General features: G+C 45.0%; 2 protein-coding genes across 14 annotated transcripts; one reads left to right on the forward strand and one right to left on the reverse strand.

The window, feature by feature from the left end:
- The first annotated feature begins 47808 nt into the window (after positions 1-47808).
- On the forward strand, positions 47809-203868 carry PCM1 (pericentriolar material 1). 12 transcript variants are annotated; one of them, XM_068278646.1, is made up of 40 exons: positions 47809-48017; positions 72897-73032; positions 78843-79085; positions 81824-82096; positions 92486-92656; positions 92784-92897; positions 97583-97756; positions 108575-108752; positions 116500-116609; positions 118543-118759; positions 120453-120624; positions 121974-122156; positions 125552-125709; positions 127920-128182; positions 132292-132449; positions 132526-132655; positions 133546-133689; positions 136150-136334; positions 145754-145945; positions 150411-150633; positions 152244-152389; positions 156350-156534; positions 160275-160449; positions 162322-162671; positions 163672-163824; positions 167409-167581; positions 168779-168910; positions 177362-177482; positions 178412-178543; positions 178730-178860; positions 181859-181993; positions 183839-184033; positions 189081-189143; positions 192037-192163; positions 193695-193855; positions 193960-194026; positions 195301-195497; positions 198423-198515; positions 198601-198724; positions 203594-203868. In XM_068278646.1, the coding sequence occupies exons 2-40, from the start codon at positions 72937-72939 to the stop codon at positions 203617-203619; spliced, it is 6270 nt and encodes a 2089-aa protein (XP_068134747.1). In that variant the 5' UTR covers positions 47809-48017; positions 72897-72936; the 3' UTR covers positions 203620-203868. The 12 variants fall into 12 exon arrangements, with proteins under 12 accessions (XP_068134747.1, XP_068134749.1, XP_068134750.1 ...); XM_068278648.1 differs by having other exon boundaries at positions 198426-198515; XM_068278649.1 differs by having other exon boundaries at positions 195304-195497.
- Positions 203869-224558: 20690 nt separating this feature from the next.
- LOC137546348 (general transcription factor IIE subunit 1-like) lies at positions 224559-247925 on the reverse strand. 2 transcript variants are annotated; one of them, XM_068268687.1, is made up of 5 exons: positions 247844-247925; positions 243065-243532; positions 227626-227827; positions 226069-226292; positions 224559-225036 (listed from the first exon to the last, which is right to left on the reverse strand). In XM_068268687.1, the coding sequence occupies exons 1-5, from the start codon at positions 247869-247871 to the stop codon at positions 224654-224656; spliced, it is 1305 nt and encodes a 434-aa protein (XP_068124788.1). In that variant the 5' UTR covers positions 247872-247925; the 3' UTR covers positions 224559-224653. The 2 variants fall into 2 exon arrangements, with proteins under 2 accessions (XP_068124788.1, XP_068124796.1); XM_068268695.1 differs by lacking the exon at positions 247844-247925 and adding an exon at positions 247053-247112.
- Positions 247926-258407: the final 10482 nt, after the last annotated feature.

Genomic DNA, 258407 nt, shown 5'->3' on the forward strand with positions numbered 1-258407 from the left:
GGTCATCAGTGGGGAAAAGCAGTTTGTTGTGCTGTGTGAGGAGTCAGTGAGTGAGGAAGGGGGAGGCAGGAGAGCAGCAGTGTTTTATTTGACTCACACAGCAGAAGGGAGAAGGTGGCACTGCTGTCCTGGTTGAGGAGGAATGGAGTTTGTTTGTTTGCCACAGACTCGCAGCCAGCCAGTGTGTTATTGTGTTGAGCTACAGCATGTCATGTCTCAAGTCATTGCATATTCTCCCTTGCTGACTGAGAACATTAACTACTTAACGTCCATCTCACGCCAATGGGCGTGATCGGAGCAGCAGCCCCAGGACCGCCTAACGCAGATCTGCGTGCAGTCCTGGGGGCGTGTTTTGATGGGGATCGCGCGCATCCCTGGTTGAATGACGGAGCTCTGCTCCATCATCAGTCTCCCAGCGGCGATCTCCGCTAGGGACTGTTAGATGGCAAACCGCCATCTATTTACAGCGTACAATGCTCCGATCCAAGGCAGCACTGAACTGGGGACAGCTGTGTCACACGGCTGTCCCCTCTAGAGGCACAGAGAGTGATCGGCTCTCATAAGTTGATGTCTATAAGAGACGATCACTGTAATTGGCAATGGCTGGCAAGGGAGGGAGGGTGGGGAAATAAAAAATAAACAAAAATTGTGTTTTTTATTGTAAAAAAAGATATATTTAATAAAAGTCAAACAAACATCTTGGGAGCGATCACAGCCCACCAACAGAAAGCTCTGTTGGTGGGCAGAAAAAGGGGGGAGGGGGGAATCACTTGAGCGCTAAGTTGTACTGCCCTGCAGCGAGCCCTTAAAGCTGCAGTGGCCTATTTTGTAAAAAATAGCCTGGTCACTAGGGGGGTTTAACACCTCGGTCCTTAAAGAGAACCTGTACTGAGTAAAAATATTTAAAATAAACACACGAGGTAACTTCAAATGAACATTACATAGTTACCTTGCCATCAGTTCCTCTCAGAAGCTCACCATTTTCTTCTGACAATGATCCCTTCCAGTTCTGACAATATTTTGTCAGATCTGAAATATATCAGTTGCTGTCAGTAAAATATCAGTTGCTCTTAGTTATAGCTGAGAGGAAAACAGATGTACCAGGTAATGTCCATTTTTCCCTAGTGGGCGATGTTACAGATTAACTGTGTGCTGACCAGAAAGCTGCTATGGGTAATGGCCATTTTCAAAATGGAGGACGGAAAATTCCCTTGATCACAGTGAACAAACAGGACGCGGGACAGGAGAAAGACACTGAGGAGTGGACTACATGGAAGGTAAGTATGACTTGTGTATGCTTATTTTGACTTTTAATTTTCAGTTCAGGTTTTCTTTAAAGAGGAACTCCAATGAAAATAAGGAAATAAAAAAGTGCTTCATTTTTACAATAATTATGTATAAATGATTTAGTCAGTGTTTGCCCATTGTAAAATCTTTCCTCTCCCTGATTTACATTCTGACATTTATCACATGGTGACATTTTTACTGCTGGAAGGTGATGTAGCTGCTGTTTGCTTTTTTGGCAGTTGGAAACAGCTGTAAACAGCTATTTCCTACAATGTAACAAGGGTTACAGACAGGAAACTGCCAGGTCCTCAGAGTTTCTTGTGGGTGGAGTTTCACCACAATATCAGTCATACAGCACCCCCTGATGATCCGTTTGTGAAAAGGAATAGCTTTCTCATGTAAAAGGGGGTATCAGCTACTGATTGGGATGAAGGTAAATTCTTGGTCACAGTTTCTCTTTAAGTGGTTAAATGAAGCAGAAATATTACATGGCATATTAGCATTACGTAACAAAACTCACACCACAGCTACTGTATAATGTGCCATGCAAATTGCCGGGTACTGTGTGATCGTTCCAAATCGGAAAGGGGGGGAGCATACTCACAAGTTTGCCTCAGTCAGCAAAAAGTCTAGAACCGGCCCTGAATCTAGTCCATATTTCATATTCATTGTGTGCTGAAATGATTTCTGCAGGTTTAACAAACAGTTCACACACATGGTTTGGGTTAAAAAGGAACCGTAACAACATATAGCAGAATGCAGTAAATTATTCAGGATACTAACTTCTACTTTAAATATAGAATAGAATAGAAAATCTTTATTGTCATTGTAACAACCGAAATTGTACAACGAAATTCTTAAGTGCAATTTTCCAGCAAAAGCAAATACAGCATAAAATTCCATTCTTACATACATTGCATTGCACACACCCCTTATCAACATGGCCACTTAGCAGCATTTAACATAGAAATGGCTGAAGGATAAAAACTGTTCTTTAGTCTATTTGTCTTAGTTTTTATAAGTCTAAAACGTTTTCCAGAAGGCAGATGTTCAAATAACACATGTCCTGGATGTGAGGCGTCGCTTAAAATTTTCTTAATATTCCTGAAACAATAAGACGTATATAATTCTTCTAATGGAAGGAGAGGACAGCCAACTATCCTCTGGGCAACCTTAATTACCCTATGAAGCTGCTTTTTCTGTGCTACTGTGCAGCTTGAAAACCACGCACAGAGACAGTAGACTAGGACACTCTCCACTGTACTGCGGTAAAAAGACACCAACAATTTCTCAGGAATATTATTCTTCCTAAGCACCCTTAAAAAATATAGCCTCTTCTGTGCCTTTTTCACTACTTCAGCAATATGTGACCCCCAAGTCAGGTCCTCTTTAATAGTAACTCCTAAAAACCGAAAGTCTGTGACCCTTTCTACAATATTTCCATTTATAATAAGTGGCTGAATGTCATCTGCCTTCTTCCTAAAATCCACTATAAGCTCCTTAGTTTTAGCTACATTTAGGAGCAGATTATTGTCTCTACACCACATTTCCAGCCTTTCTACCTCATCCCTATAGGCAGACTCATCCCCCCTTGATATGAGCCCCACCACTGTAGTGTCAATAGCAAACTTAACGATGGTGTTACTATAGTGGGCAGGAACACAATCATGAGTGTAGAGGGTATAGAGCAGGGGGCTCAGCACACAGCCCTGAGGAGAGCCAGTGCTGAGAGTGATAGATGAGGAAAAATTTGTACCCACTCTAACTCTCTGAGGACGATCGCTCAAAAAGTTCTTAATCCAGAGGCAAGTTGAATATGGAAGCCCTATGTCTGACAATTTGGTCACCAGTCTATGGGGTATAATAGTATTAAAAGCAGAACTAAAATCAATAAAAAGCAATCGTGCATAACTCCCTCGCTGCTCTAGATGGGACATAACAACATGGAGGATAGTAGCCACCGCATCCTCTGTGGACCTATTTGATCTATAGGCAAACTGATGTTGATCAAACATGGGAGGAATAAAAGACAATATATAGTTCCTGATGAGCTTCTCAAAACACTTCATAATCACAGGTGTCAATGCGACTGGCCTGTAATCATTAAGGCTAGTGATGGTCTGTTTTTTGGCCAGAGGAACTATAACAGAGGATTTTAAACAAGTTGGTACAATTGATTGAGACAGGGACTGATTAAAAATCCTAGTGAAGACCCCAGCTAGTTGGTCTGCACATTCTTTTAAAACACGTCCTGAGACACCATCTGGTCCAGCTGCCTTTCGTGGGTTGATGGCTCGCAACGTACGTCTCACATCATGCTCCCCCAATACATAAGGGGCACTGTTATTGATATCTGAATGGGGTCTAGCTGTCTTATATGAATCCACTTCAAACCGTGCAAAGTAATAATTCAGTTCCTCAGCTAACATATCCTGGTCTTAGCATCAGATATATTTCCTATAGCTATATACAGGGGCAGACTGACAACTCATGGGGCCCCCAGGCAATAGGAAGTTATGGGGCCCCCATACCAGTGTTTCCCACCTTTCACGTTATTTTTTCACACACTAAAGCTGGCCACTAACGGTCCAATTTCTAGCGAAAAATTGTTTGAGCGATCAGAAATTCTGATCGGATTGGTTGTAAATAATCTCCATTGGTGGACACAATCGATTATGAACGAGTGAAAAAAATGTCGCCCAAATGAATTTTCGTCGAACGAAAATTTGGATTTTCTTGGTGGTTGTGACAGATAGGAAGCAATGATTGGTTAGTTGATGGTGTAGTGAACGATTTTTCGTCCGATCAGAATTTCTCATCGCTCGAACGATTTTTCGCTAGAAATTGGACCGTAAGGCCCAGTTCACATTAGCGGTTGTTTGCCAAACGGACCGGATGACCTGACCGGATCCGGACCGGATCCGGATCGGAACCGTATGGTTCTGATCCGGATCCGATCCGGTCAGGTTGCATCAGGTGTCCATCAGGATGCGATCCGGATCCGTTTGGCAAAAGTTCGTTAAAAACAAAAAAAAAGTTGGGGTCTGGGAGGTCAGCAGAAGGGGGACCTGTGGAATCAGGCCCTCTGCTGTTTAGCACTCACCTCCACCTCCGACATGCTGCCAACATCTCCGGATCCGGATCCAGCTGTGCTGCTCCACTCCAAAATGCTTGCCCATGTGTCCCCATCCAATATCGCCGCAACAATCCCCATAGGAAGTGGGGTAGAACATCCGGATTTCTCAGCCAGTGTGTTGTGCGCTCTCCGGTTCCCATTGGTTTGTATTGGCCGGATGGTGCAGTCCGGCTCCGCCCCGGATACGGCTGCCGGAGGAGCCGGATGAAAAAATAGCGCATGTTGGAACGAGGCCGGAGTCCGGATCCGGCCCGGATCCGGTCCGGCTCCGGTTTGGCAGAACGGACGCATGTGAACGGACGCATAGGCTTTCATTGCTATGCCGTGCGTCCGTTCCGTCCGTTCTGCAAGCGGTGCGGCTCCGGCACGGCGATTCCGGAGGGCCACCGCAAGTGTGAACCGGGCCTTAGTGGCCAGTTTAAGATATAATAATTTACTGACAACAGAAAGATGGGTGTGGTCATGCAACAGAATGTGGGCGTGGTCATGGGTAGGGCAAAATATAGATGACCTTAGCAGTGGTGTAAAAGGTCTGCCAGGGAAGTTTGAACTCTGCCATAGTGTTTCCTCCCAAAATACTTGTAATCTGACAGCATTTCACCAAAAATCCATGCAATATGTCAGCTGTTCCTCCAAAATACAGATAATATGGCAGTCGTTCCCTGAAAATAGACGTAATCTGGCAGCAGCGGTTCCCCCAATACACATAATTTGGCAGTGGCTCCCCAAAATATGCATAATCTGGCAGAGCATCACCGAAAATACATGTAATCTGGCAGCAGTGGTTCCCCCAAAATACACATAATCTGGAAGCAGCGATTCCCCCATTATACACAATCTGGCAGCGGTTTCCCAAAAATACACATAATCTGGCAGCTGTTTCCCAAAATACACTTAATCTGGCAGCAGCAGTTTCCCCAAAATAGGTGCCCCCAGTATAGGTAACCAGGTGTATAGGTGTTCCCAGTATAGCCAGGTCTATGGGTGTCCCCAGTATATGTAGCTTTGATCTGTGCGCCACTAGTCTGGTCTTGAGTAGACCAGACTAGCGGCACACAGATCAGCGCTCCCTCCAGTGGCTGTACAGCGGTAAGTCTCCGCCCGCTGTCAGCTGCTGTGCGACACTTCAATATTCCGGAGGGAAGAGCCAGGAAGGGGGGCCTCAAGGTGAGGGAAGGGGGGGGGAGACTTCCTCCCTTCTCCATCGCTCTGCCCACAGCTCCCTTTCACTGGTTGCCTCCCCTCCTGGGGACACCTACAAACCTGGCTGCATATACTGGGAACACCTATACACCTGGCTACATATACTGGGGACACCTATCCACCTGGTTACATATACTGGGGACACCTATAGACCTGGCTACATATACGGGGGACACCTATAGACCTGGCTACATATATTGGGGACCCCGGTGTTCCCACAGCTCCCTTTCACTGGCCGCCTCCCCTCCTGCTCTGGGTTTTCTGGCGGGCCCCCCCCCCCGACCACGGTCAGTGTCCGAGTGCCCGAATGGTCAGTCCGCCCCTGGCTATATATTACTGTATATTGATATGTATCCTCTACCCTCCTACTGAAGGTTTGCCTAGGCTGTTTATTATGTGGAATCCCCCCCCCCTCCCCCCCTCGAGCATTCTTGGAAACCAGAGATCTGCTCAACTGGCTTTACAATTCAGCAAGGGCCCGTTTCCACTAGCCACGGTGCGATGCGATTATCGCGTTGCACCGCAAGCAAACTGCAACCAAGTCAATGGAGTTGTTTCCATTGATGTAAATTTACCGGTGCGATGAGGAAATTATGGATAGAGTGCTGTAGATTTCCATAGCATGCATCCGATTGCCCATTCCTGCTAATGTGAAGCTGCATCCAGATATCCGGACGGCGACCAGAAGTGCCTGCAGCTGGATGTGATGCGATCATCGTATCTAACCGCTAGTGGAAGTGGGCCCTTAACGAACACTCTGCAGAGATCATCTGTCAGTACTAAAGTGCTGCCTATGATAAATGTGGGAAAATCAGGGAGAGGACTACTGTAAAAAAAAAAATATTCATTGTTATTTTGACTACAGTTTTCCTACCATGTGGGTTGCATCTTGAGTATATTGCGTCTGCAATGCAATGCTAGAAAGGTGTGTTGGCAAAAAAAAATGCAAGTGGTATAATAAGATTTTATTTTGTTGGAAAAGTTGCTTTTATATAGTCACACCCAACATTTCATTTTCCTCGTTGTACGAGAAACACGTCATTATAGCCAGGTTTTGTCCACATGTATAAACGCACAAATAAAAACCAACAATTCTGTTACCAATGCCATCTGCAATATCCATGTATGATGATGGCCATTGGCAATGCGCACGGCTCTTCCTGTGCTATTTTGATGGCATCCAGTACACCACAGTGCTAATGAGCAGATGTTAACGATACCATGACAATATAATCACAATATAATCTCATTGCTTTACTTTGCCACTGCACCCTAAAGCTGGCCACTAACGATACAATATTTTTCATCCAATCTTACCATTTCTATGTAATATAAGGTAACTGCCTAAATTATCTATTCAGTACATTCACAGAATTTACCCTACTACTACATAGATTTGGTAAAATGGGTTGAAAAAGATTGTATCGTTAGTGGCCAGCTTTAAGAGAGAACGAAAGGAGGTGACATGCTAGTGTTATAAAGTGAGGCTAAAATCAATAATGACATTATGTAATATGAATTATAAATATGTTGCCAATTATATTGATTACTTATAGCAATGCCATCTGTATAAGTGATTTTTTGCAAAGATTTACCCTTAAGAGCATCAGCCAAGGGCGGCGCCTGATCGCGGAGCAGAACAGATGCATGGCAGGTTAGCTCCGGCGGCTAGAGCCTCTTTCAGCATGCCCAGATCTCGCTCCTTGCGGCTCTATACTGGGTCCCTTTACTGCATCGACGGAGAAGCAGTTCAGCACGCTTCAAAGTGATCACAGGTGGAGATAGACCCAGGCATCCTCAAGCTCTTCTCCTGTAAGACGAAGATAGTCTCCAGCAATGATGGTGCCCGAGCCTCCGGCGAAACAAACTCCCAGGCTGGTAAGCAGACGACTGATGCAGCAGGGGGCCACCAAAGCACACTTACAGAAACTATGAGAACTTGGAGAAGCTTATTAAAGCATCCAAGTCCAGTGTTATCCATCTGGACCAAACAGGTTTTGTAGCTGGTTGCCAAAAGACCAAACGACTGAATATGCCTCCAGGAGATTTGGGCACAGGATAAAGCTGATATACGGCTTACCCTGCTCTTGCACAAGTCCCGGTGGCGTTAATTACTATTCCCCCTCCAGGTCAACATAGATGGTAGGGAATTATGTAATTTGGCTTCCAGCTATTGCTGGCGGCTGAATGTTAGAAGAATAGTTGATCTGATAGCCAGGATAAAGCAATGTCGAACGCCTATCTTTGGATGTGGAGTAGGCATTCAACAGGGTTGACTGGAGGAGGCTGGTTCTTCAAAAATTTGAGATCGGGGGGAGTTCTTGAATGGGATCAAAAGCTTATATACATCCCTAATACGGCATCAGTTTGTAGTATCGGAATAACTTCCCCTACCTTTATAATAAAGAATGGGACCAGGCAGGGGTGCCCCCTCTCCCCCTTACTGTTTGCTATGTGCATAAAGCCTTTAGCTATTAGGGTTCGACAGTCTCCAGACCTCTTATGTATCTTGGTTGGGGGTTTGGATTTTTAAAATGGCCTTATTTGCAGATGATACGATTTTTTTTTTCATCAAGCAATCCTCTGGTTTAACTGCCTAACCTCTTTCGGGAAATCTGCAGATGTTCCACATCTCTCTTCTAGGGCGCATATATGTAGTCAAGAAGATGACATTGCTGCCTAAGATTCCAAATCTTTTTCGTGCTCTGCCAATTAGAGTTGTCTGAAGGCATCGCTATGAATATGCCCCCGGGAGATTTGGGTGCAGGATAAAGCCGATATACGGCCTACCCTGCTCTTGCACAAGTCCCCACAGGGTTAATTACTATTCCCCCTCCAGGTCAACGTGGATAGTAGGGAATTATGTAGTCAGCTTCCAGCTATTGCTGACAGCCAAATTACAGTGTTTTAAAAGTTTTTGAAAAGCTGCACTCCGTCTTATTACTGCGCCCAAGTTACTCACTGACTGTTGCTATAGCTGTAATTCCTATTCCGGCCTATGGTGGCACCAGCTGCGCCCAAATCTCCTGCGCTGTTTTAACAGCGATCAGTTTTGGAGCGATGTTGAGCAGCTCCAGAACAGATACTGTCTTTTATTTGGAGTGGGAAGAAACCAAGGATTAACCACTTAAAGTGCAACTATTAGCCTGGAATGCTTGGAAAAAAAAAACACATATGCAAGTACATAATTAATTGCTCTACTCACATAGCAGATGTATTATACTATCCACGTCTTGCTTTCAAATAATTTAATATAGTAAATGAAGAGAATTCTGTTTGTGGCAGGGGCCATCTTGGGTACCACAGACTGAACCTTTCCCGCTCCGCATCTCCTCTCCTCCCTGCACTATTACTGAGCACAGCGGGGAGGAATAAAGGTAGTGCACACAGACTCACCTACTAATGGTTCCAAGCGCTGGAGTTCCCGTTTATAATCTCTGCACCTAGTCTAGTAATGCCTCTTAGGACGAGGAGGAATGGGAAAATATATTTACATCCCTGGTCAGCTCCTCTACCAACACAGCTACTAAGGAGTGTAGTTATAGATTGTTTTATGATTGATTTAGGACTCCTGAGCAGTTGCTCAAATGGGGCCAGCTGGCCAGCTCCACTGTTGGTGGTCATGTCCTCTAGTTTCTGACTTCTGGACCCTTAGCTTCTCACTGGCCTCTGAGGTGCTGGGCACACAGGTCCCCCGGACCCATGGTCTGCCCTATTCCGCAAAACCTCTTTCTCAATTGATCAAACATCAGAATAAGCTCCTGGGTCAGATCTGTAATGCTTCTAATGTGCTCATTGCCAAAATGTGAAGAAATTTCACTCCCTCGAGATCTGAATTGGGTCACCGTGTACACTTAATTTATACTATAGAAAAGATTACTTCTGTTATCAGAGAAACCACACCTTCTTTTGATAACATTTGGGATCCATGGTTTGATTGGGCAGCTATACATCTCCCCTAATGTCTTATTACAGCTGTGAAATCCATATTGGGTAGCATGATTGTTTATGCCTGTTTTTCTCCTGCACTTTCTGCTTTGTCTTCTTATTGTCATCTATGTTCTCTCTCTCTTTTTTCTTGCAATGCTGTGATTTGCTATATTATTTTTTTAACATTTGTAAATGGCAGTCAAAATAAGATAAAAAGAAAGTTGAAAAAAAGAGCATCAGCCATATTCATCATGAGGTTGATATTGTGTCAGAGATGTAGTTTGGGCCGAACTTGTGTATGTGTGATGTCAGGGCCACAGATCCCTGTGAACCTTGTTCCATAATGCGATATAAGGTATTTTTCCAACTGCCAAGTAAGTAAGCAGCACACAGTATTATTATTATTATTTTTTTTTTATTTTATTTGTACAGTGCCAACATCTTCCGTAGCGCTGTACAAAGTACAAAACAAATATTCAGGAACAAATATCCATGTGAAATTCAAGACACTGTACAGTCATGTAGTTCAATATTAGAAATACAAATACATACATAGTTAATGTGTAGTTTGAGATAACTCTAAAGTTGGTACATGTGCATATGGTAAACTACAGCAGTATGAGTGTGAAAGAGGCCTAAGGCCTTCATACATAAATCTGTATATTTCCGGTCCATTCCAGTTCTGTCCTGTCACTTTGGCATCAGTTTTCTATTAGTGTTACCTGGATTGGAACAGTTTTTACAGGATTGGTACTGTACACTTTTTATTTATGAACACACTGATACGAAACTGACAGGACAGGACTGGACCGGAAATGTACACCTTTAGGCTACGTTCACAGTGCTCAGTTATGTTGCGTCATGACGGTCACGGAGGTTTTTTAACGGAGAATATCGCACAGCAATGAAAGTCAAAGTCCATGCAACATTCACAGTGCATGCGGTGTGATACACGTCAATGGGGTACGTGAAAATCACGCAGATCCTGTTCTGCATCTATACAAATTATGCATTGACGCGTTCAATGTTAGTCTATGGTAACGCTTGCATGTTTGAATTTCTGCTCTGCGTTGCACTACGTTATAGCCATTTCATATGCGCACATCTGTTTTTAAAAAGGCGAGGCTTTATACTCTCAAATGTGCGACACAAACGTTGCACACTTATGATGCAATTTTCATTCTTATGCCTCTATTACATCCAGGGGCGTAACTAGAAATCACTGGGCCCCCCTGAGAATATTTGGATGGGGCCCCCCCATAGGTGCCAAATAATCGTAATGGGGCAGCGTTTCACTGTAAATTAATTGTAAAGTGGGCAGCATTTTACCAGACAATCGTAATGTAGGCCAGAAAATCATAATGTGGGCAGAGTTCACCAGAAAATCGTAATGTGGGCAGCAGTGACCAGAAAATCGCAATGTGGGCAGCAGACACCTGAAAATCGCAATGTGGGCAGCAGTGACCAGAAAATCGCAATGTGGGCAGCAGACACCTGAAAATCGCAATGTGGGCAGCAGTGACCAGAAAATCGCAATGTGGGCAGCAGACACCTGAAAATCGTAATGTGGGCAGCAGACACCAGAAAATCGCAATGTGGGCAGCAGACACCAGAAAATCGCAATGTGGGCAGCAGTGACCAGAAAATCGCAATGTGGGCAGCAGTGACTAGAGTTGGGCCGAACGGTTCGCCTGTGAACGGTTCCACGCGAACTTCGGTGGTTCGCGTTCGCGTCCCGCAGGCGAACCTTTGCGGAAGTTCGGTTCGCCCCATAATGCACATGGATGGTCAACTTTGACCCTCTACATCACAGTCAGCAGGCCCAGTGTAGCCAATTAGGCTACACTAGCCCCTGGAGCCCCACCCCCCCTTATATAAGGCAGGCAGCGGCGGCCATTACGGTCACTCGTGTGCTGCCTGCGTTAGTGAGAGTAGGGCGAGCTGCTGCAGACTGTCTCTCAGGGAAAGATTAGTTAGGCCTAACTTGTTCCTGTCTGGCTGCATACCTGTTCTGTGAGCCCACCACTGCATACCTGTGCTGTGAACCCACCACTACATACCTGTGCTGTGAACCCACCACTGCATACCTGTTCTGTGAACCCACCACTGCATACCTGTGCTGTGAACCCACCACTGCATACCTGTGCTGTGAACCCACCACTGCATACCTGTTCAGTGAACCCACCACTGCATACCTGTGCTGTGAACCCACCACTGCATACCTGTTCAGTGAACCTGCCACTGCATACCTGTTCTGTTCAGTGGACCCGCCACTGTATACCTGTTCATTGAACCCACCACTGCATACCTGTGCTGTGAACCCACCACTGCATACCTGTTCAGTGAACCCACCACTGCATACCTGTGCTGTGAACCCACCACTGCATACCTGTTCAGTGAACCTGCCACTGCATACCTGTTCTGTTCAGTGGACCCGCCACTGTATACCTGTTCAGTGAACCCGCCACTGCATACCTGTTGTGTTCAGTGAACCTGCCATTGCATACCTGTTCTGTGAACCCGCCACTGTATACCTGTTCTGTTTAGTGAACCCGCCACTGCATACCTGTTCTGTTCAGTGGACCCGCCACTGTATACCTGTTCAGTGAACCCACCACTGCATACCTGTTGTGTTCAGTGAACCTGCCACTGCATACCTGTTCTGTGAACCCGCCACTATATACCTGTTCTGTTTAGTGAACCCGCCACTGTATACCTGTTCTGTTTACATTCCCCATTCCCCTTCGTGATCATTACCTTGCCGTGGTGAAGGGGCTTGCGTATCACAATGAAGCAATGACCGGCGCCTAGATGAGTGTCTCGGGGGGCACACCCACGATAATAAGGTCGTTGCCTCATTGTGGTCAGACCAAATTTGATCAGCTGGACAGTCACTGTTCTGTCATTCAGCTACATCATTCAGTTACATCAGCCAGGCGACCATATGGGCTGTAAAGCCACCAAAACCTGCACTCTCGCCATGGTGCGCACCAGTCCAGCACGGCCGTCACTACACAAACAGCTGTTTGCGGTGCGTTACACGGTGAGTTTGGTGTGTCAGTGTGAAGCAGTACCTTAATTACACTACCTGATTGATGTATACACATGCAAGATGTTTGAAAGCACTTTAGGCCTGTCATTTAGCATTCAATGTGATTTCTGCCCTTAAAACGCTGCTTTGCGTCAAATCCAGATTTTTCCCCGGGACTTTTGGCATGTATCCCACTCCGCCATGCCCCCCTCCAGGTGTTAGACCCCTTGAAACATCTTTTCCATCACTTTTGTGGCCAGCATAATTATTTTTTTTTTTCAAAGTTCGCATCCCCATTGAAGTCTATTGCGGTTCGCGAACTTTAACGCGAACCGAACCTTCCGCGGAAGTTCGCGAACCAGGTTCGCGAACCTAAAATCGGAGGTTCGGCCCAACTCTAGCAGTGACCAGAAAATCGCAATGTGGGCAGCAGACACCTGAAAATCGTAATGTGGGCAGCAGACACCTGAAAATCGTAATGTGGGCAGCAGACACCAGAAAATTGCAATGTGGGCAGCAGACACCAGAAAATCGCAATGTGGGCAGCAGTGACCAGAAAATCGTAATGTGGGCAGCAGACACCTGAAAATCGTAATGTGGGCAGCAGACACCATAAAATCGTAATGTGTGCAGCAGACACCTGAAAATCACAATGTAGGCAGCAGACACCAGAAAATCGCAATGTGGGCAGCAGTGACCAGAAAATCGCAATGTGGGCAGCAGTGACCAGAAAATCGTAATGTGGGCAGCAGTGATCAGAAAATCGTAATGTGGGCAGCAGACACCAGAAAATCATAATGTGTGCAGCAGACACCTGAAAATCACAATGTAGGCAGCAGACACTAGAAAAAAAAATGCACCTGTTTAAAAAAAACCAATTCACTTACCTGACAGAAGTCTTCTCCTCTCCCGGCATCTGGCTCGCAGCTCCCCGAGTCCTCCTGCAGCACATCTCCCGCGCTGACAGGCAGAGTGCAGGGCTACGGCAAGATGGCTGCCGAAGCCCTGTACTAGAGACACAAATAGTCTCCAGTGTAGGGCTTCTTCGGCGGCCATCTTGCCGTAGCCCTGCTCTGCCTGCCGGAGGAATATGCAGGCTGCTGGAGCGGGGCTGCGGGGAACGAACTGGCGCAGCGTCTATTAGACGCTGCGGCCAGTTGAGCACCTTGCTGGGGGGTCCAGAGCAGCGCTCCCCCCACGCACAGTGAGCGGGCCCCAGAGCAGCCCCGGGCCCTCCTGCGGCTGAGGGGGTCGCATCCTCGGTAGGTACGCCGGTGATTACATCGCATGCCACCGGCATGCCAACACCGACACATTACTTGCTTCTTTGCGTTGCATTTTAGCTGTGTTGTGTAGCAACACAACACGGGTTGGCACTGTGAACGTAGCCTAAATGTGTAAACCAAGCCATAGAAAACTCATACAAAACTGATGCCAACTGTCAAAAATTTCACAGGATAGAATTGGACACCTTATATGTGTGTACCAAGCCTAACCTCCAACCTACGCTGAAGCCCTAACCTTTACTTAGCTATGTCTGACACTAAGGCCCTGTTCACAGTGGTCAGTTGCATTGCAGAATAATTCTGTATGTCATCTCACTGCCAGCACAATTCTTTGGGCCTGTTCACAGTACTGCGTTGTAACACATCACATTATTCTAACTCACTGTATGCAGGCTTTGTATAAAAGTCTATGTCCAGTCTCCATTGCAGTTCACAGTCATTATAATGCATTATAATGTGTGCATTGTGCAACTGACCACTGTGAACCCAGCCTCAGGCTAGTTTCACAGTGGGAGCTGCGTTGCATTCCCTGTAACAGTAGTAATGCAACTGAACAGGAAAGTGGCGCCACACGTTATCTGCGCGTTGTGTTGCACACACTGAAGCCATCAGCAAATGAAAATGTTATATTACCAAAAAATAATTTTTCGAAGAAAAAAAAAGCCTCATAAAAAAACGAACATACTTCACCCATTCCAGCATTTATGTACAGCTTTGTAGCAGACTGTAAAGCAAAAAATAATATGTTAAGTGATATTTTATAGAGATGCAATTGTCCACTGAGTTGTCAAAGTCCATTTTATTGCTGTGCTTGAGTCTCATCATTGTTGATCTGTGTTTCATCCTCCCTCTGTATAGTGACTGGTCATAAAATGTACAAAAAACGTGTATACACACAAATACACATGTATTCCTCATACACAACTGCAACCCATTCTAACATACACTCTACAAATAGAAGCAAGCACGTTCACCTAAAATAAATGACAATTAATATTTCACATCTGGACATCTTTCCAAGTAGTCACATACTTTACTTTTACCTAAAGTGGACCTGAAGTCTTTCACAGGAAAGGAGGAAAACATAGAGAAATGCACCCTGTATGTTTTTAGAGAGTTCTGCCTTTAGGCCTCTTTCACAGTGGGACGTTGCGTTTGATGCGACGTTAAGGTCGCATAACGTGCCCCTAATGCAACGCATTGAAAGACTATGGGCCTGATTCACAAAGCGGTTCCAACAGTTAGCACGCTGGTGAAAAGCCCTTTATCATGCCTAAACTCAGTTTAGGCATGATAAGTTTAGGTGTGATAAGTTTAGGCATGTTAAGTTTAGGTGTGATAAGTTTAAGCACCAACTGGGTTAGCACAGCAGTGCACAGCTGATCAAAAGTTCTGCGCTAGCAAAGTCTGGTGCACTTCGCATAGAGTTTAATGGCGCTGCTTTGCGTGCGGGACTTTGCGTGCGATCTAAACTTATCTAAACTTAACATGCCTAAACTTATCACGCCTAAACTTATCATGCCTAAACTTATCACGCCTAAACTGGCTTTTCACCAGAGTGGTGCAATGGTTATCACGCCTAAAGTCTCTAACAGGGTTAGCACCGCTTTGTGAATCAAGCCCTATAAATTGGACGTTATAGTACATTCTTTAGCCCTGCGTTTGGTGCACCGTTTTCGTCGCACAGTGATGGAACAAAAACGGCGCATGCGTAACATTTGAAAAAAAAAAAAACCTACTGAGCATGTGCAACGCACATAACGCAGCAAATGTATTGCTAAACGCACAGCATGCAGCACTTTCTAAATATTGCCACACGTTACACACAATGCAACATGTGCACTGTGAATGTCGCACAGACTTTGTATTGCTGTGCGTTAGTCTGCGTTATACATTTTTCTAATGTGCGACTTTAATGTCGCACTGTGAAAGAGGCCTTAGTCTAGTCTAATTCCCCCTCATCTGTGACTAATCACCACCGTAATTTGATCTCTCAGCTGTGCCAGCTCAGGAACCTCCTTTGCCTCGGAAGAGCAGCTAATTGATAAACACAAGATGTTAACAACGTCTGCTTCCATGACAGCGGGAAGTAGACACATTGTAGATTTGATGACCCATCTCACAAGGGTCAGCAAACAAGTGTGGACATTTTGATTTTTGCACCCAAAACAAGTGTAGCCACAAAGACACCTGATCTGAAGGATGGTCCCTTGTATCGGAGGAAAGGAAGGTTAGTAGTCGCTCCTCCCAGAGCTCTAGGCTTCCTTATATTGCTGGAGCTGCTTCCCTCTAGTTAGGCCCCTGGTTTTGGATGTACAGCCTGGCTTTCAAAGGCGTATAGAGATGATTTTCCAATTCAGGAGTGATCAGGGCCGGGCCGAGGTATAGGCTGGAGAGGCTCCAGCCTCAGGGCACAGTGTAGGAGGGGGCGCACAATTCATTCAGCTGTCATTCCTAATTGTGTTTTAAGCAGAAAGAAATAAGAAAAGGGGATACATAGCAGTGACTGCAAGCCAGATAACTAGATATTAAAGAGAACCCGAGGTGGGTTTGAAGAATATTATCTGCATACAGAGGCTGGATCTGCCTATACAGCCCAGCCTCTGTTGCTATCCCAAACCCCCCTAAGGTCCCCCTGCACTCTGCAATCCCTCATAAATCACAGCCGCTCTGCTGACAAACAGCTTGTCAGAGCTGGCTGTGTTTATCTCTATAGTGTCAGTCTGCTGCTCTCCCCGCCTCCTGCAGAACTCCAGTCCCCGCCTGCATCCCTTCCCTCCCTGCTGATTGGAGGGAAGGGACGGGGGCAGGGACCAAAGCTATGCAGGAGGCGGGGGAGCAGCTGAGACTGACACTACAGACGTAAACACAGCTTCACAGCACAGCTGTGATTTATGAGGGATTGCAGAGTGCAGGGGGACCTTAGTGGGGTTTGGGATAGCAACAGAGGCTGGGCTGTATAGGCAGATCCAGCCTCTGTATGCAGATAACATTCTTTAAACACACCTCGGGTTCTCTTTAAGGTGTTGGGGAGGTTGTGGGCCCTGTGGCCCTCTTAGCCTAATGGCAATCAGTGTGTGACAGCTGGGGTGGGAGGGATGGAGGGGCGCACTTTGGTGTCTCAGCCTAGGGTGCTGGAGGACCTTGTCCCTGCTCTGGGAGTGATGCATCATGGGAAGCCACAGTTGCTCACGTCAGTGGCATAGCTAAGGAGCTATGGGCCCCGGTTCGAGTTTTAAATTGGGCTCCCCCAAGCAGTCTATACATAACAATTGATACGGCGGACTAAAACCTGCCTAGGACAACCACAGTGTCAGAGGTGCAAGAAAGGAATGGGGAACAGCTGATAAATATTACAACTATTTAAAGCAGACAAGTAGAAAGGCAGTTGGCACTACAGCACAGGATAACACAGGATAGCTGATGTCATGAAAGGTAGGCAAGATAAACACACCTCTCTCACTAAGGTGCAACTTGCGTGCTCTGATCCAAAGAGTATAGCAATTATAGAGTTAAGAGGAGGAGGGATCGGCACTGCAAAAGACATTTATTATCAAAAGTGAGGCAGAGTACATATATAGAAATGTGCAGTACAGCTGTACAATATAAGTGGACATACCAGTGCTGAGAGGTGTGATGTGGGTGCTGGGCACTATTCGCCTGAGTACGTCCACTTATATTGTACAGCTGTACTGCACATTTGTATATGGACTCTGCCTCACTTTTGATAATAAATGTCTTTTGCAGTGCCGATCCCTCCTCTTCCTTTAACCCAACTATTTAAAGCATCTATAGAAGTGATTATTACCAGCACAGGACCAACAGAGAGCTAATACTGTGTTTGAGAGAGGGCCCCTTGTGGCCCCCTCTGGCCCAAGGGCCCTGGTGCGGTGTTGCCACCTCTGCACCCCCTATTGCTACACCACTGGCTCACCTAAAGCTGAATTATCGCAAATATCTTCTGTTTTCAGAAGGCAAAATTACATTTTAGCATTGCTTTTTAAAGTGCACCCGAGGCGGTTTTTAATATAAAAAAGGGACACATAGGCGTTCTCCTCCGCGTCGCTGTCAGGCCCCCCCCCCTCTCATGTGCTGCGCTACCCTTTTATACTTTCCTTATGGTTCTGGGTCAGCAAGAGCTGTCTATAGCAATTTTATGCATTGGTTTATAGTGACATCTAGTGGCAGTTTGTTAAAGGACAACTGAAGCAACAGGTATATGGAGGCTGCCATATTTATTTCCTTTTAAAGGACAACTAAAGTGAGAAGTATATGGAGGCTGCCATATGTATTTCCTTTTAAACAATACTAGTTGCCTGGCAGCCCTTCTGATCTATTTAGCTGCAAAATTGTCTGAAACAACTTAGAAACAAGCATGGAGCTAATCTGTCAGATCTGACAATAATGTCAGAAACACCTGATTTGCTGCATGCCTCAGCCTTTCCTGACCCCAGACACTGCCAAACTCCTTGTCCATGCCCTTATCATCTCTCGCCTGGGCTACTGCAACACTCTCCTGTCAGGCCTTCCTCAAAACCGCATCACCCCCCTACAATCCATCATGAATGCAGCAGCCAGACTAATCTACTCCTCCCACCGCTCTGTCTCCATGACTCCTCTCTGCAAATCCCTTCACTGGCTTCCAATTCGCTTCAGAATCAGCTTCAAGATCCTATGTTTGGCATACAAAGCTATACACAAGTCCTGCCCGACCTACATCTCTGACCTGGTCAGCAGATACACACCTGGCCACCCACTTCACTCCTCCAACAACCTCCTCCTAACCACCCCACGCACCTCACACTCCAATGCTTGTCTACAGGACTTCACTAGAGCTGCCCCCATCCTGTGGAACTCTCTCCCACTGCCCATCAGGCTTGCCCCCTCCTTCAACGCCTTAAAAAAAACCTTCAAAACTCACTTCTTCAAGGAGGCCTACCTCACCACGACATTGCCCTAACTTTCTCTGCCGAGAACTTCTTGATACACCCCCCTCCTTTTGTGTCACCACCACCTCCTTCTAGATTGTAAGCTTTTTTTCAGGGTCCCCTCCCCTTACGTATCAAACTTGATTGTACACCCTACTACCCGGAATATGTGAACCTGTATAATTAGCACTACCACTCCAGTGTATGATCTGGCATTATACTACCTGTATTGTATTGTGTATCTTAATGCTTTTTATTACCTGCATTGTTGTATCTATTGTCTATTACCTGTATTGTGCTCTTTGTCACCCGTTATCATTGTCTGTAATCGTATGTATTGTACAGCACTGCGTAATATGTTGGCGCTATATAAATCCAATAAATAATAATAATAATGCTTGTTCAGGGTCTATGGCTAAAAGTATTAGAGGCAGAGGATCAGCAGGGCAGCCAGGCAACTAGTATTGCAAAAAGGAAATAAATATGGCAGCCTCCATATTCCTCTCATTTTAGTTCTTCTTTAAGCAATACCAGTTGCCTGGCAGCCGTGCTCATTTTCTGCCCCCAATACTTTTAGCCCTAGACCCTGAACAAGCATGCAGCAGATCAGGTGTTTCTGACATTATTGTCAGATCTGACAAGATTAGCTGCATGCTTGTTTCTGGTGTTATTTAGACCCTTCTGCATCTAAATAGATCAGCAGGGCTGCCAGGCAAAAATATGGCAGCCTCTACATTCCACTCAGGTCAATTGTCCTTTAAAAACATATTTCACAGTTGCTTAGAAAAAGCAACCCAAAGTTGACCAGATACATTTTTTTTTTATAAGTAAGGGCAAGGTAATGTCTGTTTGTAATTGATACATGTGTCCAATGCATCACATGCTGTCTTTCTCCACTTTTGACCATTCCCTCCAGATCTCCTTTAACAAATCTGGTTCCCAGCCCCAGTACTTCCTCAGTAGGAGTCCAGGGCTTTGTGCTTGGCCTATTTCTATTCTCCCTCTACACAGGACCGGATTTGTACTCTTTACCGCCCAAGGCCAATGTAACCAGCTGCCCCCCTTCAGTATAGGTAGCAAGATGATGCCTCCCCTCTCTCCTTTTACTATAGGTATCCTGATGACCCCTCCCCCCTTCCCTCCAGTATAGGTAGCCAGATGACCCCTCCCCTCTCTCCTTTTACTATAGGTATCCTGATGACCCCTCCCCCCTTCCCTCCAGTATAGGTAGCCAGATGACCCCTCCCCTCTCTCCTTTTACTATAGGTATCCTGATGACCCCTTCCCTCCAGTATAGGTAGCCAGATGACCCCTCCCCTCTCTCCCTTTACTATAGGTATCCTAATGACCCCTTCCCAACCCCCTCCAGTATAGGTAGCCAGATGACTCCCTTAATTCCTCCCTTTCCCACTCCCCCCTTTCAGTACAGCTTGCCGCCACACTGCAGTAGCCACTAGCCATTAGTGTCACTCACTTCTCTGCTCGTCTCCAGTGCAGAAGCTTCCTCTTCCCCTCCTTCTCCAATGCTGCCCAAGTCTGTAGCCGCCCGCCATAACACCAATGTGCACAGAGAGCAAGGTGAGCGCTGCACAGGTGGCTGGCAGCAGGGAGATTAGGCGCTCGCCTGATCTCCCTGCATTGCAGCATTTGCAAACTTGCAAATGCTGCACCAGTTTAGTCTGCTGCTTTGGTGCCCTTGCTCCTGTGGTGCCCTAGGCCATAGCCTAGGAGGCCTAGGCCTAAATCCGGCCCTGCCTCTACACCTCCTCCCTTGGCAAACACATCACATACAGAGAGTTGTCACTAGATGGAGTCACATATTGGAGATACTGTCAGAGGCGCCTCTAGGGGCCAGCTGATAAGCTAATTGCCTGGAGCGCAGCTTTATCTAGGGGTGGGCTTCCAGGGGGGGAAAAAAAGTTTATTCCCGCTTCGCGATTCCCGCTCATGGCAAACAGGTAGCGGTTTTGCAAAAACCGCTACACATAGTAGCAAGTGGCAGTGTTCTCACTTCCACGTTTGCGGTTAGCGATAACCGCAAACGCGCTGCATGCAGCGGTTTGGCGGCAATTTGCGATTAGTGATCGCGATTAGCATGCAAAGCACGCTAATCGCGATCGCTCCAAAACTGCCGCAGTGTCCAGTGATTTTTCCGCGTTAATCGCGGGAAAATTACTCCCGCAAAACGCAGGCATTTTGCGATTATAGGTGTGAATGGGCCTAAGGATGCAGAGAGAAAAAGTTCCAGAAAAAGGCTGTGGGGGCATTTTTCGGGGCGCAAAGCGCCGGAAATAGGGGCGTATGCAAAATGGGTGTGGCCATGACGTTGTGTGGGCGGAGCTAACATAATGATGTCACAGCGAGGCACAAGAAAGCAGTGTTTCCGCCATGATGTGGTGAAACGAGGATTCGCATCATGGGTGTGCAGAAACTGTGTGATGCTATTTATTAGTTTACCGTAACCCCAAAGCAGCAAATATAGCCAACTATGACCGTTAAATAATAAATGCAGCAACAGTTTCCCCAGACATCAGAAAATAAACACAATGTGGGCAACATTTTAGCAGTAAATAAACGCAATGTGTGCAACATTTCACCAGAAAATAAACGCAATGTGGGCAACATTTCAGCAGGAAATAAATGTAATGCGGGACTTTGCGCGCGATCTAAACTTATCTAAACTTATCATGCCTAAACTTATCATGCCTAAACTGGCTTTTCACCAGCGTGGTGCAATGGTTATCACGCCTAAAGTCTCTAACTGGGTCAAAACCGCTTTGTGAATTGAGCCCCATGTGTGCAACATTTCACCAGAAAATAAACGCAATGTGGGCAACATTTTAGCAGTAAATAAACGCAATGTGGGCAACATTTCCCCAGAAAATAAACGCAGTGGGCCACATTTCACCAGAAAATAAACGCAATGTGGGCAACATTTCACCAGAAAATAAACGCAATGTGTGCAACATTTTAGCAGTAAATAAACGCAATGTGGACAACATTTCACCAGAAAATAAACGCAGTGGGCCACATTTCACCAGAAAATAAATGCAATGTGGGCAACATTTCACCAGAAAATAAACGCAATGTGTGCAACATTTTAGCAGTAAATAAACGCAATGTGGGCAACATTTCACCAGAAAATAAACGCAATGCGGGCAACATTTTAGCAGTAAATAAACGCAATGTGGGCAACATTTCACCAGAAAATAGTTGGGGAGGGTGACACTAGGTGAGGAGGGTGACAAGGACTGGGTGGGGGAGGGTGACAATAGGTGGGGAGGGTGACAAGGACTGGGTGGGGGAGGGTGACAATAGGTAAGGCAGAGACACTGACAGGGCGCTCTCACCCTTTTCTTCTCCTTGTGGTGGCCGTTGGGTGTGTAGCAGGCAGGGGGCGTGCCTGATGCGGACAGGCGGCCGCTCCGATTGGCCGGAGGATGTGTAGCAGGCTGGGGGCGTGCCTGATGTGGCCTCACTGCACACTGAGGGGCCGGGCTTATGCGCCGGATATCGGCGCGGATTGGAGGGCGGGCAAAGGAGCAATCTAGGGGCGAGGCTGAGCTGCTGGGTGGCCGCGCCTACCGGAATCGCTCCGACGGTGGCCAGAGTCCTGCAGCTGGGACGTCCCGCAGGGAAAAGCGGGACGTTTCCCGAGACACAAAGCTGCCCGGGACAGGGGACCCCAAAAGCGGGACGTGTCCCACCTAATGCGGGACGTCTGGTCACCGTACCAGACCCCCTTTGTATATGGCCGGGTCCCCAATGTATAAAGGCAGTGTATATAGTAAGATCCCACCTGTATATAGGCAGTGAATATGGACAGATCCCCCCTGTATACAGGCAGCGTATATAGTCAGATCCCCCCCTGTACATAGGCAGCGTATATAGTAAGATCCCCCAGGTATATAGGCAGTGTATATAGTAAGATCCCCCAGGTATATAGGCAGTGTATATAGTAAGATCCCCCAGGTATATAGGCAGTGTATATAGGCAGATCCCCAGGTATATAGGCAGTGTATATAGTAATAATCCCCAGGTATATAGGCAGTTTATATAGTAAGATCCCCCAGGTATATAGGCAGTGTATATAGGCAGATCCCCAGGTATATAGGCAGTGTATGTACATAGTTACATAGTTACTTTGGTTGAAAAAAGACATACGTCCATCGAGTTCAACCAGTACAAAGTACAACTCCACCCTGCTCCCTCACATATCCCTGTTGATCCAGAGGAAGGCGAAAAAACCCTTACAAGGTAAAAATTCCTTCCCGACTCCAGATGGCAATCAGATAAAATCCCTGGATCAACATCATTGGCATTACCTAGTAATTGTAGCCATGGATGTCATTCAACGCAAGGAAAGCATCTAAGCCCCCTTTAAATGCAGGTATAGAGTTTGCCATAACGACTTCCTGTGGCAATGCATTCCACATCTTAATCACTCTTACTGTAAAGAACCCTTTCCTAAATAAATGGCTAAAACGTTTTTCCTCCATGCGCAGATCATGTCCTCTAGTCCTTTGAGAAGGCCTAGGGACAAAAAGCTCATCCGCCAAGCTATTATATTGCCCTCTGATGTATTTATACATGTTAATTAGATCTCCTCTAAGGCGTCTTTTCTCTAGACTAAATAAACCCAGTTTATCTAACCTTTCTTGGTAAGTGAGACCTTCCATCCCACGTATCAATTTTGTTGCTCGTCTCTGCACCTGCTCTAAAACTGCAATATCTTTTTTGTAATGTGGTGCCCAGAACTGAATTCCATATTCCAGATGTGGCCTTACTAGAGAGTTAAACAGGGGCAATATTATGCTAGCATCTCGAGTTTTTATTTCCCTTTTAATGCATCCCAAAATTTTGTTAGCTTTAGCTGCAGCGGCTTGGCATTGAGTACGATTATTTAACTTGTTGTCGATGAGTACTCCTAAGTCCTTCTCCAAGTTTGATGTCCCCAACTGTATCCCATTTATTTTGTATGGTGTTAGACCATTGGTACGACCAAAATGCATGACTTTACATTTGTCAACATTGAATTTCATCTGCCATGTATGTGCCCATATAGCCATCCTATCCAGATCCTGTTGCAATATAACACTATCTTCCTTAGAGTTGATGATTCTGCACAATTTTGTATCATCTGCAAAAATAGCAACATTGCTCACTACTGTATCCACTAGGTAATTAATAAATAAATTGAAGAGCACTGGACCCAGTACAGACCCCTGTGGGACCCCACTGCTAACAGTCTCCCATTTTGAGTATGATCCATTGACCACAACTCTTTGTTTTCTGTCCATTAGCCAGTTCCCTATCCAAGCACACAGACTCTTCCCCAGTCCTTGCATCCTCATCTTTTGCACCAGACTTTTGTGGGGAACAGTGTCGAATGCCTTAGCAAAGTCTAAGTATATCACATCTACAGCATTCCCAATATCCATATTAGCATTCACTACCTCATAAAAGCTGAGCATGTTAGTCAAACAGGACCTGTCTTTAGTAAACCCATGTTGATGCTGAGAAATAAGATTATTTTCTACTATGAAGTCATGTATAGTATCTCTTAGTAACCCCTCAAATAGTTTGCATACAACTGATGTTAAGCTTACAGGTCTATAATTTCCTGGATCAGATTTTTTGCCCTTCTTAAATAATGGGAAAACGTGGGCTGTACGCCAATCCACTGGGACTCTGCCAGTCGCAAGAGAGTCACAAAAGATAAGATAAAGGGGTTTATCTATAACTGAACTTAATTCCCTTAGGACCCGAGGATGCATGCCATCCGGGCCAGGTGCCTTGTCTATTTTTAATTTATTTAGTCTTGCCTTTACTTCTTCCTGCGTTAAGTATTTAATATTACAGTTAGAAGATTGAGACTCATCCGCCTCTGTAATTTGCAACAGTGCTGTTTCCTTTGTAAAGACAGAAGCAAAGAAAGCATTTAATAACTCTGCCTTATCTTGGTCATCCACCATTAAGTTTCCACCTTCATCCTTTAGGAGTCCTATACAGTCAACCTTTCTTTTTTTAGAGTTGATGTACTTGTAAAACTTTTTTGGGTTAGATTTGATATCCCTAGCGATTTGATTTTCAGCTTCGATCTTTGCTAGCCTAATTTCTTTTTTACAATTTTTATTGCACTCCTTGTAATTGCTGAGTGCAGCCTCGGACCCCTCCTGTTTTAGGACCTTATAGGCATTCTTTTTCCTCTTCATTTTATCTATAACCTTTCTATTCATCCATAGAGGCCTTTTTTTATTCCTAGACATTTTGTTTCCATATGGGATATACATACTACAATATTGATTGAGAATACGTTTAAAAGCTTGCCATTTCCCTTCAGTGTCCTCCCCTTGTAGTACATTATCCCAGTTCACCAAACTTAGTGCCTGCCTAATTTGATTGAACTTTGCTTTTCTAAAATTCATAGTTTTAGTGGTCCCGCTGCCCCGTGGCCTATCAGTCACCAGATCAAACGTTATCATGTTGTGATCACTATTTCCCAAATGTTCTTGAACCTGCACATTTGATACATTATCTGGTCTATTCGAAATGATCAGATCCAGTAACGCATTCCCCCTAGTTGGTTCCGTTACCATTTGAGTCAAGTAATTGTCCTGTAGTGCTGCCAGAAATCTGCTGCTTTTACCAGAATGGGTAGCCTCAATACCCCAGTCAATGTCTGGAAAGTTGAAGTCGCCCATAACTATGACCTCATTTTTACTTGCCGCTTTTTCAATTTGCTGTAGTAATTGCAGTTCTGCAGCTTCATTAATATGAGGTGGTCTGTAGCATACCCCAATAAGCAATTGGCAACTTTTATTTCCACCATGAATATTTACCCAAACGGACTCCACATCTTCGCAATCTTCCTCCATCTCATCGTTGAGGACAGCTGTAAAAGAATTCTTAACAAAGAGACAAACCCCTCCACCTTTTTTCCCTGTTCTATCCCTCCTGAACACATTGTATCCTTTTAAATTGGCTATCCAGTCATGACTTTCATCCATCCATGTCTCGGTTATTCCCACAATGTCATAGCCTTTGTCATTCAGAATGAACTCTAGTTCATCTATTTTATTTGCAAGGCTCCGAGCATTGGTTATCATGCACTTTATATTTTTACCACCACATTTACCAATTTTGTTTACCTGAAATGGGCTACTTGAAGTTTTACCAACCTCCTTAATCTTTACACTGTCCCCACCCCCCTCTCCACCCCCCATAATGTTAGGCTCCCACTGTCTTTTTACCTTATCTTGTCTATATGTTGAGACTTTATCCTCCCGCCTCCCCCCAGATCCTAGTTTAAAATCTCCTCCAACCGTTTAGCCATCTTCTCCCCCAATGCAGCTGCACCCTCCCCATTAAGGTGCAGCCCGTCCCTGCTGTAGAACCTGTAGCCGACTGCAAAGTCTGCCCAGTTCTCCAGGAACCCAAACCCTTCCTTCCTACACCAATTTCTCAGCCACTTATTTAACTCCCTAAGCTCCCTCTGTCTCTCAGATGTAGCACGTGGCACTGGCAGTATTTCAGAGAACACCACCTTGGAGGTCCTTGCTTTAAGTTTATCTCCAAGTACCTGAAAATCATTTTTGAGGACCTTCCATCTCCCACTAACTTTGTCATTGGTGCCAATGTGTACCATGACAGCCGGGTCTTCCCCAGCCCCACCCAATAATCTGTCAATTCTTTCCGCTATATGCCGAACCCGAGCACCCGGGAGGCAACAGACTGTACGGCATTCACGGTTTCTTCGACAGATTACCCTGTCTGTGCGCCTAATAATTGAATCCCCTACCACCAGTACCTGTCTAGCCTTAGCTGCACTCCTATTCCCTTTCTCGTTACAGCAGTCTGCCCCTTGGTTGCTAAGGAGCACATCCTGCTGCAGCATTGCTACTCCAGAGTCGTCCTCACCAATATTACGCAAACAAGCATACTTATTAGTGAGGGACAACTCGGGACTAGCCTCCCTGCCACTTTTTCCCCTACCCCTTCTAACTGTGACCCAACTAGCGGCTACCTCTGCTTCTTGCTCCGGCTTTACTCCACCCACCTCATCTTCAAGGGTTCCATCAAGTGTCTGGATCGTGAGATCCAAGCTCATCTCCATGTTGTGTATGCGTCTCAGTGTTGCGAGATGCTTATTTAGCTCTGCGACTTCCGCCTCTAACCGAGCAACACGCACACATCCAGGGCAACAGTAAACACCCTCAATCCGCTGATCAAGGCATGCATACATGCTGCAGGATGTACACTGTACTGCATTGTCCAACATGATGACTATTGTGTGGGGAAAATTTATTTAAAGTAAACTATGGTGGTAAAAGATGAAACGGGAGAGTGAGTGACGTTCGGGAGTAAGTGTAGCTGGGGTGGAAGAGGGGGAGGGGTGGAGGAGGGGGAGTGAGTAAGTTGGGGTGGAGGAGGGGGAGTGAGTAAAGTTGGGGTGGGGGGGAGGAGGGGAGGGGGAGTGAGTGAAGCTGGGGTGGAGTCCTCAAAACTTAAAGACTACACCACAACGTGTTAGCACATTCTAACCAATGCAAAAAAACCGCAATATTGGTTGAAGGTTTTTTTTTTTTTTTTTTTTTTTTTTTAGTCCTTACCTGTTTCCTCTCCCTTCTCTCTTTGTGCCTGTGTTCTAACGCCTGTTTTTTAACGCCTATGCCACTTGTGTCGAAGCCACTTAGTGAGCAAGCCACAGACTGAGCAAGCTCAGTACTGAGACCTGAAGCTGTCCAAATACCTCGTGTTACAGCTAATCCCTCCCCCTAGCTGATTGACAGCCTGCTGCAAACAGAGAAAAAAAAATTGTACTTTTAAAACAAGCACTTGCTGTTAGATATCTGATGAATCGCTATGCACAAGCCCCAGATATCAAAGCAGCAACACACACACTTTACAAACAACAGCAATATAATATAATCAGAGCTCACAATCTCCCAGCGGAAACAGTAAATTCGGGCGCCTGAGGCTAGTGGACAAATCGGGCGCCGCCATTCACTCCTATAATAAATATCGTTTAATGGGCGCCCGATAGGAAAAAAGGGCGCCGGAGAAAAATAACGTTTTAAAAGCGGCGCCCGGAGACTTAATGTTTTATTACTGTTTCTCATGATTACACATTATTTAATGATTTATACATTTTAAATTTTATTTTTAAACGAAAAACAGTACAATATTTTTTTTTAACATTATTTTTAAACGAAAAAACAGTACATTTTTTTTTTAACATTATTTTTAAACGAAAAAACTAACAGGGGGGTCTTAGGTTTAGGCACCAACAGGGGGGTCTTAGGTTTAGGCACCAACAGGGGGGTCTTAGGTTTAGGCACCAACAGGGGGTCTTAGGTTTAGGCACCAAAAGGGGGGTCTTAGGTTTAGGCACCAACAGGGGGGTCTTAGGTTTAGGCACCAACAGGGGGGTCTTAGGTTTAGGCACTAACAGGGGGGTCTTAGGTTTAGGCACCAACAGGGGGGTCTTAGGTTTAGGCACTAACAGGGGGGTCTAGGGGTTAGGGGTAGGTACAGGGAGGGTTACTTAGTAATTTTTTTTTTAAACGTTATTATACGTTTCACTATTTAAACGAAAGATTAACGTTTTTACAATTGCCGATTTAATGCACATTATTTAATGATTTATAACTTTATAAAACATTAATTTTAAACGAAATACAGTACAATACATTTTTAAACGTTATCCATGCTTATCGTTAAAAACCCGGCGCCCTTTTTTCCCAGCGCCCCTTTTTAACGTACGCCTCCCAGCAGTGAAGTGAAAGCAGCCCACCACCAAGATTAGAGCTGTAGCTTACACTTCCTGTTAATTAATCACCTGTGTTACAGCTAATCCCTCCCCCTAGCTGATTGACAGCCTGCTGCAAACAGAGAAAAAAAAATTGTACTTTTAAAACAAGCACTTGCTGTTAGATATCTGATGAATCGCTATGCACAAGCCCCAGATATCAAAGCAGCAACACACACACTTTACAAACAACAGCAATATAATATAATCAGAGCTCACAATCTCCCAGCAGTGAAGTGAAAGCAGCCCACCACCAAGATGTAGTAATAATCCCCAGGTATATAGGCAGTGTATATAGTAAGATTCCCCAGGTATATAGGCAGTGTATGTAGGAAGATCCCCCAGGTATATAGGCAGTGTATATAGGCAGATCGCCCCCTGTATATAGGCAGTACCCCAGGTATATAGGCAGTGTATATAGGCAGATCCCCCAGGTATATAGGCAGTGTATATAGGCAGATTGCCCCCTGTATATAGGCAGTGTATATAGGCAGTACCCCAGGTATATAGGTAGATCTCCCAGGTATATAGGCAGATCCCCCAGGTATATAGGCAGTGTATATAGGCAGATCCCCCAGGTATATAGGCAGTGTATATAGGCAGATTGCCCCCTGTATATAGGCAGTGTATATAGGCAGTACCCCAGGTATATAGGCAGATCCCCCAGGTATATAGGCAGTGTATATAGGCAGATTGCCCCCTGTATATGGGCAGTGTATATAGGCAGTACCCCAGGTATATAGGCAGATCCCCCAGGTATATAGGCAGTGTATATAGGCAGTACCGCCATTACCCCTCCCCCACGCCTCATGTGCCGCTTTACCTTCTCAGGAGCTCCTCAGACTTCTCCCGGCCCCCTCTTCTGCGAATGTGCACATTATTATTATTATTATTATTATTTATTGTATTTATAAAGCGCCAACATATTACGCAGTACTGGACATTAATTTAGGATACAGACAATATTTAGGGGTGAAAAACAGCAATATGACAATACAGGAATACAAGAAAACCAGATCACACAGCACAGTATGAGTACAAGGTAATGCTTAGTCAGTCACTGGAGGGGAGCATGGAGATTAGGCAAGTTAGGTCCACCCAAATGCATAGCATGGGTGCACAGTAATGGAGGTGTATGATCAGGTAGGACACAAAAGGAGGAGGACCCTGGCCAAAAGCTTACAATCTAGAGGGAGAGGTAAGGACACGAGAGGTAGGGGACCAGAGTTCAGCTGTGGGTTTAGATAGAGTGACCATATTTTTGTGGGTCCAACCTGGGATGGGGGGGGGGGGGGCGTGGGGGGGGGGGGCGGCGCGCGCAGCGCGCCGCGGCGAAAAGTGGGAAGGAGTGAGGAGCACGCAGCGGCGAAGATTGGGGGAGGGGGGCTGCCGCGCCGAAAAAATGGGCGTGGCCATGACATTGTATGGGCGGAGCTAACGTAATGATGTAACAGCGAGGCATAAGAAAGCAGTGTTTACGCCATGATGTGGACAAACGAGACTTTGTATCATGGGTGTGCAGAAACTGTGTGATGCTAATAGTATACCGTAACCACAAAGCAGCAAACATAGCCATCTATGACCATTAAATAATAAATGCAGTAACAGTTACCCCGGACACCAGAAAATAAACGCAATAGGCAACATGTCAGTATAAAATAAATGCAATGCGGGCAAACATGTCAGTACAAAATAAACGCAATGCGGGCAACATGTCAGTACAAAATAAACGCACTGCGGGCAAACATTTCACCAGAAAAGAAACGCACTGCGGCCAAACATTTCACCAGAAAAGAAACGCACTGCGGGCAAACATTTCGCCAGAAAAGAAACGCAATGCGGGCAAACATTTCGCCAGAAAAGAAACGCACTGCAGGCAAACATTTCGCCAGAAAAGAAACAATGCGGGCAAACAATAACATTTCACTAGAAAAGAAACAATGCGGGCAAACATTTCACCAGAAAAGAAACAATGCGGGCAAACATTTCACCAGAAAAGAAACAATGCGGGCAAACATTTCACCTGGAAAAGAAACAATGCGGGCAAACATTTCACCAGAAAAGAAACAATGCGGGCAAACATTTCACCTGGAAAAGAAACAATGCGGGCAAACATTTCACCAGAAAAGAAACAATGCGGGCAAACATTTCACCTGGAAAAGAAACAATGCGGGCAAACATTTCACCAGAAAAGAAACAATGCGGGCAAACATTTCACCTGGAAAAGAAACAATGCGGGCAAACATTTCACCAGAAAAGAAACAATGCGGGCAAACATTTCACCAGAAAAGAAACAATGCGGGCAAACATTTCACCTGAAAAAGAAACAATGCGGGCAAACATTTCACCAGAAAAGAAACAATGCGGGCAAACATTTCACCTGGAAAAGAAACAATGCGGGCAAACATTTCACCAGAAAAGAAACAATGCGGGCAAACATTTCACCTGGAAAAGAAACAATGCGGGCAAACATTTCACCAGAAAAGAAACAATGCGGGCAAACATTTCACCTGGAAAAGAAACAATGCGGGCAAACATTTCACCTGGAAAAGAAACAATGCGGGCAAACAGTTCACCAGAAAAGAAACAATGCGGGCAAACATTTCACCTGGAAAAGAAACAATGCGGGCAAACATTTCACCTGGAAAAGAAACAATGCGGGCAAACATTTCACCTGGAAAAGAAACAATGCGGGCAAACATTTCACCTGGAAAAGAAACAATGCGGGCAAACATTTCACCTGGAAAAGAAACAATGCGGGCAAACATTTCACCTGGAAAAGAAAGCATTTACTCACCTGGCAGAAGTGTCCGGCCTCTGGCGCGCTGCTCCGTCCCGGGACCGTCTTCCTCCTCCTGCTCTTCTCTCCCGCGCTGACAGGGCTACGGCAAGATGGCGCCCGAAGCCCTGTACTAGTGACACAAATAGGTCTCCAGTACAGGGCTCCGGCAGCCATCTTGCCGTAGCCCTGCTCGCCTGCTGGTGTCGGAAACAGACACCGGAAGAGGAGGCTGGAGCGGGGCTGCGGGCAATGAACTGGCACGGCGTCTATAGACGCCGCTGCCAGTTCATTGAGGAGAGAGTGGCCAGAGTCCCGAGGCCGGGACGTCCCGCTGCTGAAAGCGGGACGTTTCCCGGGACCTCATTAAGCCTGGGACAGCGGACCCCGAATCCGGGACGTGTCCCGGGCAATCCGGGACGTCTGGTCACTCTAGTTTAGAGCAATTGTGAGGGGTGGTAGGCCAGAGTGAAAAGGTGAGTTTTGAGGGCCTTCTTGAAGGGGTTGAAGGAGGCTGCCCTAATGGGTGGAGGTAGGGAGTTCCATAGTGTTGGAGCGGCTCTTGAGAAGTCTTGGAGGTGTGCATGGGACTGGGTGATGCGGGGGACAGTCAGGCGAAGTTCATTGGAGGAGCGGAGTGAGCGGCTTGGTGTGTATCTCTGAGTAAGATCAGAAATGTAGGTTGGACTGGTTTTGTGGACGGATTTATAGGTCAGACACAATATCTGGAATCTGATTCTGGACTGGATAGGAAGCCAGTGGAGGGATTCACGGAGGGGAACCGCCCTGGTGGAGTGATAGGAGCAGTGGATAATTCTGGCTGCTGCATTCATGATGGACTGCAGTGGGGCTATTCGGGTCATAGGGAGACCAGACAGAAGGGCATTGCAGTAGTCGAGGCGGGAAATTATGAGGGCATGAATGAGGAGTTTGGTGGTGGCAGAGGTCAGGAAAGGGTGAATCTTACAGATGTTACGAAGGTGGAAGTTGCAGGACTTTGTGAGGTTTTGGATGTGGGGAGTGAAGGAGAGTGCGGAGTCCAGGGTGACACCCAGACAGCGGGCTTGAGAGGTAGGGCGAATGGTAGTGTGGTTAACAGTGACCTGCACATCTGGGAGGTCCAGGGATGACCGGGGTGGGAAGATCATAAATTCCGTTTTGTCTAGATTTAGTTTCAGGAACCTAGCGGACATCCACATGACCGGATTCCCCTGTGCTGATGTATTGCCCGGCAAGATTCAATGACACCGCAGACCAGCGGTAACCCCGTTGCCTAGTAACGCCGGCCACATAGAGGAAGTGACATATATCTACTTCCTGTATGCGGGTGGCGTTATTAAGCAATGCTCGTTGCTTTTTCATTGCTGCAGATCTGAGGTTTGAATCCGGTCAGGCAATCCAGCACAAGGGGATTGTCATCCGGACTTTAGAGAGGAGGGGGCTGGGAGCAGACTGGGGAGCCTGAGCAGGTAAAGCAGCAGCTCTACAGCCGCTACTGAATCTGCAGGGGGCCCTGCACGCTGAGATGCGGAGCGCTCCTTCCCCAGTGCTGGGGGGGGGGGGGTCTGACTCAAGCGTGCAGCTAATCCATTCTGACTTCAGTCATAGCACCTGATCTGCATGCTTAAAGAGGCACTTAAGTCAGGAAAAAAAATTGAGTTTTACTCACCTGGGGCTTACCTCAGCCCCCTGCAGCTGATCGGTGCCCACGACGAGTCGCTCTTATGCTCCGGGTCCCGCCGGCGGCCACTTCCGGTTTCGCCGTCAGGACCCGTCAGGCTGGGGAACGCGGCTCATGCTACGCGTTCCCAGCCAAAATAGCACCCCCTATGCGGCCATATGTCCGCATAGGCACCTCTATGCGGACATATGGCCGCATAGGGGTGCTATTTTGACTGGGAATGCATAGCATGAGCCGCGTTCCCCAGCCTGACGGGTCCTGACGGCGAAACCGGAAGTGGCCGCCGGCGGGACCCGGAGCATCAGAGCGACTCGTCGTGGGCACCGATCAGCTGCAGGGGGCTGAGGTAAGCCCCAGGTGAGTAAAACTCAATTTTTTTTCCTCACTTAAGGTTCACTTTAAGGTGCGTACACACATGTGACTATAGTCGTTTGAAACGATCGTTCCCCGATCGTTTCAAACGACGATCGTTTAAAAAAAAGCAGCCAACGACCATTAAGTCTAACGACGGACGAGCTAGATCGTTAACAACGAACGATCTAGCTTGGCGGATTTTTTCCAACAACGATCGTTTGCAAAAGTAGTACATCGTTGGAAACGGTCGTTCGTACTAGGCTTGACATGCGCATTTCATTATTTCTCCATGGAACTTTTCATTTTTATGCGCAGGCGCAATAGTTGCTTTTACGTGATGTAACGTTCGTTCTAACAATCAGATCGTTACACACCTTTTAAAACTAACTTTACTTAGGTCGTTCTTTCATCAATTAAAAGTTCGTTCGTCGTTGACAACGAACGATCGTTGTCGCATGGGTGTACGTAGCATTATTCAGGGGCTGTGGCTGAAAGTATTAGAGACACAGGATCAGTAGGAGAGTCAGGGCCCGTTTCCACTTGTGCGGTGCGAATTTGTCGCGGAAAACGTGAAAACGAACAGGGCTGCTAAATCCGGATCCGGGAGACATCCGGATAGTTCTATCCGGATATCTCCCAGTTACCTGTGCTGGGTGGGCGGGGGGGGGGGGGGTCAATCTTACCTTTCTGACGTCTTCTTCGGTCCAGTCCTCGGCGCCTCCCATGATGCGGTCCAAGCGGCGGTCACGTGATTACAAACACGTGACGCGCGTGGAGTGCATCGTGGGAGGCGCTGAGGGATGGACCGAAGAAGACGTCAGACAGGTAAGATTGACCCCCGCCCACCCCGCACAGGTTTACTGGGAGATATCAGGATAGCAACTATCCGGGTATCTCCCGGATACGGATTTGAGCAGCCCTAAAAACGAATTCGCATGCAAATGCAAATTTTAACGCAAATTTTAACGCAAATTCGCGTACGTTTTCGCATATGTTAGTAAGTATGCAAATTTAACCATGCCAGTGCCTGTGTGCTTTTACATTGATTTTACGTGAAAAGTACGCAAATTCCCATGGGAAATTCACATAGCGAAAACGCATGCAAATTTCCTATTAAATATTGTATGCGAATTTTGATGGCTCTGCCATGCAGATTTTTCTTGCACACAAAACCACACAGGATTTCTGACAAGTGGAAACAGGCCAGGGGCGGACTGACAACTCATGGGGCCCCCGGGCAATAGGAGATTATGGGGTCCCGTACCAGTGTTGGGCCACATTCCATGTTATTTTTTACAGACTAAGATATAATAATTTACTGCCGACATATCTTACACTGCCAAAAAACCCTGCGGCACGCGTAGCGCGGTGCGTCGAAAAATGGGTGTGGTCACGCAACACAATGTGGGCGTGGTCATGGGTGGGGCAAGATATACATGACCTTAGCAGTAGTGTAAAAGGTCTGCCGGGGAAGTTTGAACTCTGCCATAGTGTTTTCCCCCAAAATACATGTAATCTGACAGCATTTCACCAAAAATCCATGCAATATGGCAGAGGTTCCTCCAAAATACAGATAATATGGCAGTCGTTCCCTGATAATAGACGTAATCTGGCAGCAGCCGTTCCCCCAAATACACATAATTTGGCAGCGGTTGCCTGAAATATGCGTAATCTGGCAGCGGATCACCCAAAATACATGTAATCTGGCAGCAGTGGTTACCCCAAAATACACATAATCTGGAAGCAGCGGTTCCCCCAACATACACAATCTGGCAGCGGTTCCCCAAAAATACACTTAATCTGGCAGCTGTTCCCCAAAAATAGTTAATCTAACAGCAGTTCCCCCAAAATAGGTGCCCCCAGTATAGGTAACCAGGTCAAAAGGTATCCCAGTGGAAGTAACCAGGCCTATACGTGTTGCCTGTCCAGGTATCCAGGTTTATAGGTGTCCCCAAAATAGGTAGCCAGGTCTATGGGTGTCCCAAGAATAGGTAGCCAGGTCTATGAGTGTCAGGTAGCCAGGTCTATGGGTGTCAGGTAGCCAGGTCTATGGGTGTCCCCAGTATAGATAGCTAGGTCTATTGGTCTCCCCAGTATATGTAGCCAGGTGTATAGGTGTTCCCAGTATTTGTAGCCAGGTCTATAGGTGTTACCAGTATTTGTAGCCAGGTGGTCTATTGGTCTCCCCAGTATATGTAGCCAGGTGTATAGGTGTTCCCAGTATTTGTAGCCAGGTCTATAGGTGTCCCTGGTATATGTAGTCAGGTGTATAGGTTGCCCCAGTATAGCCAAGTCTATAGGTGCCCCCAGTATAGCCAGGTCTGTAGGTGTCCCCAGTATATGTAGCCAGGTTTATAGGTGTTCCCAGTATTTGTAGCCAGGTCTATAGGTGTCCCTAGTATATTTAGCCAAGTGTATAGGTGTTCCCAGTATTTGTAGCCAGGTGTATAGGTGTCCCCAGTATATGTAGCCAGGTGTATAGGTGTTCCCAGTATATGTAGCCAGGTGTATAGGTGTCCCCAGTATATGTAGCCAGGTGTATAGGTGCCCCCAATATTTGTAGCCAGGTGTATAGGTGTCCCCAGTATATGTAGTCAGGTGTATAGGTGCTCCCAGTATAGCCAGGTATATAGGTGCTCCCAGTATAGCCAGGTGTATAGGTGCCCCCAGTATAGCCAGTTGTATAGGTGCCCCCAGTATAGCCAGGTCTATCGGTGCCCCCAGTATCGCCAGGTCTATAGGTGCCCCCAGTATAGCCAGGTCTGTAGGTGTCCTCAGGAGGGGAAGCAGCCAGTAAAAGGGAGCGATGGGCAAGTGGCGGAGAAGGGAAGACATCTCCTCCCTGTCTATTAGTCTCAGCGCAGCGGCTGACAGGGGACAGGGACTTACCATTGTTCTTCCAGCCGGTGGAGGGAGCTGTGATCTGTGCGCCGCAAGTCTGGTCTTGAGTAGACCAGACTAGCGGCACACAGATCAAAGCTCCCTCCGGTGGCTGTAACAGCGGTAAGTCCCTGCCCGCTGTCAGCCGCTGCGCCTAGACTAATAAACATTATTAATCTGGAGGGGAGAGCCAGGAAGGGGGGCCCCAAGGTGAGGGAATGGATGGGGGGATGCCCGTCCTTCTCCGCCGCTTGCCCATCGCTCCCTTTCACTGGCTGCTTCCCCTCCTGCTCAGGGTGCTCTGGCGGCCCCCCCCCCCCCCTGACCACGGGCCCTCGGTCCGTGCCCGACTGTCCGAATGGTCAGTCCGCCCCTGAAACAGGCCCATCCACTTGTATTGGTTATGCGAAAACGCTTGCAGATTCGCGATAGTGGAAATGGGCCCTCAGGCAACTGGTATTATTTTAAAAGGAAAAATCCACATCCTTAGGTTCCTGAAGGGGTAAAAACCCTGGAACCTCAAGTAGTAAAGAGATTGATGAAAGGGAAATACTTTATCAGGTTGTTGTGCCAGACCTGAGTAAACCTCATCTTGTGCTGATGGTTCAGGCTGTGTCCCTTAAAAGGATACATCTAGGAATTTAAGAGCAGAGCGCTCCGTGCGACGGATGCACAGTCACAAGAAGCAGTCGAAGAAGATCCCTACCTGGCCGCGGTCCACAATCTTACAGAGGGGAGACAGGAGACCTCCTCACGCTCCCAGGCAGTGTGTGCAAGGACAGGCCGCGCACGAACAGAAGAGTGTGACTGGCCACATTATCGAAGGTGGCAATGAGACAACAGAGGGGCCGGGAAGGACGGCTAGGGAGCATACGGCCCACATGGGGAGAAAGCCCCCAGGTAAGTATAAATACTGTACTATGTACCATCTCAGATACACTTTAAAGCAAACCTTACCCGAATAATCATCATCATCGTCTCTTTCTCCTTTCCTGCATCCTGTTTTTCCTCTGCGATCTAAGAAATTATCCCCCCTCCATTTTAAAAATGGTGATGACCCCATTAACCAGTAGTATCGCTTAAGCCATAGAAAGACATGGACATTACCTTGCACATTACAGTTGTCCTTTCAGTTATAACTGACTGCAACTGATATAGTAAAAAGCGGCCCAAAGGCTTTCAACTTCCTGAGAGACAAGTTGGACAAGATCTTGTCAGAACTGGAAGTATACATTGTTAGAAGAAAATGTTGAGCTTCTGAGAAGAACTGACGGCGAGGTAAGCTTCGGCCATAGGAAGTGAGTGTCGTTTCCTGCTTTGCCCGGCTGCCAGATAGGAGTTACCGCGTACTAACGCAGTAATCCCCGAAGAACGCTGTTGGCAGTGCAGCCGCCAGGCTTCCGCCAACATTCAGAGTGAAACCAGCCTGAATTTGCCAGAGACTAATACTGCACTTTGGAAGCCCGATCGATTTACGTTCAGACTGGCATCAATCTGGCATGCTCGAAAAGGATAGGTTAGATGTGTGGCAGTAGCGGCTTCTTGACTCCCTGTGTGTAATGCGTACCCACAAAACGCACAAAATGAAAGTCAATGGGAACGCAATGGTATGCGTTTTTCATGCGTTTTTTCCCCAAAATATTTTTCTTGCTGTATTTTGGTTTCATGCTGTCTTTCAAGTGATTTGCATGAACGGAAATCTAAAAATGCATGGAAAACGCATACATGCAAACGCATACATGCAAACGCATTAAAACACATGGAAAACGCATTGAAAACGCACCACAAACGCACAAACACCGCACACAACATTAACTTACAACATGACATAAAACGCAGCGTTTCCCGCTATGTCCTATGTGAACCAATGTGCTGTCAGTGCAGATTAACCACTTGAGGACCACAGTCTTTTCGCCCCTTAAGGACCAGAGCCTTTTTTTCCATTCAGACCACTGCAGGTTTCACGGTTTATTGCTCGCTCATACAACCTACCACCTAAATGAATTTTACCTCCTTTTCTTGTCACTAATAAAGCTTTCTTTTGGTGCTATTTGATTGCTGCTGCGAGTTTTACTTTTTAATATATTCATCAAAAAAGGCATGAATTTTGTCAAAAAAAAATGATTTTTTTTTACTTTCTGTGATGACATTTTTCAAATAAAGTAAAATTTCTGTATACATGCAGCATGAAAAATGTGGACAAACATGTTTTTGATTAAAAAAAAATCCCATTCAGTGTATATTTATTGGATTGGGTAAAAGTTATAGCGTTTACAAACTATGGTGCAAAAAGTGAATTTTCCCATTTGGAAGCATCTCTGACTTTTCTGCGCACCTGTCAGGTTTCATGAGGGGCTAAAATTCCAGGATAGTACAAATCCCCCCCAAATGACCCCATTTTGGAAAGAAGACATCCCAAAGTATTCAGTGAGAGGCATTGTGAGTTCATAGAAGATTTTATTTTTTGTCACAAGTTAGCGGAAAATGACACTTTGTGACAAAAAAACAACAACAAAAAGTTTCCATTTCTTCTAACTTGCGACAAAAAAAAAATGAAATCTGCCACGGACTCGCTATGCTCCCCTCTGAATACCTTGAAGTGTCTACTTTCCAAAATGGGGTCATTTGTGGGGTGTGTTCACTGTCCTGGCATTTTGGGGGGTGCCTAATTGTAAGCACCCCTGTAAAGCCTAAAGATGCTCATTGGACTTTGGGCCCCTTAGCGCAGTTAGGCTGCAAAAAAGTGCCACACATGTGGTATTGCCGTACTCAGGAGAAGTAGTATAATGTGTTTTGGGGTGTATTTTTACACATACCCATGCTGGGTGGGAGAAATATCTCCGCAAATGACAATTTTTTGATTTTTTTTTACACGCAATTGTCCATTTACAGAGATATTTCTCCCACTCAGCATGGGTACGTGTAAAAATACACCCCAAAACACATTATACTACTTCTCCTGAGTACGGTGATACCACATGTGTGGCACTTTTTTGCACCCTAACTGCGCTAAGGGGCCCAAAGTCCAATGAGTACCTTTAGGATTTCACGGGTCATTTTGCGACATTTGATTTCAAGACTACTCCTCACGGTTTAGGGCCCCTAAAATGCCAAGGCAGTATAGGAACCCCACAAATGACCCCATTTTAGAAAGAAGACACCCCAAGGTATTCCGTTAGGAGTATGGTGAGTTCATAGAAGATTTTTTTTTTTGTTACAAGTTAGCGGAAATTGATTTTAACTGTTTTTTTTTCACAAAGTGTCATTTTCCGCTAACTTGTGACAAAAAATTAAATATTCTATGAACTCACCATACTCCTAACGGAATACCTTTGGGTGTCTTCTTTCTAAAATGGGGTAATTTGTGGGGCCCACCTGCACTCCCCTCCAGGTATCACGTGTTGGCCTTGGGGCCCCGGCCAGTGAGAGAGGTCCGGGGCCCCTGGCCATCGTGTGAACCAATCGTGTGTTTTTAAACGTTTTCTTTCAGCTCTAGGACATGGCGGACAGGTGAGCGGTTAGGGAGGGACCCCTGTGGGAGGGATGCCTGCACGGGGCGGTCCTGCTAGCGACGCAATCTTGAGATGGCGTCCAACTGAAGCCTCCCACCTGAATGCTAATGGCTGCTAGATGTGGTATGGCAGGTAAAGGGTGTATGACAGTGCATCCTGATTGGCTGACGAGCACCTGCTGACCAATTTCAAATGTAGCTGGATGCATGTACTGCTGTGTTCTATTGCTTGTGTGTGTTGAATTTAGCATTCAGTATGGAGGCAGTGTTGGTGGGTTTTCTGGATGTGAGAGGTCCAGAGCCTGGGTGTGAGAGGTCCAGGCCCACCTGCACTCCCCTCCAGGTATCACGTGTTGGCCTTGGGGCCCCGGCCAGTGAGAGAGGTCCGGGGCCCCTGGCCATTGTGTGAACCAATTGTGTGTTTTTAAACGTTTTCTTTCAGCTCTAGGACATGGCGGACAGGTGAGCGGTTAGGGAGGGACCCCTGTGGGAGGGATGCCTGCACGGGGCGGTCCTGCTAGCGACGCAATCTTGCGATGGCGTCCAACTGAAGCCTCCCACCTAAATGCTAATGGCTGCTAGATGTGGTATGGCAGGTAAAGGGTGTATGACAGTGCATCCTGATTGGCTGACGAGCACCTGCTGACCAATTTTAAATGTAGCTGGATGCATGTACTGCTGTGTTCTATTGCTTGTGTGTGTTGAATTTAGCATTCAGTATGGAGGCAGTGTTGTTGGGTTTTCTGGATGTGAGAGGTCCAGAGCCTGGGTGTGAGAGGTCCAGGCCCACCTGCACTCCCCTCCAGGTATCACGTGTTGGCCTTGGGGCCCCGGCCAATGAGAGAGGTCCGGGGCCCCTGGCCATTGTGTGAACCAATCGTGTGTTTTTAAGGGTTCCTATACTGCCCTGGCATTTTAGGGGCCCTAAACCGCGAGGAGTAGTCTTGAAACCAAATGTCGCAAAATGACCTGTGAAATCCTAAAGGTACTCATTGGACTTTGGGCCCCTTAGCGCACTTAGGGTGCAAAAAAGTGCCACACATGTGGTACCGCCGTACTCAGGAGAAGTAGTATAATGTGTTTTGTGGTGTATTTTTACACATACAGATGCTGGGTGGGAGAAATATCTCTGTAAATGACAATTATTTGATTTTTTTTACACACAATTGTCCATGTACAGAGAGATTTCTCCCACCCAGCATGGGTATGTATAAAAATACACCCCAAAACACATTATACTACTTCTTTTGAGTACGGCGATACCACATGTGTGACACTTTTTTTGCAGGGGAGGACTGGGACCTTTTGGCCTGGGGGGACAACACAAACTAGAGGCCCATTTCACGGCATCCCCAGCCCAAAGCCATATCTTTCTTGTGTGCAAATCTTCAAATTGTGATGACTAACATCCCCAGCCACACACACACACACACAATGTACCTGATGCCTAACCCCATTTCTCCGCACAATCTACCTTCTACCTGTCTGTGTCTGATGCCTAACCTTAAAGGAGTTATCAGGCTTTTTTTTTATGAAAATAAGTGCTACTTACAAAGGGCTCGTCCAGCCCCAAGCTCCCAGCATGTCCCTTGCCGCAGCTCTGCAGTCAGCTGTTCGCTGCCGCTGCCTCCCAGCCCCCGGCGATGACGTCAGGCCGACTGTGCCTGTGCGAGCGGCGCTGTCAATCACCGCCCCATGGACCAGAGCGTACTGTGAAGACGAAGAACTACTGCGCCTGCGCAGTACACTCCGGTCCACGTGGCGGTGATTGACAGTGCTGCTCGCACAGGCGAAGTACAGGCCGACATCCAGGTCGGACTGGTGCCATCGCCGGGAACTGGGAGGCAGCGGCAGCGAATGGCTGACTGCAGAGCTGCGGCGAGGGACATGCTGGGAGCGTGGGGCTAGAGGAAGCCCCGGGTAAGTAGCACTTATTTCATTAAAATGCCTGATAACTCCTTTAAACAACCCCCTCCCACACGCACACAAACCTACCTACCTGGTGATGCCTAACCCCACTCCTGCCCACCCACCATACAAACTACTTGTCTGACACCTACCCCCCCCCCCCTCCAACTACCTGTTTGACAGTGCCTAACTGCCTGCCTCCCCCCTCCCCTGCTGCCAATCACACCACAAGAAGAAAAAACGTTCCCCCTCAGGCCAGGGTCAGAATGGGGATGATTATCACACAAAAAAAACCTCAGAGGGCACTGACCTGGGCAGAGAATTGAATTTGACAGCAGTAGCAGGCAGGCAGCAAAGTGTGAGTAACTCAGTGACAAGAAGGGAGAAGAAGTACAGAAACAAAATTTATAAAAACCACCTTCTCCTCTGGCAACCTGGACCCGACCTCCTCTATCCTCCTGTCTCCTCAGTCCTACACCACCTCCTCCTCCACAGCAGCAAGCAGCTATAGGTGGCAACTCCGACTCCCAGCCCCCAGAGTGTCCGACTCCTCCAGCCAGGACAGCCAGCCAGCCACTCGTAGCCGCAGCTCCAGGCCCCTAGGCCCCTCCTGCACAGAAAGCTGAAGAGTGAGACAGCTCACTCCGATGACACCGCAGGCACAGCAGCACGTTGCGGGCGGCAATAACTCCAGGCCGGGGGCGGAGTCAAGCAGGGTCAACACACCGGGCCGGAGAGGACCTAAGCTATTTGTGTCCTTGTGCCGCTCACATCTACCGCAGGCGCAGCCACGCACAAGGGCACACCACGGCCGGCCGCCTCAGCCCCTTCTCTGATTGGATACTTCAACCTGCCGGGAAATATCGCGCGAGGTTGCGATCCCCACTGCGAACCTGTCACCTGTGGTATGTCTGCGGCTGGCCCTAATTACTTAAGATTCGGGCGGCCCGGGGGGCAATTGCCCCCCGTCCCCCTGGGCCAGTCCTCCCCTGCTAAGGGGCCTAACGTCCTATTCACAGGTCATTTGGAGGCATTTGGATTCTAGACTACTCATCACAGTTTAGGGCCCCTAAAATGCCAGGGCAGTATAGGAACCCCACAAGTGACCCCATTTTAGAAAGAAGACACCCAAAGGTATTCCGTTAGGAGTATGGTGAGTTCATAGAAGATTTTATTTTTTGTCACAAGTTAGCGGAAAATGACACTTTGTGAAAAAAAACAATTAAAATCAATTTCCGCTAACTTGTGACAAAAAAAAAAAAAAAATCTTCTATGAACTCACCATACTCCTAACGGAATACCTTGGGGTGTCTTCTTTCTAAAATGGGGTCATTTGTGGGGTTCCTATACTGCCCTGGCATTTTAGGGGCCCTAAACCGTGAATAGTCGTCTTGAAACCAAATGTCGCAAAATGACCTGTGAAATCCTAAAGGTACTCATTGGACTTTGGGCCCCTTAGCGCACTTAGGGTGTAAAAAAGTGCCACACATGTGGTACCGCCGTACTCAGGAGAAGTAGTATAATGTGTTTTGTGGTGTATTTTTACACATACAGATGCTGGGTGGGAGAAATATTTCTGTAAATTATTTGATTTTTTTTACACACAATTGTCCATGTACAGAGAGATTTCTGCCACCCAGCATGGGTATTTGTAAAAATACACCCCAAAACACATTATACTACTTCTCCTAAACACGGCGATACCACATGTGTGACACTTTTTTGCAGCCTAGATGCGCTAAGGGGCCCAACGTCCTATTCACAGGTCATTTTCTAGACTACTCCTCACGGTTTAGGGCCCTTAAAATGCTAGGGCAGTATAGGAACCCCACAAGTGACCCCATTTTAGAAAGAAGACACCCCAAGGTATTCTGTTAGGTGTATGGTGAGTTCATAAAAGATTTTTTTTTTTGTCACAAGTTAGTGAAAAATGACACTTGGTGAAAAAAACAATAAACATCAATTTCCGCTAACTTTTGACAAAAAATAAAATCTTCTATGAACTCGTCATACACCTAACAGAATACCTTGGGGTGTCTTTTTTCTAAAATGGGGTCACTTGTGGGGTTCCTATACTGCCCTGGCATTTTACGGGCCCTAAACCGTGAGTAGTCTGGAAACCAAATTTCTCAAAATGACTGTTCAGGGGTATAAGCATCTGCAAATTTTGATGACAGGTGGTCTATGAGGGGGCAAATTTTGTGGAACCGGTCATAAGCAGGGTGGCCTCTTAGATGACAGGTTGTATTGGGCCTGATCTGATGGATAGGAGTGCTAGGGGGGGTGACAGGAGGTGATTGATGGGTGTCTCAGGGGGTGGTTAGAGGGGAAAATAGATGCAATCAATACACTGGGGAGATGATCGGAAGGGGGTCTGAGGGGGATCTGAGGGTTTGGCCGAGTGATCAGGAGCCCACACAGGGCAAATTAGGGCCTGATCTGATGAGTAGGTGTGCTAAGGGGTGACAGGTGGTGACAGGAGGTGATTGATGGGTGTCTCAAGGTGTGATTAGAGGGGGGAAATAGATGCAAGCAATGCACTGGCGAGGTGATCAGGGCTGGGGACTGAGGGTTTGGGCGGGTGATTGGGTGCCCTAGGGGCAGATTAGGGTCTAATCTGATGGGTAACAGTGACAGGTGGTGATAGGGGGTGATTGATGGGTGATTGATGGGTAATTAGTGGGTGTTTAGGGTAGAGAACAGATGTAAACACTGCACTTGGGAGGTGATCTGACGTGATCTGTGGGCGATCTATTGGTGTGGGTGGGTGATCAGATTGCCCGCAAGGGGCAGGTTAGGGGCAGATTGATGGGTGGCAGTGACAGGGGGTGATTGATGGGTGGCAGTGACAGGGGGTGATTGATGGGTGATTGACAGGTGATCAGTGGGTTATTACAGGCAAGAACAGTTGTAAATATTGCACTGGCGAATTGATAAGGGGGGGGGGGGGGGTCTGAGGGCAATCTGAGCATGTAGGCGGGTGATTGGGTGCCCGCAAGGGGCAGATTAGGGTCTGATCTGATGGGTAACAGTGATAGGTGGTGATAGGGGGTGATTGATGGGTGATTGATGGGTAATTAGTGGGTGTTTAGGGTAGAGAACAGATGTAAACACTGCACTTGGGAGGTGATCTGACATCGGATCTGCGGGCGATCTATTGGTGTGGGTGGGTGATCAGATTGCCCGCAAGGGGCAGATTGATGGGTGGCAGTGACAGGGGGTGGTTGATGGGTGGCAGTGACAGGGGGTAATTGATGGGTGATTGACAGGTGATCAGTGGGTTATTACAGGGAAGAACAGTTGTAAATATTGCACTGGCGAATTGATAAGGGGGGGTTTGAGGGAAATCTGAGCGTGTAGGGGGTGATTGGGTGCCCGCAAGGGGCAGATTAGGGTCTGATCTGATGGGTAACAGTGACAGGTGGTGATAGGGGGTGATTGATGGGTAATTAGTGGGTGTTTAGGGTAGAGAACAGATGTAAACACTGCACTTGGGAGGTGATCTGACGTCGGATCTGCGGGCGATCTATTGGTGTGGGTGGGTGATCAGATTGCCCGCAAGGGGCAGGTTAGGGGCTGATTGATGGGTGGCAGTGACAGGGGGTGATTGATGGGTGATTGACAGCTGATTTACAGGTGATCAGTGGGTTATTACAGGGGGATAGAGGTATACAGTACACAGGGGAGGGGGGGGGGGGGGGGTCTGGGGAGAATCTGAGGGGGGGGGTGATCAGGAGGGAGCAGGGGGCAGTTTAGGGTTAAAAAAAATAGCGTTGACAGATAGTGACAGGAAGTGATTGATGGGTGATTAGGGGGGTGATTGGGTGTAAACATGGGTCTGGGAGGTGGGCAGGGGGGGGGGTCTGAGGGGTGCTGTGGGCGATCAGGGGGCAGGGGGGAGAAATCAGTGTGCTTGGGTGCAGACTAGGGTGGCTGCAGCCTGCCCTGGTGGTCCCTCGGACACTGGGACCACCAGGGCAGGAGGCAGCCTGTAAAATAGGCTTTGTATACATTACAAAGCCTACTATACACTTTCCGTGCGGCGATCGGGGTGCTAGTAACCCGCCGGCGCTTCCGAACGGCCGGCGGGTTACAGGGGGGGGGGGGCGGAGCCAGTCGCCGGCGGCCGATCGCGTCACGAATGACGCGATCGCCGCATAACCACGCCCGCCGCCGCCACCGCCGATGGGCGTATTGCAGTCGTTTGGGCCCAGCCCTTGCCGCCGCCCATCGGCTTAAGGCGGTCGGCAAGTGGTTAAGGATTAGTGCATTAGGGCCTGTACAAGCAGACTGCGTTGCGCTGTGTTCTTATAACATCATGCATTTTTTTTCAATTGCAAAGCCTTTTTAAAAATAATGAAAATTGTGATTAATTGTACACAGTAGTATGATGCGATTTTAGAAACTTGCAATCGCAGTGACTGCATTAGAAAATCGCATACAAAAAAGGCAAGGAGATTGCATTTTTTCGAGGTCAAATCCCAGGAGACCTTGCAACTTCCTGTCAAAGGACTTTAAAAAGACTCAGAGACGAACAATACTAAAACTCTGATATTTACCCGGGGCTTTCTCCCGCCCCATAAACACGTCTAAGTCCCACGGCGTCCTTCCGCAGTCTGTCGTTCAGCTGCGGTGAGCCCCGGTAACAGGCTCAGTTACATCAGCCGCTCTGCTGGACGCGTAATACAAAAGTACCTTCTCCATCATTATTTCATTCATATATAGATTATATAAACCATGGGCTTGATTCACAAAAGAGGGCTAACTGTTAGTACGGCTGTTTTCACGCGAATTTTCGCGTTTGCGCGCGATCACGAATTTTTGTGCGCAATTTAAAGTTTTCACGCGCAAACGTGAATTTTCGCGTGAAATTGCTATTGTTTTCGCGTACAAATTTGAGTTTGCGTGCGAAAACGATAATGATTTCGCTGCGCGTAAAAACGTTTAATTGCGTGCGAACATTTGCGATCGCACGCGCACACGTGAAAATTCTCGCGAAAATGGCCGTGTTAACAGTTAGCACTCTTTTGTGAATCAAGCCCCCGGTATTTGTCCAGATCCTGACAAGCAACGCAACATGTGAAAACAAACATGATGTATTGATATAGATCCACAGGAGGGTAGCATCAGGAGGAGGCGGGGTTATGCAAATTAGTCACAGGTGCATTGCTCTGGACAGTTTTGCCTGTTAAGGGCCATCGTTTCTAATTTTCATTAGATTTAGGCTACATATTCAGGATCAAGACTTCTTTAATGAATTTGTGTAGCCTGGGGGTTGCAAAACTACGTGTGGGTTGTAAAACTAAATATCTCGCCATAAGGTGAAAACTGCAGAAATATGGGGGTATAAATAGCAATTAACTCGTCATGAAAAGTAGATATGTGGGTGTGAGGGGAGAGGTGAGTCACTGGCAACAGAGGACGTCTTCCTATCCAATGGGTCCCATAAAAAAAAAAAAAAAAAAAAAAAGGGACTACATCCGCATAGATTTTTTTTTATACTGACGCAGTGCGGCTTTATGTGACGGAAGTGACGTTTTTGCTGCATCCCTCACGCGACTGCATACGTTTGTCACCACGCGTTTCCTGCGGAGGAAAATTTCGTGTACCTGCATCCCTCACGCGACTGCATACGTTTGTCACCACGCGGTTCCTTCATCGAAATTTCGTGTACCGCATGCGAAAACCGAATTTCGTGTTCGAACTTCTGCGGTTAATTGTAAAGCCCCTGTACATGCTCTCATCACCAAATTTGGCATGTATATTAAGCAGATGAGTAGGAACATGGTAAAAAAAAATTGTGAGAGCATCTTTACAAGTTTGCCTCAGGCAGCAAAAAGTCTAGAACCAGCCCTGGATGAGAATTCTGTATCAGCAACCATGAACTAGTCAGCAGCACTAACCTCTTCTTTTTTATTCCTAAATTTATTTATTTTTTATATTTATTTATGGTCTTTTAGTCTATGGATATTTTCAAGCACAGTGGAATTTCAGTCTAAGTAACCTCCTCCCAGCTTTTCTTTGTGATCTGCAGTACACCCAGCTGCCGCTTGGTGGTGCACTCGGCAGACAGTCTCGGTCAAGGGATGACCACGTGACAGCCGCCGAGGCTTCCCGCTCGCTCCGTCTCCTGTAGCATTTCCTCGGTTGCTAAGACAACCGGCGTGTTTCCGTAACGCGTCGCCTTGCGAGCCTAGACCAATATGGCGTCCTGAGAATAGAGGCAACGAACGACTAACCGACTGCAGAAGAGGCCGCAGAGCTGCGGGAGCCGCACCGAACAGCACACAGGGTGAGCGGCCTGTCAGCGGAGCCCCGCAGTGCTTGTGTTGTGTGAGGAGATCCTCGGGGAGGCGTGTCCGTGTGTTGCCGAGTGTCCGGTGTACACGGGCTCAGAAGAGTGTGTGCGTGCTGCTCCTCCCCCTCCCCGGTCTGGACCATGTCAGCTCCCTCCTGTGTGACCTGTAGTGGTCTCCCTGGCAGGCAGCCTATTATGTGGTAAACACAATCTGGTTGCTATGGGCTACTGCAATCTGCCCATCAGTTCCATAGTTAGCCTCTAGGGAGGTTTGCTGGAAATAACAATATTTTTTGTTTTGTTTTCCGCTTGATTTGCCTTGCACAAATAAAGACTATACTAAGGTGACTCTAAACTTATAGATGGCCACCAGATTTGACTGTCCTATAGATCTCTGTCAGCTCAAATCTGATCAGAGAGGGATTGAATCCTTCTAATTCCACACACTAGACCTACGCCAGTCAGTTCGGTGCAGGGAGAGCCAAATGATGGCCTTTGGGCAGGGTCCTCCTCCTTTTGTGTCCTACCTGATCATGCACCTCCATTACTGTGAGCCCATGCTATGCACTTGAGTGAACCTAGCTTGCCTACGGTGCAGTCCTTTTCAGCACTGCTAGATTTGGGCGCAGCCAGCGCCGCCATAGACTGTAATGGGAATCAGTCTATAGCAGCGCTCAGTGAGTAAAGTCGGCTCCGTCAGAAGACGGAGCCGAAGTTGCTTAACCTCCTTGGCGGTAACCCCGAACGTAGTTCGGGGTAAGCCGCGCAGGAGGTTTTCTCCGGCCCTGCTGGGCCGATTTGTTTAATTTTTTTTTTTGCTGAACGCAGCTAGCACTTTGCTAGCTGCGTCAGCACACCGATCGCTCGATTGGCGCTATCCGTCACGCCGCGCGCCCCCCCAGACCCCGTGCGCTGCCTGGCCAATCAGTGCCAGGCAGCGCTGAGGGGTGGTTCGGGACTCCCAATGACGTCCCGACGTTGGTGACGTCATCCCGCCCTGTCGCCATGGCGACGGGGGAAGCCCTCCAGGAAATCCCGTTTTTTGAACGGATTTTCCTGATCGAAGCAGGCGGGGGGATGCCGCAGAGCAGTGGCTATCATGTAGCGAGCCCTGGGCTTGCTACATGATATAATAAAAAAACTGCTGCGCTCCCTCCTGGCGGATTTTTTCATACCGCCAGGAGGGTTAAAAAACACAATAATTCAGCCTCCAGCAATCGCTGGAAGCCGAATTATTTCATTCCCCTATTATCCATGGCGGCCTGGAGGAGGAATAGTAATTAAAACAGCCCAGACTTGTGCAGAAGCAGGATCAGCCATATACCGCTGTATCCTGCGCCCAGGTCTACCGGCGCCGATTTCAAATATACTCCTTGCCTAATCTCCACGCTCCATCCAGTGACTGACTAAGCATTACCTTATGCTCATACTGTGCTGTGTGATCTGTTTTTCTTGTATTCCTGTATTGTCATATTCCTGTATGTCACCCCTAAATATTGTCTGTAACCTAAATTAATGTTCAGCGCTGCGTAATAGGTTGGGGCTTAATAAATAAATAATGTCTCTCCCTGCTGCCGCTAAACTTGGGTGGGGGTGGGGGTGAAATACTATTACCCCTCCAAGTTGTCGCAACTCGGAGGGAGATGTAATTTGGGGTCTGGCAGACGCCGAAGCCCTGAATTACCGATACTCGGGTTGCGCAGCATAGCATTGCTGCTATGATGGCCCCAGCTTCGGAGCTCAGCGCTGCATGCCGAAATAACCTGATTTGCTAGACATATATTTTAATAGATTTCAAACCACAGCATTTCTTTATTAGGTGCAGTGCAATGTTATTGGGTGTCAATGCTTCACCTTCACTACTTTCATTGTCCATAAAACAGGCTATTCAGCAAATAGCTGAGCAGCATAATTGTACAGTAGTCTTTCCTAAAGGTAGGGTACTCACTTTCATGTGCGAGAAAGCATGCGATTTTCTGCAAATGCATTTGTGCAGGATTGAATGTGTGCACGTTTTTATATGTGTGTTTTAATTGTGATTTTTATGTTTTGTTTTTTGAAGTGTGCCTTTTTTTCTATCCATATTCATCAGACAGTATCGGAAAAAAAACACATCATAAGGCAAAATGTATAAGAAACACAACCATTCACAATACCATGTGCAGTAAAGAAATTTGTAACGAAAAATTACCCTTATAAGCGGTAATTACCTTTTTTTTCCCACATTCATCAAAACGTTTCCGAGTGTGAGTAAAGTTCAGTAAAATAGTGGCGTAACATGGTGGGAGTAGTTTACAAAAAGTCATTAAAATGTTTGTAAAAAAAAATGTAGGATAAGTGGGTAAAATATAGTTTTCTGCAAGTCCTGCAAACAGTTAAAAAGCCTCTAGACTTCATGTAATTGGATGCGAAGTGAAAAATAGCGCCGTGTGATAAATGAAATCAGTAATTAACGATGAAATAATGCACTCTTTTTCATTATGTATTTGATTCATTTTTCGGAATTAAAGTCTAAAATAATTTTTTTTTTTTTTTTACTGACATGTTACCGCAAATTTAACACTTTTTGAGGCCTTGTTCACATAAATTGCCAGCGCTTTCACAGGCGATTTATGGGGTGATTTTGAAAGCGGTTTTACAAGCTCTTTCAGAGCGATTTCGGCTTAGAAAAGTGGAGTGATTGATTTTTCACTTCCTGACGTCAGTTAGGAAGTGAACTCTTTAACTCGGAAATGAATAAATACCATGATTTGTTCTGCACGTTTCGATTTTATTCAAAAGTCATCAAGTATACCAGCACACCAAATTCCATGAAGAAAAAAAATGCTCTTTTATTAACTTCACAGGACCTTTCCCCGCCCCTCTACACTACGAAGGGAGCTGGGGAAGAGGGCGGAGATAGCAACCCTGAATAACAGCAAACTGGCTGCAGAGACACAGCCGCTGCTGCTGTAATGATTCGAGAAAATCATTCTGCTACAGACCAGACCAGGGCAAACGGCAGCCGGGCGGGAGGGCAGGGTCAGGTGGGCGCTCCGCCCAGCTGAAAGGCTCTGGGGAGAACACTGCACAACAGTAATCCTCTAACAACCCACCCCAAACAGTGATCAATCAATAATGTCATCTCCTTAGTCATAAACATAAACATGTATGTACAATCACCAATATAAAGTAATCTAAACAGATCAGTGCAAAATGCTACATACGGTGCGCACAGCACTACTGTACCTGCATCTCGATTCCCAATGCAGCCCATTCTCAGCAGCCCTATTCAAATAGAGAGCTTAATTGACTCAAACATTCAAATGTAAAAACCGTCTTACCGGCCTTTACATGCCGTGAATGACAGCTCACCCAGCTGTCTGCCTGAATCAGGCATGCACTCTCGTCGGCTGGCCGCTCCCCTCCCATTCCAATTGGTTCCTGGGATCAGGCCAATCACTGCGTCGCATCACGTCGTCACCCGGCAACGCACACCGCGCTACTTGCCGGGATTGATCGTCATGGCGCGGTGCGGCGTCACTATTGCTAAGCAACGCCCTGCTCGCCTCATGCGTACATTGCGTCGCGTTACGCGTCCGCATAATACACGTTTAGGGGATTAGCCGCGGCTGCGCAGATTGCGAAGTAATGCGCTGATGCAACAATAATGTCGCATGTGCCCACTACTGCATTACGACGTCTAGTGGTCAAAAATTATACTCCACCCGAATGTTTTCATCAACACACTCACCCTCCAGGGCTCAGTCTTTTGGCTTGACTCTGAGATGGCTCATCTTAGGAATCTAGGTGCCTATAGAAAGAAAAACGTATCAATACATGTTAATTTAAGACTTTCAATCGGCAAGACATGTAATTACGTGAGAAATAATTAATAAAATTAACTCATTTAAAAATCCTTAACATCCTGTGAGGAATTGTCTTATTCAAATCACATTTTCTGAGTGGTTTTGCTCAATGGGTGGAATAAGTAATTCGCAACGCGCTTGAAAAGGCGATTTGAATTGCGATTTCCCGAGCCCTTTTAAGAATAAATACATTGTATTTATTCTTTTCCGGGTCTAAGAGTTCACTTCCTGACTGACGTCAGGAAGTGAATAAACGAATCGCTTAGCAAAAGTGTTTTTCTAAGTGCTTGGAAAAGCGCCTTTGAAAAGTGCTTTATAAATCGCTCAGCGCTTGTGCTGGCGATTTATAGTGTGAACAAAGCCTTACTGCACTTTTTCCTCAAAAGGTATTTTTCAGGCGGAAAATATTGACTGTGAACATGGTCATACTTCAGTCGGTAATTTTTCGACATTTGGTTACTGAATGCGGAAAAAACTCATTTTGAATGGAGGTTGTTACATAGGAGTTCTCATTTACATACATAGTGTGATTACTAAGAGGTGTGCATTTTGACAGTTTTTGAAACGCATAAAAATCGCAAATTGTTTTACAAAATCGCAGCATACAATGGGAATACATTAGGTTTTAGTAATTTGCAGTTTTGCCTTGTGTAAAGACATGCAAATTTGCTAGGTGTGAACTCTGCCAAACTGTCACTTGAAATAAAGACTCAGGCCTGGTGCACACCAAAACCCGCTAGCAGATCCGCAAGCGGCTGCAGAAACGCTGAAAAAGCCGCTCGGTGTGCACCAGCCCTGACACTTAAAGAGACACTTAAGCCAGGAAAAAAAAGAGTTTTACTCACCCGGCGCTTCTACCAGCCCCCTGCAGCAGTCCTGTGCCCTCGCAGCAACTCACTAATCCTCTGGTCCCCCGCTGCCAGCTAGTTTCGTTTTTGCCGACAGGCCTGTCAGGACTGGCCACGCGTAGCTTTTTCCGCATTCCCGACTGTAATTAGCGTTATTGCGGGCCGCGACGCGTACACAAATATGCGTTGCCGCATTACGAACTCATAGATATGCGGCAACGCGTATTTTTGGCTGGAGAAGCCCCAGGTGAGTAAAACTTTTTTTTTTCTGACTTAAAGAGAACCCGAGGTGGGATTTAATGATGTTAGTGGGGCACAGAGGCTGGTTGTGCACACTATCACCAGCCTCTGTTTCCCTATGGTGTGCCCCCAGGACCCCCCTGCGCTCTGTTATTCCCAGCGCCGTGCTAGCGAGGCTGTTTTCACGTGACTGTCTGTCAGCGTCGCTCCTCCGCCTTCTCTATCGGCGCTACCCACCCGCGTCCCTTTCCTCCAATCAGCAGGAGGGAAGGGACGTGGGCGGGTAGCGCCGATAAAGAGGAGGCGGGGGAGCGGCGCTGACAGACAGTCACATGTAAACAGCCTGTTGGCGACACGCTGTGTGTCGCTAGCACGGCGCTGGGGATAGCAGAGCGCAGGCTGAAGGCACACCATGGGGCAACAGAGGCTGGTGATAGTGTGCACAACCAGCCTCTGTGCCCCACTAACATCATTAAATCCCACCTCGAGTTCTCTTTAAGGTTCACTTTAAAGGGAACCTAAACTGAGAGGGATATAGTTGTTTCCTTTTAAACTATATCAGTTGCCTGGCAGTCCTGCTAAACACTTTGGCTGCAGTAGTGGCTGAATCACACACCTGAAACAAGCATGCAGCTAATCCAGTCTGACTTCAGTCAGAGCACCTGATCTGCATGCTTGTTCAGGGGCTGTGGCTAAAAGTATTAGAGACACAGGATTAGCAGGAAACCTGAGATGTGAATAATGGTTATATTTATACTCACCTGGGGCTTCCTCCAGCCCCATGAAGTGCATGGGCTCCCTTGCCATCCTCTTCTGCCGCTCCGTTCTTTCTATCCCTGATTCTCCGGTAATCTGGCCGGCCGCATTCTTCTACGCATGCGCGGCTCGGACATGTGTAGACCCCCTGTCCTGCGCCTGTTCTGCAGCCGGGAGCGTTCTTTGCCTGAATGCTCACCGTCATGGGGCTGGAGGAAACCCCAGGAAGGTATAAATTAACCTATTATTCACATCTCAGGTACACTTGAATTAAGGTGTGTATGTGCTTGAAGTAGAACAAAAGGTCAACAGTTAGGTGGCAAGAGATCACTCCCACACATGTTTCATGAAATCTGATGTCATCATACAACTGTGATTTAGGCCTCTTTTCCACGAACTGTTGACAGGAAGTGAAATGCCTCTCAAACTCTCACAACTGCTGCTTGGTAACTGCTTGTTGCTGCCTGGTAACTGCTCACTGCTGCCTGGCAACTGCTTGCTGAGCACACCGCTCAACAGTTCGTGGAAAAGAGGCCTTAGGGGTATGTTTTAAAGCACCTAGTTAGAACCAGATCTGTTCTAGCTTAGGCAGGGTTCACACTTGTTAAAAATGCAGAAACTCACAGTACACTGTCTACTGTGCTCCCAGCTTTTCAGTTGAGGTGTAATTAAAGGACAACTGTAATGAGAGGGATATGGAGGCTGGCATATTTATTTCCCTTTAAACTATACCAATTGCCTGGCAGCCCTGCTGGTCTTTTTGGCTGCAGTAGTGTCTGAATAGCACCAGAAACAAGCATGCAGCTAATCTTGTCAGATCTGATATTGTCAAAAACACCTGATCTGCTGCATGCTTGTTCAGGGGCTATGGCTTAGTATTAGAGGCAGGGGATCAGCAGGATAGCCAGGCAACTGGTATTGTTTAAAAGGAAATAAATATGGCAGCGTCCATATCCCTCTCCTTACATACAGTTGTCCTTTAACTAGCATACCTGTGATTTGTAGATGAGGTTTTCCTGTTACTCACTTGCAGTTGACATTTTTGCCATGATTTGCGTTTTGATTCCCATTCAGCAGAACAAGAATCATAACACAATCGCCCCCAAAGCGCTGCATGCAGTGAGAATGATCCCATAGGGATACATTAGCAGCAGCACTTTGCTGATCGTCGGCAATCAGCAAAGTGCTGGAAAGCGCTCAAGTATGAACCAGCCCTTTCTGATAATGGGGCATGAATAGATATATAGATGGTATGCAGACGTGAAGCTTTTACACAGAAATGGACAGCAATGGGGGTTTTGCAGGGAGAGGCACAGGGAAAGCTGTCATAGCAGCATTGTGTAGGGACAGCAGAACTGGTGTACGCTGTATACAGGCTGCTATGGAAGAAAAGTGTCTTAAAGGGAACCTAAACTGAGAAGGATATGGATTTTTCCTTTTTAAAATAATACCAGTTGCCTGACTCTCCTGCTGATCCTGTGTCTCTAATACTATCAGCTACAGCCCCTCAACAAGCATATAGATCAGGTGCTCTGACTGAAGTCAGACTGGATTAGTTGCATGCTTGTTTCAGGTGTCTGATTTAGCCACTACTGTCACAAAGAGATCAGCAGGACTGACAAGCCACTGGTAAAGGAAATATCCATATCCCTCTAAGTTAAGTTTCCCCTTAAGGCCTTGCACCCACTAGCAGCGCTTTTCTAAGCCCTTGAGATTCTAAAAGCTCTTGCTAATGCAATGCTATGGGGGATTTTTATAAGATCACATCCCTCAAGTGCGATCACACCCATAGCATTACATTAGCAGGAGATTTTCCAATCACAAGCGCTTAGAAAAGCGCTGCTAGTGGCTTCCAGGCCTAATGCTGGGAATACACGGCTCGATTCTGCGCCCAATCGTTTGCCTGCTCAATTCTCTGCCGCTCGTTTTTCTTAATTTTTTTCAATTCACTTCAATGAGAAATCAAGCGGCAAAACGATTGAACGGTGATCAGACATGTCGGAAATTATCTATCTAACCATCTAATCAGCTCAGAATTGAGCCGTGTGTTTCCAGCATAAGACAACCAGGGGTTCTCATGTCTCCAGGGCAGTGAAATCTGAATTTGCATTATTGATTAATGAGCAGTTTGAGGCTGGCTTAATGCATTTATCAGTATACTTGCCCTGTGAGGTGCAGCTCATCAGGCAGCAAGCAATGGTTTTTAGGTATGTAGTGAGCACCACTTGTGAGACATCTGGCTGTAAGCGCGATCACTCTACCTGAGGTCTGGGTGAGGTGTGGACGTTGCAGTTTGTGTCATCAGCAACATGATATAATTCTAAGCTCTAAAAAAGGCCAATGAGAAGCAAATCATTTTGAGCTGATTCAGATTTTATGCATCTTTATTATAGGAAGCTTTAGTGTAGAAACACACTAGGCAGAATTGCATATGCATTTTCCACTATGTGCTATGGGGAAAACTCATGCCATTCTGCCTAGTGTGTTCCTTCCCTGAAAATGGACCAGTCAAATGCAATTGCTGCTTCATTTCTGTTTGCATAACATCAACTTTGATTTGCATGTTACTGACTATCCCTATGCCTTAAAACCAGAGCAAGGTTATCCTTGTAGCTCTGCATCAGTTTAAAGGATGACTGTACTGAGAGGGATAGGGAGGCTGCCTGAGCTATTTCCTTTTAAACAATACCAGTTGCCTTGCTGTCCTGCTGATCCTCTGCCTCGAATACTTTTTGCCATAGACCCTGAACAAGCATGCAGCTTATCGGGCATTTCTGACATTGGGCTCTATTCTCAATGAGTTACCGCATGAGTTAAATTAGGTAGTGATAAACACCGACCAAAATATCTCCATTTTGAAATTCAAATTATTATTTTTTTTACCTCATGCGGTAAAAGTGAGGTAAAAGTGTGGTAATTACCTCAAAATTTATCTCCAATTTGAGATTCTCAATTGAAAAGTTGGTGTTAATTAAGGATTTTTTTATCACCTACAAATGGTAGGTGATAATTATCACTTCTCTGCTTTTTGGCCTTCAGGATGGAGCCTTTTGAGCTTTGTTTGCTCGAGTGTATATCAATTTAACATAGAAGGCAGAAAAGTCGAGTGTGTCTAATCTCAAGGCGCACTTTCAGACCTTGTACAGTCTTTTATATGATTTTAATAGATGTCGAGGAGGAAATTCTTCTCTGCTCTAAAAGATAAGCAACATCATAAATACTTTTAAAGAAAAATATTTTTGTTACAGCTGATACAAATCCAGCAAAAAATCTCCAGTGTATGTACTTCCTGCTTTCATGGAAGCAGACATAGGGTTAACATCCTGTGTTTACACATTAGCTGCTCTGCTGAGGCAGCCAGCTGGCACAGCTGAGAGCTAGAATTACAGTTGTGATTATTCACAGATGAGGGGGAATTAGACATACACATGTACATACAGGGTGCATTTCTATATGTTTTCCTTCTGTCCTGTGCAAGAGTTTAGGTCCACTTTAAATGTGACAGGCTTTCCTGGGTCGTCTCTGTGTAATGGATGGCAAGTATATGGGCTGCCCTACAGTGGTCAAAAAAGCTTTATTTCCGTACATATTACTGACAGTTTTATCACCTGTTTTACCGCAGTTTTATCAAACATTTATCACACTTGGTACATTTTTAGTGAATACTCACTATTTTCACTATTTTTAGTGAATTATCATTGGAGGTAATTTTTCACCCAAAAAAGAGTTACTGCACATGGTTTTGTGAATAGAGCCCATTATCTGTATGCTTGTTTCTGGTGCGATTCAGACACGACTGCAGCCAAATAGATCAGCAGGACTGCCAGGCAACTAGTATTGTTTAAAAGGAAACAAATATGGCAGCCTCCGTATTTCTCTTGTTATAGTTGTCCTTTAATGAGAAATATACTTTGTTCTTTGCAATACTTGTTTGAATTTGAAATACTTTGTTTCACTGGTAAAATGATCTTTGTCTTGTCAATCTTATGTTGCATACACATGCTTAATCATTGTTTCCTGTAGTTATTGGGACTCGATAGACAGGGCTACAGTTCTATGCTTGTGTGTATACAGACACAACGCTTAGTTACAGCAGGGTGAAGCAAGCACCCTTAGGGCTTAAATCCACTAGAAGCCTATTCTAAGCGCTAGTGATTTCAAATCACAAAGCGCTCAGAAAAGTGCTCCTAGTGGGTTACAGGCCTTACACTGTGTGATTTGCTTTTTGTTGCTGTCTGTGAATGCACTGCAGGTACAACTGTATGGACATGTTCCATTTCTCTGAGCTGTTATGGACCACATTAACAAACGCTCTTTCTGCGGTGCGTTTCTTCATAACTTGTATGGTCACAAGCATATTACTGTAGCAATCTTTGTGCTATGAGATAAGTGTTTGTTATAATGTGCAAGAGTGTAAACTTGGCCTTCATGTTAACTTGAACTAGTGGCTAAACTGGCAGAGGCTTATTAAATTTGGAGGGATAATTGAATAGCTCCATGCCAAATTCTGAATTATCTCCAGGTAATTTCTGTTTCCTGTGTAGCAAACAGTGATTTGAAGCCGGCCAACTGGTATTGTGTAAAAGGCAATAAATATGCAGCCACCATATGATCCTCACTTCAGTTGTAGCTTAAGATCACACAAGTCACTGAGTGCTCAGTTTGGTGGTGGCTTTTCTGTCAAAGAACTGGTAGATAACCACTGGGGAAATGGGCCCCATACTGACCTCTGAGGCCAGAACATTTGGACTGTCCTTTCTCAATGATATGCAAATCATTCTGGGTTGGGTGCAGCTAGTGTTTTTACAAACTTCTTTATTGAACAAAAGCAAGAAGAATACAGCCAGGTATAATCTGGAAGGGCTGAACTTTAACCATAGTGGTATGTACTTTGCAGTGTACCACTGCATATAACACACTCTTCTATTTACTGAGCCATTTGTCCTTGTTAACAGGAAACCCAGTAATGGACCATAAATTGTCTAGACTTCTGGTTCTTCCTTTTCCATTTGTGCCTCATGCTGGCATTTATTGCGTGGCTTGTGATGTCACACACGCTCTATACACCGGTGGTGTGTGAGGCGCAAGTGGAAGAGGAAGAACCGGAAGAGGGATGTGCGGCAGGCGACATAGGAAAGGTAATGTATAAATGGACACACATAGGGCACATTTATACACTAGGAGGAACAGCACCGGGGGGGGTTTGTTGTGTTCATCGCGCTTCCCGATATCGCTCGCTGTACACCTGAGTGACCATAAGGCCCAACATCTTGCAGCATGCCCAGTCGATACATGTGATCACTTTCGGCCTGAGATTGGTCGCATCACCGATCGGTCATGCTCTTGGCGGGACAGAGTTTCATTAATTATCAAATTGGATTGTCGATCAGCTGCCAAGACGAAAGCTGTATGGCCACCTTAACCTCCCTGGCGGTTACATTTTTTTTGCCAAATAGGCAAAAATCCTTTTTGTTAAAAAATTTATTTTTTTTGTTTCATGTAAAGCTACCAGAGTGGTAGCTACATGAAACACCACTAGAGGGTGCATGTGTCCCTCTAGTGCGATCGTCGCCGGCATCAATAGCAAACAGGGGAACGCGTATATAACGCGCTCCCCTGTTTGGCTTCTCCTGTCGCCATGGCGACGATCGGAATGACGTCATGGACGCCTCCGATCCAGCCCATAGCGTTGCCCGGCACTCATTGGTCCGGGCAGCGCAGGACTCTGGCGGGGGCCCTCTTCTGCCACTGCGTGCGAGCAATTGCCGCAGAGCGGCGGCAATCAAGCTGTGCGCGCAGCTAGCAAAGTGCTAGCTGCGCGCACAGCACTTTAAATGGCGAAAATCGCCCCACCAGGGGCTGAGATATCTTCCTGCGCGGCAGCTCGGGCTTACCGCCAGGAAGGTTAAAGGGGAACTGAAGTAAGAGGTATACGGAGGCTGCCATATTTATTTCCTTTTAATCAATACCAGTTGCCTGGCAGCCCTGCTGGTCTATTTCTCTGCAGTAGTATCTGAATAACACCAGAAACAAGCATGCAGCTAGTCTTGTCAGATCTGACATTAATATCAGAACCACCTGATCTGCTGCATGTTTGTTCAGAGGCTATGGTTAATAGTATTAGAGGCAGAGGATCAGCAGGGCTGCCAGGCAACTGGTATTGCAAGGAAATAAACATGGCAGCCTCCATATAACTCTCTCTTCAGTTCCCCTTTAATGCCCTGGTCCATTCTCAAGCTGCATAAATGTGGATACATATTTTCATAATTCTGTTATGTTATACTCTGCATTATTTGGATCTCATTGACCTTCTAACTGTGTACTGGCACAATGGTAACTGCTGCTGCAAGTGTAGTGATAGCTTCTTCTACCACAACAGTAACTGCTGATGGCACAATGGTAACGACTGCCTGCTGCTGGCGCATTGGTAACTGCTGCCGCTGCGGGCATAGTGGAAACTGCCGCTGCGGGCACAGTGGAAATTGCCGCTGCGGGCACAGTGGAAATTGCCGCTGCGGGCACAGTGGAAATTGCCGCTGCGGTGGAAACTGCTGCTGCGGTCACAGTGGTAATTGTTGCTGCGGCGGGCACAGTGGTGACTGCGGTGGGCACAGTGGTAGCTGCTGCTTCTGTGAACACAGTGGTAACTGCTGTTCCTGCAGGCCCAGTGGTAACTGCTGTTCCTGAAGGCCCAGTGGTAGCTGCTTCTGCTGCGACCCCAGTGGTAGCTGCTTCTGCTGCGACCCCAGTGGTAGCTGCTTCTGCTGCGACCCCAGTGGTAGCTGCTTCTGCTGCGACCCCAGTGGTAGCTGCTTCTGCTGCGACCCCAGTGGTAGCTGCTTCTGCTGCGACCCCAGTGGTAGCTGCTTCTGCTGCGACCCCAGTGGTAGCTGCTTCTGCTGCGACCCCAGTGGTAGCTGCTTCTGCTGCGGGCACAGTGGGAACTGCAGCTTCTGCGAGCACAGTGGTTGCTGCTGCTGTCTGAGTGGTTGCTGCTGCTGGCTCAGGGGGTAACTGTTGCTGCAGGCTCAGGGGGTATAAATATTGTCTGTAAGATTACCTCTCTGTTTATAAGGTTGACAGCTTATTAGCCTATCTTTATGCACTGGGCGCCCCTACCTCTGTTTTAAGTGTCTTGTCATACCTCTTTTAGAGGTGATAGTTTTTTAGTTGACCTAAAGAACTTCCGGAATGCGACCACCCAGTTCCTGTCACAGACCTGGAAAACCAAGCGGGTATGGTTAATTCCTGCTTGTTCTGATGGTGGTTGCAAGGATTTGCAACCCACCTTTTGTGAGTATATACATCCTTAGCAATTTGCTTTTCTGAATCTTGCATGATTCTGCACCATTGGGCTCCTGGCCTTCTTTTGTCTTTTAGATGAACCTGCGGTTGTTACAATCACAGGAACAATCGACCTAAGCTATCTCCATATAAAGGGCATAGACTGAGAGTGGAAGGGAGGCAGAGCGGGGACAAATAACCGGGACTGCTGGGACACATATGGGTTGGGAACCCTGCAGTAGTGCATTGCTTTAGGATAAGATCCTGAAGGCTGCATTGTAATTAAAAACAATGGTGCACAAGCTAGCCTGGGGCCCCGGGAACTCTCACTGCCCGGGGCCCCAGAACCAGCATGTAACACCACATGTGAGCGCAGTCAAGCTCTGGAGCTGCCACCCCCAAGAGCCTGTCCCCAACTGCTCTGAAACTTACCAAACACACAAAGGGAAATACTCACTCCCAAACAGTCCTCTGCTGCTTTAGGGCCTGTACACACTGAAAAACGCAGGCAAAAACGCAAGCGCATGCGTTTTTAAAGTGCCTGTAGTTTTAAAAACGCATGCGCTTTTGCCTGCGTTTTTTGTGCGTTTGCGTTTTTCTTGTAATTGCTGATTGGCTAAAGAATCCTTTGTTTTTTTTCTAGTTTACATTTCAACAGGAATCAGGAGATTGCAGAGTCTTCTGGGATACTGACTTCTGAAAAACGCAGGCAAAAACGCAAGCGCATGCGTTTTTAATGCGTTTTTCATGCGCTGCGCTTAAAAAAGTGCTGCAGGCACTGCGTTTGCGTTTTTTTAAAAACGCATCGCACCAGTGTGTACAAGTCATCACGATTTTCATTCTTTTTCAAAAGACCTTGCGTTTTTAAAAACGCATGCGTTTTTAAAAACGCAACGCAAGCGCAGCAGTGTGTACAGGCCCTTATAAAGCCTGCAGGCTGCTTATAATCCAATAAGAAGTGCACACACGTTACACCTAGTCTGCAGTGATTAATCAAGCAGAAGCTGAGCAGGTCAGCCAATCGTTGGAGAGGGCTTCAGTTGCATATAGACAATGGCTATATGACCAGCAGGGGGCACCAGCGTGCAGGATATTCCCTCTCATCTGCCCCCCTGTTTGGAAGGCTGCATTGTCTCAATCCTAATAATAAAGTCAAGTTTCTTTTTCCCCACTAATGAGAAATTCATCCATTTAGAGCCTCCCTGAAGTGACAAGGACACACAGATGAAAAACAAAAAAACAAAAAAAAAAAGAATTTTAATTTTTTCGTTTCCCGTTACAGAACCTCTTTATGGCAATTATATTCTAATCTGATAAATCATTGAAAAAATTGTATCTCTCTATGCAGACGCTGACAGAATATCCGCTGTCAGACTATCCAAAACTGGTCACATTTGTGTCTGCTTCTCTAATGTCCCTAGCAGGTTTAAATAAGAATTCACAATTTTTCCATTGCGTAAGCTATTAGTGCATAACTAAAGGAGTCCTCACACACACATATCCAGTCCTCTTCACAGGTGTCTTTGAGGCTCCTTCCACACTACATATGTTGCCTTGTTGCACAATGAACGATATAATCACAAAGCAGTGCAATTTTATTTCATTGGGACTGTCTCACTGGTACTTGATGATTTCCAATGGAATAACGCGCAGCATGCAGTGCATTACCTGGCAACACATCATGTAAGCATGAGGGCCCGTTTCCACTACTGCGGAAATCGGGCTCAATCCGCAGAGTTTTCCTGCAAGCAAATTGCAATTGGAAACTCAGCCATAGGGGATAATGCTGCCGCTGTCCGACATTTTTTTGTATGGGTGGCAGCGAATCCCACAGCTGTGCATGCGTACTCGCTGAACAAGGAAGTGCCGCCACGTGTCTCGCAGGGCGCACAGCGGCTAGCGGAGAAGGGCCCTGAATCTATGGCGCTATGCTGCACTGTACTGGCTGTATCAGTGGTAGGCTATAATGCAACCAGGGCTGTGGAGTGGGTACCGAAATCATTGGACTTATTACGGTAGTTTATGAAACCACCAACTCCAGGTAACCAAAATTGCTCTGACTCCTCAACTCTGAGGGCTGGAACCCACAAGAGCGTTTTTTTGAGCATTTTGGCAGCGCTGCGATACGCTAGCGTTTTGCCAAAACGCTCAGCTGATGTTAATGGATGGGGCAACTTCCACAGGAGCGTTTGCGTTTCCCAGAAACGCAAATGCAGGACCTGCAGCATTTTGGGAGCATTAGCGCTTCAATGTAAAGTATTGAAACGCTCAGCAAAACCTAAACTGAGCGGTTTTGCTAGCGTTTTGCGGTTCAGCACACTGTAACAAAATTAAAAATAATTCACAGGACCAATCAGGATAAAAACGCAAAACGCTACACAACCGCTGAGCAAGAAAATACAATGTTGCAAAACGCGACCGAAAACGTGCATGAATCCGCTTGCAAACCGCTCAGACAAAACGCTAGCGGTTGCGTTTTGCGTTTGTGGATTTCGTTGGGTTCCAGGCCTGACTCCTTAGTCTAATATTTTCCAGGGCTGTGGAGTTGGTACAAAAATTACCAGACAGAAAAAAACGATTTGCCTAATTGCTCAGACCACAAATTTTTCGCAACCAGGGAGTCAACCAGCCACCACCCGGATCCCAACAACAGGTGTCAAAATCCAATGTGAAAAGAACAAACGACTGGGTCTCAACCTGGATTTATGCAATTATAGCTTAATTTATTAGTAGCACAGCCACTAGCTAGCACGACATTTCGGCACGCAGGCATTTATCAAATGCATTTGATAAACGCCTGCGTGCCGAAACGTCATGCTATAGAGTGGCTCTGCTACTAATAAATTAAGCTATAATTGCATAAATCCAGGTCGAGACCCAGTCGTTTGTTCTTTTCACAAAAATGACTCTAGTCAAGGTACCCAAAATTGTTTCGACTCCGACTCCACAGCCCTGGATGCAACTTAACATGACTGTTACATTGCAATTCTTTTCTTTTTTCAGAATATGCAATGTATATAATGTGGTGATTGCAGGACTGTGGAGTCCAAAAATCCTCCGACTTTTCAGTTTACAGTATGATTCCACCAACTCCTCTAATTTGCATATAACAATCTTGTTTATTGAAAGTACTAATAAAAAGGCCCGCCCGTTAAAAAAAAAAAGGTTGCTTGACTACAGTCCCGAAACACTACCTGCAACGTGCGCACAACTTGTCCCATGCGCACAGCCACTCGCGCTCGTCCCCCACCGATGTCCAAAGTCTATGCACACAGAGATGTTGCTTGCTTGGCAGTTGAAAAAAGCTGTTATTTCCCACAATGCAATGAGGTTCACAGACAGAAAACTGTCAGGACCAGGCTCATGGGCACAGGAGGATGCAGGGACAAGGGGTTTTATTATACAGGCTATAACATAAAATACATTTCATCACTGCCAAAGCTTAGGCATTTTAAAGCTATAGAAAGATGGCATCTGCTTAGGGGAACAAAAAGCTCCTGGCCAGGAAGCTGACACTTAACCCTGTCAGCCATCCCAGCCTGTCTTCGCCAATGTAAATGCTCCAGTATGTTGTCTATATAATAAGTCATTGGGCCCCATATCGGCTGGGATCCAGCGTGTAGCCCTGCCATCTTGCAGAAAAAGGCCCTCTACCTTTTCTATATCTGATATAGAAAAGGCCAGGGCCTTAAAGAAAACCTGAACTGAAGATTAAAAGTCAAAATAAGCATCCACAAGTCATACTTGCCTTCCATGTAGTCTACTCCTCAGTGTCTTTCTCCTATCCCATTTCCTGTTTGTTCACTGTGATCAAGGGAATTTTCCATCCTCCATTTTGAAAATGGTCATTACCCATAACCGCTTTCTGGTCAGCACACAGTTAAACTGTAACATCGCCCACTTGAGCCGTAGGGAAACATGAGCATTACCTGTTGCATCAGTTTTCCTCTCAGCTATAACTGACAGCAACTGATATTTTATTGACAGCAACTGATATATTTTCAGATCTGACAAAATATCGTCAGAACTGGAAGGGATTATTGTCAGAAGAAAATGTTGAGCTTCTGAGAGGAACTGATGGCAAGGGAACGTCAATGTGTAATGTTAGTTTTCCGCCACACATAGTATTTTGCATTTTGGCCAAAAAGTTCCATTTTGGTCTCATCTGACCAGAGCACCTTCTTCCACATGTTTGCTGTGTCCCCCACATGACTTGTGGCAAACTGCAAACGGGATTTCTTATGCTTTTCTGTGAACAATGGCTTTCTTCTTGCCACTCTTCCATATGAGCCAACTTTGTGCAGTGCACGACTAATAGTTGTCCTATGGACAGATTCCCCCACCTGTGCTGTAGATCTCTGCAGCTCGTCCAGAGTTACCATGGGCCTCTTGACTGCATTTCTGATCAGCGCTCTCCTTGTTCGGCCTGTGAGTTTAGGTGGACGGCCTTGTCTTGTTAGGTTTACAGTTGTGCCATACTCCTTCCATTTCTGAATGATCGCTTGAACAGTGCTCCGTGGGATGTTCAAGGCTTGGGAAATCTTTTTGTAGCTTAAAGAGGAACTCCAGTGAAAATAATGTAGTAAAAAAAGTTCTTCATTTTTTACCATAATTATGTATAAATGATTTAGTCAGTGTTTGCTCATTGTAAAATCTTTCCTCTCCCCGATTTACATTGACATTTATTACATGGTGACATTTTCACTGTGGGCAGGTTATGAAGCTGCTCCTAGCTGTTTTGGCTGTTAGAGACAGTTTGTAAACAGCTAATTCCTGTCTGTGAACATTGTTACATTGTGGCAGTTTGCCCAGAGCTTCTTGTGGGAGGGGTTTCAGCACAAAATCAGTCATACAGCGCCCCCTGATGGTCTGTTTGTGAAAATCATTATATTTCTCATGTAAAGGGGGGTATCAGCTACTGATTGGGATAAAGTTCAATTCTAGGTTGGACTTTCTCTTTAAGCCTGCTTTAAATTTCTCAATAACATTATTCCTGACCTGTCTGGTGTTATTTGGACTTCATGGTGTTGTTGCTCCCAATATTCTCTTAGACAACCTCTGAGGCTGTCACAGAGCAGCTGTATTTGTACTGACATTAGATTACACACAGGTGCACTCTGTTTAGTCATTAGCACTCATTAGGCAATGTCTATGGGCAACTGACTGCACTCAGACCAAAGGGGGCTGAATAATTACGCACACCCACTTTGGGGTTATTTTATTTGTAAAAATGTTTGGAATCCTGCATGATTTTCGTTCCACTTCTTATGTGTACACCAATTTGTATTGGTCTTTCATGTGGAATTCCAATAAAATTGATTCATGTTTGTGAAAACTTCAAGGGGGCCGAATACTTTGCAAGCCACTGTATTTTCTCGTTTAATTACGGTTTACATTTATTAGCAATCGGTGCATTTTTTTTTCCTGACTCCAGATGCCCAAAAATTAGTCAGACTCTGATTCCTCAGCCCTGGATAGTAGCACATGGGCTGCTCCACACTTTGATCGTTTTTCTAAGCTCCAGCTATTAGAAAAGCTCTTGCTAATGTCAGCTATGTGTGTGATTTCTCTTGGATGATGTGAGTTCAAAAATCACTTAGCATTAGATTAGCAAGAGCTTTGAAAAGCTCTTGTAGTGTGAACTAGCCCTCAGGCCTAGGACCCATTTGCAACTGCAAAATGCACGATTTTGCAACTTAAAAGCAGAGTGATTTCAGGGAAAGTGATTCTGGGCCTTGCTGTCCCTTATGAAATTGCTTTGAAAATGCTGCAGGCAGGGTTAATGTGATTTTTGGCAAATAGCAATCGCTCCTGTGGGATCATCGCCCATAGAGCACGCTGTAAATGGCTGCAGGTCTGGTGCTTTGAATCTGTCAGGAGAAAAGCATATGTTTTCTGTCTTGACTAATCTGGGGGCTGAGGAGAGGAGCAGAGCTTCCCACAGCCATCAGCCTGGGCTTGCAGCTCCCTGAAGTCTTTCAGGTTCCTCAGTCCCCCTTGTTTGGCTGCTGTCATTCCCATGACCCGGGTAGGTAGCCCACCACGGCACATGTTCTGTCCCTGACGCCCACCTCTTTGATCGTGGTTCTGTAGTTGGGAGAGTTCTGCGCATGCACTGCACATGTCTATGGGCTCTATTCATAAAACATTTGCGGTAAAAAAAAATCTTGGAGGGAAAACACTGCTGTTGAGGGAGGGCTAACGGCTGCAGCCCTGCCTCTCAGTGCCGTCTATCAGCGGCGCATCGCCGCCTCTCCCCCGCCCCTCTCAGCGAAGGAAGACTGAGAGGGGCGGGGGAGAGGTGGAGATACGCGCTGACAGACGCGCGTGAGGCAGAGCTGCAGCTATTAGCCCTGCCTCAATGCGGAAGAGATCCCCCGCTGCACGGAGGGGATTTGGGAGGTAAGGGACCCCCGTTTAGCCGCGGGATAGCGGCGTTTTAGCAGGGGCAAACATGCCCCTGCTGAATATAAGCACTGAAGCGAGATTTATTCTCGCTTCAGTGTCTCTTTAAACTGCCTCTCCTTGCCTTGAATGTTCTCTGAATCTGTAATAGTCTTTCTAAACAACCGATTTAATTGCTGCAGCTTAGAACTTCAAGAAATGTTACACATGCAGGCTTTCTGAAGTACAATTTATCTGAAAACAGGTACCCAAGAGGTTAAAAAATACAGCCTGGGTATTCAGGAAAACCATTTTTGTTCTGTTCTCACTGCTGCTGCCTGGGAGATCTGTCCCCATTACCTTGGCTGTTATCCGCATGCTTACCTCATTTTCTAAACATGCGGTATTCTCCGTCCCAATTCCGCTTGCTCTAATCTTTATAAATTGACATGTAGTGACATGTGTTGCGATAATCACCGCATAAGGCGGTAATTTCCCGCACTGCTCAGGAATGTAAGCTTTTCTTGCGGAAACAGCCTTTATGAATTGACACTTTGCTAAATGGTCAGTAAAGTCAGCTGTTTTGAGCATTGCCGCATGCGGGAATGCTTTATGAATAAAGGCCTATGTACGAAATGCTTAAGTGCAGAACGCTCCAAGGAAGGAGAGCACTATTGAGGAGGCGCCTGGCTGAGACAGTGCAGGTGCTGTTTTGGGGTGACAGCAGCACAATGGTGGAGACTCGATGGACACTGAGGAATCTAGTAGCGTAGCTAAGGAGCTGTGGGCCCCGATGCAAGTTTTACAATGGGGCCCCCCAGGCACTCTACACATGACAATTGATACGGCGCACCAAAACCTGACAATGGCAACTACAGTGTCAGAGGTGCAAGAAGGGGATGGGGAACAGCTTGTTAATGATTACCACTACTCAATGTATATATAGAAGTGATTATTATGAGCACAGGACCAATAGAGAGCTAATACTGTAGTTAAGGGAGGGCCCTTCGGGGCCCCTCTGGCCCAAGGGCCCCGATGCGGTCGCTACCGCTGCACCCCCTATTGCTACGCCCCTGGGAATCTGAAATATAGAGGGCTGAAAGAAGCCCCAGGTAATGCAGGGTTCTGGTAGAGCAATTTTACCCCTAAAATTCGAATTTTATGTTCATCTTTTGCCATCACCTCTGAATTGTTAATATCTTGTATCCTGCCTGTTTGCGTTGTTGCTAACTTTATTAGCCAGACAGACAGGTACAGTACTTTTTTTCTTTTAAGACATTCAAATAAAGAAACAATTGCTAAACTTGTTGAGGATTGTCAGACTGGTGACAGTCAACAATAACGTCCCACAGCTTTGTTGCACTCTTCACGCTAATCGGAATGGGCCGCGTTTTAAAACGTGTTGGGGGCCTTCCCAGCAGTGCCAGCAGCGATTCCAGGAAGCGGCCGTGGAGCTGCTGCCTTTGTGATACAAATGTTGGCACCTGTAGCAGCCAGCACGGACTATAGTCGGCGGATGCTGCGTGTTTGCGCTCTTTGCCGCCTCCTTGTGGCGGGAGAGGGTTGATTCCCGCGGACTTGGAAGAGTGGCGGGATGGTTTTGTTGTGCTGTCTGATGGAAGTCCTGCCCCTATTCGGTGAGCACCGCCTTCCTTATAACTAACTACCCATAACGTGCATTCCCCAGCAGCCTGCGAGCCATGTGATTGCGGGGGATCCTAGCGCTGAACACAACGACCTCTCCCAGGTAGCGTGCAGAGTTCTGAAATGCTTATAGGAGCTGATGATCCCTTGTGATAGAAAAGTAACAGCTGCACTGCAGCAAGGCTTGTCTTTGAAATCCTCGTCTGCGCCTTCTCTATCCATTGTATTCTTATTCTGAGTTCTAAATATTAGCTTCATCTAGACAACTAGGAGAGTTAATTGCATGTTTTTCTTTCCGTAACTATGTAAAATGACTTGCAGTAACGAGTATTGTTGCTGTGGATACTGTAAACAGCTTAGATATCCATAGTGAGGGGGTGGGAGGAGCACAAAGTAGTGTACTTTGCAGCTAATGCTGTATGTTGCATCGTGTTTATAATCTGTACGTTTTTGTTGTTTCTCAGTCCTATAAGCATACCTTACTTACTTTTTTTTCCCCTTTGTATGATTGTACTGTCATTTAAAACGTTAAGCTTTCTGATAAGTTCAACACGTTTTATGGCTTACTATAGCAGTTGTGTTTTAACATTCTAGGCAGCTGATTTATGCTTGCAGTGTTTATCTTCTACACCTTTTGTAAGTAATACATTAGATTTGTTATGTCTGAGGTATGATATGGTTTTTAAAGCTTTACAACAAACGATTGATGTAGAGGATTCACTGTTTAATTAGAGAACGTGTTGAACAGAAGAAAAGTCACAGCATGTAGGCTGTTGAAATCCAAGGCAAGGTTTGAACGAGATCACTGTGCATTGTTGGTGTATTTTTTTTAATTTTGTTTCTGCAGCATTTAGCAGCTATGGTTACACAGATTTCACCAGCTGAATCCATTGTTCATGATTTGTTTTGGCTGGCAGTCTGCTGCAAGGCTGTTGACAGTTTATGCATGTTTGACTTGGCTGAGCAGCATTGCTGTCTTTTCAAGCTGTAGTTGAGGGGACAGGTACCCAGGGGCTACACAGTTGGTTGAGCATGCCTCACTGAATGAGACACAGATAATGTACCTTTTGAAACACACACACACACACACACACACACACAGCAAACTTATTTATTTTTTTAACAATTCAGATACACTACTAACTAGGCAAAGTTTCAAGAGAAGGCAGTCGGCCTGCTACTGTATGCTTTTGAGATGTGGGAGGAACCTGGAACACAGAGGAAACCCACACAGACACTTAAAGGACCACGGTCGCAAAAAATTGTAAATTTTATAAAACATGAACACGCATAAATAAAAAGTACATTTTACCAGAGTAAAATGTGCTATAAATTACCTTTTCTCCTATGTTGCTGCCACTTACAGACAGTAGTATAAATCTGACAGATCTGACACATTCTGGACTATCCCATCTCCTCATGGGAGATTCTCTAGGTTTTTTTTTAGTTTCATAAGCACTTAGTGAATGATAGCTGCGCAGTCCAACTTCCAGAATAAGGTGCAAACAGGTAGTGGGGTCGGCCTGCATCTTTGTAGAGATCCTTTCTAGAGAGTTCTTTTATAAAGAATACATGAAATACTGAGAATCCCCAATGAAGAGGTGGGCTAGTCAAAAACCTGTCAGTTCTGTCAGATTTTTACTACCTACTGTAAGTGACAGCAACATAGGAGAGAAGTAATTTATGGCTCATTTTACTCTGGAAGAAACATACTTCTTACCGGTATTTGTATGTGTTTACATGTATTTGAAATTTTACAATTTTTCATGATAGCAGTCCTTTAAAGAGAATCTGTATTGTTAAAATCGCACAAAAGTAAACATACCAGTGCGTTAGAGGACATCTCCTATTACCCTCTGTCACAATTTCGCCGCTCCTCGCCGCATTAAAAGTGGTTAAAAACAGTTTTAAAAAGCTTGTTTATAAACAAACAAAATGGCCACCAAAACAGGAAGTAAATTGATGTACAGTATGTCCACACATAGAAAATACATCCATACACAAGCAGGCTGTATACAGCCATCCTTTTGAATCTCAAGAGATCATTTGTGTGTTTCTTTCCCCCTGCAGCTATCTTCCACTGAAGTGTCAGGCTATTTCTTCCTGCAGAGTGCAGACAGCTGTGCCTGTATGTAATTCCTCAGTATGTGAAAGCCCAGCCAGCTCAGAGGAGGATTTATCCAGCTTGTAAAAGATAATAGAACAGAGAGAAGCTGCACTAATCTAAATATCACACAGGCAGTGTACAGAGAGGGGCCTGAAAGGGGGAGTTCATAGCAGAACCATAACACTGAAGAACTTGGCAGCCTTCCAGACACAGGCTGACAAGTCTGACAAGAGAGAGATAAGTTGATTTATTACAGAGATGGTGATAGTAGAACGTGCTGCAGTAAGCCAGAACACATTAGAATAGCTTTTGGAACTTGTAGGATGATAAAAAACAGGATGCAATTTTTGTTACGGAGTCTCTTTAAAGCACATACAAACTCCCATTAGGTTGAGACCTACTAAAATGTAAAATAAAGTACAAAATGTTACAGGATAGAGCCATGTGCTTCCTGGTCTAGTGAATGTCTCTATATGCGGAGTAGGAATAGGTGGGATATAATCAGATCTGCACCATACAATTATACAACACCTCCTAGTGACACAACTTCAGAGAGTCACTTCTTGCTACTTAAAGGTATTTTTTTTTCCTGCCTTGCGGATTGGCAGTTGGGAGAGGGTATCATTATCCAAAATTGATAACCAGGTGGGTACCCGCCTGCACAATGTATGAAAACATGACTTGGAAAATGTGAGTGTTTTTTAAAGGGACCCTGAGCAGTAGAAAAAGGGAAATCTGGACTTATTTGGAGCTTCCTCCAGCCCCCGGCAACACACTAGGACCACCCAGCATCCTCCTCTTATCTTCCATGGACTTGCTGGCGGCTCCGGATATCCAGTGACTTTAGCTGTAGTGGGACATGCGTGCACCCGGTGCATCATCATGCCGGTCGCCGTAAGCACCCTGTGCAGTTCTCAAAAGACTGAACCAGGCAGAACGCTTTAGGCGACAGGCGTGATGACGTACTGAGTGCGTGCATGCGCCACTTCAGCCAAAGTCGCCGAATTACAGGAGCCGCCAGTGGGACCATAGAAAGTAAGAAGAGGATGCCGGAAGACCTCGCGGGCTGCCGGGGCTGGAGGAAGCCCCAGTATGATTTTTTCAAAGGGTCATGCGCTAATGGTAATCTTCAATGATGTGCTGGAACTGTCCCCTGGAGTACATTGGGAAACTTCAGTGTTCAGTCTAAAAGCAAAAGGGCTCTGCACCATCACAATATAAAAATAGCTCTTTATTTAAACTTCATCAAAAGTATAAAAGGACATTTAAGATGCCTGGTCTCAACACATAGCAACGCATGGCGTTTCGGACTGACCATTTAAGCTCGTCAGTGCAGTGGTCTGACGAGCTTGAAGGGACGGTCAGTCCGAAACTCTGTGTGTCGCTATGTCCTTTTATGCTTTTAGTGAAGATTAAATAAAGAGCTATTTTTATACTGTGATGGTGCAGAGCCCTTTTGCTATTAGCAAAAACCATTCTCGGGAGTATCTAATCCAGATTCCCAAAAGACGGAGCCCAAATTAGTATAAAAACAGCTATAGCTGGCGGCTGAATTTTGTTTCTCTCCCCCCCCCCCCCCCCCCCAGAGTCCACCGCGGTCTAGAGGGGGTATAGTAAATAACTCTGCAGGCTGCACCATATTTCATCTTTGCCTGGCGCTGTTTTTGCATGTACATGCGGAAACAACCTTGCGCACATTGTAGCTCTCCACCCGCATTATTCAACAGGCAATATTTACTGATTTTGAGTTTGTTCTTTGCAGGTTATTTATTACCCTTCTGTTCAGAGTACTTGCTTATAACATGGCTACAGGGGGTGGTACACCGGAGGAAGATCTGATGGATCAGGATCTGCCAAGCTGGAGTCACGAATCATTAGAAGACAGGCTGAATAATATGGTAATACTTTCTCATTTCTAATGTTTTGAATTTGACATATTGTAGCTGTTCAAAACATGAAATTACAGGGATATACAGAATGCTGTGGGTTTATGTGATTTAAAAATAATTTTATTCTACCACTTTTTTTGATTTGAAACTCCTGAATTCTGTTTGGCAGATTAATCTGCAGATAAGTGATTCTGGTGGTTTTCTTGTTGCAGGTTTGTGACCAGAACTTGTTGTTGCAAGATCACCATGACAACTGGCATTTTCTTTTTCGTCAGAAATAGAATTGTCAGCTTTGCTATACCCGTTAGTGCTCTTTCACACTAAGGGCATTTTCGGCCTTTTTTCAAGCGCAGGCGATTTTTAAAATCACCCTCAAAGCGCTTGTTCAATGATTCCCTATGAGAGAGTTCGCATCTGAGCGGTTCGCTTAGGAAGTGAAAAAACGCAATCGCTCTGCAAAAGCACTTATATAAGCACTTAACAAAAACCGCAGCGCCCACCGGGGCGCCGGGAGGAGAAAAAAAATCGCCCACAAAATCGTAAATTGCTGGCATCAGCGATTTCGATTTTAGATATGAACAGAGCAGAGAGAGAAAAATCAGATACTTGCCTGGGTATAGGGAAGCCTCTCTATCCTCCAGAGACTGCCCACGTCCTCTTCGAGACCAACGCTGGATACCGGGACCCTGTGGAAGTTTGCTGCCACGCTCCTGTACGTGAATGAGAACAGCTGCATTGTGCAGGATGCCATACACCTGCGCAGTAGCATGGAGCCGCTTTGTTTATCTGCAAAGCCCAAGCAGCTCCATGCTACTGTGCAGGCGTGAGGCTTCCTGGGCCTGTACTTGTTCACAGATGGGAGTGCGACTGCACTTGTTTTGCGGTGAAGCCCTTGACAAAGAGGTTTGGGGAGTGCTTGATCAGTGGAGGCGAGGGAGATGGGGGAAGCCACTGGATCATCCAAAGGCTTCCCTCTACTGAGGTAAATATCAATTTAGTGCAGTTTTTTTGTCGTCAGGTTTAATTCTAATATGCCTTTAAAGCGGAATGAAACCCAGAATTTCTACTTTGCTCTAATAGATTATTTACAGACTATTATGTACAACCAGCATATTTTTTTCTTTTTTTACTAGAACAGCATTCAAATGGTTAAAGAGAACCAGAGGTGGGTTTGAAGAATGTTATCTGCATACAAAGGCTGGATCTGCCTATACAGCCCAGCCTCTGTAGCTATCCCAAACCCCCCTAAGGTCCCCCTGCACTCTCTCATAAATCACAGCCACGCTGCTGACAAACAGCTTGTCAGAGCTGGCTGTGTTTATCTCTATAGTGTCAGTCTGCTGCTCCCCCCCGCCTCCTGCAGAACTCCGGTCTCCGCCTGCATCCCTTCCCTCCCTGCTGATTGGAGGGAAGGGAAGGGGGCAGGGACCGGAGCTATGCAGGAGGCGGGGGAGCAGCCGAGACTGACACTACAGATGTAAACACAGCCTCACAGCACGGCTGTGATTTATGGGGGATTGCAGAGTGCAGGGGGACCTTAGTGGGGTTTGGGATAGCAACAGAGGCTGGGCTGTATAGGCAGATCCAGCCTCTGTATGCAGATAACATTCTTTAACCTCCCTGCCGTTATAAAAAAATGCTGCGCACGGCAGGGAGGGTGTTTTTTCGCATTATTTTTTTTTTTTTAGCATGTAGCTAGCCTAGCGCTAGCTACATGCTTCCCCCCTCCCTGCGGCGTCCCCCCGAATGCGCCGATCGCCGCCGGCGCATATACCCATCCGGAAATCCCGTTCTGAACGGGATTTCCAGGAGGGCTTCCCCCGTCGCCATGGCGACGGGCGCGATGACGTCATCGACGTCGTGACGTCAGAGGGAGTCCCGAACCACCCCTCGACGCTGCCTGGCACTGATTGGCCAGGCAGCGCACGGGTCTCGGGGGGGGGGGGACACCCTCTGTCGCGGCGGGTTGCGGCGAATCGGCGGGGAGCGGCGGCGATCGTAAGTTACACGCAGCTAGCAAAGTGCTAGCTGCGTGTAACAAAAAAAAAATTATGCAAATCGGCCCAGCAGGGCCTGAGGAATCCTCCGCGGCAGGTTACCCCGAGCTGAGCTCGGGATAACCGGCAGGGAGGTTAAACACACCTCGGGTTCTCTTTAACACAGGCCTTAATCACTTCGCATCCAGACCTTGTTTTCGACCTTCTTGACCAGAGCAGTTTTGACGCTTTAGCGGTGTCCCTGTTTAATCACCAATAACTTCATCTGTACTCGTGCCACTTAAATGATCTATATATCGTTTTTTTCAAGACAAACTAAGCTTTCATTGGGGGGTATTTGGTCCCAAATAAAATGATCCTCTCTATGCATTTTAATGGGAAAAAGGGGAAAAAAAATCAAAAAATGCATTATTTCTCAATTTTGACCAATTTATGTTTAAAAATAAAAAGTGCGATTGACATAAAAACTGTGCAACCAGGTAATGTCGCCCCAGTATAGATATCCAGATGTGTCCCCAATATCAGCCCCCCCAGTATAGCATGATGTGTCCCTTGTGTTTTCCACCCCAGAATAGATTGACAGATGCACCCCAAGTATGGTGCCCTTCTTTATAGCCAGATGTATCCCTGGGATCAGGATTACCCCATTATAGACAGATGTACCCCCAAGATTAGTGCTGCCCCCCCATTCTAGCCAAATGTGCCCCCAGTATTAAGTTATGGGCCCCCCCAGGTGCCCAGATGTGCAAAATTTGTAACCCCCCCCCCCCACCCCTTGGTTACTCAGATGTTCCCCGTGTATATGCACACACCCCTTTGCAAATCCCCCTTCCCCCCAATAATCCATAGCCAGGTGCACCCCCCCCCCCCCCATTTGGCAGCCCCCTCTATGCAGAAATAGTTTAAAAAAAAATGCACAAGCAGGCAGTCTCACTCACCTTACCTTGGTCCTGCGACTGTCCTGAAGCCTGATCCTCCGATCACTGCTCTGCAGTCAGCTGCATATTGCCAGTAACCCGGGTCCCGGCTTGATGACGTCATCAAGCAGGGACCCGGGTTTCCGGCAATATGCGGCTGACTTCAGAGCGGTGATCGGAGGATCAGACTTCAGGACAGTCGCAGGACCAAGGTAAGGTGAGTGAGACTGCCTGCTTGTGCATTTTTTTTAACTATTTGTGCGCCGAGGGGGACAGATGAAGGATCGCTGCATTTCACTACTGCAGCGATCATTCATGGGAGGAGGGTGGACTAATTTGCCAAAAGGGAACATGTTCCCTTCCACCGGTTAGTAATGCAGCTGACAGTGCCAGAGGGTGCGCTCTAAAGAGCACCCGACTGTGCACAGCAGGGCTGCAACCAGGTCAGTATATCTACGTGGCTGTGGCTTGGAGGGTGCCACAGCTGACGTAGATATACTGTAGTGGAGGACAAAGTGGTTAAGGCTCGTACACACGTCAGATTTTTTTAAACGACCCGTCGTTTGGATGTCCGGTCGTCAAATCGGGCGTGTTTACAGTCCGTCGTTCAGCTGATAAGACTGGTCTTGAATAAATCGCCTGTCGAATCGTTCAAGTCCAGTCTTATCAGCTGAACGACGGACTGTACCCATGCCCGATTTGACGTCCGAACGACAGGTCGTTTAAAAAAATCCGACGTGTGTACGAGCCTTTAGAAGCTTCCCTGCTAGCAGAGCTGGACACATCTGAAGTTGTAGATCATGTTATCTTGTGTTTAATTGCATCACGTGAGGAATGTAAACAAAGCCTTCTCTGACACTGCCGGGTCTCCTAAAGACAGGGAGACAATCAGAAAGCATTTATGCTTAAGTTAGACGGTGAATAAAGCAGTTATGAATAAAATGCAAAGTAAGCTCTGAGTGTAAAAAGTGTACTTTGGGAACGTATCATTTCTAAATGAATAATACTTATGCACAAAAGCAAATATGCTAACCGTATGGCATATAAAAAGTAGGAAAACATGTTTTTATTGAATATTATGTCAGGGTTTTATACCGCTTTAAAGGATATCATGGTGAGAGCTTCCTAGACCTCAGCCAGATGCATCACAGATCGAGCAGAACCATATATAGTACATCATAGTGCAGACAGCCTCTTATCGCTGCACAGGAATAAAAAGGGGCTTCAGATCACTCTTGAGTTCTGTGCCAGTTTTCAGCCTTGTATTGTCGCAATTCTTAAAGGGTACCTGAAGTGAGAGGAATATGGAGGCCGCCATATTTATTTCCTTTTAAGCAACATCAGTTACCTAGCCATCCTGGTGAACCTCTGCCTTTAATACTTTTTACCAGTAGGGAAAAGAATTATGTTCAATGTTGCCTCTGAAGAAGCAGGTACTCCTGCGAAACGGCTGTTAGGCCGACTGTATATACCGTTGGTTTGGAATTCCAGGTGGATGTAATAAAGTTGTGATTTGAGCATTACTGCTGGCTGGTGCCTGGATACATAATTCTTCTCCCTACTGGTTATATCATTCTCCTCTTGTCTGGAGGCACGGAGTGTCCACCTGCTACCCCCTGGATCTGCCTGTCTGTGCATCTTGTGCCAACCTATTGCTGTGCTCTTTTGCTTTGGCTTTAATACTTTTACCCTAGCCCCTGAACAAGCATGCAGCAGATCAGCTGTTTCTAACATTCTGGCACGATTAGCTGCATGCTTATTTCGGTTGTGATTCAGACACTACGGCAGCCAAATAGATCAGCAGCCAAAGTACAAAAGAGAGGCGGTACACCACTGGCTGCAACTAATGCTTGCGAACAGAAGCACTACATGTTACGGACTTGCAGATCCTTCATCAGGTGCATAACGAAATGAAGGAGCTGCGAGTCCATAACATGTAGTGCTTCTGCTCTGCAAATACAAGCATCTCTTGCAGCCAGTGGTGTGCCACCTGTCTTTTGTACTTTTGTTGCATCCAGGGCTGTTTGAGCAATACAGTCGAGGCTTGGCACCGGCATATTCCCAGGTATAGCATACCTGGAGAGCTGTTTTCTGTGGAACCCTACACTCTTACAATTAGACCAGAAAGGCTGCCAGGCAACTGGTACTGTTTAAAAGGAAATAAATATGGCAGCCTTCATTAACGTCTCGCTTCAGGTGCCCTTTAAGTTGATTGTCAGAAACCCAGAATCTAGCGCCCACACGTGGCAGAGTCAGAAAAGATCTCCCACTAATAGGTTGCTATAGAAGATTATGCTGGTTTGCAGTGAAACCGCATATGTGAGTTAGTGCAAATACAGTGGTGCTTGAAAGCTTGTTAATTCCTCAAAATTTTTGACATTTTCACCACCCAAAAGACAAGAATATATTTACTACATCTGGAGGAAAGAAGATTTTACTCCTTTTAGATAGGGATTCTTCACAGTAGGATTGGTTAAGATGTGAAATCTCTTGCCATACAGAGAAATGGTAAATTCTGTATTTACACAAAATGCATGGATGCTGTTGCTATTTTGAAGCGGTCTAACAGCTATTAATACTAGGTGGAGGAAGGGGGTATGCCTTGATTCCAGCCAGAGAGATGATTTTCACTATTGTGGCCTTCTTTCCTCTGGGGTAAGCTACACTGAGGCTCCAGAAATAGAACTTGATGCCCCCTACCCCCTTCAACCTAGATCAGTATTTGACCATTGATCATATTGATTCTGCTATTGGTTATATGGTTTCTTCCAAATCTTGGAATTGTATGGCTTTGTTGAAAGAAATAATGAAACGGGAGCAAAAGTGGAGCAGTTGCTCAGTGTGATCAGTCAGAATCCTGTTTCGTTTGCTGAAATTCATGCTTTCTCTTTTTGTTTATGATCAGGGCTGGACTGGACAGAAAAAAGCAAACCGCTCCTCTGAGAAAAACAAGAAGAAAATAGGCATGGAGTGTGAGACAAGACTGACAAATGACATTTCTCCCTTGTCATCTCCTGGGGTTGGCCGCAGGAGAACCAAAACACCACATACCTATCCACATACCAGATACATGTCCCAAATGTCTGTCCCTGAACAGGCAGAACTGGAAAAACTCAAGCAGAAAATAAATTTTGGAGATTTGGACCAGGTTTGTGTATGTTTATTTTTTTTTGTTTTCTTTTTTTATAATTTATTTCCTCCCCTTGAAAACTATTGCCTATGAGCATTGCAGTGAGTCGTGCACTGCACTCCATGTTGCATTCCATCTTTTTAATACTTCCTCCTTCACAGCTGGAGAGATGAGACGAAATATGGAGTGCAGCGCTCCAAGGCACAACAAGGGTGAGTTAATCTCAAACCAGAGTCTGAAATCTCAAATGTGAGTTCTTTTCTAAATGCTATGGAATGCTTTCCGAGTTTGTATGGTTGTCCCTGTTAGTTACAAACAGCAGATTCTGCTTGGCAGTGTATTTTGTCTCATCTCTCCAGCTGTGAAGGAGGAAGTATAAAAAAGATGGAATGCAGCATGGAGCGCAGCACATAGAGTTCATATGTTCATCCCTATACAGGATCTCACAAAAGTGAGTACACCTCTCACATTTTTTGTAAATATTTTATTATATATTTCCATGGGACAAAGCTGAAGATTTGACACTTTGATACAATGTACAATAGTTATTGTATAGCTTGCATAACAGTGTGAATTTGATGTCCGATCAAAACAACTCCATACACAGGCATGAATGTCTTAAAGAGAAACTCAGACCAAGAATTGAACTTTATCCTAATCAGTAGCTGATACCCACTTTTACATGAAAAATATAATGATTTTCACAAACAGACCATCAGGGGGCACTGTATGACTGATTTTGTGCTGAAACCCCTCCCACAAGAGGCTCTGGTACCGTATGGTACTCTGGGCAAACTGCCACAATGTAACAATGACACACACAGGAAATGGCTGTTTATAGCTGTCTGTTAAAGCCAGAACAGCTACATAATCTGCCCACAGTAACAATGTCACCATGTAATACATGGCAGAATGTGAATCTGGGAGAGGAAAGATTTTACAATGAGCAAACTCTGACTAAATCATGTATACATAATTATTGTAAAAATTAAGCACCTTTTTATATTAAATTATTTTCACTGGAGTTCCTCTTTAAAGGATACCCGAACTGAAATGTGACATGATGAGCTAGACATGTGTATGTACAGTGCCTAGCACACAAATTACTATGCTGTGTTCCTTTTTTTTCTTTCTCTGCCTGAAAGAGTTAAATATCAGGTATGTAAATGGCTGACTCAGTCCTGACGCAGACAGGAAGTGACTACAGTGTGACCCTCACTGAAACGAAATTCCAACTATAAAACACTTTCCTAGCAGAAAATGGCTTCTGAGAGCAAGAAAGAGGTAAAAAAGGGGAATTTCTTATCAGTGAGGGTCACACTGTAGTCACTTCCTGTCTGAGTCAGGACTGAGTCAGCCACTTACATACCTGATATTTAACTCTTTCAGGCAGAGAAAGAAAAAAAGGAACACAGCATAGTTATTTGTGTGCTAGGCACTGTACATACACATGTCTAGCTCATCATGTCACATTTCAGTTCGGGTATCCTTTAAGCGCTGGCTACAAAAGTGAGTAAAGAATGTAAAAATTCTGCCAATTAGACTTTTTCCCTCCCTTGGGGGCATGTTACTCGTTAGTGTTACAAGGTCTAAGGTGTGAATGGGGAGAAGGTGTGTTACATTGTTACATTTCTTAGACTAGTAACTGAAGGTTCAATATGGCACCTCATGGCAGAGAACTCTGAGGATTGATACTCTACATAAATATACCTTAGGCGTTAAAAAGATTGCCAGCACCATGAAACTTAACAGCAGCCTGATGGCCAAGACCATACACTGGCTTAACAGGACAGGTTCCACTCGGAACAGACCTTGCCATTGGTCAACCAAAGAAGTAAAGTGCATGTACTCATTCGTATCCAGAGGCTGTCTTTTACAAATGGAGGTATAACGAGTGCTGACAGCTGCAGAGGATGGGTTGGGGAGGGGGGGGGGGGGGTGGTATCGGGTGTTAGCAAGTAATTGCTCAGGCCATATGCCACACACTGCATCAAATTGGTCTGCATGGTGGTTGTTCCAGAAGGAAGCCTTGTCTAAATCTAATGCACAAGCCTGCAGACAGTTTGCTGAAATCAAGTGTGCCAAGGGCATGATTTACTGTAACCATGTCCTGTGGTCTGATGAAACCAAAATCAATTTGGTTCAGATGGTGTGAAGCGTGTGTGGTGGCAACCAGGTGAGTAGAAAGACAAATGTGTCTTGCTTGCAGCCAAACATGGTAGTGGTATTGTCATGGTTTGAGGGCTTTGTGAGTGCTGCCGGCACTGGAGAGCTACAGTTGATTGAGGGAATAATGAATGCCAACGTGTATTGTTACATACTGAAGCAGAGCCTGATCACTCTCCCTTCAGAAACTGGGCCGCAGGGCAGTATTCCAACATAACCATTTCAAATACAGCTCCAAAACGACTACTGCCTTGCTGAAGAAACTGAGGGTAAAGGTGCTGGAGTTATTTTGATGAGACAGCTAATCTATACTTGTACAAGCTTTATACTACCTACTGTACATTGTATCAAAGTGTCATATCATCAGTGTTGTCTCAGGAAAAGATATAAAATGGTTAGCAAAATGTGAGAGGTGTACACTTTTTTTTGTAATAAACTGTAGTTTTCTTTGAAGCTTGATCACGTTTTAGAATGTCTACTGGCTCGAAAAACTAACAAGCATCTAGTAAATTTAGCAGATGCAAATGACTTGATGCAAACTGCTGAATTAGCTAACCCTGATCTCCGATTTACTTAAATTTATCTCGTAGAGGAGCATTGGGAGTGACTCTCAAGGTAGAGCAACAGCAGCAAATAATAAACGTCAGCCTGCTGAGAATCGGAAGCCTTTCAACTTTTTACCACTTCAGCTGAACACTAATAAGGACAAGACGGCTACACCAAGTCCTCCCAAGAGAGAAACCAGCGTGTCGTCATTGCCCAAGGACTTCCTGCCTTCTCCTTTCTCAAAGGATATGGTGCTCAATTTTCAGGCTTCCTTGTCAGAAGATGGGAGAGAAGATCAGGCTGTTGACAGCAGTCAGGTACTGACTTCTTTTCTTCTAATTGCTGGTGTGGCAGGCACAGTACTGGTCTATCCCTTCTTGCTGCTACTTTTCCTTCTTCCAAAGTGTACTTCCCCTAACAGACAAAAGAATTAGAATATCTGAGGAGGCAGCTTTTATGTAGCAAAACAGAGACCTTCTTCAGCAGTGCAGGCTTTCCTTGCCTGGATGTAGATATAGCGCTAGTTCTAAGCATGCTGATCGGTTTTGTCTGGACTTTCAGATGCGCTCTTGGTAATGGGGTGCAGAATGCAGGGGTGGATGAGGATACGTCAATCAGCAGTAATCGGCAGTAGTAGAAATAAAATATTTACCATTTTCCCCATTTTTCCAGATATACACCATATCATTAGCATGCATACATCTACTCCATTCTCCACATTGACCATATCCTATTTTCTACCTTGCAGCTAGTACTATTCAGCATAGCTGATGACCTTTTAAAAATATGTTAAAGTGGTATGAAACTCAGCATTTCCACTTTGTTCTGAAGTATTTACAGCATAAAATCTACTGCCGCAAAAATTGTAGCAGAACAGGATTTGAACAGTTAAACACAGATCTTTGTTCTAAAGTGGAAAGCTCCTGAAAGCTTCTGGCTGCATCCAAGAGGGGATAGCATGTTTTGTTTACTTTCCTCTGTTGCTACAATTACTTAAAGTTCGCATCCTGCTGAAACAGAACTGCAGAGAGAGGTGAGAAATGATCACAAAATTTTAACAACGTATATAAGTACAGTAGCTATGAATAAAACGAATGGCAGCTTTCAGAGCAGATAAACGGTACTTTCGGAATTTGTAGTTTGGGAATTGAACAAAGTACAAATGCTAGAGTCGATTTTGGTTTTCCGGCAATTAGAGGTTTGTTTGTTTTTCTTGTATGATCCTGAGTCATGTGTAATTAAATCTTTCTGGGTAGGAACACACTAGACAGAAACACTAGTTTTGCGCTAAAATGCTAGCGTTAGCATGCATAATGCAAGTCAGTGAGCGGCATGAAAAAAAAACTATTGGTTTGCTTTCGGCAATGTGCTTATTTTAAACGTGTAACTTGCTGCATATTTTTTTAAAATGCACATAACGTACATCAGGGTATAGCGTTTATTGCATTTTGTAATACGTTTTTCCCAGAACGTCATTGGACAGCACCCCTGGTGAGACTTGTCTCCCTCCCAATCGTGGACAGGAACTGCAAAAGAAAAGATTTGCATAACAAATTGGCAGCCATACATAAGCCACTATCTTACCACCAGTAACTCAGTTCAGTTTCCTGTCCCGGACGGGAATGCAGAGGAGAGGTCTCCAGGATGCTATCCATGACAGATGGTCGGGGGCAACGTCTTTCAGGGCTCCAGGCATGCTGTACAGTGGACAGTCGGAGCCCTGCAGCGTGGAGGAGGCTTCTCCGTATGAGGCAGCAGAGATATAGCGCAGGCGCGCTTTCAGACCAAGATACTTCCGGGTCAACCCGGAAGTTGTCACGCACGGCGTCCGGCGTGACTCTGATCGGGCGGCAGGGGCCGCGGAGGTGATTGCGAATCAGCATCAGCTGATTCGCTGAGGTAATTAGCGAATAGCGCGGCAGGGGCTGCGGAAATACGAGGTAATTATGCATATCTATTAAGCGGCAGGTGCCGCGACGGGGGACTATGCAAATTAATCATGCTAATGGGCTAGTCAGCTGAGCCCTATTGTTCATGTGATTCTGGATTTAATCCTTTTCCCTGTCTCACTCTGGTGGTTTATGTGAGCATGGAGGACGCTTCTGGGTCAGCTCCTGCGCAGTCTGCCAGGCCAGCCCAAGATACCTCTCTGGCAAGTACAATGGAAATATAGATATGCAGTGTGTATATATATATATATGTGTGTACTAGAGAGGGTGCTAATGGTTGGCTTATTATTATGTTTTTTAGCCTGAAAAACATGAAAAGCCTGAAAAACATGATAAAACTGACAAGGGTCAGCATGCATCAAGTGGATCTAGCAAATCTGCGAAGAAATGTGCCATTTGCTCCACTCGCTTGTCATCCTCATCCTCTAAAAAGTTGTGCCAGGATTGCACAAATAAACTGGTTAAAGATGAATCCCCTGTCATATTTAAAGATCTGATGGGTTGGATGCGGGCGGAAATGTCTTCAGCAATCAAAGAAATTAAGGATTCTGCTATTTCTTCTCAAGCTGTAGCCCCCAACCCTGCTGATGTTCCTGGCCCTAGCAGTGACGCTGCTGTTATACCTATCAATACTGGGTCTTCTCCTACTCCGGCGGCACGTATTCCTGTGCAGGCTAGGAGAAGTAGGGAGAGTGATATAGAGGGCTCGGAACTCTCTGAGGGGGAAATATCTGCATTAGAAGAGATATCTGAGGGTGAAGAAATAGAAAAAGCTGAGAAATCACAGAAATTTGCTTTTTCCCCAGATTTAATGAAAGATCTCCTAACCTCCATGCATGAAACAATGGGTATTAGATCAGAGCAAAAACCCCTGACACCCCTGGATCAGATGTATGAAAGTTTGGCGGACCCCCAATCTAGATTCATTCCGGTCCATTCTACTCTTAAATCTATGATTAAGAAAGAATGGGAAAATCCTGAGAAAAGGGCCTTTTGGCCCAAATCTTTATCTAAGCGCTACCCTTTTGCCCCGGATGATCAGGCTTGTTGGGGTCCTCCGCCAAAGCTGGATCCTTCCTTTTCCAGGGTGTCAAGAAAATCAGACCTGTTGTTTGAAGATTTTGGTAACCTAAAAGATCCAATAGATAAAAAAATGGATAATGTTTTGCGTAGGGCTTGGGAGTCGGCTTCATTAACTTTCAAACCGGCTGTGGCATCAACAGCAGTTAGTCGTTCTCTGAAAACTTGGCTATCAGACCTGCAATTTAAGATTGCTAATGGAGTTTCTAGGGAAGAAATTCTGAATGACTTCCCAAAAATTACGAATGCCTCAAATTACATAGTTGATGCGGCAGATGATACAGTAAAGTTGGCAGCCCGAACCACGGCGCTAGTCAACTCGGCTAGAAGGGGAGTATGGGTTAAGACCTGGAATGGGGATACTTCCTCAAAATCTAAGCTTTGTGGTATCCCCTGTGAAGGTAATCTGCTGTTCGGTTCAAAGCTGGACGATACACTAGATCGTACGGCGGATAATAAGAAGAATTTCCCAAGGAAGCGCCCTTTTCAAAATAAGCGGCCATTTCGGGCCCCCGCCAAAAATGAAGCGGATAACAAATCTTCCAGGGGTAGAAGATGGGCCCCTTATAGACAACAAAGACCCCCCAATACCTCTACTAATACCAAAAAGACAAACAAGCAATGACGCCATCATTCCAGTGGGGGGGAGAGTCACCAACTATTTCGAAAAATGGCAACAACTCTTCAGCAATCAGTGGTTACTGAATATAATATTAGAAGGTTACAAAATAGAGTTCGAGCAGCCTCCCCCTCAAAATTTTGTCCTAACCCCTTGTCCAAAAGACCCATCTTTAAGAATAGCCCTTCAATCAGAAATAAGGTCACTTCTTCAGAAAAGGGTAATTCGCCGGGTTCCAGCATGCCAAAAAGAACAGGGATTCTACTCTCCAGTCTTCCTGGTGAGGAAACCTCAGGGAACCTATCGATTTATTCTAAATCTAAAGAAACTAAATCTGAGGGTCAAATACAGAAAGTTCAGGATGGACAATATCCGATCTGTAGTTCATCTCTTACAGAAAGACGACTTCTTGGCATCTCTAGACCTGAAGGATGCATATCTTCATCTGCCAATCCATTTGTCCTGCCAACAATACCTAAGGTTCGCCGTGTGGATGGAAGGAGAGGTGAGACATTTTCAGTTTAATGCCTTACCTTTCGGATTATCTTCAGCTCCATGGCTATTCACCAAGGTTATGTCTGAGGTACTAGCCCTTCTCAGGTTAAAACAGATTAATATTGTCGGTTACCTTGATGTTTTTTTTTATTATGGGGGTCTTCTGAGAAATCCGTTTTTGATCAGATAACTACAACTTTGAGCTTCTTCCAGGATTTGGGTTGGTTGATTAATTGGGAAAAGTCTGCCCTAGTTCCTTTCCAATCCTTAGAGTTTTTGGGTTTCATTATTTCTACTAGAAATGAAAAATTGTTGTTACCTAATAGGAAGATCAGTGCTATTATTGACAATGTTCTCACGTTTCAGAAATTGAGAAGCATATCGCTAAGAAAGGCCATGGCACTTCTAGGTCTTCTAACTTCTTCCTTTCCGGCAATCCAGTGGGGGCAGTTCCATGCAAGATTCTTACAGATGTGGATACTAAAATCTTGGAACAGGTCTATGACGTCACTGGACAAGAAAATCGTCATTCCACAGAGTATAAAGGCTTCTCTGCTTTGGTGGAAACAGCTGGATCATCTATCTCCAGGTCGTCTGTGGAGTTTTCCTCATCAGAATACAATTACAACCGACGCCAGTTTATGGGGTTGGGGAGCCCACTTCAATTCTCAACCGGCCCAGGGAGCCTGGAGTATGACGATCAGTTCACAGTCATCAAACAACAGAGAACTGCAAGCAGTGTGGCAAGCTTTACTACATTTCGGGCCCCAAATCAAGAAGTCTCATGTGAGGATAAGGACAGACAATCAGAGTGTGGTGGCTTTCCTAAACAGACAAGGGGGTACGAGGAGTCAATCCTTATGGGAAAAGACGAAGAGGATCCTATTTTGGTCAGAAAGGAATCTCTCATCCTTAACAGCGACACACTTAAAAGGAACCTCAAACCAACTGGCAGACTACCTCAGCAGGAAGAGGTTGGATGCGAACGAATGGTCATTAGATCAGGAAATATTCCAGCAGGTGACGTTACAATGGGGCTGCCCAAAAATAGACTTGTTTGCAAGGAAAGTGAATACGAAATGCCAACAATTTTGTGCCCTGTTTCCAGAAGATCTACCATGGAAAGTAGATGCCTTCTCGATCAATTGGGGGGAAGTAATGATGTATGCATTTCCTCCAGTTCCGTTGCTAGCACGAGTGATAAAGAAGATTATACAGGACAAGGCTCGAGTAATCTTAATAGCTCCACTGTGGCCAAAAAAACCATGGTTCACGTCACTGAGGGCACTAGCAGTAACAGATCCGATAATATTTCCTCCTCTGCCACACTTGCTATCTCAGGGTCCAGTATGGCATCCGAACTTACACATGCTTCACCTTTCAGCTTGGAACCTGAATGGGGCATCCTGAAGTCCAAAGGGTTTTCAGATGAACTATCAGAAACTTTGATACAGAGTAGAAAAAAAGTGACTCGAGAAATATACCAGAAAGCCTGGAGAATATTTAACGATTGGTGTAGGGAAAGATCCTTTAACAATTCATCTCTCAAATCCGTATTGGAATTTCTTCAGTGTGGTTATAAGAAAGGTCTTAGTATCAGCACCCTGAAAGTACAGGTATCTGCTCTTAGTGTGTTTTTAGAAAAACGACTGGCAGAAGAAAATCTAATTGTACGTTTTTTTCAGGCTTTAAAGAGACTTAAGCCAGCGATTAAAACAAAAGTACCTGCTTGGGATTTAAACATTGTTTTACAGGGTTTGTGTGAGGCTCCGTTTGAGCCATTAGCGCAAATTTCGGAAAAATTTCTTACCTTAAAGACCATTTTCCTGCTGGCAATTACTTCAGCCAGGAGAATTGGTGAATTGCAATCACTATCCATTAGAGAGCCTTATTGCACCATTTCAGAGGATAGAATAACATTACGTCCTGATGCAGCCTTTCTACCCAAGGTAGTTTCCTCTTTTCACAGAAATCAGGAGATCTTCCTACCCTCCTTTTGCGAGAATCCTAGTAATGAAAAGGAAAGGAGACTCCATTCCCTTGACGTAAGGAGATGTCTTATACACTACATGGAAAGAACAAGTTCCTGGAGGAAAACTGACGCAATGTTCACCCTTTTTGCTGGAAAACAAAGAGGCAACAAAGCTTCCAAAGCAACGCTGGCACGATGGATAAAACAGGCTATCACATCAGCATATCAGGTTCAAGGAAAGCATTTAATCTCTCCAATCAGAGCTCATTCTACAAGAGCAATATCAACCTCCTGGGCAGAGAGGGCAGGGGCATCTATAGAACAGATATGCAGAGCTGCTACCTGGTCAAGTCAGAACACTTTTGTGAAACATTATCGCCTAAACATCTCGGCTGCAGCAGACTTATCATTTGGAAGGAAGGTGCTGCAGGCAGTGGTCCCTCCCTAGATCCTATATCTTGTACATCGTCTCACCAGGGGTGCTGTCCAATGACGTTCTGGGAAAGACAACTTTACTTACGGTAACGTCTTTTCCAGTAGTCAGAAGGACAGCACCCCTGCAACCCGCCCTTCTTTTGGGTGGAATAATAATTATGTAAGTGAGCATCTATGCGGTCCGTGTCATCTATTATATTAACTGAGTTACTGGTGGTAAGATAGTGGCTTATGTATGGCTGCCAATTTGTTATGCAAATCTTTTCTTTTGCAGTTCCTGTCCACGATTGGGAGGGAGACAAGTCTCACCAGGGGTGCTGTCCTTCTGACTACTGGAAAAGACGTTACCGTAAGTAAAGTTGTCTTTTTTTTTTTTTTTTTTGTACAAAAATGTATTTACACTTCCAAGTGATGAGCCAGAGAGGAGATCTTTATACTGGCCACATTCCGAAGAATTTCCATGAAACGCATGCAAAACGCAGAAAACCGCACTTGGGATTCATATGTGTGTGATCGTCGTCTATTTACACAGTACAGCGCTGCGATCAGCAGCGCTGCACTGGGGACAGCCGCTACCTTATCCGCCCTGCCCCCTGGATCAGGTTTTTTTTAGTTTATTTGTTTTTTTTTTTTTTACTTACCCCTTGTTTTTTTTTTACTTACCACTTGTCCCCACCTCGGGTTTTCATTAAGTGCGTTATGATTTAGATTTGTTGCCTCAAGTTAGATTCGTTGTAAATGCTTTCTCTGTTTTCCATATTATATTCTAGTATAAATAAAGTACCCTGTGTATGAATTGTGAGAAGTACATAATATTTTTTCTGTTATCTAAGCAATAGTTGAGGATTACTGAGCCTGATCAGGTGAGGACATCACCCCTTTTGCCTTAATTGTGTGGTTCCCCGTCTTGCACACTGCTGTAAATAAGAGATGTGTGATTCTTAGTCAGTCAACTCAGTGAGTGATCGCCCTTCATTGTCCACTTCCACAATTTAGAGGGGCAAAACAATAATCAAGAGCCTGAATCTCATTTCTTTTTATTTATATATATTTGTTTAGAGTTGGAGGTTGTTTTTGTTCACTTTCACAATTTTGATATACACAATCAATCATGTCTGTAGGAATGAATGGTACATATGATTTTTTGCGCATTTCCCCCGAATGTGGCATCAAATGAGCCCTCCCACTAGGAAGTGATTATTATTTTGAAAGTCAAAGGCATTTTATCAAAGCAAACCTGTAAAAACATTACACTGATTGCCATATTCTTATTGCATCATGTCTGACTTTGTTTTTTTGTTTTTTGTTTGTTTTTTGTTACCTCTGAAATTGCTGTTTTTTTTTTTTTTAAAATGTGTGCAGATTAAAGGTGGCCATACACTTATAGATTTGCAGCAGATTCGACCATCCCATAGATTTCTGTCAGATGCCTGTCAAGTACAATCTGACAGGAATCTATATGAAGTGTGCCACACTTGGAACAGATTTCCAATAGATTTCAGAATGAAATCTATTGGAAATAGATCTTAATGCATTATTGGACCATTAGATCCAATGCAACTCTATGAGCCATCAATCTGCTAGCAGCAGATCGATGTAGATTTTCCATCCAGTCAGATCAAAATAGATCGGCTGATTCGATAGAATCTATTTCTGATCGATTTGATAGATAGCAAGCTGATGAGGTTTGATAGTAAGGCTTTATTTACAGTAATGGGTTCTTTAGTTGAGTGGTATATATGTTACGGCCAGAACCCGAAGTGTGGCCACTTCTAGTTCTGGCCGGCCACTTCGGGTTCTGGCCGGCCAATTTGCGAAGTGGCCGCAGCGCAGCGGCCCATGTTAGAAATGCAAAGCTACACTTATTTTACGGCCGTCTCGCTGCGGCCAAATGTATTAAAAGTTGCTTAAATTTAATTAAATATAGCCGGCGGCGATGTGATAGATGAAGCCGCCGGCTTTCGCACTGCCTCCCCCCCCCCCCCCCCCCGATTCTCTCCCCCCCCCCCCCCGCCTCTCTCCTTGTCCCCGCCTTCCATACAATACGGAGCCGCCGGGAGAGTCGTTCGTCGCGGCAGGGGAAGCAGAGCGGGGAGGCTGCAGACATTGCTTCTGCCAGCGACGAACGACTCTCGGGGACACGCGTGTCCCCGCCCGGCTGCTCCGTATGTCGTATAGGAGGCAGGGAGAGGAGAGAGGCGGGGGAGAGGAGGAGGAGGCAGTGCGAAAGCCGGCGGCTTCATCTATCACATCGCCGCCGGCTATATTTAATTAAATTAAGCAACTTTTAATACATTTGGCCGCAGCGAGACGGCTGTAAAATAAATGTAAACTTTCCATTTCTAACATTGGCCGCTGCGCTGCGGCCACTTTGCACATTGGCCGGCCAGAACCCGAAGTGGCTGGCCAGAACTAGAAGTGGCCACACTTCGGGTTCTGGCCGTAACATATATAGCATATAAGGTCTGTTTGCCGTTTTTCAGATGTTTGCAAGGCAATTTGTAGAGCTATGAGGTGGCATTTAGGCCTGAAACACACCAAAGGAGTTTTTCTGAGCGTTTTGAGTTTTTAAATCTGCTGCTAATGTTATCCTATGTGTCTGTGCACACTGAAGCAATGAGGTTTTGTAAAAAACCCCATAGCATTACATTGGGAAGAGCTTTTAGAAGTTTCAAAACCTCTTCCCAATGTAATGCTATGGGGTTTTTTACAAAACCTCATCGCTCCAGTGTGCACAGACACATAGGATAACATTAGCAGCAGATTTAAAAACTCAAAACGCTCAGAAAAACTCCTCTGGTGTGTTTCAGGCCTAAGTCTGTATTTCTTTAGGAAAGTCTACACAGTTGTTTGTTTTTTGTTTTTTTGTTTTTTGTTGTTGTGTTGTTGTTTTTACTCCCATGCAGTTAGGGAGCAAATTGTCCCAGTTGACTACCCAGTGAACTGATCTTGTGTAAGTAACTAGAAAAATGTAATCCCAAGTATCTGGGAAAATGCAGAGTGGTTTTGTTTTGAAGAGTAGAAGAACAGGGAAGAAATGTTTGTTATGGAAACTACGCATACATCATTATGTGTGAAGAAATTACAACTATCACTTTAAAGTCCTGTTGGCCTGGCTGTCAGGCTGAACTTTCTTCAGTACTTTCAGAGTGGCATAGTGGCAGACCTACAACACATTGGCATGGGGACAGAATAAAATCATGACATCTGAACCGCAGATTGGGCCAGCAGTTTAAAATGCTTTATAGCATGATTTTGTGTCCATTTCTGAAAAGATAATGGTAGCTTTTGCATTTATAACTTAAAATGAGACAGGTCTCTGGCCAGCCTACTTGGCTATTGGGTTAATGCTTCACCTGTGGAGTTGCACATTTCAACTGTGGATGCAGTAGAATTATGTTTTTATCTTTGGGTTGCTTTATGTGTAGTACTATAGGATAAACAACCCTTCACTGTAGATTCTAAGCCGGAATGGTATTCACCGGATGCCTTGGCTGAGTGTAATCCAGCTTGTGTACGGAGGGCATACTTATGAATTTGCCGCCGGGAGACTTGGGCGCAGGATATAGCTGCTATACGGCTTAGCCTGCTCCTGCACAAGTCCTGGCGGCGTTAATTACTATTCCCATCCAGGTCCACGTGTATGGTGGGGAATGATGTAATTCAGCTTCCAGCTATTGCTGGCAGCCGAATTACAGTGTTTTAAAAGTAACTTAAGCTCCGTCTTCTGAAGGCGCCGAAGTTACTCACTGTGCGCCGCTATAGCCATAATTCCTTTTACGGTCTATGGTGGCGCTGGCTGTGCCCAAATCTCCTGCGCTATTATTACAGCGCTCGGTACAGAGGACTAATATCTGCATAATGAGAATTTCCTTCACGCATAAGAACTGAAGAAGTTCCCCAGTGACCGCGATGAATGAATCATCATTTCGAGTACTTAAAGGCACCCAGCTATTTTCAGTGTTAAATATGGCATGACAATAACAGAAATTCTTTGTGATGCTTTATGAAGGGTAATCCTCCTCTTCTTCTATCTGTCCTGCTATAGTGCTGCTTAAAACTTCAGTTTTTTCTTTTAATCTTTGTGACTATCACAACGTAACACCCATTCATAACATGCTCATGATGTAGTTCCAATCCCTGCCTTTTTCTGCAGGTTGTCAGTAGACTTGTGCAGATTCGCAACTATATCACCAAGGCCAGTTCCATGAGAGATGACCTTGTTGAGAAAAATGAAAGGTCTGCAAATGTGGAACGTTTGTCAAACCTAATTGGCCATCTAAAAGCCCAAGAAAAGTGTTACCTTAAATTTCTTCAGAAAATGCTTGTAAGTTTGCCATTTTGTTTTTACTGCCTGCTTGTTACGTGTTTGATGCTTTTGTGAAAAGTGTGCTTTGTGTCTTGGCTGTTCCTTGATATCTTTAAAACTATTTAATACCAATACCATATTTCAGGCTAGTGAAAATGAGGAGGATGTCCGTACTGTAGATTCAGCAATGGGATCTGGTTCTGTAGCTGAGAGCACATCACTAAACATTGATGTGCAGTCTGAGGCTTCAGATACCACGGTAAGCAACCTTTCTAATATTAAGCTACTTTTTAAATATAGAGCATATTTATTTATATTTCATTTAATTTTGTTGATTTAAAGTTGAGCTTTAAAACGACAAATAGTGTTTGCTTAACCTCCCTGCCGGTTATCCCGAGCTCAGCTCGGGGTAACCTGCCGCGGAGGATTCCTCAGGCCCTGCTGGGCCGATTTGCATAATTTTTTTTTTGTTACACGCAGCTAGCACTTTGCTAGCTGCGTGTAACTTACGATCGCCGCCGCTCCCCGCCGATTCGCCGCAACCCGCCGCGACAGAGGGTGTCCCCCCCCCCCCCCCCCCCCCCCCCCCCCGAGACCCGTGCGCTGCCTGGCCAATCAGTGCCAGGCAGCGTCGAGGGGTGGTTCGGGACTCCCTCTGACGTCACGACGTCGATGACGTCATCGCGCCCGTCGCCATGGCGACGGGGGAAGCCCTCCTGGAAATCCCGTTCAGAACGGGATTTCCGGATGGGTATATGCGCCGGCGGCGATCGGCGCATTCGGGGGGACGCCGCAGGGAGGGGGGAAGCATGTAGCTAGCGCTAGGCTAGCTACATGCTAAAAAAAAAAAAATAATGCGAAAAAACACCCTCCCTGCCGTGCGCAGCATTTTTTTATAACGGCAGGGAGGTTAAAGAGTAACTGTCACAAAAATCTTAAAATTTTAAACACATACCAATAAAAAGTACATTTCTCCCAGAGTAAAATGAGCCATAAATTACTTTTCCCCTATGTTGCTGTCACTTACAGTAGGTATTAGAAATCTGACATTACCAACAGGTTTTGGGCTAGTCCATCTCTTCATGGGGCATTCTCAGCATGGTCTTTATTCTTTATAAAGGCATTCTCTAAAAATGATTAATACAAAGATGCTGGCCAACCTCCCTGCTCTCTGCACACTATTTTGGCAGTTGGACGGAGCAACTGCAATTCACTAAGTGCTTTTAAAAATAAAGAAAACCCTGAGAACCCCCCTATGAGAAGATGGGCTAGTCCAAAATCTGTCGGTAATGTCAGATTAATACTACCTACTGTAAGTGAAAGCAACATAGGAGGAAAGTAATTTATGGCTCATTTTACTCAGGAAGAAATGTACTTCTTATTTGTATGTGTTTTAAATTTTAGGATTTTCGTGACAGTTCCTCTTTAAGAAAGAACCCCCTATCCCCCGTCACAAGTTTATGGGCTTTTCTTGGTAAATAAAAAACAAAACTATAGGAAATGTTCCAGACAAACTTTCCCTCATTGATCCAGAGGCTTGTTTGCTGTCTTCCAAAAAAGAGGGTACCATCTGCTCCAGTGCACATCTTTGGAGTCTTTCAAACTCTTTAGCAGAACTTGGACCGGGGACCCACAGGCTTCTGAAATCACGGAAGTGAAGGATCTTTGCTGCAACTCCCAGGGCGATTGCGATTGGGCTCTGCGGCCATTGATACAAACTCATTAAAAATGCTGAAAGTTAATGTGTGGTGTTTTATCCTCACTTTCAATTGTAGTGACACCCAGGCCTTTGCACTAAAGTTTGTGTTCCTTGTCTTGCAAATCCATTCTTTATGTATAGTGGTGTGAAAAAATACTTTACCTCTTCCCGATTTCTTCTTTTTTGCTTATTGGAAATGTCAAGAAGATGCAAATAATTCCAAGTTGATGCAGTTCTATGCAAAACATATATGCAAATTTATGTAGCTTGAAAATGGACCAATGCAATCCCATGAAGGGTAGGAACACACTAGGCAGAATTGCATATGCGTTTTCCACTATGTGCTATGGAAAACGCATATGCGAGTCTGCCTAGTGTGTTCCTACCCGGAGGTGAAATCAAAAGGTCCATTTTCTAGCAGCATAAATTTGCATACCACTGCATCAACTCAGAATTATTTGCATCTTATTGACCATCCTTATCCCGATCAAACGTCAACAAGTGGGAGTCAATTTTTTTTTTTTTTTTTTTTTTTTTTTTAGAGATTTTCTATCAACATATTTTAACAAACATTATTGGTATGGTATATGAGTATCAATTAACTTTATTCATTCTATAAAATAAATAAGCAATTAAAACTATGTATTTTGTTTTGTATTTTACATTTGTTTTGTAGACCATAAACCTTTTAAATATTATAAATAAAATAGAATTGAGGAAATAGGTGACTACTTTATCACACTATTGTACCCCTCTGGAGCATCCACAAGGACAGTGCTTAGGTGCCCAGTAATGATTCAATCTTGATTGTACAATCTTGCCAAATCTATTTACTAGAACGGTAAACTTAAGCTCAATATACATCTAGTGATGTTGAGGGGCAATCGACCATCCAATCTAATTGGATGCAAATCGGTGCTGCAAAATGTCCACCAATTGATGATTTGATAGATTTCGGTCTAAATTGATTAAATGCATTTATTGGACATGCTGAAAATCTTCAGTTGAAAGTGCTCAATCGGGTGCACATCGGTAAAAGCACCTGGTTTCGCAACATCATAACCGACCCTAGCAACTGCCCCCGGAAGTGTAAAATCGATCTGCCCATACTTCTCTTGATGTATGCGCACCTTTAGTGAATACATTTTGAGCAGCTACTTTACATAGTGCCTCATATTGTGTAGATGGTGTAAGATTGTACCAGCATTATTGTATCAGTAATGGACACATTTAAGGTGCCCATAAATATAGCAGTGATGGGCAGATTCGACCAAGAGACAAATCTCTCTCTGAATTTGATTAGAGAGAGATCTGTCAGCTGCCCATACACCCCAGACTGATACCCGATCGATTTCACCATGAAATCTTTCTGGAATTGTCCGAGTCTGCCGCCTTGCCCCCGTGTATTTATACATTACCTGTCCTATGTCGCCCACTTATGCCCATCCATCTTCCAGTTTTGCCTCTTCCATTTGCATATCACACGCCCCTGACGTTTAGACTGTAGGGCGTCGTGCCACACGTTATACATCGACGGCTTGTGAGGCGCAAATGGAAAAGGATGAACTGGAAGGCAGATGTGCACCCTGTGGTGGACAACATAGGACAGGTAATGTATACATGTATACTCTAGGGGAACAGCACTGGGGGTTTCGTCGTGTTCAACGCTCATCCTGATAGCACTCGCTGTTATGGCCGTGCCTCTGATTGACCACGATAGCCCAACATTTTGTAGGATGTCTGATCGATACATGCAACCAATTTTTGCATGAAATTGGTCGCATCGTCGCTTAGTCTTGCTCTTGGTGGCACAGTTTTTCATCCGATTTCATAATCATTATCAAATTGGATGGCCGATGTATGGCCACCTTTACTAGTTGTGCTACAGATTTTGACTTCTGTTGAATCTACTATATGGCTGAGCAAGCATTGTTTGCCTGTTTCATTGCAGTATTGGTCAGAACACAGACTCCCCCAGGCAGTATAAGCTAATTATTTGCACAAAAAATACTAAAATAAAAAATGCTGATGGTCCCCTACTTACAAACAACTAGTTACAAAGTTTCAGAGATACAAAGTTGTCTCCAAGTACAAACTATACAATGTTATTACATTTTTTTGTTCTTAAATGTTACAGTATTGTATAAACTTATAAACCATTGAAAAACTAATTGAAAACAACCAAAACTCATAGTTTATTTTGTATGTCCAAATCCAGAGCTATCCAAAAGTAACTCAGGACTCAACTTACAAACAAACTCAACTAAAGGTTGTGAGGAGGTATGAGGAGTCCCAAGACCAGCAACCACAGTATAAAAACAAATGAGGAAATTCTCATGCTTTTTGTCTTCAATTGTATGCGTCACACTCCAGAAAAAACGATTGTTTGGGTACACAAAACAAACATTTGACAGCAACCTCTAATAGCTAGGGAGCTGTAAACAATATCACTGCGAGGGAGAAGGTGCCCCAAAAATAACCATGGATGTAAAATGGCTTACCTCTAAGAAGTAGGGGCAACGCCAGTATAGGAAAGAAATTTTAACAATCAGACACAATAACGATAACTTTGTTTCGCGGAGCACAGTCCGCTTCCTCAGATCAAATAAAGCAGTGTCTGGGTAGCCAAGGTGCAGAGCTTAGAGCGCCTAAAAGGTTGTATTAAGGTGGCCACTAACGATACAATCTTTTTCATCCATGTTTACCAAATCTATGTAGTATAATGGTAAACTGAGTGAATCTTGAATGGATCATTTAGGCAGTTACCTTATATTACATAGAAATGGTAAGATTGGATGAAAAAGATTGTGTCGTTAGTGGCCAGCTTTACACTACTTCGGTGCATTAGCATTATAGACCCGGTATGACCAAAGGAAAAAATAATAAACGTAGTTCCAGGATTATTGCAGAAGTGGCATGTCAACACACTGCAGCTTGTGAGTTAACCCTCTACGGTACCCAGAGCACTTTTGTCCGGGGCACCCCAGGCAGTGTCTCATTGACTTAAATGGCCACTACGACAGGCAGCAGCGGGGGGAGCGTGCCACAAAGTGACTCACAGTGGTAAGTGTAAAAGGGTCCTTACAATCTCCTGGAACTGAACCTGTTTGTAAGTAAGGGACTCGTCTGTAGTTGCTTTTTGATTTGCAGGTTTTTAGGTAACACAACTGATGGCATATTTTATAAGTTACCGTATAGTTATAGTATATATGTGGCAAAACTAACAAACTAACTGTTTAATAAAGGAGATATCTCTTAGCCGACCCCGAATTGAGGACATTCTAGGCAGCTCACAAATGAAAGTTTCAGAATTTGGCATCTCTACCTCTTCACAAAGTAAAGGTGGAAGCCCAGCTGTCAGTAGCAGTGACTTCTGGCTATGTAGTGCTGACCTTCTGCAGAGTGGATTACAGTTACAGGTATATGTTTGATAGACTGCTTAACATTTAAAATACATGTAAACATATACAAATAAGAAGTACATTTCTTCCAGAGTTAAATGAGACATAAATTACTTTTCTCCCATGTTGCTGTCACTTACAGTGAGTAGCAGAAATCTGACATTACTGACAGGTTTTGGACTAGCCCATCTTATCATATGGGGTTCTTAGGGTTTCCTTTATTTTTAAAAACACTTAGTGAATTGCAGTTGCTCCATCCAACTGCCATAAAAGGGTATGGTGAGCAGGGAGGCTGTCCAGCATCATTGTATAAATCTTTTTCATTGAATGTCTTTATAAAGGCCATTCTGAGATTCCCCTATGGAGAGATGGACTAGGCCAAAATCTGTTGGTAATGTCAGATTTCTACTACCTACTGTAACATAGGAGAAAAATTATGTATGGCTCATTTTACTCTAGAAGAAATTTTTAGATTTTCGTGACAGTTCCTCTTTAAGATAAGACAAGCCTGTTACTATTTTAAGCTTGCATCCTCTTATGATTTTAAGTTTAACAAAGTAGTAATCCTATGTAACAGAAAGCAAACCTATAGGAAGAGTGTGCATTGCAGAGACCTCCAGAATGTGTAGAAATATCCATCAGTTGCAACATTGTATTCTGCTTTACAGAGCTCTTCACCACCCTCCTTCAGTGGCTCTTACTAAGGGCCGATTTCCACTGTGCACACCAGTCAGCAGTTGTGATGAGAGGCGCATCCGAATCCCTTTAGCTGTGCCATGCAAATCGGACGCCAGCCTACTGATTTCAGCAGTCTGCATTTCCCCTTCCGAATTTGCATGTGGGCAAATTAAAGAAATCACCCCTAGTGGTAATGAGCCCTAATACTTTGTCACATGATGTGTAGGTGGACGTCCTTTGCTGGAAGGTTCTATTGTTTTGACTCACCAGTGTTTCCTCTGGTTCTCAGTTATGTGTAGCAGCACAAGTCCTTGAAACAGTCTATTTGGCGGATAAAAGCACACGATGCAAGTAAACTGCCTCTTCTGTGCAAGCTATTAGAGCAGGAGGTAGCAATGCAGAGCAGAGACAGAACGTGACCATTGAGTGCCGGAGGCGCTCCGCCACCCAAATCGGGTTATTTTTGCCAAAACTATGCGCCGCTATAGTGTGCAGGGCACGTAAGGGTAATACGGGGTTCCAGCTATCGCCGGACCCCGAATTGCATCTCCCTCCGAGTTGCAATGACTTGGAGGGGGAAAAGCATTTGATGCCGCCGGGATTTGAGTGGCAGCAGGGAGAGCCGTCATTCGGCTCACCCTGCGCCTAGCTCACCCTCACCTTCCTATCCGGCGCCTCTGGTGTCCAAATTTCCCTTCATAGCTGCAGTTGAAATGGGGGCCCATGGGGCTTCCAAACTTCTGCATCGTCTATTTTACATTTGTAGCAGTGAAGGCAGCACAGATATTGGTGGGTTTGCAGGGGGAAGGGAGGCATTTAGGGTTAGGCATGGGTGCAGGATTGGTTAGGGCTAGGCAGTGGTGTGGGGTTAGTTAGGCATCGGTAGAGGGAAGGCTCCTGTTGAAAATAAAATAAAAATTAGGTCAGGTTTAGCATTAGTATAATTACGGTACATTTTACCAATCTTTTACGATCAGAATTACCACTGCCCAATAAAAGAATATCAGTAATATTACAGATATTCTGCTAGTGGCTATTTCCAGTGCCCAAATTTCCCTGGTGTTGATGTGCAGTCTTTTAGGTGATTTATTACTACTATTTTATACAGAATCCACTAACTATTTTTCTCGGATAAAACATATACAGCTGTGTTCAAAATTGTTCAACCCCCCCCAGTGAAATTGAGTGTTTTGGCCAGTATGACGTTGATTTTGATCATTTCAGTCATCTTGTTTACATTTAAATCAAAGAGGCACTTGTAAGTCAGTCAGACAAATGTAACATAACATTTATAATGAAATAACCACAAATGTCTTTTCTATGCTCACATCATTATCCGTTTTATTCAATCCCCAAGTGACATTTATTCTTAGTACTTAGTACAACTTTCTTTTCCAGTTATAACCGCTTTTAAACGTGAAGCATAGCTTGACACAAGTGTCTTGCAGCAATCTACAGGTATCTTAGCCCATTCTTCATGGGCAAAAGCCTCCAGTTCAGTCACATTCTTAGGCTTGTGCACTGCAACTGCTTTCTTTAACCTTCATGGCAGTAAGCTGAGCTCGGGCTATGCTGCCGGAAGGCACCGCTCAGGCCCCGTTGGGACGATTTGCATAATTAATTTTTTTTTTTTGCTGCACGCAGCTATCACTTTGCTAGCTGCGTGTGCAATCCAATCGCCGCCGATCTGCCGCTATCCGTCGCGCTGTGCTGCCCCCTGGTGGATTTTAATAAACTGCCAGGAGGGTTAAAGAGACACTTAAAGTGAACCTCCAGACTAAAAATCGACTAAGCAGCACTGAAAAGGCCTGGTGTTTCTTTAACAGTTTCACAGCATCAGAACTTTGTTTCTCTTATACAAGCCTCATTTTAGCTGCACAGAAGAAAACTGCCCAGGCAGTTTTCTCCTTATGCTGTGCAAAGCATGATGGGATTTCTGATGTTGTTCTCGTTCAGCTGTTTTGGTGCAATTTTTTTCTTTTTACATTATGAATTTGACATTTGAAGCCTAGCGTGTGCAGCTGGGAGGGGTTATCATGACACAGGACAATTGGAGCTGTGTCTCATGCTCCCTGTCACCTCCTTTCAATCAAAAAGATGGCTGCCCCCATGACAAAGATGGCAGCCCCCATGAATCACAAACATTTGCCTGTTCTTTTAAAACAGGGTGGGTAAAAGATTATATTACCTATGTATTCTAATTAACATAACTAATGTAACTTAATAACAGTATGTTTGTTTAGGCTGAAGTTTCCCTTTAAGCCAGAAAAAAAGTTTTACTCACATGGAGCTTCTACCAGCCCCTGCAGCAGTCCTGTGCCCTCGCAGCCACTCACTATTCCTCTGGTCCCCCGCTGCCAGCTAGTTTTGTTTTTGCCGACAGGCCCGTCAGGACTGGCCACGCGTAGCTTTTTCCGCGTTCCCGACTGCAATTAGCGCTATTGCAGGCCGCAACGCGTACAAAATATGCCGCATATCTATGCTTTCGTAATGCGGCAACGCGTATTTTTGTATGCGTTGCTTCCCGCAATAGTGCTAATTGCAGTTGGGAATGTGGAAAAACCTACGCGTGGCCAGTCCTGATGGGCCTGTCGGCAAAAACGAAACTAGCTAGCAGCGGGGGACCAGAGGATTAGTGAGTGGCTGTGAGGGCACAGGACTGCTGCAGGGGGGTGGTAGAAGCCCCAGGTGAGTAAATCTCATTTTTTTTTTCCTGACTTAAGGTTCACTTTAAGTCCCACCAGAGGTTCTCAATCGGATTTAAGTATGGTGACTGCGATGGCCACTCCAAATGTTCCAGCCTTTAATCTGCCACCATGATCTAGTGGACTTGGAGGTATGCTTGGGATTATTGTCCTGTTGAAAGGTCCAACGTCTTCCAAGCCTCAGGTTTGTGATGGACTGCATCACATTTTCATCCAATATCTCCTGGTACTGAAGAGAATTCATGGTACCTTGCACATGCTGAAGCTTCCCTGTACCTGCAGAAGCAAAACCGTCCCAAAGCATGATTGACCCCAATCCCCCCCCCCCCCCCTCCCGGCTATGCTTCACAGTAGGCAAGGTGTTGTTTTCTTCATAGGCCTTGTTCTTCCTCCTCCAAACATAGCGTTGATCCATGGGCCCAAACAGTTGTAATTTTGTTTCATCAGTCCACAGAACACTACCACAAAGGTTTTGGGGTAGTGTACATGATATATGCTATATAGCGTGCTGTAAAGACTGGATGCTTATTTTTTTGGTCAAAAAAGTTGTCTATTCTCTTCTGTTTGATTCTCCAAGTGAAGCATATTCTCATCTCTCCATTTTTGGGATTGTTTTCCACCTGCTCTTTTCTTGCATTTAGTGGTTGTGCCTTTTTTGTATCTGGTAGGAAACCTTACTATGCCAATAATGAGGTGCATTTATTTGCTTTAGAGTGGTTTCTGGAAGTTAAAAGGGTACTCTAGTTTAAAGCTGCATGCACATGGAGGAATAATGTTGCCCCAAAATGATCTGTTATGATCACTTCTGTTTATCCACGATCTGTTCTGAGCAACCCATTTTTTTATTGGGGAATGATGAGCAGGTAGTGCCCCTCTGTAGTTTGCGCAAAGCCTCCTGTAGTGGTCATCTGAGTAGTATCTAACTTGGTGGAATTGTGAAGGGGAAGATGTCGACAGACATATGTATTCATGCATAAATTGTTATCTGAAATGATCACAAAATATCATTTTTGCAGTGTTCATATTGCTTAATACTGAATCTCTACGTGAGATTCTTGTACATAACTGCCTGTGTTTTTGCAGCCTCTTTTGACTAGCTACGGCTCTCGTCTATAGCTGAAAACCTTTATTACAGCCCTCAATGAGTTATTTGTTTATATAGCACCATCACTTTATGTGGCACTGTATAAATCAAACCTTTTGCAGTGACTAATTTTAGCTATACTGTACACTGATTAATATGTGGTAAACCATTATCTCCCTGATAATAGCCCACAGAATAGCGACGCGTACCGTTGCTATGGAGCTAGGTGGAGGGACGATGCGTGGCCAATAACACATTGGGAGAGGTAACGGGTAAAACCATGCCCTTGGCCCGTGCTTTACCAAGATCATCACACAACAGATATATTGGTGACGCATCAGGGATGATAGGTGACCACCGTACACACTAGATATTCTGCAGAGGTTTCCCTGACATCCTGCCTCGGCCAAGAACCATGTAGTGTACACACCTTTACTAACTAGTAAATGTGGCCAACAGTTTAGAGCTCCATATGAAATGTTTCACTAACCATTCCTGTAGAAAACGGTCCTAGATTAGGGCTTCATGATTGGGTTAGGTTCATTATTGGAGCATATAATTAAAGTTTGGGTATAAAGAATATATTTTACGGTCTGTAAACCGATTATCAGATGTTTATTCACTGTCTTAAGGGGCCCATAAACCTACCGATTTTCCCGCCGATATACAGCCGTTTCGATCACAGTGATCAAAACGGCTGTGAAATCACCACGCACACCGCTGACAGAACGATCGATTTCCGTGCAAATTCGATCGTTCCCGTCGACCCATCCGTGCGGAAGATTTTTCTCGGTCGCCGGCGGGTCGGGAGTGTGTCGTTAGCAGCGTTCGAATGACCGACGCAATACAGCGGTAATACATCACCTGCTCCAGCTGGCGTGATTCCCCTGATCGTCTTCTCCGCTTCGGGCTCCAGACCGTTTCTTCTCCGCTTTGGGCTCCAGAGCTACACAGAACTTCCTGTCCCGGCAGGAAGTTTAAACAGTAGAGCGCCCTCTACTGTTTAAACTTCCCCTGGACAGGAAGTTCAGTAGCCGGAAGGGGAGCCGGAGCGGAGAAGTAGACAGCGGGGACTCGTGCAAGCCGGAACAGGTAATGTATGCAGGGCGTGGGGGGCTGGGTGGCAGCAGCAGCTCCACAGATTGTGATCGGTTTCAGGCTGAAATCGATTCACAATCTGTTTGCAGTAAAGGTGGCCATACGATCCCACTCTGATCAGATTCGATCAGAGAGGGATCTATCTGTTGGTCGAATCTGATGGAGAATCGACCAGTGTATGGCCACCTTTACTTATTAGCAGCAACATTCTACTTAGTCCAGCAGTCGGCTGTAAGGCAACACAGCAAGCAAGGTTAGCCACAGCCATGCAATTCAGATTTATATAGTTTGTGAGGTGGAGACAGTTGGCACTACATTGTGCACGTACAGTACAGACAGTTTGGACACACCTTCTCATTCAAAGCGTTTTCTTTATTTTCATGACTGAACATTGTAGATTTACACTGAAGGCATCCAAACTATGAATTAACACACATGGAAGTATAGTACATAACCAAAAAGTGTGAAACACCTGAAAATATGCCATGTTCTAGGTTCCTCAAAGTAGCCACCTTTTGCTTTGATTACTGCTTTGCACTCTCTTGGCATTCTCTTGATGAGCTTCAAGAGATAGTCACCTGAAATGGTTTGCACTTCACAGGTGTGCCCTGTCAGGTTTAATAAGTGGGATTTTTTTTGCCTTATAAATGGGGTTGGGACCATCAGTTGTGTTATGGAGAAGTCAGGTAGATACACAGTTGATAATCCTACTGAAAAGAAAAAAGCAGCTTAGTAAAGAAAAACATGTGGCCATCATTACTTTAAGTAATAAAGGTCAGTCAGTCCGAAAAATTGGGAAAGCTTTGAAAGTGTCCCCAAGTGCAGTCTCACAAACCATCAAACGCTACAAAGAAACTGGCTCACATGCGGACCGCCCCAGGAAAGTAAGACCAAGAGTCACCTCTGCTGCGGAGAATAAGTTCATCTGAGTCACCAGCCTCAGTAATCGCAGGTTAACAGCAGCTCAGATTAGAGACCAGGTCAATGCCACACAGAGTTCTAGCAGCAGACACATCTCTAGAACAACTGTTAAGAGGACACTGTGAATCAGGCCTTCATGGTAGAATATCTGCTAGGAAACCACTGCTAAGGACAGGCAACAAGCAGAAGAGACTTGTTTGGGCTAAAGAACACAAGGAATGGACATTAGACCAGTGGAAATCTGTGCTTTGGTCTGATGAGTCCAAATTTGAGATTTTTGGTTCCAACCACCGTGTCTTTGTGCGATGCAGAAAAGGTGAACGGATGGTCTCTACATGCCTGGTTCCCACCGTGAAGCATGGAGGAGGAGGTGTGATGGTGTGGGGGTGCTTTGCTGGTGACACTGTTGGGGATTTATTCAAAATTGAAGGCATACTGAACCAGCCTGGCTACCACAGCATCTTGTAGCGGCATGCTATTCCATCCTGTTTGCGTTTAGTTGGACCATCATTTATTTTTCAACATGAAAATGACCCCAAACACACCTCCAGGCTGTGTAAGGGCTATTTGACTAGGAAGGAGAGTGATGGGGTGCTGCGCCAAATGACCTGGCCTCCACAGTCACCAGACCTGAACCCAATTGGGATGGTTTGGGGTGAGCTGGACCGCAGAGTGAAGGCAAAAGGGCCAACAAGTGCTAAGCATCTCTGGGAACTCCAAGACTGTTGGAAGACCATTTCAGGTGACTACCTCTTGAAGCTCATCAAGAGAATGCCAAGAGCAGTAATCAAAGCAATAGGTGGCTACTTTGAAGAACCTAGAATATGACCTATTTTCAGTTGTTTCACACTTTTTGGTTATGTACTATACTTCCACATGTGTTAATTCATAGTTTGGATGCCTTCAGTGTGAATCTACTATATTCATAGTCATGAAAATAAAGAAAACTCTTTGAATGAGAAGGTGTCCAAACTTTTGGTCTGTACTCTAGCTGGGTGAGAAATCTGGTTTAGCGGGCAGCTGCTTTAGACCAGGCTTGCTCTGACCAGGAGAAATAGAAAGTAATTATGGCCAATGAGATGCAAGTAATTTCGTGTTGATGCAGCATTATGCAAATTTTGTATGCAAATGTATACATCTTGAAAATTTAACCAATCGAATTTTAACTCAACAGGATTTTTTATGTTCATGGTCAAGCTGCATAAATTTGCATACAGATTGTGCATAATGCTGCATCAATTCCAAAGTATTTGCATCTTATCGACCATCCCTAATAGATTGCATCAATATATAAAGAGAGAAGTGGTAGTTTGCATAGCAGGTGAAACTTTGATGTGCTGGTACAATCACGACATGATATACAAGTGAAAACACTTTATTGCACATACCAGAGCGGGTGAAGGTGGTTGGGTGCTGGGCACGAAAGCCTGAAGGCCATTTCACACGAAGGTGCGTCAGAGGCTTGGGCCTAGTTTCCATCTGCACAGTGTGTCGATCTGCCACAGTGTGTGGCCGTCATGACACACAGCACTGCATTGCAACACGATTCTCCATGATGAATTTGTGATTCTATTCATTTATAATTAACCATTTCAGCCTGCTGGGATTTTTCACCTTATGCATCAGAGCAATTTTCACCTCCCATTCATTCGCTAATAACTTTATCACTACTTATCACAATCTATTGATCTATATCTTGTTTTTTCCGCCACTAATTAGGCTTTCTTTGGGTGGGACATTTTGCTAAGAATTATTTTTTTTTATAAATGCATTTTAACAGGATTAATAAGAAAAAAATGGAAAAAAATTCATTATTTTTCAGTTTTCGGCCATTATAGCTTTAAAATAATCCACGCTACCATAATTAAAACCTATGTATTTTATTTGCCCGTTTGTCTCGGTTATGACACCTTTGTCCCTATCACAATGTATGGCGCCAATGTTTTATTTGGAAATAAAGGTGCATTTTTCCGTTTTGCGTCCATCACTATTTACAAGCTTATAATTTAAAAAAATGTTCGTAGTATACCCCCTTCAAATGCATAGTTAAAAAGTTCAGACCCTAAGGTAACTATTTCCTTTTTTTTTTTCATTAAAAATTTTATTTGGGTAATATTTTGGTGTGGGTAATAAACAGTTAATTTTTAATGTTATTATATGTGTAAATTGTAATGTAAAAAAATATGTAGATGTAGTTTTACTATTTGGCCACCTTGAGTTTTTTTCTTTTTTTCCTCTTTGTGCTTCTCGCTAAGCGGAAGCACAAGGGGGAAGCGGAAAATTTTACGTTCAGAAAGACTGAAGCATCTTGTAAGAGCACTTCGGTTTTTCTGCTGGGGACACGGATCGGTGATCGGGAACCATGTTCCCATTCACTGATCCCAGGGCTACCGGAGGACAGCACGGGGGCGTGATTGCCGAAGTGCGGCGCCGCAGCAGAGCAGTCGCCCGGCCGTGAGCTTCAAGTCCGGGCAGCAGAAATGGTTAATGGAATCGCAGTGCCAACAAGCGGGAATGCATGACACCATGCGTTTCAATTCCAATTTACTTATCTGTATGTTTTTGGAATGTGGTAGGAAACCAGGGCACCTGGAGGAAACCCACACAGACACGGAGAGGGCATATACACTTTGTGCAGATACCGACCTGGGGACACAGCCCTACAAGATGTGTTGTCCACTTTGACACCCCTTGAACACTGTGACTCAATCAATCACTTGCTGCATCAGTCCACTATCAAACTTTGTATGACAGCTGTAGCTAATTCATAAGCTAACTTAGCACTTGGCTGCTTTACCCACTTCTTTATCTGGCAGTGTAGCTCCCAATAAAAACAATTAAATGCTAATTCCTACATAATTTAAGTTAAGTTTGTCTTCTAGGATGTAAGAAGTTCTGAATCGGGACGATACTGTTTATTGGCTAACTTAGAGGTTAATAAAAAGTAAGCTTTTGGGTAATAAGCCTTCTTCGGACTTAATTACATATATTAACAAGATGTTAAAACACACAGCTTATATACACTGGACATTTGGAGGAGATGCATTGTTCTGCAAACATACATAAATGTCATTAGATGCTTTTACAACTTCAGAAGGGTCTCACAGGGATGCTAGCTAATTTATGACAAATGGATAAAACCATTTGTTAGCTAAAACCTCTCATACCACAAACTCCAGGTGATGAGGAGACATCCTAAATTCAAAGTTCAAATGTGATTAGGCAGAGTACATAAACAAACACAGAACATTTATATCGCGCTTTTCTCCTGGCGGACTCAAAGCGCCAGAGCTGCAGCCGCAAGGACGCGCTCTATAGGCAGTAGCAGTGTTAGGGAGACTTGCCAAAGGTCTCCTACTGAATAGGTGCTGGCTTACTGAACAGGCAGAGCTGAGGTTTCGAACCCAGGTCTCCTGTGTCAGAGGCTGAATAGGCCATTACACTATCCAGCCATAAACCACGTATCTGCCACTATTCAGATAGATATATTTGTGTGGACTCTCTTCTGTAGCCTTTAAGGCTAGGTTCCTACTTGCACGGACCTCTAACGACCAGAGGAAGCGGACAGTGTAGTTTCTGGTCTGATGGTCCAGCTGGTGCCAGGGGCAGATGCGTTTCAACCGTAGACTATGTGGGAAATGCATCCGCTAGGCTGGAAAAGCATGGACGGCGCAAAGGGGTGGTCCGCTTACCGCAACAGATCTAGTGGATCATCATACTTGATCAATTTTGGCTTATAGTCGATTGATTGCGAATCATTTGCAGCATCAATTTTTAGCAGATTCAATTAAATGACTGGTATCGATGGAAAAAGTCTACCAGTGTATGGGCATCTTAAATGGTGTAGCAAATGTTTAAATTGTGTAGATGATGTCCCTCTTCTTCTTCTTTTTTTTTTTTTTTTTTTCTGTTGATAGAATGGATCCTGTATGCAGCAATCTGTGAAATGATGTAGCATTGAAACGTGAAGTGGTAGATTTGAAATGAGATTTTTGACCAGACAGTGACTCTGGATTGGTTCAGATTTTATTAAGAAATAAAAATGTAAAACCTAACTTTACACATCATGCTGTAGATTGTGGCTGTGTGCTGTGGTGAACTTCATCTGATGAGGTCAGCTCAGCAGCCCCATTGCAATGAATAGACTTTGTCACCTCAGAATAATGTTATTCAATATTGCTGACCTAAGCCATGCTGACTTCCTTGATGTATGAGTTCAGTAATAGAGCTTTTTTTTTTTCCTTTTGTATCAGCTTCGTATCACTACACTGCTTGTTTGTATGATGTTTCTCTATTGTAGAGTTAGTTTTACCCATTTGGATTTCCTCAAATTATTTATTCCATCTTCAGGAGTTGGATCCCCAGCAAGAGGCCAAAGAAGAACTTAAAAACATGAAGAAACAGCATGCGCTACTGACCAGGATTCTGCAGCAGCAAGAGCAGCTCCGAGCTCTGAAGGGGAGGCAGGCTGCACTTCTTGCCTTACAGCACAAAGCAGAACAAGCCATTGCTGTCATGGACGATTCTGGTAAGTCAACTGTTATTTTTAACAGTAACTATATATGTACAAGGTGCAATTTCTTTATTGCCCACTTACTCTGCAGTGTGCAAGGATGTGCATGTGCCATGTATAGAATAGTTGCCCCTGTTTCCTGGGCTGGTGCTCTAATTTGAAAAATGCACTTGCAGGGTAAATGGTCAAGCCACGCCACACCCCTTAGATGGAGGAGCTGCCTTTGCTGAGAATCTAGTATGTGTACAGTAGCCCCTTGCCCTGACTGCTATGTCATCTCACCTAAGCCCTGGCCAACTCCTCCCATCTAGCTCTGCTTTGCGCCTCATGTCTCCCCTCAGTAGTAACATCATTGGGCCCCGAGGGATTAAGTCCTGATCCCCGTGGGGAACAGTAATTGACAGTGTGTACACAGCTTTACAATATATGCACTCTGATGCCTGTAATATAGCAATGTGGGCGTTAGTGTTAACCTCCCTCCCCCCCAATCGCCGCCGACTATATTTACCCGTCCACGATCCCGCGAGACCTGCAGCTTCCCAATTGGCATCACTCGTCACTATGGCGAAGATCGGACATGACTTCATGCGCATTTCCCCTGGGGGGTACGTATACCGGCGGCGTTCGAAGGGGACCGGAGGAACTTGGGCAACATAGTTAGCTAGCCTAGTGCTAGCTTAACAATATGTAACATAGTTTATTAAAAAAAAATCCTCCTGGGGCGATGTGATTCCCTGCGGCGGCTCGCCAGGGAGGTTAAGGCTTTGTAAATAGTATTGTAATATTGGATTGGTTTATCCAAAACAGTGTTAAAGGTAAAACCAAGTATGAAAACATTAGATAAAAGTATCCTTGAAGTGAAATTTAATTATTGCAATCCATTTTCCATCAACATTCGGCTTAAAATAAAATAACTTTTTTTTTTTAACGTAACTAATAAAGAATCTGTACTCTGTTGTTGTAATTTGTAGAACTGAAGGGATTACTTTATTTCTCAACAAAGTTGAAATTTTACTACTTTTCCTGTTCCTGGAAAGTCTGTTTCATTGCCTTATTTTAAATGGTACCTGTGGGGGAAAAAGTTACCCCAAATGGGTACTCTCCTCGGGAGAGGATGGTCGCTGGGTCCTCCAGAGGCTTCCAATAGCCTCTGACCTACTCCATGGGCACATTCCGCTGTGCCCTTAAAGGACTGTTGACAAGGGCTTGTTGGACAGCTCGCACATGTGCAATAGCACGGACCCGCTTGGGCTTTGGCGGAAATAGCCGAGCACGATCGGGACTATGCCACTGTGCACGGGCGAGCCATCTGCCCCTGTACAGTAGCATGGACACGATCGGGCTCTGCTATTTCCGCCAAAGCCCGAACGGTCCTTGCTACTGTGCAGACTCAGTACAGCTGGGCACCTGTGATCCTCAGGGCGGCCGCATCTCTGGATTGGCCTGATGGAGGACAACGGCGATGCCTCTGTAGGATCCAGAGGCTTCCCTCTCCCAAGATAAGTGTCCAAAATGTTAGATTGCAAACCTCTCCTGTTTCTCTTGTATGTGTTTTTATTACTAAATGTGGCATCCCTGCACTACAATCCGGAACTAGACAGTCATTTTTGCATTTTCTTGCTTTTAACCACTTCAGGACCACAGGCTTTACCCCCCCCCCCCCCCCCCCAAAAAAAAGACATGGCCATATTTGGTAAAATAGGCCACTGCAGCTTTAAAGTGAACCTTAAGTGTCCCAAAAAAAATGAGTTTTACTCACCTGGGGCTTACCTCAGCCCCCTGCAGCTGATCGGTGCCCACGACGAGTCGCTCTGATGCTCCGGGTCCCGCTGGCGGCCACTTCCGGTTTCGCCGTCAGGACCCGTCAGGCTGGGGAACGCGGCTGATACTACGCGTTCCCAGCCAAAATAGCACCCCTATGCGGCCATATGTCCGCATACGGGTGCCTATGCGGACATATGGCCGCATAGGGGTGCTATTTTGGCTGGGAACGCGTAGTATCAGCCGCGTTCCCCAGCCTGACGGGTCCTGACGGCGAAACCGGAAGTGGCCGCCAGCGGGACCCGGAGCATCAGAGCGACTCGTCGTGGGCACCGATCAGCTGCAGGGGGCTGAGGTAAGCCCCAGGTGAGTAAAACTCATTTTTTTTTGGACACTTAAGGTTCACTTTAAGGCCAAGCTGTAGGGCCGTACAACACAACACATAAGTGATTCCTCTTCTCCCCACCAACATTGGGGAGTGGGGAGACTTATTTATTTATTTATTTTTCTTTACAAATATTTTCTTTATTAATAAATAAAAATGTCCTTCACACCCACCCACCCTCCCTCCCCCGGCCAGCCTATCACAGCGATCGGCTGCGATAGGCTTCAGCCTATCACTGCCGATTGATAATGTGACCCACAGGGGACAGCCATGTCACATGGCTGTCCCCAGTACAGTGCTGCTGCAGATCGCAGCGCTGTACACGCTCCGCTCCGCCTACCAAGCAGGAGATGCACGCACTCTCCTGCAAACTGAAGACCCAGGACTTTACACCAATCGGCTTTAGGCGGTCCTGGGGCTGCTGCCGCGGCCACGCCCATTGGCGTGACGCGGCCGGCAGGGAGTTAAAGGACAACTGAAGTGAGAAGAATTTGAAGTCTGTCATATTTATTTCCTTGCCTGGCAGCCCTGCTGATCAATTTGCCTGCAGTAGTGCAGCTAATCCTGTCAGATCTGACAGTGATGTCAGAAACACCTGATCTGCTGCATGCTTGTTCAGGGTCTATTCTTTATTATTATTTATAAAGCGCTGACATATTCCTTGGCACTGTACAGAGTAGGAAAACAAACAAGGAGTACATAATATTACACAATGACCTACATCAAATAAGGACACTAGTACAAAATACAAAACTGGTGATTACAAATGACAGATGTAACATGATGAATACAATGTAGAACAGTGCAAAAAAGGATACCTGAAGTGGCCTGATCAGGTTAAAAAAAAAACAAAAAAAACCCTTACAACTTTTTCTGAATAATTTCTGCTATGACAGCAATCTTTCAGTATTGCGCACGAGAGGGCTGTCCCGGCTCACGCTCAAGGAACTCCGCCAGGACCAGCCGCACGGAACTCCGCCTGGATCTGCACAGCTGAGCAGCCGACACCTCCGGAGCAGCACGGCCTCCTGCCGCGCTGCTCCCTCTGCAATCACCACCGGGCGACCTGCCTCTACCACCGGCTGCCCGTGGCCTCTGGCCTCTGCACCAGGCCGCAGTAGTAAGGGGGACGCGGAACTCCGCCAGGACCAGCCAGCACAGCTGAGCAGCCGACACCTACGGGGCAGCACGGCCTCCTGCCGCGCTGCTCCCTCTGCAGTACCGCCGGGCGACCTGCTCCCCTATCACCTGCTGTGGCCTCTGCACGCGGCCGCAGAGGTAAGGTGGACGCCGACCCCTCCGCTGCTAGCAGAGCTTCTGCTCCATCACAGCAAACGGGGCCTGGTCAGGCTGCACCGCTACAGCACACACGTCCCCTGGCCTCCTCTCCAGGCAGGGAGCCCCCGCTCCAGCCACCCCACCACTGCTGCCAGGACGCTCCAGCCACCCCACCACTGCTGCCAGGATGCTACAGCCACCCCACCACTGCTGCCAGGACGCTACAGCCACCCCACCACTGCTGCCAGGACACTGCAGCCAACCACCAGGTGAGAGCTCTGCTCGCTGGGCCCATATTCCATACTCCATGCGATGATTCTGAGACTAATGGATGGGACTGTAGTGATTGCACTGCCACTGGGTTAGGCTGTATTGCACTCCACACATGAGGATGGTCTATATTGCACTGCGCACCTGAGGGACTGTATTGCACTGCTCATGAAATGGTCCGTATCGCACTGCCCATGTGATGTCCTGTATTGCACTGCACTGGTGATGGACTGTATTGCACTGCACTGGTGGTGGACTGTATTGCACTGCACTGGTGGTGGACTGTATTGCACTGCACGGATGATGGACTGTATTGCACTGCACGGATGATGGACTGTATTGCACTGCACTGGTGATGGACTGTATTGCACTGCACTGGTGATGGACTGTATTGCACTGCACTGGTGATGGACTGTATTGCACTGCACTGGTGATGGACTGTATTGCACTGCACTGATGATGGACTGTATTGCACTGCACTGATGATGGACTGTATTGCACTGCACTGATGGACTGTATTGCACTGCACTGGTAATTTACTGTATTGCACTGCATTTGTGTGAGACCGTATTGCACTGCCATGTGATGGACTGTATTGCACTGCCATGTGATGGACTGTATTGCACTGCTCATGCGATGGTCTGTATGGCATCACACAAGGGACGGCTGTTCTTGTGCGGCTCACAGGAGGGACTGTAGGGCACGACTACTGGCTGAACAATTATCGATTGGAACCACAGCGACCGCGAGTCGACTCTACACCCATGCCTCCCATGCCCCCTATACTCACACGCATCACCTACACTAGACCACAGCTCCTAAAATGGGAGCCTAGCGCAGCCCTGCACCCAGAGGACAGATTCCTGTTCGACTCTGTCTGGAGCCATGTCCAAAAAATCACTGCCCCTGGGTCAGGGCCCCGCTGGGGCCAGCGACGGAGAGGCTGTCGTGCCGGAGCCCATGCGAGACTGAAAAGGAAAGGACTGCGATCAGCCATCCCCGCTGTCCTCCTGGCAAATGTCTGCTCTCTCCCAAACAAGTTGGACGAACTGCGGCTCCTCAGCAACAAGAGGGAACTTCGCAGCAACACCCCAGTCCTCTGCTTCACAGAATCATGGCTGCACGACAACATCCCCGACAGTGCTCTCCATCTCCATGGCTTCAGCATCATCCGGGCAGACCGCGACAGCGCGCTCTCAGGGAAAAGAAAAGGGGGTGGCATCTGCTTCTACATCAGCTCTGCCTGGTGCCCCAACACCTCTGTTCTTGCCAAGAGTTGCTCCCCTGATCTGGAACTCCTTCTGGTTAACTGCAGACCCGTATACTCACCCAGGGAATTTTCCTCCTACGTCCTTGTTGGGGTGTACATTCCTCCTGACGCTGATGTCAAAACGGCCCTGAGTGTGCTCAGCGACACCATCACACAGTGGGAGTCGTCCCTTCCGGACTCGTTATTCATTATCTTAGGGGACTTCAACAAGGCCAATTTACGCCATGAACTTCCGCGCTACCACCAGCATGTCACCTGCCCCACCAGGAACGCCAACACTCTGGACCACTGCTATACGGTCCTGAAGGATGCCTACAAGGCAACCCCGCGAGCTGCACTGGGCTCATCGGACCACTGCATCATTCACCTGATACCCACCTACAGGAGACGCCTGGAAACCGCAAAACCAGTCCTAAGATCCAGCAAAGTCTGGTCAGAGGAGGCTAAACAACAACTTCAAGCCTGCTTCGACTGCACAAACTGGAAGGCTCTGGAAACACCGAACTTAGACGAGTGGGCAGACGTTGTATCCTCGTACATCAGCTTTTGCGAGGAGCAGTGTGTACCAACAAAAATCCGCAAACACTACCCGAATGACAAACCTTGGTTCTCCAATAAACTTCGGCATCTGCGCAGAAGCAAAGAACTGGCGTTCAAGTCTGGCAACCAGGAGGAGTATAGGAGGGCAAAAAACACCCTAAACAAGGAACTGAGGGCCGCCAAAAGGAACTACGCTGAAAAACTGGAACAGAACCTCTCCTCAAGAGACACACGAACTGTCTGGAAGGGGCTCAAGGCTGCCACGAACTACAAGCCCCCTCCGCAGCATGCAACTCCCAGCACCGAGCTCGCTGAGAACCTCAGCGAGTTCTATTGCAGATTTGAGAACCCAGCAAGGTCCCCAGAGCCTCCGGCCACCGACTTAGAACCCCCACATGCAAGCCCACCCCCCCTAGCGGTGTATGAGGATGATGTCAGGAAACACCTGTCGAGGATTAACGCAAGGAAAGCCTCAGGCCCAGATGGAGTGTCACCAGCCTGTCTGAAAACCTGCGCACAGCAGCTTGCTCCCATTCTCTCATCCATCTTCACCAAGTCCATTCAGGAAGGCAGGGTCCCTGCTTGCTTCAAGAGGTCTACAATCATCCCGGTCCCCAAAAAACAGGGTGTTTCAGACCTCAACAATTTCAGGCCGGTGGCTCTCACCTCAGTCATCATGAAAGCCTTTGAAAGCTTGGTTTTGCCTTTCCTCAAGCAATCGACCGAGTCCCTGCTGGACCCGTTCCAGTTTGCATATAGAGCAAACAGGTCTACTGATGACGCCATAAATATCTGCCTGGAGCTTGTAAATGAACACCTGGACAGACCTGACTCATACGCCAGGATCCTTCTACTCGACTTTAGCTCGGCGTTTAATACCATCAGCCCCCGTATACTTCAGGAAAATCTCGCTGCCCTTGGAGTCCACCCCACCCTCCGCCTCTGGATCACGGACTTCCTAAGGAATAGATCCCAGGCCGTCAAGCTGGACACTATCATCTCCCAACCAAGGACCACCAATACAGGAGCCCCCCAAGGGTGCGTACTGTCGCCGTTCCTATTCTCCCTATACACTAACAATTGCAGGTCCACTGCGGACTCCGTCAAAGTCCTCAAGTTCGCCGACGACACCACCATCGTTGGCCTCATCTCGGGTAATGATGAGCAGGAGTATCGCCAGCAGATTGACAGAATTTGCCACTGGTGTAGGGAGAACGGGCTGGTCCTCAACACTACAAAAACGGTCGAGATGATTGTTGATTTTAGGAAACGCGCCACCACCCCACCCCCGATCAGCATTGACGGCACGGTAGTTGAGAACGTCCCCTGTGCACGCCTCCTTGGCACGACAATCTCTAAGGACCTGACATGGAAAGCCAACACTACCTCAACCCAGAAAAAAGCCCAGCAGAGGCTATTTTTCCTACGCCAACTTAAGAAGTTCGGTATGGCCCGCGAGCTTCTGACGAGCTTCTACACTGCCACAATTGAATCTGTCCTCTGCTCCTCCATCCTGGTCTGGTATGCTGGATCCGCCGCCAGCGACAGACACAAACTGCAGAGGGTCATCAGATCAGCAGAGAGAATCATCGGGAAACCACTCCCCTCTCTTGACCAGATTTTCAACTCTAGACTGCGTTCCAGAGCTCAAAAAATCGCTAATGACCCGTCCCACCCAGGTTTCCGCTTCTTTAGTAGGCTCCCCCTAGGCCGGAGATTCCGATCCATCTACACCAGGACCACAAGGCACAGGAACAGTTTCTTCCCTTCAGCCGTAAATTATCTGAACTCTTAGAACTCTTAGATCCCTCCTCATCCTACCGCGACAAGCGGTGTCTGGTAGCACCGAGCCTGACCGCACGGGTGCACACTTCATATATACGTGTTCAAATGTGGCCAAATGCTGTAACTGTACCCTTTATATTGTCTGTCTGCTTACATATATGTATCGTTATGTCCTGCTTGTTCTCACACTAGCCCTGTACTTGCCAAACCCAATTCCGGGCACGGCCCAGCCGTGCTTGGCAAAATAAATGATTCTGATTCTGATTCTGGAGTATTGAATGTGTGCATGAGCGGCGGTGGCATGTGCACGCACAATCGCAGCTGTTTCAGGGGCGAGTCTCAAATCCAGAAATCTTTAGAGTAGCCAATTTGGGCGGTAGACTCGCATCATAGAACATTAAGTATATGTCAAAATGCGTATCACATTGTTCTATATGTTTACTAACTTTTTTGCTTCTTTATTGTCTTCTAAGTTGTTACAGAGACTACCGGAAGTGTGTCAGGACTGAGCCTCACGTCAGAGTTAAATGAAGAACTGAATGATTTGATCCAACGTTTTCATAATCAGCTGCATGATGTTCAGGTTGGTTGGATGTGTTGTATTAATACCACTGCCCAACCTTTTTTATTATTATTATTATTATTATTATTAATAATAATACTTTTGTATCACTGAGCCTTTCTGCAGCTCTTTCTTATAAAAAATACCTACAACACGCATTCTTACATTTATTATTTTAAACAGAACCTGAAGTGAGAGGCTTATAGAGGCAGCCATATTTATTTCCTTTTAAACAATATCAGTTGCCTGGCAGTCCTGCTGATGTTTCTGGCATCAGTAGTGTCTGAATCACACACCTGAAACAAGTAGTCAGACTTCAGTCAGAGCACCTAATTTGCATGCTTTTTCAGGGTCTGTGGCTAGGATCAGCAGGACAACCTAGCAATTTGCTTTGTTTAAAGTGGACCTGAACTGCACAGGACAGAAGGAAAACATAGAGATATTTATATATTTAGCCGGTTTAATTTCCCCTCATTTGTGTCTAATCACAATTTGTAATTTTATCTCCCCTGAGTCACATGATTGCCACGGCAGATAAGCCCATTTGAAAGCACAGGCAGCCAACAATATGTCTGCTTCCATGAATCAGGAAGTAGAGAGTGCAGATTTCTTTCAGGATTTGTATCAACTGTAACAGAAATGTTTTTCTGTGTAAAGGTTATGTTGTTGTGTATCTTTAAGAGCAGAGAGGACGTTCTGAGTTCAGGTCCACTTTAACCTCTTGAGGACCACAGTGTTAAAAGACCAGGCATTTTTTGTGAAATTGGCCACTGCAGCTTTAAAGGGAACCTAAATTGAGAAGGTTGTGGGTTTTTAATTTTAAAATACCATTTACCTGACTCTCCTGCTGATTTTGTGTCTCTAATACTTATAGCCACAGCCCCTGGAGAAGCATGCAGATTAGGTGCTGTGAATGAAGTCAGACTGGATTAGCTGCATGCTTGTTTCAGGTGTGTGATTCAGCCACTATTGTAGCCAAAGAGATTAGCAGGACAGCCAGGCAACTGGTATTGGTTAAAAGCAAACATCCATATCCCTCTCAGTTAAGGTTCCCTAAGGCCAAGTTGCAGGGCTGCACAACACCAGCACATAAGTGATTTCCAACCATCCCAGAAGTGTTTTTTTTTTTTTTTAATATTTATCACTCTCTTGTGCCCTATGGGGACAGCCGTTACACACGGCTTTCCCCAGCGCAGCGATGTACTTAGTCAAAAGACGGCGGTTTTGCCGTCTAACAGTTTCTCACCGCTCGGAGACTGAAGGCGGGGCGGAGCTCCGCCCCTCAAGCAGGAGATGCGCGCGCAGCCTGCACATGATTTCCTGCAGTAGCCGGCCCCAGGACTTGACGCCAATTGGCGTTAGGTGGTCCTGGGGCTGCGCCGCTGTCACGCCCGTTTGCGTGACGTGTTGTTAGGTAGTTAAAAGGAAAATAGTTAGCCAGTCACCATATTCCTTTCACTTCAGGTTTTCTTTAAATGACAACTGAAGCGAGAGGGATATAGAGGCTGCCATTTTTATTTTTTTTAAACCATACCAGTGTCCTGGCTGGTCTACTGATCCGTTGCCTCTAATACCTTTAGACCTAGACACTGAACAAGCATGCAGCAGATCAGGTATTTCAGACATTATTGTCGGATCTAACAGGATTAGCTGCATGCTTGTTTCTGGTGTGATTCAGACACTACTTCAGACAAATAGATCAGCAGGGCTGCCATGCAACTGCTATTGTTTAAAAGGAAATAAATTTGGTAGCCTTCATATCCCTCTCACTTCAGTTATCCTTTGAGATTAGCTTACCATGCGCTACACTTGTGTGGCCTATCATTAAAAGTACAAAACTACAGAACTTTGTTATTCTACTTGATGTGTTTTGGTAGGTATTACATTGTTATAGTTGTCTTACCTCTGATGTTGATCATAACTCGTGTTGTGTTTTTGTTCTGTTTTTATGTAGAGTCCACCAGTACCAGACAACAGAAGGCAAGCGGAGAGCCTGTCCCTTACAAGAGAGGTTAGCCGAAGCTTAAACTCGTCCATCTCTGAGCCCATTTCTGAGGACCGAGGTCCGCTCTTTAGCAAACTGGGAGTACTGTTGGAGAAGAAACAAAAGATGGACTCTGTTTTGGGAGAACTCCACACACTACAGGATCATCATTTAAATAACACTGCATGTGAGTACAAATCCAACAGTTATGTTTTCCTTTTGTGGACATTTCTGACTGTGCTTTCCAGCATATGCTTTATATGCCAGGAAGATGTTGACAAGGTGGAATGTTCAAGAGTCAATCCTGGTGGTTCTTAGAACTTTAGGATTTTCTATAATGGTAAGAGAGACCAGGAGCCCAATTGTGCAGTATCATAAGAATGTAGTTAAAAAGCTTTTACACTCACAAAGGTGGATAGTAAAAACTTACAACTACTGTCAGAGCCTGCAGGGAGAACACCAACCCTGCTTGGGTTGTCCAGTTTGGTCTGCTGCGCAGGAACTCTTTGGTCACATTCTTTTGGGGTTCTTTAGGGTTAATTAGAGAATCTACAGTCTCCCAACTGAGGTTTGTTGCAATTTAGATCCCCTGCCGCGGCGCAGTTTTGTTACCGCCGACTTACAAGTTGACGGCCACTGCGCCTGCGCGGCCCTGGCCGCACGTGTCCTCATTAACACACGTCCTTATTCACTCTCCCGTTGCTGGAAGAATACTGAACAGGTGCAGTATTAGAAAACCTCAGTGATGGGAACACGTATGAGAAAGCGCGCAGCCAGGGCTATGCAAGCACAGTGGACGGCGACTGGCGGTAACAAAGCTGAGCCACGGCAGGGGGCAGGCACAGGGAAGGCTGCGGGGGGCTGGCAGAAGACCCAGGTAAATGAAACATTTTCGCCACATTACAGGTTTCCTTTTAAAGGGAGGGTTCAGGGACGATAAAAAAAAAATTAAAATCCAAATCCACTTACCTGGGGCTTCCTCCAGCCCGTGGCAGGCAGGAGGTGCCCTCGGCGCCGCTCCGCAGGCTCCCGGTGGCCGACCCAACCTGGCCAGGCCGGCGGCCAGGTCGGGCTTCTTCTGCACTCCATTCTGCGTTTCACGCCGGCGCGCTGACGTCATCGGACGTCCTCCGGGCTGTACTGCGCATGCTCCTGAGCAGTACAGCCCGGAGGACGTCCGATGACATCAGCCCGCCGGCGTGAATCACAGAATGGAACACAGAAGAAGCCTGGCCGTCGGCCACCGGAGACCACCGGGAGCCTGCGGAGCAGCGCCGAGGGCACCTCCTGCCTGCTACGGGCTGAAAGAAGCCCCAGGTAAGTGGATTTGGATTTTTATTTTTATCGTCCCTGAACCTTCCCTTTAAAAGCAGTTTAAAAAGGAGGCGATGATGGGCTTACCTCTCCCAAAGAAACAAACCAGTGTTGACTAAAAAAGAAATTAAGCACTAAAAATTGTGCAATGGTGCTCGCCTAACCCCAGGTACCCCAACAGCATACTGTGTTAGGAACCTCCCTTATAGGGAGGTTGAGTGGAAAAAAAGCTGTTCACCTGCCACAAATTCCCAAAAGGGGACCACTAATCCACAGTCACAAATCTTACAGAAAAATGTGATAAACTGCAGGACTCTTTTGCCTAAGAGCCCATTTCCACTTGTGAGAATCCGCTGTGATTTCTTGCATGCAGATTCAGACAGCTGTACTGGTTTGGTAATGCATATGAAATCTACATTTTCAAATTATTATTTGTTGGTTTCTTTAGTTTTACGATAACATTGAAAACACCTTATATTTTTTTTGTTCTTAAATAAACATTGACTTTGTGTTTTGGTATTGCTTTTGTATTTATCCCTGGTCTCCTTTATTGATTTTATTACCAGGCTCTCCACAAAGGGGTTTGGATCAGAGGAGCACAGGTTCAGCTGCTTCTGCTTCACAAGCCTCTGCTAATAGGACAGGAACCAGTCCTGCAGCGGCAGCCGCTTTCCCTCCTGCTAACTCCGCAAATGAGAGTGAGGATGAAGAGAATCAAAACCCAGCAGAGAAACTGAAGTAAGCACGTAATCTCTTCCATGAAAAATGGCACAGGTTGTACTAGTATACAAGTGTTCTGTTTTAAGCAGCATGTTACAGTAACTGTCAGCAAATAACCATTTAGTTTTTAATCTAAAGTGACTGCGGAATGTGTTAGTTTTAGCTGTCCTTTGTAATGTTCCTACATTTTAATACTGTCTAAATCTGTGTTTGAAACAACTGGGCTGATCTAACAGTGTGTCTTGGCTGAGGGCAGGCTTGTCATAGGTGTACTATTTTTAGAAGATGCTAAAGCCAAAACATCAGCATTATGATCTGACAGTTTCCATTTTTGTCAAAAGTAAAGTAATGGCTGCTTTCATTTTTGCCCTTTTAAATCTTGTTTCAGTAAATGGCTGAAGCAGGTTTGTGTTATAGCTTTCATTTTCCACACAGCAAACATTGTTGTGCTTTAAAAACCGATTGGGTGCCTCAGTGCTGCTCTAAGTTCCTTGCTGCCACTGTAATTTACCCACTCTGGGGTCCCCCTGTTGATATCTCCTTGTCCTGGCCTTATCTCTATGTGAAAACTTGACATCCATGACAATGACATCCATTCAAGGCACTCTGGGCTAGCTACAGCTGTTTTCTTGGCATAGTGATTTGACCTGAGGAAGTGTTGAGAGTACCACGATACACGTCTATTGTGCTCTTGAAATAAATATTTTGAATGTTTGAAAGTTGCCCAGCTGCAGAAAAACCACAGCTACACAATAGACTATATAAATCTGAAGACTTCCAGATGTAATACTAATACAATACTAATACTAACACCATACAAAGATCCCATTTTTCACCAGTTTCGATAATTTCAATTGGTTGTCCTGAAAAATTGAGAGCTTTTCTTTTTCAATTGATAAATCCGATCGAATTTCCCGTGTTTTTTTTTTTGTTTGTTTGGTTTTTTTTTTGTTTGAAGATTGGATGTGTAAGAAATTTCAGACCAACTTTATCAAGAATTGTATGGTGTATGATGGATTGTCAGTTGATGTACAGTTCCAATCAATTTTTTCTGAGCTTTCAATTATTTATTTCATGATTGGGGAAGAATTGAACATAGGTATATGTGATACAATGGTCAGATTTTTTAATTGTTACAATCAGTCAGAAAAATTCATTGCTATTCTTGAATTGAACAGATATTCAAAAAAATTGTGTGGTGCGTGGCCACTTTTACACTAATCAACATGATTGCTTTGAGAATTGGCCTTAATTTTGGGTTGGGTTGACTTGTAATAAAGGAACTGATTTCTATGCATGATAAGCTAGTGTAATCTACATTCCATTAAGAAGTTTATAAAAATTCCATTGTTTATTGTGACATTTAGAAAACTGAAAGAAGTTCGCAAAAGGCTAAATGAACTTCGTGACCTTGTCCGCTATTATGAGCAAGCGTCTGATATGATGACAGATGCTGTAAATGAGAACACTAAAGATGATGATGAGGAAGAAACGGAAGACTCTTGGATTGAATCTGATCAAGAAGTCAGCCAGCCAGTTCTAAACATCAGGTAAAAACAAAATATTTTTTTTTCTTTGCTAATGGGGGTAGAAAGAGAGTTTGTCAGGTTTTTTTTTAAAGGGACTCTGGGGCTTTTAAAGGGACACTTACCTGGGGCTTCCTCCATCCCCCATAGCCTGCGAGGTCCCTCGGCATCCTCTGTGTCCCCTCCACTGTCCCGCTGGCAGCTCCGTTAAGCTGGCAGCTACGGCTGGGTCCGTCCGCACACCACCGGACTCGATCATGCGCTCATCACTGTAAGCTTCTCCTGCGCATGCGGGGTTCTCAATAGAATGAAACGCTCATACGCAGGAGGCTTATGGGGACAGGTGCGTGATTGAGTTGGGTGCGCAGATGGGCCGGGGGGGGGGGGGGAGGATGCCGAGGGACCTCATGGGCTACGGGGGGCGGGAGGAAGCCCAGGGTAAGTACAAATTTTTATTTCCATGTACAGTACTGCTCAGTGTCCCTTTAAAGCCGTCTATGGGTCCAATCCCGCTAATGCCAAATTCAGCCCGAATCAGCAACTTTTTCCAGCAGCCGAGTGGGTTGGGGAAACGTTGTTTATTCCTCCAATGGCTTGTTGTCTGAATCACACTGCGTTGTGATTTTGGGCGGCATGCTGCAGTTTGCAGCAGCATGCACTGGAATCCCTATAGCTGGGTATTGCACGGCTTAGTGATTCAGATGCGTACTCACATAGTTACCAGTGCTGGCATGCGTCATGCTCAGTGGAAACCGGCCCTAAAACCCCACTGAGCCTTTCCTTCCTCTCTTGGTCACTTCCTAGGAAGCGAGGGAAACCTCACAACTATAGCACAGGTTTTTAGAATGCTCCCCAATACTAAAAATAATTTGAGCTTTTCTCCCACATCTTGTCTCGGTGACACCTGTCATCTTGCCAGTATTCTGCTCAGTGTTGACTGTGGAAGATTGTAGTCACATTGTTCTTTGCACCTCCAATTGTCATATAACCTCTTCATTAAGAGAATAGACAACACACCAATCCACTGCTTAGGAATGTAATGTGCTATCAACACCAGCACAGGCATATGAACAAGGTTAACAGCAAGATACCAGTTTACCAGCTGTTTCATTGATAGTTCTGCTTCCTCAGACACCTTTAGTATCATTTTTGTATGTAACTTGACCCCTCCTCACTCTGTTAAATATACAAAAGAATTGTTTGGCTGGAGCTCCACCTTTAGGTGGCTTATCTTTGTCATATAGCCATATACCTGAGTACTTATGGGTGGTAGTTGCTGGAAGCAGCTCATCTGTAATTTTTCATCTGCACTTATTAAATCAGCACAGCAAGTTAGACGGCTGCCTGGAAAGGACTGGATAAGGACTGCACATTGTCTTTCCAGACGGTTAGGTCCCTGTGTCTTCTCTTTGCTGGCTATCTCTTCAAGGCTCTCCAATGATATATTTCTACAAAGAATTCCCGGTTTCTCACAGCTACTGCTCTGACTTAAGCCATGTACACACATACGAGGCATGTCACCCAGCAGGATTGATTGATACTAGAACCCTCGGATGGCACTGCAGGGTGAATGGGGCTTTACAAAGCTAGGGATACAGTTTTGGGCACCACACTATAAAAAGGATATTGACCTTCTAGAAAGGGTACAAAGACGGGCAACTAAATTAATCAGAGGGATGGAAGAGAAAGGTTGGGCAAACTAGGTTTATTTAGCTTGGAAAAAAGACGACTGAGAGTTGACCTGATTAGCATGTATAAATACATCAGAGGGCAAGGCAAAATCTTGGCAGAGGAGCTTTTTGTCCCTAGGGTCAAGGTCAATGGACAAGGGGACATGATTTGCGGGTGGAGGAAAAAAGTTTTTGCCATCTGTTTAGAAAGGGGTCCTTCACAGTGAGAGCGGTTAAAATCTGAAATATTCTACCTCAGGAAGTAGTTATGGCAAACTCCTATATATGCTTTTTAAAGAGGGCATGGATGCTTTCCTTGTGTTGAAGGGCATCCATAGCTGTAATTACTATGTAATTCCCTCGCTGATCCAGGAATTTATCTAACTGCCATCTGGAGTCGGAAGGATTTTTTTCCTTTTTAAAGGTGGCCACACACGATACAATAAAATGATCTGGTTTTACAGTAATTTGATAAAAAGATCGGGTTTCCCAAAAAATCTAAAGCTTTTTTTTTTTTTAATTTGATCAGGAATGGTGGATTTTTCTGATCAGTTTTTATGAAAATTAAATGGTGTGTGGGTAGGTTGTCAATTTATTCATATATTTACCCATGCAATTTTTTCAGAGTTTCCAATCATTTTTATTATAATTGGGGGAAAATTGAACGCAGATGTGTGGTACATTAGTCAGATTTTTGGAATGTTCAGAATCAGAAAACTTTATTCGCCAAGTGCGACCGTGTCACACCCGGAATTGCTTGTGGTTACATGGCAGAGACAAAGAGAGTAGAGAACAGACAGTACAAGCAAGCATCAAAACATACAAACATAGTGGGGATAACATTGCACTAAAACGGGGCATAGGGCCTTGACCATGTCCTTAGGGGTTCGCATATGGGAGGGTGAGTTACCATCAGTCAGAAAAATTGATTGCTATTCTTGAATTGAACAGATATTTGAAAAGTTGTATCGTGTGTGACCACATTAAAGTGTACCAGAGCTTGTTTAAATAAAAAGATTTATACATACCTGGGGCCACATATGCTCCGATTGCTCCCACGACGCCGTCCTCAGTCTTCTGCAGCGCCGGTACCGGGTCTCCGCACTTCTGTCTGAGTCCCTTTAAGGCTTATTGTAAGATTTTTTGCCTTCCCCTGGATCAATTCCGATATGTTTGGATTCTGGATGGGGTTTTGGGGGGGGGGGGGGGTTGAACTTGATGGAGGATTTTTTGTTTCCAACCAAACTATGTAACTATAGCCCTCCCATCTCCAAACCACCTGCAAGAATTTGCTCCTGCACTGGCTGAACATCCAGGAGCAAGGTCAGCCTCTGTCTGTAGTAACATCCCGAGCAGGAAAGAAAGCCAATTTTCTCTCAGGTTAAACCTGCAATCACAGATTGTTTGCAGTGGCAGATGCTGGTGGTATCTGGCCTGGAATATAATACTAAAATAGCATGGCTTCTATGGGTATCATTATATGCCTGTGGTCAGGCCTCAGTCTGTCGGCAGTATAAACAGCAGCAGGATGGGTGTTTCACCATTCTATGCTAGGAGGTATGTTGCTGAACAAGCAAGCTCCAGTTTGATTGGAAATCTTCGTTGGGAGATTTTTTTTTTTCCTACATTTTGCTTGTCAACCTTAGCAGATGTATTAACAATATCTGCGCTATGAGTAATAATTCTATATATTTTTTTTAGTCATGGAGCTCGTGTGTTGAGTAATCCTATATGTTTCCATCTCTACAGGAACCCACAACGTATGAGTAGCTGGGGACCAGTGAATAGCATCTCTAATTCACAGTGTGGCACTAATAAAAGGGATGAAAGGCCACTTAATACGGATTGTGAAATAAACAACAGATCTGCAGTTAATTTAAGATCCTTCAATGTGTCCACCGGATTAGGTATGCATCACTGAGCTGTATTGTCCTTCACTGTCAGTGTAATGTAATATATTTGAACTTACTGCGAGGTCTTCCTACAAATGATCCCCATACACCAGCTTTGTTTGTGAGTCACTATGTACTGTACCAGGGTTTTATTTTTTTTTTTATTTTTATTTTTTTTTTTAAATTATCATTGTTTTGTTAAAGTGAAGCTTTTCTTTGCCTACAAAAACATGCATTAATAACCAAATCTGTATTTAACTAAAATAACTTGAACACAGGTATGTGTGTGTTCTGTGATTACTGCACTCCCAGCATACCTACAGACGTGTGCATATGAAAAAGGGTCATTTAGGCGCGGGGCAATGTCTCTGCAGTTACACACCAGTGCCCTTGGCCACTGGGCTTTGGGCACAGTGCTCGTTCTGGCTACTGCCTCTGCGTGTGAACTGAACCGTAACTATCCTTTTATGGTTGTTGCCGTGGATAGTGTTTGCCAGTACCTGGCGCCTATTCCACATAGATCGCCCCCACATTTAAAGTGTACCAGAGATGACAGGTGGCATGGGGAGATAGACCTGTCTATATGCAGTGGCAAGCATATAGACACTTATGCTGTGCTCCTTTTCTTTTTACCCTGCTTGAAAGAAGTTATATTTAGCTATGGAAGTGACAGTTTATCTCCAGTCAGGACTCAGTCGGCTCACTGATAACAAATTACAGCTATAAAACACTTTCCTAAGCAGATACCTGGACTTTTTACTGTGAGAAGATAAAAAGGTCAATAGTTCAAGTATTTTCACTCTGTAACTCTTGAGACACTGCAATTGAGCAGAGACTGTGAAACCTCAAATCTGCTTTGTAAATGTTTGTACATAAAATAAAACCTTGAGATAGCTAAGAGTCATTTTTAGGAGTAGAGAGACAGAACTAGTTGTTTAACTCATTAGTTTATTTTCATCTCTGGTTTACTTTAAATTACCAGGTGCCGCATAGTGCACAAATTTCCTGTCTTGCCTACAGACATGAATAATACCTCCTTGTGTTGAGTATTTGCGGCAAAGCTGGAGAAACTGTAGGGGTGGGAAAGAAATTTACTTCCAGCTTTGTGCAGACTGGCACCAGTCATGCAAACCGGTGCATTTTTGGAAGGATTTTTACCTCAAACAAAATATTGTTTTTATTGCTTTGAGCACATTGCATTCTCTACATTTTTAAACAGACGCTAACTGAAGTTAAAAGGTCATATTTCATGACATTCACTTAAAAAGGGTTTGTGTAGTGGTAGCATTATTGTAATGTCCTTGCTCTCTTTTTATCCTCATGGTGCTGTGCTCTTGTATGATTGAACAACTGTTCACATTGTATGTTTAGCTAACATTTGTGTCAAAACCCTTTTGTAATAATCCCTTTGTAGTACTGCCTCTTTGTCCTCGGCTTGGAGCATATCTTACATCTGCTGCAAATATCAGACATGCTGTGTGTGCTTTTGAGTTTGAGTAAGAGAATGGCTGCGCCTCTTTAGCTTGCCTAGATGAGATTCTGATAGAGAGGTAGCAAAGGTGCGTACTTGTGAAAAAGGGCACAGGAGATGGCCACTAGTAAGAGTATTGGTAAAATTACAGATATTCTACTACTTAATTATGATAGTAAAATATCGGTAATCTTCACCGATCTTTTACTTTGACATAACCTTACTCTACTCCCGCACAGGGCCCTCCCTCTTCTGATAGCTAACTCTCTAAGACCCCCAAAGTGGAGCCTAACCTTAAACCTCCGACCCCCCCCCCCCCTCGGTGGTGGCACATAACCTCCCTCCCGTGGTTCCTAGCCATAACCCCAGCTAATCATGGCTTTTATCATTGTAGTCTATGTTGGCTTTAAACACAGAGGGACTAGAACAGACCTCAACTCACACAGCTCAGATGCAATCATGTTTCAGAATTCACACCTCTTGCACGTTACATTGACGACTGGCCGTGTGTGTGCATGCATGCTTGTGTACAACTACAGTCTTGCAGGCTTTGTACCAATCAAATCCAGATAATGTAGTTTAAACAGCCTGCCTCTCAAATTATTTTATTCTTTCTAAATGCTTTATTTTTTATGAAACTGAAATATAAAGTAAATCTATGTTAAGAGAAAGATAGTAATCGCCATTTCCAATCTATTATATATGAGGTTTGATGTGCTTTATATGATATTAAAGGTTTTATTTGTACTTGTAGAATGTCGGTACAACAGGGAAACAGGAGATAAAGAACAGCACTGTAATGTCAACTTGGATGATGATGATGATGATGATGCAGATGCAGATGATGATGATGATGATGAAGAAGATGCAGATGATGATGATCAGGATACTGCTGCTTCTCTGTCCAGCCACAGCAGTGTCACTGAAGAGCCACACAATCCCGAGTACGAGGAAAAGTTCAGCCGTCTTATCGCAGCCAAACACAAACTTAAACAGCTGCAGGATCTTATTGCAATGGTATGCTTACTTTTGTCAGGGTTATTTTGGAGATATTTATATAATGCAGCATGTACTGTCTAAGTGCAGACACGCTGTGGAGCAAAGCAGGTGCTGGAATGTGTCTGTTAGTAGAACAGTACTTACAATTAGTTCTTTGTGTTTTCAAAGTCTGTTAAGGGCCCCTCTCCACTAAGAAACGGGATCACATTTCTTTGTATTTTCTACCACCAAGATTTGGCCACAACCCCACGGTGTGGAGCAATTGCGTCAGGAGAAAGAAAAGAGCAGGAAAATATTTTGAAATGCTTAACTGTGGAAAAATTACATGACGGTGCGAAAACTGTTTGATTTTTCTACGCTCCTGTAAAATGTTTAGGAGTTAATTGCACAAAACAGAGCAGGACAGCGATTGCGATCAGTGGAAATTCACATTGCATACAAATCACACTAATGAAAACGTTCGCTGCAGTTTACATTAGTTTCACTATACCAATCGTTTTGCTATGCCCAAGTGATCGGAATAGATTGGAAAACAATGGTAGTGGAAAAAGACCCTAAGCCACGTATACACAGTAGGTTAAACTTGACTGGGCAGCTGATAAAGATTCTCCCAGAAAGATGATCTAGCTAGTATCTAGCATGTGTACAGCAGCCGCCTGGCATTGCTGAAAGATCTGGCATGCCTGATCTTTCCCAACCACCAATGCCCAAGCATCCCCTGAGCGCATTGTTCTTATCAACCATTGAAAGCACCTCTGTCCTGCACCATGTAATAAATATTTGTTGGTTGCTATGGGCAACAACACTACACCTTTGTTCGCCACCATATCACAGAACATCACAGATAACTTGACACTCATCACAGCAACAGCACAGGAGATAGAACTGAGTAGACATTTTCAAAGGTTAAGGTGTTTGTTCGCAAAACAGATATACAGATGTGTTCAGCAGCAATCTTATCTTCGTTACATGTTTCGTTACCTCAGCAAAGCAATCGGTCTGTCTTAAAGGGAACCTTAACTGAACGGTGGGTAAAGAGTTTCACTTACCTGGGGCTATTACCAGCCCCCTGCAGCAGTCCTGTGCCCTCGGAGCCGCTCTGGAATCCTTCGGTCCCCCGCTGTCACTTAGTTTCGTTTTTGACGACTCGCCAGTCGGCCGGCCGCCATGCGTATTATTGGATGCATTCCCTACTGCAATTAGCGCTTATGCGGACCGCAACACGTACAAAAATACGCGTTGCCGCATTCCGCACGCGTAGATCCGGTCCGCAACAGCGCTAACTGGTGAGTCTTCAAAAACAAATCTAAGTGACAGCGGGGGACCGGAGGATTCCAGAGCGGCTCCGAGGGCACAGGACTGCTGCAGGGGGCTGGTAATAGCCCCAGGTAAGTGAAACTCTTTACCCCCTGTTCAGTTAAGGTTCCCTTTAAGCGTTGCGGCTCTTGGTCCATCCCTGAATGGTAACCAGGCTTTAGCTTATAATGTATGATACGTTGCACTTAGGCCTATATACAGCATGCAGTTACAGGAAGTTAGTAATAAAAGTAAAGTTGAAGTGAAAGTTGGAAGTCAGAAGTGGCTCTCTGGAGCCCCTGTTGGCTGTTTTATACTAGCCTCTAAAGCGTTAAATATAACATCACCCGAGGGGTGTATCTTGATTGTGTCATATCTGTCAAGCACCTGTAGAAGCTCACAGGAACCATCTATTGGCTCCTGTAGTCATGCAGACTCAGACATAGCCTGCATGATAAGGAACAATACCCCAAAATGAGGTAATATGTCCCTGGTATGTTCTAGCTGAATGTTTACGGGTCTTGCTGACCATATTTTCTGTTCAAAGGACAACAAGCTCATGTTTTCTGTTGCTTGCCCTCAGCTAGTCTGGCCTGCGCATTGGATATCTCTGCTATGGCATATATAGGTATAGAACATTTCTACTAAACCTCAGAACTGTAATTCCTCCAAATGTCTTTGGGTCATTTAAAGAGACACTGCAGAGCAAGCCTTTTTCCTAAAACCAGTTATGTACAGTAACTGAGGGCTCTGAATTCAAGCATATCATACTTTAATTCCAACACACCGCATGTTGTCCCTTCATTCCCCTCCATAGTAATAGACTTGTCGCTAGGCTGTAGACTAGTGATGCATCTGTGCAGCCTCAGGCTCCGACCTCTCACCTCTAGGGTCAATGCCGATCCCTGCAAAGAACCAGTCCTCATACATATGTACGAGGCGTTTAGGTTTTTGCAACAATGCAGTGTTGGGAAGCATTTTTAGAAGGTCGCTTGTATCTAATATAGTTTGAGGAGGATGGCAGCAGTTTAAAGTACATCGGAAGTGAGAGGGATGTGGAAGTCGACACATGTAATGCCTTTTGAATTATACCAGTTACCTGGCATGGTGTCTGAATCATACACCTGAAACAAACGTGGTTAATTCAGTCAGAAACACCAGATCTGCATTTATGTTCAGGGTGTTAAACTAAAAGTATTGGAGACCGAGGATCAGCAGGACAGCCAGGCAATTTGCACGGTTTAAAAAAAAAAAAAAAGTATGTCAACCTCCATATCCTTCTCACGTCAGGTGTGCTTTAAGAACGTTGCCTGGATAGGGGCTCTATTGGCCAGGCTTCAAAGTTGTGGAACAGAGCGATAAGTGATATGTTAGTTGCAGTCCCCTGCTATTTGTAGTCATAGTTCAGCAGCAGAGCATTGTGTAGTTCCATTCAGTATAAATGTGCTTAGAGTAATAAAGTAAATGTGGGTAGAGTGATAATTAGGAGTTGCCAGTTCTGTGTTTTATTTTTCCATTTTTATTAGGACTGTAGGTTTTATATTGCATGGTAGTCTCACTGTTTGGCATAAATGACTTTTGGTATTTCTGAAATGTTTGCCCTCCTTCCACCTCACAGTGTTCTCCCCAGGGCCAAACAGGTGGGCGCGCCGCCCGGGTAAGATCAATTACCGCCCGGCTGTCACCAATGCAGTCAGCTGCCCTGTCAGCCACCCCAGCGCATACAGTCACAATCAATGTCCGTGCACGCAGCCAGCCTGAAATGGCTGTCGGCTTAGCCTCGCACTATCACCGCAGCGTGTCCGGCTGTTACGACATGCCGGGATCTCTTGCAAACAAAACAAGCCGCGCTACTCCTGAATCAGTCTCTTTGCATGAGATCTCGCGCTTCCCAGCGAGCCTGTGCATTCATTGGCTCAATGCACGGGCTCGCTGGGAAGCGCGAGATCTCGTGCAGAGACTGATTCAGGAGTAGCGCGGCTTGTTTTGTTTGCAAGAGATCCCGGCATGTCGTAACAGCCGGACACGCTGCGGTGATAGTGCGAGGCTAAGCCGACAGCCATTTCAGGCTGGCTGCGTGCACGGACATTGATTGATGTCTGCGCTGGGGTGGCTGACAGGGCGGCTGACTGCATGTGCAGCATGAGAAGGGTGGGCATAATTTACAGCTCAGGCCTGAATCTCAACCCATGCAGATTTTGAGACCGCTTTTCTTTAGGTATTCAACAGAGAAGAGAACTGTCACATCCAAAGAAAATCTTTATTAGTTCTATGTAAAAGTATATGGCCAATGTTTGGAGCCACATAGGGCCCCTTTATCTAGGCAAAAATCTGTCTACAGCTGCAAATCAGCTCCTGTGGCTGCAAATCAGCTCCTGTTAGGGAGGTGGGAGTCTAGCTCCTCTAAATACTTGCGTCCAATGATGTGTACTCAGGGGCCAGCAACAATATTTTTCTTTGGATGTGCACTTCTCTGGTGAGTACTGCATAGAGGTGGTTATCCCGCTTTTCCAGCTGTTGCACTCGCCCTAGAGACAGCCGGTTGGATCCTTTAGTGTGTGTGTGAGACAACACTACAAATGAGATTTTCTTTAGGTGTCCTGAAATGCCAAGAAGTTGAATATAAATAGTTAATGGAATTGATTTTTCAAGGTGATTGCAAATAAATCTGGATCAATAGGCAGCAAATTGCTCAGAACAACCAATTAGAATAAATTCTATTTTTACTTTTTTATCTTTGCACCTGTTTTGATAAATGGACCCCATTGTTGTAACAGACTGATTACATTCCACCAATTGTGTAATTGAAATGGTCATCAATTTTTTTTCAGTATGATGGTGATACAGAGTCTGAGACCTTAGCAGCAGATCAATCTACCAGCGGAGGACATCTCTTAACGGAGGATGCAAGCCCTAAGCAGCAGCCAAATAACACTCGTCCCAATGCGTCCAAAGCACAAAGAGATGTAGCTCTTAAGGAACAAGCAAGGTAATTTGGGATGATTAATTGTAAATAAGGTTAGCTTTGCAAGCCCCAAATATGAACTATTTTTTTGAAACTTCAGAGAGAAATTTTATGAATCCAAGCTACAACAGCAACAAAAGGAACTCCGACAACTTCAAGAAGAGCGGAAAAAACTTATTGAAATTCAAGAGAAGATTCAGACCTTGAGGAAGGCATGTCCTGATCTGCAGGTTAGAAAACTGTACATGTGGTTTATTGTGAGCTTTACGGGAAAATGATAACTCTGCAAACTATTTTTGTTTCTTTATACTTTGTAAACAGGTTTTTTTTTTTTTTCAAAGCACACTACAGAGTAATTCATTTTATCAACCGGCATGATTTGGGGGTTTTATACAATGCAAACTATCCAGGACTCTAGCACTGCAAGTGTAGACAATTTAGCGTTTGTGTTGCTCACAGTTCTTGTTCATAGTGAACTAGGGTTTTTCCTCGCTGCATCCTGTGGCAACCCTGGCTGTTGTGCAGAGCATATTAAGTGGGAAATTATCTTGAATACTAGTTAAAAGCGATTGTTTGTAGGTCTTAAAGGATAACTGTAGCCACATTAAACTAAAATAAAAGTTACGTACTCACCTAAGTAGAGTGAAGGCTCTGGATCCTATAGAGCTTTTCCTGTTCTCTCTGTTTCCTTGATCCACTGCTGAGTGCCCGTTCTTCCGCTGGCTGTGACTTCGGGTCTCCTCAAAGGGCTTCAGAAGTATCCAGGTCTTCGTGTACTTCCGAAGATGAACAGCACTGTACTGGGCATGCTTGAGTCCATGCTCGTACATACACAGTACGGAGCTGCTCTCCTTCAGAAGTACTTGGTGAGCCGAGTACTTTCAGAGCCTACCCAGGAGACCCGAAGGCTTCCTTGACGTTAAAGTTGTATGTTAGTAACATGGGGGGGAAAAAACACCATCCTGAAGCCGCACATTTCACAGTCGATTGGTGGAACAAAGTGATACAGAGAGGCCTGGGAAGACTCTAAGGTTATGTAACATACAACCAGTATTGTAGGGTGTCCATAAATAGTGTCTGTACTTAAATTAATTCTAAGTTTTCTCCCCTTTCTAATTAGTTGTCCACATCTAGTTTCAAATCCGAACTCTCAACCAGGAACATTCCAACTGTTTCCTCAACTCCAGATGAAAGGCATGAAAGCAGTAATGCAGCCATTCCAAGCATGCCAGACCCCGAAGACTCCTCATCTGTGGACAATGAGGTACAACAGTAAACCCTTTCCTTGAGATGGCTAATTAGAACCTGTTGCCAAGCTTTGAATTGTTGGTATAAATGTACACCTTTAAGTATCTGCTTCATTGCTTAAAGGGAAGCTTATGTGACATGATGAGGTAGACGTGTATGTACAGTGCCAAGCGCACAAATAACTAGGATGTGTTCCTTGTCTTCTTTCTCTGCCTGAAATAGGTAGTATTCAGCTATGCAGCTGACCGTTTTTCTCCAGTATAGACCCAGTCGGACTATAGCGTCCCTCACTGATAAGGAATCGCCACCATAAATTACTTTCCTGGCAGAGAACTGGGCTTCTAAGAGCAGGGTGTAGATAAAAAGGTTAATAGTTCATATATTTTAGCATTCTGAGTCAGGAGTAGAGTAAAAAATGTAAAAGCATCTAGAGGATACAAAATAGTAATACACAAGTAATGCAATATAAGGTGATCTCCAGATGGCATCTGTTCCCATCTAGACTAGCTAAGATAAACGCCTCAAGCCCTGAGTGCTGCAACTAGTTATAACCATAATAAATCTTTATATTCGTTAAGAACATTGAGTGTGACCAAAGTGCATTTATGCTCATGTCTTTCCTTCAATCACAGCTGGCCTTTTGGCCTCTCCTATTCTTTTTCATCTTTTTAGTTTTGTCCTTAAACAAACATCATATATTCTGTGTGGTCACTATTCTCTTCCTGTTCTCTGTACTCATGGCTGTTCTCTCTTCTTTTTCTAATGATCTAAGCGCCTCACATTTCCACACAGTGATGTTTGAGAGCTCAGATCTATTCCAATTTTGTTTTAAATAATTTTCCTTGCAGCTAGACAGTATTGAAGTAGTAATCTAATTTCTTTATCCAGTGGCCTCAATTCACTAAGCTTATCTCCTGTCTTTAATAAAGTTTCTATAGTTATCACCATGGTGATGAGGCATGTAGTATTCAGTCAACTCTTCTGTCTTTAAGTTAACTCTTCAATGCTTAAAATAACTCTAGAATTCTAGACAAGCTGTTAACTGCGTGTGAAAATAACTACAAAGGAGTTAACTTAAAGGAATACTATCGATTCACATATTTTTTTCAGTTGACCCAGGAATTGTTTGGGAAGTGCTGCTAAGTACTGGTGTATACATTTTAGCAGCAACCTCTGTTTACTGTTATCAAAATACTTTCAAACTTTACTGACGCCAAAACTGACCGCAGACAGCCATGAGGAGAGGGGAAATTCCCCTCACACTTGATCAGTTAAAGGGACACTATCGATTTAACATGTTTTTTTTTTTTTTCTCCAGTTGAGATCGGAAATATTTGGGAAGTGCTGCTAAGTACTGGTGTATACATTTCACTGCTTATCTATTTGATTACTGTTCTCTAATTCATTTCACATTTTTCTGATGGAAGTCTGCTGAAATTCTGCCGGTAGACTCATACATGAGGGGAATGGAAATACCCTCACAGTGTATCTGTTAACCCGGTGTGCAGAGAGCTTAGTCTGAGACAGGCAGAGGAAATGTATCGTGTGTGTGTGTGTGTGTGTGTGTGTCCATGTGTCCATGTGTCCTGATACCTGTCTTCAAATAATCTGCTTCAATATTACACTGTTCTTGGCATGTCAGACTACAGAGATTCATACAGATTCATACCTCAGCAAATGAAACATTTCAAATGTAGCTAAAATCTACACACAATGAATTAAAGCTTTTGCCTCGGATATTTAACATGAAAAGTAAAAAAATGTTTACACAGCTACTTAGACATTATTTGTACGTTGTCATTTTAGAAGACTTGGGCATTGATAGTATTCCTTTAAGAATGTTTCAATGAAGCAGAACCTGTCAGTTGGGTGATTCACAAGCATGGCTTGGTTTGAATGAACAATTTGATTGAATACACTGTCCTATACACATTAAATATTTACATTGGTGAACTACCGTATTTTTCAGACTATGACGCACCTAGGTTTAGAGGACAAAAAACTAGGGGAAAAATATATAGTAAACCTGGTGCATCCATGGTGAAGGGACATCTTGTGGATTATGCCCCCTTTGTACCTCATGCCCCCTTGTTCCTCTTGTGTCTCCCTGTGTCCTCCTCTGTCCTCACTATGTCCTCCTGTGTCCCTCATGTGTCCACCTCTATCCTCCTTGTGTTCTCCTCTATGCCCCTTTGTGTCCCCGTGTCCTCAGTTTGTCCCCTGTGTCCTCCTCTGCATGGGCACAGTACAGAGAGTCACCGACATTGCGGCGGGTTGGAGGTTTGTATTGGCAGGCGTTCACAAATCAGGAACTCCCTGCATTTGGACTATAAGATGCAGTTACTTCCACCCGCAACCCCCCCCTCCCCCCACACACACACACTTTTGGGGGAGAAAAAGTGAGTCTTATATTCCAAAAAACAGTATTTACATGATTTCCTATATGGGTAAAAACTTATTTCCCCCTTTTTACAAGGTATGGACAGAAATAAGAAGGCACCAAATTTTACGGGAAGATCTGCGCCAAAGAAGGAAGCAGCTGGAATCTTTAATGGCTGAACATCAGAGGAGACAGGGACAAACGGAGACTACATCTGCTGCTTCTCTTAGAAGTGATGACTCTGAGACGCAGGGCCTTAATCAGCAAAGCAGAACTGAAAAGTGAGCACATTTCCTTTTCTACAGTCAACTGTTATTGAGCATTACAGGGTACCCAGTATAATAATGGACTCCCAGTATCTACGTTTTATGCAAAAGACTAAAACACTATAAACTAAAGTCCTTTTTTCTTTTTTTCTTCCCTTAAAGCAGAGGGTAATTGCAGGTCACTGCTATCAGATGACCAACGTTTCAATGAAAAAAGGTTTTTAAGTATCTGATTTATTATTAATTTTCTGACCACTTATGTTTGTTTACTACTGTAGGGTGTCCGTTATCCAGCACAGGCGGGGATTGCCTTATGGTAGATATGTGTACATTCCGGATTCTTGAATTCAAACAGAGGGTCTCAATATAACACTAACTCCCCCACAGAGCCCTCTCTCCTGCTAATGCAGAGCTGCGTGCTGTGGGAACCACTGACTCGAGTTTTGGGTGCCAGTCCTCTTTACTACTTGCAGCTGCTGGGTGACTTGCTGTATCCTCTGTATTGTTACATGCACATTACCCAGTGTGTGTCAGGTGACTCATCGGGATGCTATGGAGAATGCAGCAAATCAGCCGACAGCAGCAAGAAGTGATGAGGACTGGTGCCCAGACCTCTGGTATGTGGTTTCTGCTGCACACTGCTTTGCATTTGTGGAAGAGAGGCCCATGGCCTCCGTAAATGCCGGTTAGTTGAAAGTCCGTCCCTTCCCACCTGTTACCTGAGTTCAAGGTAACCAAGACTTTATCCCTACTTAATCTTAATTGATGGTTCATGGGTTCTCATTTCCCTCTCTTTTGTCCTCACCTGCTAAACCCTAGTGACTCCTGGAACCTCACCTTTAGTAAGTTCCTTACCCCAAACTGAAAATCTTGATCATATATATTAATGTAAGTAAATGTGTTCATAATTCACAAAAAAAAATGGACATATAATGTTGGTCCCAGTGTTCAGATCATTCTAATATTCTCTTCATTGTCAATTCCCACACCTCTTTCTATTCCAGTTTCAATTTCTCGAACCTCCTCTTCATTTTCAGCTTCTTTTCCTCATTCCTTTCCATTGTAAACTCCTTAGTCCCTCCAATCTTCCCTCCATTATCCTTTGCATGTAGCTTTCACCATTCCTAGTTCCTTCTCCAGGTTCATGGCTGACTATTCTGCTGCCAGTCAACTCCATTCTCAGCATCTGATAATTTCAGCTCCACCTCTTGTGCCTGGATACCATCCAGTCTTTCCGGATCTGCAGTCCACACTTCACCTTGCATTGAAAATGGTATTGACGCTAGATTGTGGTGTGCTTCTGTTATTTCCTGCCATGGGAACACACCCATTTGTTTTGCAGGACAGTAGGTAGAATGGACCAAGGACCAGATTAAATGACCTTGTTAGAACACTGAATAGTCTAGTTTAAAATGTAAACCAACTTCTAGTCCTTACTGGAAATTAGCGATGGGCTTCCGAGTAGGAAGCCCCGCGAATTCAAGTCGGAAGGAGGAAGTGCTTGGTAGTGAGTCTTGCAACACATCCAATAGGACGCGTGCAAGACGTTTGGAACACATAGAAGACAACAGACTTCTGGGTAAGTATTCACTCTCTCCAAGCCACACAACTGAGGCAATTAAGCCTCATTTTAATCACTAATTCGAGTGGCTTCCTACTCGCAAGCCCATCGCTACAGGAAATGTTATTGAGCCTCACCAGTGAGTTGTAAGTACACACCTTCAATCGCTGTTGCCCACAGGTATTGGTACAAAACATGCTACTATCCTCCAGACTAGCAATGAATTCAGAGGCTATGAAGGGGAGAGAAGGAACATGCATGGAGGGAGAACAGTGGAGCCAGCCAGGGCTCAGGCGAGAATATCCAGCAGACCAGATCTCTCACAGATGCATCGGTTAGGGTTCGGGGACCATTGTACATGAGCTGCATTCTCACCAAAGGTGTCCACCTCAGCTGGGAACAATCTAAGCTGTGTACAAGGCTTTAGAATACCTGGCTTATTCACTGGTAAAAGATGGAGGGTGAAGGCTTTGCAACATGTCCATCTGTGAGTGGAAGCTGATAAGGCAGTGAGCAGGTCTCTTCCCACCTTTGTTGCGGTTTTCAAATATGAAGCACATTCAATTTTAATTGGTTGGCCAATGACTGGCACCTGGCCAGGTGCCAGTCATTGGCCAACTAATTAAAATTTAATGTGATTCATATTTGAAAACCACAACAAAGGTGTAGCACCTAAACCATGGGTTTTTTACCCAGAATGTTTTCTATCAATTCTTAAATCCATGGTAAGGAATACAGCCAGGCCAGCTACATCCAGGACACCACTGACCCTCTTAACAAATTCTCTGCCATGAGTCTGATCCCAGAGGGTGCTATCCTGGCTACAACGGATGTTGAATGCCTTTTATACTAACACCCCACACGAAGACAGTATTGCAGCTTGCCAACATTTCCTTCAGCTGAATGATCTACCAACAGAGCCCACACTACAACTTATCAGGTATATACTAACTCATAACTATTTTTCATTTGGGAACGGTATATATCTACAGACAATGGGCTGTGCTATGGGAAGTAGGATGTCACCCCAGTATGCAAATTTATTTATGACCAGATTGGAGAAAAAACTTCCTATCAACTTGTGAAATCAAACCATGGGCTTGCTTCATATTTTTAGACGATATCCTTTTATCTGAACGGCATCACAGGAAGAATTCATCAATTCCACAAAAACTTCTCAAAGCATCACCAGAACATCAAGTTAGAGAAACACTGTAGCAAAAAAAAATTGATACGATTTGTATGTGTAGTACAGCTAAGAAATAAAACATTAGGAGCAGAGACACAAGTCTAATATTGTTTCCAGTACAGGAAGAGTTAAGAAACTCAAGTTGTTATCTATGCAAAAGAACCATTGAGCTCCACAGCTTTCAAAGTTGCAGAGAGCTCTGTCTTCTGAAGCTTATTATCTCAAGTGTCTGTAAATGTATTTTCTTTTTCTCTTCAGAGAAGAGTTCAAAAGTTCACTTGCCTGCTCTGTAAAATCATTTAGAATGCTGAGTAGTGTGTAAACTGCAAATATTAGAGAATGATGCAATGTTATAAAAAAAATTATATTTTCTTTGCTACTACTAATGTTCTGGTAATTATCTGTACTACACAACCAATTCATTATATCATAATTTTTTTTTTTCGCTTCAGTGTCTCTTTAACTTTCAACTTTTCATCTTACAATGTCAGTTTCCTGGATGCCACTATATATAGCTCCCCTCAGCCATTTTACATTTAGTCAGTGAAGTCTCCCTGTCCTTTGCATAGTCCCCTTGTCCAAGGGTATTAACAAGGGCCTTGTACCCACCTCCGGAGCCCCTAGAGGAGGTGAGAGTAACCCACAGTGTTCACCTTTTAACTGCCAATTTAACTAGTGGCCTGCAATTGCTGCTGGCTGATTTATTTTAGCAAAGGAAACATCATGCACAAGAAAATTAAAGGACCACTACCATGAAAAAATGTACGATAAATATGAACACACTAGGTGACCTAAGCCCGTTTTAAAACTAACATCAATATACCGTAAACCAACTGACTGGCATATTTACCTCGAGTGGAATAGTTTCAACCCGAAACACACCAAAATATCTATTGTTTACAGCCAGGCTCCGAGGTATAACTGAATATGTTCTAATTCAGAGGACAGAGACAGACAACTTATGTTGCTACGTAATATATTCATAGATCAGGGATATCATCCAAAAATCGTTGATCAAATACAAAGAGCAACTTTAAAATCTAGAGAGGAACTTTTGAAGTACCGTATTTTTCGGACTATAAGACGCTCCGGACTGTAAGACGCACCCAGGTTTAGAGGACAAAAACAGGGGAAAAAAATATACTAAACCTGGGTGCATCCATGGTACAAGGGAGTCTTGTAGACCTTTTTCTCCCCAAGATGTCCCCTCCAGCTACAATAACTAAGCTTCAGTGCCCAGCTACACTTACCCCTGCTGTCCCAACCAGCGAAACTAAGTACTCTACACTAAAGCCTGACGCCCCACCAGTAACCTTGCACTACACTACATTACACTAGTCCCTGATTCCCCCACCAGTTACTACACTACACTAATCCACCTCTGCTGCCCCACCAGTGACACTACACCCTACATTAAACTAACCCCTGCCTCCCTACCAGTTACAATAGGAACTTATGGTGAGCGCAGCTCAGCGATCTATATCACCAGTTACAATAACTAAACCCTACAACTTGTATGATCTCACCTATCCAGCTGTCCCTCTGATGTGAGCTGTGATGACCTTGATGTGGCAAGGAAGCAGTGGCACGATCCAGGCAGCGGGAGCTACAGCAGCTGTCCTCCTCCATGTATTGTGGTGAGGGGCCAGAAGAGGAGCGATCCAGGACTAATTTCAGCGGCTGTCCTCCATGTATTGTGGTCGGGGGCCAGGGCTAATTGCAGCGAATGTCCTCCATGTATCGCGGCAGGGGGCCAGTGCTAATTGCAGCGGATGTCCTCCTCGGCGGGGGGCTAATTGCAGCGAATGTCCTCATCGGCGGGGGGCCAGGGATAATTGCAGCGGATGTCCTCCTCGGTTGGGGTGGCAGGGCTAATTGCAGCGGATGTCCTCCTCGGCGGGGGGCTAATTGCAGCGAATGTCCTCATCGGCGGGGGGCCAGGGTTAATTGCAGTGGCTGTCATTTTGTAAGTTCCTGCGCAGCGGCGGGGGGCGTGACAAAAGACGGGAGATTGTAGTGGTAGTTATGACTGAGGCATCGGTAGTCATAACTACGGCTACAATCTCCTGTCTTTTGTCACGCCCCCCGCCGCTGCGCAGGAACTTACAAAATGACAGCCGCTGCAATTAGCCCTGGCCCCCCACCAATGAGGACATTTGCTGCAATTAGCCCCCCGCCGAGGAGGACATCCGCTGGAATTAGCCCTGGCCCCCCCGCCGAGGAAGACATCCGCTGCAATTGGCCCTGGCCCCCCACCGCGATACATGGAGGACAGCCGCTGCAATTAGCCCTGCCCCCCCGCCGATGAGGACATCCACTGCAATTAGCCCTGGCCAGGATACATAGAGGACAGCCGCTGCAGTTTCCGAAAGCAGGCATGGAAGGAACATGGGGATCATTGCGGGCGGCCACATTGGCGGTATCGAGGCGGATGGTTGGCGGCATGGGCAGCGGTGTAATGTAGCAGATGATTGTGCGTTTGGTTTGCTCTACGCCACCAGAGACCCTCAGAGGGAAATATTAAGCAACGCTTTATGTTTTTTTTGCTATATGTTTACTACTTTTTTTGTTACCTTCGGACTATAAGACGCAGGGACTTTTTCTCCCCACTTTTGGGGGAGAAAAAGTGCGTCTTATAGTCCGAAGAATACGGTACATCCAAAGACTGAAAACAATAGTGGTCACCTTCAACCCAAAATTAAAGACACTGAGGAAAATATCGAAAGCCCTGCAACCGATACTTCACAAAGACAAACTTCCAAAGGATGTTTTTTTCTGATTTACCACTACTTGCTTTCAGACAACCTCCCAATTTGACAAATAATTATCAAAAGTGCATGATTTACACCAGAAACTCCAGGCACATTACCCTTCAATAACAGAAGTTGTGAGACCTTCCCTAATATATTGAGCCAAATACAAATACAAAACTCACAGAAATATCATCAAATTCCAGACCAATTTTCATGTGAGTCATCCAATGTTGTCTACATGATACTCTGCATGAAATGCCCCTCAAGAGGAATCTATATAGAAGAAATGGGACAAAAACTGTGCACAAGAAGGAACCATCACCTCTTTAAAATTGATGAGGGTTAAATGGACACACCGGTTGGCCAACACTTCTGTGAACCAGGACACAGCATGCAAGATCTCAATGTACTTATTCTTATGGGTAACTCAAAAATGAACAAGCAGAGTACAAATTTATAAAAATGTTCAAGACATTAACAGAAGGTTTAAATTGTGGAATGGGATTCATGACACCTTATGTAACATGATTGACTTGGCTTCATTATCTTCAGAAACCTGCTGGATTTCATGTATGCTTGCATGAGCTTACTGGCTCCAGCCTGCTGATCACCTGACATCTAACTGCTAACCAGTAACAAGCCCAACAATCATATTCGTGTTTACTGCTTACCTGCATCAGTGTTTTACTTCAGCTAACATCTGGAAGTATGCCTGAAGAATGGGACTAGATCCCAGAAATCTTGCATCATTTAACTTTATCATTTAGCCATTAAAAGGTATTACTGTTCTTTTACAAGACTTTTTTTTCCCCCTACCTACATAATTTGTTTGGCTAACGCGGTACAGAAACATTTTTACTACTATAATCATGTTTTTATTGAACACACCATGTAAACATTCACAGTGCAGGTGGAAAATGTATGTGAACCCGCGGATTTAATAAATGGTTGAACCTCCTTTGGCAGCAATAGCTTCTTCAACCAAACATTTCCTGTAGTTGCAGATTAGACGTGCACAACGGTCAGGGGTAATTCTTGACCATTCCTCTTTATAGAACTGTTTCAGTTCAGCAATAATCTTGGGAAGTCTGGTGTAAATTGCTTTCTTGAGGTCATGGCACATGATCTGTCGGGTTGCGGTCAGGACTCTTACTTGGTCACTCCATAAAGCGTATTTTCTTCTGTTTAAGCCATTTTGTTGTTGATTTACTTCCATGCTTTGGGTTGTTGTCCTGTTGCAACACTCATCTTCTGCTGAGTTTCAGTTGGTGGACAGAGGGCCTAAGTTCTGCAAAATGTCTTGATAAACTTTGGAATTCATTTTTCCTTTGAAGAGAGCAATCCATCCAGGCCCTGATGCAGTAAAGCAGCCCCAAACCATGATACCCCCACCACCAAACTTCACAGTTGGGATGAGGTTTTGATGTTGGTGTGCTGTGCTTTCTCCGCACATAGTGTTGTGTGTTTTTTCCAAACAACTCAACTTTGATTTCATCAGTCTGCAGAATACTTTGCCAGTACTGCTGAGGAACATCCAGGTGCTCTTTTGCAAACTTTTTTAAATGTGCAGCAATGTTTTTTTGTACAGCAGTGGCTTCCTCTGTAGTATCCTCCCATGAACTTCATTCTTGTTTAGTGTTTTACGTATCGTAGATTTGCTAACATGGATGTTAGCATATGCCAGACACTTTTTTATAGGTCTTTAGCTGACACTGTAGGATTCTTCTTCACCTCATTAAAGGGAACCAGAGACGGCCATACAGGGAAAATGAAACAAGATTTTATACATACCTGGGTCTTCTTTCAGCCCCATAAGCCTGGATCGCTCCCACGCCGCCGTCCTCCGCTTCCTCTTTCGGCGGTACCGGGTCCCGTTACTTCCGGTGGACGCGGCCAAATGTGCGCATGCACAGGGGCTCCCTCCATACCCTTACGCATGCGGCTACGCGGTATGGCGCCGCACGCGTACCGGTATGGAGGGAGCCCCTGTGATGCGGACAACTGGCCGCGTGCTGCCGCCGACTGGCTGAAACTACGGGACCCGGTACCGACGGAAACAGGAAGCGGTGGGCGGCGCCGTGGGAGCGATCCGTGCGAATGGGGCTGGAGGAAGCCCCAGGTATGTATAATAGCTTTACTCACGTCCTCTCTGGTTCTCTAAGCATTCTCTAAGCATGTGCTGTTGCAGTCATCTGTACAGGAAGACTACTCCTAGGGAGAGTAGCAGCAGTGCTGAACTTTCTTCATTTATGGACAATTTGTTTTACCATGGACTGATGAACTGCATGGCTTTTGAAGATACGTTTATAACCTTTTCCAGCTTTATGCAAGTCAACAATTCTTAATCGTAGGTCTACTGAGAGCTCTTTTGTGAAGGCATCATTGATATCAGGCAATTCTTCTTGGGAAAAGCAAACCCCAAACTGGTGTTTGTTTTTTGTTTTTTTTACAGGGCAGGGCAGCTTGTAACCCAACACTTCCAATCTCATCTCATTCATTGGACTCCAGCTGGCTGACACCTCACTCCAATTAACTCTTGGAAATATCATTAGTCTAGGTGTTCACATACTTTTCCACCTGCACGGTGAATGTTCATATGGTGTGTTCAAAAAAACATGGAAACATTTGTGTGGTATTCGTTTAAGCAGACTGTGATTTTCTATTGTTGTGACTTAGATTATTAGTATCCTCTATAATAAAATCCCTTCGTCTCTGCGTCCCATCCCTGCACTTCCTGTGTGTGTGTGTGTGTCCCGTCTTTTTGCGCTACTGCGCATGTGCAGGGAGGGACACAGAGGCTGAGGGAGGAAGGGGTGCGTCGGGCGAGTGCGCACGCGGCGGGCGTGCAACGGGCACGTGGTGACAGCGGTCACGGGGGGAGGAGAGGGAGTCGGGGTGTCAACCAGACATACAGCCCATTTTTTTAAAATGGCTTAGGTCTACTAGTTGATTTATATAACGCCAGCATCTTTCGTGGTGCACTTAGATGATCGGATCATATTTTATGACCAATTTGTGCAGAAATCCATATAATTCCAAACGGTTCACATACCTTTTCTGTCAGCTGTTTATCGCAACAGTTGGACACAAGTGGATGTAATTGTATATCAAAATGTCAACAGGTTTATCTGTGTAATCTTAAAATGTTGACCGCTAATAAAAAATATTGTTAAAAAAAAAGTAACTGGCTTAAAGGACACCTAAACTGAGAGGAATATGGAGGCTACCATATTGATTTCCTTTTGAAAAAATGCCAGTTGCCTGGCTTTCCTGACGATCTTCTGCCTCTAATACGACCCTGAACACGCATGCGGATCAGATGTGTCTAACTGAAGTCTGACTGGATTAGCTACATGCTTGTTTCAGATGAGTGGTTTAGAGACCATTACAGCCAGATAGATCAGCAGTCCAATACGTGTTGCCAGAGATGCAACTGATTCAGGTGTACTCAACCTGATATTTGCCGGCGCCAGGTCCCAAACTGTTTCAGGTTACTCCAAAGCAGAAAAAAAGAGACGGCACTCCACTGGCTGCAATTCCCTTTGCTATGTATTCATGGAACAAGACCTTACATGTTACGGATAAACTCCTCCGTTTGACATCTGATGAAGGATTTTATCCGTAACATGTAATGTCTTGTTCCATTGCAGCCAGTGGAGTGCCGTCTCTTTTTTTTTTTTTTTTTTTTTTCCGCTTTGGAGATAGATCAGCAGGGCTGCCAGGTAACTGGTATTGTATAAAAGAAAATAAATATTCAACGTCCATATCTCTTAAACTTCAGGTGTCCTCTCTAAGGCACTGAGTTTACTTATTTTGTTGAGTGGTATACGAAGCTCCGGTGACCCTTTTGAGTGCACCACAGCCAGTGCCTTTTATTATACAATTATTTGCCAGACAACTTACTAGCGGTTTGCTTTTTCTTCCCTAACAGAACAATGGCAACTTGGGGAGGATCCACGCAGTGTGCCCTGGATGAAGATGAGGAGGATGCCGCTTGTGTTTCAGATGTAAATCAGGCAGAAGAGGAGGAAGAAGAAGAGCAAGAGAACACATTCCATGCGAATGCCACTTACCCTCACAACAGTATGAGTCAGAGTGCTCTCAGTGGAAAAAGCAGTAAAGGGTCAGTTGTTGAAATATATATAATGTTCATTCTCAGTTTGGCCCCAGTGGCCTTGCAGGCTTTGGTCACAGTGAAACTCCAGCCATTTATTTGTTTACTGTTACTGGAACAGGAACTACTTGAGACATTGTCTAGGTCTAGGATACCATTGTACTGAAGTTCTAAAATAGTTAGCAGAAGTAAAGTCCTTGTTATGTGTGATAAGTGCACACCCTCCACTGTCACACCTAACACAGCAGTGGCTTAGCAGACCCTGTGGCCTGTACATTATGAGAAATCATAAGGCTACAACTGATATGACTTCCACTTCTGATGGCGGCTCATTCTGACCATGCAGAAACTTTTCTGCAAATGAGCAGAGAGAAGCTTTTAGCATAGGTTCCCAGCATACATGACGCTACACACTCCCAGGGCTGTGGAGTCGGTCCAAAAATCCACAGACTCCGACTCCTCAGTTTAGGATTCCACCGACCTCGACTCCGACTCCTCTAATTTGCATATTACAATGTTGTTGATTAAAAGTATGTAACATGAAATTCGTCTCTTAACTGCCAACGCTTAGGAATTTTACAAGACAACTGAAGTGAGAAGGATATGTAGACTACTATATTTATTCCCTTTAGACTAAAACTAGTCCTTGGTAAGAGTACTTGTAAAAGGTACAAACCGGAACAAAGAACATCTATCAGGCCCTAGGCAATGTGACTGTGGGTACATGTAAGAGTGATGTGCAGGTACTCTGCAGGGGAATGAGGAGATTCTTCCTCTATTACACATTCTTCATGCACAATCTGAACAAGGTTTATGGGTGATAGACAACACCTCTGTGTTCAATGTGCACAGCATTCTCAGTGGATTCCCCTGCAGCTCTGTGGGGAGTGCATATGTAGAGTATAGTACTACTGTGTAACAAAGTAAACCTGAGACAGATGAAATTAAAGTTTTATACATACCTGGGGCTTCCTCCAGCCGCCTTCAGGATAATCAGTCCCTCGTTGTCCTCCTCCACCACCTGGATCTTCTGATATGAGTCCAGGTTCTTCAGCCAGTCGGGCGTAGTGCGCATGCACACACTCCGCCGCCAGGAGCATACTACACCTGTGCAGCACTATTGCGCAGGTGCAGAATGTTCCTGGCTGTGGGAGCGGCATGCGGCCGGACAGCGCTGACTGGCTGAATTACCAGGACTCATAGCAGAAGATCCGGGTAGTGGAGGACAGCGAGGGACTGATTAGCCTGAAAGGGGCTGGAGGAAGCCCCAGGTATGTATAAAACTTTACTTTTCATCCGTCTCGGGTACCCTTTAATTTGTAGTCACCAAACCAAATTTTAACAACATATCAAATTATTTCATCAGCAAAGGGAGTGCATACATTTGCATAAATCAGCATCAATGCAGAATTATTTCCATCTCATTGACCATCTCTATTAGTGACACAGCTACACATCAGGCTTTATTCTTACAGCATAGATGTTATTCAATATATATATAAGATTCCTATGTACACATCATATATACAGTCACAATCAGATATGTATATCTGACCTTAAAAATACGGGGACTGCTTTATTGAAGCAGCACAAGTAACTAATTTTGATTGGTTTATTTCATTTTTGTGGACTAAGCACAGCTATTACTGTATATATACTGTATATATACATTATTTTTAATGACTATTATCTGAGAAATAGAACATTTTATCATATTTTCTATTTTAATTACAGTTACAAATTCATTAGGAGTCCGAGTCGGTGCATTTTTTCCCGACTCCGACTCCAGGCACCCAAAATTGCCCGACTCCACGACTCCGACTCCACAGCCCTGCACACTCTCACATTACACTCGCACATATGACACCCCATAGTTCACGTACACACGACCCCTCAGACCTCCATAATACACTTGCAGGTATGGCCTCTAGATCTCACATAATATGCACATGTATCTATTAGATAAGATACTGCACTCCCAATAAGAACCATGCACCTCATCATATCACACTTCACTTCCTCCTCCCATGGTGCTGCTAGCCCTCCACATCCCATCCCTGCATGACACTGCACTAGCACTCCCCACATTACACTGCCCTCTTCATGCTTTGCTTGGCACCTGGCCTGTGTCTATATGAATGTGTGATACATGTCCATATCTATGGTCACCCATGCTCGTGTAAACAGGTGGCCGCCAAGAAATAAACAGAGGGCAAGTCCCTCTGTCAAACGCATATAAAGCCCCGTCTACACGGGGCGAGGTTTCGGCGATGTGCCTTATCGAGCTGCTGATGCGGCTCGATTGATAAGATCCGACAGGTCGGATCTCGCTACCACCGATTCCCTGCTCGTTCCCCACGAGGGGACAATGGCAGAGAATCGAGCGGAAGATGAGCGGCGCCGGGCAGGGACAAGGGCGGATGAAATGCGACGCGCGAGCGGGGACACGGCGGGTATGCGCAGGGATGTGGAAGAGGCGATCCGGCGGCTAATTGAGCCGCCGGATGGCTACGTGTAGATGTAGCTTTAAAGTTTAATACAGCTCTTAAGCAGTTAAAATACAGTGTATTGATCACTTACATTGCAGCCCCTATGACAAGGACCCAGCAGTTTAACCACTTTATCCACAAGTCAGTAGATATACGTCCTCTGTGACTTCATCTAAGCCATGAGTCAGTAGATATACGTCTTGTAGCAGAAGCAGTGCTGTGCAGGATTGGGCTTGCTCTTGTGCACATTTCTGACACTATCTGATGCAGCACTAATTGGTGAATGGGAATATATGTTTCCTGAGCTAATGAGATTGATTTTTACTATTAAAAATACTTTTATTTTCTCCTTTCATAGTGAAAAATACACTCTGTAGCATTCTTTCAGAATCAAATATCTTCACCATAAATTGTGACCGGAACATAATCTAAGTTTTGTAATTAGTAGTAAGAATAGCCAAACAAAATTTGTGTCTTTTATCTACAGTAGCACTTTTTATTTTTAAACTGGAATTGGTAAATCTGAGAAATGCTTTTTCTATTTTTTTCTTGTTTTCCCATTAAAAGTCATAGAAAACAAAATTGTGCGAGAGGAAAAAAATGGCACACAATGAAAGCCTAGTTTGTCTTGAAAAAAAACAATATATATTTCATTTCTGTGTCATAAGTAGGGATAAAGTTATTTCTGATTAAATAAGGACATAGCTAAACTGTCAAAACTGCTCTGGTCCATAAGTGGGGAAAAAAGGTCTGGATGCAAAGTGGTTAAAATAGCCTCAAGTGTAAGCTCAGTACGCATATAGTCATAAGTTCCAGTCAGATAATGGCCAGTCTCTCTTCCGGTTTTGCCGTTGCGCTGTCGTCAGGGGATAAGGTATCCCCGAAATAATTCCAAATTGCTGCAAGATTAAGCAAATTCTGTATGTAAAGTTATGCTGATAGACCTTGACGGGCATTTTGTTGGCCCATTTTCAAGTTGCATACATTTGCACACAGAATTTGCATTATTCTGCATCAACTTTGAATTATTTCAATCTCATTGACCATCCCTACTAAACAAAGAAATTAATACTTTAGCATACAATTTTGCTCATAAGCTACTGTATGGTTTCTGCACTGATGCAGAGGACACTCTTTGGTGTGACCAAGGGTGGAAAGGAGGGTGCCTCTGACATAGGAGACCACGGTTCGAATCCTAGTCAGTAAGCCAGTACCTATTCAGCAGGGCATCCATGGGCAAAACATTGCAGGGAGGCCAACTAAGCATGCCCTCAGTGGCTGCAGCTCTCAAGCGCTTTGAGTCCAGAGTTCCCTGAGGATACCCACGCAGATGGGGGGGGGGGGGGGGGGTAAAAACTCTATGCAGATGTTTCCCTGGCTAGGATTTGAATCGGGGACCCAGTGCTGTGAGCGTGCTCTCCATTATGCCACCATGCTGCCCAGATGTGAAGTAATCCACCGTGATTTGGGCAGGAGGTTTCGGGGGGATTCAGTATATGTGACCTCTCTTTCTGTTGAATCTCACCCAGGCTCCTTGAGATTATGTGTTGGTTACTCTTGGGCAGAAACATTCTGCTGTTTGCAGCAGGGCCGGGCCGAGGCATAGGCTGGAGAGGCTCCAGCCTCAGGGCGCAGTGTAGGAGGGGGAGCACAATTCATTCAGCTGTCATTCCTAATTGTGTTTGAAACAGAAAGAAATAAGAAAAGGGGATACATGGCAGTGACTGCAAGCCAGATAACTAGATATTAAGGTGTTGGGGAGGTTGTGGGCCCTGTGGCGCCTCTTAGTCTAATAGCAATCAGTGTGTGACGGCTGGGGTGGCAGGGATGGAGGGGCGCACTTTGGTGTCTCAGCCTTGGGTGCTGGAGGACCTTGTCCCACCTCTGGTTTGCAGTGCTTGTTTAATAGCTTTTCTGAGAAGGTGGAGTGTTCACCTATTTGACAGGCTTCATTGCACTAATTTTTGTGTTGTGTGTGTTCATAGATGGAAAGGTCAGCGTACATACTCTGTTGATGGCAATTATCGTCCCTCTCCCAGAACAAGACAACAGCAGAATATTAGCATGCGGAGACAAGAGAACCTGCGATGGGTGTCTGACCTTTCCCAGGTGGAAGAAAAACAGCACTGGCAGGAGCAAATAGAGCAAATCAAGAAACAGCTGGAGTTCAGCACAAACATATGTCAGACTTTGATGAGGGATCAGCAGGTATTCTTCTAATGCTTTTACTTTCCTTATCTTAGAGCCTGTTCAGACTATGCGCGTTCCTAGACGTTTTCAGGGAACGTGTCTGGGTACCAAAAACGCATAGAAACGGCTCCTAATGCTTTTGAATGGGCTAGTTCACATGTATGCGTATGAGACGCATACGTTTCTCATCCGCATTGCTGCACGCAGTTCTGTGCGTCACGCATAGAAACGGATGCAATGAAAGTCTATGGACGCGTATCAAAAACGCGTACTATTGCGTTTTTAGCGTCCGTTTTCCTCTGCGGTTCCCATAATTCTTTTTTTTCCCCTGGGTCACGTGTGTGTGCAAAACGCAATAGACTACTACTACGACTATAACTGCAGTCCCCTCTCTGCCTGTCCCGTGTGTGCTACTGGCTGGGGGGTGACAGTGACGGACACTGAAAACGTCACCTCGCTGCTGGCTGGAGAGCTTCTAGCAATCACACAGCTATTACACTCATCATCTCCCCTGAGCACTGATAAGTTACATGGGGAGTCACTGCTATCATGTCACACAGTGAGCAGTGTATAGATAGGAAGTCAGCTAGATATATGTAGGGGAATATATAATCATATTGCCCTATCTGTACATATATCTAGCTGACTTCCTATCTATACACTGCTCAGTACTATGTGACATGACAGCAGTGACTCCCCATGTAACTTATCAGTGCTCAGGGGAGATGATGAGTGTAACAGCTGTGAGATTGCTAGAAGCTGTCAAGCCAGCAGCTGCAGCGAGGTTTTCAGTGTCAGTCACTGTCACCCCCCAGCCAGCAGCACACACGGGACAGGCAGAGAGGGGACCACAGTTTTAGTGGTTGTCCCAGACTGTCCCCCACCAGGTAGAGAGCTACAGAAGTGTTAGTTAATTGCTTTGTTAACCCCCTCACTGGCCGCCTCTCCAGCAGCTACAGGGGAATGTCTCTGTTTTATTTACATATGCATTTACATAGGCAGAGCAGAGCATGTACCAGCGGTAGAGAAAACCACAGCAGAACCGAAGCTCTGACGATCTCAAGATCGTCTTAACCTTGATCACGATTTTCGGTTTAAAACCGAAAATCGTTCAGCCCTACCAGGTACCCAAAATTACTCTTAGTCAAATGCCAGGGCTGTGGATTTGGTACAAAAATCATCCGACTCCGTCTCCTGAGTTTATGAATCCACCGACTCCAGGTACCCAAAATTGCTCTGACTCCACAGCCCTGGGGTGGAAGCTATATTGCTTCTTGTCAGACTGTCCTACAGGAGCTGGGGAGAATGTTCCACTCTTGGCCCAAGTCTGACAGTGGATTGGTTGGGGTTAAGTCACTTTAGGAGCTTAGAAAAAATGTTTAAGGAAATTGTATTTTTGTTGGTTTATAAGATGTCATAACTGGGTTTTTATCTTTTAAAACCTCCCAAATGAAAATCGGGCACAATACTCTTTGATATTAATTATCTGTTCTGCAAATAAAGAGAAATGGTCATTTTAGTCTCAGTTATAAATATGCTTCACTTTTTATTCCCTAGATTTGATAGTATGGTATCAGTGTTTACATTTCTGGATATTGTGTGATTAGAGGTTTACTCTCTTGTTCTAGTCTCTACACTACCTTCTTCAGACTTTATTCACCAACCCCTACAACATGATGCCCGGCAATATGGGAACGCCACAAGTTCATCTTATTATGCACCAGCTGAACCAGTGCCATACTCAACTCAACTGGCAACAAAACAACGTTCTCAGGTACAGAACATGTGTACCATTTATTGTAAGACATCTGCTTAATAAATTGGTTTTCGTATATCTGTTGCACTTCTGATGCATTTTCTGGTTGTAGAGCTATCTAAATACTAAAGTACAGACGTGTGTGTGTGTGTGTGTGTGTGTGTGTGTGTGTGTGTGTGTGTGTGTGTGTGTGTGTGTGTGTGTGTGTGTGTGTGTGTGTGTGTGTGTGTGTGTGTGTGTGTGTGTGTGTGTGTGTGCGCGCGCGCGCCTGCGCTCAGCGAGACCCCATAATTCACAGCCGCGCTGCCGACACTGAGCGTGTCAGCAGCGGCTGAGGTTACCTTTGTAATGCCAGTCTCCGCTCTCCCCCGCCTCCTGCATCACTCCGGTCCCCGCCCACGTCCCTTCACTCCACGCTGATTAGAGGAAAGGGGCGCGGGCGGGGACCGGAGCTCTGGGCGAGAGCGGAGACTGACGTTACAAAAGTAAACACAACCGCACAGCTCGGCTGTGAATTATGGGGTCTAGCTGAGTGCAGGGGGAAGTTAGGGGGAATCTAAATGGCAACAGAGGCTGGGCTCTATAAGCAGACCCAGCCTCTATATCGGGATTTCATTGTTAGAACCTCACCTCGGGTTCTCTTTAAGGGAGAATTAGAGAAGGGCAAGCGGAGCGGCTCTCAAGGAGCGTGTCACAATGGGGGTGGTGAGAGGGGAGAACTGTACTCTTGGCCAGCACTCCGCTGAATCTGTATACCTCGGACGAATTTCTTCTGTATGTACATAACCAGGAGAACCCTAAATGAAAATAAACTCATGTGATATAACAAAAGTAAAAAAAGTAGAATTATTGTTTCTTTGTTTAGTGACCTTGTCAGTGTCTTTTTGTGTCTCGTAGAGCTAAAATATATGAACTATTGACCTTTTTCAACTATCCACTGCAGTCTGAAGCTTTTCTCTGTCAGGAAAGAGCTTCATGGCTGTAATTCCTTATCTGTGAGGGAAGCTATATTAATTATTAGGAACACAGCCTAATAATTTGTATGCTTGGCAGTGTACATACATGTGTCTTCTTGTGTACAGAGTTTTTTAAAATGATTACAAGCTTGAAATTGATTTTCTTCTAGATGGGAGTTATTTCCTCCATTTGTGCTTTCTGCTGAACGATTTAAAGTGATACTGAAGTAAAAATAAAATTATAATATGAATTGCATGTGTAGTACAGCTAAGAAATAGATCATTTTTAGCAAATCAATTATTCTAATATTGTTTCCAGTACAGGAAGAATTAAGAAACTTCAGTTGTTATCTATGCAAAAGAGCTTCACTGAGCTCTCCGACCAAACTTGGGTCCCTGTTTTCTGGAGCACTTACACATCAAACAAACAGTCAGAGAAATTTAGAGAAGAGTTTTTCTGCTGGGATGTTGAAAGGGTCATTAGCGCTGCTTGTTTTATAGTTTAAAATACAGAGTGTGGCTTGTAGTCGCAAATATGACAGAATTATGCAATGTTATATTAAAAAAATAAACAAAAAATATATACAGTGGGATTTGAAATTTTGGGCAACCTTGTTAATTGTCATGAATTTCCTGTAAAATCGTTGGTTTGGTTGTTATGATGAATGTCATGTTATGTTATGATATGATAAATGTCAGTTAAATATATCATATAGGGGACACACACAGTGATATTTGAGAAGTGAAATGAAGGTTATTGAATTTACAGAAAGTGTGCAATAATTGTTTAAACAAAATTAGGCAGGTGCATAAATTTGGGCACCACAAAAAAAGAAATGAAATCAATATTTAGTAGATCCTCCTTTTGCAGAAATTACAGCTTCTAAATGCTTCCTGTAGGTTCCAATGAGAGTCTGGATTCTGCTTGAAGGTATTTTGGACCATTCCTCTGTACAAAACTTTTCTAGTTCATTCAGGTTTGATGGCTTCCAAGCATGGACAGCTCTCTTTAACTCACAGCACAGATTTTCTATTATATTCAGGTCTGGGGACTGAGATGGCCATTCCAGAACATTGCACTTGTTCCTCTGCATGAATGCCTTAGTGGATTTTGATCAGTGTTTAGGGTTGTTGTCTTGTTGAAAGATCTAGCCCCGGTGCAATTAATGCTTTGTCACTGAATCTTGGACATTGGTCTCCAGAATCTGCTGATACTGAGTGAAATCCATGCATCCCTCAACTTTGACAAGATTCCCAGTCCCTGCACTGGCCACACAGCCCCACAGCATGATGAACCACCACCATATTTTACTGTAGGTAGCAGGTGTTTTTCTTTGAATGCTGTGTCGTTTTTCCTCCACGCATAACGCCCCTTGTTATGCCCAAATAACTCTATTTTAGTTTCAGCAGTCCACAGCACCTTATTCCAAAATGAAGCTGGCTTGTCCAAATGTGCTTTAGCATACCTCAAGCGGCTCTGTTCATGCTGTAGGCGGAGAAAAGGCTTCCTCTACATCACTCTCGCATCTCCTTGTGTAAAGTGCGCCGAATGGTTGAACGATGCACAGTGACTCCATCTGTAGCAAGATGATGTTGTTGGTATTTGGTGCTGGTCTGTGGGTTGACTCTGACCGTTCTCACCATTCGTCGCTTCTGTCTATCCGAGATTTTTCTTGGTCTGCCACTTCGAGCCTTGAACATGAACTGAGCCTGTGGTCTTCCATTTCCTCAATATGTTCCTAACTGTGAAAACAGACAGCTGAAATCTGAGACAGCTTTCTATATCCTTCCCCTAAACCATGACGGTGAACAATCTTTGTCTTCAGGTCATTTGAGAGTTGTTTTGAGACCCCCATGTTGCCACTCTTCAGAGCAAATTAAAACAGCAGGGAAACTTACAATTGACCCCCTTAAATACCCTTTCTCATAATTAAATTCACCTGTGTATGTAGGTCAGGGGCCACTGAGCTTACCAAGCCAATTTGAGTTCCAATAATTAGTTCTAATGGTTTTGCAATCAATAAAATGACAACAGTGCCCACATTTATGCACCTGCCTAATTTTATTTAAACAATTATTGAACACTTTCTGTAAATCCAATAAATGTAATTTCAGTTCTCAAATATCACTGTGTGTGTCTCCTACATGATATATTTAACTGACATTTTTATCGTAACAACCAACGATTTATACAGGAAAGTCATGACGATGAACAAGGTTGCCCAAACTTTCACATCCCACTGTATCTGAAAATAAAAATGACTATTTTCTTTGCTACTACTCTTCTATTAATTATCAGTACTACGTATACAATTCATTATATCATAAGCTTTCTTGCTTCAGTGTCACATTAGAGGAGCTGTCAGCCATACTAGCTCAGAAAATACACACACATATAAGTAGATAAATACTTGCTCTATTTACATAACATGTATTGCACTCTCCACATTTTGATTTTAGTGCTTTTTCCAAAGTAAAAAAAAAAGAAAATCCTTCTTAGCATTTTCCATTTTGACTTTCTTTGTCTATCTTGAAGCCAATTCTGACATAATTTCCTCCCTTACTGTCTATGTATGCTTTGCCCGCCCTCCTCCTAGTCTTCAGACATGCCCACCCAGCTCTGCAATAGAAAGTGCATTGTCATTGTGTGAGTGCAGAGCTGGTTTATTTTACTTCTCTCAGCATGAGCAATTTTGGCCAATCAGATTGGAACAGAGGTGTGGGAGGGGAAAAGGGGAGGGAAATAGGCTACAGCCAATCAAGGCTGCATTAGATATGTCTGAGGGGAAAGTAAATAAGAAAAAAAGAAAACCCAGCATGCCTTTCAACTTCTTTTGTGCAGCAGATGTACCAAATAAGAGCAACAGAAACTGGGGAATGAGCTTTTATGGAGAATGAAAGTAAGAGCTATTTTTAAATTTTGTATTGCCTGATTAGCATCCTTATTACTTGTTTACCAGATAAAAATAATTGATTTTATGCCTGACCGTTACGCTTTAAGTAATACCAGTTATTTTCTCAGGCTTAAGCAGATGCTGAATGAAGTTCTGCAGCAACAGCAGGAACACACACAGCAGAATGGCCAGCAGAGAAACCCCAGAGAAAGTGCTGCTTCTCCTAACGTCTTCAACCAGTTTGGGTTTCTCCCTTCACCCATGAATGTTTTCAGCATGCCTCCTTTTGGGAACATCCCTAATATGAATCCAGGTATGCTATAGTTTGCATTTGTATTTGGCTGCTTCTTTGGAATGTTTTTAAACATTTGTGGTTACATTACTTATAACCCATCTAATCCAAAGTAAAGAAAACCTCAAACAGCAGGCCTGGTGCTGACCAGTGTGTCCTGCAATTCTCATTGCTCCTGTCCGCTGCCCTTTGCATTGTGGTTGTTAGGCAACCCTCCAGCAGTCCCAGCACAATGAGGGTGAGGGCTGTACATTACCACACTTTTGGAAAATGGCAATGAGAACTGTATGGAAATGCTGAACTAGTCAGCACAAGCTCTGTTTGTGTTTAGATCAGCATCAAGCCATAATTGGTCACGTAAAGCAAGCTACCTAACATATAGCAAAGTCACAGTAAGAAGGATATTACATTGAATCTGGCCTGGCAAACTAACCGTTGGATGCTTACTTAGGTAGAGGGAAGCTTCTGGACAGTCCAGAGTTTATTAATGTCCTCCTTGACCCCACCGTTTCTGTGCTTGGACACTCTGAATATATCAGTGGCCATGCTACCTGCTGTATATGAGTGTGGTTGTTCTGCTCTTGTTCAGTGAGCTGAAGCCTCTTGTCCTGGACAGCAACCGTGGTGATGAGGTAAGTATCAAACTTTTTGTTCCTTCGTCAGTACAGATTTGCTTTAAAGAGAACCCGAGGTGGGTTCTAAGAATGCTATTAGCACACAGAGGCTGGGTCTGCATATAATGCCCAGCCTCTGTTGCCATACTGTTTCCCCCCCCTGCGCTCTGCTGGCCCCCATAAATCACACAGCCATGCTAACAGCACGCAGCAAGTCAATAGCCGGCTGTTTTCATCTACACTGTCACTCTCGCCGCTCCCCCGCCTCCTCTATTTCTCCGCTCCCCGCCTGCGTCCCTTCCCTCCAATCAGCAAGGAGGGAAGGGACGCAGGCGGGGAGTGGCGACATAGATGTAAACAGCCGGCTAGCGATGTCGCTAGCACGGCGTATGATTTATGGGGGATAGAAGAGCGCAGGGGGCCTGGGGGGAGACGGTATAGCAACAGAGGCTGGGCATTTGTATGCAGACCCAGCCTCTGTCTGCTAATCGGATTCTTAGAACCCACCTAGGGTTCTCTTTAAAGTCCTACCTAAAAAATGGCGTCAGTTTCCATTTATTGTCAATAAATGTTAGGCTAGGAATACACAAGTTAGATTCATTGCTTTAGTTCAAGAGTTTTAACTTCTTGTTGACAGCTGTGCTGTTTTTAAGTTTCAATTGTATAATGTATTTATTCTACAACATACCTTTATGACATGTAATTAACATACTGTATATTGGGCCAGATTTATCAAAGCATTACCGACATTTTTTCCTTCTTAAATAGTTCTTACCAGCAGGGGGACTGTTCTGCATGATAAGAAACTTCTTAAATCCTACTTAATAGTAGGGCTGTGGAGTCTTCCAACTCAGACTCATACTTCTCAGTTTATGAAACCACCGACTCCAACTCCAGGTACTGACTTCTTAAGGGGGCCATACACCAACCAACCAATCGACCATCCAATTCGATTATTATAATTGAATTGGATAAAAATTGGTGCTGCCAAGTGCATGCCCAACCGACAAAGCGACCAATTTCGGGACAGAAATTGGCTGCACAGTCGATCGCGCATGTTGGAAAATTTCGGGGCGAGGTTGGTTGGTCGGGTGCGCAGCGGTACGGCGGCCGATTTGCCAACGAGCGACGAGACGACAAAACCCCCGCAATGTATAAATGTATGCAGTGTGTAGTGCATTTATACATTACCTGTCCGGTGTCATCCTCCATGCGGTTTCCGTCCATCTCGCCGGGCCTCTGACGTCACGAAGATGCATAGCGGCTGACGTCAGACGCTATGCGCCTCCAGCATGTATGCGGCGAGATGGACGGATGGACCCGGCGACCTGCTACAGGACAGGTAATGTATAAATACACACACTACATACATTTATACATTTTGGGGGCGGACAGCGGCGGACTCGGACGATTCCCTGATTATTTCATGCTGAAATTGGACGGGAATCGGCCTGTAGTGTATGGGCAGATTCGATTAGAGAGAAATGTATCTCTAATCGGATTCGATTAGAGATAAATTGGTCTCTTGATCGAATCTGCCCATACTCGTTCTAATGTATGGGCACCTTTAGTCTAATACATACCAGAGCTGTAGATTTTGTACAAAAATCACCCGACTCCGACTCCTCAGTTTATGAAATCACTGACTCCGACTCCGGGTACCCAAAATTACTCCGACTCCAACTCAGACTCCACAGCTCTGCTTAATAGCGGCAGTTTAGTGTGAATTTCTAGAACTGCCGCAGATTAAGATGTGCTTAAGGGCTGGTTCAGACGGACGTCTGCGTGGCGTCGCATCTGGGGGCGTTGCGGCGGCTGCGCGGTCAGGCTTTCAGTAGCCTTCGGTCGCGTCGTGATGCGGTCGCGTTTTTTTCTTCCCCTAGGGGAACATTAGCCGTCGTGGTTGGCCGCTCCCTGCAAGCAACATGTCGCTTCCAGGGGCAGCCCGAACGCTCGCGAAAATCGGGACCTGAACGCCGCGTTCGGGTAAAAGCGCGCAAAAGCTCGGTGTAAACGCTCCCATTCACTTGAATGGGAGCGTTTACCGCGACGTTCCGAATGCTTGCGGTAAATGCTCCACAAGCGTCCGTCTGAACCAGCCCTAATGCCGGTAGCATTTCTACAGATTGTGCAGTGTAGACTAGACCTGATTTGTGAATTGCTCCTCCCCCTTGCTGAACTCCTTACGCAGAGCATGCCAGTATCAATACAGCAGATGTATTGGTTACAGTGTTCTCCCCAGGCTCTTTTATCTGGGTGCACCACCCGGCTAGTTTTGGTGGGCACCCGGCTGTTATCAGCTTACCTCCACCTCTGCTGTAAGTAGAGAAGCGCCAGCCCTGCATTCTCTAATCTCACCCCACCCAGCTATTTTTTCATGCCACCCGGCTAGAAAAAAATTCTGGTGAGAACACTGGGTTACCTCAGCAACAGCAATTTCTCTCACACGCTGCACTGTCTGAGAGACCTTCCTAATGCCTCATATTCTAGAACATTTTAACCTCTTGAGGACCAGAGGTTTATACCCCCCTAGTGACTAAGCGATTTTTCACAATTCAGCACTTCGCCACTTTAGCAATTTATTGCTTCGTCATAGAAGTGATCTCCCTAATGAATTTTACCTCCTTTTCTTACCACTAAAGGAGCTTTCTTTTGGTGGTCTCCGATTTTTTTTTTTTTTTTTTTTTTTTTTTTTTTTTATTAAAATCGATTTTTTTTTTTAAATAAACCCTCCTCCCCAAATTAGCCTTAGACAGCGATCCATACACTACACTACCCATACATTGGCATCAGCCTATATATGGGATCAGGTTTTGAGCTATTGGGAGGGACAGTTAAGTGACAAGGCTGTCCCCTGTACAGCGCTGCGCTAGATTGCAGGTTTCATGGAACCAGCGCTGGATTCCTCAAAGCTTCAGAGGTTGGGGAAGCCTCATTGGGACCCTAAGGCTTTCCCCTCCCGAGGTAAGTATCCCCAGAGGGGTTTTTTGGTTACAGGTTCTCTTTAAGCAGCCAAAAATGTGGTGTACATTTTTCTATGGGCGGTCCCGAAGGAATTAAAGGGATATTTTTTTCTTCGTTTAAAAATGTGTAGAAGGCCAGTATATTTTTTTTTATAGAGCTTGCATGTTATTCCTTCTAATATAGGTATGAACTTCAATCCAGTGTTTCAGCCCGTGATCGGAGACTTCAGCCAGACATCTGCCTCGCAAGGCGATATGCCGCTTCACTCTCATGATCCGAATACGTCAGTGAAGACTGAGTACATGGCTTTTCCCAAACCGTTTGAAAGTAATTCATCAAATCCACCAGACCGACAAAGGTACCGTACTCCTCCAAGAAAACAAAACAAAATCGCAAGGCATTTTTTTATTGCTTGTTTTTTTTCTATCTTTTGTAAATGTCCTTGTTTATGGCTTTCATTTATCCTACTGGGTTGATGTTTACTGTTAGTGTCAGAATAATTAGTCTTGTTAAAACAGAATCTTTCACTTTATACTAATTGCTTCAGATGGATAAAATGAATTGAAAGTTGGCATTGTGTGCCTGGGGATACCTTTTTCTTCCAAGAGTTACTGAACCTGGATAGTGTTACAAAGTAAGAGCAATGTGTATTGCTGCATCAATTAGGAGATAAATGGTTCGTTGCCGTAGTTAATATAAACCTAAAATCAAATCTAGAAAAGTTCTTTTCAGCCAGAAATTTTATTTTGCATAAAGAAGTTTAGTCTTTTAGGACACCTGAGGTTAAAGGCATGTAGAGGCTGCCATATTTATTTCCCTTGAAACAAAACTATTTGCCTGGCATCTTACTAATCTTTAATGCATCAGTAGTTTCTGAATTGCCCACCTGAAACAAGCGCGCAGCAAATCAAGTTTAACTTCAGTCAGACATCTGATCTTTATGCTTGTTCAGGATCTGTGGCTAGAAGTGTAAAGCCCAATCTACACGATACGATTCTTTGTGCAATTCGATTACGATTCTATTTACGATCCGAGTAAATCTGACATGTCAAATCGTGATTCGATTCAATTTGATTTGCCATTGCAAAACAATGGCAAATCAAATTGAATCGAATCCCGATCGGACATGTCGGATTTAATCGGATCGTAAATAGAATCGTAATCGGATCGCACAAAGAATCGTATCGTGTAGATGGGGCTTAAGAGGCAGAGGATCAGCAGGACTGCCAGGCAATTTGCATTGTTTAAAAGGAAATCAATATGCCAGCCTCCATATACGTGTCACCTCGGGTGTCCTTTAAGAACTTTATTTATTTTTATTTTATTTTTTTTAGACCCCCAAAGAAACTACTTCATTAAAAATGTGAATATAAAATGATACAAAAAGGACAGGGTTTTTTTTTTTTTTTTTCAGTTTACCCAGTTGAGGACCACAGCTTGAACCCCCCTAGTGACCAGCATATTTTTATACAATTCAGCACACTGCAGCTTTAACAGCTCGCTGCAGGGCCATACAAGTTAGCACACAAATCAATCTGCCCTCCTTTTGTTGCCACTATTAGAGCTTTGTTGGTGGCATCGGATTGCTTTTTTTTTTTTTTTTTTTTTTATACAGCTGATGCCTTTGATAGGTGAGCACTGATTGGATCTGATTGCAATCAGATCCAATCAGTGCTCACCTATCATAGGCATCAGCTGTATAAACAAACAAAAAAAAAGTTTTGTTTCTTCTAACAGCCTGCTAATCGCCGGCTGGCAGGCTTATGTCTGAGTGGAGCTCCGTAATGAAAGCGGGGATGCACGCGATCCCTGCTAATCTCTGCCCCCAGGACTTATAGGTGGTCCTGGGGCTGCCACCCTCCCGCCGCGGCGGGAGGGGATTAAAGATAAGAGCTTGCTGCTACAAATCATGGGGGAGTGGCCAGTTTGTCACTGTTGTGCCTGGTACACACAAGATTTTCTGGCAGATTTACTGCCAGACCAATTATTTCCAACATATCCGATCTGATTTAGGATCGATTTTTCGATAGATTTTCTGTGTCTCATCGTGTGTACCAGGCATAACAGCCAGCAGCTTCCCCAGCCACTGCCCTCTCTCTGCTTAGTAAGAAAAACGCACAATTTTAGTGTCTTGTGAGTGAACTATACTAAATGTAATGTCAGCCACTGCCATTTACCATGCTTTAGGTGCTTTGCCATGCTCATAAATTAAATTTTATTTTTCTTCTAGAACCTCACATAACAAAACAGCCGACGGGGAGCACCACAGAGGTATACAGTCAGAAAGCCAGAACAAAGATGAAGGGAAGAAGCCCTCCGATGTGGATGCTGGACATTCAGCTTTAGGATGCTCTTTGACTCGTTTGGAGGCAACAAAGAGAGTGAAGCAGTTTGATGAGGAATCCATGGACAGTTTAAGCAGCATGCCAGATCCAGAGGATCCAACAACGGTTACTAAAAGCTTTACGTCTCGGAAAGCCTCAGCCCAAGCCAGCCTTGCTTCTAAGGACAAAACCCCCAAAACCAAAAATAGGAAAAGGAAAATTTGCCACCAGAAGAATAAAGGATTAAAGAATCCCGGTAATTTGTTTCTCCAAAATATGGCTTGCCTTTACTGTTAAATAAACCTGTGTGTTTCTTTAAAGAAAAAGTCATATGCCTTGTGAGTGGGAACCCCCTTCCCTCTCTGTCTTTCCGTTCCAGCGCTATGTGCTCCTGAAGCTTGCCAAACTGCACCTGCACAGTAGCAGACAAAAAAATTGGTAGCAGAACGGCATTTAAACAGATAAACACAGTACTTTCCTCTTCAGTGGGAAACTTAGCTTTAAATCTGAAGTTGAGGAAGTTATAGTTATTTAGGTTGAAAAAAGACATGCATCTAAGTTCAGAAAATATGGTACACTAGCCTGCACCCTCACATATCCCTGTTGATGAGTGATTATATTATCTTGTTTGTGTTTCCTTATCAGCCACTATTAGTACACATTGGTAGCAGTGCTTCAGCTGAACACAGAGTGTAAGCAAAGGACAAATTCTCACTGGATACTTTATAATATAAAATTACAGCAACTATACATAAAATTTACAATGGCAGCCTTCAGAGGACATAAACTGTACTGTGGGAGCTGAATGCGACCATGCTCCTCTTTGTGCACGAGCATGGCTGTACTGTGCCTGCACGAGTATGGCCGCACCTGCGCAGTAAGCTCAAGCCATTTGTGCACTAGCACCTCTGTGCAAGGCTGTACTCACAAGGGTGCAGCATATGATACTATTGTGAGTGAAGAGGAACGTAGTTGTGATCTTCAGGAGGATCTTGTGTGGGTATTTGGTTTTTTTGGTGAAGGATCACCTCAGGTTTACTTTAATGAACACTGTTCCAGAGTTAGTATGTGGATTTGTTCTGACTTCACTGGCTGCATGTTTTTTGCAGGCATGACACAGAATCTGGTGAAAGCAAAAGATCAGCCGGATTGTCCAGGGAACTGGTGTATATTGAAAGGAACAGCAATGTCAGACTTGATATTTCTCCTCCAACACTTTCCTTTTAATACTGACAGGCTGTGTGGTTTTTATCCAGGTCTTCGCAGTGGTAGTGCCTCCAGCCTCACTGAGCCTAAAGAGAGTAGCAGCAAGCATGCACAGACTGAGGAGACAAGCACAGGAAATCCCATCACTTCTGAGCACTTACTAAGACTTAAAAAGGACAGCAAAGCTGCAGAGGCTTCTTCAGGTAAATTATGCTTCCAATATTAAAGCAAACCTGAGGTGGGCAAGTTTGTTAATAAAAAATGCTACCTGATCTGAGAGGGTAGCCGGATCAGGTAGCGTAAATTACCGCCGCTCCTACCTGGGGTCATGACGCTGCATCTCTGGCTCTGTGTCTCAACACAGAGCTGGGAGGCAAGGGAGAGGCAGAGCTTGCCAATTAGAGCAGAAAAAGGGGCGTTCCTAACACAAGAGACAAGAGTGGACATTTTACAGGAGTGCCTCTCCTTCAAGGGACATTCCTTCCCCTCGAGATTGCTGAGAAGCTGCTTGCCGAGCGGTGCGGAGGAGACGCACAGGCATGGCATAGAAGAGGGAACAGGACTCTGTGGAACAGATACGAACGAACTATGTTAATCATTAGGATCCGTTCACAATGCTTTGTTTGAAAAGATCCGTTCAGCCAGTTCCACCAAATGGACCACAAGTTTGGGTCTGTAGTGATTTTTAAGGATTGACACATCCGTCGCATTGACCATTTTTTAACGGAACGGAGGGTCACAGATGAAAAACTGATGCCTTTTAAACACTGATCCCATGTATCAATTTTTATGCAGATCAGTTTTTCATCCATGCATGTGTGAACCAGGCCTTACTACTGTTTCACTATATTCAGTTTCCTGCTTACATCCTGCGTTTTCTTACAGTTCTGGTTTGATGCTAGTAGTACACTAACCGTATAACAGGCTTTACTGCAGTCCTGTGTGATTTAAAGACCAAGTACAGAAAGAAACAAAACTAACTCCAAATGAAATCTAAATGTTCTTGTACATCACAATATTAGCTTACATTTATTTTTCAGACTTTGCATTCCACAAAATATCAAATGCATCAAACCTGCCTATATATGCAATTTCTAATACTAACCATTGCTTGATCTGGCAAGCCATCGATGATTCAATTCATAAAATCAGTTGGATAATATTGATTGATACTACCTATTGTCCACTCAAACTCAGTCAGATTTTAGCCAAAATTTGATCAGAGTCAATGGGACCACTGTACCTCAGGATGCAGTCCAGTGCTATGTGGCTGTTTTATCCCCCATCTCTTCTTCCACCACCTGCAATCTTTTAATTAACCAACTGTTTAAAAACAGTGGAAATCTGAGATGATTAGGCATGCTTGGGGGCTAGTGTTTGCTGCTTCAATAACAGCCGCCACCATGCCAGCAGCAGTCAAAGCCACTGCTAACAAAATTCATCATTTTGCTAGATTAGCATTATGGCCATTGGCCTAAAATTTTTGGACACCCCTGGTTTAAAGGAAATAAATAGGCTAGCCTCTATCCTTTTTACTTAAGGTTCCCTTAAAACCATCTTACTATTTTAGTGCTGTTTTTGGAGAGCGTTTTCAGCTGGATGCATTACTGTGTACAATGGATTATTTAGCAAGTTGTCTGTCGCGCATTCCCGCCGCTGCTACCGCCGTGTGTCCGCCGCTACCGCCGCCATTACCGTCGGGATCCCGTGCTGGGCGATTGGGGAAGAGGACTGAACAGTCCTCTACCCAATCGCAGTGCCTGGAGTGAATGGACGTGACCGCGAACAGCGGCTACGTCCATTCACATAAACAGGAAATGTAACAGTTTAATAAAGTGTGTGTAAAAAAAAAAAAAAAAAAAAAAAAAAAAAAAAAAAAAAAAAAAAGAACACGTCCTATGAGTGTTCACTAGCGCCATCTTGTGGCCAAAAAGTATATTACACCTACAAAATACATACATTTTCAAGTATATACACATCATTAATAAAATTACACTTCCAACCCTCCCCCCCCAAAAAAAAACACTTGTAAAAAAAAAAAAATCAGCTTAAAAAAAAAAAAAAAAATAGTTGCCTTAGGGACTCAGCTTTTTTTATTCTATATTTTATGGGGGGAAATTAATTTTAATTTATTACATAGGGGCTTGTAATTATGGCCAGAACAAACAGAAAAATAACCACTTATATTTCAAAATAATATACTGTCGCCATACATTGTGGTAGGGACATAATCTAAACGGTTTAATTATCGGGACCACTGGGCAAATAAAACGTGTTTGTTTTATCCACAGGAGAATGTTTAATTTTAAAACTATAAAGGCTGAACACTGAGAAATAATGATTTTTTTTCTTTTTTTTCTGTTTTTCTAATTAAAATGCATTTAGAATAAAAAAATTCTTAGCAAAATGTACTATCCACAGAAAGCCTAATTGGTGGCGAAAAAAACGAGGTATAGATCATTTTCTTGTGATAAGTAGTAATAAAGTTATTAGTAAATAAAAGGGAGGAGCGCTGACAACTGAAAATTGCTCTGGTCCGTTAGGATAAAAACCCTTGGGGGTGAACTGGTTAAAGGGACACTGAAGCGAAAAAAAATTATGATATTATGATTTGTTTGTGTAGTACAGGTAAGAAATAAAACATTAAGATCAGATACATCAGTGTAATTGTTTCCAGTACAGGAAGAGTTGAGAAACTCCAGTTGTTATCTCTATGCAAAAAAGCAATTAAGCTCTACGACTTTGTGGAGAGGGCTGTTATCTGACTTGTATTATCTCAAGTGTTATTGAACTATTTACTTTTTCTCTGCCAGAGGAGAGGTCATTAGTTCAGACTGCTCTGAAAGAATAATTTTGAATGCTGAGTGTTGTGTAATCTGCACATATTATAGAATGATGCAATGTTAGAAAAAACACTATATACCTGAACATAAAAAGATGAGAATATTTTCTTTGCTGCTAAACTTCTAGTAATTATTCATAGTACACAACCAATTCATTATATCATATATTTTTTCCGCTTCAGTGTCTCTTTAAAGAGTAACTGTCAGGCTGCAGAAGCTAATTTAAACCTCTATTCTCCTGTGTTAAACAGTTTAGAAGGAAGCCAAAAAGGCAATACTGTAGTTAAAAATCTCTCTTACATTTGATGTGTGCTTATCAGCAAAGCTGTTAGACCCAAGCTTTTAAGAGGACGCAAGCCGCATACCATACTGCAAAGCATTCTGGGGCCCTCCCCTCGGCTGCTAATGAGAAGTTACAGTATCAAGTTTCAGCAGCTTGTAACTCAGTCCAGCGCACAGCACTGATAAATCTCGGGGCAGAGTACACTGCAGGAGTCCGCTATTGTTCCTAGCCACCTGGCTAATTAATATTCACTGCACACTAGTGTTATTCAGTACGAGCTTTTCTGTGATCAGGAAGCAGACAGGACATGACGACACAATTGGCTTCATAGAAGACAGACAAACATGGAACCTGCCATGAGCTGTCAGGAGCATCAATCTCTGCATATACTGTATACAAATTCTGTGAAGTACAAACGTGGACAGTGAAATGCATATGTAATGTAAGTACAGCCAATCTTTAGCTACTGATATATGTGTTTATTTTCTCTGAGACCCTATACCTAACAGCTCCTCTTTAAGTTGTTGAAGTGAAATCATGAAATGCCCTCCTCACTTCTGCAAGCCAGAGTCTTGGTATTTAATTGTGTGTCTCTCTCTCTCTCTCTCTCTCTCTCTCTCTCTCTCTCTCTCTCTCTCTCTCTCTCTCTCTCTGTCCCCAGAAGCTGGAAGTGACTTTTCTATGTTTGAAGCATTGCGTGACACTATTTACTCTGAAGTAGCCACGCTCATCTCTCAAAATGAGTGCCGTCCCCACTTCCTCATTGAGCTTTTCCATGAGCTGCAGCTGCTCAATACAGATTCCTTGAGACAAAAAGCCCTTTTTTCTCTACAGGTAAGAACGTTTTCAGTTATTTTCCTACAGCGAAATGCCGCTTCTTTTGTGAAAATTACAGGTTTTTAATTTGGCTCTCGGTTTGACTTTTTATATTTCAAGGATTAGTAGAAATATTTTTTTAAACTTGATTAGTGGTAGTCCCCAGTTAACAAAGGAGATAGGGACTGTAGGTTCATTCTTATCATTAATTAATCTGTTCTTAAAGAGAACCTGTACTGAGTAAAAATATTTAAAATAAACACATGAGGTAACTTCAAATGAACATTGCATAGTTACCTTGCCATCAGTTCCTCTCAGAAGCTCACCATTTTCTTCTGACAATAATCCCTTCCAGTTCTGACAATATTTTGTCAGATCTGAAATATGTCAGTTGCTGTCAATAAAATATCAGTTGCTGTCAGTTATAGCTGAGAGGAAAACTGATGTACCAGGTAATGTCCATGTTTCCCTATGGCTCAAGTGGGCGATGTTACAGTTTAACTGTGTTCTGACTAGAAAGCTGTTATGGGTAATGGCCATTTTCAAAATGGAGGACGGAAAATTCCCTTGATCACCGTTAACGAACAGGACGCGAGACAGGAGAAAGACACTGAGGAGTAGACTACATGGAAGGTAAGTATGACTTGTGTACACTTATTTTGACTTTTAATTTTCAGTTCAGGTTTTTTTTAAGTTGGAACACTGTACTACCTCTGTCCTCTGTACCTCCTCTGTGCCTCCAGTGTCCCCCTCTGTGTCACCTCTGCCCTCTGTGCCTGCTCATACAAGTTTACAAGCCATTTTTTTTTTTAATTTTTAACATCGATTTTCTCAAAAACTACAAGTCCAATTTGACAAAAAAATGTTCTTGGCTTGTTCCCATGGAAACACTGAATCCATGCCGTTCGTATTGGCGGGTCGTTCGTAAGTAGGGCGTTCGTAAGTCGGGGACTACCTGTACAAAGTAACAAAGCCCTCTTGTCCTGTGAACCTAATTCTCCCATGCTGCAAGGTGGAAAATTCGGAACAGTCTCATGGCAGCTGTACCCCTGACATAGTACAGAGTGTGTGGCTGCGAAGAAGGGACATTTAAGTTTTCTGTTCACTTTGGAAATTTGTAATTAGCTTCAGTTTGAAATATAAATTTCATTTTATAATAAAGCTAAATTGTAAGACTAGGCTTGTTGTTACATTTGTCTTTCCTTGCCCTCTCAGGATATTGTGACCAAACGTGTGAGTGAAAATGCAGAGAAGAAACAGAATGCTTCTAAGCCTCTGGAGGCGGCAGGATGGATGGCATCCAACTCTGAGCTTACACCAAGTGAAAGCCTGGCTACTACTGATGATGTAAGTCTTCTGTGCCACGCATCTCTTACTTCATGTGAATAGTAGATTAGTAGTTTTAAAGCATAACAGTGCACCTAGAGGGTGCATTAGCTTACCTACTTGTATAATTTGTTCCAGTTCATTTTGGGTTTTCAGTGCATATGTGTGTATCTTTAGACAAGACACAGGACATTTATATCACACTTTCCCAGAACGTCCTCCTGACAGCACCCCTCCTATGAGACTTGTCTCCCTCCTAAACTTTGGACAGGAAGCTAGAAGATACAAATTTGCATAACAGGCAGGCAGGAGTAGTATATAAAGATGTTACCCACCAAAGGTATCCAGTTGTTTTTCCTGTCCCGGACGGGACGCTTTGAGAGGTCTCCAGTGCTACTACGTCAGGCGGCGAGGGCAGCGGTGCAGCGCGGGCATACTAAGGCTGAGCAGGGGACTCGGCTGGTCCAGCGCACAGCGTGGAGGAGGCTTCTCCCAGAGATGCAGAAGCTTTATGGCGGCAGGAGCGCATACCGGAAGTTCCGGGCGGATGTGACGTCATGCGCATGCGTCCCGCATGACGTGTCAGCTGACGGCAGCGGCAGGGGCCGCGGCGGGGAAAGAAAATTGACTTCAGCTGCAGGTAATTCCGAGAGGTATATATATGTATATGTTGAGCCACGATCACCATTGCTGTCGGTGATCATGGAGGACGCTGTAGGCCCTTCTCCTCTGACTTCTGCGGAGTCTGGCGCTATCCCCTCTCTGGTGAGCTAGAGGTTATCAGGCTTTGAGAGGGCTGTTTGTAAGTGTCTGGGTCCACCTTGTAAGGCTGATAGTCTCTTTATTTCTTTTTTAGCCTAAACCCTCAAAAAGTGATAAGGAGAAATCGGTGTCTCAGCAAACTCAAGGTGGACAAGCTTCGGGCAGAACTGAGAAACGCTGTGTTATGTGTAACTCACGCTTCTATTCTTCCTCTACAAAGAAACTTTGCCAGTCATGTAGAGAGAAAGTAGTCAAAGAGGAATCCCCAGTGGTGTTTAAGGACTTGATGGGGTGGATGCGGTCTGAGATGGCCTCGGCCATTAAAGAGATAAAGGATTCTACATTGGCGGAGTCTGCAGTTCCTTCTACTTCAGCCTCTGTTACTGGTGCTATACCTGCTCCTTTAGACGGAAATCCTCCAGCCCTGGTGATTGAGGTGGGGGAAGCCTTACAGGTTCCCACTTCACCGCATCAAATTGCAGCTAAACGTAAAAGGAAGGATAATGAGTCAGGGGATTCAGAATTATCAGGAGAGGAAGGAGAAATTTCATCTTTAGAGGAAATTTCTGGAGAAGAGGAGGAGAACCCAGAGGTTCCTCAGAAGTTCGCTTTTGCACCTAACTTAATGAAGGACTTGTTGTCTGCTATGCAGAGCACTATGGGTATAACAGTGGAGCGAAAATCCTTGACCCCCTTGGATCAGATGTACGTGAGTTTGGCGGAACCCCAGAATTGCTTCATCCCAGTCCATTCCTCTCTAAAGTCAATGATTGGGAAGGAGTGGGATGACCCTGAAAGGAGGGCGTTTTGGCCCAAGTCTCTTTCTCGTCGTTATCCTTTCAGTCCTGATGATCAAAAATTCTGGGGTCCGGTTCCCAAACTGGACCCATCGTTTTCAAGGGTGTCCAGAAGATCCGATTTGCAGTTTGAGAACTTTGGCAATTTAAAAGACCCGATTGATAAGAAGATGGACAATCTGTTGCGTAGGGCATGGGAGTCAGCATCTTTAACATTTAAGCCAGCAGTGGCATCCACGGCAGTGGGACGATCCCTTAAAGCTTGGCTCACGCAGACTCAGTCTAAGATAGCTTCGGGGGTGCCCAGAGAAGAGATTTTAGAGGACTTTCCAAATTTATTTAATGCTACTAATTACTTAACAGATGCAGCGGATGATACGGTTAAATTAACAGCCAGAACAACTGCCCTTGTTAACTCGGCAAGGAGAGGCATATGGGTGAAGACTTGGCAGGGGGACAATTCGTCTCGCTCCAAGTTATGTGGTTTACCCTGTGAAGGTGAGCTGTTATTTGGTTCAAAGCTAGACCAGACGCTAGAAAGAACCTCAGACTATAAGAAAAATTTTCCGACAAAAAAGAGAGCTTTTCAGTACAAGGGCCCAGCTCGCAGTGGCAACAGGGAACCTGAGGCAAAGATCCCACCTAGGAAAAAGTGGATTCCAAGTAGAAACCAAAAAGGGAAGGCTCTTTTTCCCCGGCCCAACCAACCCAATAAGCAATGACGCCAGTATTCCAGTAGGGGGAAGGCTTTCCCACTACTACGAAACGTGGTGCCAGCGGTTCACAAGTCAGTGGCTCTTGAAAATAATATTGGAAGGGTACAGAATAGAATTCGAATATCCCCCACCCCAGCAGTATGTGGTAACTCCGCAACCAAGGTCAACAGACCAAAGAGAGGCGTTACAGGAGGAAGTGGTTTCCCTTCTGGAGAAAAGAGTGATCAGAGAAGTACCATCCTGCCAGAGAGGCCAAGGGTTCTACTCACCAGTTTTTCTGATAAAAAAGCCTCAGGGAGCCTTCAGATTTATTCTAAATTTAAAGGGGTTGAACAAGGCCGTAAAATACAGGAAGTTTCGAATGGACAATGTGAATTCTGTAATAACCCTGTTGCAAAAAGACTGTTTTCTAGCTTCTCTGGACCTCAAAGATGCCTACCTGCATGTGCCAGTCCATCTAGAGTCCCAGCAGTTCCTAAGATTTGCAATTCACCTTCAAGAAGAGGTAAGACATTTCCAATTTAATGTGTTACCTTTTGGGCTAGCTTCATCCCCTTGGCTGTTCACAAAGGTGATGGCAGAAGTATTGGCAGTCTTAAGGTGTAGATCCATTAACATCATTGCTTACCTAGATGATTTACTAATTTGGGGTAATTCTTTACAGTCTGTAAGTGATCAGGTTAAATTATGCATTGACAGTCTAGAGTCTTTAGGCTGGTTAATTAACTGGTCAAAATCTGCACTAATACCCAGCCAGTCTATGGAATATCTGGGATTTATTTTTTCCTCCCGCCAAGAAAGAGTTTTTCTCCCAGAAAGGAAAATTTCGGCAGTACTTAATTCTGTTCTTTCTTTTCAGGAATCAAGAGCCATCAGTATAAGAAAAGCCATGGCATTACTCGGTCTGTTAAGCTCAGTCTTCCCTGCAGTACAATGGGGTCAATTCCATGCCAGGACCCTGCAGTTGTGGATATTAAGGAGCTGGAACAGGACTATTTCAGCCCTAGAAAGGAAGATTCTGATCCCATACAGTGTAAAAGTGTCATTAAACTGGTGGCAGGAACTGTCTCACCTGTCAGAAGGTCGCATGTGGTTTTTTCCAGTTCAAAGAATCATAACGACGGATGCCAGTACATGGGGGTGGGGCGCTCACATGGACTCTCTTCCAGCACAGGGTCAGTGGTCCAGTACAATGGCAAGACGATCCTCCAACAGCAGAGAACTGGAAGCAGTATGGAGAGGCCTTCAATTCTTCAAGGATCAGATCAAGCACTGTCACGTCCTGATCAGGTCCGACAACAGCAGTGTAGTGGCTTACCTGAATCATCAGGGAGGGACAAGAAGTCCTCGGTTGTGGTCTCAGACAGCAAGAATTCTGCATTGGGCAGAGAACAGCTTATCTTCCATCAGGGCGATTCATCTGAAGGGGACTTGCAATGTTGTAGCAGACTATCTCAGCAGGTCAGCGATATTACAGGACGAGTGGTCTCTGAATCCAGAAGTATTTGTTCAGATCAGTCAGGCATGGGGCATTCCTGCAGTAGACTTATTCGCAAGGAGGCAAAATTCAAAGTGTCAAAACTTTTGCTCCCTGTATCCAAAGGACAATCCGTGGCAGATAGACGCCTTCTCCATAGAGTGGAGGTTGAACCTGGTGTATGCATTTCCTCCAATACCTCTAATATCAAGGGTTCTGAACAAAATTATGCAGGACAGAGCACAAGTAATCCTCATAGTACCTTTCTGGCCGAAAAGACCATGGTTTGCTCTGTTACAGAAGTTAGCAATATGTCAACCAATATTGTTTCCACTCAGAACAGATCTGTTGTCGCAGGGCCCAGTTCTTCACCCGGACCTCAAGCGCCTTCACCTTTCAGCATGGAGGTTGAGTGGGGAATCCTGAAATCAAAGGGGTTTTCGGATGGACTTTCTGAGACGTTAATACAATCCCGCAAGAAGGTTACGAGGCAGATTTATCAGAAAACATGGAACATTTACTGTGAATGGTGTACTAGAAAGGAGAATGATCCTACACTTTCCGCCTCAGCTCTGGAGTTTCTTCAGGATGGATTTCACATGGGATTAAGTGCCAGTACTCTTAAGGTTCAGACAGCAGCTTTAAGTGTATATTTAGAAAGAAGATTAGCTCAGGAAGAGTTTTTTCTTCGTTTTTTTCAGGGAATTAAACGTCTCAGGCCGGTGGTGATATCTAAGGTGCCTCCTTGGGACTTGAATATCGTGTTGCAGAGTCTTTGTGAACATCCCTTTGAGCCTCTGGATCAGATTCCGGATAAACTTCTGACGTTGAAAACGGCCTTTCTTCTGGCAATCACCACAGCCAGGAGAGTCAGCGAACTTCAGGCCTTATCCATTAAGCAACCTTATTGTACTATCTCAGAGGATAGGATTACTCTGCGTCCAGACTTTGCATTCCTTCCTAAAGTGTCTTCAAAATTTCATCGATCTCAGGAGATCTTTCTGCCATCATTCTGTGATAAACCAACGAATGAGAAGGAGAAGAAACTTCATTGTTTGGATGTTAGAAGGTGTATCCTTCATTATCTGGAAAGGACTGTATCTTTGAGAAAATCAGATGCCTTGTTGGTGCTGTTTGCGGGGAAATTCAAAGGAAGGCAAGCCTCTAAACCATCAATTGCAAGATGGATCAGACAAGCTATCACTGCGGCTTATCGGGCTCAAGGGAGACCTTTACCAACCTCAATTAAAGCTCACTCCACAAGAGGCGTATCAACATCTTGGGCAGAGAGGGCAGGCGCCTCGATAGAGCAGATTTGCAGAGCAGCCACCTGGTCCAGCCAAAATACGTTTGTGAAACATTATAGACTAAACTTATTAGCCAATACTGATCTGTCATTTGGAAGAAAAGTGTTGCAGGCAGTAGTCCCTCCCTAGTGTATAATGTTCTTGTTTATCGTCTCATAGGAGGGGTGCTGTCAGGAGGACGTTCTGGGAAAGCCAAGCTTACCTCGGGTAATGTCTTTTCCAGTAGTCCGAGTGACAGCACCCCTCCGGCCCACCCTATTAGAGGGGATAATTAAAGTATTGTTTCAGCAGCATATGTTGTCCGTGTCTTTTTTTATAACTGGATACCTTTGGTGGGTAACATCTTTATATACTACTCCTGCCTGCCTGTTATGCAAATTTGTATCTTCTAGCTTCCTGTCCAAAGTTTAGGAGGGAGACAAGTCTCATAGGAGGGGTGCTGTCACTCGGACTACTGGAAAAGACATTACCCGAGGTAAGCTTGGCTTTTCTCCTCACGAACTCAAAGCGCCAGAGCTGCAGCCACTAGGGCACGCTCTATAGGCAGTAGCAGTGTTAGGGAGTCTTGCGCATGGTCTCCTACTGAATAGGTGCTGGCTTACTGAACAGGCAGAGCCAAGATTCAAACCCAGGTCTCCTGTGTCAGAGACAGAGCCCTTAACCCCCTTAGCGGTATGGACGAGCTCAGCTCGTCCATTACCGCCGGAGGGTGCCGCTCAGGCCCTGCTGGGCCGATTTGCTCCAAATAAAAAAGTGCACACGCAGCCGGCACTTTGCCAGCCGCGTGTGCTACCTGTTCGCCGCCGCCTTGTGGCGATCCGCCGCAAGCAGCGGTGAAAGAGGGTCCCCCCAGCCGCCCGAGCCCTGCGCAGCCGGACCAATCAGTTCCGGCCAGCGCTAAGGGCTGGATCGGAGGTGATTGACGTCAGGACGTCGGCTGACGTTCATGACGTCACTCCGCTCGTCGCCATGGCGACGAGAAAAGCGAAACAAGGAAGGCGGCTCCGGCGATCAGAATTACACGTCAGGAGCGCCCTCTAGTGGGCTTTCATGCAGCCAACTTTCAGTTGGCTGCATGTAATAGATTTTTTTTTTTAATTAAAAAAAAACCCTCCCGCAGCCGCCCTGGCGATCTTAATAGAACGCCAGGGAGGTTAAAGAGGTCCCAAAGTGGCATAGGCATATGATAATCTCAATAGGACCCAGAGGCATGTCGTGTACCGCCGCTGCTAGCACTCCCTGCGCCGCACTGCACCCCCTTAGAACGCCAGGCTAGCAGCAATCTGCTTGTCGCTAGCTGGCTTTATTTATGTGAGGCTGTCGGTCAGCCTCGTAGCATTGCATCTCCGCCTGGATTCCAGGCTGCCTGTGTCAGCTTCCACCAATAGGAAGCCAAGACGCGACCCAGGAAATACTTTCTGGGTCGTGGCTTGGCTTCCTATTGGAGGAAGCTAACACATTGGCAGAGAGCGGGGGGGGGGGGGGGGAGGAGCCTGGAATCGAGTGGGAGATGCTACGAGGCTGACTGACAGCCTCACATAAATAAAGCCAGCTAGCCTGGCGATCATTTAAGGGGGGGCTGGCAGCGGTTGTACAATGACCCAGAGGCTTGTCATTGTGCACTCGACATGCCTCTGGGTCCTATTAGAATTATCATATGCCACCTTGGGTTCTCTTTAACCAGTACTCTATCCAGCCACTGCTATATGTACAACCCCATTTGTGTGCTATGTAAAATGTAAACAGTGTTATGATTTCAATTCATTTAAACCCTACATTTTATTTAACAAAAATTGTACAAAGAACAAATTAGAAAATGTTAAAACTGGGAATTAATATGATTTTAAGAAAGGAAAAAAAAATGTTTGATGGCAGCACGTTGAAGTGATAACAGAGACATGTTTACCACTGTATTCTTTAAAACTTTCTGTAAATCTTTGGGAACTGTGGAGACCAATTGCTATAGTTTTGCTTCTCAACAGTTTGATTTCTTTTTCTCTGAACTCCCGTTCCCTAATGCTCTGGATATTTGCAGTAAGTCTGAACTGTAGGTAGGCCAGTTAACCACCCTGATTCGCATTCTGGAGCCATGGTGTTATAAAATGAGCAGAAGGCAGCTGGCCATTTTCTTGCTGAAGTAGGCAAGAGGTCTGGGTGATGGCATGTGTTGCTCTGAAACCTGTAATGGTGCGATTCCAGTTCATGTACCCTAAACTGAAGCACCCCCATACCATCAGCTATGCTGGCTTTTCAGGTGTCCACTGATAACCAATGACATACCTCCCAACTTTTTGAGATAAGAAAGAGGAACAAATAAGCCATGCCCCTTATTTATGTATTGTATTTATAAAGCGCCAACATATTACGCAGCGCCCCTTTCACACCTCTAATCACGCCCCCCAGCAAACCCTAGTCACGCATACCATAAAAGGATTTCATAAGAAAAATATGTTTTATAATTTAAATCACACTATCCCGTTTCATTTCTTTTCATATTAACATTTAAAAATAAGAAATATATCAATTTAAAGGATGTGAATAAAGTTTAGAGTCAAACACATTTTTCAGTAGATAAAATACTCATATTTACATAGTTCTGTGCATCAATCCTGAAAGAGGGACAAATGAGGAGGAAAGGGAGAGTGACAATGTACCCAATGAGGGACTGTGCCTCTAAAAGAGCTATACTATGAGGTGGTGGGGACACCTATTTGCACTCTAAATTCTCTGCTAAGGCGGCTCCAAGAGGCCATCCCGGCAGTTTTTTGTCCAGCTGGTTTGACTTTAAAGCAGACCTCTACTGACGGTATACGTTTTGTGCCTTGTTTTTTATGGCTACCTATGTAGTAATATCCTCCAGAATAAACTCAGACTCTTACCTAATCTGTATTGATTGGTTCAGTCTAGGCATTCTCTATTCTTAATTAAAGTTGCTATCGCTAAGTGTTCAGACTTCTTGATAAAGATTTATTGAGGGGAAAAAAGTTGAATTTGTTGCAGAACTATTGATAATCAGAGAATGTCTGGGCTGCCTGCAGCCTCTATTGATGAAAATGGCCCATCTTGCATCTTTGTAAGCAAAGTATAATTATGATTGTGAGCGCAGACAAATTTTTTTTTTGCTTTTTCACCGTGAACAATAAGGAAAATGCCAAAATAAGAGATGAGTGACAACTAGTGCTGTAGTCCGCTACTGATCTATGCAAAGATCCGTTTTTGAAATTATTAATATATATAGTTTCCTTCATCATTAGAAGGAAATGCTGAGAAATTTACTGAGATGTCTGAACTATTCTTTTAGTAATGCTTATTTGTGAATTTTACATTTGTCCTCAGTTTTAGCACCTTTTATATTGTTCGTCTTCATGATCTGTAAGTAAAGGATATCACATTTTTTCTCGTATTTATTTTAGGAAATGTTTTCAAAAAACCCTGATAGCCAGGCATGCAATGATGGTGATCAGAATGACGGCGATAACTTGAGCAATTTATCAACTTCCTCCAATTTTGAACCTTTTGCAACTGATGACCTAGGTGAGTCAAAACTATTTCAGCTGCCTGTTGGAATGCTTTTTCCATTACCTGATTTCATGGACTTACTCTCTGGACCAGTTCTAAGGGGTTTTCCAGATATTTGCAGCTTTACATTCAGTAAAACAAGGTTCATAACCGTTCATTTGTATATTACCGGTATGTTGTTTGTACAGCTTTATGTCTACAGACATAAGGTGGCCTTTTTACCTTAAAGTGGCAGCTAAACGTCACTACAGAAACTACCGTGTTAGATTACCTTTTGTCAGTAAATTACTATATGCTGTAAACTGCAGTTTCCCTAAAGGACCATTTCTGAATAGCATGCCCTATGACTCCTAGCCTCATGCGATATAGATTACATCATATTAGTACAGCGAAGTCCCTGTTATCCAGAACTCATGCATCCGGAAAGCTCAACAAACTGGGCTGCCTGAGGGGATAATGGGGGCAGACCTTTGGCAGTTTGCGCGGCAGAAATAATTTACTGATCCTCCGGGCACCATCTTCTACACGTCTTGCAGCTCCCAGCGGCTTTTCAGCGTCCATGCATGGCTCCTGGTGTGTCACCTGACCCAATGCAGGTCAGGTAACCTGCCCGGGAGCCATACAGAGAGGACGCCGGAAAGCCACTGGGAAGTGTAGAGGACATCACCCGGAGAATCGGTAAGTTGCTTCTGTTGCACAGGGGGGAGGTTAGTGCTCAAGCAACCGGCAAGCACATGCATCAGGCAATCCATGCCTGTGCCGGATACTGGGACTTTGCTGATGCAGTTTAATTTGAACAGATGCAGTGGTTTGTAGGTGGCTTTGGACAGACAATATGGTTATGAGCTGAGCTTCACTTGTTCCTTTTGGGTATCTGAGTAAAAGTAATGCTGGAAATCCCCTTTGTGCTGTTTGTACCAAGCATGTTACCGGTTTGTTTGCAGGAAACACTGTGATACACTTAGACCAAGCACTGGCCAGGATGAGGGAGTACGAGCGCATGAAAACTGAGGCTGAAAATAGTTTAGCTGCTGAATGCTGCAATAAGCCTAACAATACTGCCTCTAACATAGAAGGTAACTACTAAACTGTTACAATTAACAAAAGTGTGCTATTGTATGACATTACAGTTGGCGGTAACCTTAGTTGCAAGAAATTGGGACTCTGACATACTTAATTGGAATTTTTCATTTCATTGCCTTTTTAAAGTGCGTTATACTGCACCTTCCAAGTATAATTAATGCAGTGTTTTCTTTGAAAAGCCTCTTTTGATGAAGAGGAGCAAAAACAGTGCAGTGAAGGTGCTTCTGCAGTGCCCTGTCCACGTATTGATACGCAGCAGCTGGACCGGCAGATCAAGGCGATAATGAAGGAAGTCATCCCATTTTTAAAGGTGAGAACAGCAATGGAACCTGTTACAGGTTAACGGCCCGTTTCCACTAGACACGTTGCTATGTGGAAACCGCTCTGCATTTCAACGCATGGAAACTGCAACCAATTCACATCAATGGAGTAGTTTCCATTGACGCGAATTTACCTACGTGATGCGACGTATGGGAAATTATGGATAGCATGCTGCAGTTTCCCGCAGCACGCATCCGAGTACCCATAGCCACCGACAGGAAGCCGCATGACGCCGCATCCGGTTGTACGGATGGCAACCAGAAGTACTTGCGGGGGACATGCGAAGCGATGCTGCGATCGCCTCACATCCACTACGCTAGTGGAAATGGGCCCTAAAACATGTCATCTTTGTGTGGGCAGTAACACAGCCGTTCATGGTACTGTTTATAATGGTGCTAATTATGTGATCACCAGACACAACTGATTGCAGTACTGATGAAAGTGATGGTCAGCTCAACAGGTCACAACTTTTTAAAAACGTTCACCATTTTCCTGTGATCGTCATGTCTGTAAAATGGTGATCAACTTGATTTGCTACTGTATAGATAGCCAAGTAGCCTATTCAAGTGACTGTAGTTTGCTGTGTTGCAGTTCGCTGTTTGTGGACATTTTGTTTTAGATGAATAAAAAAAAAAAAAGTAGATTGCTTCTTTCTCAACATGGCCATTGCCTATTAAGAGGAAAGCTGCTCAATACAAATAAAAAAAAAAAAAAAAAGCCTCTAGTTTTTTTTTTTTTTTTTTTTTTTTTTACTAGTATGATGCTGATGTCATTATTGTTGTCATTATCCTACTCCCAGAATTCCTTTAGTAGCTTCATGTTCATGTACAACAGTCCTGGCCAAAAGTTTTGAGACTGTCAAAAATACTAGTTTTCACAAAGTTTGCTGCTAAACTGCTTTTAGATCTTTGTTTCAGTTGTTTATGTGATGTACTGAAATATAATTATAAGCACTTTATACGTTTCAAAGCCTTTTATTGACAACTAGTGACCTTAGCCCGTTTAAAACGGACTAGGTCTGTCACAAATCCGCCATGCGCGCCCGCCGCATGCATGCATACACGCACACACACACACGCCTGCCCCTTCTGGCCCCGTCCTTCTCCGGCTCTCGGCAGTGTCTCTGCTTCTGTCCCTGAACATGCGCAGTGCAAAAAAGCACTGACACAGGGATGGACGCAGGAACACTTGGAAATGATATATAAAGATTACATGAGATTTATGCAGAGAGTCAATATTTGCAGTTTGGCCCTTCTTTTTCAATTCAACTGGGCATGCTCTCAATCTTCTTCTGGGCCAAATCCTGACTGATAGCAACCCATTCTTTCATAATCACTTCTTTGAGTTTCTCAGAATTAGTTGGTTTTTGTTTGTCCACCCGCCTCTTGAGGAATGACCACAAGTTCTAAATGGGATTAAGATCTGGGGCGTTTCCAGGCCATGGACCCAAAATTTCAACGTTTTGGTCCCCAATTCACTTAGTTATCACTTTTGCCTTGTGACACGGTGCTCCATCGTGCTGGAAAATGCATTGTTCCTCACCAAACTGTTGTTGGATTGTTGGAAAAAGTTGCTGTTGGAGGGTGTTTTGGTACCATTCTTTATTCATGGCTGTATTTTTGGGCAAAATTGTGAGTGAGCCCACTGCCTTGGATGAGAAGCAACCCCACACACAAATGGTCTCAGGATGCTTTACTGTTAGCATGACACAGGACTGATGGTAGCGCTCACCTTTTCTTCTCCTGACAAGCTTTTTCCAGATGACCCAAACAATCGGAAAGGGGCTTCTTCGGAGAATATGACTTTGCCCCAGTCCTCAGCAGTCCATTCACCATACGTTCTGCAGAAGATCAATCTGTCCCTGATGTTTTTTGGGAGAGAAGTAGCTTCTTTGTTGCCCTTCTTGACACCAGGCCATCTTCCAAAAGTCTTCGCCTCACTGTGCGTGCAGATGCGCTCCCACCTGCCTGCTGCCATTCCTTAGCAACCTTTGCGCTGGTTGCACTCCGATCCCGCAGCTGAATCCTCTTTAGGAGGCGATCCTGGACTTTCTTGGATGCCCTGAAGCCTTCAACAAGAATTGAACCTTTTCCTTGAAGTTCTTGATGATCCTATAAATTGTTAATTTAGGTGCAATCTTAGTATCCACAATATCCTTGCCTGTGAAGCCATTTTTATGCAACGCAATGATGGCTGCACGCGTTTCTTTGCTGGTCACCATGGTTAACAATGTAAGATCAATGATTTCAAGCATCACCCTCCTTTTAACATGTCAAGTCTGCCATTCTAACCCAATCAGCCTGACATAATGATCTCCAGCCTTGTGCTCGTCAACATTCTCACCTGAGTTAACAAGACGATTACTGAAATGATCTCAGCAGGTCCTTTAATGACAGCAATGAAATGCAGTGGAAAGGTTTTTTTGGGAATTCATTTAATTCTCACGGCAAAGAAGGACTATGCAATTCATCTGAACACTCTTCATACCATTCTGGAGTATATGCAAATTGCTATTATAAAAACTTAAGCACCAACTTTTCTAATTTCCAATATTTTTGACAGTCTCAAAACTTTTGGCCAGGACTGTAGTCACCTGTGAAAACTGGAGAGGTCTCCAGTGCTGTGCTAAGATGATATAACACTAGCATATATTGTGTGGCAGATGGCACCTATGCTGCCCTCCAAAGAATACTTACTTCTGATGTGTGTCTGTTCTCCGGATAACACTCTCTGCAAACATGAAGTATGCTTTTTATATGGAACTTTTCAGCTAGGCTTTTAAATAACGTACATTTTAGATTTGCCACAGGCAGTGCAGTTAGGGTTTTTACATATCTGAGTCCTTCTTTTGGAAGACATCTGCTGAGGGCCTGGAGAAACATCTTAACAGGTACAGATAGTATGGTTAACTTATTATCAGAGTCAGTTATGTTGTATTCATAAGGGCAAAAAACTGTTGTGGTGACCATTGTCTTCTGCTTTGACAGGAACATATGGAGGAGGTTTGTTCCTCCCATCTCCTGACCTCTATTAGGAGAATGGTCCTCACTCTAACACAGCAGAACGATGAGAGCAAAGAATTTGTGAAATTTTTCCACAAGCAGCTGGGCAGCATATTACAGGTAGGCTTCTCTCCTGTAGCTACCGTCCTTTTGGCTTTTGGCTTTCCTATGCATTTTACCTGCAGACAGCTGTACTGGGATACGTTTGATGTGATTCGTATTTAATGTGAGTTGTGAACTTTTATCTTTTTATACTCCTGTTGGGAAGGAGGAGGAAACGCAGGAGGAACCTCGCAGTAAGCTGGAGCAGAAACTAATATAGCAGGTGGCCAAGCATTACTGGTGTGTCTGATCTCTCTTGACCAGACTATGGAGGTCAGCAGGCAGCTGTCCGCAAACTAGATACTCTCCTAAAACAATAAAATAAAATAACTACACAATCAACCTGCTGCTCAAGGATTGTAACAAATTTGAAAACAAGTATTGGCACATAACTTTAAACACACAGTACCTATAACCCAATCCCCCCCCCCCCCTTCCCCCCGTCCCCTATCCCCATCCACTGCTAATCACACTGAGGAAGCCCATGTGGAGGGGGCATAATGCATATGTGGGTGTGGTCTTGAAGTCAGCAAGGAGGAAGCGAATACCCACGGTATGCACATGTTGTTCATCTGGGATGCACTGGCCAGTAATGAGATAGACCACACTCCCACCCAGGACAGCACTAATGGAAAACGTGAGTCTGGGTCAAATTAAACCGCGGGACGCAGCGGAGAGCATGTAAAGTGCAACCTCTTTAGAGCAGCCCACTTAAGTCCGATGGCTCCCACGCTTTCCTCCTGGCCTGCCTTGATCTTCCGATAGCCTGCACGGTAAATCTGCAGATGGGGTGAGCCCGTGCGCACGTCCCCTGTGTTGGTGCAGAACGCTCCGGGGGGCCTAAAGGGGGCTGGAGTAAGCTCTATGTATAATTTTTTCTTTATTGCTTATTTCATGGTTTTTTTAAGCAGTTAGATTGCTAGTGACAAGTTACTGCATTGCATGATATGGTCATTGCTTGCTAAATTTTCAATGAATGCTTAGAGGCATGTAAACATAAGTCATAATATTTTGGGCATGCTACCTGGCCCAGGCAGCTTTTTGGGCTGCTTAGCAGTCACAATGCAGACTGATGCAGCATGAAGTTTGTCCACTTATTTGATTAGAAAAATGGGGTTCCCAGCACTGATGAGCTGAATTCTCTGCAGAGAGCAGGGGAACACAGCCTGATGTTATGTTAGCTGACTGGTGAATTTTGTCCTTGGTTGAAAATGAGAAATGTGCTGTGAGCAAAAAATAGTTTTGTGCATCGTTTGAGCTATAATCCTATACATAAGTAAAAGTGCCACATCTTGAGTGGCTGGACAGTGTAATGGTTAAGGGCTCTGCATCTGACATGGGAGACCAGGGTTAGAATCTCGGCTCTGCCTGTTCAGTAAGCCAGCACCTATTTAGCAGGAGTCCTTAGGCAAGTCTCCCTAACACTGCTACTGCCTATAGAGCGCATCCTAGTGGCTGCAGCTCTAGCGCTTTGAGTCCGCCAGGAGAAAATCGCTATATAATTGTTTGTCTTTGAGTACGATGCGCTTTAGTACTTCTCATTGATGTCTTTAGTGATGTGCACCTTCAGTGCAGCAGTCTCAGGGCTGGAATGTGATATCCTGGCACATTTACATTAGAGTTCTCACATGTAGTGAAGTACACTCCCAGTAAGCTCCTCCCCCTTGTATTAATGATGCTGGGGCTGAAAGGTCATTATTGACGCTATACATCAAAGGGATGTGTGTGAAATGTCTTTACTGAAGATCAGGACTATTACTTACAGACACATCTTGGGCTGCTCTTAACACAGTCTTGCTGAGTCGCTTGCATTTATTTTGTATACATGTATTTCTGCGCTGGTCACACGTGTGCATTTCCCAGGATTCGTTGGCAAAGTTCAGCAACAAGAAGCTGAAGGACTGTGGAGAGGACCTCCTGGTGGAGATATCTGAAGTCTTGTTCAATGAACTGGCCTTCTTCAGGCTGATGCAGGACCTGGACAATAACAGCAGTTCAGTCCAGAGCCGTGGCCCACACAAGTCCGACACTGATGCCTTGCAGTCCTTCACCAAAGAGGTTCACTATTTTATATCAAATATATTAACATTTTTATCATGAAGCCCTTTTGGTGCATAAACCTTTTTCTATTTAAGATTTATAATTTGTCACATTTATTCCTCAGACGAACACTGAAGGGAAATACTCTGCTTGCGTTTGTGCCACTTTTTGGTAGTCAGCTTGCTGCTAAACTGTGTAGGGAAACACATGCATGTTTGTATGTATGGCCTTTATCCATGATATATTTGTGTTTTATTAAATATGCCCCTTTTCCTTGTTCCTTAGTTGTGGCCCACTGAGCTAATGCATTTTGTGCAGCCCTCATCAGTGCTGCAATATACTGGATCTTGGTTTGAGAATCACCCATGCTGCAATTGCGAAGGGGTTGATTCACTAACAGAAGTAGCGCAAGTAACCTCCTGTTACCTGCACTATTTCAACAGCATGCCTTAAATGTAAGTGGCTGCGTGCTACGCGTGCTCCTGGCCACATAGCGTGCATAATTGCCCTCAGCCACAGGAACGCACGCTATGCTGTGGGTAGTGCAGCATAACGAGCGCTAGTAACTTACACCCAGTCTCCCTGCAAATAACGAGCGCTCCACTTGTCCTGCCCTGAGCCCCTTCGGGTCCAATCACTTTAAAGAGAATCTGTACTGTCCGATTTGTACAATAAATAAACATACCAGTCGAGTCACTGCGATCACCTGGATCCCTCTTTGCTGTTCCGCCGCTCCTCGCAGCGACCCTGGCTTTTAATCGCCAGTTTTAGGCAGTGTTTACAAACAAAAAACACGGGCGCTAACCAGGAAGTGGTGTGTGTGTGTGTATATGTGTGTATATATATATATATATATATATATATATATATATATATATATATATATATATATATATATATATATATATATATATATATATATATATATATACATATATATATATATATATATATATATATATATATATATATATATATATATATATATATATATATATATATATATATATACATATATATATATATATATATATATATATATATATATATATATATATATATATATATATATATATATATATATATATATATATATATTACAGTAACTACAAGTTTTTATTACATAGTGAATTATCTGTACTCCAGTCAGGGTTTCTCAGCATGGGCAGCTCCCTCCCCCCTCAGACAAGCTGAAACCGAGAGCAGAGAGCGGTCTGTGAGGGATAAACAAAGCCCACACACAGAGCCTGCAGGGGGCGTGCATAACTTCTCCCTATCACAGCAGAGGCAGTGCATTCCTCTCTGAGTCGACAAAGTTGCTAAAGAAAAGATTAGATATATTACAGAGACTGTGCAACTAGAATAGGCTGCAGTAATCCAGACCACATTAGAACAGGTATAGGAACTTATAGGATAGAAGAAATAAGGCTGAACATTTTGTTATTGAGTCTCTTTGAAGGACGTGATTCCCACACTTTGGCCCAATAGGCTGCCTGTCAAGTGAGCATGTAGCCACTTACATTTAAGGCACGCTGTTAAAATAGCGCGAGTAACAGGAGGCTACTCGTGCTTTTTCTGTTAGTGAATCGACACCCGTGTCCTCTACTAGAATAAAGGAGAATATGTATTGCTATCATATAACAGCTGAAGACAGAATAGCTTTATGGCAAAGATGGCTGTATTCTGATACATATTCTTCAGTGCTTTAGTTTCTTGGGTAGTGAGGCAGAGCTAGCGATTATCAATTTTTGAGAGCTAATAATAACATTAAATATGTGGTGGGCTGTGCAGGATAATATAGCATAAACTGGGTTGATGGGATCCACTTAACTGGCGAAGCAGCAACTAATTGTGTCTTCTGATCTTTGTCATAATTTTCCATACCGTATTTTTCGGACCATAAGACGCACCTTTTCTCCCCCAAAAGTGGGGGGAAAAGTCCCTGCGTCTTATGGTCCGAAGGTGCTCCCCATAAGTGGATGGGTCTGCCGCTTGTGTCCCATCTGTCTCCATGTCCTTTTTCACTTTCTCTTCATATCCCCCATGTATCCTCAGTGGCCTGTGTTGCGTGTCCCTGTGTCCTCCTCCCCGTATCTAATGTCCCCATGTGTGTAGTGCCCTGCGCACCTGTCTCCGTGTTCGCCTTCCCCCACGCCCGTTATGTCTGTTCCTCTTTTGCCCTGCGGCACCCATGTCGCCTGGTCCGGGTGTCCTGTCAGATACTCACCAATCAGCTGAAGATGAAGAGTAGTCCCGTGACGAGATGCGGATTCACGCGATCGTGTCCAGGCTGATTCGTGTGTTCGTGTCCGGGCTGAAGATGAAGAGCAGTCCCGAGACGAGATGCAGAGCCGCGTGTTTGTGTCCAGCTTCACAGGACTTTCTTCAACCTGAGCCAGCGCCACGCGGCCAATCGGATGGAGATGCGTCCATCCAATCCCTGGCTCAATGGCGCTTTGGTTCCGCCTATAGGATCATCGAGTCCTGTTCTAGAAGGCGGCGGTGATTGGATGGACGTTTTGCAGCATCTCCATCTGATTGGCCGTGCAGCACTGGCTCAAGCTGAAGAAAGTCCTGTGAAGCTGGAATCAGCCTGGACACGATCACGTGAATCTGCATCTCGTCGCGGGACTGCTCTTCATCTTCAGCTGATTGGTGAGTATCTGACAGGACACCCGGACCAGGCGACACAGGGACCGGAGGGCAAAAGAGGAACAGACATAACGGGCGTTGGAGATGGAAGGCAAACATGGAGACAGGCACGCAGGGCACTACACACATGGGGACATGTAGATACGGGGAGGAGGACACAGGGACACGCAACACAGGCCACTGAGGATACACATGGCAACATAAGAGATGTGAGTATCTCACAGGACACCTGGACCAGGTGACATGGGGACACAGAAGCGGGGAAAACACAGGAATAAGGGGGTATAAGAGATGTGGGGAAATAGGACACAGAACAGAGGAATCACCAGACTATTGAAACTCAGGGGGAGGCAGAGGAAACACAGGCGAACAGAAGAGACGGGTGGGGGCAAAAACCACACAGGGAGAAAGAAGAGACGCAGGGGGCAGAGGAGAAACGGGGAGACAGGAGGACGTGGAAGGCAATGGAGGAGTGTCTTCTGTGAGACAGAAGAGACAGGGAACAGAGGAGACACAGGAGGGACAGAAAAGGACACAAGAGATACAAGGGGAGATAATTGGGGGGATTGAGGGGAGAAGATGCACAAGGCGCCCCTGCACCACGGACGCACCAAGTTTAGCATTTTTTTTTTTCCCCCTGGATTTTGTCCTCTAAACCCAGGTGCCTCTTATGGTCCGAAAAATATGGTATATGGTACCTAATTTTATTTAAAATATTTATTATTCTTTTTGTCTGTTTGGAAACTCTATTTTTGTCTGCCAACCGGTTTAAAATAATTCATGCTACAAATTTTCCAGGGTTTTAAAATGGCCTAAATTTCGATGAAACAATACAAATTGGGTCATTTTGATAACTTGATAATATTGCACTCATTTTCAATTGTCTTCTCTTTCTTTAAATATGCTTTGGAAAGCAAAATATTTTTGTAATATTTATACCCGATAATCTATTTACCAGTGCTAGAAAGTCCTGATAGCCTTGAAATAAACCGGTCTTAAAGGATACCCAAAGTGACATGTGACATGAAGAGATAGACATGTGTATGCACAGTGCCTAGCACACAAATAACTATGCTGTGTTCCTTTTTTTCTTTCTCTTCTTATCAGTGAGGGTCACACTGTAGTTACTTCCTGTCTGAGTCAGGACTGCGTCAGCCACTTACATACCTGATATTTAACTCTTTCAGGCAGAGAAAGGAAAAAAAAGGAACACAACCTAGTTATTTGTGTGCTAGGCACTGTACATACACATGTCTATCTCATCATGTCACATGTCACTTCGGGTATCCTTTAAAGGGAACCTAAACTGAGATGGATATGGATTTTTCCTTTTAAAATAATACCAGTTGCCTGACTCTCCTGCTGATCCTGTGTCTCTAAAGGCTCATACACACATCAGACCATAGTCTTTGGAAAATGAAAGATCACAGACCAATTTTACCCCCTTCCATGTAGTATGAGAGCCATACCTACACAGTCTATTCTATGGAGCTGAACTCCCCATCAGAAATCTTTACAAGATGCTGCACACAAAGATGCTGTAGACATTCAAAAGATCTGTTCCTGCAAAATGCATTCATAGTCTATGATATCTGCAGATCATCATACACACCTTGTTTAACAGACATTCATCTGCTGATCAGATCCACCAGGATGGATTTTCAGATCTGCAGATGAATGTCAGTTAAACAAGCTGTGTATGATGATCTGCAGATCTCATAGACTATGAATGCAATTTGCAGGAACAAATCTTTTGCAGATACTGATTTTTTTGTGTCTGTACAGCATCTTGCAAAGATTTTTTTCTGATGGGGAGTTCAGCTCCATAGAAAAGACTGTGAAGGTATGGCTCTCATACTACATGAAGGGTGGTAAGATTGGTCTGTGATCTTTCATTTTCCAAAGACTATAGTCTGATGTGTGTATGAGCCTTTATACTTTTAGCCACAGCCCCTCAACAAGCATGCAGACCAGGTGCTCTGACTGAAGTCAGACTGGATTAGCTACATGCTTGTTTCAGGTGTGTGATTCAGCCACCCCTGCAGCCAAAGAGATCAGCAGGACTGACGAGCAACTAGTATTATTTAAAAGGAAACATCCATATCACTCTGTTAAGGTTCCCTTTAAATTCGTATGGATTATACAAAATGAAAAGTTAGTACTTTTTAAACCGAAGCATCCCTATAAGCCAAATCTTGCTCTGGTTGCTGGTAAAACACTTCTATCCATCATAGGCAGTACAATAAGATTTTATGTATTTTCATAGCTTTTTTTTTTTAGTCTTATGAAGCATTAATGGCTATTCCACAAGGCTTGTATGACAACTGTTGTAGATATGATGTTTATAAATGTGCAGATGAAATATTAGTAGTGTGCAGATGTTGTAGAGCTTTATTCTGGTATTCTCCCCTAGGCCAGGAAAATGCTAGAAGGAGATGAAAGCTCTGACACCCGAGAGATGGATGATGAAGACAAGGTATGCATGTGGCTCTGTTATGTGTCGGATGCATTTGAAAGCATTATCTGATTTTGTATTTATTTATTTTTAAACATCTAGGAATGTTTTTATTTCCGTAAGCCAAATGTTTTGCTTTTAAATTGATTCCAGATGATTAAAACTAAAGTTACAATTGAAGCCTGTTTGTTTCTCCGTGTAGGAAACATAACGTTTCTATATTGTTATTTAATGCTTTAAAGGTGCCCATACAATTATCGATTTTCCTGTTCAATTCCCTGCAGATTGAATTGATCTAAAGAGAACCTTTTCCCCTAAAATGTCCAATCAATCCACTTTCAGTTGATTTTGACCAAAAATCGATCAGAAGTATCGATCAGACATGGTAAAAGCAAAAAGTTTTGAATCAGGATGATACCATTTATTGGCAAAATTAAAGATATATAAGAGTACACTTTCTGCTTTTGAGCCTTCGTCAGACTGAATCCTGTATGATGAAGGCTAAAAAGCCAAAAGCTTACTCTTATATATCTTCAAGTTAGCCAATAAATGGTATCATCCTGATTCAAAACTTCTTGCTTTTATTGATGGCTAACACGGTACAATATTCTACTGCTACTACATGGTAGAAGATGTGGGTAATTTGGGGGCAGGAGTGGAGGAAGATTGATGGCCCATAGCATTGTATTGCATTGAACAGTGTAATGCTGCAGTTCGCTTGATTTTCAAGAGATTCCCTGCTGGAATCTATTGACAGTTGATTTGCAGTGTGTGGTGGGAAGTGATTCCTTCCTGAATCGATTCCTTTCAAAGAGTTCGTTTGCCACATCGAGTGGCAATCTATTAGTGTATGGCCAGCTTAAAGGAGTTATCAGGGAAAAAATAACAAATGAGCTTTACTCACCTGGGGCTTTCTCCAGCCCCTTTCAGCCGACTGTCCCACGCTGACCACTCCGCTCCCCGCCGCTGTCCCAGTCTCCGCGCACAGTATTCAGGCTGGCCCCGAGGTCGTCCTTGCTGCGCGAAGCGCCACTGTCAATCATGGCCACGCTGCCCGCAGTTTGCCGCTGGCAACGTGGCCATGATTGACGACGCCTCTTCACGCAGGCGCAGTAAGGCCGACCTTGGGGACAGCCTCTGCACCGCTCGGGGAGACCGTCCCGGTGGCGGGGAGTGGAGTGGTCAGCGTGGGACAGTCGACTGCAAGGGGCTGGAGAAAGCCCTAGGTGAGTAAAGCTTTTTTTTTTTTTTTTTTTCCATTTTGCCTGATAACTCCTTTATGAAGTGCTGAAGGCAGTGTTGCCAACTCATCCCTTTAATTACTGACACATCTAAGTTATACAGGTACTGGGGCTATTTGCACATAATCAGTGCCTTAACTGCATCTACCTAGCCACAAAACCTGTATGATTCATGTGTCAGTAATTAAAGGGATGAGTTGGCAACACTGGCTGAAGGTGAAAATAGAATATAGCAAAAGCAATGTAATGAATCCAGTACATTGGAAGATGATGCATTGGTACCTGCTTGGAAATGGGCCTAGTGAGGCACATGACATGTGGGGACTGCATACTTACTTGAACTGAGCTTGTAGTTTGTTAGTCGTAAGTAATAGTGTAAAAAAAAAAAAAAAAACAGTTTGAAGGAGGCGCTATTGGTTAGCTACGCAATCTATAATGAGTATATGTCACCACCAATATTATGTAGAGTAGAAAAGCTTTGTTGCTAATTAATATAATTCTCCTGGAGAGATAAAAATAATTTTAAAAGGATAAAAAGTATTGTAAAAGAGAGAGGATGGAGTCTCCAGTGTGTATACATACACTGCACTCCTCTACATCAATTCTAAAAAACAGCCTACATCGGAGTTGCACTCACACCCCCTCTTGCACTCACACATTGATCACATGCATACGGGAGCCGCCTGATTCCTGTTGCTAGCTCTGCTTACTTTCAATGTACCAAATTACATCAGTCCTGAAAGCCAATATACAAATGCACCGTATTCCATACAGGTCACATTGATTCAAGTGGATCAGTGATACTGTAACTGCATACTCGGTTCTTTGTCAATATATACATGGAACACATTTTTTTATAGATTGACAAAGTCCAGAGGGAAACGTATTATCTATATACAATGCATGTATCTGACAGAGTGTTCTCTTCCCTGAAAGTATTCCTCCATTTACTCACGGTTCCCCTGCGTGTTCAGTATGCCTTCCTTCAGGCCCCGGCCGGTTGCCTGTGTCAGCGTTCTTGGGGGTAGCCGCGTTCTCCTCTGCGAGTGCCCCATTAGCCTGTGCTATCCTCTGCAACCCGTGCGACAGCTTCCTGGAGTGTCGCGGTACCCGGCAGTGATGTCACTTTCCACAGGCGTTCCCTGTGGTTGTGCTTGCGTTCCACAGCTTCTCTGCTTCTGCTTTTTCGCTTCCAGCGTAAGTGTGTGTCCGCAGTTTGCTCAAATTGGTGGGTGTCAATCATACAACCTCTGGGGCGCCCCCTTTGCTCTGAAATCGACATGTTTCAATTGCAAAACCGGCAATCTTCATCAGGATTGAAAGGGTCGTCTGAATACCTCCATTTCCTCTATTTTTATAGTCCGCAGGGCTGCTGCGTACATACCTCCCATTTTCTTGAAGGGGAAGTACCATTAAGTCCACTTGTGTTTAAGCCCATAGTTGTGTATGTGAAGAGTCAAAGCGTCCATGTATTGCACATTAATTCTCTTCATTTCTGTATAGTTCAGTGGTTAAGGGCTCTGCCTCTGACACAGGGGAAATGGAGGTATTTTCTCTTGCCTTATTATCTCCAGCATGATCTCAGTGAATGGAGGCCATATATGTGTACATGTCACTACTGCTGATATTTCTTCCTGTTTACTAATATTCAGTTTCTTTCTTGTTGTTTTCAGGACAAGGATGAAACTGAGAACACCTCAAAGACGCAGAACAAACACATTGATGTTTCAGAGGCCCACAGTGGGAGATCAGATATTTCAGAGGAAGAGGACGGCAATGAGGATTTGCCTGTGTCCATTAGTAAGAATCTGATTGTTCTGTCAGTTACTTGCGTTCAATAGGCTGGGAGATGTCTGGATGTGTATTGCTATCTGTGTCTCCAGTAGCAGGGATTTCCCCTGACATGCTGGTGAGGTGGAATCCAATATAATGCTTATTCCTGGAGTTGGGGATAGGGCTATCTATGCCAACTGCCAAAATGAGGTTCCCCACTTTGGAGAAGAAACCCTCTAACATTTTTTCTCTACTTAAGCTTTATTTCATGCGTATGGAGTCTAAATGGACCATTTTCTATGCAGAGCAATGTACAACAGTACATTTTTAGCACCTAAATTGATTGCCCATGAACATATTAGGTTCTATCTTATCATATGCACAAATGTCCTCTAACATCCTTTAATGTCATATTTTGCTATCCAATAAGTTAGAAGCTCTTTTGCCGACTGCTGCGTGTTCTCTACCTCCCCTCAGAACAGGCTGCTTTTGATAGCCTGGAATGATCACAAAAGATGACTTCAGGTGAAAGGATACTCATGTGTACAAGGCTTGATACCCAGTAGCCAGCCAGATTCTCTCATTCACCCTGCTGGTTGGGTACAGGTTGCATGTTGCACTGAGTAGGCCAGATAACTTGTGCGGTTACTGTCTACCAACTAGACTAGGGCATGAATCTTCAAGCATATAACTAACAAACACAGTGCAATCCAGCGCAGGAGACTTGGACGCACAGGGAGTAACTTCGGCACCGGCTTCCAGCAATTATTTCATTCCCCACCATCCATGGCGGCCTGGAGGGGTAATAGTATTCAACATGGCCGGGACTTGTGCCATATACCGGCTGTATACTGTACCCAAGTCTCCCGCGCCGATTCCTCTCATACGCAATCTGCAGGCATATAACTAAAGCATATTGCACATGTATGATTTTCAGGACCATTTGGGACTGCTTTCTGCGCAGATGCATTGCTAGTCTGTAGCCTAGCAATGCGTTCTGTTGCTATGTAGAGAGGGGAGGAGGGTCGACTGTACAGCACACGATATAACTGCACTAAGCGGATAGCTGGAGTGTGGGAACAATGTCCTTGGCCTGTATTCTGTCAGGATCATCCACAAGGCTGATCTCTTGTTGAGGCATTGAATTGGATTGGGGGCTGCTATGCATATTCTAGATTCAAAGGGGGCCTTGTCAGCCTGCCTCTGTCTAGAGCCATCTAGAGTGTGTATAAAAGTGTCCACTAATTATGCAGTCTTGATTGTACAATCTTATCACTTCAATGCAATATGAGTATTCATTCAAAGTACATCACTCAGTTTACTTTTCTATTACATAAGTTTAGTAACATTGTACAATCAAGATTGTATCATTAGTGGGCATGATAAGGCTTAAAATTGATTGACTGGCTGAAATACACAAGAAAGAAACAATGTGTTTTACAGGTAGATCATCCCTTGTCCTGTCTTATGAGCTTTACTTTAATTTACTGTTCTGTCGTGTATTATGTATGTCGAAGGGGTACGATATGTACAAATAAATGTTTCCCTATTGTGGCAGGTTTATCCAAAGCAGAGACGCAGGCTTTGACAAACTATGGAAGTGGTGAAGATGAGAATGAGGAGGAAGAGGAAAATTATGAGTTTGAGGCAGGACCAATAGATGTGCAGACATCCCTGGAAGCCAACACGGAAACCACAGATGAAAATGAAAGGGAACAAGTGGGTACCTCCTGATTGCTGGCAATAACTGGAAGTAGTAGAATTAGTCCTTTCCAATGAGAACATGGTTCAAAAGAGTTATTTATTGTATTTATGTTTTGTAGAATATGGAAAATGCAGTTAACAAAACTGAAGATGAAAACACAACAACACTGGACAAGCAAGACACGGGTACTTTTCACGTTGTAAAGATCATGACACTTTCACTTTTCAACGTGTTATTCTTGGGCTACACACCCTTTATGCAAAAGAGGCTGGTTCATACCTGGTGTACACAAAGGGATCATTCACACTACTAGTGGAGCTGAGTGTGAACAATGTTTCGGCAATGCTCCTGTTTGTGATGGTGTGTGTTTCTATATGACTAAATCTGACACTGCATCAGAATGGTGCTGGATACGTCTTGTAAAGGGGGAGGGGTACAGAATTCTGTTTGCATTCAGAGTGTTTGTCTGGTCATAGCTTAAAATAGAACTGTACGCACAGAGTTCAAAGCAGCCCTATGGGGAGAAAGAATTAGTCCCTGGACTTCCTGTTCTTTGATTGGTACCCCTCTATTCCCCAGATGTTGTGGGTTGCCTGGGAACATCTATAGTTTCCACCTGTATTACTCAAGTGGTGCTGCCTTGACTGAGAGGGTCAGCTAGATTCATGCACAGCCGCATCTGCACACATCCGCCCCCTCCCCCCATCACGTCACTTCCGCATCGGTAGATGCAGAAGCAACGCTGCCAGCAGTGGTAGTGATGCGATGCGGCGAGGTAGCCGCATTCGCATCACTAATCAATGGAAAAGGGCCCTAAGAAAAAAAGCGAGAGTAGAGCAAGCGAGGTGAACAGGTCATCATTGGGGAAAAGCAGCTTGTTGTGCTGTGTGAGGAGACTGACGAGGAGGGGGGAGGCAGGAGAGCAGCAGTGTTTCCCTTGCTGACTGAGAATATTAAATGAAGCAGAGTATGTTGTCTGGTCCTGTGCGATCATTCCAAATGATCTGCCTCAGGCAGAAAAAGATCTATGACAAGCCCTGCTTGTGGATTAGTTTATCCAGTGTAAAGTTCATTTCCAAGTAAAGAGTGGAAAAGTAAGGGTTTCTGTCGGAGTACTGTTCTGGAATCCTGATCTTTCTGTTCTGTCTACAGAGATAGGAAGTGTGTTAAAGGAAAAAAAGTTAAATGAAAAAGTTGAAACCCTTCCTACTTTTCCTTCCCTTCCTAATACCCTGGCATAGCTATCAGTGCCCATTCCCTCTGTAGTTTGCTGACTGACCACACAGTACCAAGGATTGGCAGCTTGTATTGTTTTGTACTGAGGTGTGATGTGAATCAGGATGCTGAAGAGTCATTTTGTGTTCACCTGCAGAGAGATGCTTCATATACCCCATTCTTATTGCACACCTATTTATTGGACGAGCTGACTTATTGACAAAAATTGATTTTCTTGCTTTAGCAGAAGTACAGAGGGAGGAAGAGGAACCAAAGGCACTTGGTGTCTCGAGTGACAAGATGCCCGCCCCTCTGTGTCTGAATGAAGATGCTGGATTGCAAGAATCTGTGGATGTTGATGCTAAGTTGTCCTTGGCATCAGCTGAGAGCTCTGGTCCTGGCAGCCCTTCCACAGACTCACCAGTGCTAGTGAATGAAGATGTAAGTCATCCATACGTTTAATAACCTGAACAGATCAGATTTTGTCATCATCACATTCTTAGATTTGTAAAAGTATATGTTTAAGTGGATATCAAAACCTCAGACTGCCTCCACAGAACAAATTGTATTGCAGGTGTCCTATAGTTCATCTTTCCAGCGCTCACACACAAATATTCCATTCATTAAATTGAGCTATATATTTTAGGAGATTCAGCCCATCATTAAAAATAATCTTACAGCAATAGTGCAGAAGAGGCAGCAGAGTGCTAGGTGGCTTGACAAAGGATGGGAGTCTGAAATGGTAACAGTCGCCATGTGTCAACTGAGCACTGCTTGATTTACAGAACTGCCACATGCCAGCTTTACAATGCTCAGAACAATACAGCTATACAATATTTGCTGCTAGATGCCTCGTCTATGCCATTGATGTTGGATTATCTGTGATTATGGAACCCAAAGAATCATGTAACACGTTTGAAGAGTTTATTATTTTATTTATTTTTAATAAAATATCTTGTATATATGGTTCCAGCTAGTTTGTGAAGAATATAGAATAGCAGATATGAGGCCTTTTTTTTTTTTTTTTTTGGCAAGGGGGCTGGGCTATGTGCCAGAACCTGTTAAGGGGCTCCAGTGAGTCTTATTACTGGCAGTATAACTTTTCTTCATTAGGGTACCTCTTAGTTTTCTATTTCCGCAGAGGGCGCTTTAAAGAGACTCTGTAACATTAAAAAGATCCCCTGGGGGGTACTCACCTCGGGTGGGGGAAGCCTCCGGATCCTAATGAGGCTTCCCACGCCGTCCTCTGTCCCACGGGGGTCTCGCCGCAGCCCTCCGAACAGCCGGCGACTGTGCCGACTGTCAGTTCAATATTTACCTTTGCTGGCTCCAGCGGGGGCGCTGTGGCGACTTTCTGCACGGAAATAGACGGAAATACCCGATCTCCGTCGGGTCCGCTCTACTGCGCAGGCGCCGGAAACTTGCGCCTGCGCAGTAGAGCAGACCCGACGGTGATCGGGTATTTCCGCCTACTTCGGCGCCGAGAGGCATCAGAGCGCCTGCGCAGGAGCCAGGAAGGTAAATATTGCGTCACAGCTGTACGGAGGGCTACAGCGAGACCCCCGAGGGACGCAGGACGGCGTGGGAAGCCTCATTAGGATCCTGAGGCTTCCCCCACCCGAGGTGAGTACCCCCCAGGGGCCGTTTTGTCGTTACAGTTCCTCTTTAAAAGAAAAGTCACAGAACACTATCAAATGACATTCTTCAGATGATTTCTATGATCGTTACATTTTTGCTGCAGGTGTGCGCACACAAATGCAGCATCAAAACCACTTATTTATTAATCTTTCAGTAACCCCCACTGTCTTCTGATGTCTTGGGTGAAGGTTGCATAATTTTGCCTCCTAACAGCAGACCCCTTTTTAAAAAGTGCTGGATTGCTCATGCCGTATAACGTTTTCCAAACTAAGGATGAGCAAACAGTTTAACGAGATGCAAAACTGCACCCGCTTGTTTTTTGGCTGCATTGGTCAGAGTTCGCTTACCCTGATGTCCCGGTCTTGCTGATGTGCTCCACCATGCGTTCCATTCTCACGATACTTCCTGTTTACTAACCAGAACTTCCATTGTGAAACCGGAAGTATCAGAAGGATGGGACACAATGCGGAGCGCATCGGCAACATCCGGGTAAGTTGACTCTGTGGCCCCCCCTGGAAAACACAAGCGGGTTCAGTTTTACATCTCACAAAACTGTGCTCACTTATCTTTTCTCAAAGCTTAAAGGAATTATCAGGCAAACAATAGGAAATCAGATTTACTTACATGGGGTTTTCTCCAGTTTCTTGCAGCTGTCTGTCTCACGCTGACAGCTCAGTTCGCAGCCACCGGCCCAGGGTCCCCGTAGTAATACTGCACCTGCGCAGTACACCGCAGACAATGTGGGCTTGATTGATAGCGACGCAGGCGCAGTAAGGACGACCTCAAGGTCATCCTCTGCACTGTGCGGGGACCCTCGGCCGTCGACTGTGAACGGATCTGTCAGCGTGGGACAGAGAGCTGCAAGGGGCTGGAGAAAGCCCCAGGCAAGTAAATCTGATTTCCTCTTGGTTGCCAGTTGATTCCTTTAAATTAAGCTTAAAGTATATGCTCTGACTCTGAAGCAGGTTTTGGATTTCAGCAGGATCCATATTGGACTGGATTCATTTCACACATTACCTGGGCAACTGCAGGTGTTTGACTTTCTATGTAAACACAGTACTGCTGCTGCCTTAAAGAGAACCCGAGGTGGGTTCTGACAATGCTATCAGCATACAGAGGCTGGGTCTGCTAATATTGCCCAGCCTCTGTTGCTATCTCAATCCCCCCTAAGTTCCCCCTGCGCTTTGCTATGCCCTTATAAATCACAGCCGCGCTGTTGACACGCAGCGTGTCGCAGCGGGCTGTTTACACCTATGTAGTGTCAGTCTTGCGCTCCCCCTCCTCCTGCATAGCTCCAGGCCCGCCCGCGTCCCTTCCCTCCCCGCTGATTGGAGATAAGGGACGCAGGCGGGGACTGGAGCTATGCAGGAGGCGGGGGGAACGGCGAGAGTGACACTACATAGGTAAACACAGCCCTCTGCATGTCGACAGCGCGGCTTTGATTTATGGGGGGCACAGCAGAGCGTAGGGGGAACTTAGGGGGGATTGAGATAGCAACAGAGGCTGGGCAGCATAAGCAGACCCAGCCTATGTTTGCTGATAGCATTGTCAGAACACACCTCGGGTTCTCTTTAGGAAGGCAAAATATTGATCAGAGGCACATCTTTAGAGATTTTGAATACCTTTAGACAGAAGCCCACTTAACCTGGTATGGTTTTCTTGTCTCTGTTGAATATAAAAAAATAATACACCATAGTTTTGTCTCTGATATTTGGATTCATTGTTAAGCAGGAGACTGGGTCAGGAAACCTGAGTCAGAAATCTGATGAGGATGACTTTGTGAAAGTGGAAGATCTTCCCCTGAAACCTACTTTACCCAAGGTATTCAGCTTGCTAATGAAATAACTACTTAATAGAATGTTTTTCTAAACTGTACTGCTGATACGTCTCTTATCAATGCCCACAGGCAGAGCTAATGGCTGAGATGGAAAAAGAGGAACTGAAGAACAATCTGTGTGATGAGATTGTGAATGGCTCGGGAAGTGGAGCTGATGAGTTTGCGGGAGATGCATTTTTATTGAAAGAGCCTGGTGAGTTATTTTTCAGCTACATAACTGTACTTTAAAAAAGTACCTGTAGGGAAAAAGTGCCCCAAATGGGTACACCCCTCACTAGAGGGAAACAACTGGATAATGCAGAGGCTTCCCCCATTGTCCTCCACCAGGTTCGGGAAACCTGTTGCGAAGCCCTTGTTGACAGCTCACGCATGCACAGTAACACAAACCCAATAGGGCTCTGCTTTTTCTGCTGAAGCCTGGGAAGGTCCATGCTACTGCACATGCGCAGTGTGGCCGGGCTTCATGGGTCCTAGTGTTGGAACGGTGAGGTGGAGGAGAAATGGGAATGTCTCTTGAGGATCCAGAGACTTCTCCTGAGGTAAGTATCTAGCTTTTTCTAAGTAAAATGACACGGGTTTGCTTTAATGTTTACCTGCACAAACACACATTATTGGCCTCACTGAGCTATATAGAATGTAAAGTGGAACTGTAAAATGTTATAAAACTGAGTTTCACTTACCTGGGGCTTCTGCCAGCCCCATGCAGCCTTCCTGTCCCGTGGCGGTCCTGCATGATCCTCCGTTCTCCCGCCGGCAGCTTCTTTTGTTGCCGCCTGCGCGCCCAAGACAAACGTCTTTTTCTGCGTTCTGGCCCGCAATTGCGTTCTGCGCTAATAGCACAGGACGCTATTGCCGGCTGGAACGTGGAAAAGACGCGGGGCACACAGGCACAGTTGCCGTTGACTGTAACAAAAGTAGCTGCCGGCGGGAGAATGGAGGATCGTGGAGGGCCAGAGCACGGCAGGAAGGCAGCACGGGGCTGGCAGAAGCTCCAAGTAAGTTAAACACTTTGATTTAGAACAGTTTACAGTTCTGCTTTAGCGCTAAGCCAAACGATCATCACTTTTCAGAACAGTAACAACATGGTTGTATGCTGGCTGATTAGTTATCTGTAAGCTCTCATCTGACTGCTCAACATGATTCCAGACACTGGAAAGGAATGCTCTGAGTCTACAATGGCAACCTCCCCTGTGGGGCTGCAATTAGATATTTGTTGGAGTCTTGGTACACTCTCCCATTTCTCGTGTATTCTTCAAGATAGAGAGGATATGTTTTTTTCTGGCTTCCATGAGGCTTGGAATTGGGCACTTCATCTTTATTTTGATTGGCCCAATTCCATTCTGCATTCAACTTGCATTAAATGTTCTGTGTAGTGAAAGAGTAGATACACCCTCCTTTCATGCCTTCATATGGTACATGCACCATTGCAGAGGTTGGAGTATAGTCACATAAAAGGGTGTTATTGCTTAGTGTAGGTCCTTGGCTTTCTCTGCAGAGTGGGATCTACCAGAGGCTTCACATAGGCGGCTCCTACAGCAGTATTGCCATGTTTGTTTTGTATACAAACTGTTTCTTTTTGTATTATTTGTAAAGGAAAACTCCAGAATGTGACAAGTAAATATATCCTGTACCGATAATAACCACTTCCCTACCGCAGGTTATTTCCCCTTAAAAACAGCAATATTCACATATCATGCTCCTCCAATTAATTTACAAATTAGGCTTTTGAAATTATTTTATATTAGAATGATTTTAGATTATATGCATTTTAAAGGGAATAAGAAGAAACATTTTTTTTAAAGATTTATACTCGCAGTTTTCATTTTATTTGTCTATTTGTCCTGGTTATTAGAACACTTAAATTATGTCCCTAGTACAATGTATGGCAACAATATTTTATCTGGAAATAAAGGTGTATTTTTTTTTTTAGGCAACCGTTTTGTTGTACTTGGGAATCCGAAATTGTGTTTATCCGTGTGTCCGCAGTTGTGAAGCTTTATATGAGAAGAATTAAAGACTGTATTTTGTTCATTTAAAGCCCCATATTCATTTGTGAAATTGTGTATCATATTACATTTAGGGGTGGAACTACACTGACTTGGGTTTTATCCATACGTTTGTGATACCCCCTTTTACATGAGAAATCTATTCCCTGTATGACTGATATTGTAGTGAAACCCCTCCCACAAGAAACTCTGAGGACCGGTACTCCTGGCAATTTCCTGTCTGTGAACCTTGTTGTATTGTAGAAAATAGCTGTTTACAGCTGTTTCCAACTGCCAAAAAAGTATGCAGCAGCTACATCACCTGCCAACAGTAAAAATGTCACCATGTAATGTCAGAATGTAAATCAGGGATTTAAAAGATTTTACAATGGGCAAACACTGACTAAATCATTTATACATAATTATTGTAAAAATGAAGCACTTTATTACATTACTTTCACTGGAGTTCCTCTTTAAGTATTTGTGGGTATGCTTAAAGGGAACCTTAACTGAACGGGGGGTAAAGAGTTTTACTTACCTGGGGCTATTACCAGCCCCCTGCAGCAGTCCTGTGCCCTCGGCGCCGCTCTGGAATCCTCTGGTCCCCCGCTGTCACTTAGTTTCGTTTTTGACGACTCACCAGTCGCCGGCCGCCATGCGTATTATTGGACGCATTCACCAATGCAATTAGCGCTATTGCGGACCGCAACGCGTACAAAAATACGCGTTACCTCATTCCGCACGCGTAGATATGCGGCAACGCGTATTTTTGTACGCGTTGCGGTCCGCAATAGCGCTAATTGCATTGGTGAATGCGTCCAATAATACGCATGGCGGCCGGCGACTGGTGAGTCGTCAAAAACGAAACTAAGTGACAGCAGGGGACCAGAGGATTCCAGAGCGGCGCCGAGGTCACAGGACTGCTGCAGGGGGCTGGTAATAGCCCCAGGTAAGTAAAACTCTTTACCCCCCGTTCAGTTAAGGTTCCCTTTAAGGAGACTCTGAAGCGAGTCAAAATCCAAGCTTTTCACTTTTACTTATGTTAAGCACTATAGCGAGTGCTAAAACGCCTCATCCCCAGGGCAGAATGAGGGCTTTATACTCCCTAATCACAGGGCAAAAATCCACGACTTTCTTGGTCGTGGATTTTGCTGCTCATGGAGGCAGAGTTATGAGCTTCAACTCTGCCTCAATTCATATCAATCCACCGTGGATCTCCGCCTCTCCCCCGCCCCTCTCAGTAAAGGAAGATTGAGAGGGGCGGGGAGAGGCGGCGATCAGCAGGGATTGATGCGACGTGAGGCAGAGTAGCCCAGGGGATTTTGGAGGTATAAACCCCTCGTTTTGCCGCTGGGATGCAACATTTTAGCACTAGCTATAGTGCTTAACATAAATAAAAGTTAAAAGCATGGATTTTGACTCGCTTCAGAGTCGCAACTTCACAAGGAGAGTTCCATGAAAAAGCTATTCACAATATGGGAGAAATTCCTTTTAACAGGTTCACAAAAGTAGAAATCAAATCTGTAATGGACATGTTCAAATACACATTGTGGTATGCCACACAAGACTTACAAGGCAAGCTTTGCAAACTTAGAGGAACTGTGGTGAAAATCTTAAAATTTAAAACACATACAAATAAGAAGTACATTTCTTCTAGAGTAAAATGAGCCATACATTACTTTTGTTCTATGTTACTGTCACTTACAGGTAGTAGAAATTTGACATTAACGATGGGTTAGTCTGTCCATCTCTTCATGGGGGGATTCACGGCATGGCCTTTATTCTTTATAAAGACATTCCCTGAAAAATATTTATACAAAGATTCTGGCCAGCCTCCCTGCACGCTGCACACTTTTTTAGCAGTTGGACGCAGCAACTGCCATTCACTAAATCCCCCCCAACTCGCCCTCCCTCTCCCCCGCAAAATCCACGGCTTTCTTGGACGTGGATTTTGCTGCTCTGGGAGGCAGAGCTATGAGCCGCAGCCCTGCCTCTATGTGCCGACTATCAGCGGCGGATCTCCCCCTCTCCCCCGCCCCTCTCAGCGAAGGAAGACTGAGAGAGGTGGCGATCCGGGCTTAGAGGCAGAGCTGCGGCTCATAGCTCTGCCTCTCACGGAAGCGCTGCCCAGATTGCCCCCCGGGGAGTTTGGGGGGATTTAGATAGATTAGAACGGCGGGAATGCAGTGGTTTAGTTAGGGCAAACATATTAAAAACATTTGTTAAATAAAAAGATTTTTTTGGGGACTTCAGAGTCTCTTTAAATTATAAGATTTTCACGACAGAGGTCCTTTAAAGTGAGAGATATATGGAGGCTGCTATGTTTATATAAACAAAATCAATTGCCTGGCTATCATGCTGATCCCCTGCCCCTTAGTTACACTCGTTGCTTACATAGCAACGTACGCTCCTTTAAATCCTGGCCACTGCTGTGAGGTATCACGATACTACACAGCAGCAGCTTGCATTTAAAGGAGTGTGTTGCTATCTAAGCACTGCTATGCTGCACGACTGCGTGTAGCATGCATAGCGCTCCTAGGTTGTTTTTAACTCTCGCTGCTGTAGCAGCACTTTTGTGAATCAAGCCCCTTGTCTCCGATGGAAAGGGAAATTGCTGGAGTGATAATGGATAGCTGTATGCATGTCTAGTGCACTATGCCATGGCTGCTAATGTCCATTTGTCCTTTCTCACCTGTTTGGTGAAAGTAGACATGATAAATCTTGTTCCTATTTATTAGTAAATCTACTGGCCCATCTCCTTAGCGGTAACCCTGAGTCAGGCTTGTGCATCTCATAGCAGTAATCCCAAGCTGGATCCATTGGAGGTGAGTAATGTGCAGGGCTGCCACAGTTCTATTTAGTGGTAAGATTTTTAGGGTCTAAAAGCGAGTGAAAAAATCGTACCGCTTTCAGACACTAAAATCCGGAAAAAATCATACCATCAGGGAGGTTAATTTTCCTGACATTTCCATTTCCATACACTGGCTCGCAGCACAACATAAGTAAAGGCACAGACGACACATGCAGTGAGTTATATTTTCCATCTCTAATCATTCCTGTGTTTTCTTTGGTTGCAGAAAGTTCTGGAGCCCACTCTGGATAATGCAGAACTCACAAGACTTTGAGCAAAAGGGAAGTTATAACCTGTTATTTAGGACACTGCCGTTTAGGTCCTGTATTAAAAACAAATAATAAAAAATAAACCTCTGCCAGTGGCAGTCATCTTTGTTGGAAACCTCCACTGATCCAAGTCTAAGCACTGTTCTCTCTGTTCACTTCATTGTTCTTTCTATGACTTTTTGTAAATTCAATTGTTAAACTGAAGTTCTAAATAAAGTTTTGCTTGTCTGTATTTTATGTGTTCATATAGTTTAAACATCAGTTGTGAACAAATCTAAAAGTACCACATTATTGTTACAATCAGGCCCCTTTTACACTTAAAGGGGTTCTTTCGCGAAAAAAGTAGGCAGTTAAAAAATGTGACAGATGACAGGTTTTGGGCCAGTCCATCTTTTTAAGGGGGATTCTCAGGGCTTTCTTTGTTTTCAACAGCATTTCCTGAACAACAGTTGCAAAATCTAACTGACATAATAGTGTGCAAGTGATTAGGGAGGCCGTCTGGTATCTTGCCATTTTGGCAGTTAAACTGCTGTTCCGAAAATGCTGTTGAAAACAAAGAAAGCCCTGAGAATCCCCCTTAAAAAGATGGACTGGCCCAAAACCTGTCATCTGTCACATTTTTTAACTGCCTACTTTTTTCGCGAAAGAACCCCTTTAATCTGTTGCTCTTCGTTATAACTGAAAGAAAACTGATTTTTAAAGTAATGACCATGGTTTCCTATGGCACAGTTCACACTTAACGCGTTTTAACTGAAATGTTCTTCCCAATGCACTGCTATGGAAAAACGTGTACCAAGGCATACTTATTTACTCAAAAAATTGGGACCAGCACCATGCAAGATAATGATTTATATAAGACTATTGTAGTAATATATCAATTAGAATGTGCTAGGGGAAAAAAGCTATAATATTGACAACCAAAGAAGGAGGTCCCCATAAACAGCACCAGACTAATAAATTTCAAAAATACATATCAATCTGTATTGTATTCCTAAAAACACTTAAAAAGGGTCATTCCATGTGACCAACAGGGTCTCTCAATCCCATTAATAAATTAATAAAGCAATGTAATAACTGGCTTCTGATACAGTTATAATGTTCATATGCGTAGTCACCTCATAACATGATTAGATTATCGTGAATAACACAGAAAAGGCCTCCTCTGAAGCGGGTTGAGCCCGCGTGGTGCACTAAGGCTGCTTTCTTGGGCGTCTCTCTTCTCCCCTCTGGCGTTTGGACAGCTGTATTCTGGTTAATCATATCTTGCGTAAGTTCCATAGGCTTCATCCCTTACTTGACACGGTGCACTTTATCCTTACTTGGCATAAGCAGCCAACATATCAATCAACTTTTGCTACACTATTGTAAATTATAATGGTTTCTCATTATCCACTTTATTTATTAAGGCTTGTTTGCACATATTATCTATTAATTATTTATTGATTTTTCTGTGTTATTCAGGATAATCTAATCATGTTATGAGGTGACTACGCATATTGACATTATAACTGTATCAGAAGCCAATTGTTATTACATTGCTTTATTAATGGGATTCAGAGACCCTGTTGGTCACATGGAATTACCCTTTTTAAGTGTTTTTATAATTGATGTTTTTTTGGAATACAATAAAGATTGATATGTATTTTTGAAAATTATTAGTCTGGTGCTGTTTATGGGTACCTCCTTCTTTGGTTGTCAATACCAAGGCATACTAACGCATACCAACTGAATAAGTGTAAACAGCGCCTTACTATTCCCCAACTTCCTGCTTCTGGCCTTTTGGGAAGGGAGTCCAAGGAGCAGAACTCACACAGCGAGTCAGGTAAAAAAGACAGGCATACTCACTCACGCACAGCAGCCGAGGTGCCACCATAGACCGTAATGTGAATTACGGCTATAGCGGTGCTCGAGTAATTTGGGCACTGCCAAAATCTCGGAACCCAAATGACCAAAACACTGGAATTCAGCTGGCAGCAATAGTTGGAAGCCGACTTACATCTCAACTGATTGAACAATGACTTCAGAAGACAACTAGTATTGATCATCGCCGGGAAATTTACCATGGCAGGGTGAGCCACTTTTCAGCGTCACCCCGTATCCAAATTTCCCAATGCGTTTGACACACGTTGCTAGGATCCCGGAATAGCCAGACCACGTGTGGGCACTAAAGAGGGGGCAGTAGTAACAACTACATTCTAGGGATGCATTGGTACATTATGGTAGGTAGTGATTGATAGATTGTGGTGGCTAGATGCTAGTGAGATTTAGATTCTAGTGGCTGGTAGGTGGGGATTGGAGTATTTTAATTGCATATAGGTAGTGATGGCTAGACCCCAGTGGCAGGCTGATAGTGATCAGTTAGTTCCACTGGTGAGCAGGTAATAATCGGTAGATTCTAGAGGCAGGCTAGTAGTAATAGTTAGATTCTAGTAGTAGGTTGGAAGAGATCATGGTGACAGATTTAAGCAGTGGGTCGGTAGTGATCGGAAAAGAGAGATTTGCAGAGTTACTGCTATGCTAGGTACACACCATACAATTTTCTGGCACATTTACTTGCCAGATTGATTATTTCCAACATGTCCGATCTGAATTTCGATTCGTTTTTTCCATTTTTCCAGTCTTTCTTTTAATCAATGATTTTTTTGATCGATTTCCGTTCAGTTCTATGAAAAACCATAAAAAAAAATCGAAAAAAACAATTTTAAAAAAAAATCTGAAAAATCTATTGAAATTCAGATCGGACAAATTGATCTGACAGGTAAATTTGCCAAAAAATTGTATGGTGTGTACCTAGCATTAGATATACTGTATTTGCCAATATATAATATCAGGAAGATGGCACCCTAATTGGCAGCCAAGCCCACAGGATTCTGCCTTTTTCTTGTTTTTCTTTCCTTTTCCCTGCCAACACCTTGTTTGTGCAGTGTGGTCTGGTGTAGCCTGGGGATGCTGTTGCGGGTCGTGGGGAGTCCAGGACTTGGAGTTTTTTTTCCCACGTTGCCACTGCCTGGGTCTGTTGCCAGTGCAGGTACAGTCTGTGTGGAGTCCACCGCTGCTACCCAGGAGATTGGGACTCCACCGAGGTAGGAAGACACCACGCTGATCGTGAAACCTTTGGCCTCGCTAGATGCCAGCTCCATCGATCGGCTGCTGCTCCACCGCAGCAGGGACACCTGGTTCAGCCCCTCCATGATGCCAGCCACTAAACCGGAAGTAAGGTCCGCCGCAACCGGATGCTTCTGGGACAGTCAGATTATCTTGACCAGCCCTGCAGGATGCTGCCCAGGAGTTAAGGCTCACCTCATAAATGAACACTACTGCACCTTCTGAACTGAAACACCTTGGCCAGCACTGCCAGATGTCAGCAATCGGGATCCTTGGCAGCATCAGCCACAAAGAACTGGGTCATCACTGCTGAACCTTTGCCTCCCTCTGTCCGTCCCCCCCCCCCCCCTACGAATACGTCTCCTTAGAGATGACCGATGAGTGCCAAGTGCGACTGTGGCGCCGTAGTATGGCAGTCTTGGGTTTTGGACATTATCATCCACCCCCCCATCTGTTCAGAACCTGTATGGGCCAAAACCAATTCCAGGTACAAACCCCTGTTGGTACTTGGCAAAATAGAGGATTCCATAGATATGAGAAAAGCCAATATCTGAATCTATTGAATCAGAATCCTTTATCTCATGAAAATGTCCTTGAGCCACTATTAGGTTCCTCTCACACTGCAGCCATGGTATTCCATCACAACAGAATATTATAATCACAATGTGATGCAATCTGTGCTGTGGAGTCTACTCCCACTCTTCTAATTAGCATGTATCTTGTTGATTGAAAGTATAAATGAAAGGCATTTCATCACTGCAAAGGTTTAAGAATTTTGAAGCTAAACCATATTAAGATGGCACCCACATTTAAGAACAAAACGAAGCTGACACTCTAAACTGTTGGCCAATCCTGCTTGTCATTGCCAATATGTAATCCCTGGCATGTTGTCTGTGCAATAATATTTACTGGAGCCCTGTATCACCCGGTTCCAGTATGTAGCCCTGCCACCTTGCAGGAAAAGGTTGTTCTAATCACCTTTTTCCGGCACCAGCAACTTCTTATAGTTGCGTCTCACAGACTGTGAGATAACTTGACTCTCAACACACTACCTATGTACAACATACATTATATCAGATTACAGAAAGGAATGAACATACTTAGAGGTCCCAGTCAGCATTGCGAGCTAGTGTGAAAGTAAGGAGCAGAGTGAGCTCCCATCGCTCACTCCTGGTTTAATACAGACTAGGAAAGAGTTAAATATGACATCATCTTCGCCATCCCCTAGATCAGACTATTGGTGGACCCACTTGTGGTGTCATCATACACCCCTACTCGATTAATATTCAATGAGGCTTGTGACCTACATACATGGAATGTGGTGTTTTAGTAAATATGGCTGATGTTTACTGTTCCAGTGGCGTACATGCCCAGGTCAGGGAGACCTGTGGCCTTGTCCATAGAACAGCTTCTTGGTATGTTCTAGTTCTGCTGACAGAACTGCAGATTTTCTCTCTAAGAGAAAATCCCCTTAAAGGGCAGGTCTGCTCCTCAAGCCTTTTTGACTAACTTAGTCCAAATAACTGAGGCCTACTTAAATTATAACAATCCCCCCTAAAAAGGTTTGACCCGCAGATCCCAGCTTCTGAACCTAACCGTACCTGGTGTCTTTCCTTTATGTTTCACTTTTCGATGTTCGTGCTCACACAACTTCTCTGCTCTCGGCGGTTATCCCTGGAAGAGAGAGCAAGACCTCTTGGTCTTCCTGTAACCAGGCTCTCTGGGTAGGCCCTACTTCTAAGTCCCTCTATACCATATGCTCAGCATTTGCGTCACTTGCGTATCACTCACAAACTTGCATGACCACAGAAAAGTGAAACTCGTTTGTTTGTTACTCAATAGAGCAGTGCCAGGTGCCTTCTAAAAGAGCGCCTTCATACAATCAGCTCCATCACCGGTACTACTAAACCTATACCCGTAACCCTGTATATCCCTTAATTTGAAAATATTGGTTCATGAGATTGTTTATGAGGCACCAATCTCTTGACCAGGTTAATTTGTTTTACGTAATTTTAACACACAACCTCACCTGGATAATGATGCCTAAAGTTGTCATCCCCATCCAGACGACCAGTGGGTGTAGGAAGAACTTTTGAACTGCAGAGGCCCAGTCCAAGTGTACCTGGAACATCACCGGAAACCTTTTCCACCAGGTCAGATTGTTCCAGTCTGACCTGGTGGAAAAGGTTTCCGGTGATGTTCCAGGTACACTTCCAGGTTCCTCACCTGCTTATTTTGGTGTTCTACCTCGTTAAGATCACCGGGATCATGGTGAAATCTTACCTCTAACTTAGTGTACTGTTTGTTTAACCGTTGTAACAAAGTGTGGTCGTCTTGGATCAAACCCTGTTCCCCTTTGTCCCATGTCGTGTTCTCCTTCAGGACGGGAACTACCCGTGAAACTTTGACCTTAAGAGTTCTCTTAACCATTTGAAAAATAACGTCATCAAACCTGGATGACCGGATCCATATGGGATCTCCGCTCACCCAATATGTTCCCCTTGACAGATCCCCCTTATTGGAACAATTATGAAAATGTACCTTGAATGTGTCCTTAGACATGATGCTAAAACAAACCTTTCCTTCAGCCACCAGAACTATCGGCCTGGCTTCAGGGTGGATCTTTTGAATGGTAGCCTCGCATTCTGCGTTATTGAGCCTGCAGGCTTCTTCACTAAATTTGACTTGCCCCGGATACAGGTACCTCCGTGAGAATTGCCCGCAGGAGGACAATTCTAGTCGTTTTACCTCCCCGTCTAGCACCAAAAAAGATTGACCTCTCAGGTCATGGTGTAAGGCATGTGTTGAGGTGGGAACTAAGGAAGTGGCGGTGCCTAAAGGAATGTTGCACCGTTTCCATTTGTTCACCCAAACATCTTGAAGCTTCCATGCAAAAGATCCTTCTCCAGAAAAATCGATATACCTCCCCTTGTCCAATCTCAGTTGGACAGGATCTTTAAGCATCTCCCTGACAAAATATGTCCCCAACTGTCCTGATTGGACCTCTTCCCCCCCTTAGGTCCTGAGGCACACTATGTACCAGAGGTTGGGAAGACTGTTCTCTCTGCAATCTTTCAATTAAGAGTACCTCTTCACTTACCCAACTAGCATGAGGATAAGCGGCTGCATATGGACTGTGTAATATCGTCCCCTGTTGTGACCCGTGTAGTGTGGATGGGGTTCCCTGTGTTGGCTTTCCCTCCCCCGGGACCGCTCTCCCCACCCTCTTTGTCACCTGGAAATGTGGCTCGATCTCGATTTTTACTTCTTGTTTCGAGAACCACCACCCCTTGGCTTTCCAGCTTTTACGTGTGTATAGTTGTTTCAGAGGCACTCTCTGTTGGTAGTTCCAGAGTGTGATGTTGTCCCTCGCGTCTCTCCGGCAGGAGAATTGATGCCTCCTGCTCGTTCCTCTCCAATCTGGAACCATCTCACTCTGGATAACCAAGACAAGTTACCCCTGAATCACACACTCCACCTTTTGCATGTACCCATTGTACTGCAATGTACCTTTTAACCAAACTTTGGATCGGTGCATCGATTCTGGGAGTGTGGCGTTCAATAGCAGATTTACACTGCCATTCCATTCCCACTGCCCGCACACCTGACCCTTCAGATCTTTCACCCACCTTGTGCCCTGAAATTTTTCACCTGGCACAAGTGCTCTTTTCCTCTGTCCCTGCATGGTCCATCTGTGCCAAGCGGAGGGAGGTGTGAAAGGATTAGTACCTTTGTCACCAAACATTAACATGCTTGGGCCTTGCATTCTCATTAACCCCTTATTATACATGAGAATGTCCTCTCTTCGTTCTCCTAGGACGAAATGGCAACCTAGGATAACCATCAGCACGGTACTCTTCATTATAAAAGCACCACCTTGGGAAAGAAAAACATTAGCAATTTGCACTATGCTTTGCTCAGTCAGTTTTTTTAGACGTTTTCCGATCTCAGGAATCTCGTGTTTTAGTCTCTTTCCAATTTCAGGAATCTCGTGTCTTAGTCTCTTTCCAATTTCAGGAATCTCGCTGTTCTCCAACCTCAGATTGGCATCTGGAACCTTTCGCTTAGCCGACTGACATCTCCATCTTTGCTGCCAGCACTGCAGCTGTCTCGAGTCTATATTGCCAAACTCCTGAAATCGAAATACAAACAAATCAATTCTTATTAATGATTTGGGATTCTCCCTGCGGCTTGTACTCGGTACACTTTAACTTGATCAATATATGCCGTAATTGATCTCGTTGCTTTATGGTTCTTATGAACTCTGTTTACTCTTTTTGGTAGATTGGAGTTAAACCTCTCTCCCCTACCTAAGTACTATCCGAAGTACTTACCTGTATAAAATATGCTCCCGCGGACTTCACCTTTGGAAGCTCTCACCTCATTGCAAGCTCCCTTCACATCCCCCCTATCTGTCCATGCGCGGCCGTCGCATGCACAGATTACGGATGCCACACCTGTTGTTGCTTTGCAGGTGAGCCTGCAATGCTCTTACTCATTATCGCATTTCCTTATCTAGAACCTCATTGCGATACCAGCTCTGCTAGAAGTTCTGTGTCTTGTACCCTCTGACCAATGTTTGCCGTGCTACTACCCCCATACTACACAAAAAAAATGGCTGCCTCCCTGTAGGAAGGAGCACTTTGCACTGAAAGCACTAAGCATTCCAGCATCAAATGCCTGTATGCAGATCCCTAAATGCCCACTTGGTAGGTAGTCGTATGGCAAACCTGTCCTGATACACTGGAAACTGTCACTCTATAAAAGGCAATTCTTTCATCTTTATAATTGCCCCATGAACTGCTGTCAGTTCTTGTTCTTTGGGCTACACTTGGTAGGAGCTGAAAAAAAAAACATCTTTGACCAATCAGTGGACGGAAAAAAATGCACAAAAAACCAGCCCCGACCCAGCATAGACCTCTTAGTCAAACTCTGGACCTGTCCACGACAAAAACTGGAAAAAAAAACGTTACCGCTCTGCAGCACCGGCGACGGATACCTGGATTGGTCAACTCCCTTTTTTTCCAACTCCGGCACCCCCTTGCTGCACTATCCCCCCTTTTCTCTATTTGGAACTCATGCTGCAACCCCATTAAGGTGCCCCACTTACAGGAATAATCCCATACGCAACTCAGTACAGGCCCTTTCCTGATCTGCGCTGTTCCTTGTCTCCCTGCACCTAGCTGGGAAACATTTCCTATCCGTGACCATGCTAGTCTCACAGCGACTGCTTGGTGCACGTATCCTGGCATTCCTATCCCTGGACCCAGGCTATGGGGAAATATTCGGGATCCGAGATACTCGTAGAATGTCTCATTATTTCTACCCCCCTTCCTTTCAGCTGTTCTGCCTGGAGCCGCGAGCACAGCCTGACGTGACGTGGATCCCCCAGCCCCTCCTCCCCCCTGCCATGACGTGTGGGAGCCATGACTCTCGGGGGAGGGCCCTCTCCACTGCCGCCATATTGAGTCCTGGACTGCCAGCTAAGATGGCTGCTCCCATAGCAACCTCTCGATCCTATAAACCTTAGGAGAAAAAACAAACTCAAACAGAACAAACATTTTATGCATAGTTACACACAGCATCGATACATATTGCAGAGAGTCAGCATGCCGCTACCTACACTCTCTTGGATTCTCGCAAAAACCTAAGCAAAACCCCGTCCCAGCTGCAATTCTAAATACTATACATTGTAGTATCACCCAGGGACGTGGGAAGCTCTCTCTCTCCACAACTATCTGATTAACACAGACATACATTACACATATGCAGACATTTAGAAACATTTTAGCAGCTCTGACTGGAACAAGAGAAACTTGCAGAACATCTCACAAACAGAAAGAACGCGCCAGAGTACAGTCGCACTTCACCCATTATCTCAGCTGTAGCTATAACTTACTTTTACAGCGACTCAGAGGCATGGCGGTGCATTCCTGTCTCCCCAGCTCCCCGAAGAAAAAACATCCTTCTAAACCTCACGGCTCACAACTGTCTTACACTCCCTCTTCTATCATTCTTCCCTCTCCCCCCCCCCCCCCCATCCACTACTAACAGACTGAAACACTGTTGGTTTCCCTCTGCCACGGGGGACCCCCCCCCCCCACATCTGGCATCCTTCCCAGTCTCTAGACAGGGAGAGAAAAACAAAACCCAGAGAAAAAAGAAAGAACGAAAGGGAAAAAAAAAAAATGAAGCATGCAGCCTCCAAACTGCAATTAACAGAGAATATACATATTAACAACTCCATTGTTATAACACCAAATACCACACAGATAACACCATATAACAACGTAAATCATACATGCCTGATCTGCGGACTCTTGGCAATTCATCAGCTTTCCGCAACTTCTCCGCGAAACTGAGTGGACCCCGGAACTTTCTGAGCGCGTTATCTCTGTCATCTCCGTCCCCACACTGGACTGGCTCAGTGGATCGATCTCCCGCAGCAAGTTGCAAGCTGGCCCCGGAGCGTCCCGTTGCGATCCCATTTAGGCTGTGACCTGCAGTGCACATGCAGTCAAAGTTAAACGTCCAAGAGTTTCGCCGCTGATTCCTCGAATTGCAGCCCGTGTGCTCGGCTCCCGCACACTCCCCACACCAGCTTATCAGGCTGATAAGCTTTTCCAGTCCGCGTCTATTCCGCTTGTTTTGCTGTGGAATATCTTGAAAACTTCAGCCCCTGGCCCTTGTCTGCTTGTATTGCTATGCAGCGGAGGGTTTAATCGGCACCATTGTTATAAACTGTTCTAATCACCTTTTTCCGGCACCAGCAACTTCTTATAGTTGCGTCTCACAGACTGTGAGATAACTTGACTCTCAACACAGCAAGCAGGAGATAGACTTTCTCAGGCTTCTTCAATATTCACGTTATTTATTCAGGAAACATATATACAGATATAGTCCATCATATCCTGGCAAAGCAGATTACCATGTTGCGTTACAGCTGCGTGAGTACCTTCCTGCTGAAGGTACCCAGGTCTTCTTGTATCTACTCTACGTTACACTAGACTACCTATGTACAGCATACATTGTATCAGATTACAGAAAGGAATGAACATACTTAGAGGTCCCAGTCAGCATTGCGAGCTAGTGTGAAAGTAAGGAGCAGAGTGAGCTCCCATCGCTCACTCCCGGTTTAATACAGACTAGGAAAGAGTTAAATATGACATCATCTTCGCCATCCCCTAGATCAGACTATTGGTGGACCCACTTGTGGTGTCATCATACATCCCTACTCGATTAATATTCAATGAGGCTTGTGACCTACTAACATGGAATGTGGTGTTTTAGTAAATATGGCTGATGTTTACTGTTCCAGTGGCGTACATGCCCAGGTCAGGGAGACCTGTGGCCTTGTCCATAGAACAGCTTCTTGGTATGTTCTAGTTCTGCTGACAGAACTGCAGATTTTCTCTCTAAGAGAAAATCACCTTAAAGGGCAGGTCTGCTCCTCAAGCCTTTTTGACTAACTCAGTCCAAATAACTGAGGCCTACTTAAATTATAACAATGGTCTCTGCCTTTTCTTTATCTGCCATAAAAAAGGCCAGGGCCATGAATGCAATAGGGCAGATCTATGCTCTGGCACCCAGCTGATACGGGCTTCCATTGAATTTTATTACATAGACCGTGTTGGAGTATTCTAACTTTTAAGCATTAGTGTACCTCTGTTTTGTTTTTTCGATGTACCAGAGATGCACTTTAACTAAACTTAGGATATAGCTGTAGAGTAGCTGTTAAATTGAAATAAAAACTAGTCCATTATAAGAGTACATGTAGAGGGTGCAGACGGGAACAAAAAAAAAATCATTCATCAGGCTGAAGGCAATCTGACTGTGGGTACAGGTAAGTGTTGTGCTGGCAGTGGCAAAGGGACTACCCTCCATGATGCTGCTGGCACCATACATGCGCTGTATACATAGCTGCGAAGGGGAGAACCTGGCCTGACAGCTGCATGGGACCCACCTTCCCTGACAGTCTCAGACACCAGCTTTCACAAGGATTACCCATCCCCTCCAAGCCTTTTTTTTGCTAGGAAAATGGATGAACCTGTGCCAGCTCTGTCTTGTTGTCTAGTACCATTTTCTATTGTCTTGGGGGACATGCACCAGAGTAGAGGAGGTGGAAGTGCGCAACTGTGGTATAGAAACAGAAGTTGCCTGTACTGTGCATCTGTAGTCCCACTGTGTATGTGATCCTTACGGGGGCAATGTATGGAGCCTGACTGTCCATCGTGGCTGCTCGTCTCATGCTGCTGGCGCTGTATGTCTACTCACATGCAGTGGAACATAAAAAGCTGTCTGTGCACTGACCCCCATCCCTCATTTTTTTTATATATGGTAGGGGGGGATTTCTCACATCAGGACCCAGAGGCATGTAACAATGCCACTGTGCAAGTAAATTTTATTAGGCGTCATTCTAAGCAATTTTTGGGTACCTGGAGTCATAAAAAAACATATTGACTCCAACTGTACAGACTTGGATGTAATTACAGTAGAACCTTGTTATAGTAAACTCAGTCCCGAGGTCTAGATTATGCACCTGTATAAATATACAATCTATGCCCATTCTGATATAGTAAACTACTTAGGCAGTCCCCTTTAAGATTACGATAAAGGGACTCTACTGTATATTTCAATGGTATGTTCACATTAGCGCATGTGCAGTGGTTTCCATCAGACTAATGGGCAGCATTACTGAATACCATGCATGCACTTTTACAGTTGCAGTGACGTACATGTCTATTGACTAGATGCATTGCATTCCTAATGAACGATGCAACTTTTCATCACTGTTGCATTGTGATCCTATTGCAACTTACAATAGTTTGAAAGTATAGTATGCCTTGTCCAGTGGCTGGATAGTGTAGGTTAGAGCTCTGCCTCTGACACATGAGACCTGGGTTTGAATCTTGGCTCTGCCTGTTCAGTAAGCCAGTCACCTATTCAGCAAGGAGTCCTTGGATTAGAGACTCTGCAACTGCCTACTGAGCACTACCTAGAGGCTGCAGCTCTGGCGCTAAATGTTCTGTGTTCATTTTATATTTATATAGCGCTAACATCTTCCTCAGTGCTGTACAGAGAATATAGTCTTGTCACTCAATATGGAGTTCCATTCTGAGATCTAACACCAAAACATACTTTGGGCTCTTCACTTTTCGAATGTCCATTGACATGGTAGAACCAGATCTAAGGAATGGCAGGCATTTTGAGACTACAAATGGAAACGTTGTCCTGGTTTACTAATGGTCTTCTGAAATGTAGACCATAAATGCAACCCTGGCCTAGATCTTCCATGAGGGAATTGGCAACATCATGCAGATATGTAACAACATAGTAAGGATTGTTGTGTAGTACAGTAAGCTACACAACATTGTGTGCAAACAGTAAAGCTATGTATACACATGAAATTGTCATGTGTGGAGATCAGAAGTCGATCCCTCGGGCAACAGTTCGGGGCCCAAGGAATTTATACCACAGCTATTTGTCTGCATTCCCCCCCCCCCCCCCCTATCCTGACAACATACTTTGCTGAGCTCAGTCGCCTTGAAGACTATGGGGTCCTTTTTTTTTTTTTTAAAGGCCAGGAGTGAGCAGGTAACTTGAATGAATTGGATCTGCAATTCGTTGCTGCTGGAGTGCTTTCCACAGCAGTAGGTAGAGGATAAAAACATGCATTATTGATCCCATGCTTTCTATGGGAGAACATAGACCTGTTCATACTTCATTTCTGCTGGCACATTGTGGGTCCAGCCACATTCAGAATGCAGTTGATAACTTTTGAACAGGGCCTGCGCTATCATAGAGGCAAAGTGGGCAATTGCCCTAGGGCCCCAGAGCCTGTAGGGGCCAACAAGCTATCCTCTCCATCTTAACTGTTGCTCCTAGGGGCTTCTGCAGGGTCTCAGGCAAAGTAGCATCTCACCTGTGAGAGCTTCTACACTGGCAAAGACTTTGCAGGAGCCCCAAGCAGCACAGTTAAGTTGGGAGGTGATTGGGAAGGAGGGTCAGCAGCTGGCTCAGGGGCCCAAGAGGGACATTTGGCTGTAACTAAGGAGCCCAAACGCTGCTTTTTGCTCAGGGGTTTACTGTTGAACCCCCCCCCCCCCCCCCCCCCCCCCCCCCCGTTATTTTTGCCTTGGGGCTCCATTGTTTCTACAACCGGCCCTGCTTTTGAAGGTCAAACATTTTTATGAATTACAAATACCAATCCAATTACACTTCATAAAGGTCTTTTGAAATCCAGCACTATTTATGATAAAATGCAGGGAAGTGTTTTAACTCAGAAATGATTGCTAGAGATGGTCAAATGTACATGCAAGCCTCAGCAGCAAGGATGGGTTCACTTAGCCTTGCTGCCACTGCGCTCCATGCCATGTTCCGTCTCTCCAACACTTCCTCCTTCACAGCAGGAAGGAGGAAGTATTGGAGAGATGGAAATGAATGAGCCGTGGAGAAAAGCACACAGGTGGCAGACAAGCCCAAGTTAGGGCTCTTTTCCACTATGACATGCGATTGCAATCATATTTCAATTTCCACCATGGGATTGCGATTGAGCTACTATACTCATAGTACAGCTCAATCGCATACAAAAGGCGGCAGGACAATTGCGCTTTGACCAAAATCGCATCGCAATCGGATCGTACTAATAGAAATTTCTGCTGCAGTTACCATTAATTTAATGTACCTTGCGATTTTTCGATCAGAATCATATCGCAAATCCCAGGGTAGTGGGAAAAAGCCATTAACCCCAATCCCTCCCTCCCCTGCTGGTCCGCATATGTAAAAGGTTCTGTTCTTAAAGCATTCGGAATAGCATTGGCAAGTGAACAAGTGACAGATTTTAAGAGTACATTCCATGGTTGATCAGAGCCTTATTTTACAGGATACCTGAACTGACATGTGACATGAGATAAACATGTGTATGTACAGTGCCTAGCACACAAATAACTATGCTGTTGTCCTTATTTTTCTTTCTCTGCCTGAAAGAGTTAAATATCAGGTATGAAAGTGGCTGACTCAGTCAGGAAGTGACTACAGTGTGACCCTCACTGATAAGAAATTCCTGTTTTTTTTTACCTCTTTCTTGCTCTCAGAAGCGATTTTCTGCTAGAAAAGTGTTTTATAAAATTCCTGTTTTTTTTTTTTTTTTTTACCTCTTTCTTGCTCTCAGAAGCTATTTTCTGCTAGGAAAGTGTTTTATATTTGGAATTTCCTATCCTATCCGTGTGAGGGTCACACTGTAGTCATTTCCTGTCTGAGTCAGCCACTTGACCTGATATTTAACCACTTCCCGACCACCGTATAGACAATTGGCGGCCGGAAAGTGGACCCCGCAAGGACCGCCGTATTGACAAATGGCGGCGGTCCTTGTAGGGGCATGGGCGGTGCGATCACGTCATTCGTGACGCGATCGGCCGCCAGGGACTGGCTCCGCCCACCTTGCGCTGTAACCCGCCGGCCGTTCGGAAGCGCCGGCGGGTTACTAGCACCCGGATCGCCGCATACAAAGTGTATAATACACTTTGTAATGTTTACAAAGTGTATTATACAGGCTGCCTCCTGCCCTGGTGGTCCCAATGTCCGAGGGACCACCAGGGCAGGCTGCAGCCACCCTATGTCGCACCCAAGCACACTGTTTTCCCCCCCTGCCCCAGATCGCCCACAGCACCCCTCAGACCCCCCCCCCCCCTGCCCACCCCCCTGTTTGCACCCAATCACCCCCCTAATCACCCATCAATCACTCCCTGTCACTATCTGTCAACGCTATTTTTTTTTAATCCCCCCCCACCCCTCAGATTCTCCCAAGACTCCCCCCCTCCCGTGTACTGTATGCATCTATCCCCCTGATCACCTGTCAAACACCCATCAATCACTCCCTGTCACTGCCACCCATCAATCACCCCCTGTCACTGCCACCCATCAATCAGCCCCTAACCTGCCCCTTGTGGGCAATCTGATCACCCACCCACACCAATAGATCGCCCGCAGATCCGACGTCAGATCACCTCCCAAGTGCAGTGTTTACATCTGTTCTCTACCCTAAACACCCACTAATTACCCATCAATTACCCCCTGTCACTGCTACCTATCAGATTAGACCCCTATCTGCCCCTAGAGCACTCAATCACCCGCCCACACCCTCAGAACGCCCTCAGACCCCAGCCCTGATCACCTCGCCAGTGCATTGCTTGCATCTATTACCCCCTCTAATCACACCTTGAGACACCCATCAATCACCTCCTGTCACCCCCTAGCACACCTACCCATCAGATCAGGCCCTAATTTGCCCCGTGTGGGCTCCTGATCACTCGGCCAAACCCTCAGATCCCCTTCCGATCACCTCCCCAGTGCATTGATTGCATCTATTTTCCCCTCTAACCACCCCCTGAGACACCCATCAATCACCTCCCGTCACCCCCCTAGCACTCCTATCCATCAGATCAGGCCCAATACAACCTGTCATCTAAAAGGCCACCCTGCTTATGACCGGTTCCACAAAATTTGCCCCCTCATAGACCACCTGTCATCAAAATTTGAAGATGCTTATACCCCTGAACAGTCATTTTGAGACATTTAGTTTCCAGACTACTCACGGTTTTGGACCCGTAAAATGCCAGGGCGGTATAGGAACCCCACAAAGTGACCCCATTTTAGAAAAAAAGACACCCCAATGTATTTTGTTAGGTGTATGATGAGTTCATAGAAGATTTTATTTTTTGTCAAAAGTTAGCGGAAATTGATTTTTATTGTTTTTTTTTTTTTCACAAAGTGTCATTTTTCACTAACTTGTGACAAAAAATAAAAATCTATGAACTCGCCATACACCTAACGGAATACCTTGGGGTGTCTTCTTTCTAAAATGGGGTCACTTGTGGGGTTCCTATACTGCCCTGGCATTTTAGGGGCCCTAAACCGTGAGGAGTAGTCTTGAAACAAATGACCTGTGAAATCCTAAAGGTACTCATTGGACTTTGGGCCCCTTAGCGCAATTAGGGCCCGTTCAGATCACAAATGTGGATGGCCATGCGTGCGGAACGCGTGCGGACCACAACGCGTACGAACGCACGCCATCCGCGTTTGTGTGCGTTGCGTGGCTGATCCGATCACTGAAAAGTGAATGGGTCAGCCGCGTGTTTTGTCAAAATCTGCGTGCAGCATGCGTTCCCGGACCGCACAGGTCCGGAACGCATGCAGTGTGAACATCAGACAGCGCACTATATGCACTGTCTGATGTCGTGCGTGTCTGACTCCTGCACGCGTTTCCAAAACGCGGCTGGAAAAGCGTGCAGTCTGAACAGACCCTTGGGCTGCAAAAAAGTGCCACACATGTGGTATTGCCGCACTCAGGAGAAGTAGTATAATGTGTTTTGGGGTGTATTTATACCCATGCTGGGTGGGAGAAATATCTCTGTAAATGGACAATTGTGTGTAAAAAAAAAAATAAAAAAAAAAAAATCAAACAATTGTCATTTACAGAGATATTTCTCCCACCCAGCATGGGTATGTGTAAAAATACACCCCAAAACACATTATACTACTTCTCCTGAGTACGGCAATACCACATGTGTGGCACTTTTTTGCAGCCTAACTGCGCTAAGGGGCCCAAAGTCCAATGAGCAACTTTAGGCTTTACAGGGGTGCTTATAATTTAGCACTCCCCAAAATGCCAGGACAGTAAACACACCCCACAAATGACCCCATTTTGGAAAGTAGACACTTCAAGATATTCAGAGAGGGGCATGGTGAGTCCGTGGCAGATTTCATTTTTTTTTGTCGCAAGTTAGAAGAAATGGAAACTTTTTTTTTTTTTGGTCACAAAGTGTCATTTTCCGCTTACTTGTGACAAAAAATAATATCTTCTATGAACTCACTATGCCTCTCAGTGAATACTTTGGGATGTCTTCTTTCCAAAATGGGGTCATTTGGGGAGTATTTATACTATCCTGGAATTCTAGCTCCTCATGAAACATGACAGGTGGTCAGAAAAGGCAGAGATGCTGGAAAATGGGAAATTTCACTTTTTGCACCATAGTTTGTAAACGCTATAACTTTTACCCAAAACAATAAATATAGGCTGAATGGGTTTTTTTTTTTAATCAAAAACATGTTTGTCCACATTTTTCGTGCTGCATGTATACAGAAATTTTACTTTATTTGAAAAAAATCATTTTTTTGACAAAATGCATGTCTTTTTTGATGAATATAATAAAAAGTAAAAATCGCAGCAGCAATCAAATAGCACCAAAAGAAAGCTTTATTAGTGACAAGAAAAGGAGCCAAAATTCATTTAGGTGGTAGGTTGTATGAGCGAGCAATAAACCGTGAAAGCTGCAGTGGTCTGAATGGACAAAAAAGTGCCTGGTCCTTAAAGGGACTCCGAGCAGTGCAGAAACTATGGAAAGATGCATATCATTTTAAAGCTCTCTTTCTCCTCTTTCCAATGATATATAAACCACCACCCTACGTCTTTTAGTTTTCGCTATTTTCGCGATTGAAATTGCCGCGACCGCGATTTCGATTACACAGGACGACACTTTCCCCAGTGTCAGCAGCTCCATTATGCTGAATGCAGCTGCTGACTTTGACAAAAAGTCGCCCTGTGTAATACAATATAACTATGGCTTGATGGATATCATTTTAAAGCTCTCTTTCTCCTCTTTCTGACGACACCTACATCGTTGCCCTACGCCTTTTAGTTTTCTCTATTTTCGCGATCGAAATCGCGGCCGCGGCAATTTCAATCGCGAAAATAGCGAAAACTAAAAGGCGTAGGGTGGCGGTTTATATATCATTGGAAAGAGGAGAAAGAGAGCTTTAAAATGATGTGCATCTTTCCATAGTTTCTGCACTGCTCGGAGTCCCTTTAAGGGGGGGGGGGGGGGGGGTAAAGCCCACGGTCCTCAAGTGGCGCTTTCAGGCAGAGAGAGAAAAAAGGAAAGGCCCATACACATGGATTTTTGAGCGATCGCTCAAAAGCAGGCTTATCACCCGAACGACAGCCTGTACACACGCCCGATTTGGCGAGTGGACGACTGCACGACGGGACATTCAAACGACCCGTCGTTCGCAAAAATCCGCCGTGTGTATGGGCCTGAACACAGCGAAGTTATTTGTGTGCTAGGCACTGTACATACACATGTCTAGCTTATGTCACGTCAGTTCATGTATCCTTTAAGAAAAGCCTACAGTCAAGGTACAAGTACACTTTTTACTTGCTCTGGTCCGGCGATCGCTGTAACCCCAAATTACCACAGCATGGTCCGCAGGCTATAACATTACTGCTATAGCAGCACCTAGCTCAGGTGCTTCAAGCGGAAACCACCTTCTTTGATCACAACTGGGTCCTTGTCAATGACTCAGGTATTTACACCTGCCCATTTTTCTTAGTTTTAACACATCACCTTGAAGAACTCAATTCAACAGATGCCATTACGGCGAATGCATTGTGCCAGAACATCTGTTGCTAGGCAGAGCATGTGCTTTTCTCAGAGTAATGGCAATGGTTCTTCTGTGCGCTGAAAATGCATGCAATAAGTAGTGCATTCTGTGCTGCAATGGATGCATTGCCATTACGTTGTATTGGCTTCACGTCTGGACAGTAACTGATTTGCTGACGCAGTAAATTAAATTTAAAGTGCAATTAAAGTGAGAAGGATATGGAGACTGATACAATTTTTTAAACAATACCAGTTGCCTTGCAGGCCTGCTGATCTATTTGGCTGCAGCAGTGTCTGAATCACACACCTGACAATGACAAACATCTGATCTGCTACATGCTTGTTCAGGGGCTATGGCTAAAAGTATTAGAGGAAGAGGATCAGTAGGATAGCCAGGCAACTGGTATTGCTTAATAAGAAATATGGCTGCCTCCATATAACTCACTTAACGACCGCCTAACGCCGATAGGCGTCGGCAGGTCAAAGTGGGGTTTCCATGGAACCGTTCCATGTCAGTTCACGGAGGGTGTCTCTGAACAGCCTGCGAGCCTCCGATCGCGGCTCGCAGGCTAAATGTAAACACGCGGGGAAGAAATCCCCTGTGTTTACATCCATACGACGCTGCTGCGTAGCAGCGCCATAAAGGAGATCGGCGATCCCCGGCCTCAGATTGGCCGGGGATTGCTGCCGTCTGATAGACTAAGGCCTATTAGAGGCTGTACAGGACGGATCTCCGTCCTGTGCTGCCCACAGCCAGCAAAATAGGTAAGGAGGGAGGAAAAAATCGCTGCGGAGGGGGGCTTTGAGGAGCCCCCCCCCCCGCTTGGCCACACAGAGTGGTGGCGATCAGATCCCCCCAGTGGGGAAAAAAGAGGGGGGGGGGGGGGTGTTCGAGTCCGATCGCCCTGCCTAAACCACGATCTGTGCTGCAGGCTGGAGAGCCCACGCGGCACAGATCAGCCAAACACAGCCCGGTCCTTAAGTGGTTAAGTTGTCCTCCAATCTGAGCTCTTTTAATGTAGTGGCTAACCCATTACATAGTACTTACAGGAAATGCGGGGGGGGGGCACTTGTGAATGTTCGCATTAAAGCATATACACTGCAGTTACCAATACAACTGACATACTTTAGGATGATTGCATATACTGTATATATTGGCAGACAAATTATTCCTTCACTTAAAATCCAAGCTGTAACTTACATGCAAGAATGTTTTAGAAACAAAATAGTCATTCAGAAGCATACTCATTTCTGCTCCTAGAGCCACACTTAACCCCCTCCCAACCGCCTAACGCCATTTGGATTGGTAAAAAAATAGCCTGGTCACTAGGGGGGGGGGGTGTAAGCCTGTGGTCCTCAAGTGGTTAATTCAATATACCCGAGACAAAGCTCATGCACTCAGTATGGGCCCGCATGCTAATCACAGATCTGAAAGACACCTTGAAAAGAAACCCGACCCAAATGGACTCATCACTTTTTATATGTGTATATTGCTGTATACTGATATGTAACCGCGCCCTCCCAGTGATGTTGTAGCCAAGGTTATGTCACAGTGTTCTGTGTCCTGAGCACTATGGGAGACCAGGTCTCTGTGTTGGGACAACACAGAGTAATGCGCCTTGCCAGCAGTAAAAATGTTGCCACCTATGATAAAATTAAAGAGAGTCTGAAGTCTATTAAAAAAAAAAAAAAGACACCAGAAGGAGAGGGAAGGCTCTAGGTCCTAATGAGCCTTCCCGTTCTCCTCCTTCCCCTGCAGGCTCCCCCGTTAGCAGTCCACGGCCAATTTGGTTGTGGCTGCTCTTTTCCGGATTGGGGAGACTCCGGCAGCCTACAGAAGCACTCGGGCTTCCGAAGACGTGCTGCTCTGTTCTGCACACGTGCAAGCGCCCTCTGGCACACAGTACAGAGCCGCCGGTCTTCAGAAGCCGTAGCGCTTCCGATGACTGCCAAAGTCTCCCGCAGCAGGAGATTCAAACTGGAGCCTGCGGGGGGACGCAGATACCGGGAGTAGAACAGGGAGGCTTATCAGGACCCAGAGCCTTCCCTCTCCTTAGGCAAGTATCTGTTTTTTATTTGAAAATAGGCTTCAGATTTACTTTAAGAATGTAAATCGAGGGTGAATAAATAATTTACAGTGGGCAAACATTGATCAAATCATTTATAAAGAAATACTGTAAAAAATAAAAAAAATAAAAAAGCGAGATCTGCAAACTTTTCTATTGAGGTTTCATAACAAAACTGAGAATAAATATGCAGCAAGATTGTTTTTTCTTTTTATTTGTGAAATATCAACCCAAACAATTTAATTCTCAAACACACGTAAATGCATATGCACAGCAAATCAGTGAGACAAACTACATGTGCAAATTAAATCTCAATGTAAAAAAAAAAAAAAAAAAGTGTCTTCCCTTGTTTTGTGATACACAATTTAGACTGTTTTCAGTTCCGCTTATAACATACAGATATGAAACATCACTCAAACACAGACTGAAACATCTGCTGCCCTATTTTGATGTAGGCTTCTCTCTCCTCGTCTGTCATGAAGGACACAAGCATGGGGTTCTGACTGACCTCGCTGTAGATGTGGGGTTGCCCACTGACCATGACCACAGGATCTTCAGCTTCAGCTTCCTCCTCAGCGTTGCTACTGGGGTTAATTACAGGGGGCTTTGTGCGTTTTTTCTCTTCATCTGATTCGCTGGTGTCACTTTCTGAATCACTTTTGGAAATCTGGGTTTGGGTGGGGCCAGAACCAGACTTCATTTCATGGATCAAGAGAGTTCTGATCACCTCATTGTCTGCACCATTCTCCTTCTTGTTGGCATTTTCATCAGTGACTTCTGGCTCTTCAGGTGCTGTTGAAGAAATGGGAATCAGAGATCTGTAGCTCTTCATATACTGGAACTCTAACCATAAAAAAATGTCACTGAAAGTATGAGTGCATTAAAGGGACACTGTAGGGGGGGGGGGGTATGAGTTGAACTTACCTGGGGCTTCTAACGGGCCCCCGCAGACATCCTGTGCCCGCGCAGCCACTTACCGATGCTTCGGCCCCGCCTCCAACCGGAATTTCAGACTTTAAAGTCTGAAAACCACTGCGCCTGCGTTGCCATGTCCTCAATCCCACTGATGTCACCAGGAGCATACTGCGCAGGCACAGACCATACTGGGCCTGTGCAGTATGCCCCTGGTGACATCAGCGGGAGCGAGGACACGGCAACGCAGGCGCAGTGGTTTTCAGACTTTAAAGTCTGAAATTCCATAAGTGAACCAGAGGCGGGGCCGAAGCATCGGTGAGTGGCTGCGCAGTCACAAGATGTCTGCGGGGGACCATTAGAAGCCCCAGGTACGTTCAACTCATTTTTCCCCGACCCCTACAGTGTCCCTTTAAGGCTAAATTCATACTGGCACGTTGCCTTGCAATGGACAATAATTGCGTAGCAACCGTGATGTGTTTCTATTATAATGGGACGTTTACAAGTTACTTCAAATGGGGTCCTGATTAAAAATGCAATATACCTACACCACTTATTTTACCCCCTTTATTGTTACAAGCATGTCAACTATAGTACAAGCTAAAAAATGTAAGTTAAAGCCAAAAATATAAATTTCCATAAAAAGAAAAAATAAATATTCTGCAGCCTCCATCCTAACAGCCAGGTGTGCACAGCTGAACTTGATAAATCCTCCAGTGCTTTTATACATCAGTACATTTACCTGTCCACCTTGTGCTCAGTCAGCTACGTAGCCACTTTCCATAATACATTGTAAATGTGCGTGATGAGCACAGAATATTCACCTTACATTCTCTTTGCGCTTATATTATTCCCAGTGATACTTCCCCATCACCATCAGAAAACACCTCATTGTTTCACTCCGATACTCACTGAATGTGTCACTCAGGCATGGCTGGGGCTCATATACTGTACTCTCTTTCATCCAGACGGGCTGTTCCTTTCCTTTCTTATCCTTCGTCTTCTTCACCTCTGGCTCACGCACATTAATGGTGACATTCTGGACATACATATTACCCTCAGAGGAGCTTTTGTTAGCCCACTTCCCTTGGTGTCCCTCTAGATCCATAACAGCACAGGCAGCAGATTGTTCATAGCTGGAGTAAACACGCCTTTGTTAAAACCGACACTCAAAATGTACATTTTTGTGCATATTTGCCCACATTTTTTGGCATTCACTGTCAATGATCCTGATATAAAGGAGGTTGGTGAATGCTGCACATAGTACAGTGCAATACACTATAGATACATATTGGCCCCAGAAGCCATCCTCTAGGGTTAAAGAAAACAGTTAAGGCGGCCATACATTAGTCAATCTGCTACCAGATAGACCATTAGATAGATCCTTCTCTAATGGATTCTGATCAGAGAGAGATCCATTGCCCACCCACACACTGCAAACTGGGGGAGGTGCATTTATATCGGAGATAACATTAGGTGTATTTCATATATGTGGAGTAATCTGTACATTTCACATGTGTCAGAGGTACAGTTTTCTGCATTTCACATATGTGGTAATGTCTGCATTTCAAATCTGTGGTAAAGGTTTCTGTATTTCATATATGTGGCGTAATGTTTTCTGCATTTCACTTCCATGGTAAGGGCCTATTTCCACTACATGCAGATTGGATGCAGAAAAACTGCAATCAATGCCTATAGGAAAATCTGCATCAGAAAAAAATGCATTTAGTGGAAACAGGCCCATAGGCATTCGTTGGAGTCAGTTTTTCTGCATCCAATCTGCGTGTAGTGGAAACATGCCCTTACAGTTTCTGCACTTCACATCTGCAATAACAGTTTCTGCATCTCCAGAATATGGCGTAACAGTTTCTACATTTCACATTTGGTAACAGTTTCTGCATTTGATATTTGGGGTAAACATTTGTGCATTTCACGTGTGGTAATGGTTTCTGCATTTCACATTTGGGGTAATGGGTTCTGCATTTGGCATCAGGGGTAATGGTTTCTGCATTTTATATGTGGCGTAGTGTTTGTTTTATAGGTTACGTCTTGCTAGTATTGAGTTGGACCCCTTTTTTTTGCTTTCAGAACCGCCTTCATCTTCATGACATTCCTCAGATTTTGGTCTTATTGATATTATAGCATCACGCAGTTTCTACAGATTTATTGTTTGCATGTGAGACCACTACCTCATGTGGGAAATGCTGCATTGTTGTGTGGGTTTTTTTGTGGGGGAAATGCTGCCTTATGTGTTTTTTGGGGGAGAAAACATTGCATTATTACCTTTAGGGTTACTTTTCCTAACTGTTTGTTGGTGCCTCAGATCTTTTAGGAACCTGCCAGGGGCTGGCAGTAAAAAACAAACAAAAAAAACAAAACTCAAAAGCTTCCAACAATGGACATGCTTTCAAAGGCTAAAGAACCTTTTTTCCCCTTGAGTTGAGGTTCTCATTTGTTTTGTACACTTACCTGCCTGCAAGCTCTGGAATTTCTGTTGGCTGAGGCTCCAGCAGTTCACTTGGAAGAACAATGTCTTCTGTTTCCCGAAGAAGCATAAAAATTGGCTCTATCTGCTCATTGAATTTGGCAAGTAGTGTTCTGGCATCTCTTTTAGGTAGTGATGAAAAATCCTCTTCCACTTCCTGATTGCAGTAGGTGCAGCGAAAGAGTTCTGCAAATGAACACACACAAATAAAATCTCAGTCTAAACCTTGGAACGCTGTTGCAGTTTTACTGGAAAGTGAGTAGTTCCACTGTCCAAACCTGCCATGGGCAGGCAAGAGAAAACTGGTCAATGTAACATCTCCCTACAGTAGTGGTCTCAGCAGAGATAGAAAAGTTACTTTCCCTTTCCTCACAATTTCAAGCAAATAGTGACCTCGAAACACCTCAAGCACATAAAGAATGCAAATATAGTGTAGATTGTGAAAACATCGGGATAACACCCACAGTAAATGAGTGCATGAAAATTACGGTGAGGGAATGGGATCACCCCCCAAAATTAGGCTGAAGTCCAACCCTCCTCAACCCCAGTCTTTAAAGGACACATACGAGCTGATAAAAAAATAAAAAAAGTTTTACTTACCCGGGATTTCCTCCAGCCCCTAGCTGCCGATAGGTCTTTCGCTGCAGCTCTGCTCCCAGCCACTGGTCCGGGGCTCCCCTCCGGTGCAGATGCTGATGCGCATCTACTGCCAACAGCCACTCTCAGTCACGCTGACGTAGTCTGGAGTGTTCTGCGCAGGGCAGAACTACTGCGCCTGCGCAGTACACTCCAGATTACATCAGTGCGACCCAGAGGGGCTCTCACGCAGGCGCAGTAGATGCAAACTTATCAGATCTTACAACCAGTAACCAGTTATTTATAGTTCATGCTATCATGCCATCATCTCTACCAATGAATAACCCTAATCACCCCCCACCAATGCCTAATCCTAACCACCACCCCCCGCCAATACCTAACCCCAACTATGACCCCTGCTGATGCCTAACCCTAACCACCCCCCTGCCGACACCTAACCTTAACTCCCCCCCCCCACCCAAACAGTTATGGACATCACTCATGTGCTGAACAAGAAATTGCAAAATCTGCCAGGATGGAAAATATTTCACTCCAGAGGTCGCTATCTGCTTGAGATTATGAAAAAAAGGACTTTGCCTCCTCTGCCAAGAGCGCTACTGTCGGGGGTACGTGGTTGTTTGACGAAGGTAGTCAGATAGAGAGAACTTCACCGACTTAAAATTTTTGGATAAGATGGTATTTGGTGCCAAGTGAGGAGTGTGTGAAGCGCAGCAAAGGACCGTGTATTGAGAAAACTGGACAAGGAAAAAAAAAAAACAAAAAAAAAACACAGAAATGGGTACAGTTGTGAGGCAGGTTGGCTTGATGAAGCATTGCACAAACTGTCATGCAATTGCGCACAAACACATCTGCATCACTGTCAGCCAAACGCTCTTATTTTCAATAAACTCACTGTAAGCTAAGGAAGCTGTAGAATGCCACAAAACACAATGCTCTGAGAAAAAGGAGAATGATTTTTATCACTTCCAAGTTTGTTTATCCTACAAGACACCGCTGAATGGCTGACAGAGCAGCGCAGTTATTAGTCTGTCCTTGCGCTCCACCACTTGGGAGTTCCTGAACATACCGCTACTGCCCGTTTCTTTTCAGACAAGCACAGGAAGTGGTTCTGCACGGTGTGTGAAAGGCACAGGGAATAGAAACCATGTACATTTCACAATACAGAAGCAAGAGTTAGAAAAGGCTGCACCGCTCTGATAAATAATCAAATTCAATTCTTAATGTAAACAATCACTGGTACAAAAAATTAAAAACATTTTAAAAACACACATATAGCATGACATGACCTACAACAGCAAACAGAGGCAAAACAAAACACCGAGTAATCTCCCTGTTGGTATCCAATTAATTCCTCTGACCAACTGTGCTTGCAATCAGAGGAATAATTCTACTTATAAATTATCTGTGTTTGCTTACTGTAAAATCTTTTGTCACCCCAATTTACATTCTGAAATTTATCATGGGTGGTCACATCTTTAGTGCTGTCAGGAGCATCACAGAAGAATGTGTGTATACTCAGAGTTCCGAAGTCAGTAGAAAACATTTTTTGGTCTAGAATGCTCTGGGAGGACAATTACGCATGGCCGAACAGCTTAGGCTATGAAATCACTGGGAGTGAAGGGCTGCATACTAAGGCCACATACACACATCAGACCATAGTCTTTTGAAAATGAAAGATCACAGACCAATTTTACCACCCTTCCATGTAGTATGAGAGCCGTACTCTACACAGTCTATTCTATGGAGCTGAACTCCCCCATCAGATAAACATCCTTGCAAGATGCTGCACACACAGATGCTGTACAGACACAAAAGATCAGTATCTGCAAAAGATCTGTTCCTGCCAAAAATCCATTCCTGCAAAATGCATTCATAGTCTATGAGATCTGCAGATCATCGTACACACCTTGCTTAACTGACATTCATCTGCAGATCAGACAATCATCTGCAGATCTGAAAATCCATCCTGGTGGATCTGATCTGCAGATGAATGTTTGTTAAGCAAGGTGTGTATGATGATCTGCAGATATCATAGACTATGAATGCATTTTGCAGGAACAGATCTTTTGCAGGAACAGATCTTTTGCAGATACTGATCTTTTGAATCTCTACAGCATCTTTGTGTGCAGCATCTTGCAAAGATTTCTGTCTGATGGGGAGTTCAGCTCCATAGAATAGACTGTGTAGGTATGGCTCTCATACTACATGGAATGGGGTAAAATTGGTCTGTGATCTTTCATTTTCCAAAGACTATGGTCTGATGTGTGTATGAGCCTTAATACACAGCAATATTTCGATGCTGAAATCAGGATAATCAATATAAAAGTGGGTATGACAAACAATGTACTACTATATGTCACTACAGTGCCTCTTGTATGCCTGGTACATACCATGTCTTTTCCTGTCAGATAGATGGTTCGAATAGATTATTTCCGACAGGTCCGATTCGATTTTGGATCGGTATTCTGATCGATTTTGTATAGGATTGTAAAATTGTTCGTAAATCAGATCGGACCTGTCGGAAATAATCAATTTATCTGTTTGACAAGAAATTGCATGTTGTCAGGGCCGGCGCTACCATCGAGGCAAAGGAGGCAATTGCCCAGGCTACAAGAGGAAAACATTTCTTTTTTCAAAAAGACCTTATAGTGTTTGAGAAAATCGATTTTAAAGTTTTGAAGGAAAAAAGTATACTTTTAAATGCGGTAAATGTCTTTTTTGGTAGCAAACCTAACGGTAGTGTAATTTTACATGCATCAAAAGAAAGAGCAATACATTTCCTGACGGGGTTTCCAGGGGGTCTATACGCAGCGCTTTGGCCAGGGATCGCTATACAGCCGCAATATGGCTGTATGAAGAGCCCTGGCTTTTTTTCCTATTTTCCCAATTTTTTTTTTTTTTATATTTAGAGAGTGGGACATTTTTTTTTTTTTTTTTTTTTAATAAAATTATGTGGGGTCCCCCCTCCTGAAACTTTTTAACCCCTTGTCCCCCATGCAGGCTGGGATAGCCAGAATGTGGAGCTCTGACCGATTGGGGCTTCATACCCTGACTATACCAGCTGCAAAAAAGGTCCCTTAATGCCGATTTTTGTTCTGGGATATCTGTTGGGAGGGGGGGGGGCAGGTTTATTTTGCCCTGGGGCCCCATTGTTGCTTAAACCGGCCCTGCATGTTGTGTAGCAGGCATAAGACACACAAGCATGCGCACAAAGGTATGCTCCGGAATTCCCCGGAAGTTTTAGGTTTTGTGTTTCTGTCAGGAATGACAATTCAGAGCTCTTTACAGGAATTGTAGAGTTTACCAATGATACTCTGATACTTTCATCACAGGCTTTCTGATAAGCTAGAATCCAGACCAAAGCCAGAAATCTCCCTCAGGGCTTGTTCACACTGCTTTCTTTTGGCCGCCTGCAGTTTTTCAAAATGCCCCCCGACTGCGTGGCCAATGAATGTCTATGAGAAGGTTCATATTAGTGTGGGTCGTGCGCGGTGCGGCTAGTAGAGCGGTGCGTGTTCCATTTTCGGGGCAATTCCGCCTCAATGGAAGGTATAGGAAAATGGGCAAATGCGCACAAAAACGCGCATTAAGGCGATTGCATTAGCGGTTTTAAGAATAAATACATTGTATTTATTCTTGTCTGGGTCAGAGTCCAATTCCTATCTTGCGTCAGGGAGTGAATTACAAAACCGCTCGGAAAAAGGGCTTAGAAAACCGCTAAGCGCATAAACGAATCGCCCACCCAAGCGCCAGGAATCGGGAAAAAAAAAAAAAAGACACGACACCTAAAAAGAACAAAAAAAAACAAAACAAAAAAACAACGCAGATGGACAAGTGAATGGAACGCAATGTGAACAAGGCTTCAGGCCTGGAACCCACTAGGAGTGCTTTTCATTCTGAGCGCTTTGTGCTTTGAAAAGCTCTTGCTAATGTAATGCTATGGGTGAGATCCCACTTGAGCGATAGAGATTTTCATAAAATCTCATCGCTCAAGTGGGATCACAACCATAGTATTACATTAGCAAGAGCTTTCTCAAATCACTAGCGCTTAAAAAAGGCTGCTAGTGGGTTTGAGCCCTCAGGTAGCTTCAAAGAGAGTAGCAAATAGATGTCAAAGGTGGACATTCTAGCACATTCTACCACAGACGTATGGGGATGCTCTGTTATAAAACCATAAATTATCCATACTCATTTGCATTGACACTGCCGGCTGGATTGCCACAGAGATATATTTACAGACATTTCATATCTCTTTCTAATCTAATGAGGGGGCGGAACTGGATCAGGTGGCAGGGTTTGCCCATCTCTCATTACAACCTCCACCCAGCAAAGAGAGGGTTAAAAGTCCGTGCTGCAGATTCCTAAGTGTCCATCAATGCAGATCCATCACTGGATAAATCTGCTTACCGATTGGACCAGGCTCAACTCCTTTGTACTTTGGAGCATTAGCAGCATAGAAGGATAATTCCATAGACTGCTCAGACATTTTATTCAGGTAATATTTCAAACTTTTAGGGCTCGGTCACACCAGGGGTGTTTTCTGTCCTTTTTCAAGTGCAAGCGATTTTTAAAATCGCCCCGCAAAACGCGTGTGCAATGAATCTCTATGAGAAGGTTCATATCAGCGCATTGCCTGTACCATTTTTGAGGCAATTTTGCTACAATGGAAGGTATGGGGAAAATGCAAAACGCTCACAAAATCAATTTGTGCAGCGATTGAGTTTGCGTTTCAAAGAATACATTTATTATTTTCTGCATCAACTGCTCGGGAAAAGTGCTAACAAATCATTTTTCACAAAAATGCAGTGTGCAGTGGAGCGCCAGTGGGGGGGTGTCGAACAGCGCCCACAAAAACACTTGCGTTTGCAGGTGTGAATGAGCCCTCAGGGTAGGAACATACTAGGCAAAATCGCATATGCATATTCCATAGCACATAGTGGAAAACGCATATGCGATTATGCCTAGTGTGTTCCTACCCTCATTCCAATTATTTTAATATACCCAATCTCATTCCGATTTTTTGTGGGGTTTTTTTTAAATTCATTTTTATGTACTATTTTGGTTATAAAATAGACAATTAGGCTGCTTTCACAGTGCGACGTTACAGCCGCACGTTAGTACAGCCTGTAACGCAGCCCAACTCACAGTAATGTAAAATCAATGTGCTGTTCACAGTGCCCACGTTGCGTTGGAGTATAACACTGCACGTTAAATGAAAGTGCAGCATGCTGTGCGTTATACTCAAATTTGGCTGGCTTAGACTGTTTGCACATGCTCAGTAATTTTTTTTTTATGTGCCGCATGCGCAGTTTTCATTCGATCCGTATGCGTCAAAAAGTACGCATCACGTACACATCAAGAGATGCATAACGCAGTGCAATGTAACGTCCACCTTCAAAGCTAACGTGCGTTGCGTTAGGGGCACGTTATGCGACCTTAACGTCGCATCAAATGCAACGTCAGTGTGAAAGAGCCTTAAAAATAGTTTTTCTAACCACTTGCTCTGAATATGCCCTGCAAAGAATCCTGCCTTTCAGAGAGAACGTTACTATAACTGTTTTTATTACTATATATTGTTATATTTGTGTGTCAATAGTACTTCACCAGACATACCTCTATTTTTACAGTCTGTTAAGGCTCGTTCACACCGAAGGGCGTTTTTGCTATTTTTTAAGCGCCAGCGATTTTCAAAAATCGCCCTGAAAGCCTTGTGCAATGATTCCCTATGAGAGTGTTCACATCTGAGCGGTTCGTTTCCGATCCGCTCAGCAAAGCGCTGCCTGTACCATTTTCTGAGCGTTATTGCTCAATGGAAGGTATAGGGAATTTGCAAAGTACTTGAAAAAGCGCTTTGTATAGTGATTTCCCCAGCGCTTTCGTGAATAAATACATTGTGTTAATTCATTTCCGGGTGAAAGAGTTGTCAGGAAGTGAAAAAACTGAATCACTCTGCAAAAGTGCTTACAGAAGCGCTTTATACAAAATCGAAGGGCGCAAGTAAGCGTCGGTGGGGGTTAATGTGTGTGTGTGGGGGGGGGGGAATTCGAAAAATCGCTGGCATCAGCAATTTTATATGTGAACAAGCCCTTATTCTGCTCCTGTCTATGGGTTTTCTCTCTACAAGATCAAGATGCTTTCCTTGCGTTGAAAGACATCCATGACTACAATTACTAGGTATTGCCCAATGATGTTGATCCAGGGATTTTATCTGATTGCCATCTGGAGTTGGGAAGGATTTTTTTCCCTTTTGGGGCTAATCGGACCATGCCTTGTAAGTGTTTTTCGCCTTCCTCTGGATCAACAGGGATATGTGAGGGAGCGGGCTGGTGTTGTACTTTGTTCTCTGGTTGAACTCCATGGACGTATGTCTTTTTTTCAACCCAAGTAACTATGTAAGATCATTTCAAGTTGCGCTAGATTTGCATACTAACCAGAATTTGCATATCATTGACTAATCTTTACAAATTAGATATGGTGAATGAGATGCTAGTAATTCAGAGGGTAGGAACACAGTAGGCCGAATCGCATATGCCGTTTCCATAGCACGTAGTGGAAAATGCATATACGATTCTGTCTAGTGTGTTCCTACCTTGAGTGAATACAAATTTTTATGCTAATTTTATTTAAACATATGGAGCTTGAAAACAGACCAATAGAATGAAGCTGTTGCAGCATTGGATTGGTCTGTTTTCTTGTGCATAAATTTGCAATAAATTAGCATAAAAATGTGCATTCATTTGGAATTATTTCCATCTCATGGACCATCCTCTACTACTAATGACCAATACCTATCAGTTTAACTGATTCAGAAGCTATCTTGGTTCAATATTTCGTGAATTTCTATAAGCTACGTACACACATACGACAACGATCGTTCGTTGTGAATGACAAACGATCTTTTAATTGATGAAAGAACGACTTAAGGAAAAGTAGTTTTTAAAAGTGTGTAACGATCTGATCGTTTGTTAACGAACGATCCAGAACAACGTCACAGTAGAATACAGAAAAATGCGCGTTTTCTGCGACGGGCTCATGCCTAGCCATTATTATATCTTCTGTACAGTGAAGATGTCAGATACTGTTCCTGGAAGTGACATCATAGGAAGTTTCACCCGCACGTAACGAACGGTTCAAAACGTACGTTACACTATAAAACTAATGTTACATATATTACAGTACGAGATCTCATACTGTAGATATGTAAGTAGAGCATTTAGATAATAGTGTTGAAAACGCATAAAAAAAACCAACTCTGTCCTGTTTTAGTGTCCATTAGAATTACAATTAAAGTAAAATCATGGAGCAATTAACGTGTTACAGGACACATTCATAGAGCGAACGTTAAATAATGAAAACCACGTGTTGCGCTTGCGCATTGAACTTAAAAGTTCTATGGAGATATAACGAAATGCGCATGTCAAGACTAGTACGAACGACCTTTTCTAACGATGTACTAGTTTTGCAAACGATCGTCGTTTAAAAAAATCTGCCAAGACAGATTTTCGTTTTTAACGATCTAGCTCTTCCATCGTTTGACTTAAAGAAAACCCGAGGTGGGTTTGAAGAATATGATCTGCATACAGAGGCTGGATCTGCCTATACAGCCCAGCCTCTGTTGCTATTCCAAACCCCCCTAAGGTCCCCCTGCACTCTGCAATCCCTCATAAATCACAGCCACGCTGCTGACAAACAGATTGTCAGAGCTGGCTGTGTTTATCTCTATAGTGTCAGTCTGCTGCTCTCCCCGCCTCCTGCAGAACTCCAGTCCCCGCCTGCATCCCTTCCCTCCCTGCTAATTGGAGGGAAGGGACGGGGGCAGGGACCGGAGCTATGCAGGAGGCGGGGGAGCAGCTGAGACTGACACTACAGATGTAAACACAGCCTCACAGCATGGCTGTGATTTATGAGGGATTGCAGAGTGCAGGGGGACCTTAGTAGAGTTGGGCCGAACGGTTCGCCTGCGAACGGTTCCATGCGAACTTCAGTGGTTCGCGTTCGCGTCCCGCAGGCGAATCTTTGCGGAAGTTCGGTTCGCCCCATAATGCACATGGAGGGTCAACTTTGACCCTCTACATCACAGTCAGCAGGCCCAGTGTAGCCAATTAGGCTACACTAGCCCCTGGAGCCCCCCCCCCCCCCCCTTATATAAGGCAGGCAGCGGCGGCCATTACGGTCACTCGTGTGCTGCCTGCGTTAGTGAGAGTAGGGCGAGCTGCTGCAGACTGTCTCTCAGGGAAAGATTAGTTAGGCTTAACTTGTTCCTGTCTGGCTGCATACCTGTGCTGTGAACCCACCACTGCATACCTGTGCTGTGAACCCACCACTGCATACCTGTGCTGTGAACCCACCACTGCATACCTGTGCTGTGAACCCACCACTGCATACCTGTGCAGTGAACCCACCACTGCATACCTGTGCAGTGAACCCACCACTGCATACCTGTGCAGTGAACCCACCACTGCATACCTGTGCAGTGAACCCACCACTGCATACCTGTGCAGTGAACCCACCACTGCATACCTGTGCAGTGAACCCACCACTGCATACCTGTGCAGTGAACCCACCACTGCATACCTGTGCAGTGAACCCGCCACTGCATACCTGTTCTGTTCAGTGGACCCGCCACTGTATACCTGTTCATTGAACCCACCACTGCATACCTGTGCTGTGAACCCACCACTGCATACCTGTTCTGTGAACCCACCACTGCATACCTGTGCTGTGAACCCACCACTGCATACCTGTGCTGTGAACCCACCACTGCATACCTGTGCTGTGAACCTGCCACTGCATACCTGTTCTGTTCAGTGGACCCGCCACTGTATACCTGTTCATTGAACCCACCACTGCATACCTGTGCTGTGAACCCACCACTGCATACCTGTTCTGTGAACCCGCCACTGTATACCTGTTCAGTGAACCCGTCACTGCATACCTGTTGTGTTCAGTGAACCTGCCACTGCATACCTGTTCTGTGAACCCGCCACTGTATACCTGTTCTGTTTAGTGAACCCGCCACTGTATACCTGTTCTGTTCAGTGGACCCGCCACTGCATACCTGTTCTGTTCAGTGGACCCGCCACTGCATACCTGTTCTGTTCAGTGGACCCGCCACTGCATACCTGTTCAGTGAACCTGCCACTGCATACCTGTTCTGTTCAGTGGACCCGCCACTGTATACCTGTTCATTGAACCCACCACTGCATACCGGTGCTGTGAACCCACCACTGCATACCTGTTCAGTGAACCTGCCACTGCATACCTGTTCTGTTCAGTGGACCCGCCACTGTATACCTGTTCATTGAACCCACCACTGCATACCTGTGCTGTGAACCCACCACTGCATACCTGTTCAGTGAACCTGCCACTGCATACCTGTTCTGTTCAGTGGACCCGCCACTGTATACCTGTTCATTGAACCCACCACTGCATACCTGTGCTGTGAACCCACCACTGCATACCTGTTCTGTGAACCCGCCACTGTATACCTGTTCTGTTTAGTGAACCCGTCACTGTATACCTGTTCAGTGAACCCGCCACTGTATACCTGTTCTGTTTAGTGAACCTGCCACTGTATACCTGTTCTGTTTAGTGAACCCGCCACTGCATACCTGTTCTGTTTAGTGAACCCGCCACTGCATACCTGTTCTGTTCAGTGGACCCACCACTGCATACCTGTTCAGTGAACCTGCCACTGCATACCTGTTCTGTTCAGTGGACCCGCCACTGTATACCTGTTCATTGAACCCACCACTGCATACCTGTGCTGTGAACCCACCACTGCATACCTGTTCTGTGAACCCACCACTGCATACCTGTTCAGTGAACCCACCACTGCATACCTGTTCAGTGAACCCGCCACTGCATACCTGTTCAGTGAACCCGCCACTGCATACCTGTTGTGTTCAGTGAACCTGCCACTGCATACCTGTTCTGTGAACCCGCCACTGTATACCTGTTCTGTTTAGTGAACCCGCCACTGTATACCTGTTCTGTTTAGTGAACCCGCCACTGCATACCTGTTCTGTTCAGTGAACCCGCCACTGTATACCTGTTCAGTGAACCCGCCACTGCATACCTGTTGTGTTCAGTGAACCTGCCGCTGCATACCTGTTCTGTGAACCCGCCACTGTATACCTGTTCTGTTCAGTGAACCCACCACATCAGTGCGCATACCTGTGCAGTTAAGTGAACCCACCTACCTACGTGAGTGCACGCAGTGTGATATACCACTCCGTGCATACCCGATATGGACAAAACAGGTAGAGGTAGTGCCAGAGCCAGAGGAAGGCCACCCGGCAGGTCTGCGCGAGGTCGTGTAAATGTAATTTCGTGTGGACCTGGCCCACAGTACAGTGCTCGGAAGAAGGCACGTCCCATCGCCTCCCAAGATTGTTAGGACGTGGTTGAGTATTTAGCGACACAGAACACCTCATCTTGCTCAGCCACCAGCGCTACTACTAGCACCACTTCCGCTGCATTTGACACTTCGCAATAATTATTTAGTGGTGAAATCACTGATGCACAGCCATTGTTGTTACAGCCAGATGAATTTTCACCAGCTCATATATCTGAGTTACGCGGCAACACTATGGATGTAACGTGTCAGGAGGATGAAGGTTTGTCTGAGGCAAAGTTTGGATTTGTCTGAGGCAAGCGAAGCTGGGCAGGATGACTACGATGATGACGGTAATAGGGATCCTCTGTATGTTCGCAATAGAGGAGATGAAGAGGGGGACAGTTCAGAGGGGGAGTCAGAGAGTAGTAGGAGGAGAGAAGTTGCTGAAAGAAGCTGGGGCAGCTCTTCGTCAGAAACAGCTGGTGGCAGTGTCCGGCACCATGTATCGCCACCTATGTACAGCCAGCCAACTTGCCCTTCAGCATCAGCTGCTGAGGTCCCCATAGTGCCCACATCCCAGGGTGGCTCAGCGGTGTGGAAATTTTTTAATGTGTGTGCCTCAGATCAGACCAAAGCCATCTGTTCGCTCTGCCAACAAAAATTGAGCCGTGGAAAGGCCAACACTCACGTAGGGACAAGTGCCTTACGAAGGCACCTGGAGAAAAGGCACAAACAGCAATGGGATGGCCACCTGAGCAAAAGCAGCAGCAGCACACAAAAGCAAAGCCACCCTCCTTCTCCTCTTCCTCCTCCATCAGGTGCATTATCTGCTTCTGCCGCTTTCTCCCTTCCACCTTCACAGGCACCCTCCTCCACTCCGCCTCTGCCCTTGAGCGGTTCCTGCTCCTCTGCCCACAGCAGCAGTCAGGTGTCCGTGAAGGAAATGTTTGAGCGGAAGAAGCCAATTTCGGCCAGTCACCCCCTTGCCCGGCGTCTGACAGCTGGCGTGGCGGAACTGTTAGCTCGGCAGCTGTTACCATACCGGCTGGTGGACTCTGAGGCCTTCCGTAAATTTGTGGCCATCGGAACACCGCAGTGGAAGATGCCAGGCCGCACTTATTTTTCGAGAAAGGCCATACCCCAACTGCACCGTGAAGTTGAGAGGCAAGTGGTGTCATCTCTTGCGAAGAGCGTTGGGTCAAGGGTACACCTGACCACGGATGCCTGGTCTGCCAAGCACGGGCAGGGCCGCTACATTACCTACACAGCCCATTGGGTGAACCTGGTGGTGAACGATGGCAAGCAGGGCGCAGCGGACCAAATTGTGACACCTCCACGGCTTGCAGGCAGGCCTCCTGCCACCTCCTCTCCTCCTGCTACATGCTCTTCGCTGTCCTCCTCCTCCTTGGCTGAGTGGCAGTTCTCCTCTCCAGCTACACAGCCCCAGCTCCGCAGGGCCTATGCTGCATGCCAGGTAAGACGGTGTCACGCCATCTTAGACATGTCTTGTCTCAAAGCGGAGAGTCACACTGGAGCAGCTCTCCTGGCTGCTCTTAAGAAACAGGTGGATGAGTGGCTGACCCCGCACCACCTGGAGATAGGCAACGTGGTGTGCGACAATGGCAGCAATCTGCTTGCCGCTTTGCATATGGGGAAGCTGACACACATACCCTGCATGGCACATGTCATGAATCTAGTGGTTCAAAGATTTGTGGCAAAGTACCCTGGCTTAGCGAATGTCCTGAAGCAGGCCAGGAAGTTCTGTGGGCATTTGAGGCGGTCTTACACAGCCATGGCACGCTTTGCGGAAATTCAGCGCAAAAACAACATGCCGGTGAGACGCCTCATTTGCGATAGCCCGACTCGCTGGAACTCGACCCTGCTCATGTTCTCCCGCCTGCTAGAACAGAAGAAAGCCGTGACCCACTACCTCTACAACTACAGTAGAATGAAACAGTCTGGGAAGATGGGGATGTTGTGGCCCGACAACTGGACACTGATGAAAAATGCATGCAGGCTCATGCGGCCGTTTGAGGAGGTGACCAACCTGGTGAGCCGCAGTGAGGGCACCATCAGCGACTTAATTCCCTACGCTTACTTCTTGGAGCGTGCTGTGCGTAGAGTGGCGGATGAAGCTGTGAATGAGCGTGACCAGGAACCGTTACGGCAGGAACAGGCATGGGACCAATTTTCATCAGACCCAGCTGTTTCCTCAACACCTGCGGCAGCACAGAGGGGGGAGGAGGAGGAAGAAGAGAAGTCGTGTGCAGAAGACGAGTCAGACTCAGAGGATGATGAGCAAGGTGTTTTTTAGGGAGGAGGAGGAGGAGGAGGAGGAGGAGGGGACAGCGGCAGGAGAACAACCTCAGCAGGCATCGCAAGGGGCTTGTGCTGCTCAACCTTCCCGTGGTATTGTTCGCGGCTGGGGGGAGGAGGTTGACTTACCTGACGTCACTGAGGAAGAGCAAGAGGAGATGGAGGGTACTGGATCCGACTTTGTGCAGATGTCGTCTTTTATGCTGTCCTGCCTGTTGAGGGACCCCCGTATAAAAAACCTCAAGGGGAATGACCTGTACTGGGTGGCCACACTACTAGACCCTCGGTACAGGCACAAAGTGGCGGACCTGTTACCAACTCACCGGAAGGTGGAAAGGATGCAGCACATGCAGAACCAGCTGTCAACTATGCTTTACAATGCCTTTAAGGGTGATGTGACGGCACAACGCCAGCAAGGTACCACTGCCACTAATCCTCCTCCCGTGTCCACGCAGTCAAAGACAGGACGCTCCAGCGATCTCATGGTGATGTCGGACATGCGGACGTTCTTTAGTCCAACGCCTCGCCGTAGCCCTTCCGGATCCACCCTCCACCAACGCCTGGAACGGCAGGTAGCCGACTACCTGGCCTTAAGTGTGGATGTAGACACTGCTGTGAACAGCGATGAGGAACCCTTGAACTACTGGGTGCGCAGGCTTGACCTGTGGCCAGAGCTGTCCCAATTTGCCATCCAACTTCTCTCCTGCCCTGCCGCAAGCGTCCTGTCAGAAAGGACCTTCAGCGCAGCTGGAGGCATTGTCACAGAGAAGAGAAGTCGCCTAAGTCACAAAAGTGTTAAGTACCTCACCTTTATCAAAATGAATGAGGCATGGATCCCGGAGGGCTGCTGCCCGCCCCAAGACTAAGTCAGTCCCCGCACACACAGCATCTCTGCCTGCACGCCGTGTGACTGGCTGCCTGGCCTGCCCCAAGAAGACTAAGTCGCTCCCAGTCCCTCCACACAGCATGTCTGCCTGCAGGCCGCTTGACTACCTTCTCCGCCACCACCAACAGGGTCCGGGACTCCAGGCGGATTGCTGAATTTTTCGGGACTCCAGGCGGATTTTGCTGTAATAATTTTTCTGGTGCGTGTACATGACTGCCTAATTTTTCTGGCTGCACTGCGGGCAGCTGCAACAACAAAAGAAAAGGCATGTACATGCGCCCATTCCCCTTCGTGATCATTACCTTGCCGTGGTGAAGGGGCTTGCGTATCACAATGAAGCAATGACCGGCGCCTAAATGAGTGTCTCGGGGGGCACACCCACGATAATAAGGTCGTTGCCTCATTGTGGTCAGACCAAATTTGATCAGCTGGACAGTCACTGTTCTGTCATTCAGCTACATCAGCCAGGCGACCATATGGGCTGTAAAGCCACCAAAACCTGCACTCTCGCCATGGTGCGCACCAGTCCAGCACGGCCGTCACTACACAAACAGCTGTTTGCGGTGCGTTACACGGTGAGTTTGGTGTGTCAGTGTGAAGCAGTACCTGAATTACACTACCTGATTGATGTATACACATGCAAGATGTTTGAAAGCACTTTAGGCCTGTCATTTAGCATTCAATGTGATTTCTGCCCTTAAAACGCTGCTTTGCGTCAAATCCAGATTTTTCCCCGGGACTTTTGGCATGTATCCCACTCCGCCATGCCCCCCTCCAGGTGTTAGACCCCTTGAAACATCTTTTCCATCACTTTTGTGGCCAGCATAATTATTTTTTTTTTTCAAAGTTCGCATCCCCATTGAAGTCTATTGCGGTTCGCGAACTTTAACGCGAACCGAACCTTCCGCGGAAGTTCGCGAACCAGGTTCGCGAACCTAAAATCGGAGGTTCGGCCCAACTCTAGACCTTAGTGGGGTTTGGGATAGCAACAGAGGCTGGGCTGTATAGGCAGATCCAGCCTCTGTATGCAGATAACATTCTTTAAAACACATCTCGGGTTCTCTTTAATGATAGCTGGAGTTTTTTTTTTAAACGATCGTCGTTTGAAATGATCAGGGAACAATCGTTTCAAACGACTATAGTCGCATGTGTGTACGCACCTTTAGCCGTGTGCAAAAGTTCCAGTTCTGCCTGTGGTCACTCTGTTCCCAGCAGGGCAAGAGGTAAAAGCAACATACGTTTTATATTTTACTAAAAACACTACAAGGTAGACAGAGCATCCTACCTGTAACTGGGTCAAATAGCTGGTTTACCTCCAGATCAGAGTAGGTGCTAAGGCACCCAGGACACTTGAAAGAAGCTCGGTTGGTGGATTCCCTCTCATCCGATTCAATCTTACGACGAATGTGATCCAGTTTGTATTTGATGACATCTACAAGCACCTTGTAATTGATGTAATAGTAGTTGTGTTTGGTGCTCTTCCCATTGGGTCCAGTCTGGAGACGAATGCGACTCTTAACAAACTTATCTGCTTTCAGTGTTTGGAGGATGGTTCGTAGCTGCTTCCTCTCAAACTTCAGCAGCAGGCCAATGTCGTCCTCTTTGACGCAGGGGTATCTGATGAGCACATCTAGGGTCAGGGAGTACTCCAGGCCATAGAAGCCACGCACCATGTACTTAGCCAGTCGCTTCAGGGCAGCAGGCACTTCAGTCATTGTTTCCTGATCCCCCATTGTAACAAGACGTGTGTCTTCTGTAGTTGGAAAGCAACAAAACAATTACTATGGAACTGAAGGCCAAATAGTCTACTTGGCCAAACAAGGTGACAAACTGTGAAGAGGCTATTAAACAAGTTTAAATGCTTATAAAATTCTAGAGGATAAGAAATATCAAGGTATACGCGGTGACTTGTGGATTTTAAGTTGAGCTATGAAAGAGTAAATCATTTGCAGTGTATTCAGATCTATGAATTCCCGCTAGAATTGTCTGTCTGAAGCCATGTTGCACACAGGTGTAATAAGCTGAAGAACACTAATGATTTCAGGCCTTTGCATCATTCGGCTGGGTATGTATTACGTCAGCACAGGAAGCTGGACTTCCCACACCTTATACATAGAAATGACATCCCGGCAGACACCTCCTCAGCACCAGAGGATAGACTGATTACACGCATCTGCTCTGCTGTCACATGACATGGCAAGCACTCTATACAGTGCCATCTGCAGGAGATGCAAGTAATGATCTAAAGGACAGCTGAAGTCAGAGGTATATGGAGGCTGCCACGGTTATTTTCTTTTAAACAATACCAGTGGCCTGTCAGTCCTGCTGGTCTATTTGGCTGCAGTAGTGTCTGAATCACTCCAGAAACAAGCATGCAGCTAATCTTGTCAGATCTGACAATGTCAGAAACACCTGATCTGCTGCATGCTTGTTCAGGGTCTATGGCTATAAGTAATAGAAGCTGAGGATCAACAGGGTAGCCAGGCAACTAGTATTGGCTAAAAGGAAATAAATATGGCATCCTCCATATCCCTCTTGGTTCAGTTGTACAACTAAGGTTGACTGCGCTCAAGACAACTGGTATTGTTTAAATGGAAATAAATACGGTGGCCTCCATTTAGGGGTGTAACCAGAAATCAATGGGCCCCTCTGCAAAATTGTGATGGGGCTTCTCAAGATCCAAATCCCTTTAAAGAGACACTGAAGCGAAAAAAAATTATGATATTATGATTTGTATGTGTAGTACAGCTAAGAAATAAAACATTAAGATCAAATACATCAGTCTAATTGTTTCCAGTACAAGAAGAGTTCAGAAACTCCAGTTGTTATCTCTATACAAAAAAGCCATTAAGCTCTACGACTTTCAAAGTCGTGGAGAGGGCTGTTTTCTGACTTTTATTATCTCAACTGTTAGGCCTGGTGCACACCAAAAAACGCTAGCAGATCCACAAAATGCTAGCAGATTTTGAAACGCCTTTTCTTCTTTTTCTGTAGCGTTTCAGCTAGCATTTTGCGGCTTTGTGAAGCGTTTTGGGTGTAGTAGATTTCATGTATTGTTACAGTAAAGCTGTTACTGAACAGCTACTGTAACAAACGCCTGGCAAACCGCTCTGAAGTGCCGTTTTTCAGAGCGGTTTGCGTTTTCTCCTATACTTAACATTGAGGCAGAAACGCATCTGCAATCCAAAATCTGCAGCAGCCCGGGAGTATGCGTTTCTTCAAAACGCCTCCCGCTCTGGTGTGCACCAGCCCATTGAAATACATTACCCTAGCGGATCTGCACTCGCAAGCGGATCGCAAACCGCAGCAGAACCGCTCTGGTGTGCACTAGGCCTCTGAACAATTTTCTTTTTCTCTGCCAGAGGAGAGGTCATTGGTTCACAGACTGCTCTGAAAGAATCATTTTGAATGCTGAGTGTTGTGTAATCTGCACATATAATAGAATGATGCAATGTTAGAAAAAACACTACATACCTGAAAATAAAAATATCAGAATATTTTCTTTGCTGCTAATCTTCTAGTAATTATTTATAGTACACAACCAATTCATTATATCATATATTTTTTTCGCTTCAGTGTCTCTTAAACTATCACCCGCAGTGACCCACACAGCCTCGGGCCCTGTCTGCCAGGGGCTCATTCAATCCAAGGTAAAATGATCTTGTGAGGACATACTGTACATGTCACTCCTAACTTGTTTTAAAAGTTGCAAGGTGTGGTGCTAACAATTGGCGAATGGAGGCGCCCATTACACTTCTGTTGAAAGGTTGTATTTTTAGTGTAGCTCTTATCCCTGGGACCTACCCATCTACCAGCCCCCCCCTCTCCATATCAAACTCTAGGACTGTTAGGCCCCTTTCACACGAACGTTTATTCCAGGCGTTTGTAAGCGGTGTAAACGTCTATCTGCCGTCCTTATAATAGGAACGAATGGTAGCATTATTTTCTTTTGAACTGTAAGCGTTTGGAGGCGTTCGATGAGCTGTGCGGTCATCGTACGTTTGTAAACCGCCGCATGTCGCGTATGGGCTCGCCTACAAACGATTGCCTGGAGGTGATGCAATTGCAATCGTTTGTCAAGCATTTGGGGAGTGTCTTGGAGGACTGGAAGTGGCCCATAATGCCTTGAGGTGTAACAGGAAGTAATCTTCACTGTTCTGTTAGTTTACACCTCTTTTTGTAGGTGAAGTTCCAAGTTCAACACCATTTTTGCTATTTTACTTCCTAGATCATATACCGTATATACTCGCAAGCAAGCTGAATTTTTCACCCCCCAAAAGTGGCCCAAAAGTTGGGGGGGGGGGGGGTCGGCTTGCTTGCGAGTGATGTGCCAGGCCAGCATGGGTAGGTGAGTGGGCGTGGTAGTACCCCTCCCCGCTCCCCCCGCGGCCGCCGCCATTACCTTAGGCGGCGCCGCTTCCTCTATCCCCGTCATGCTCCGGTAACTGACTCACAGCAGCGCGCCCCTCGGCGGCTGCTGTGATGACGGAGGAAACCATAGAGAGCGGTTCCCATAGTAACGGCATCGCCGCTACAGGAAGTCGCTCTCTATGGTTTCCTCCGTCATCTCAGCAGCAGCCGCCGAGGGGCGCGCTGCTGTGAATTAGTTACCGGAGCAGGACGGGGATAGAGGAAGCGGCGCCGCCTAAGGTAATAGCAGCGGCGGCCACGGGGGGAGCGGGGAGGGGCACCAACAACCTACCCACCCACCTACCCATACTGGGACTATACTGGGCACAATGCTAGCCATACTGGGGCACTATGCTAGCCATACTGGGGCACTATGCTAGCCATACTGGGGCACTATGCTAGCCATACTGGGGCACTATGCTAGCCATACTGGGGCACTATGCTAGCCATACTGGGGCACTATGCTAGCCATACTGGGCAATATACTAGCTAAACTGGGCAATATACTAGCTATACTGGGTGACTACCTACCCATACTGGGCACTTTACTAGCTATACTGGGCACTATACTAGCTATACTGGGACACACGGGGGGGGGGGGGGGATCACGCGGCCAGCATTTCCTACCCCCGGCTTACATGCGGGTCGGCTTGCTTGCGAGTATATACGGTAAACCTTTCCAGTTATCAAAAAGAAAAGTTCTTGAAATTGAAGGTGTTCGCCTTTAAAAAAAAAAAAAAAAAAAGCTTTCTACCTTTCTACTGCACAAAAAACATTTACTGAACGCATTACACACGTTAACGCAGCGTTTAACACCCAAACGCGAACGCCTATTAAACGCCCAATAACGCTTTCAAACTCACAAAAACACTTGAGCTGCTTCCATAAGGCCTCTTTCCCACAAACTGTTGAGCTGTGTGCTCAGCAAGCAGTTGCCAGGCAGCAGCGAGCAGTTACCAGGCAGCAGCAAGCAGTTGTGAGAGTTTGAGAGGCATTTCACTGCCTGTCAACAGTTCGTGGAAAAGAGGCCTAAGGGCCCTTTTCCACTAGCAATCGCAATCACAAATCACAAACGCCAGTGATTGCGATTGCGATTTTTCATTAATTCGGTTATGCGATTGCGATTTGCGATTTTCATTTGCATTGCATTATCATTGTAAAAATCGCTCCAGCAAGCGATTGCGATTTGCGATTAGCGATTTCCAAATCGAATCACTGTAGTGGAAAATACTTCTCGTGATTTCTATGATAAAGTAACAACTCTAGCGATTTAAAAATCACTAGCGATTTGCGATTTTGCGATTCAGCAATCACAATCGCTCTAGTGGAAAAGGGCCCTTAGTGTTTAACTAGCAGTTAACGCACTGCTCAACTACAGCCCATGTGAAAGGGGCCTTAAGGCTAGTACACACTAGCAATTTTGATTGGCCAATGATTGGTCAATTTTACCACCTCCATGTAGTATGAGGGCCAAACAGATTTTCAATTCCATGCAGATTATATAGGTAAATGGTCATACTACATGGAGGTGGTAAAATTGACCAATGATTGGCCTATCAAAATTGCTAGTGTGTACTAGGCTTTAGTCCTCTTTTCCATGGGCAGTTGAGCTGTGTGCTCAGCAAGCAGTTGCCAGGCAGCAGTCAGCAGTTACCAGTCAGCAGTGAGAGTTTGAGAGGCATTTCACTGTCATCAGTCCATGGCAAATTGGGCTAATCAGAATTGACAGAAAGTGCATTTGGTTGATCTAATTCCAAACTGCATACAATTTGCATTAGGCCTCTTTTCCACAAACTGTTTACAGGCAGTGGAATGCCTCTCAAACTCTCACAACTGCTTGCTGCTGCCTGGCAACTGCTGACTGCTGTAAAAAGGGGGTTTTGGGGAGGGGGAAGAAGGTTTGACCATAAAACACCCATTACACCACCTTCACTAGGTAATTTTTACCCAACCGCCACAATTGTATCAAACAATTCCAAACGTGACAAGGTTGACGTAAAAAATGTAAGGATTATTTTATTGATTCGTTAGTGACTATACCAAAATGTAAAAGGCGTGTCAGAGCACAACACATTAAAAAACAGCGCTGTTGTACATTAACTGCGTCACACCTCCATCCAAACACACCACAGAGACACACCACATGCACACGGGCCCATAGGGACTGCAACAAGTCTCAAAACCTCAGTTCACAAGTCCATTGATGAAGAGCAAAATTCCTCCTATTTGTGCAGCAAAGCGAGCAAAGCACAGCAAAGCAGTCCGCAGCTTGGAAGCACAGTCGTGCAAGACTTGTTGATACTCACACCTCTGGCAGCTTAAGTGAGATCCGAGGTTCAGGACTTTAGTACCTCCCTACAGGGGCCCCTGTATCTGCATGTATTGTCCCCCGTCCACCTGCAAGCTTCCCATCCGCGCCGACATGTCAAACGGGACTGTAACAATAAAGTTACCACTGAGGCTCTCGGCGCTCCGTCGTGCACTGCGGTCATCTTCCGCCTCTGCACTGCTGGAGAGGATTTCCGCTTTCGCTCGGTATAGCCCAGCAGAGCCAGCCAGTATGATTCCCACACAGGGTGATCGGCGTCAGGACTTGAGCCTGCCTGAGGCAAGGGACGCTCCGTGGTGCGCCAGATCGGCGGTGCAGCCGCAGCACAAGCCGCCTACTACTTTCGACCGGCGCTTCCGGTCTTCCTCAGGGCGTGGCCTATCGTCTGGGGGCCAATCCTTTACAGGTTCCTTTGGCTCCTCCTCTACTGCGCTGGTCAGACAAGTGTGACTACTAATCTCATCCCTCCGGAACACATTCGTTTTTCTCATTAGTTCCACTACAGTTCCTCACACGCTCGCCCATCATTCAAAGGACACACACAGGTCCTATTACACATTGAGTTTTTCTCACCAGCAGTCAGGGCTCGTTCCCACTGTTGCGACGCGATTTCGGCCGCATTCCGACGCTTGTAAAAACGCATGCGGATGCGTTTCCGCATGCGTTTTTACCCGCGATTTCGCATGCGATTTCGCATGGCAGGGTGCCATGCGAAATTAACCATGACACTGCCAGGGCTAAATAAAATTGAAAAAGGTGCGAAATCGCACGCGAAATCGCGGGTAAAAACGCATGTAACAAACGCATGCGTTTTTACTATTAAATACATTAGCGGCGATTCGCACGGATTCCCGACGCAGGCGAAATCGTTGGCTCTTTTGTGCGTTTTTTTACCGCTGAAAAAAACGCACATCACCAACGCTACAGTGGAAACAGGCCCACCCACTTGCATACCATGTGCGAATCTGCATGCGTTGGACGCATGCAGATTCGCGATAGTGGAAATGAGCCCTCAGACAGAAAGTTCGGAGGCAAACAAGGGGGGGGGGAGGGGAGGAGGGAAAAAGAGAGAAGGAAGGGAGAGGGTTTGGGGGGGGGGGGGGGAAGGGGGGGGGAAAGAGGCCTAATGCAAATTGTATGCAGTTTGGAATTAGATCAACCAAATGCACTTTCTGTCAATTCTGATTGGCCCAATTTGCCATGGACTGATGACAGTGAAATGCCTCTCAAACTCTCACTGCTGACTGGTAACTGCTTGCTGAGCACACAGCTCAACAGTTCGTGGAAAAGAGGCCTTACTTTTGCCTGCAAGATGGAGTTATTAGCCTTTCATTGACCATCTCTAATGCTAACTGCAGCTAAATTCAAACTTTGTAAGGCCTCTTTTCCACGAACTGTTGACAGGCAGTGAAATGCCTCTCAAACTCTCACAACTGCTCACTGCTGCTTGGTAACTGCTTGTTGCTGCCTGGTAACTGCTTGCTGAGCACACAGTTCAACAGACGTCCCGGATTGCCCGGGACGCGTCCCGGATTCGGGGTCCGCTGTCCCAGGCTGCATGAGGTCCCGGGAAACGTCCCGCTTTCACCAGCGGGACTCTGGCCACTCTATCCCTCATGAACTGGCAGCGGCGTCTATAGACGCCGTGCCAGTTCATTGCCCGCAGCCCCGCTCCAGCCTCCTTCTTCCGGTGTCTGTTCCGACACCGGCAGGCGAGCAGGGCTACGGCAAGATGGGTGCCGAAGCCCTGTACTGGAGAGACCCCCCTCCCTGTCCCAGGTTGGACCCACAAAAATCTGGTCACTCTACCTTAGGCCTCTTTTCCACAGACTGTTGAGCTGTGTGCTCAGCAAGCAGTCACCAGGCAGCAGTGAGCAGATATCAGGCAGCAAAAAGCAGTTACCAGGCAGCAGTGAGCAGTTGTGAGAGTTTGAGAGGCATTTCACTGCCTAGCAGTCTGAAAAAGAGGCCTAAAATTGTTCTAGGACAGTTAGGGCGTTTTGCAGTTTTTTGTTTTTTTCGTGCCGGTGATTTTAAAAAAAAACGCCCTAAAATCGCTAATGCAATGAATCCTTATGGGATAGTTCATATTTGAGCGTTTCGTCAGCTTTCCACTCAGCAAAGCGCTGCGTGTACCATTTTTAGGGCGATTTTGCTACAATGAAAGGTATAGGAAAAGCACAAAGCGCTCACAAAATCACATGGCGATTGCATTCACGCTTTTAAGAATAAATACATTGTATTTTTCCGGGTCAAATAGTTCACTTCCTGACTTGAGTCAGGAAGTAAAAAAACACATCGCTCTGCAAAAGCGCTTTGAAAAGCGGTTTATAAAAAAAAATCGTAGCATGAAGGTAAGCGCCGGGAGGGGTAAAGAAAAAAAAAAATCACTCACAAAAATCGCAAAACGCTGGCATCAACTATTGTGATTTTAGATGTGAACAAAGCCTTAGGGCCCATTCACACTAGAAGCACTTTACTGAGCGTTTTGCAATTGATTAGCGGTTTTTAAAATCGCGGTAAAAATCGTGGAAAAATCGCCACGATTTTCGTGTACGTGATTGCAAAATCACGGTGATTTTTCCACAATTTTTACCGAGATTTTAATGAAAGTGAATGGGAGCGACTTTAACTACATAACGACCGCCTCACGCCCATGGGCGTGACCACGGCAGCAGCCCCAGGATCGACTAACGCCAATTGGCGTCAAGTCCTGCAGTTTCCCAGGGAACGGTCGCACGCATGCGCGATCGTTCCCTGCCAGTTCATGCAGCGGAGCTCCGTGATTAGCCTACTAGCCGCCGACCGCGACTAGCAGGCTGTTGGTAAACAAAAGGGGAAAGAAATCCCCTTTGTTTACGAGATTGGCGATCCTCGGCCCCTGACTAGGCTGATGGGGAAAAAGAAGAAGAAAAAAAAAACAAAAAACGATCAAAGCGATCAGACACCTCAGGTGGCATGTCCCGTTAGGGACAAAACAAGTAGGTGAGTCTGATCGCTGGGCTGTGCAGTAGACTTAAAAAACTGCACAGCCCAGCTGAGCAATAAAGAGCATGGTCGTTGGGGGGGGGTTAACACTGTGGTCCTCAAGTGGTTAAAACCGCTAATCACATCGCTAATCAATCACAAAACACTCAAAAGCGCTTTTAGTTTGAATGGGCCCTTACTCTGTAGCAGAGATGGTCAGCAGAAAAGGATTAAGATGAAATGGGGCCTTAGATAAAATAGCAGTTTTTACCCACCGCTGATGCTCACCTGGCTTTTTTAGTAAGATTTGTTGGGGGCTCGCATCCACCAGGCCCCTAGACTCTCTCCAGGCCCTATGCAGCTGCCTAGGTTTGGTTGTGGATGATCCGGCTCTTCTGGTCAGTGAGATGCTAATAATTTTGACTTGCATTCAAATGTCATATAAGCTGTATTCAGCTTGAAATAGGCCCAATAAAATTAATTTCCTAACGATTTTGATTGGTCCATTTTTTAAGCAGCATACAATTTACATGAAATTTAAATGCATGTTGAGATTATTTGCATCTTATTGACCAACTCTGCTTAATAGGCAGTAGGGTTAATGAGATGCAAATATTTATAGGTTGATGCAGAATTATGAAACTTTTTTTAATGCAAATGTTTGTAGCTGGAAAATGGACAACATCCATTAGTTAAATCAATAGTAAGGCCTCTTTTCCACGAACTGTTGAGCTGTGTGCTCAGCAAGCAGTTGTCAGGCAGCAGTGAACAGTTGTGAGAGTTTGAGAGGCATTTCACTGCCTAGAAACAGTTCGTGGAAAAGAGGGCTTATATAGTTCAATTTGATTGATCCATTTTCAAGCTGCATACATTTGCATGAAAACGTACATTCTTCATTAAAATTATTTGCATTTCATTGACCATCTCTGCTCAGTTGTAGCGATGGGCTTCCGAGCAAGGCCTCTTTTCCACGGACTGTTGATAGGCAGTGAAATGCCTCTCAAACTCTCACAACTGCTCACTGCTGCCTGATAACTGCAGCCTGGCAACTGCTTGTTGCTGCCTGATATCTGCTCACTGCTGCCTGGTAACTGCTTGTTGCTGCCTGATATCTGCTCACTGCTGCCTGGTAACTGCTTGTTGCTGCCTGATATTTGCTCACTGCTGCCTGGTAACTGCTTGCTGAGCACACAGCTCAACAGTCCGTGGAAAAGAGGCCCAATTCCGAGTAGCAATGACTCATTACCGCGCTTCCTCCTTTAACCAGTTAATGGCATCCTGACTTATTAACACGTCCTGTATGAGCCTGTTAATGGCAACAGGACGTTTTAATAAATCGCTCGTTCCTGCCGCCGTTCCCGCTGCCATTTGTCGGGATTCCGTGTTCAGTGATTGGGAAGGAGGACGGAGCAGTCCTCTACCCAATCACAATGCCTGGAATGAATGGAGGTGACCGCGATCAGCGGCCACATCCATTCATAAAACAGGAAGCTGTCAGTGTAGTTAAATGTAAAAAAAAGAAAAAGTGAGCACTTTCTATCAAACGGAAAGTGTGCCATATTGTGGCCAAAAAGTATAAGTACACATACATACACAATATTAATAAAATAAATAACTGACACTTCCAAGGCCCCCCCCCCCCCCCCAAAAAAAAACAAACCCAACACACTTAGGCACTTAGTAACACTTAGTAAATAAAAATCAGCTTAAAAAAATACTCAGAAAAGACTCAGCTTTTCTAATGTATATTTTATGAGGGAAAATTAACTTTTACTTTACTACATAGGGGCTTGTGATTATGGACCAGACCAAAAAAAAAAAAAAAAAAATGAAAAATAATACCTATAGTTCCAAATTATGTAGTCGCCATACATTGTGATAGGAACATCATTTAAACAGTTTAATAATCGGGACAACTGGGCAAACAAAATGTGTTGGTTTTATCCACAGGAAAATATTTAATTTTAAAACTATAATGGCTGAAAACTGAGAAATAATACATTTTTTCCATTATTTTCGTATTTTTCGCATTAAAAAGCATTTAGAATAAAAAAAAATTCTTAGCAAAATGTACTACCCACAGAAAGCCTAATTGGTGGTGAAAAAAACGAGGTATAGATCATTTTGTTGTGATAAGTAGTAATAAAGTTATTAGGGAATAAAAGGGAGGAGCACTGAGGGCTGGTGCACACCAGAGCAGTTCTGAATTTTTTTTTTAAAACGCTTGCAGGGGGAAAACCGCTTGGCTAATGAAAGTGAATGGGCTGGTGCACACCAGAGCGGGTTGTTTTTTCCAAAAACGCAAACTCGGGGGCTGCATCATTTTTTTTTCTGATTTCTGAGGAGTTTCTGCCTCAATATTAAAGTATAGGAAAGTGGAAAACCGCTCTGAAAAACGCTAGATCAGAGCGGTTTTCCAGTCGTTTTTGTTACAGCAACTGTTCAGTAACAGCTTTTACTGTAACAATATATGAAATCTGCTACACAAAAACGCTCCAAAAAACGCTAGGCAAGTTTAGAAAACCTCTCTAAACATGCTTAGAATTGCCCTGAAAATCTGCTTCAAAAACCTCTAGCGTTTTGCGGATCTGCTAGAGGTTTTTGGTATGCACTGGGCCTGACAGGTGAAAAATGCTCTGGTCCGTTAGGGTAAAAACCCTTGGGGGTGAACTGGTTAAACCAGACCATCACCCGTGGTCACAGCTGCAGTTCATTACAATTCAGAATTACTCGGAGGCCAATCGCAGCAGGTAGTGAAGCTACATCCACAATGGCTTCACTGCCTGCTGAGCAGAGATGGCCAATGGCACTTGCAACCATAGACTAGTACCGCTCTGTGCAAAAGTGAACACATTTTTGTCAATGGCGTTTTAAAACCCCTGAAAGCTAAGAAGTTTCTGTACCTAAATATGCCAAAATTGTTGTTCAAAAATGTGTCCCTACCAAGTTACAGCCAACAAACAGCTGCACTCCTGTCTCCATTGGCCATCTTGGTTCTGCGCTGCTTCCTATTTCTACATCATTAGAGGATTCTTCAGCTGGGGGCATGATGGGTTTTGTTTTTTTTTGTTTTCAGTAGCGACTCTTGGCTCGGGATAAGGTCGAAAAAGCCTATCCAAGTCGGGTCTACTGTGCAGTAGAGTGGACCTGATTGGGATCGGCTATTTCAGCCTTAGCCCATCGGGGAGCTGCTACTGCAACGGAGCCAGGGAAGGTAAATCTTGCAGGTGCTACTGCGTTTGTGCCACAGCTTGACAAATTGTTGGCTGTGGCTTTGGAGGGGCCCAGCAAGACCACCGTGGGAAGGAGCAGGATGCAGGAACTCTGGAAAAAATGTTTGACCCGAGTATAAGCCGGGGGTGGCAAAAGCCACAACCACATATTTGAAAAGCAGAATAAATTCAGCAGATTGCAATAAGCCTACAATGGAGATGGACATCCAAAGAACTCCTAACGCAAATTTTAAACTGGCATAAAGATAAAGCAAGGAATGCAGAACCACATAGTCATGTATCTAAAACTTAATATAGGAATGCAAGGATTCTCACCAATTAGTAGACGCTGTCCCTGAACGCCTTCCAAGGTTACAACTCAAGATGAGGTTAGCTGGGACCTGCCATGGAAATGTCAAGTGTGTGGTCTCCCTCAGATGATGCACCACTGTGCATATAGTGGGGGCACTGTGGGGGCGCAGGAGAGGGAGACTTGGGCGCAGGATACAGCCGGTATGTTTCCTGGCTGCATTAAATATTATCCCCCCTCCAGGCCGCCATGGATAGTGGGGAATGAAATAATTAGACTTCCAGCAATTGCTGGAGGCCGAATTATAGTGTTTTAATAGTAACTTCAGCCCGTCTTCTGACGGTGCAAAAGTTACTCCCTGTGCGCTGCTATAGCCGTAATTCCTATTACAGCATATGGTGGCACCAGCTGCGCCCAAGTCTCCTGGGCTGGATTAGGCGTGTTCGCTGTGGGGGATAACTCAGAGTAGTGACTAGAGTATAAGCTGAGACCCCCACTTTTGGGCCACCTTTTTGGCCACAAAATAAGGATTATACTCGAGTATATGCCGTAAGTTTTATTAATTTGTAATGTATTATTTATATAATAAAATAGTGAAAATTACATTTTATTAAGAACGAAATAAATTTACAAAATAAAGAAAATTTAAATAATATTATTGTTTAATAAAAACAAATGACCGGCTTTAGAGGAATTATTGTCCTCTTACCCGCTCGATGGGCTGCAGGCTCAGCCCTCGCTTTGCTCAGACAACTCTTTGTTCTTACTCTATGCCAGTTGTAAAGTGAAGATTGCACACCACCACTAAACTTACCTGGGGCCTTATGAACTCCATGGGTTCCCTCGCTGTCCTCCTGGGCGGCTCCATTCATCTACAATATCTTTTCCCTTACTAAGGCTCCAGTTACATTCGATGGGCTGCACTGCACAAGCGCGACCCAGTCGCACGTGAACCTCTATTGCGCTTTCATTGTTGGAGTGTTCTCTGCCTGCGTGGTACCACCGACTGAAGCCTTACTAATGTGAAGAAATGCAGACGAACGGAGCAGCCGGGAGGATGGCGAGGAAGCCCAAGGCAAGTATCAATTCTTCTATCCCCATTGTCTCAAGTACACTTTAAAATAAGCATTCTCCCCTTCAAGTGTACCGAAAGACGAAAGAAAATAAAAGTTTTATACATACCTACGGCTTCCTCCAGACTCTTTCAGGCCGCTTTGTACCTTGCCGCTGTCCTCCTCCGCCTCCTGGATCCTCTGCAACTCGGTCCAGTAAGTCAGTCAGTTGGCGCAGTCCAGCCGCGCGCTCTCCCGAGGCTGGGAGCATTCTGCGAGGTGCAGAACTCGCGATGGGGGAAGGCGGGCGTGCACAGTACGTGCCAACTGATGGGATTACTGGACTGAATTTCAGATAATCCAGGAGGCAGAGGAGGAGGGCAAGGGACCAAAGAGCCTACAGGGTACTGGAGGAAGCCCCATGTATGTATGTGTGAAACTTTTATTTTCATTTGTCTCGGGTTTACTTCAAGTCAAGAAATGATTCCTAAAGTTAACGACTAAATCCTAAACTTAGATGTTAATTCACGGAGAGGAATGCAAGTGATAACTGTAAAGTGTGTGATGAATTAGCACCTGGCCTGAGCTTTTATTAAGTGGAGTGTTACTAGAGACTGCAATGTAAAGTGCAGGATTATGAGCTGTCTACAACACACACACCTCTCTCTCTCTCTCTACTTTCCCGGCTGCCATACACAGCTATTACAGGCTACCTGTAATTATACTTACAGAGAAGACAGCAGGAGGGGCAGAGCTACATCCTGACATCCTGAGTCTAATGCCTGGTACGCACCATGCAATTTCCCATCAGATTTTGGGTTGAATTTATAATTTCTGACAGTCCAATCTGATTTCCGAATATTTCTCTGATCAATTCTGTACAGACGTGATCAGAAAATCGATCAGACCTGTTGAAAATTATCGTTTTGACCCAAAATCTGACAGGAAATTGCATGGTGTGTACCAGGCATAAGAATAACTACAGAGGGGGGATAACTAGTGATAAGATAATTCTCACTCTGAAAACTCATCACTACATGTTAATAAGGCAAGCTTTATTGGTGTATTAAAACTTAAATTACAGATCTATGTGCGGTGAGATACGTGCCTTATCACCAGCATGATCTTTAGTGAATTGTGGTTAATGTCACCAAATTTTCACATTAATAGCAAAGCCCACATCTATGCTGTCATCACCATATTTTCTAGGTATATTAGGGAGGATAGTGGGAACAAGTAAAAAAAAAATTCTTAAAAATACCCAGTGTGTTTGGTTCGGAGGTATGGGCGGTCCCGTGGGAAGGTGCAGAGCAGCGTCATGACTGGGGAGTCGGACAGGGACTGGAAGTTTAACTTACCTGGGGCTTCCACCAACCCCCTGCAGCCATCCTGTGCTTGCTCCGTCACACTGAGCAATCCTCCAGTCCCCACCAGTGCCCCTCTTTTGATCAGGCAACTTGGCGAGTTGACGGCCACTGCACATTCACAGTGACACTCATCCTCAATCACACTCCCGTTGCCAGGAGCATTCTGCACATGTGCAGTAGAGGTTTCCCCATACTGAGCATGCGCAGAGTGCGCCCATCCATGGGAACACGATCAGAAGGTGTGCGGACCGGGGCCGCGCATTCAAATAAAAGAGGAGCTCTGCGAAGGACTGGAGGATTGTTCAGAGACTTCACAGGCACAGGGCGGCTGCATGGTGCTGGTAGAAGCCTAATTTTTTGTTTTGTTTCAGGTTCCCTTTAAGCCTGATGCAGCACAGTTTTTACTACACCCTCCCTCATGCGGGCTCCTGACACTGTGATCGCTATGAGCCAATCACAGGGATCACAAAGGAAACATCTAAAAAAAAAAGGCTCTGGTCTCTGGAAATAAACACTTCACATCTTTTTTTTTTTCTAACTTCGATACTATATCGAACTGTTATTTCTATACTGTCTGCATATTGTCAATTTCCGCAAGCAACTCATGTTTTATTGATGTACTGTATTTTTGGACTAGAACACTGACTTTTTCTACCCCAAAAGTGGGGGAAAAAAGCCACTGCGTCCTATAATCCAAATGCAGGGAGTTCCTGACTTGTGAACACCTGCCAATACGTACAGTACCTCCAACCCGCCGCAATGTCGGGGACTCCTTGTACTGTGCCCATGTAGAGGAGGCGACAGACGGCGACACAGGGCGACAAACGGGGACACAAAGGGGCATAGAGGAGTACTAGGACAGAGGTGGACACATGGGGGACAAAAAGGGGACACAGACACACAAGAGGTACAATATGGCATGAGGTACAAAGGGGGCATAATCCACAAGATGCCCTTTCACCATGGATGCACCAGGTTTAG

This window comes from Hyperolius riggenbachi, chromosome 1 (genome assembly GCF_040937935.1).
Source record: "Hyperolius riggenbachi isolate aHypRig1 chromosome 1, aHypRig1.pri, whole genome shotgun sequence".
Classification (NCBI taxonomy): Eukaryota; Metazoa; Chordata; class Amphibia; order Anura; family Hyperoliidae; genus Hyperolius; species Hyperolius riggenbachi.

Excerpts from the sequence above, each read along its gene's own strand:
- PCM1 (XM_068278646.1), top strand. The coding sequence starts at position 72,937 with ATGGCTACAGGGGGTGGTACACCGGAGGAAGATCTGATGGATCAGGAT. Across the intron at positions 192,164-193,694 it reads GGATTTGCCTGTGTCCATTA|GTTTATCCAAAGCAGAGACG; the intron begins GTAAGAATCTGA and ends CTATTGTGGCAG. Across the intron at positions 194,027-195,300 it reads ACTGGACAAGCAAGACACGG|CAGAAGTACAGAGGGAGGAA; the intron begins GTACTTTTCACG and ends TTCTTGCTTTAG.
- LOC137546348 (XM_068268687.1), bottom strand. The coding sequence starts at position 247,871 with ATGCCTCTCAAACTCTCACTGCTGACTG. Across the intron at positions 226,293-227,625 it reads ATTCCAGAGCTTGCAGGCAG|CTATGAACAATCTGCTGCCT; the intron begins GTAAGTGTACAA and ends TGTTTACTCCAG. Across the intron at positions 225,037-226,068 it reads ATGCCTGAGTGACACATTCA|CACCTGAAGAGCCAGAAGTC; the intron begins GTGAGTATCGGA and ends TTTCTTCAACAG.